The sequence below is a fragment of the Anguilla anguilla genome, chromosome 2 (genome assembly GCF_013347855.1).
Source record: "Anguilla anguilla isolate fAngAng1 chromosome 2, fAngAng1.pri, whole genome shotgun sequence".
NCBI classification, from domain to species: domain Eukaryota; kingdom Metazoa; phylum Chordata; class Actinopteri; order Anguilliformes; family Anguillidae; genus Anguilla; species Anguilla anguilla.
Genome location: NC_049202.1, coordinates 26,806,361 through 27,084,070, shown reverse-complemented (window position 1 = coordinate 27,084,070; position 277,710 = coordinate 26,806,361). Strand labels below are relative to the sequence as shown.

The 277,710-nt window shown below is 40.4% G+C and overlaps 5 protein-coding genes and 1 pseudogene across 15 annotated transcripts; 3 read left to right on the top strand and 3 right to left on the bottom strand.

Moving 5' to 3' along the window:
* Nucleotides 1-6,937: 6,937 nt before the first annotated feature.
* gip (gastric inhibitory polypeptide) lies at nt 6,938-15,726 on the bottom strand. The gene is made up of 5 exons (XM_035398603.1): nt 15,690-15,726; nt 13,234-13,327; nt 12,809-12,946; nt 9,069-9,167; nt 6,938-7,139 (listed from the first exon to the last, which is right to left on the bottom strand). Exons 2-5 carry the CDS (start codon nt 13,311-13,313, stop codon nt 7,130-7,132), a joined length of 327 nt encoding a protein of 108 aa, XP_035254494.1. The 5' UTR covers nt 13,314-13,327; nt 15,690-15,726; the 3' UTR covers nt 6,938-7,129.
* A 10,602-nt stretch (nt 15,727-26,328) lies between these two features.
* On the top strand, nt 26,329-43,598 carry snf8 (SNF8 subunit of ESCRT-II). 2 transcript variants are annotated; one of them, XM_035406027.1, is made up of 8 exons: nt 26,329-26,417; nt 27,170-27,220; nt 28,754-28,892; nt 30,068-30,172; nt 41,404-41,476; nt 42,269-42,410; nt 42,693-42,767; nt 43,246-43,598. In XM_035406027.1, exons 3-8 carry the CDS (start codon nt 28,754-28,756, stop codon nt 43,381-43,383), a joined length of 672 nt encoding a protein of 223 aa, XP_035261918.1. In that variant the 5' UTR covers nt 26,329-26,417; nt 27,170-27,220; the 3' UTR covers nt 43,384-43,598. The 2 variants fall into 2 exon arrangements, with proteins under 2 accessions (XP_035261918.1, XP_035261917.1); XM_035406026.1 differs by lacking the exon at nt 26,329-26,417 and adding an exon at nt 26,424-26,918.
* Nucleotides 43,599-53,217: 9,619 nt separating this feature from the next.
* On the bottom strand, nt 53,218-67,370 carry LOC118220762 (ubiquitin-conjugating enzyme E2 Z-like). Of its 2 annotated transcripts, XM_035404946.1 has the most exons (7): nt 66,571-67,370; nt 65,389-65,461; nt 64,503-64,690; nt 63,215-63,326; nt 59,374-59,486; nt 58,254-58,344; nt 53,218-57,270 (listed from the first exon to the last, which is right to left on the bottom strand). In XM_035404946.1, exons 1-7 carry the CDS (start codon nt 67,026-67,028, stop codon nt 57,094-57,096), a joined length of 1,212 nt encoding a protein of 403 aa, XP_035260837.1. In that variant the 5' UTR covers nt 67,029-67,370; the 3' UTR covers nt 53,218-57,093. The 2 variants fall into 2 exon arrangements, with proteins under 2 accessions (XP_035260837.1, XP_035260838.1); XM_035404947.1 differs by lacking the exons at nt 53,218-57,270; nt 58,254-58,344; nt 59,374-59,486; nt 63,215-63,326 and adding an exon at nt 63,334-64,073.
* Nucleotides 67,371-70,906: 3,536 nt separating this feature from the next.
* LOC118219071 lies at nt 70,907-84,281 on the top strand (annotated as a pseudogene).
* Nucleotides 84,282-98,559: 14,278 nt separating this feature from the next.
* Nucleotides 98,560-185,167, bottom strand: calcoco2 (calcium binding and coiled-coil domain 2). 4 transcript variants are annotated; one of them, XM_035407048.1, is made up of 14 exons: nt 149,572-149,933; nt 148,807-148,991; nt 146,581-146,683; nt 141,572-141,732; nt 133,568-133,684; nt 133,233-133,457; nt 111,403-111,530; nt 110,376-110,466; nt 108,382-108,546; nt 108,106-108,267; nt 107,903-107,998; nt 107,470-107,518; nt 103,137-103,159; nt 98,560-102,052 (listed from the first exon to the last, which is right to left on the bottom strand). In XM_035407048.1, the coding sequence occupies exons 2-14, from the start codon at nt 148,981-148,983 to the stop codon at nt 101,894-101,896; spliced, it is 1,656 nt and encodes a 551-aa protein (XP_035262939.1). In that variant the 5' UTR covers nt 148,984-148,991; nt 149,572-149,933; the 3' UTR covers nt 98,560-101,893. The 4 variants fall into 4 exon arrangements, with proteins under 4 accessions (XP_035262939.1, XP_035262938.1, XP_035262936.1 ...); XM_035407047.1 differs by having other exon boundaries at nt 107,470-107,647; nt 108,106-108,261; nt 149,572-149,931; XM_035407045.1 differs by having other exon boundaries at nt 107,470-107,647; nt 149,572-149,917.
* An 85-nt stretch (nt 185,168-185,252) lies between these two features.
* Nucleotides 185,253-266,967, top strand: ttll6 (tubulin tyrosine ligase-like family, member 6). Of its 6 annotated transcripts, none has more exons than XM_035407038.1 (15): nt 185,253-185,389; nt 191,146-191,307; nt 197,440-197,477; nt 205,654-205,772; nt 206,272-206,402; nt 210,082-210,238; nt 210,827-210,970; nt 212,486-212,571; nt 229,000-229,225; nt 240,724-240,902; nt 244,195-244,383; nt 249,958-250,108; nt 261,803-262,087; nt 264,814-265,072; nt 265,580-266,967. In XM_035407038.1, exons 2-15 carry the CDS (start codon nt 191,147-191,149, stop codon nt 265,954-265,956), a joined length of 2,502 nt encoding a protein of 833 aa, XP_035262929.1. In that variant the 5' UTR covers nt 185,253-185,389; nt 191,146; the 3' UTR covers nt 265,957-266,967. The 6 variants fall into 6 exon arrangements, with proteins under 6 accessions (XP_035262929.1, XP_035262931.1, XP_035262930.1 ...); XM_035407040.1 differs by having other exon boundaries at nt 191,114-191,307; XM_035407039.1 differs by having other exon boundaries at nt 191,101-191,307.
* Nucleotides 266,968-277,710: the final 10,743 nt, after the last annotated feature.

The following is a 277,710-nucleotide window of genomic DNA, read 5'->3' as shown; positions in this document are numbered from 1 at the left end:
TGCATTATGATGTACCGTCTGCACGTTCAGTTATTAACCGGCTACAATATTGCAAAGCCATATGGATTCAACGGGAGCTCTTCTGTGCTTACTGGCCTGTGTTCTTTAAAACCATGGACAGGTTTGCTAATGATATTTCACGCATTGCATAGTGCTGGTGCTGGTGCATTGCATATGTCATGGTGCTGCACTAACAAAGTCACAGACTGGTAAACCTCTGGTTGAAGGATTGAATCCCGTCTCGCCCTCAGGCAGATAATTTCCTCTTTTACACTAATGTTTTCTTAGGGTTATATTTGCTTTACCAAAACTCACTCACGGCCACCCATATGCATTTCATGACGGCAAATGTATTCCTTTTACTAAAAAGTTACACCAGTTCACCACTGTGCCATTTCTACTAACTATATTTCTTCACTTGGCTACCGTACAAAACCTTCTTATCAGCAAACGCCACATGTCTACATTCATGCTACCTCGCCCTGTTCTCTATCTAGCCACATACAAACAATTACTACGTGTGTACGTTCTGCAACTCCCCATTAAAACATTACATTTAAAATCATGACCCACTCATAATTATAACTACTAGTACTGAACATGAGAAAAGCACATCAGCGCAATAGACTTCACATGGTACTTAACCCTCCACTTTAACAACAACTGCTTTATACAGACTGTTATATATACCGTTCGATAAGGAAACTAAGCTTGCTCATGGTCACTTCATTTACTTCGCACTATAGTCTGTGATCATGTCAACCTTCACCTACATGCCCATTCTGCTAAAAACATATTGTTTCAACTACGCAATTTCATCATCTCTCCTAATTTCTCTCACACTGTTGTTATTTTCTCATATGCAAAGCCTGCTGGGACATATGCGTCTGCTCCTATTCTCCACTATCAAGTTTTCCGGTTCTAGCTTAGCAAAATAGCGAAGAGGATTCCTACCTGCAGATAAGCCTATCAAAATGCCTTATAAACCTTACAAACACTAAAAGTGCATCTCCACGAAATAACAGACAATGGAGCAGGACAGAAGGGTACACAAGTTGCGACCTAGGGAGCTCTAATTCTACGGGCTTGCTGATTCTTTTGTCAATCAAGTCTCGTTGGATGGCCGTCAAATCCGTGAGTACATACACTGGCCATATTTCACCTGCGTTTCTGATGCGTTTACACTTACGCCACCGCACCCTTTGTCACAGCCACTGTTTTACATATATAGCAAACCGAAACTGCTAAACGGTACACGCTCATCAGACTGTACAAATTCACACAAGGATAGCCATAATCCACAACCGTTTCTTACAGGGTCACTTCACATTTCTCACTCTCATAATAAAACGCTTTGCAAAAATAAATGATATCTCATAAAAAACACGTTTTCAACGTACAAAAATGCCAAGTTACTCACACATACAAGACATACAGACGTCTATAACTCATTCATTCAGACTGCCAAAATCCAGGCCTGCCATTAAAAGTATTGATATCAAAATGACGCCAAGTTACGGTACTACAAACCATATAGGCTATCTTGCCTCACCGAAATTAAATAAGATGTATTCCAAAGCAATGCTACCCAATATTTCCTCAATTCTTTCAAGTCACTTGGCCCTGTGTGTATAAGCATGCAGTACATGGACAGGCCAAACATATGTGTGGATGGCTTTCTCACAGTCAAGATTGATTGAATAGGTGTCTATATGTCCAATTTGTGTTGGTATGTATGTATTTCGCTGCCCAGCCTTTCTGTTGCGTGAATGATTGTATGTTTCTTGGTATAAATGTCTGCTTGTAAATGGGAATGTTACATGCTGCGAGGGAAGTAGTAAATATACAAGAACTTGTACATTTAGTAAAATGAACTTGACAACCAAGTATAAATATCTTTTCTGGAGGAATATGCTTTCTGTAGGTATTGACCAGTAGTTTTGTACATTCATTTAAATGTCTTGCATGAGGCAATTATAGTTATTTGACACTTTGATGTGACACAAAGTTTGAATGATGACATTGTGAGATGGTAAGATGAAAAAACACAGGGCTAAGTGACTTGAAACAATTTAGGAAACATTGGGTAGCAATGCTTTGGAATACAGCTTCTTTAATTTCTGTGAGGCAAGATAGCCTATGTTGTTTGTAGTACAGTAACTTGGCATCATTTTGATATCAATACTTTTAATGGCTTTTTTTGCGGCTCACCCACAGTTGTTGCAGGAGGCGTTGGAGCTAGCACAGGAGAGGGAGATGGTCTGGGCTGGTGTCGCTCATAGCGAGTATGAGGATGGCCCGCCAACCATGAGAGCTGCAGTGGATTGTGAAGCTGGCCAGGAGAAGCCGGCGTGGCTGGCAGAGGTGTTCCCCGGTGTGGGGCAACACCTATCCGGACAGTCATTTGTGCAGCCCCCTGCCCACTTCAGGGATTTTTGACTGTTCACAGAGAGAGCCTGTTGTGGTCGTGGGCTACACAACAGTTGCAGATTTTTGCCACATAATTGTTCAGGTGGAAAGCGTCTCCTGCTGCGCTCTGGTGGACACAGGGTAAACCGTAACCCTGGTACGGCCTGACATGGCCTGGCCCCAGCAGCAGCTTCTGAGTTTCCTGGTTTCCTACTACAGGCGGTCTGTGCAGGGGTTCTAGTGTATTGCATCTCCCCTGTACCGCCTCCTGCAGAAAGACAGTGCTTTTGAATGGGCAGTTGAGTGTCAAACCGCCTTCAAAGCCTGCAGAAGACATTAATGCAGGCCCCTGGGCTCTCGGCCCCCAACCAGTCCTCCCCTTTGTCCTGGACACAGATGCCAGCAAAGTGGGGTGCTTTCTCAAACGGGCCCGGACAGAGAGAGTGTGGTGGCGTATTTCAGTAGGACAGTTAACAAGGCCGAATTTCACTACTGCGGCACCCGTTCCTTGTTGTTGTATCAGCGGTCCGGCACTTCAAATATTACCTTGGGGGCCCGGCCTTCACAGTGAGGACAGACCACTCTGCCCTGCAGTGGCTCATGTCTTTCAAAGAGCCAGAGGGGCAGGTCATGCGTTGGATTGAGGAGCTGCAGTCCTTCAACTTCACAGTGCTTCATAGGGCTGGTGAACGCCATGGCAAAGCGGATGCCCTCTCACGCCAGCCTTGCAGTGCAACTTCATGTCGTCACTGCAAGCTTAGATTGCTCAACTCAGACATTCATTGCTCCTGCAACCAAACTATGAGTTGAAAATACAAACTCTGTGGTACACGACAATACATGACATAAACAATACACTATGATACACAACAATTATGCTGAATACCGAGTTTCACAGCACTACCATTGTCCATCCGGTCGTTCATTTAACAAGCACCCCCTCCCTGCAGTTTCATCTGCAACTACATCCCCCACCCACGGCACACTGGACAATAGTGTCTATTTGGGCTTTCATAAAAATATTCTTTCACCACGAAAAATTAGTACTCCGTCATAGCAACAAGATAAACCCAATAATAGCCCTAAGATATGCCAATACAGCAGTGAAAACTCTGATCATTGAATAACAAAATAAACAAGACACATTTTTCTACAATTATACCATGTTATTCTACAGTCAATATCTGGGACTAAATATGGAATAAATATACAACCTTACCATTAGTTTTATGTGTAGAAATGTCCCTTTTGAGACTGAGTGGTCATATAGTCTTGGACAATCCATTTGTGAAATATACTGTGACACCTGGCCTGGGTAACTTCCGAAATAGCTGTGCGTAATACCACACATGTTGTTTATGGTGTTGTTGCCATTTTTGGTACAATCTGGCTTGATTGGCAATTTGTTTATTCAGTAGGTGAGAGTATAAGCTTTCTACCAATGTCTAACATGTCTAATTTCACTTTTGGAATAGAGTTTTACACCATGGCGTAACTAAAAGCTTTCTCTCATCACCGCATTCACTTACGCATTCACCCTGTGGTAGCAGTGAAAGACACTGCATGCAGTGGAATCAATGATTTTTGTTATTTCGTGGAAAATATTATTATTGAGGACTTTTGAACATAGCTTAGCCATATGTTTGCTGATAGACCTAGCTGACATAGTTTTCTGGAGTAAGAGGAGAACGACAGCATTGATTTCCTGTCTCTGTCTCTCTATCTACTGAACACAGATAACATTTCATCATCGCTATGTAAGTATTACTGCTCAAAATATTTTGTTATATATGTTATTTTTTAAATTGAGTGTCTTTAAATAAGTTAGTGGTATTTATAATGAGGATATTTCACACTGCAATGAAAGCATTTTTTGGTAGCTTAATAGTTTTTGTGTTTCATGCACCAGATATGATGTGAAAGCTAGAACATCGCCAAAACGTGGTGGATGGCTGAATATTGTTTTAATGTTGTCCCATCTCCATACAAGAAAACATTACATACTGTAGCATACAGAAAAACACATGACAGTTAATTATTACACATTTAGGTACTGAACCACATTGTGTGACAATGTTTTTGCCTTATTTTTAATCTGATATCAATGTTTCATGGTGCTCATTTATATGCTTATTATGGACAAAAAGCGCATTATTCATTTTTGGAGAGATTCTGGATATGTTTCTGGACCTCTAGATATTTTAGACTACTATACTGATGGAAAGCTTGTAATTCCTACTTGAAAATTATGCAGAAGTGAGTTTCTTATGTCAAAACAGTTGATTTGTAGTGAAATACATGTTTATGTTGTGATTTATAGCAATGCATATGTCATGGTTCTGTGTTTCCGTCTCTGTCTTTCCTTGTTGGGCCGCCAGATGGCGGCACTTCTGTTTTGTGTCCTGCTCCCCCTGTTTAATTGTATTATTGCTTTCAATTATTCTATTATTGTTTTTGGGTTGTCTCGTTTTCCCTTCCCTCTCTGTGGCCTGATTGTTCATGGTGCCCTCCTGTGTCTCGTCAGTGTCTGGTCTATTTAAGTTCCCTTCTTCCTTGACTCAGGTGCTGGATCCTTGTTTGTGCCTCTGATCATGTTTCTGTCCTGTGTGTTCCTGCCCATGTTCTGTTTTCCATGTGCTTTTGGATTTTTGGATTTTCTTTGTTTCCTGTGTTTTTGAAGTTTTTCTTTGTGTTTTTTGAGAGTTGCCCTGCGAGGCTTTTTGTTCTCTGCTTTAGTTCCTGTTTTGTAAAGTAAAGTCTTTGTTTCTATTCACCGTTCGGAGTTTTGTTTGGTTCCTTATTCCGTTTGCTGTGCGGCATCGTAGGTTGTGCTAATCAACGCCGTTTCGTGCTAATCGGCTACTCGGTATCCCTGTTGAGAACTGAGTGCTGTTTCAGGTAACTGAGTGTGGTAATCTGCAGGACCGCCTGAGGGCGCTTCGTGATTGCTTTTGATTACGACCAATTGTTTGTACCCGATTGAGAGCTTATATACGCTCACGTGAGATCTGTTCTTCGCTTTAGTGTCTACTTGCGTACATGAAAGCCGGTAGGCCTACAGAGAAAAGTTCTCTTAGAGAAACTGTGATAAGAAAAAGGTATAGGATTTCTGAATTTAGCTTTTGTTTTGACTAGTAGTAAGGCACCTGTCCTACTTGTCACCTAGCTTTAATTCTTTATTTTCTTTAAACGCCTTTTGCCTTCCTCATTTACGAGGCACCCTTTTCTTTTGCTTTTCTTCAGACTGCACTGCAGTCTTAAAGTTCACTCACTCCTTACGCCTTAGTTTCATTCTCCTGCCGAGACATTTACTTTGTGTTGGGATATTCTCCCTTAGGAGTTGAGACTTCTTTTCGTTACCCCTTCAAGTCTCTTACTGAGACCTAGTGGTTTCCACTTCGGTGGTAACTTAAAGAAACGCCCTTTTTTAATTCACTGTAGTTTCGTGTGGTCGTTAACACTTCCCCCACCCTCACAATAATTTAGACATTTTGGATAGATTTGGAGACACTGTGTACACTGCTTACTTTTGCTTCATAGATCTTTAGTAGTTCTGCATATCCACCCTTAGATTTTACGCACCTGTGGTCAAGGAGTTTTGATCCAGGACATGTATAGTTAAACCTGTTTTATATATCAGTATATTATTGCAAACTAAAAAAGAGCAAATTCATTTTTGCTTTTTTCCTAGACAATTGTACTTGTCGCACTTTATATCTTCCTAAATTATGAATATACACATCTAGTATTGTAAATGGGGACATGTCCTGCTTCGTTTAAGCCCTTTTTCAGGTCTCTGTGATGCTCACACCTGGAGTTGGCTTTAAAAAAGGTACCCCATAAATGGGCAAGGATTGGGAAGATTTGGCATGTGCGCAAAGGGGTTAATATGGAGTGGGTTCACCCTTTGTTGCTATAACAAGCTCCACTCTTCTGGGAAGGCTTTATACTCAATGTTGGAGCATTGCAGGGATTTGCCTCCATTCAGCCAGAAGACCGTTAGAGAGGTTGGGCACTGATCAGGCAATTAGGACTGGCTTGTAGCTGGCTTGGACCCTGGAATCGCTGCTTTACAGCTATATTTATATTTTTGTTTTTCTTTACAGTAGGACTAATGTGATATACACCAAATGGAGACAACATACTTTGCTTTAGAACTCGTGATTTTGTGGTATTACCCCTGTAATTATTATCATTGTACAATGATTTTTTTGTAGAAAATGCAACCAAAAGGTCACCTGCCAAAGTGGCTGGTAAGAGTGATGGAGTCACTGCCAAATTCTACCCACATGTGGAAGGTATTAATGTTAAGCCCTGCATATTACCATAGCAAAAAGACAGTTTTTGCTCTTCAGAATGAGGCTTTGTCTCTGTCATGCTTCAGTGTGGAAATCAGAGCAAATTCCTTTCATTCGCTTTGTTCTTTTGAAAAATGAATGAGTATTGCATTTCTGAACTGTTGGACTTGAACATGTCCATAAATAATCACATGACAATGATAGCACACACAAAATATATATTTGCTTGATTCAATTGATTACTATATTTTTTGATTTTATATACAATTAAATGTATTCAGCACAAGCAGGAAGTCAATTCACAGATCTTCGTATGATGATGCAGACAGCAGTGTTGAGATCCTGGTTTATATACTTCTTAACAATAGATTGACTTTCTCACCACTCTCTCTTGATTAGTCATTTATATTCTTTTCAGCTTCTTACTCAGTTCTAGAAGCAAAATAGAAGAGTGATATTTATTAGTTTTTCATTTTGTTAAAGTTACAATCTCGAAGATTTCAGTTTCGTTCTCTTTGGCGGTACCAATGGCGAGAAGCGGTAATTGCAGGTGTGTTTTTGGACCTCACTTCCCATAGATCCAACCGGATCCAACCAGTGTCACCTGTGTGACGTCAGTCAGTTGGCACCTGGGCCACGCCAACTATTACACTTATTATTTACTGAATAAAAAATGGTTGTTATACAAGTAACGTTATGTACATACTCATTCATTGTCTAACATTAGGCTAACTTAAGCTGTCTTTACACTGCCGAGCCGGGTTAAAATGGTGTAGCAGACCTGGGGTAGAATTAGTGATCAATTTCCACAAACGTTCTGTATCCACCTTTTGCTCGGTATGAACATCTTTACACTGCAGAGAAGAATTTGCGGGATTCACTGTGGCTCGTGCAGTTATGTATCTCATGCATCATCATCGTGAATGATTGTTGTGTGATATTTTTGAAACAACTGCCTTGTTGTTTCTGGTTTTGCTAGCTAAACTGTTCGAGAATAAAGCTGAGCTGGGTGTTATATTAACAGTCAGAATAAGAAGAATATAAAACAAAAACAAAGGAGATTTCATCAAAAAAGGGCATCAAGGCTGAAGGAACATATGAGGAAGCATAATAAAATAATAACAACGCTAATCCATACTGCCGTATTCTTTTATTTAGTTTTCTCCGGCTTGACATCTAACAGTAACGTTAAAGCCAGTTAAGATGAATGATTCGCAACGAGACGAAACGGTTTTAGAAAGTTGCAGAGAAAATTGCAGCAGTGTGAACTGGTTAGTTGCAGACCCTTGCCTAGGGTCTCAAAAGACCCATCTTGTCAAATCGCCAAGTGCAGTTTTAGAACGTTTACAATCAGACGTCTTGGAATTTTGCAAGTTGCATCCAGTCTCGTTGCGAATCATTGATCTGAACTGGCCTTTAGTTAGCTACATTGCAACGCTGCAACAAGGTAGCATTGCATTCGAGAGACGGTTTGCGAGGCCAGTACTGGTCGGTAGCATTAGCTAGCGTTTTTTCTCATTGTTAGCTGACATTAGCTAGCTAGCTAACACAGCGTTACCTGATATGAGAGATGGATACTGTGCGCAATGTTGTCTAAACTAATGTTGCCTTTATTGACATGGTCCGGTAGCTAGCGTTAGCTGTGCAAATAGCTATGTAATTTAGTAACGTTACATTGTCACTAAATGTAATACGAAACGTACATCAACAAATAATATGACCTCTCATGTTACACAAAAACTTATTAGGGTTCCATAACCCCCCCCACCTTTAACGCTAGCAAACACTGGAAAAAACAGTACGCCGCTCACACAAGTGAGTTGAAGAGCAAGCCTGTTGCGTTAGCTTCGCCTACCCTCTCTGCCGGACCAACCACTGATGGGTGATGGAAAATGCGTCACTATCTATGCGCCACTTGTGATTTTTTCCCGGGAATGTCGCCACAGACACCCAGTTCTTTAATCATAAATTATAATAACAATAATAATAATATAAATTAATATAATAATAGGCGCAATCAGCATTGTGTTACCTAATTCAGCGATAGATAGTGACTTAACAGACATTTATTTTAATGAAAATCTTCGCGATTATTACTTTAAGGTCCTATAATCCACAAAATGTAAGATATTATGTGTTATGCGTAAGATATAATGGTACTGACAAAATGTCAATAGGAATATAATGCACCAAATAATGCAGTTCATCTATAAGAGCAGTTCTTGAGTACCAGAAAACACCGTAACCCACCTGACTTTATACAACAGATAGCCATCACTTATTCCCTCATCTAGCTGAAATTTGTAATGTACTTGTGGTACATTGTTAGTAGGGTATGGTGTGGGTTAGTACAGCACTCACTTGGCATTGTTACCCTTGCTGTTGACCCATTGAGTAAACTCCTGTTTTAGAAGTTCATTGAAAAGCTGAGTCCATGGTTCCTCACGCTTCATGGTGGGCCTAAGACAAAACATAGGCAATCTGTTAAATTGCATTTGGTGATGGGAAAATAAAACCAAGGAAAGTGTTCAACTTACCAAGTATTTATAAGTCAGCTGATTTACCTGATGTGTGTTCGGCTGCATAGTGACAATTATTTAAAACTCCAATTGTTTTGACATTTTAGACAGTAACACTACACATTTTAGATCATAACATAAAGTCCTGGGTGCCACTTTAAAATAGATTTTTAAACAAAAGCTTTTCCAATGACTTCTCTTCCATTTTCGCCATTTGTGGCTCTCATAAGCCACAAACTACTTTTCAAACTTCAGGCTACATAGTACTACAGGACAGTTTGGACCAATAAGAGGCATGTGTCTTACTGATGGAAACTTGTAGCCCGTGGGTGTCTGGCACATCATCAGAAAGAATTATTGCAGCAGTAACCCAAGGAACCCTGGCCAATTAAAACCAAAATTAGCCCTGTTGAGACAAAAGTTATTGTCCTGCTGCTGACTCCCAGTAATGGTTGGTAATAGTAATGAAAGTTCCCCAGGTTTAAACTTGAAATATTTAGGCAATAGGACAGTTTGCATTTATGGCAAGCATTCTGACCAAATGAGGCACTCAGGAGCATATTTATCTGATATCACAGCCAGTGGTTAATAGGGCTGTCAAACGATGCTTTGATATTCAAATTCTATTAGAATTTTTAAAAAGACATTTGAGCTTGAATATTAATATTCAATTGTGGAAAAAAATGCAGCATGTCTTTATTGCAGCTGTCTTCTTTTCAAACTGGGTTGTGTTAAATCAAAGAAAAATCTTGCATTTTATAGTCTACTCTGTTGAACATGGATGTCGTTGTGTCAAGTCATTGCAATGCTGTTTGACGGAAACTGTACTTTTACTTTATCCCTATATAGTTGGCTATATAGTTAGCCAAGTTTTACTCATGACACTTTTAGGATATGACTAATCCCTGGAACATAATCGCTACTTGCTGATCCCTGGCTGTATATGTCACGCTACGGTGCGCTGTGGGTCTGGACGGTTTCGTGCTTCTTCTGAGCTATGCGCCCTCATTGAAATGCATTGAGGCTTGATGACAGTGCCAGTTGGAATTTGAAGCAAGGTTACAAATCCTTCAGGAATTGTAACCTTTCTAGTTCTTACTTTTGTTCTTAAAAATGTGCCTACAAAAAAACTGTATGAGATTCCTGACACTCCTGATGTGCAGACCTTTGTTTTTGTGCATATCCTGGGTGTATGAGATGATGAATGAATGCAGGCAATTTGTACATTATATGCAGAATCCTGTAAATGTGATTTTCATAAGGAAACAGCCATGAACAAATACAGTTAAGAAAAAAATGGCAAAATGCTCTTGACAAATGATGCTGGTCTAATGATTTTACTGCTATGCCAGTACAGCTAGCCTACAATTGTAGCTACTTGATTTTAGAAATAGACACTACACACATGGTTATGGAAAACGTAGGCTTGTTAAGCTAGTAGCTCTGCCCAACACTAGATATAGCACTCTACTACTACACAGACCCAGACACAGAACAAATGTTGGCTAGTGGTTGTACGCAGTATTATTAAGTAGATTCAAAAAATAAATTGTTGGATTTATTAAATAAATAAAATTGTTGGATTTGCTTAATAAAATTATAGACATGTTGCACGCAATAAATATATGTGACGACTTCAACTTAATTAGTTTGTCCTACCGTTTTTAATAACATTGCGTGCAGCCACTGTCCAACAAATTACAAAAATCTTTTTTTGGCTACACTACCCACTCCCCCATGGTAGATTATGTTGTGCTGGCTATTGTAATTTGTAAGTATATCACCTGTGCTGGATAAAAGTGGTATCAATCAAACCAGAATTAACTGAAAACTGTTACACTGGCAGCATTTGCAAGTGGTGTTACTTACGTCAATACCTACCCTTGCTTTCTATTTGTGTGTTTATTTCTCAAATGGATTGTTAAAGACAATAAATGACGACTGTTGAAAGGACCATCTTTATGTGTAAAACCAAGCTATTGACGCTGCTATTGATAGTAGAATGACATGGTATAATTATACAAGAATTCCTCTTATTTGCTTAGCTATTCAGTGAGCAGCATTTTTCACCACTGTATTTGCATATCTTTGGGCTATTGTTGGCATTATCTTATTGCTGTGAATACAAATATTTGGTGGTGAAAGAATATTTTGATGCTATTTTCCAGTATAGTAGGGAGGTATAGTTGCAGATGACTGCATGGAGGGGGTGTTTGTCAAATAGATGAACTACACGACAATGGTGGCACTTAAAACTGTAGTTGTCATGTATCATTAATAAAGCTACTAATAAAGCTAAAACCCAGAGCTTCCATTAATTATTTGGTTGTAAGAGCACTGAGTTGAGCAATCTCAGGATTCTGGCATCCTGGCTTGTGTAAAGGGTTGAACAAATATGGAGCTGCTCACAATAATAATTTAGATCATCCATCCATCCATTATCTATACCCACTTATCCTGATCAGGGTCGGGGGGAAGGAGCTGGAGCCTATCCCAGCGTGCATTGGGCAAGAGGCAGGAATACACCCTGGACAGACCACCAATCTATCGAAGGGCACACACACCATTCACTCACACCTATGGGCAAGAGTCTCCAGTTAGCCAACCTGCATGTCTTTGGACTGTGGGAGGAAATCGTAGCATCCGGAGGAAACCCACGCAGAGAACATGAAAACTCCACACAGAAAGGCTTCAAGCCATGATTTGAACTCACAACCTTCTTGCTGTGAGGCGACAGTGCTACCCACTGCACCACCACACCCTAATTTTGATCATCTGTTTGAAATTGATTGAGTAACTTTTTTAACAGTAACAACTGGGTATCTGCTGAGAAATAATAGTATTAATGATAAATCAATGGTAACAATACTTAATGAATTTAGAGAGAATTCCAATTGCATTGCATAATGTAGTCTTCACAATGATAAAGTGATTAGGGCATCATTTTCATCCATAATAGCCATCCGTGTATCATTCTTCACTGATTTACATTATCTACTGTATAATATCTGGTTAATTGTTGAAATTCTTTCATTGAAATACCAACATTATCTTAAAACCACAAAACCATGAAAATCAGTAAGACATAGGAAACGTTCGTTTGAAATTAGTTGCCTACATGCAAAGTACAGGGGGGACTATGCAGGGGAAACAGACACTAAATTCAGCGGCACAGCAGGACCTGGGTAAGTCAAGAAAAATTGTTTTTTTATTGCTGCCTGCAATCATAAATTCCACCTTCCCCCCACCCTGGCATTCGCTAATCTCTTTTCACCCATGACAGGCAGATTTTTAAATCCTATGTATGGCCCTGGTTATAGGTACACATAGCCAAAATCAACACATTTTGCACCTGCACGTTTTGTCATTTTGTACCAACAATTAATATGTCCCAATACATCTGTTCCTTCCAGCCCTCTTAACTGTTCATTAGTTGCTCATTCCTTGAATCCTTCCCTCTGAAAGGTCCCATCTCACAGACTGCTTCTGTCCCACTTCTCAATATCACTTTTTCATGCACTGTCTGAGCAATACAGACCCCTACACTGTCAGTAATTGATGCCATCTTTTCACTCTACTCACTCGCTTCTTTTCTCCCTCTGGGTGAGGAGAAAGTTTACAAAGTTCTTCTGCACCATGGAGTCCACAATCTTACTGATGTCACTGGCTATGGTGGACTCAGCATATCGCCTGCTCAGAGCCTGTCCATCTTCTGATTGGCTGTTCATAAACGAACAAGTAAGGCCAAGTGTTTAGTCAATGAAGAGTCAACATTATATTCTGCATCATTATTGAAGTTTTCACCACAGCTGCCTTACGTCCCATGTACTGTTAGAGCCTATGCTCTAAATGTTCAAATGATGTTACGTGTTAACTACAAGAATGGCTGTATTATCTATAAAAATATACTAATAAATAATAAATGATAAATATCTTCTAGGAGATGCGAGACATTATGTGAAAATAATATACATGTACTGTGCTGCACAGTATAGCCTAAATCTTACCTGTTTTGTCCAGCTTTCCCCCTGGCTAGGACCATTGGCAAAGCAATGAGGCAGGATAAAAGTAGTATTTCAGTCTTCATGTTCCTTATGGATCCTGCAGGGAGGGAGAGAGAGGTGTTGCACTTATGTATGGATGTAGTCCTTAGTGACAAATATAAACGTCTGAATGTAAATTATCATATTGGTAGACTTTGAGTTCATGTACAGTACTGGCACAAATTATGGAAACACTGTGCTTCAAGAAGTGTAGTACACTTGAAACTTTTAACCTTTCTTGTGTTGTTGTTTCTGAGCCATTTTTGTCTGTAATAATGTATTTGAAATGTAACTTTCTGACCATGTGTGGTAATTAAATTATGTGACCACCAGTAAGTAAGGGATAATCCCGAACAAGGCGGGCAGCTATTGAGGAATAATGACTGATTGTTACATGACTAATTACCTTATACAGTAGTTACCAACAATGATTATATATTAGTTACTTTTACCGTTATTGATTTTTATCAACTTAATCTGCTGAAATATAAATATTCTTCTGTGGCCTTTTGATCACATTGTTTAGCAGTATAGCATCTTTCTTGTTTCTCTCATCCAGATCAGAATGCAAACTAACATTAGCTTTATGCTAGGTTTGCCGTTACTTTACCTGCTTAATATTAAAATTAATTTGGGGTCATTCGTTTAGGTCAAAATGGTCTCAGCATGCTTGTGTTTTTGGGAGTATTGGCTAACGTGCTATTGATACAAGGCAAGTTAACAATATAAAGTTAACAGACTCTCTGTAATACATATTTGTACAAAATTTAATAACAAACTCTCTCCTGACATTGATGGCAGAACATTAACTGGAACAGCTGTAGCCTACACAGAACGACTGTATTAAAGGCCAGAGATTTAAAAACAATTTTTATTTATTTTTTGCTCTGCCCCTGTATTTCTGCCTCACTGTCACTGTCCCATCACTGTCAGTGTCTTCAACATTAATTTCCTCCCCGGCATCCAATTCAGACTCGCACCTCTTGTAACATGGCTAACACTAAGCCGGTTTTAGCTATTGTAAATCTGACTGAATATACTGTATAGCTAGCTAGCATAAGTCATACAGTAATAACTTACTAGGTAATGCAAGTGTGTATGGCGGCAGATTTATTGGTTTTCTTAAGTTAAAGGTATACTATGTAGGATTTTGCGGCCCTTATAGACTTTGTGTTTGTAAACCCCACTCACACCTCCTTCGTCTTCAACCCCACCTACACCTCCATTGAGGACATACCCTCGAGCGCTACAAGCAAAATATCAAGCGAAGAGGTGAGGTGGTCAGAGGGGGGGAAGACATCTTTATGAAAGAACAGAACTTGATACAAAAGCTACCCAACCTTGGGCATCTAGCTGCATAATGTAAAAGGCTAAAAGTAACTTACAGGTCTAACAGAAAACAGGCCAACTCTTTTCAGCCCCTTGGCGAACTTCAGCTGACGCCACCAAAGAGAATTTCCTTGGTTGACTCAAGTTTTTGAACGACCCCTGTCGGCTTGTCTACTGTATCTAGGCTTCTTAGCATCTGTCGTTGCAGTAGCTGACTAGCAATAAACACTTTGTTGGAATCTGATCCCAAACCACAAGTTCTATAGCCCTGCCCACCACTCACCATACAGAAAAGAGCGCCATACTCAGAAATGTCCCAAAAATTTGGGGCAAATATTTTAGAATAACAAATACAGGTAAAAGGAAAGTGTGTAAAGACTGAGAATGCCAGTGCATCATACCAGTGTCTTAGCATAGTTATTTTATTATTTTTTCAAATAAAAAATCATGCATAGTATGCTTAATGACAACTGTCAAATTGACAGCAGCGGTACTTCTTTCTGTGGAGTGACAGAGTACCCATAGCATTGGTCATTATACAGAAATATCTGACCACTGAAAGCCTGAAGTGGCCAATCAGAATTGAGCATTCAACGAAACCATGTGATCATTTGAACTAAAGTCTACAAGTGACATAAAACTTTTTTGCATGGATATTAACATTTCATGTTGAAAAATACAGGACAAAGAAATGCTTCAGCTGATTATAAAATGATTATTACTTGTTAACACAAGTGCTAATAATTTCTTCATTTAAAAAAATGTTGATATTACATCTATTACATATTACATTTATTATGCCAAAAATTGTTGCCAAATATTGCATTAATCATCCAACTGTTTATAAATGCAGTGTTTCCATGGTTTGCGCTAGTACTGTATAACAGCCCTGTCATGATGATTGTTGCAAATGAGGACTAATTAACAACATTGAAGCTACTACCTCCCCATTTAAGAAATGCAATAACCTTACACTTGCCTTACACTGTCACCTCTGGGTTTCTCACACAGGACTATTGCCTGCATCAAATGATCATCACCATTAAAATGTTGAATTTGGATCCTTGATATAAACTGAGATTTATGCTTACCTCCCTTTACGTGTCAAAGTAGATGATTTAAGTGATGTTCTGCTCAATTGTACAGAACGCTCTTGCTCTTTATAGGCTATTCTGTGGCACAGCTGTAGTGCTTATCAGACCTGGAATAGTAGCGGGGAAAAACACTTTAGTTCTGCTACATTAAGGTCATAAATTAGCTTCCTGATATACAAATGTAAACAGAAACAAGCTGGGCTTCTTGCATATTAGGAAGATTATGTGTGCAAAATTATATGAATGCAATAGTGGAAATACACTTGCAATGACTGGGGTAGGGTAAACAGTCCTTACTGAATGAAAAGGAAGGCTAATGTCACATCGTATGGGCTGGATGTGACCAGTTTATTTAGAGGCTATGTTTAGGTTCATTGAAAATGTGGGTAGGTAGTGACAAACGTGTAAAAGATCCCTGTGTGATGTGTTGGAAAGTACCCTGCTGTGTGGTTATTTGGCGTGTCACCTATGTACTCACAATTGGAACCCCCTTAAAAACATAGAACTCAGTCTAGCATGTAGGTCATTTTGAGTTACTGATCAGTATCCTGTGCAATGAAGCAAAGGAAGTCAACAAACCAATTGACTCAATCTGGAACATTAAGGGAGTGTTTTATTATAACACCAGCCCCGCACAACACCTCCAGGATTAGCTGAATGGGCAATTGAGTGTAAAGCCAGTTTTACAGGAGATGCGCATGCACTCAAAACACATGCGCAAGCGGATGCATGCTCAGCGTCTATTCCCGCCCAGGAGACCAGGTATTGCCATTCTCCGTGAAGCCCACAAACTCCAGTGGTTGCTTGAGGTATTGCAGTTTAGTAAGCCTCTGGTGCCAAAAAGCAAGTTTCTCCATTCAATTCCATTGAAAACCACAAATTTACCCTGGCCAGATTAAATTATTTTGGACAGTAATTATAAACTCCTACCAAACTAATCTCTCCTGGAAGCAATTTTTTCTGAGCCCCACAAAAGAAGATATAATATTAGTTTCATTCCAATTTGGTCTCCATGGTTTTATACCTCTGCAAGCACCTGCTTATACGGGCACGCCAGCACATGCATCAGGCTGTGATTGACTCATTGACTGAGTACACTGAAAAGCAGGGTTTAAATGAGGGTGTTGCCTGCACAGAACCAAGAGAATACGTTGAGTATTATACACTAACCTAGTATTTCGAATGGGGCGACATAGCTCAGGAGGTAAGAGCGGTTGTCTAGCAGTCGGAGGGTTGCCGGTTCGATCCCCCTCCCTGGGCGTATCGAAGTATCCCTGAGCAAGACATCTAACCCCTAATTGCTCCCAACAAGCTGATTGGTACCTTGCCTGGCTGCCTTTCACCGTTGGTGTGTGAATGGGTGAATGAAAGGCATCAATTGTAAAGCTCTTTGGATAAAAGCGCTATATAAATGCAGTCCCTTTGCCCTTTATACAGTCTACATGAATCCACTGTCATTATTGTTTAGACTATCTTGTTATTTTGATATTATTAGTATTAATATTACTAATAATACTGTTACCTGTCATAACATTGTTATGTCCATAGTTCATGGTGATGAAACGTGACAAATAAATGAATAGTAATAAGTAATAAAACTGGCATATGTTTTCTTTAAATTAAGCTGCTATTACACTGATTTGGCTATTTGCTGCAGTTAATTGCAGATAGTGACAATGCTGTCACGATCCGATTGTCATTGTAGGGTACTACTTACCGCTTTTCAAAGGATCTGAGTGTTTATTTTTTCAGTGAATTTGCAATCTCTTAGCATGTAAAAATGCACAAACATAAAGCATAATTAACCAGGACAGTTTGACGTACATTTATCAGCACTTGCCAATTACATCTTCTTGAATAATTTCCTCCTTGTACTGCTTCCCAGATAGCAAGATGGTGATGGCCCACTGTCGATTCAGCAGCGGCAAAGTTAGTCGGCTGCCACCAGCAGTGCACTGGTGGCAGCCATTGGTTCAAGGGTTCATGTTCTTCATTATTTTGTTCCATCCATCATTCAGAGCCTTGGTTTAATAATTGTTTTAAAGATGCCGATAAATGGATTCACAAGTAAACAAGTAAAGGACACACCTGATCCAGTTGTACTACAATAAACAACTAAACAAATGCATGAATAAATAAATATATATATATATTTTTTCGAATGTTGTGACTGTGGCAGTGATATGAAAAGATAAAGGAACAAGCAGCACTATTACAGAAATCAGAACATTATCACACTACCATGCACTGTGATTTGTATTCTTAGCCAACTCCTCAATCAATTTATGGCTGAACCTGACTGTGAAAGATGTGATAGACATATGATGCTGCTAAGAGGTAAGAGCGGTTGTCTGGGAGTCGGAGGGTTGCCGGTTTGATCCCCCACCCTGGGCATGTCGAAGTGTCCCTGAGCGAGACACCTGACCCCAAATTGCTCCCAACGAGCTGAGTGGTGCCTTGCATGGCAGCCTTTCACTGTTGGTGTGCGAATGGGTGAATGAGAGGCATCAATTGTAAAGCTCTTTGGATAAAAGCGCTATATAAATGCAGTCCCTTTACCGTTCCGTTTAAATAGCTGTACATTTTCTTGAGTTAATAGATATAAGTCAGTTTACCTTAGCAAAACTTGTCAACAACACTGGCCTTCTGTTAATTTAATAGTGATAACAAATACAGATAAAAGGAAAGTGTGTAAAGACTGAGAATGATGATAGTCATTGGATGAAAGTTCACATTCAATTTTAGCTTTAAATTTTGTATATTTGCTTTGTGATAATGTTTGACTATAAAAAGCACTACATAGAGCATAAAATGATAAGATACAGTCATTTATACATCATGTGTGGCTTTCATGGAAGTCAGGTGTTAATGTAGCGCTGGCGCTTTGCTATATAAATATATATTTTTTAACTATTGTGGAGACAAATGGCGCGGTGGCCCAATTCAAACTATAACAGGCTGCCACCATGAGAAACCCAACACAAATCCCCTTAAAAAACACTGTATGTACTCACACATTTGACAGTTATCCAATGAGCCTTCATTTACAAAATTATCAGCAATCTCCTGCAATTTCAGCTCACAAGCTGGCAACTTGTCTACCCCCTCTCTCCAGGTTTGTTTCATGTTTTTTTCTTCTGAGATCCACTTTTTGTATTTATAAGGTTTATAAGGCATACCCTTAGTTGTAGCAAGGAAGAGAAAAAAAAAGCTAAGTGACTGTAGCAGCTCGAGTGCTACCGCTCGTTTGAGAGAGGAGACAGACACGTTAATTCTTTCAGGACGCGACTGCGTCTTGTTTTTATTTTCGGCCGCCACGCGGCTTTCTGGTTACAATACACAATAACCGAGTGTTGCTTCTCAATTCACGGCTGACAGCCCGTCAGCTCTCCTGCCTTCTCCCGTTCTCCCGCTTCTCTCTCGGTCGAGCAGGTTTTAAACGTCCAGGCTCACTGTCGAGGTAATCAGCACATTGTCAATCAATCCCACAATTAACCCTCAGTGCTGATTAATAAACCCCAACAGCCGTGGCGCAGAGTTCCGAGAGCCGCCCCGCCCACTCTCTTTCTGCAGCCAACGCAAAACCACGCCCACCCTACCACATACCCCCAACGCCCGACTTAGGCCGGGGAGCCATCCGGCCGATGACCGACCCCCCCCCCACCCCCTTCGGGGCGAGAGAGGAAGTCCGCCACCACCATCTGCGCCCCCGGCCTATGAACCACCTTAAAATTAAAGGGCTGTAGAGCCAGATACCACCGGGTGATTCGCGGGTTGGTATCCTTCATGCGGTGAAGCCATTGGAGGGGAGCGTGGTCCGAACAGAGGGTGAATGGGCGACCCAGCAGGTAGTAGCGCAGGGACCCGACCGCCCACCGGATGGCGAGGCACTCCTTTTCTACCGTGCTGTACCTCGCCTCCCGTTGGGATAGTTTGCGGCTGAGGTACAGCACCGGGCGGTCGACTCCCTCCACCTGCTGGGTCAAAACAGCCCCCAGCCCTCTGTCCGATGCGTCGGTCTGCAGGATAAAAGGAAGAGAGAAATTAGGGGTGAACAAGAGCGGCTCCCCGCAGAGGGCTTCCTTTACCCTCTCAAACGCTCGCTGGCACGGCTCCGTCCACTGGACCGGATCTGAGGCACCTTTGCGAGTTAAATCAGTCAAGGGGCTGGTCAGCTGTGAAAACGCCGGAATAAACCGCCTATAGTAGCCGGCCAACCCCAAGAACCTCCTTACCTCTTTTTTCGTCTTGGGTCGTGGACAGGTCGCAATCGCCGCGGTTTTATCCACCAGAGGTCGCACCTGTCCACTTCCCAAGTGGTACCCCAAATACCGTACCTCCGCTCGGCCAATCGCACACTTCTTTGGGTTAGCCGTGAGCCCCGCCTGCCTCAAGGACTCGAGCACCGCCCCCACATGCCGCATATGCTGTGCCCAGCTGCTACTGTGGATGATAACATCATCCAGATAGGCAGCAGCATACGCAGCATGCGGACGCAGCAGCCGATCCATCAGGCGCTGGAAGGTGGCTGGGGCCCCGAACAACCCAAACGGAAGTGTTCGGAATTGGTACAAACCGTCCGGAGCGGAGAAAGCCGATTTCTCTTTGGACTTTGCAGACAAGGGAATCTGCCAATAGCCCTTAGTCAGATCCAGTGTCGAGAAAAAACGAGCCGTGCCCAGCCGATCCAGTAGTTCGTCGACCCTAGGCATAGGATAGGCATCAAAATGTGACACAGCATTCACTTTCCTATAATCCACACAGAACCGAATAGAGCCATCCGGCTTACTTACCAGCACGATGGGGCTATTCCAGGCACTGTGGGACTCCTCTATTACACCCAACTCCAGCATGGCCTTTATTTCTGCCTGCACCAATTTCTTTTTGTGCTCCGGCAGTCTATAGGGGCGGGAACGTACCGTTACTCCCGGGGGGGTGTCGATATGGTGGTATATGAGGTTCGTGCGTCCTGGTAGGGGAGAAAACACATCCGCAAACCGTTTTTGTAACATGGCAAGGTCTGCTCTCTGACTTGGCGAGAGGTGGCTATCTGAAAGGGGTGGGGTCTGATTGATTGAATTTACTACCTCCGGCCCCAGCTCGTCCCTCTCCTGATCCACCGTTACCAGAGAAACAGCCACCACCTCTTTCCAGGCTTTTAATAAATTGAGGTGATAAATCTGTTTCGCTCCCTCTCTATCAGCACGCTCCACCTCATAGTCAACCTCCCCAACTCGTCGTGTGACCACGAAGGGCCCTTGCCACTTAGCGAGTAATTTTGTACTGGAGGTTGGAAATAATACCAGGACTTTCTCCCGGCGAGAATTGTCGTAGTTTCATCCCTCTATTGTAGTGCCTCTGCTGACGTTCCTGAGCCTCGAGCAAATTATCCCATGACAACCGACCCAGTGTATGGAGTTTTGCTCGCAGATCCATAACGTATTGCAACTCATTTTTGCTGGGGCTTGGACCGTCCTCCCAGCTTTCTTTAACTAGATCCAATATTCCCCGAGGTTTTCTACCGAATAACAGTTCAAAGGGAGAAAATCCCATGGAGGCCTGGGGAACCTCCCGCACTGCAAATAATAGAGGGACTAACCACTTATCCCAATTTCGGCTATCGTCGTGAATGAACTTTCGAATCATGGACTTCAGAGTTCTATTAAACCGCTCCACAAGCCCATCTGTTTGGGGATGGTATACACTGGTTCTAATAGAGCGGACGCCCAGTAATCCGTATAGCTCATTTAGTGTACGTGACATAAACGAAGTGCCCTGATCAGTCAGAATCTCTTTCGGGATTCCGACCCGGGAGATAATTTGAAACAGAGCTTGTGCAACACTCTTAGCTGAAATATTGCGCAACGGCACTGCTTCGGGATACCGGGTCACATAATCCACCAAGACCAACACAAAACGGTATCCCTGGGTGCTCCGTTAAAATGGCCCGATGAGGTCCATAGCAATTCGGTCAAAAGGAACCTCTATTAAGGGTAGTGGGCGCAAAGGCGCTTTTGGGGTGGCCGGGGGGTTCACTAATTGACATTCGGGACAGGACGCACACCACCGACGTACGTCCGCCCAAATGCCCGGCCAGTAAAACCGAGCCATTATTTGGTGTAGTGACTTATCATACCCTAAGTGTCCCGCCATGGGGTTGTAATGAGCCGCCTGGAAAACCATTTCCCGGCGGTTTCTGGGTACCAACAACTGGGTCGTTTCTTCACCGGTCTGAGCGTCACGACACACTCGATACAACCTGTCCCTAATAATAGAAAAATAAGGGTGAGAGAGTACTGCATCGGGGCGCACCTGCTGACCATCAATCCGCATCACTTGGTCATAGGCAAAGCGTAAGGTGTCGTCCCGAGACTGCTCGAGTGGGAAATCCTCCGCGGGTTGGAATACAGGACCCCGGGGAGTCTCAACCGGAGGCTCGCCTGGGTCCCTCCCCGCCCCGGCCATGTCGGACGGCCCTGCGTCACCACCGTCAACAGCACACACGTCACACTTCCCTATCGGTCGTGATCGCAACCCCAGCATGTTTCTAGAAATCTCCCTAAACCCCGCCCAATCAGTACCCAAGATTAGGGGATGCGCAAGCCGGGAGCTAACCGCAGCCTTCACAATATGCGTTTTTCCCTGGTAACAAATTTCCACGGGTACTACCGGATACTTGTGCACATCTCCATGCACACACCGAATGGAAACCCAGGGTGCCTTTACCAATGCCTCGGTTCGAACCAGGTTTTGCTGGATCAGGGACTGCATAGCCCCCGAATCCAACAGTGCCTGGTGTTCACTCCCTTGCACCCTTACCGGGATGCAGTACGCTCCCTCCTGATCGGGAGCGGAAGTGGGCGGCCCGACCACCCGGACCACCTGCCCCACTTCCATAAGTGGACAATCGCGGCGCAGGTGACCCAGCTGTCCGCACCGCCAACACCCCGGTCCGAGCGTCTGAGGCGCCCTCTGCGAGCCGGAGCCCCTCGCCACTGAGCCTGGACCTGGAGAGGGAATCGGAAAAAAGGGGGGATTAGTTTGAGGAAAGGGAGGGGGCAGAGCCCTGGGGACAGGGGAGGGGCCAGTACGAGGAGGGGGTCTCCTCCTGGGCGCCGGTTCCGGCCGTGCTTGCTGCTGGGCGCTGGGGTATAGCACTAGGTGGTCCTCCGTCAGGGTAACCGCCCCCTCTAAGTTGGTCGGGCGATGGCAGCGCACCCAATTCGCCGTTCCCTCCGGCAACCCTTCCAGGAACTGTTCCAGTACGACCTGCTCCACTACGCCCCCGGCGGACCGGATCTCCGGTTGTAGCCAACGCCGGGCCATGTGGGTTAGCCTTTGGGCGTATGCGAAGGGACGGTCCTCCGCCCCCAGTTTCGCCGTCCGGAACCGGCGCCGGTAATCCTCCGGGCTGCAGCCCAGTCGGTCCAGGATCGCCCTCTTCACCGTCTTGTAATCCGCCCGGGCTCCGGGCGGCAGTCCATGCGCCGCCTGTTGGGCTTCCCCAGTTAAAAGGGGCAGGAGGTGTACAACCCACTCCTCGTGGGGCCACTGGCACGCCTCCGCTGCCACCTCAAAACTCTCCACGAATGCCTGGATGTCATCGTCGGCTGTCATCTTGGGTATGTGGATCCGGAGAGGGGATCGGGACGGGGGGTCCCGGGAGCTGGTTTCCCCGGCGGCAGCCAGCTGTCGCAGCGCCTGGGTCTGGAGGGAGGCTTGTGCACGCAGAGCCTCCATCTGCTCTGCGTGTACGGCCGCCTGCCTCTCCTGCATTTGGGCCATCCCCTCCAGCATCCGCGCCAGCGCTACGAGAGGCTGCGCCGCCTCGCTCCGGTTTGGGTCCATTTTGACCTTCTCTCTCTCTCTCTCTCTTTCTGCCGCTCCCCGTACGGGCCACCACTGTAGCAGCTCGAGTGCTACCGCTCGTTTGAGAGAGGAGACAGACACGTTAATTCTTTCAGGACGCGACTGCGTCTTGTTTTTATTTTCGGACGCCACGCGGCTTTCTGGTTACAATACACAATAACCGAGTGTTGCTTCTCAATTCACAGCTGACAGCCCGTCAGCTCTCCTTCCTTCTCCCGTTCTCCCGCTTCTCTCTCGGTCGAGCAGGTTTTAAACGTCCAGGCTCACTGTCGAGGTAATCAGCACATTGTCAATCAATCCCACAATTAACCCTCAGTGCTGATTAATAAACCCCAACAGCCGTGGCGCAGAGTTCCGAGAGCCGCCCCGCCCACTCTCTCTCTGCAGCCAATGCAAAACCATGCCCACCCTACCACAGTGACCTTACAGTTTGACTGGCAAAACTGTATCTACCAGTTGAGGCAAATAGACAATTGACACTGGACAATAGCATGCACAGACACATTTCCCAGCAATCTTTGCATACCAGAAAATGACAGTAATACAAGATGTTTTCTTCAGAATGGGCATGTAGATTTTGACATGATCGCAGACTATTGTACAAAGGCAGCATACTAACCATGACTGAGATGAGTTTGCTTATTGAAAGATATATAAAACAGACGGCACTTGTGACCTTCTCATATTCTTTGATGTTGAATGTTTGAAATACAATTAAAAACTCATGCGCAAAGGCACTTTTTTCGCATAGACTACTGCTGGATATAAAAGTGATCATCATGTTTTAAAGTGTTTTTAATGGGGTGTTGTAGAAATGACAGATGCTCTAATTGTTTGTATTTCAGCAGAGAATATGGCTTGCTAACATTAATTTAGAAACATGGCATTTGCAGGTAACGTTAGCTACAGTAGCCTAGTAAAACAAAAATAGTTAAACAGTATAAATGCCACAGCGGTCAGCTGTTATCACTTTTTAAGAAAATTAATAAATCTGCCGTCATGAAATGTATATGGCTCCTCATTCGTGACTCTCCGTTTTGCAAAATGGGAGCGTATCTATGTTCCAAGGGTCCTATGTTCCCAGGGTCCTAAGTTCCCAAGGTCCTATGTTCCCAGGGTCCTATGTTCCCCAGTTCAATATTCTGTTAAAACACATTAACCCTCCTATTGTGTTCGGGTCAAATTTGACCCGTTTCAAGTTAAAATATTTCATAAATATTATCCAGTTTTTTTTTTTATTGGAACAAGTCTTCAAAACAGCTATAGAAACACAACAAAACCAATGATTATCATTTTATTTGATTATATAGAGCTGGGGAACATAGGACCCTTTGTCATGTTCCCATTATGTGCCATATAAATCTGGGGAACATAGGACCCTAGGAACATAGGAATGACCCCTTGCAAAATAATATGTGTTGAACATAATGCGTTGTGCTATAATTAGAATGTCAATATTGCATAGTTAATTGTCCATGAATGGCTTTGCAATAAGATGGCATTCTTTAATGGCGTCATTTTCTCGTGCTTTTAAAATAAGGTAGCCCAGTAAGCACAAGCCTGAATATAAATGGAATGTAAATGTCCAAAGGGGTGGAAATTTAGATCGACATGTTTTGACATAAAGGACTAGGTTAGCTCAATTCAACCGTATTTCAACTCAGGTTTTACTTCCATATGACCTGGCTCTTAGCCAGCAAGAAAACTTTCATATTGAACCAAATCTAGCTGGTGTATATTGTAGCGAAACTTTATTGAGGACAAAACCAGGAAGCAAGACAATCGTCAGATTCACTCCTTGCCATAGCGAACAGCAGAGATGCCCCCTGTACAGCACTGTTGGTTCGCTCAGGGTAACACATATAAAACTAAACTAAAAGCAACAAACACAATTCAGCTAGTCCAAGAACACATATTTACACATGTTAAATTCAAATGGGACTCAAATGGGACTCCAAAAAAAATCAGTGCCTGGAGAGTAATTAGTTCAATGAGAAGATACAGCGGTTTTGTGCAGGCAATGCTCAGTTCAACCCTTTTCAGCATCAATGAGTTAATCACAGCCTCCTACTCATTCATGCGCAGGTGTGCCCACATATGCCGTTACGCACAGTGATGCAGACCAAATTGGAATGAAATAGATCTGATATCTTCTTCTGTGGGACTCCGAAAAAAACAGTGCCTGGAGAGTAATTAGTTCAATGTGAAGAAATTTTAGAGCTAAAAAGTTCTGTACAAAATAATTCAATTCGTAGTTTTTAATGGATTTCAATGGGGAAAATTGCTTTTCGGCACCAGAGGTTTACTAAACTGCAATACCACGAGTAACCACTGGAGTTCATGGCAATCCCTGGTACCCTGGCATCAGTTTCAGTTAGGCTACATTAAGACCATAGATATGCATGTTTAACTAGATGGTCCTGCCTTCCCGGAAGTAAGCCTCTACTGTGTGTGTTGAGAGAAAAAACATCGGAGTTTTCTTTATAGTGAATGGGGAATATTAGACGTTTGAAGCCAAAATAAAAACGTCCTCGATGGCATTTTGAAACTCGATTAATGACCGTTACGTTTCACATGAAAAGTAGATTGAGAAAATGCGCATTATGTAATAAAATATGCACATTTAAATAAATATTTTCCCAAAACTTCAGGACCAAAACAGCCATTGTTTCAGAAACTGTTGCATATAATTAAATTCATGGTCACAAAAAAACGACCGAGGTTTTCTTTGGTTGTTAAATCACCTTGGATTATTACATTGAATTCAATGAGCAGCAAGCATTTTCGCCCTCAAGGTGTTTGCGGTTACTTCCTGGGATTCACCGTCTGGTCCCTCCTACCCTCCCCAATTCCTATGTACGCTCTATGGTTGTCACGTCAGACTTCCTGATTTACGCTTTTAAATTGTTTTATTTTTATTTTTTGAAATAACAGGCATGGAAGGTTTCCAGACACCGCGTATAGCGTACTGTCTATATAACGTGATAACAAATGGCTGTGTATTTTGAACGACCTGGATGAAAACAGATAGGACGTACAGCTGCCGTAACTTCGTGACTTACTCTACGCTAACGTTGTTATGTTTATATCTCGCTATCAAATTCAGTCAGTAAAAGTTATCTAGTTAGCTTCTTATAGTTAATTTACTGTTTCAGAAAATCTATATGTTTCATTTAAGACAGTGACGCAATACGTGCTTGCTATCATTGTCAACTGCCAAGCTAATGAGCGAAACCTAAAGCTAGCTTGCTACAGATACACATTTGAAACAGCCTACTGCCGTCTAACTTACAGTAACTCACAATGCACAGGAGAGGAGTGGGAGCTGGCGCCATCGCCAAAAAGAAGCTTGCTGAGGTAGACTAATGTAATGGAACTACCACATACCTATATGTTTAGTTATTTTATTGTGCTGTATCAAAACCTGCGATGTTGCACTGGTGTCCATGTCACGTTCACTGTGTGGATACCTATTACAAAACGGCGAAGTATTCTCTAGTCATTACATTACATTTATTTAGCAGACGCTTTTATCCAAAGCGACGTACAAAAGTCATTTTGTAAATGGGCCATTTTGAATGCAATTAACGTTATCTGTCGATGTGTAGGCGAAATATAAAGAGAGGGGCACTGTACTTGCTGAGGATCAAATTGTGCAGGTGAGTTGCAAAACCTGTTTCTTTCACTTTGTATTTTCTGTGTACATGTAATGTCGGCCAAGTTTATCTGCAACATAAATGGGCTGGTTAAATCTAATTTTAGATCCACAATTCTTAACCCTGTGAGACCCGGTGTTGCAAAAATGCAACATTTCTTTTCAGGCGCCCTAGAGACACCAATTGTTTCCCCAAATATAATTTCAGAACATTTCCTAGTTCCTAAAGCCGTATAATATATTTTTGTAACATATTTGGAGTGAAACATTTTCACACAGAGTGTCTAAAGTACACACAACATAGGCTCCTCAAGAAGATCCGCTTTGTCTCCTGTAACATCTGGATTTTCCACCACTTGAAGTAGGTTAATTACCACAGTTATATTTAATTGGGATGCCAAATGTGTGTAGTGCATGTAGATGATAAGTATGCAAGAACTGATGTCTGGTAATGTTCAAAGAGTTGTAGTGAATGTTAGCCTTGTGTTATTATTATGTTAGGTTGGAGGGTGACCAGAACCCCCCTTTGGTGGTACCCCCACCCCCACCGATACCACCGCTCCCATTCAAAATACAGGAATGGTAGTATTAGCCCTTCATTTGACAAGAGTTATAGTGTATTTTATGCCTGTGTCATTGTGTTTGGTAGTTGGAGGATGACCAACACCCCTGCCCTTGCCCCCTCCCCACCCCCCTCCACCACCACCACCACCCCTCTTTAAAATACAGAAATGATAGTATTATCCATTTTCTTGGGGTTAACCCACAAAAATAATGGCTTGACTGAGTGTTCTTGCTTGATTGCTCATGCCTCATATGAACTTCCTGTTTTGAGGCAGAGAGAGTGAAGGTTGTTGGAGTTTGGAAAGTTTGTTGCTGAATGTTTTGTTGGTTGCACTTTTTGAGGAAGCCAATGTAATGTTACTTAGCTTGATGCAATGTTATCAAATTCTCTGACGATGTAAGCATTCACAGCTGGACCTTTTCTTAGAAGAGATTAAAATGATAAAAGTAATGTAGGAAAAACAATATGTTCTCATTAGCTACGTAATTTCAAACACAGCTATGCAATTTGGAACACAACTTCAGTCTCACCTAAAGGAGTATTCTGAGACCAACTCATCTGAGACCATTTCAAGACTGAGTAAAATTCACCCTAAATCCAAGATGGGTCTGAGACCAGCAAAAATTGGCCTCAATACCAAACTTGTCTAACTCGCTAACTCCAAAGATAACAAACTGGATAGCTGCTCAAATAGCATTGCTAGTGTTGCCAATTTGAGCCAGCTTGCTAGATATTATAGCCTAATAGACAAAACATTCTTCGTTCAACAAGTCTTTTATTTAAAGTTAGAAATATAGTAATCCAGTCAGAATTGGGGAGGGAAAACATTCAGCTCATCTGTGGTTTTTATGTGGCCATATCCAAATAACCAAAACCGGCATTGGCTCGTGACTCCTCAGTATAGTTGACTTGTGGCACATGGGTCAACTCTTGGGCCAGAGGTCACATCATCGATGTGTCTCTACCTTTCAGATGTCCAAACAGCTGGAGACATTCAAAACCCATCTGGAGGAGTTTGCTAGCAAGCACAAGCAGGAGATCCGCAAAAATGCGCTGTTTCGGGTGCAGTTCCAAGAAATGTGTGCCACCATTGGAGTCGACCCACTTGCCTGTAAGATCCATGCACCCATATCAAAGAGCATGTCGAAGTTAAAGTTTCACAACTTTCCCCTCGTTAACTTGAGTATTCATTGTACTTGACAGTGTCTCCAAGTGATCTCCAAGGCTACTGATCGATAAGCAAATTCTAGAATCAGTTTGTAGGCTGCAGTCCAAAGGGAATGGATGTCAGTTGAAACCGTTCAACCCGTCTTAACTTATGAATGAGTAAAATATCAAAAGTAATAAATATGAATGCAGTCCTTAGCAGAAATGTACCCTTTTGAGGCATTATGAACATATCTAAACATACAGTAGGTATATGAACATAGCTTGAATTAGAGGCGGTGGAAATATAGCAATAGCATTATTATTACTATATTTAGGTATTTCAGTGAGAAATTCCTGTGAATGAGATGGGTTGGATAGGTTTAAATTTCCTTCTATTCACTTTCGGAATAATAACAATAATAATAATAACTTTTTTGTATAGCACTTTTCATACAATGGGTTGCAGCCCAAAGTGCTTCACAGAAAAGCATTTGGAATTACAAAAAAAAAAAAAAATTGTGGAATGTGGTCCAGCTTAGGGGGCTACAACCAGCAGCCTTTGGGAGCTGACATTGTCATGTGAAATCAGTACTCTCAAGGTAAGGAGAATCTGAAAAGTGAAATTATTACTTGAATACTATAAGTAGATAATTAGCAAGGTTCACTTTGCTTTGCAATGACTGCAAACCAGTGAATTGGAGCGCTCAAGTACAAAGCAGCATCTCATGGCATAGGGAACATCATAATTTGGTTACATTTATCAGAACTCAGACAGCAATTCATTGCTGTTGTATTGTTGGGATGAGAGAAAGAAGTGTGCTTTTGGAGATTGCTGTTTCGGAAAATGAATGGAAAATTAGCGAATGTAAATGTATTTTTATTCATGTTACCTTGAATAATTCTTATATCACCGATGCTTATGTATTTACCATGGTTATCACTATAAGAAGCTAAAATTTGCCTTTAACATGAAAGATTTAGTTCCTGTTTAGTAGTAGTTTGTAGGCACATCACTATCTGCTCTGGCTCATACAGGTAGGTTATCCTAGGTGATTAATAATGTCAGAGTCAGTGATTTCATCGTGGATCTGCAGAGAGATTCTGTATAAAGGAAAATATTTTCTGCATTTTTCACAGCTGGAAAGGGCTTCTGGTCAGAAATGCTAGGTGTTGGAGATTTCTACTATGAACTGGGTGTGCAGATCATTGAAGTGTGCCTGGCCTTGAAACACAGAAATGGGGGTAAGTGCTCATGGGGAGAGGGTATGTTGCCTTTCACCCTGTGGTACCCGGGTGGTACAGTGAGTAACACCGTCACTGTCACAGCAAGGTCCTGGGGTCGAATCCGGCCAAGGCCTAGGCTTAGGCCTTTCTGTATGGAGTTTGTATGTTCTTCTCATGTCCTGGGTTTCCTCCAGGTGTGGACAGTAACGAAGTACATTTACTTGAGTACAGTACTTAAGTACATTTTTAGAGTATCTGTACTTTACTTGAGTATTTATTTTTTTGGAAACTTGACTTTTACTCCACTACATTTTGAAAGATAAATATTGTACTTTTGACTCCACTACATTTCTATGAAGGTTGTCGTTACCCGTTACTTTGAAGCATAGCTTTGAAGTCAACAGTTGAATATTTTTTTATTTTCTAAAATGCGATTGGCCACACACTGTGTTCCTCACAGGTATTTATTTACCTTTGGTAAATAAATAAATAATTTTGCAGTTTTACAAATAACTATGACAATCCAGTCCATTTAGGCTCCAGTCCATGTGTTCCTTCTAGCCAGTTACTCGCTCAACCAAACAAAAATCCGAAGAAAAAAAAAAACTCAGGAGGAACAGTCGTTTATATAGACAGTACGGAAAGAAAAATATCGTTGATTGTCTTGATTGATTGGAAGCGGATGCGGTAGGTAGTTTCGTTAACATGTAATTTCATGTATGCAACATTTTAAATAGAGGTGAATAAACAGCCCCCATGAACGCCGGCTATTATTAATGGCAACTTTGATTGCTTAAGCAAAATGAGCAGGTTGCTGGTCAGAAGCTAAGCTAGGATAGAATATTTCCCACGCACATAACGTTTTATTCAGTGGCGACTGGTGAGCTGAAAATTGGTGGGGCGCAAAACTTTACTTTAAACTAACCATTGATCTCAACCTGTTTTCATTAGTAATTTTTCTTTATAATCAAGCGTGCCAACGAGCGGATTAATCAAATGACAAGTAGCCTAACACACATCGTCTTCATACCGTGTTAGGGGGATTAAGTCATAAATTCAATTTATCTGTTAAAAATGCGTTTTAATCACCAAATAGTCTACACTTAACAAATAAGATACACCAGTATGTTATCTACCGTGTTAGCTTTCAGAATAACCAGCAAAAACAAAACCTGCACTTCAGTTGTTTACAATCTAGCCTACGCATTGCAGATATTTGCCATGAATACGAGTGTGGAGAAAGAAGTGTATCCGCAAATAATGTTGATTAAAAATGTGCACAATTTCGTACTGCAAATGAAAATAAATGTAGGCTATACGGTCTAGGCTACTCGCTAAAACTGCCTATTTGGGGAGAGCTGGCTTTATATGATAGTATTGAGTAGCCTATTTTGTGGATTAATTGTATTGATACTCAAGGAAAATCAGGGGAAGATTCTGTCGATTGTGTCGTCTACTAATGTAACGAAAACAACGCGTTTCTGTTTTTATCTCACACGTTGGTTGCAGTAGCACCGAATGTTTGACTTTAGTAATCTCGGCACGCCGGCGTGCCGACCACTAGGGGCTGTGCGCTAAGAGGTTGAAGATACCATTATTTTGAGCTGAGACATTAATTGGTTTGTACCTTTTTTCACCCACCTCCCACCGGATCTCAGGGTCCACCCACCTCCCAAATCCCAATTTAACCCCTGTCTATCATGTGTTGCTATCTAATAACAGTAAAAATCCATCTGTAAATGAGCTTCTGTAAATGCATCGTAGAAACAATACAACAGTGCGTTGACATTAAAAATAAAATGTACTTGAGTTAAAGTACTCCAGTACTTTAACTCAAGTAAAAATTTGACTGAACAACTTTCACTTGTAGTGGAGTAATATTTGACCAGGGGTATCTATACTTTGACTCAAGTAATGGAGTTGTGTACTTTGTCCACCACTGGTTTCCTCCGGGTACTCCGGTTTCTTACCACAGTCCAAAGCAGGTAGGCTAATTGGAGACTCTAAATTGCCCATACGTATTTGTGTGTGAGTGAATGTGTGTGCCCTGCAATAGATTGGCGACCTGTCCAGATTGTATTCTTGCCTCTCGCTCAATACATGCTGGGATAGGCTCCAGCACCCCCTGCAACCCTGCCCATATACACTCACCGGCCACTTCATTAGGTGACAGGAGTGGCACCCGGTGTGGTCTTCTGCTGCTGTAGCCCATCTGCTTCAAGGTTTGACGTGGTGTGCGTTCAGAGATGCTCTTCTGCATACCTCGGTTGTAACGAGTGGTTATTTGAGTTACTGTTGCCTTTCTATCAGCTCAAACCAGTCTGGCCATTCTTCTCTGACCTCTGCCATCAACAAGGCATTTTCGCCCAGAGAACTGCCGCTCACTGGATATTTTATCTTTTTTGGACCATTCTCTGTAGACCCTAGAGATGGTTGTGCGTGAATATCCCAGTAGATCAGCAGTTTCTGAAATACTCAAACCAGCCCGTATGGCACCAACAACCATGCCATGTTCAAAGTCACTTAAATCACCTTTCTTCCCCATTCTGATGCTTGGATTGAACTTCAGCAGATCGTCTTGACCATGTCTACATGCCTAAATGCATTGAGTTGCTGCCACGTGATTGGCTGATTAGATATTTGCATTAACGGGTGCAGTTTGCAGTTGAACAGGTGTACCTAATGAAGTGGCCGGTGAGTGTATATCTCTATGTATAGATATATGGATGGATGGATAGATGAAAATGCTACATTTATAAACTTAGTTTCAGAATTAATGCAATATTTTGCAGCAACATAGTAAATGTAAAATGTAATATATGTAATATCAACATAAACAAAAATAATTGGTATTTGTTTTAAATAATCAAGAGTCATCATGACATCTACCTACAGTAGCCTATATGTATTGGTTCATACCTACGTAAATGAGCAATCTAATGTGTCTAACTGTTGGAAATTTTATAATCAGCCTGAACATGTATTTGTTTGTTCAGTATATATACAGTATATATAAATGTTTTACATAAAATTATAATATGAGTGCAAAGAAAAACATTTTTTCACTTATATACTTTAATTTAATTACTGATGGTCACATATTGTCATTACCACCCGTGGTCAAGGAGATAACTATTTCAAATACATTTTTACAGACAAAAATAGATATGAGAAACACTGAAAAATGAGTAGAGTCCTTAACTTCTTGTTTAAGCAGTGTTTCATAGTTTGTGCCAGTACTGTACAATCCAAACTACAGAAAAATAGTACTCTCAATTTGACTTTTTACTCGATCTTGCTGGCTGCATGCAAACGTAGTGTGGACGTTTTGGTCATGCAGTGTTCATCAGCATTGAACAAACAATTATTCCATATATGAACATAATATGTTAATGGAAAGTAGTCATACAATATTTGCAGTAGTCCAAAATAGCAATAATATATATGATAAATTTATAAGCAAAGCAGGACTAACTAAATGGAACTGATGAATACAGTCCCACACAAGGACCCTGAGAGATTTCTTCATACATGGAATGTCAAGCACTTTTTTAAAGTGAAAAAAATTGAAAAGAAGCTAATAGACTGTCGCACAGGTTCAACATTTACCTGTTTAAACATACCAGTGCTGTGTTGAAGAACTGTTAGGGACAGTGTAGGGATGTTATCTGTTAATTGATTAACTGTTAATCGTTAATAAGAATGTTGATCAATTAACTTTTATTGATTAACAATTACATTTCAATAAACCGTTTCAATGAATAACCTAACATTGATGATTAGATTTTGCAATTGAGAGACATCTCTGTAGTTAGACACAAATCCCTTCAGTTCCCTTGACTGGCAGCATTAACAAAACGTTATTGGTCTATTCCTGGAACATCGGTGTCATCTGAGCACGTCTTCTCAGCTGCCATTCTCACCTTCACCAGACTGCGCATCAGACTGACACCCAGATCTTGTGGACATGCTCATATTCCTTAACAAAAATGCATATGTTCATGTTGTTCTTGCTAGTGCTATATGGTACAGCCTTCAGGAATTGTTGAGGGTCTCGCACTTCATTTTATTTCAAGCCTTTTCTTACATTTTTTGTTTGCTGCACATCAAAAGGCCAACAAAGTTGGGAACTTGCAATATTTTGTTATATGAATAGCCTACCACTTGCACTATAGAATACGATTTACACTTGAATAGATCAGTGCTCATTTTATTATGAGACTGTGTTAGCAGCAACACGTGTTGTCATAGACATAAAAAACAAAACAACCAAAGCTGTTAATTTTTTTGTACAAAGTAAAGCTTTAATAAGCAGCATTAACCAGTTGAGGCCGCAAGACGCAAATTGCGTCAAAAAGCACTCCCTTTAATCTGTGAAATAACTCTTATTTCTGAACATAGGATCATTTTCTTTTCTTTTTTGTTATGCAGGGGAGACGTGTGACTCTCAAATATGTTGAATCTACCGACATTAAAGTCACGGAGCCAACTTTTGCTGTGTTTTCACCGTTTCGTTTCCACGAGTAGTATATTTTAAGAGCTCTTAGAATATTTTATGTAACTGAAACATGTTCCTGTTATTTTTAAATGTAATGTTATTATTTACAGAAATGGAGAAAATAAATCTCTGATTTGTCATTTCTGAGCATTGGTGGGTAGTAAGCAAGCTAGGTAAAAATCTGTTGGGAAATAAATTTTTGGGTACACACATTTTTTAAATTTAAGATAAATCATACATCATTTTAAGGAATGGCCTGTCCTTGAAGTGGTTTTCGGAGTGTATTCCAGCTGGACTTTGATGCTAGGTGACCAAAAAATCATGATGCCCCTGTCTGTATAAATGTAACAGCTGTTACAATTATACCGCCTCTGAGTTGCTATAACAAACAACATGATTTTTTGCTGTTTTATGTTTACAAAATTCCATCTGAAGAGAAAACGAGTGGGTTGGACATGGAGAGGGCTTCAGATTTGGAGATTAGGGACACTATGTTGTGTTGAAAACTATACGTATCTACATGCAGTGTCCTTTTGCGGAGGCCTTAGGCATTTTAAATGGTGAATAATGTTTATTACAGAAATTAATTTTACTCATGATCTTGTTAGAGTTTTTAAGTTAGTTCAGTATTTAAATTGAAATGTTTTCAGCTAATTTGCTTGCTGTGTTGACATAGCCTTATCTTCGGGATGCTCCAAGTGATTCTTGGAAAAGAAACAACCATCTGGGTTACAGGCAGTTATAATGAGCACACACCAGATTGGTCTGTATGGTAGGCTATTTGCTTTTTGAAAGCTTACCTGGGTGTTAAGAAACAAACACAAGTAGTTTTCCTCATTGGTTTGAACGTTATCACCTCCCAAAGGAACGGAGCAATCACGGAAAGTGATACTGGTAACCATGGTAACTCACTTTGTGGTAAGTTACTTGCGCTTCAGTGTTTACGCAGTCTTTTTTCATGAATATTTCCCCATGTTTCATAATCTGATAATGTGGCTGGTCTCATGTTACCATTGGAAATGTGTTTCCTTGATTAACGTTAGTATGTTGAGAAAAACAACCTGCGCAGGCACATTATAGGTCATGTTCATTCACTATTAGAATTATTCCACACCTCTGTTACAGTCATATCGACTAGGTGGTATGAGTGAAACATCGACTTTGGTTTTAATTATATCCAATGCGATTAAGTCATGAATGTAATTGAAATGGCTAATGACTACTGATATATTAGAGCTGTTTGAAGTAAAATTTCATAGTGCTAGGCTAAAAAGCTGCTGCATTTATGGCGACGCTCCCCTACTCTTCATTTTCCACACTGACATTTTATATTTGGAGAATATTCATAGAAAAGGTCTGCAATGCGCAGGTTTTTTAATGTAAACTATTTTGAAGTACGTGTTTTGTCAAGTGTAGGCTCTCTCTCTCTCTCTCTCTCACACACACACACACACACACACACACACACACACACACAGTTTACTCAGGTTGGATAGCTATCATGGTTTCTGTTCAAATAAAATGTTATGGCAGAACAAATGTATGTTTTGTCATTAAAATGTTGAGTTACTGGTGACTTCGGAAAACAACTAGCCCTAATTTGAGTCTAAATAATTGTCGTTTATTTAAATGATGTGGTCTTCAATGTTATTTTCATTTAAAAGACAGCAGTGGAAGCTATTTTGGTTGGTATTATTGCTTCATTCATTCAAAACATTCCAATCACACGCGATAGCAAATGTGGTTACTGCAGCATACTGCCAGGTTAGATAATGGCTTCTATTTCTGTAATTAGGCTATTTATTGATAATAAAATGAAGTGTTTTTAAAAGAAGGGCCGTTGTTGCATTATAAATGTAACCACAAGCCTAGTTTTTAAAAACAACAGAATGGAACAAGCGCTTATTTCTCAGTTTTTCCCTTAACATTAGGGGAGGTGCTAGGTAACTGAGGGGAAGTCTTACTTGTAATGTCTAATCAAAACATAAGTTCATTGTTCTTTGTCAGTCCAGGGACTTCACTGGAGTGTGAGCTGTGAAGTGTGATTGACTGTCTCTGATGTCTTGCTACCATCTAGTGGCAGGAGTAAAGTGCCAGCACTGGACTTGCATGATCTGCACAACAGGGAGACTCTATAACTGGCTCCAGTTATATGCATCAGTCAGTCACTCAAGAGATAATGAGAAATCAATGCATGAATTGAAATTGGGTACTATGGCATGTTTTAAGCACCAATAACTGCAACCACAGAATTTGTGGAAATCTGCTTTACATACAGTGCGCTCTACAATGTTTGGGAGCAAGACATTTTTTCTTGATTTGCCTCTGTACTCCACAGTTTTAGATTTGTAATAAAACAATTTACGTGTGGTTAAAGTAATAATCTCGAAGATTTTCATTAAAATAAATGTCTTTTAAGTCACTATCGCTGCATTGGGTAACACAATGGTGATTGAGCCTATTTTTATATTAATTTATACTATTATTATTATCATAATTCATGATTAAAAAACTTGGTGTCTGTGGCGACATTCCCGGGAAAAAATCACAAGCGGCGCACAGTTAGTGACCCGTTTTTCACCACCCATCAGTGGTTGGTCCGCCAGAGAGGGTAGGCGGAACTAAAAAACTTGGTGTCTGTGGCGACATTCCCGGGAAAAAATCGCAAGCGGCGCACAGTTAGTGACCCGTTTTTCACCACCCATCAGTGGTTGGTCCGCCAGAGAGGGTAGGCGGAACTAACGCAACAGGCTCGCTCTTCAACTCACTTGTGTGTGGGCGGCGTACTGTTTTTTCCGGTGTCTGCATGCGTTATAATAACAGAGAAAGGGGGGTTGGGGGAGTTATGGAACCCTACAAAGGTTTTGTGTAACATGAGAGATCATATTATTTGTTGATGTAGATTTCGTATTACATTTAATGACAATGTAACTTTACTAAATTACATAGCTTTTTGCACAGCTAACGCTAGCTACCGGACCATGTCAAGAAAGACAACATTAGTTTAGACAACGTTGCGCACAGTATCCATCTCTCATATCAGGTAACGTTGCGTTAGCTAGCTAGCTAATGTAATTAACACAATCTAATGTCGGCTAACAATTAGAAAAAAACGCTAGCTAACGCTACTGACCGGTACCGACCTCGCAAACCGTCTCTCGAATGCAATGCTACCTTGTTGCAACGTTGCAATGTAGCTAACTTAAGGCCAGTTCAGATCAATGATTCGCAACGAGACTGGGTGCAACTTGCAAAATTCCAAGACGTCTGATTGTAAACGTTCTAAAACTGCACTTGGCGATTTGACAAGGACGGTCTTTTAAAACCTCAGGGCAGGCAACGGCTCTGCAACTAACCAGTTCACACCGCTGCAATTTTCTCTGCAACTAAAACCGTTTCGCCTCGTTGCGAATCATTGATCTGAACTGTTACCGTTATTTATTGCCATCGAGTTCATCAATATATTATAATGATCAGAATAAAGCCGGGGTATGTGGAGCAGAGCCGGGTCTGATTTCTGAAGATGTCATGCAGGAGAAAACTAAATAAAAGAATACGGCAGTATGGATTAGCATTGTTATTATTTTATTACGCTTTCTCATATGTTCCTTCAGCCTTTATGCCCTTTTTGATGAAATCTCCTTTGTTTTTGTTTTATTCTTCTTGTTCTGATTGCTAATTTAACACCCAGCTCAGCTTTATTCTCGAACAGTTTAGCTAGCAAAACCAGAAACACCAGGGGTAACATTTTTCAAGGCAGTTGTTTCAAAAATACCACACAACAATCATTCACGAAAAAGACTGCTTATTGTGCACGAGATACATAATTGCACGAGCCACAGTGAATCCCGCAAATTCTTCTCTGCAGTGTAAAGATGTTCATAACGGGCAAAAGGTGGATAAAGAACGTTTGCAGAAATTGATCATCACTAATTCTACCCCAGGTTTGCTACGGCATTTTAACCCGGCTCGGCAGTGTAAAGACATCTTGAGTTAGCCTAATGTTAGACAACGAATGAGTATGTACATAACGTTAGTTCTATAACAACCGTTTTTTATTCAGTAAATAGTAAGTATTATAGTTGGCATGCCAACTGACTGATGTCACACAGGCGACACTGGTTGTATCCGGTTGGATCTATGGGAAGTGAGGTCCAAAAACACACCTGCAATTACCGCTTCTCGCCATTGGCACCGCCATAGAGAACGAAACTGAAATCTTCGAGATTGTCACTTTAAAATTCTGATTTTCTTTTATTAATGGGTGTTTTTATGCATTTTGGTTTCACTTTGCAGAAATGACAAACTTTTTATGGATATCCCCTGATTTCACGGCTACATAATGCTTGGGACAAATGGTGACGCAGGTGTTTCTGAGTGTGTTCATTTGCTTCTTTAGTGCAGGTATTAAAGACCTTTCAGCATCTAGTCTTGATTCTAGGTTTCTGTTTGCCTTTGGAGTTTGTTATTGACATTTGTCAACATGAGTACCAGAGTTGTGCTAATAAAAGTCAAGGAAGCCATTATGAGGCTGCAAAATAAGAAGAAAACTGTCAGAGACATTGACCAAACCTTAGGCTTACGAAAATCAACTGTTTAGAACATGATTCAAAAGAAAGAGCGCTGGTGAGCTCAGTAATTGCAAAGGGCCTAGTAGACCAAGTCAGACCTCTACTGTTTATGACCGAAAAATGATCACTGTAATGAAGAAAAAACCCCAAAACACCTGTCCAACAGATCAGAAACACTCTTCAGGAGGCAGGCATGGATGTGTCAGTGACTATTGTCTGAAAAAGGCTGCACAAACTAAAAAACACACTGAGTCCACACTCCTAGATGCAAACCATTAGTTTGCCTCGAAAACAGGATGGCCAGGATACAGTTTGCTATGAAGTACCTGAAAGAGTGTGCAGAGTTCTGAATCCAATCCTCTGTGACACCTCAACACTTAATGTGCATATTAATTCTTGCCTGTAGCAAAGCTTTGCCTTTGTATGTTCTGACTCTGTAGTGTTTATGTAAATTTTCTGTATGTGCAGTCTCTCCCATGAACAGGCAATATCCATTTGCTACCATGAATGAGGCTGTTTATGAAACAAGTTGCAATCTGAAATGATGTCTGCTATGTGGAAGGTTTACCAAGTGGAATCCGAAAGCAGACCTACAGCCACTTGCAACATTTGCAATGCCAGTGTTATGAGCGGTGGCATTAGCACAGCTTCATACAATAAAACTAATTTGATAAAACATCTGAGGAATCGCCACTCAAAGGAATATGCCAACTTTTTGCTGCTATTTTTAATATTTTACTGGAATCTTCAAGCTAGATGATAATGCTTCTGCACCACTTTAAAGTACTTTATTATTTTTAGCTTACCTATTGCTGCCGATATTAATTCATGCAGCAGTATATGGTTTTGCAATACCATTGTCAATGGTATTTTGTTTTTAATCCAATTAATTATTAAAAATTGCATGTTTCAGCATTATGATAAAGAATTTGTAATGTACATTTATGGTGAATTGTCTGGTTTGAATGAAACTCACCATTTCATAAAACAAAACATGACATTGCAAACAACACGCCCGGTGAAGTTTGTGGAAACGTGATGGAGTCAGCACCAAGGTGTGAATAAAGAAAAAAAGGAAACAAAGCCAATATACCATATGGCAACATTGGTTTTTATTATATGCTAAAAAACATTTGATAATTGTAGATGTGGTATATCACCCAGTCTTATCTAGAAGTATGTTTTTTCATTCAAGTACCTAGAAGCTTGGCATTTTTAATATTTTGCTTGAATATTTTGAATATTAACATTTGCAGGCTGAATGTAGGGTTTTTTTGTTTACTGTCCAATTTATGAATGTTATTCAACATTTCACACCAATCAGCGTTCATGCTCCCAATAAAAATAGTGAAATTGATTATTATGATTTATTCTTAATTTTCTACAGTCACTGTAGGCTTTCAGTTTACTTCTCATATAATTTGTTTTGGAAAATCAAGTCCCGTCATACCGTCAATAATATGAAAAATATTATATTTTTGTCATATTCCCAGCTCTACTTCAGAGCCTGTAACAATTGATGCATTAGGTGCATTAATAGACAATTTAAGAAAATAAATATAGCCAGCCTGTACCTGTGTGCCTGTATTTAGGCTTATTTATTCTCAGAATCATTTATTTTCTGTACAGTTTGTTTGAGCTTCTCTTGCCTGCGCTGGAATTCTTTTACAGATTTTTAAGCCAAGCTGTGTGTTCTTGTGTGTAGGCTAGCTACACATGAAAGATACTTTAATCTGATTCCTTACAGTGGGGTACATTGATATGATATGCTACAAAGTACTTAACATGACTACTTTCATTTACATAACATTATATGACCCAGACATAAAAATATAAAGCGCTGTAATGTCTACTTTGTGAAACCTAAATGTATAAAAATAGCCTGTAATAAAAGCAGAGAATCTGCACTTTAACCACTTGTGAATTGTTTGAGTACAAATCTAAAATTGAGTACAGAGCCAAAGCAAGAAATAAACAAACATGTCTTTATCCCAAATATGATGGAGGGAACTGTATGTCAGTAATTTACACAAGTAGGGACAATCTCATATGCATGGGTATGTAATATTGCATATAATGGTTGGCCCAACTCTTCCAGAGTTAGGGCTGAAGAAATAAGAAGCTTGCTCCCAAATTATGGTGTATGTAACAACCTATTGCCCCTGTCTGTTTTATATTAGGCCTTATTACCTTGGATGAACTTCACCACAGAGTGCTAAAGGGCAGAGGGAAGTTTGCTCAGGATGTCAGCCAGTAAGTACAGGACAAATTAACGTAAATTGATCAAGGATATCAAAAGACGGTTATAGTTGGTTTTCATAGAGAACATTTTAACTATTTGCACGTTGAAAGATAAGTGATTAAACTGAATTTTGAAGGATAAATCCACCCAAAAATGTAAGAAAAAAAAGGTATGTATATAATTCCCTAGTCAGCATGTCAATAGAGTAAAGTTTACCTTCAAAGGCTGTGTAGTCACACAAACCTTCAGGTGTTTGCCTTGCCTCAAGCTAGCATAGGTCATTATATTCTTTGACTGTAATGTGTATGAGATTTTCGTGAAACACATCATGGGAATTGTATTAAACGGCAAAACCGAACTGGATTTTGTGTAAAATAGAACTGTGAAATATACAATTTAAAGCTCCAGTAAGGTCTGCATTATGTATAGTACTACTGCAAAACCATAGGTAACAACATATACATTTAACAGAATGGGGTAATTTTTTTCTTTGAAGTTCATTAGGCTACACATAGGTACTTTTTTGTACATGTGGCAAAATAATATACATGACTGCAGAAACATATTTAATATAAAGCTATACCCAGCTCAATTTGTGTAGTCTAATCCAAAATTCAATGTCATTGCTGTCTTTTTCAACATGTCAGCAAAATGACATAACATGCACTACATGACAATTGAAATTAATAAACAAAAGGTAGCAATTTAATATAACGTGATGTTGGAAGAGTGAAATAATTTTCTGGGTCATATTAGGATCCAGTCAGCAATATGCCTGTGAAATTCTTGTACAACTCCCCCAGAGATGACTTGGTACGAGCCATTAAGAAGCTGAAGGCCATGGGGAATGGCTTTGGGATGATTCCTGTGGGAGGTTCCTATCTGGTACAGTCAGTCCCAGCAGAGCTGAACATGGACCACACAGTTGTTCTGCAACTGGCCGAGGTAAAGCAGGGAAAATGGAAATAGTTCCCGTGGTTTCATTCTAGTAGAGCCGTGTAGTACGAGCTAATAGCTGTCACAAGTTACTTAATTCTAAAACCAGTTAAAAGTTTGTTTGCATTTGCTTGTAAATACAGTGATTTGGTTAGTTGTTCTCAAACTGAAGACTGTTATTGCTGTTTCAGTAACCAGCTTTCTAATTATTTTTTTAATTCAAAAAATGAAAAAGGGAGCTGAGAAAAGTGATAGTAGGGTCTTACCTGAATCCCTTTGTACCATCCACAGAAGAAAGGCTATGTGACAGTGAGCGAGATTAAGGAGAGCCTGAAGTGGGAGCGTGAGCGTGCTTGCCATGTGCTGGTAAGTGAAACTAATGCAGCCTGTCCTATGGTGCTAGTGAATGCTACTTAACCCTGTGAAGAGTAGATTTTTTTTAATTTTTTTATTTATTTAACATTTAAGCCAGTTTTCTAGAACTCCATTGCTTTCAGTACCAGTAGTGGCTGTTTCATCAGCATTAGAAGGTTTAGTTAAGAACATTCTAATCACATATTTGTGACCTTACACCTTAAAAGGATAAATGCTGTGAATACCACTGGGAGGCGGAGCTCTATTACTGTGTATTATTGATTCAAAGAACAAAAATGGTGGAATTTAAGGAGAAAAGGGAGTCAAAGGAAGTAAAGAAAGAAAAATGGATTGTGTAATGGTTTAAGGGAGAGAGAAAGTTAAGTAGAGGGTCGGTGAATGTATAGCAAGATGGGTACAGAGCTAGGAATGGGACCGTAATGTAGTCCATCAGCCTTCTAATACCAAATTGGTGCTTTGACCCTTTCAGGACCACTTACTAAAAGAAGGCTTGGCCTGGCTGGACTCACAGGCTGCTGGAGAACCTCAATACTGGCTGCCTGCCCTCTTTTCAGAGTTGTCTTCTCGTGATGTTACACCAGAAGAGGCCAATCAGATGGTGCCATGAGAAAGAGGAAGGGGTTGTCTTGTACCCTGCAAGTGACCTCTAGTACTTAACCAGAGATTAATTCCTCTGTCAGTTTCATCTTGAGGATGTGAGGTGTACCTGTTCATCAGTGGCCCCCCCAACTGTAAATTTATATGCATTGTGTGTCCCAAGATCTGATCGTTCTCAATGTAAAATTGCAATGGAATAAAAATACATACAAACACCAAAGCTTACTAAACCAATTTGTCCTTCATTGTAATAAATTAATGTTTTGAGCATAAAAAAGCCAGCGAACTCCATGTACTCTCAATATCCGTAAAATCCAAAAACCAAATGCTAGTGGTTGGCTAATCTTTGCCGTATGTTGCATAGTGACTACTAATCTTGACAAAAGGGGCGCTTAAAAAACAAAATAGGTGCTGCAATATAGCTATGTAATTCAGTAGGCTACAGGCAGCTTGTTCAAGGAAAAAGCTATCTAGTTGAACTAAATCTACCTGATATTGGTGCTGTAAGAAAGGTCATGGGCCAATCAAACTCAATAGGTCTCTTGGGAACATGAATATGCACAGAAGAGGAAAGGTCATGTGGTCAACAAAATCAATTGAAATGAATATTTTTACACAAAAAATAAAGCATTTTACAAGACAAAGGGACATGAAGTTACCATGGGAAAATATCGCAGGATATGCTTACATTATTGCATGCTTTCCTCTTGTTCTTTCTTCACTCCTTAGCTCACTGTAATTTGTGTCAGTGATTTGCATAAGGGGCCACATGTAAGGAATGAGCTTGTATGCTTGCATGTCCACTTCTGGAATTCTGTGTTTATATTTAAAGCTGCTCTGATCTTGCATGTTAATAAATGAGTGCAGTGGCTGAAGGAGTTCATCCGCCAGGTCTGCCTTTCATTCTTTAATTGAAATTAGATTACTGTTGTCAGAAGTAGGTCTTCAAATTGAAGAGGAACTTTCATGCCTTCGTGAGAGACTGCCAGAAGGGATGAGTGAGCAGAAGACAGCAGTGCAGACAGCCACTCCACAATGAGAAAGGGCTAGTGGTGGGGAGGGAATAATGGGTTTGCTGTGGGGTGATACTGCGCAAAAGGTACATGAGCAGAAAATTCTATTTCTCACGGCTGCAACCCACCCCCCTGCTAGAGATGGCAGGTTTGCCATCTCACGCGGTGCAAGCAGAGCCTGCAGTGTGCCTGCTGGAGACTGCGGGAACCCTCTGTTTAGCCTAGCAAGCTCTATTAGCGAGTCGGTGGCACAGGGTTCGACTGCTAGTTCTGCCAGACCCTGCTCGCCAGGCTAAAGAGCAAGAGCTGTGGGCCCTAGCTATTAGCATTGAGGAGACTAGTGGAGCTTTTAGCGGTGGCACGGGAGGTCAGGGGAACGCCCCGCTAGCCCCAGTGGGGCATCTCCGTTGAGTTGCTAAAAACCGGTTAGTGGGGCCCCACGTGATAGCCCAGCGGGTATGGTAAACCCTCCGGTAACTACATTGATATGTGTACTGCTCAGCACCAAAGTGTGGTGGTTTGACAGAAAAGGGAGCAGACAAGATTACCTAGCACAACAATGACGAGCCCCATTCGTGAGTCTCAGTTAGGTGCTGGCCTGGCGGTTCAGGGAGGCAATATCAATAATCGCTCTCAAAGAGCAGTTGGACTCGAAGGAGGAACAGCCCAGGGAGAAACTGGGAATGCACTATACACTACGGACAATTCAACGATCCTATTCACAGCTCAATGGCTCAGCCCGAGGAAGCCTGGCCCTTGACATTCTGGAGGGGGCTTCTTCCAGCTCACATTGCAGCAGGTCCACATTGCCAGTCCAGACAATCTTGAGTGAGACGCTGGCGCAGGCTGAGGACTACGGTGAGCATCATTTGCCCCTTGGAAAGCCTGTGGGCCTCCCTGGCAGTGCAGGTCTACATTACTGTCAGCTAAATGTAGTAAAAGGATTGTATTAAGGAGGCTATGGATAGCATAGGTTCTACTTGGTTTAGCTCACTCAACCTACTACTAGCAGGTCCCTCTCACTGCGCAATGCCTTTCGGGCTTATTAATTGACCTGCCACGTTTGAGCGGCTAATGGAGTGAGTGTTAGAATGCATGCCAGCTTGTGTTGTCTAAGTAGATGATATACTGGTGCATTCCCCTAGTTTTGACGCAGCGTTAGCTAATCTGCAGCTAGTGTTGAATTATTCGCGAACACATTCGCAAAGCCAACCTCAAACTTAACCCAGCTAAGTGCCAGTTGCTCCGGAGAAAGACGTGCTTCTTGGGCTATGTCATAGGAAAAGGGGGTGGTGGCCACTGACCCAGCTAATGGTGGTAAAGATATGGCCTCTTTAAGGCGCAATGAGAGGTCCGCAGCTTCCTTGGCCTAGCCTCATACTACAGACGCGTCATTAAAGACTTTGCTAGCACCACCACTCTGCTGCATGCGATTACTGAGAATTCAGAGGTTTCAGTGGTGTCCGGCCTGCCACCAGCTCTTTTGCTGCCTCCATACTGCCCTGGTCATAGCCCTGTTTCTAGCTGTGTGTGAACCATAACAAACCATTCACTGATGCTAGCAATGTAGGCATTGGGGAAGACGGGGGGCGATGTGCTGCCACAGCCCACAGAAGAATGGGAGAAAGGGGCGGCATACTTCAGTCCTGTTTGCATGGCACCATCACCAGGTGGGAACTGTTGGCAGTGGTGGCAGCAGTGCAACATTTCAAAACATATCCAAAGTGCCATGACTTCAAGGTCCATACAGACTTTGCTGCATTCCACTGGATTGAGCTATTACAGAACTACCACTTCACCCTTGAGCACCACCTGGGTAAAAAACACAGTAGATGCTGACTGCCTGTCATGCTATCCCTGTGCCAGTGACCAGTACTGCGAGTGTGCTGAATGAAGAGAGGGTCGGAGCAGGAGACTATCCCAGAGCCTGAGCCCACCTCCAAGCCTGAGCCCGCCCCCGAATGAGTAGCAGCGGCCAGCACCGCCTTAACCTTATAAGAGTGAAGATTTGGAAGATGCAGCCTGCCAAGCTTCTGCAGGCTCAGAGAGAGGACCCAGAAGTGGGTGTGGGAGGGGCAGTGGCCTGTTGTGTCTGCTTTCTCAACAGGTATGACCGCACCAATGAGCCAGTGGGACTGCCTGATGCTGCACTAAACCACTACAAAATATTTTTATTTCTTAATGGAAAACTTATTTAAATGTTAGAATTTTAATATTCAAACCCACACACCTGCTTTTGTACTTCTTCCTTACACCTGTGTGGAGTTTAGGCTGCCGTGAATCTTAGTCGCTGTCAATGTTGATCTTTGAAGTGTTAGAGAGAGGGTGCTGAGGTGGGTCAAGCAGTCATGCATGAAGTTTGAGAATTTTATTGGAACAGCATCTTTGCAGGACGTATGGAAATGGTGTGCTTTACTCCTCTGCACTGCATGCACCCACTACGCATCTGCTGACTGGATCTTTAAACCCATTCACCCACACACTCATACCTATGGGAAATTTAACCTGCATGTCTTCGGACTGTGGGTGGAAAGTGGAGTACCCGGAGGAAACCCACACAGACACGGGGCGAACAATCAAACTTCACACAGAAAGGCCCGGGATTCAAACCCAGGACCTTCTTACTGTCAGGGCCTTCATGCTGTGGGGCAACAGTGCTACCCGCTGCACCAACAAATAAAACTATATGAACCTTTCACAGAAATACTGTCCTTAGCCTGTGCTGACTTGCTCAAGATGATGGAGAATTCCCTGGTGACCTCTTAAGAAATGGTCTCGGGCCCTAAGGCAGTGAGCCACCAATCTGGGTCCTCCTACTCTAGTTGGGACAAATGGCAGAACATCCTGAAGCTCCTTTTCAGATTTGCCTCTTGTGAAGCGGCGCAGAAGCGGCGAGAATGAAATCATGAAATAAATGTTGAATTACACTTCCTAATATTTTAAATGTTACAGTAATATATTGTGTTTAGCTATGGCCTTCATATTGGGATGGCAGGTATGCCATCCAGCCAAGTTACGCCTTGGCGGAGCATGCCCCATACCTAAACAGCACTGAGTTTGGCACTTTTCCGGGTTCCCCACAGAAATAACAGCAACAGCCACAGACTCTCAGCCCTTAAAAGCATTCATTTCTGTACACTCTGACCTCATTTCAACAAACATAATTCATAAACAACCTCACATGTCCACACAATAAAGCCCCAAACTAAGGGGATTTTGCGTTTTATTTTTCCTGCCACAATTGCTCCTAGCCCACAAAGAATATGGCTTATGAATATTGGTCACGTGCATCAATCAATAAATTTATCGGATGCAAACACAAATTGAACATATACATACAAGTGTGCTTGTTTAAAACAGTACAACTTTGCAGCTCTGACATTTACTTTCCTTGTAGCCTAGTGGGTAGTGCCTCTGCCTTTTGGTTGTAACTGTTTATAGGACTGATAGACCCCGGGTTCAATCCCCGCCTCCGACTAAAGCAAATCACTAACTCAGTACACTGGCTTGCTGGCTAACTAAAAATACAACATTTAAACTATTGCTTTTGCATCTGTACAATCTTTTTGGGACAGTTGAGCTTTCTGCATTTTTAGCGTGTTTAACGTTAGCTACCGACACTGGCTCATGTGTTAGTCTTTAATTGTACAAGGTTTCAATTCAATGCATATGAAAGGTGCACAAAATGTTAGCTAACACGCACTCATGCTGCCATCCTAGAAAAGAAAACCTATGCCCTTGGTATTCACTTAAGGGTGAGGGTGTTACACCCCTGTCGTTAGTTTCGTTTACTTTTGTTTGTGTTGCGGGCGTGTTTAGTTTTCCTGGTTTATCATTAGATTGACGTTTCTGTCTCCGGATACTTGACTTGAAAAAGCCATCGTTTGCCACCTACCAGTGGAGACTAGCTCTTTGAACTTGTGCTTGGTGTTGAGTATAGTGATTGCTTTGTTTGCCTTCGCATATTCAACCCTATTTTTGTTTGATTTTGATTCCCGTCTAGCCCTTCTAATTTGTTTACCCTGTGATTTTGTGTCTGACCATTCGCTCTCATGTTCGATTCCGATTCTCGCCTAGCTCCTTTGCCTTGTTTGCTGATTGGATTTTGTGTTTGACCATTCACTCATTATCAACCTTGTCTTTCATTTTGCCCCCTGCTCACCGTGTAGTGGGCTCCCAGCTGGACTACCTTCCATTTGGGACACAACTTTGTTATTTTGCTTTGTTATTTTTGAAGGTACTCTGGGTGCAGTTTTAACTCTGTAGGGGGTATGCTATTTGGACTTTTGATTTCAGACTACTGACTAAGTGTCCAAAGCTCAGCGTTCAAAGCCGCCCATGCCGAGTACCCTTCGAAGACTGTCATTGCAGAACATTTCCCTTATCATTCATCCTGTTATGGTCTGACCTTAGCCCAGATCGTAACACTGGAGCATTCAAGTTTTTGTTAACAGAGCATGTTCAGGACAAAAGATATTTGATGATGATCTCAGAGAAGGAAGTGATGCTGCTCATAAGTCTGGGAAGGATTATATAGCCAGTCCCAAACAATATATAAGTCGATCACTCCACAGTGGGAAGGATCATATACAAATGATACACATTCAAGCCAGTTGCCAGTGCGTGTCCCAACAAATACACCCCAATATCAGACTGTATGATGCTCTGGAAATTTGCTAAGAACCTTGAAGATACATCCAGGGATCTATAGGCCTGTCAACATGATAAATGTTAGAGTTAATGACTCCACCATAAGGAAGACTGAACAAGTATGACTTTTATGGAAGGGTATCCAGAAGACCCTTTCTCCAAAAATAACATTTCAGCATGACTTAGGTTTGCAGAATTGCACCTGAGTGAACCACACCACTTTTGCAAACCTATTTTGACAGTTTAGTCCAAAATATAGTTGTTTGACCATAATATGCAATGCCATATTTGGAAAAAAAACCAAACAGCATCTTGCATGGTGATGGAGCAGTGACGATTTGGGGGTATTTTGCAGCCACGCGACCTGGAAGCCCCACAATCATCGAGTCCACCATGAATTCCATACCATTTTGAGACCATCTGTCCAACAGCTAATCCTTGGTCAAATGTGGATGATGCAACAGGACACTGATCCTACGTACACCAGTAAACCTATGACTGACTGGCTGAAAAAGAATCAGGATTTTAAAATGGCCAAATAAAGTCCAGACCTCAATCCTATGGAGATGATCTGGTGGGACCTTAAGTGAGTTTTGCATAAAGACCTCAATATCTTTGATTTGATGTACAGTAAGAAAATGATAGACGCTCATAGAGAAAACAAAAAGGGGGGACCACATATAAAAGTGATGTAATTCCTACACCTTTCACCCGATTTGGATGTAAACACCTTCCAATTAAAGCTGAAGGTCTGCACTTTGAGCTCATATTCATTATTTAATTCCAACTCCAATATGCTGTGGTAGACAGCTAAAATAATAACTTAATATCCAAATATTTATGGACCTGACTGTAATTAAAGGACCAAAGGTAATTTGACAATTGGCTGCTCAGCTGTTCCATGGCCAGGCGTGAGTCATTCCCTCATTATTTCATTTACAAGTAAGCAGATAAAAGGTCTAGAATTGATTTCAAGTGTGGCATTTGCATTTGGAATCTGTTCATATTGAGAGCTGTTAACTCTCAATATGAAGTCCAAAGAGCTGTCACTGTCGGTGAAGCAAGCTATCATTAGGCTGAAAAAAAAACCCCATCAGAGAGATAGCAAAAACATTAGGTGTGGCCAAATCAACTATTTGGTACATTCTTAAAAAGAAATGAGCTCGAACACCAAAAGGCCTGGAAGACCACGGAAAACAACTATGGTGGATGACAGTAGAATACTTTCCCTGGTGAAGAAAAACCCCTTCACAACAGGTGGCCTGATCAAGAACACCCTCCAGGAGGTAGGCGTATCTTTGTCAAAGTCAACAATCAAGAGAAGACTTCACCAGAGTAAATACAGAGGGTTTACCACAAGATGTAAACCATTGGTAAGCCTCAAAAACAGGAAGACCAGATTAGAGTTTGCCAAAAAAAACATCTAAAAAAGCCTGTACAGTTCTGGAACAACATCCTATGGGCAGATGAGACAAAGGTCAACTTGTACCAGAATGATGGGAAGAGAAAGAGTATCTGGGAGGGAAGGAACTGCTCATTATCCAAAGCATACCACCTCATCTGTGAAGCATGGTGGAGGTAGTGTAATAGCGTGGACATGTATGGCCCCCACTGGAACTGGTTCCCTTGTATTTATTAATGATGTGACTGCTGACAAAAGCAGCAGGATGAATTCTGAAGTGTATAGGGCTATATTATCTGCTCAGATTCAGCCAAATGCTTCAAAACTCATTGGACGGCGCTTCACAGTGCAGATGGACAATGACCCGAAGCATACTGCGAAAGCAACCCAAAACTTTTTTAAGGCAAAGAAGTGGAATGTTCTGCGATAGCCAGGTCAATCACCTGACCTGAATCCAATTGAGCATACATTTCAATTGCTGAAGGCAAAACTGAAGGCAAAACACCCCAAGAACAAGCAGGAACTGAAGACAGCTGCAGTAGAGGCCTGGCAGAGCATCACCAGGGAAGAAACCCAGCGTCTGGTGATGTCTATGGGTTCAAGACTTCAGACAGTCATTGACTGCAAAGGATTTGCAACCAAGTATTAAAAATGACAATTTAATTTATGATTATGTTAGTCTGTCCAATTACTTTTGAGCCCCTAAAATTGGGGGGGGGGGGGCTATGTATAAAAATGGTTGTAATTCCTACATTGTTCATACAATATTGTTGACAAAACCCTTAAATTAAAGCTGAAAGTCTACACTTAAATCACATCTTGATTGTTTCATTTCAAAACCATTGTGGTGGCCTACAGAGCCAAAATGATGAAAATTGTGTCACTGTCCAAATATTTATGGACCTGACTGTACTTAAGGTTATTGGTGCTAAAGGGGGTTCTACAAGCTACTGAATAATGGAGTGCACTTTTTCCACGGTAGGCTGCTGCATGTTGGCTTATTTTTGGTTAGATGAGGGTCGGGTTATGTCCTAATATGTAAAACTATAGGATTTTAAAACAGAGTGCTTTATTTCTCACATTGCTGTACCACTACTGTATTCAGTTCAAAATAATTCTCAGACATTTATACCAGATCCAGTACTAATTGGTTTAATTGTAGCATCTCAATGAATATCCAAACAGATTTACACTATATAGATATACAGTTTATTTATAGATTCTCCTTTACAAAAAATAAAGCATTTTACAAGACACAGGGCTGTGAAGTTACCATGGAAAAGCGTTACATTTCCCTCACATAATAGACAGCTCACATTATTCAAGAGAAATTGCACAAAATGAATTGGGGATGACATAATTCCCATTTGGAGCAGGGCGAGTGTTTGGGAGTTTGAAACACATTTAAAATCAAACTAGATAAACTGATTCATAAAAAAACATTTAATGCAATTTTAATACAAATGGTTTAATGTGAATTTGTCACTATCAACACAATATGTACAGATGGTTCAGACGCAGAAAGGGTCCTAGTGTGGCGCTTTTTACAGTGTCCCACATTGAAGCATCCGATGTAACATCACTGTGAGCCTGAGAGGCAGTCTCACTGGTACCCCCTTAACACCAATGCAAACCTAGTTCTGGTTCTGGTGCTAGTACCTGTTCGCAGATGGTTCAACTTGCGAACCTTCTAAGAACCGGTTTGCTTTTCCACAGGCTAGAGAGCCACATCATTACGTCACTGTATACGTCTCTGCTTTCCCAGCAACATTGTAACCTATTAAAATGTATGTTCTGTAAAAATACAGATAAACTGTCTAAATGTAAAAAACCAACTTCATACATATACATTTAGTTATATTATGACAGCCTTATTTACTATATCAACTTTAAGACAAGCAACACGCTATGAATTATCTCATCGCGACCCATTAAATCCAATGGCGCAGACGTTTCTTCATAATTTCAAACTGCTTTCCTAACGGCTATTTTGCATCCTGCGACTTGAGCTACAACAGTGAATATGTACGGATTCCTAGGCGTGCTGATAGCGATGACCCTTTCTCATATTAACCTCAAATATGCAAGACAGGACACTTAAACAGTATGCTAGCAAATTTATGTCAAGTTCCATTCATTTATATGGGGTGGTCGATACACGTCTCCGTTGCAACCAAAAGCTAGCGCTGGACCACCTCTGACGTATTTACCCGCGCAGGAAAAACCCTCGCGAAAGTACTGAAAAAATAACAACTGGAGGTTAACAAGGATATTTTTTCCTACATAACTAGGTACAGGTTGTTACCGATATTTCGCCTATTTCATATATAGTTGCAAATGAGTTTACGTTTTCCTGTCTGTCGAATTAAGGTAGTCGATAATAGGTGCTCTCACTCTACCTGGCAGTCACAAAGGTTTAGTTGGTCTTGGCTGGTCACGATAATCCCGCCCCCAGCCCCTGACGTAAACCGTTCTTGGTTCTAGACCATCCAAGTGTTGGTGCCGCTTTGGAACCAGTTTTCCTGGCCGAGAGCCAGTTCGTTTGCTGTCGAAACACGAAGAACTGGTTTGAGATTAGGCACCGGCTCCGGCACCCTCAAAATGCCTTGGTGAAAAAAGGGTATGGGTGGTTTACTGTCAAGGAAACTAATAATATGATGTAAGTTCTATACAATTGAGTAGAGCTGTGGAAAAACACCCTAAACACACTATCTACCCAATACAGCAGAAGTACAAGCCCTTGGTAAAATGTCCATTCATTTTTGTATTTGCACATGTGTTACCCTGCAAATGAAGTTTATTAACATCAGATCACAGAAAAATAACACACACTTTTGTAAAGACTTCACCATCTAGCCACAGGAAATGATGCAACACTGTTTTCGCTGGATATGAAGGCAGAGTGTTGCGCAAGTGATAAATTTATGCAATGTCAAAAACAAAAATACAAAATGCAAAGATAAATAACAAAAGGCACAAGAATGGTCAGATGAGCATAACGTTGAAGAACCAAAACTTATCTCCCTGCAGTATGGAAATGTGAGAAGTAGGTTGAGTTTTACCGTACCATTTTGACTATAGAAAAGCCAATCCAAAAAAGAGGGAAACAGGATGTATCTTCGGTAAGACCGCTGTAAAATCCTGGAATGACTCCATCATGGCCATTCAACCGCGAGTACAGATTTGTTTTTACTCCACTGATTTTAATAACTTCAAGCTTTCAGTGTAGTGCATATCTGTAAAACTGTGCAAAACTATTCAGACTCCTTGAAGATACTTTATATTGTGCCTGTCTTTTTGTAAAAAGGTTCAGAGGGAGATATTAATAGTTTTTTCATGTTCAGCAAGAATACTCAGCTGGCCTGGAGAGTTGTAGTTCAGCAGATTTATCTCAATCCGTTAAACCACAAAACTAACAAGTGGTAAGAACATGGTTCTACCATGACAAAGGAAGAGTTAAATGTGGGGGTTAAGTGCCTGGCTGAGACCAAAGCCAGTGGATACTGTGTCCCTTCAGGACCACCACTGAGAAGAATGTGTCAGGACTCTACAGTGCAGCTATTTTAGGAGCATTTATTCCTGAAAACTGATGTGTGCTAACTGGAATTTTTTTGTAGCACATCTACTAATTGGGATGCATTATATTTTTTCAACTTAGGAGCATGCGATCCTTGGAAAAAAACATTAACATAGAATGTTAACGTGTGCGTACAGCAGTCCTGGGCCTGTAGTACCTTTGTATTTGCTGGTTTTCTTCTTATCTCAAGTGAATCACTTATGTTTGAGCTTATGGCTAAGAATGGCTAAGCCTCATCCTGCATAACTTCTACCCAGAGCCTCTTCATTCCATTCCATTACATGACATTATATTTGTCAGGCACTTTTTTCCAAAGAGATGTACAATAAGTGCATACCACTACAGCACTATATTTCAAATGCAAAATTATTTAGTCATTGGAATCTTCCAATAGGAGGCAGTCATTTGCTTATAGAGATCAAGACAGTCAAGGTGTTGGTCAGTTATAATCCTGGACCATTATTTAAATTCCCTTGCTCAAAAATAAAAACCCAATGCAAAACAAAAACAAAAATAACAGTGCATTATACACAATAGCACAACAGCAACATGCTTTTACATATCAGAGCTACAAAGAATCACCATGCAATGAATCCAGAGCTTCTCTTTCAGTTTAGATTGTCATGTTACCATATGTACTGAATTCCCCCACAATACTAACCTACGATGAATAGATGATCAATTAAAAAAGCCAAGTTAAAATCCAATCAAAATCTAATGAACAAATTGCTTAACTATTTTCAAGACTACTGAATTTGCTTCTATTTCTACCTGTTTTTTTCTGCCTTTTTTCCAGAGAAGGTGCTACTGATCTTTGGAGTATCAAAGGTGAGTTGACTTTCTGGTTTGCATGAAATAATCCTATAGGCACCACTGGAACACATCCTACCTCAGACACTGGCAAATCTCCAGAAATATTTACCTATAAAACATTTTTAATCCCACTTGTGTTCCTAAACTGATAGGAATCCAATGTTGAAAATGAAAGAATGCAAACAGAACAAAGTTTTTGATTTTGAAAACTGTTCTACACGTGAGCCAAATGGCTTTTGAACATTACGTTTGATTTCTTCATGTTCTAGATGTATTAATCATAAGCTTGAACCAGTTGCATGGTGATCCTTGGGAAATGGCACCATCTAGTCTCTTTCTGAAATGACATGTCTGACATGCCAGGTCATGGTACTGAAATTCTCAGATGGACAAGTTGCACGGAGGTTGATGAATTAGAATAGAAATGCAAAGACTTGACCGAATGCGCTAACTTGAGCTCTCAAACAGGCAAAAACATTAAGGTACAAAGCTCTTCATGTCAGTTCAAGTCCAGTTTGGTGAAAGCACAAATACTTAATACAAAAACACCAGACTATGGAACAGAATTCAATCAAAATGTGGAAGAACACCCTCAGAAAAACACAAGGAAGAAAAGAGTGATTCCTCATCTATTTCAATGGACTGAAGACGATTTAAGGTAAGCCTTTCATCAATATGTTCACCTGGCCTGGAACTACATCTGGTCACTCAGTCGAGCACACTGTTATGCAATGAAGAGGAGAATCCCCTTGAAAGAGGGATCTCCCTGTGCTTTACTAGAGTACACTAAACAATGGCCTAGTCACAGACACAATCTGAACATTGTCCATATGTACTGGCCTACAAAAATGATGACCAATGACAAGTCAACTACACACCATAGGATGACACAGACAATGCATAGCAAGATCAATTATAATTCTCTCAATCTCAATACATCTAGAATGGTGATTGGTACGTCTGAATTTGGATAGTTGGCTACAATATCAATAACAAGCACTAATTTACAAAACTGATTTACAAAACTCTATATCTGATGCACTGTGCTGCTATTTACAACTTGTAGCAAAGTGTTTTCTTTTCTGGCTTCGTATTTAATTTGTATCAACATAATGCTTAACGAACATCAGCATTTGGAATTTGAAATATGAACTCCGCAAGGGTTTATCAGTATGGGTATTTGTATCCAGTCACCATATTTTGAATATTTATATAATCCCAAAATCACAAACATGGCCATGGAATGAGGGTGTTTTAATGTATAGTACAGGCTGGTGTTATGAATTTCCTCCAGGTGCAGATTTTCTTCTAGGGGAGCCCACACTGTCAATTTCTAGAAGGCATGGTTGGTTTCAATAACCTTCTGTAATACAATTGTCAGCAACCAAATCAAGGAGTCAGTGAATTCTCCATTCTTTCAAACACTGATTAATCTATTAAATACATTTACACTTCAATATATTTGTATTTGAATAATTTTGTTTGATTTGTATTAGTTTATTATGAAATTTGACTCAATGATAGAATAAAGTAGTTTGTATGTGTCAAGAAACAAAGCAAAAAGAAACTCAATACCCAGCAGAAAAACGTGGTTTGTGCATCTGCTTAATGCAAAAATGAAGCATTTAAAAACTATAGTCTACTTGAACAGAGAGCCTTCTAGTCAAACAAATTCCATCTAGTGGTTCTCTGACTATTTCTCTCTCAGCTGTATGGCTAGGTTTAAAATGGAGCCATAATGACATAGCACACCTGGGAACTATTACACTTTTATGTTTACCACTGCACCATCATCACTTTCATCAAAAAAGACAGGAGAATCCAGACCTGCATGGGCTAATCTTACAGAAGGGGGGCTGTGAATGCTACCCATTTTCTTCACTAGGGCCCTTGCTCACACCGTCTCCCTGGATACAACATTCTGTAGTTTGACTCCAAAAAACAAGCATTTCATGAAAAACATGACAAAAAAAAACAGGCAGGTGAGCATCCACGCCATGTCTGTTTCAAAGTCTTAAGCTTCAGAGATTCTCTGTAAATGGTGGCAGGGACTTTTCTACACTCCATTTTATTCACTTACCGCCACCTGTCCACTCGCACTCATCTCCAATCTCATTTGTTTCATCAGGCAGCTCGCTCCTGACAACAAAGAAAAATGAACATTCCCCCTAGCTGTAGAACAGAGCTGTCTGTAGAGCATCAGTGCTCTGCAGAGGGAGTAGTATAAAGAAGGGGCAGGAACTTGCATGTGTGTGGTGCCCCTGGCTATGGCTTGGAACTGCCTTGGCTGTCTGGGTCCGTGCCTGAGGAGCTGGTATCAGAGTCTGTATCAGCATCATTCTCCTCCAGCTGACACTTCTCACGCACACGCTGGTGGATGCTCTGCAGCCGTGACAGTAGGTTCTGATAGTCGAAATGGCCACGCTTCTCACCAAATGGGTCCTGGCAAAAATGGGGCCACACGAGTACATGAATGCCACATGTTATTTGGGTCTGGGGGTTAGGTTTGGATCTCAATGCCTGCGATGGTGCTGCTTTTAAAGATCTCCTTGGATGAACAGGAGAATAAAATGTTGCAGAAAATTTGACAACAGACAGAAATGAGCCCTGAAACCATTAGATTATGGATTCCAAGGTATTGTGCCACAAGATCCACAGTCCAGGATGTCTTTGTTCTACTGAAATAAATTAAACAATGCTGCTCTAAAAGGCTGTTTTCTTCCTGAACCAAATGATTTACACTCACCAGACATGAAATTTAATCAGTGTTTAAAGTGTGGTCTCTGATAATGTTGTGGGACTATTTTGATAAGGGTTTAACATCTCTACAACCAATCAGAATCAGAGAAACCTCAGCCCCTAGAGCCATTTTCCCTTGAATGAAGTCTGTATTCCTGCAGGTCAAAATTGAAGTAAGGCATTAGTGACCAACTGCAGGTAAGACCTTTTTCACTGCAGTCCACCTGAACTGTTAAGGTAACACCTTATGATTCAATATCAATTATATAAAATTCTAATAAATTTATGTCCCTGTATTATGCAAACCTTACTAAAAACTAATGTTAGCCTATTTTTTTAGATTTTGCTAATTGTTTTCCATAACCAGACAAAACAAAGAAATGTAAACGTATATTACTTACTAATTAATAACAGTACTGACCACATTCTTTAACTGGACATGCTGCAAAAACATAGCCCTTTACTTTGTTACACCAAATAACCACTCCTTTAGATTCAATCAATTTGGACCAATCCTTTATAGTATATAGGGATTCTGTATAGTACCAAAGCTGCCCACTGATTTTGGCTGCCGTCATTTTCAATACCTTTTTGATTCAGACCTGATGGCAAGGTTGGATTTGCTTATTATGTGGTGGTTATTATGATAATCGCTTCTGACCAGTTTGTGCTGTTGGCAGTGTTACCTGCATTGTCTGTCCCTGAAGATGCAGGCGCTCCTTGCAGACCCCCTCATAGAAGTCATAGTACTCCAAGAAAGACTTCTCCATTACACTCCTACAACAAAGACATGTACACAGCAAACAGTGAGAAGATATCCAGGACATGGTCATAAAGAGAGAGCTGGGAGGGGCAACTCGGCGATGTAGCTCATTTGAAGTGGTGGCTACCAAGTGGTTGTCTGCCTCACTACAACACTGTGTCTAAAGGTCTCAGATCCTGTATTGAATGCTGGGGCAGAAGAAGCTATACAAATCACAGGTAGCCAATTCACCAAAGCCTTCTGCTGCCAGAGTTGGATCTTACCTGGTTTAGCATTTTGAAGTTTTCTAAAAGCATAATGATATTGAAGGCTAAGGATCTGATTATATTCCACATTTTTACTATTTTTTCAGCAGGAAAGCACACCTGCCAAATTATCCAGTAATTATGTTTTAGGTCTTCGTTTGCAATAGAAGCCTGTGTCAACAGTTACATTTTGTTAATGAGCCTAAAGTACCAGAACAATCCTTAATTTTAATCTTACTGCAAGGGTGGTCCCTAGCCATGAGCAAGTCACAGGTTTGGCAGATTTTTGTTTTCACCTTATAATCAGAAACAAATTCAGACCCAAGCAGACTTGTGGCTCTCCTGACTTGGGCTGAGGACCCCTACACTACAACATGACAATAGCAATCATTTCGATTAAGTTTAAATAAGAGAGTTTTAGTAATGTTACCAGCGACACCCACTGGCAATAGACCAGGTCTGAATAACATCAGCCTTCAAACAGACAAGCCATTTTCAAGTTCCAAATCATGAACAGTGCTTTGGAGGGCTTTTGTCCTGTTCTCAAGTTCTTCAGAATACCCAAATTAAATAAGTCTTGTATTGGCATGTGCAGAATACAGAACACAAATTCATAAAGTAAAATAAAACAAGTCCACAAGCACATCAATATTAATTTTGAAGGGTTTGAACAGTCACTTTCAAACACAAAGACTGCAACAGGAAGCTCTCCTCATTGGTCCTCCACTTCCACAAATCACAATAGGAATGACATAGCAGAGTCTCTGCTTATGGCACTTTAATTGGTAGAAGACTTACCAGAGAGCTTCAGGAGAGGGACATTTGCCATCCAGCATGTCACACACAGCCACCCTCATGGTCTCATGGCGAATGCACTCATTGTAGTTCTTACTGTCCCCTGGGTGTCTCTCCTGTTACAGACACCAGTGAGTGCAGAGAAGGTGAAACAAACACAAACAAGCTCACACAAACAGACAGATTTGTCTCTGCCCTGCCGACTGGTTGAGAGAGCACACGCACCTGGGTTGCGTTAATCAATCTGCCCAGGTGCTTATAAATGTGTTCCTCTCCACAGTTCAGGGCTGAGACCGGGAGTACACACCGAGAGAGTGAGTTTGAGTTGTCGGCACACTAAAAAACAAAAGAAAGAAAAACCTAGCAACAGCTTTTCAGCTTGCTGCTGGTCTCAGCTGGCCAACTTTTCAGCTGCCAAGTTTGTCTTTTGTGCTTGTACAAGACCGTTCCACCAGACCGAATGCTAACTTGGCCAATAACTGCCTTTATTTTTGAAGCTCGGTTCCTGGTCTTGTTGAGAGACATTGCTCACTAGCAATGTGACTAGGCAGTGACGCAAATTGTCCCTGACTGGTCCACAAAGGATGCTGTCCAATCGACACAAAAACTTTATGACATTAAACAAACAAGAAACACCAATTTCGGCTACATGTACTTGTGGGAAAAAATGACTGACTTTGTGTTTTGATTACACTGGTACCATTGACTTATACTGAAACAGGTGGCTAAAAGACCTTGACTGGAGCAAACTGTGGTTAGACAAGAGAGCAGATTCTCTCAAGAAGACTTGGAAGTGAGCTTCAAAAACAAAGTTCAGTCTTGGCCCCTTGGGAACAAGGCAGAGCCGAGTTCCATTAGCATAACCAAATTGGCAATAATGATGATAAAACTCAAGCTACTAATGTTAACTAAGCTAATGTACACACAGCAAATGCTCCAGTTTTACAAAGAAATCACTAGACTGGTGTCATGTGTTTTTTAATCTCACCATTTGACTATGTGCTCATTCAAACTTTGTCACATCACAGTGTCAAATAACAAAAATTGCCTCATGCAAGACATGTAAATTAATATGAAACTGCTAAATACCTAAAGAATATTCCACCAAAAAGGATATGTTTGTTCTTGACTGTCAAGTTCATTTTACAAAATGTGCAAGTTCTTGTATATTTGCAACTAACTATACATACATACATACACACATTCATATATGCAATACTTCATTATCCCCATGGGGACATTTCCCAAACAGCACATAGGTCACATTTATAAACAGACATTTATACCAAGAAACATATCATTCACACTACAGAATCTACTGGATTACATAGAAGGTGTATGTATGTATGTATGAAACTGAAAGTAGTCCTGTTTAGTACTTTGTTGTATATCCTTTGCATGCAATGACTGCTTGAACCCTGTGACCCATCAAATCTCAAAACCCATTGGCTAATCAGGATTAAATTTATGATTTATTCTATGGTATGCTCACTTAGGCATACCATATCCAACCAAGAAGCAAAAGAACAACTGTGTTTATAGTCCGATCGGCAACTCTTTGAACGAGAATGCAATGGAGATTACAGACAAACTTTTCAACAGGATTAGTTCTGAAATTAGCAGATTACACTGCATTTAAAGTTTTAAACCACAGCAAAGCCTTATATTGAGATATTTACTGGAAAGGTGGGATGTATATGCCTGTCTGTAAGACAGGTTATGGCAAAGGTTTGACATAACAAACATAGCCCAGTTTGCTCACTACTAGCTAAGAACTTCCACGAGTGTCAATGGCCAAAATAGGCCATTGTGCTGGTTGTTAGCCCGCTTTTGTCAATTATGGAGGAGCAGGTTAGCGTTCTGATGAGTAAAGGTATAGCTGGCACATATGCAGGACAAAACTGAAACACCAACAAAGACATTGAGAACAGAAGAGTTTCAATTGTCTTCGCATAACCTGAGACATCTGTCTCATCGGCTAAATGGAGGAAAAGTCCTACAAGGCAATGTTTTTTGAAAAAGTTTGATTGGGATGAGAAATTTATTACAGTCTGAGAGACTAAGCCGTCAGTACCCTTGTGGTGTTTTCCATGGCTTCCGTTTACCAGTGCTCCGCGCAGCTGTGATTGGTCAAGCCTATTCAGCTTCCACCACTTTCGACAAGGAAGTTCTCACCTATGCTTTCAGTTAGGCAATTCACGTCTTGAAATTGTCTGTCAACAAGTATTTCACATTTATGAGAAAGTCTGTCAAAGAGAGACTAGTGACCGATAGACATCACCAGGTGCCGAGCATCTTCTCTGGTGATGTTCTGACAGGCCTGTACTGTAGCCAACTTCAGCTCCTGCTTGTTTTAGGGGCTCAGTGCCTTAGGTTTCCAGTAGAGCATACGAAACATATGTTCAATTGGATTCAGATTGGCTTAGCCAGTCAAGAATTTTCCAGTTTTTGGCTTGAAAAACTCCTTTGTTGATTCAGAAGTATGTCTGTCTTGCTTTAGGAAGTGCCGTCCAATGAGTTTAGAGATATTTGGTTGAACTTGAACAGATAAGATGCTTCTTTACTCTTCAGAATTTATTCTGCTGCTGCTATCAGCAGTTATATCATCAATGAAGACAAGGGAGCCAGTACCTGCGGCAGCCATACATTCCAAAACCATAACACCCCCACCACGTTTCACAGATGAGAGGGTTCTTTGGATCAAGAGCAGGTACTTTTGGCCTCCACACTTTTCTCTTGCCATCACTTTGATAATGAATCCTGGTCTCATCTGTCCACAAGACCTTTTTCCAGAACTGTGCTCTTTTAGATACTTCTTAGCAAACTGTATCCTGGCCGTCCTGTTTTTGAGGCTAACTAATGCTTTGCATCTTGCAGTGTACACTGTAGTATGGATCGTGCAGTCTTCTGCAAACAATAGTCACTGCCTCCTGAAGAGTGTTTCTGATCTGTCACACAGGTGTTTGGGGGTTTGTTTTCATGTCTCTGACTGTTTTTTATTATTTCTCAGCCTCATATTGGCTTCCTTGACTTTCATTGGCACAACTCTGGTCCTCATGTTGACAAAGGCAAATAACAGACTCCAAAGGAAATCAAAAGCCTAGAATCAAGAAAAGATACTGAAAGGTCTCTTATACCGGCACTAAAGAAGCAATTGAGGACACCTGACTAATCAGAAATACCTGTGCAACCATTGTTTGATTACAAATCTAAAATTGTGGAGTACCAAGCCAAATCAAGACATAATTCTTCTTTGTCCCAAACATTATGGAGCTCACTGTACCTATACAATACACTATGTGTCACTCACAACTTGCGAGTTTGGATGCGCCGATGCAATGACTTTCCCCACTCAGAAGTTGTAGCGGTCAATGCAGTTAAATTACCATATTTTCAGCGATAAAAATGTGTAAAAATTGCGGCTTTTCGTGCTCCATTTGATTTCCTGCTAGAAACACGTTAACAGTGTCAAGATCAAAATTGAACGTAGTATAATTCAGTTATTTGAACCAATGTCAGTCAATTAGTAATTTTAAAATAAAAAAATTATCAAAAATTCAATGAATTGCTTTGCACTACTTCAGGTACCTTGTTTACTGTACAAAATAATTAATTTCAAGAAGTGACATTTATTTGCAAAAACTGCTGCAAATATCCCATGATGTCTCTTACTTTAAATGGCATGCAAGTATGTTAGCCGTTTTCCTGCAATACATGAGCATGAGCACTGGTACTTTGTTATTGATCACTTGAGCCTGGCATTTACTTAGAGTCATGGCCAAAATACCCAACACACTGAAATATGCATTTTCAGAGATTTATGTGTTTTGAACAGTTTGTGTACCTGTTCAAAGCCCGGTTCATTGTGATAGGGGTTCTCAGTCATCAAAGACTGGATGGAGATCAGGACTGAGGAGATACTCTGGGCTGGGCTCCATGCAGGCCCCGTCCAGGTCCTGAAGAGTCACACAAAACAGAAAACTCATATACTGAGCAGTCACACTGCTCAACAGTAATAAGTCAGAATTAAAAGTTACCATACCCGACCCACTCAAAAGCTCACAGGGGCTTCAGTACAAGCTCCATTCATACATAACACAATAAACATAGGATTAAGTCATCTAGTAACAGTGACAAGATATTAGATCCGGAATCCTCAACCCTGATCCTGGACAGCCACTAGGTTTCTTGCTGTCACTCAGTATGTACTTCACCAAGTAAAGCATTTGATTATCACACTGTTGACTCACCTTACATGAGTCTAACCTGGCTGCAGATTTTAAGGTGGGAAAAAAACCCATTGGATCCTGTGGATCTCCAGGACCAGGGAAGAGGAGCCCTGTATTTGACACTTAATGGAATGTTACAAAAATACTTATTTAAAAAAATGTTATATTTTTTTACCCAACAATTAAGAAGAACCTATATAATATTAAAATTAATTAAGCCCCTTAAATAAGCTACAAAGACAGGGGAATGTTGGGAGATTAATACTGTTAAGATTCTGGGCTGCTATGTGTGGGGGGCAGGAGGTCTGGTAATGAATCCATCCTGAGCAGGTGCCATCTGACAGCTCCACAAGGTGGGGCCAAAGTGGCCAAAGAACTACCCATGGAGGGGGTATTTCAGTCGGTGGATATCTCCTCATCTCATCTGCTGTCTGTCTGCACCAGCAGCATATGAAGATGCCATGACTGTGCTTACTAGTAAAAAAAAAAAAAAAAAAAAAAGGTATGGCAGTGGGCAGCATGTGCTTAAGAAGAGAGCACACTTGTCCTTCATTGACTTGAAAGTACTGACGTGGCAGCAAGGAGACAACCCTACAAATATAATTGGGCGTTGCACGATTTGAGAAAAATAAAATCTGGATAAAAATTTTAAATAAAAATTTGTCTAAAAAAATAAAGAAGGCATCATGAAGGACAGTTTTTCATGCTGTGACCACTGCAAAACCAAAAAAGATGCAATCCTAATCAGAAACACATCTAGAATCCAATTATGAGTGCAACATGAAATGACAATTCTTGTTCATACAATATTTAAAGAAAATGAAACAAATACTGACTTCAAAAGAGAAATATATGTGTTCAAGAATACATAGTTTCTCACAGACAGAAGGTGGTGACATTTACCCAAGGATGCTGAGGCAAACTTTGCCATTACGGTAAAAATTGGGATTGAAGCGCACAGTGTTGTTGCCTGTAGTGATCAGTTTCACACGAGGTGGGTGGATTGGATAGTCAGGGGGACAACGGAACAGGAAGAGGAAAAAACCCCCTTCGTAGGGCGTGTCAAATGGTCCAGTGATCAGGGCATAGATCTGAAACACAAACTGACTTAAGTATTCCTATAAAACTGCCATTCAACAATAAACTTCACTTTTTGGTGGGACAGTATTTCAGTGCGCTCATTATAAGTCATTAGAAAGAGAGCCATAACTGTGCACTGAAGTTCATCCACAGCCTGCCCTGTACATATTCACATATAAACCTTCATAGGTAAAGTTTTCATTTTCTGGTTTTCCCTAAGATGTAAAAGTATTACAATTCACCAACAATTTTAATTGACTGATGTGAATACTTGTCTCAATCAATATTTAAACACAAATATAAAACTGAACTCATTATTTAGAACTTGCATTTTTGTGTAATTTCAGTTTGTATGTACATTATTTTATTTATGGCATTATGTGCCTTTTTCAAAATAACATTTATTTAAAGTAGACTAATAAAGACAACACTGTTTACACAGACTGTCAACTAGCCTGCAATTTAGGATGGAAAGATGTTTCTCAACAAATATAACAGCCACCATAGTATAATAACCCATATACTTATAAAATATGTTGAATCACTGACACAATTTTTTACCTGCCTCCATAAGGAATAACTGACTTGAAATATGCTTTTTAATAAAAGCTTTCCCTAAAGCTAATCTTTAGATAGGCTTGTCTAACACTGTTTTCCTTTTAGCTCACATGACAGTAATATGCTAGAACATAATTAATATAGCCCTTACCTTTGTCATGTCGTGAGGGTCAGGGACCACAAACATGCCTGGTGGAGGTTCTTTGTAGATGGACATAATATCCCTATACACAAATACAGATAGGTATGATGGGACAGGGTCAAGGATAACATTCAGCCAACTAACTATATTATCACAACACACTTGGCTAAGGTTTACTACCCATGTAACAAAACTTTTTTTTTTTTTTTTTGGTGCTGGTTTTCTGTGCCTGTCTTTGTATCTGTGTGTACAAAGAAATCTAATGCAGACTGCTAGACAGACTGATTTCCTGGTGAAGGCCCTACCATAGGACCACAAGAGATGAAAACACACTCAACTCCCACACTTTTAAATCTAGCAAAACCCACCATTGACAAGAGAAATATTGAGAGTCACATCTTTATATTCAGGGTGATTCAGAGATGAAGCAAAATCAGGGCTCACATTGCCCTCGACTCCCACAACCATCTGGCCAAGTCAGAATAAAATGTAAAACTATCATCACAGTCAAAATCGTATCAGGAGTGTATAAAAAAACAGCATAACACTAACAGGCTGTAATGCATTCAGCAAAAACGTCTGTATGTGTTTGCAAGCCAAATACGTGCTATGTCCAAACTAAGTTTTTTCTGTTGATGGCAAAAGTCACATTTTCTCATACATTTTCGATTGCTCTTGACTAAAAGATTTCTGCCTGCCAAATGAATATGTGCAAGATAAGGATTTAGTGCCATGGGTTTAAACCAGAGACTGTAAAAAAAAAAAAAAAAACTCTCAGGACTACGGTCTACCATTCAGTCGTTACATTTCATTTGGGTTTACTGCCTGCTATTACTTGTGTCATTTCACTTCTATCGTTAAATATAGTTATATGGTAGTTAAGTGGCGAGACACCTTAATAAAAATATGACAATCTTTCATTACAATAGTTATATAAGCATGCTGCATTAGGTTCAGGTTACCCAACAGCGATCGCATCTGAATAAACACTGTTTCGTTTGCACTGTTTAACTAGAATATGCGCAAAATGTAACTTAATGCAGATATGACTAGGCTAGGCTACTGACGAATCGTAAATAAAGACGATCATGCAGAACAGATCACTGTCCATGCCTTTCAAGCTCGCTCACTAGTTACTCCAGCGAGACAGTGGAGAAAGCTAACGTTATACTAGCTAGTAACCTAATTTACCTTTTAATCCGGAGAATGCATTGTTGGGAGGGCTTTTCGTTATCCCAGTCTGTGCTGAGCGTTGGATCCCAGAAAGTCGAGTGTATCTGGGTGAGAAGACCCGCCCCAGCCAGGTTTTGGCTGCCGGTGACAGCCAAGCCAATGCTGGGAGGAAGAACAGCAGGGGCAGCGGAAGACGGTGCTAGAATTGCTGTGCCCACTGCCGTTCCAAGAACACCTATCGCTGTGCCAAAACCACTTCCCACCGGCGAAGCAGGCAGGTCTGCAATACCCGGGACTATAACGGCAAGGCCAGTCTCTGCAGCCGTTGCGGGAGACGGTGAGGCTGGGTTAATTTCACTCGAGTCCCCCGGCAGAGAATTTCCTAAACTCGGAAACGAGTTGGTCCCGCTGTTCTGAGTCGCTCCACCAGTCAATCCCATCCCCCCAATCGACTCTTCCCCTGTGTTCTCAGCCATTATGGTCTCGTACTTATGTATCTCTATGTTAACACAAAGCAGATAAGTAGCTGTTAAGACACTACGATTCCTTCTTTCAGTAATGAGCTCGTTTTCTACGACTCTCCGTGAACGAGGAAGAGGAGATAAAAAGCATTTACACGGCGCTACTCTCTTCCAACAACAAATTCAAGAAGAGCACAATTTTCTTACAAAATAGTCGTGGGCATGTTTGCTATAAAAAATCTCGGAACTCTGTCGGTCAGTCACAAATATAAACGGCACTTCCATCTTTTCACGATGTTTTCATTTTGCCCAGCCACTTCCTCCTCTTGTCTTAGAGTAATGCTGTTCCCTAGTGGTTTGCTTTTGAACTGCACCTTTTAACATTTTATTTGAGTTCACTTGAGAAGGTCCTCCGCTGCAGCCTGCGGGGTGGGGCGGGGTCGGGTGTTAGGAGTCAGGGGTGTGGGCGGGAGTGAACATCAGGGAGCGATGACGGGTCGGACGGACTCTATTTTTATAGTCTGTGGTCGAATTTAATAGCTGGCGTGTATTCTGCTAGCAATCCAGTAGCTGACGAAACTAAATTCGACGTGAAATCGCAGAAATAAAAGGTAGCTAGCTAACTACAGTTTCGTGGTTTGGTTTTCGTTAGCAACTTGTCCGTGTTAGAACCACAGACTGTAAAAAAAAAAAAAAAAGGTTAGAACCAGATATGCAAAGATAGGGAGGTCGAACCTTCTGCCTGCAGTGATCACAATGGGAGTTTCATGCACAAAAAGAAAACAAAATTGGAATCTGGGCTCACTTTAACAGGTCATTTAACAAGGAAATATACAAAATCGGAGTAGATTGAGCAATTAAATCGTTTCAAACGTGCACTGATAGTTCAAAGATGTTAATTTTTTACTTTAGAAATCATGCGAACTTGACTACTAACGAGCATGTGTGCCTGCACTTAACGCTTCACCAAAATGAGTGGGGTCATTATAAAAAATCTAACCACATTGAAGGCATTATTACTCATTTTACCAAAAGAAAAACTCACTGTGAAATGTTTAAAATGTTAATTGGTTATTAGTTATTGATACGTTCGTACATTTAGGTGTCTTAAAAACGTTACAGCTGCCAGCATCCTGGGGGACTTCAGCCATTTCAGAAGCGATATGGCACCAAAAAAAAAAAAACGGCGCTCTCTATCTTCTATGGCGTCAATTTAATGCCAATAATCATCGAGCAGATATTCACTGCGCGAGCACAGAACCACTTCCACGCGTGGAAATTCCAACACCGAGAGTAAAACAATGAGCCGCGCGCGAGCTGGTTCTACTCGCTCGCAAAGTAGGCCTATTTCTCCTCGGTCGCGAAGAGCCACTTTCCCCTCGAGCGGAGTAGAGTTGATTTTTGTGTGTGTGGGGCCGGGGATGAGGTGGAGATTTATGCTAATGTGTTCACTGGTATGGTTGGTCACTTTAAATACGAAGCCCATACTAGTGATGGGCAAAGCAGTTCTTTTCAGTGTACTGAATCATTAGAATCAGTTCATTAAAAAGATTCGTTCGCCGAATCGTTCAGTGCTTTACCGGAGCTCCGTGCGTAGTCCCACTCACTAGTGATGGAAATTCCGGCTCCTTTCAGTGAGTCAGACCATTTTGGCTCAGCTCACCAATAAGACCCGCCTCTTTCGGATCCCAAACGGCTCTTCGTTCAGTAGCATTTCCGGTTTTTCAAAATCAGCCAAAGTTAGCAATATTTTGACCTATGATTGGTGTTTGTGCACGTCTATCACTTAAATTGTCCAATTGAATATTCTGTACCTTCTAATTACCAAAATAACGTCAGATTGCATCATGTTTGTTATAAAAACTATTTTAATAAATGTAAAAACAGCAAGACGCTAATGCACATGTGCATTGAAAGTAGGGAAAGATTAGATTAAAAACAATACCAATAATGGAAAATATATTATTAATATTATATATTATATTATTAATACTGTATAGGCTACCTTGTTTGTATTAGTGGTTACTATAATGGTTACTATAGCCTAATCATAATGCTAAATCGACATATAGTTTGATCTGTGTATGTTAATTCGATAAGCGTTGACCGGGAGTGGGCTGGGCGTTGTGATTGCCATCAAAATGGGAGACTGTGTGAAGAGGTTATAATAGCCTACCCAGTGTCTATTTTTTCTTTTGTTTGTCATGCCCAAGTTACAATAAAACATTACAAAGAGTAACCAATGGATTCAAAATGGACTGTTAAGCCGCGTTTCCACCAAAATTACCCGGAACTTTTAGTCCCAGGAACTACTTTACCAGGAACTAAAAGGTTCCTTCAGCCCATGGTTGTCTGCGTTTCCACCGCGGTCTAAAGTCCTGCGAAGATTAGGCAAATTAGCCCACTGACGTATGAAAAAGCGACGTTGTCGTCGGTCCATCTGTCATATGATTTCTTCTGTAACCCCATACTACCACTGAAGTAGCCTACATTATTTTCTAATAACCGGGACAGCCCGGAGGGGTTTATTCCACTTTATATACAACGGGTTACCAACAATGACTATATATGGTTACTTTTGTATTTATTGATTTTTATCGATTTAATCACCTGGAATTGAAATATTCTTCTGCAGCCGTTTGGGCATATTTTACCGTTGTCAAGCAAATCTGTCATTGGTAGTTGAACTTGGACCGTTGTTATGCAACAAATAGGATATAACAGACCAATAGTCAGATTGTAACTGTTTTATATATCCTCTCAAACACATTCATTATGTTTTTATGCGAACATTCGCTTTCATGTCTTGACATCCGAAGCGACAGAATGCATTCACATTTACAATATAACTGGCAACAACAGCAGAAAACATGCACACGTTGTAAACAATTTGCTGTTTGATTACTTTCTCATCGTCAATTCTATATAGGCTAATCGCAAAATGACAAGAATAGAACGAAAACTCGGACTTGCGTGAAAATTTTAATTAGTAGTGGTACAGCCACCGTTTGCTTTCCTTCGAAGTTACTGCTAGCCGAGCAGCGAAGTGTGCCCTCCAGATGCGAAACATGCACCATAAATTAGTCCATAGTCTTCCTGGTCTTTTTGTGGAATTGAAGAATGGCAGAGTAAAATTACGGCAGTCTGAAAAAGCTGAAGGTACGATTACTAGAATTAACCTGTTATTTTACCCTGACAAAAAGTGCGGAAGGTGATTTCCAGTTTGCTTTTACTGTATCACCAATGTGAATTACGCAGAACTACCGCATACCTCACATAACTGTATCAAACGTTTTGAGTCAATTACAACGGGCTAACAAAGAAAATCCGGAAGAAAATATTCAGCAACCGAATTAATCCGTTTGAATGTTTTAGTACGTAATATGCTGTCCCAGCACGAATGCTTAGCATTTTATAAAACGAATACTAAAGCAATAAAAGAACAGAAGAGCACACGTTATAATTCCAAGACGTTGGCAGGCTATAACCAAAAGTAGGCTACTGCGCCGCATAACATACAAGTTTGATTTGAAGTTATTATGAAAATAAATCGGTTTGCGCCTGCATATTTTTAAACATGGCGCCTGAAAATGAACACAAAAAAATGCTGCGAGTACTCGACCAATCAGAAATGTTCAGCGCTGCAAGCTCCACCCAAAAGGTTCCTGTACTTTCGGAAAGTACTACCCCCCGAGCAGGAACTTTTTGGGGGGTAAAATAAAGCCCCCGGAACTAAATTTAGACCCTAGTTCCTGCGGTGGAAACGCACTGAGTTCCTCAAAAGGTTCCTAGTTCCGGGGTAAAGTTCCTGCGGTGGAAACGCGGCTTTAGACTTCGTCCGGATCCTTTTCATCGATTTCAGTTCTGCTTTCAACACCATCCAGCGCCACCAGATGATCAGGAAACTCCACCACCTCAACGTCTCTCCACTCCTCATCCACTGGGTTCACAGCTTCCTCACCAACAGACCACAAGCCGTCAGAGTCGGTACAGTAAGATCTTGTCATGGTTCTGTGTTTTGTCTCTGTCTTTCCTTGTTAGGCCGCCAGATGGCGGCACTTCTGTTTTGTGTCCTGCTTGTACCCTGTGTAATTGTATTATTGTTTTCAATTGTTCAATTATTGCTTTTTGGTTGTCTCGTTTTCCCTTCCCTCTCTGTGGCCTGATTGTTCATGGTGCCCTCCTGTGTCTCGTCAGTGTCTGTTCTATTTAAGTTTCCTTCTTCCTCGACTCAGGTGCTGGATCCTTGGTTGTTTGTTAGTGTATGCCTCTGATCATGTTCCTGCCCCATGTGTTCCTGCCCAGGTTCTGTTTTCCATGTGCTTTTGGACTTTAGGATTTTCTGTGTTTCCTGTGAGTTTTGTAGATTTTACTTTGTGTTTTTTGAAGAGTTGCCCTGCGAGGCCTTTTGTTCCATTTTGTCCTGTTTTGTTAAGTAAAGTCTGTTTCAATTACCGTTGGGAGTTTTGAGTTTTTTCCCCTCACTCTGCGGTTGGGTCCTAACCCCCCCCTGACAGATCTTCCACCATCATCACCAACACCGGAGCCCCACAGGGCTGTGTGCTGAGCCCCTTCCTGTATACACTCTACACCAACGACTGCACCAGCTCCTCACCCATTACCACATACTTCAAATACTCTGACACAGCCATACTTGCACTCCTCAATAATAATAACTTGGTTACAGCCTACCAGTACTCCTTATCCCACTTCACACAGTGGTGCACAGACAACTACCTTCAGATAAATATTGCCAAGACAAAATAAATGGTCATCACAAACCCCAGTCCACACCATACAGTCCACAACCCCACATGCATCAATAATGAAACTGTTGAACTGGTTAACTTCTTCAAATATCTCGGACTCACTCTGGACAATAAACTCAGTTTTGATCAACACACCACTGACATCCATAAACGCAGCCAGCAAAGACTTTCAGCCGTACAGAAACTAAGAGCACTTTCTGTTGCACCTCACCTTCTGTCACTACTGTACAAAAGCATCATCCAGCCCATCTTACTCTACTGCTCACCCTGTTTCTTCACCATGCTAACTGCCACAAATAGGAACAAACTCAACCGCATCACACATAACGGCTCAAAAATCATTGGACTCCTCACTCAAAACCTCTCAGAGCTCAACCCTTACACACAGAGCACTCACCATAGCGCACAACCCCACACACCCCCTCAACCCACTCTTCTCACTCCTTCCATCTGGCCGCAGGTACAGGCCTCTGACCTGGAAACGGGCCTGTTTTAAAAAGAACTTTGTCCCCTCTGCTATCGAGGTACTGAACAAACTGCCTCGCTGAATGTCAGGTGTATTATATGTATGCATCTAGGTATTTATTACTGTATGTATCTATGTATTTATTATATGTGTGTTATATGCATATACTGTACTGTATGTATCTATGTAGCCTATCTATGTATTTATGTGAGGCTGCAAGACAAAAAATGTGAAAACAAATTTCCCCTGAGGGGACAATAAAGTATTGTATTGTAATAATGAAATGCACACTTTCTGGATCCCTTGCAGACTATATGTAATGAATTCGTGCGCAGAGTTAGTTAATTTGTGCGCACGAATTACTAAATAGTGGGCACGATTTAACTAACTCGTGGGCACGAATTACTAAATCGTCGGCACGCTTTAGTAAGTCGTGCGCACAAGTTTATAGTCTAATAAGAAATGTATGTCCCTTTAGGGACATGTGCCTCGTGCAGGATATGCACATTTGAAGGGCCCAGGTTTAGGTTTAGGTCTTAGGCTATTTATTCGCACCATAAAAATAAAAAAACAAAACAATAAAAACTCAGACTATTTGTCTTGTGTTCAAAAAAAATCGGCTTTTCAGACATGCGAGCCGGCTCCCAACGTTCATTTAAAAGAGCCACGACACATCACTACCACTCACTGAACTGAAACACGGCCGAACGTTTAGTTCAGTTCGCTAACTAGTGAACTGAAAACGGTCGTTCGTGAAGGATAAGCCAGTGAGCTGAGAATTTAGTTGGATAAAGATTAGGGGTGTGAAAAAATCCAGCCTACCGAAAAATCGTACCGAAAACAGCTGACGGTTACTACCGAAAATGAAAACAGGCGAACCGCGGTTCATATATTAGCACATTATTTTATTTTAATTTAACTTAGTTTTTCCGGTTTAAAAAGTACAGACAGAGCATTTCCACACAAAATATTTAATAGCCAAAGAACCAAGCACTTTATTTCCCTAGTTTTAATAAAATGTTGTCGTTTCGATTTTATTATAAACAATTTTGTTTGAAAGAATGTGTTTGATAATGGCCATTTTAATTACTATATTTCCCAAAATGGGTTGTTTTAGCCCTGGATGCTGATTTCTTTACCGTGACTTGTTCTAACGGCTGCTTGAAAGACAAAGTGCTATCTGGCTAAGTAGATAGGCTACATCGTTTTCTCATAAAATGTAGTCATTAAAATAGTAGCTACTTCTTTGAGACATGTAAAAAAAAAAAAAAAAGTCTTGTTATTTCATTGAAAATAAAAAGTGATGTTCGATTATTATCCATTATTATCCATTTGTCCAGATATGATATTGGTGTAATGATTTCACGTTCATGCCAATAAAGCTTTCTATACAATTTGGCTTATATTTTTTGTGGTAGTATACCTCTTATCAGACCCTCAAAGTAAAACTCACTGTTTACTGTGGTGACAGGGAGCCAGCAGGTGTAATGAAGAAACAGTGCTCAGTTGCAAAACGTCTGATTGGATCAGCTGTTGGTGCCTGGTGGTGGGATGCTGACTAAAGATCTTGATACCTATGGGTCAACACCCAGCCAGATACAAAGGTTAACCCCTTTGTGATACTGTATGCTTACAGAGCAAATTCATTTCCTTGATGTACTCTTTTCAATCCATCAATGTCTTCATTGTATCTTTATTTGATGCCTTGGTGTTTTGCTTTTATCTTTTAGGTATCTAAGGGGAAACATGGAATGGTTTGGGAGACTCGTCAACATGCCTTGTATATGCATACATCTCACTGCACAAATAATTTGCACAATTGTATATTGCCATTCTTAACACACTGTACAATAAACTACATTCATTTTGACCTCTCATTCCTATTTGACTCTTACCACCTAGCAGTTTTAAGGTCCTAACATACACATAGAACTCAGGATATCTGCACCATGTAGTCACTCGCATATATACTAGTGTCATAGCAGGATACACAATTGTATTTATGCAGGCTACACAAGCCAAAGACATGTTCGCATCTTCCAAGCTAGATAGCGATTTGTATAAAGCCACACAACTGGCGGATAGCAGTCTCCTCCGTCTATGCGTAACTGTTTGCACAGAGGAAAGGTTAAAACGCTATTTTTGTCTCAGATAATTGAGAACATTAAATTAATGCCATTCCAGTCATCCCGGGGAAGACTACATGCGTTCCTTCGCCACTCAGATACTTTTGCGGTTTGGTTTGCGGAGGGGTTTCTTCCAGTTGGTGACCTTGATGCACCGTTTTGTGTATTTGCAGTTGTATGTATGTATGCAAGTTTTTCTATTTTAGGGTGTTTTTATATTCTTTAAGAGCTTGACAGGACATTGGGTGTTAATATGAGTTGTATGGTTAAATAAGTTTTTGATTTGATAATGTTATTAGGTTTTTTGAACTTTTTGTGCATTCAGTTTTAAACCATTTTTCATTTTGGTTCAGCTTCCTTTTACTTTGACTTTAGGTTTGCTCTATTTGCTGCTTTTTGGAAAATATAATTGATATCTGTAATGACTAGATTTAAGCCCACTCTGTTTTGATTATGAGTATTGATGGACATGTTAATATAGTTAGTTGACTCAGTTGATGTTATTGCTTTAGTGAATTAATCTGCGCTTGTTTCAGCCCATCTGTGTGGTTAAGTTTGTACGGATTACTGGGCTGTGTGTATGAGTTACTGGATTCGCTGATTCTTTTTTTTTCAGAAATATACTGATTTTATTATGGTCTGAAAGGGGTTGTTCCCTGCCAGTGAATGCACTGATGGAGGCAGGGTCCATGTCAGTGACAGCATATTCACCAATGTTTGTCAATGGCTGCACTGTTTGCTCTGCTGGTTCTGGTCGTCTTGTTGCTGCGGAGGCCATCTTGTTTCTCTCTCTCAGCAGGAGCGGTAAGCAGCCTGGGCTCTGGGGAGGAGCAGCACAGCAGAAGCGGTTTGGGCCTGCTGTGTATCGCCCCTCTGGTGCGGTCGGTGGAGGAAACACCATAGCCCATTGAAACCACCATCCGCGGGAACATCCCAGCCTGGATCAATGGCAATCTACTGCGCAATGGCCCGGGCAAGTTTGAGGAGCAAGGAGAGGTGAGCAGAGCGGTGATCACGTGCCCATCCTCGCTTGTCCCACATGGGCTATATGTTGTTTTTAAATTAGCTGGCTCTACATGTGCATGTTTCAATCAATCAATCAATCAATCAATCAATCAATCAGCCTATCAATCTATTTATTTATTTATTTTGTCTGTTATTTTGATCAATTACTTAAACCGTATAATGCACTAAGAACATGCCAGTGATGTTCTTTGAGCACTAGAAAATGTGTATGACCTATCAGTGTAGAAGAAGGCTACGTTTTATTTCTCCTATCGGGTTCACAGAGGGCTTATGCAATAGACAGAATGTTCCCTTGTGTTTATAATGGTCTACCAAATGAACTGGTAGTTCTCTCTGTGTCACGGTACGGGGGCTAGGACCCAGGCGCAGAGTGGGAAAAAAAAAACACAAACTCAAAAAGGGAAAATTAACAAAGACTTTACTTACATGACAGGCAAACAAGCAGGGAACAAAAAAGGCCACGATGGGCAAAAACACAAACTCAAAAAATATCTAATAAAACAGAAAACAACAGGAACTCAAAAACACAGTCAGGGCAGAACACAGGCAGGCAGAGTACAAGAGCAGGTACATTCAAACAGACCAAACACAAGTAGGAAACAAACACAAGGAACCAGCACCCGAGTCAAGGGAACAAAGAACTTAAATAGACAGGGGGTAACAAGACACAGGTGAACTCAAAATACAATCAACCCAGAAAAGGAGGGGATAACACGACACAGGTGGGAACAATGATAGAATAACGAGACAATTGGAAACAATCATACAATTAACAGGGGGGGGCAGGACACAAAACAGAAGTGCCGCCATCTGGCGGCCCAACAAGGGAAACACAGACAGGAAAACCCAGAACCATGACACTCTGAATAATTTGGTACATCTTGAAACACTTTTCATAGTTTCATGGGAATGTTGTGGGGGTGGGAATTTTGCCACTGCTAATAATGAATATAAACAAAAGACGCAATTTATGCTGTAGTCTGCCAATGTCTAAATAAATACTATGGTAGGCTACTCTGCGCGCAGCACGCAGGTAGCAGGGATGGTGAGTTGATATTTCGTTTTTTGTTTCGTTTTTTCTCAATGTCGTATTTACTATTTGAAATATGTAATATTATTCTATCTGTCTCTGAGGCACTCTGAAATGTTCATTCTCTGCTAAGCTGAGCAATAGTGTTGTGTCGTTCTCAAACGATTCGTTCAAAAGAACAAATCTTTTGGGTGAACGAACTGAACTGAATCACTTCCTGAAATGATTCGTTCATGAATGTGAACTGGTCGTTCACTGGAAACAATTCGTTCGCGAATGTGAACTGGTCGTTCACTGACTGACTATCGTTCGCAGAATATCAGTTCAGTGATTCGTTCACTGAACGTACTAGGGATGTGACGATACACTGAACTGACGTACGCCCTCGTTCGTTCCTCTTGCTGTAGCGAATGCAAGGAGCGAGGAGTCTCTGGGGAGGAGAGTGGGTACGGTATGGAATAATGGATAATAAATGGATAATAATCGAACATCACTGTCAAGTGTGCTGTTTATTTTCAGTGAAATAACAATACTTTTTTGTAAACATGTCTCAAAGTAGGCTAGCCTAGGCTACTATTTTATTGACTACATTTTATGAGAAAACGATCTATCTACTTAGCCAATGTATATCAGCACAACGTATATCTTTCAAGCAGCCATTAGAACAAGTCATGGTAAAGAAATCAGCATGTAGGACTAAAATAACCCATTTTGGGAAATTTAGTAAAATAAAATGGCCATATCAAACACATTCTTTCAAACTAAATTGTTTAGAATAAAATCGAAACAAAAACATTTTATTTAAAATAGGGAAAGAAAGTGTTTGGTTCTTTGGCTATTAAATATTATGTGGGAAATTGATCTGTCTATAAATGCTCTGTCCCCCCACCCCCCGGTCGACCGACACCAACGCTAGTGCCGCCACTGATTTGGTGAACAAATCTTTTGAACGAATCTTTTTAGTGAACTAATTCTACTGATTCAGTACACTGAAAAGAACTGCTTTGCCCATCTTTACTGAGCAATGGACTGGAATATGTGTCTGACGCCTTTTTGGCTGGACCGGGACCGCAACAGTGGGGCCACCCCTACAAACGCGAATATCTGTGACTCAGTGATGAAGTTACACCATTGGTCGGCCGAGTTATGAAGTTACGCCATTGGTCGGCCGGATGACGTGTGTTAGGTCCAGCCATATACTAGGTTTTGACCTGGTCTTGTTTTAGTTCATTACAGTGGTGATAGAAGTGACAATAATTAAGTGGTACTGTGCTGTTAGCCTTTATTGATCGATGTACAAGGTTAATGTGAAGTAGCTAGCACAATCGGACAGCACTAACTCATAAAAATGTACTTTGAATGGTACTTGCTCAATCGAACAGTAAATGTGAAAAATATTTGATTATAGTCAGCGGCACCAAAATTTTCTGTCACATTCTCAATAAGTGGCAAAAGTACCAGTAGAAAATTAAATTCAATCTTTTAAAGTTATATATTTTCTGAAACATTTCGATTCCGCTTGGCCACAGTGAGTGAAACTAGGCGATCTAAGCGTATAGTTGCTATGTAAATTTGGATGAAATCTGTTTCAGTGAAGCCATTCACGTCACGATCCCACCACTCCTGGCTCCGAGTCCACATCCACACACACCTCCATACAGAAGTAGCAGCCACAAAAAGCCATAATTAAAAATTTTGCTCTCTTTCTTCCCATCATCGTTATCATCTGCACATGAATTCGCTGGCTTCTACTGCACATCAACTTAGAAATGGAACCGTAAACGCTGACTTCAGTGGCCTCCACTGTTTACTTCCGTACGACAGCGTGCTGCATGTGACGTCTTTGTTATTGCTCTTTTGTGCATATGGGTCAGTTCAGGAACGTGACCAGTTCACACTGGAATCTGATATTGGCCACATTTAAAAAATATTGTGAACAGCCAAACAAAAAAATCGGATCTGACCAATAAATCCGAATTGAGCACTAAGGCTTTCAGTGTGAACGTAGCCTAACAGAAGTGAATAGTGCACATGGGCAAAACCATGCCCTGCTCCCCGCTGGAATTTTTCTGTGTAGCGTGAAGCACTTGACCTCTCACACTGTGTTCCCTCAGAATTATGTTCCCAAAAGTTTCTTTACATTTTCTCTTCTCTTCCCTCATAAATTCAAAATGACACAAAGACCCTTTGCAGTCATGTTTTTGCCTTGCATTTGAAGTGTTTATTAAGCAAGAAGACCTCAACTGATATAGTTTTTATCCCCTTTGGTACTTTTAAGGAAGGAAATTATGGTCTAATTGTACAGGGTCTTTACTATACCAACTTTAGTAGCATTATACACTCATATTTAGCCATATCTTTCCTTTTTGAAGGTGGACTGGAGCAAGTTTATCGCTGTCAATGCAGCCACAGCTCATCCCCACTATGACCCTGATGGAATGGCATACAACATGGGCAGCTCATACACTGGTAGAGGTCTGTGACATTCCTCCATTATCCCATTCACTGTCTGTGAAATTTCATGTGTGTACAATGAACTTCAGGCTTTCGAATTTGAACGCAGTGTGAATAGGACGGAGTGTGGCACAGTGGGTAAGGAACTGGGCTTGTAACTGAAAGGTCGCGGGTTCGATTCCCGGGTAAGGACACTGCCGTTGTACCCTTGAGCAAGGTACTTAACCTGCATTGCTTCAGTATATATATCCAGCTGTATAAATGGATACAATGTAAAAAGTTGTGTAAGTCGCTCTGGATAAGAGCGTCTGCTAAATGCCTGTAATGTAATGTAATGAATAAAATAGGATATTTTTTAGTTTTTTGGGCTGCAGAGACCATCATGGCTGCAGATCATTAAATTAAAATCCCCTCATCAAAGGGCCCTCACAAGCCACCTTACGTCATGCAAGTATAGGTGTGACCAGGGATAAGCAACATAATGTGGGTCATTTAGAGGTCATTTGACCACAGAGGTTAATAGACAACTTTTGTTTCATGTAACAAAGCTGTCATAAGTTTGGAGGAAAGGTAGGGGGTGGGATACAAAGGGGGTTCCAGCCAATCTGCTGTATGGTCACTAAGTTACCACAGGCCTGGAAATCTGATAGATGTTTAGATTAATCAATAACCAATGTAGCACTTGTGGCAACACCATCCATGTTCTTTTTGGAGAGAGTTAGTGGTTGCCAGTATAGTTTAAAGGTCAGGGAACTGGGTTTGCAGTGCTAAGGTTATAGTTTTGATGAGGTGGGGCACTGCCATTGCACTATTGTGCAGGGTACAGAGTTGTTTCAGTAAATATGTAGCTGTATAAATCAATATTTTGTAAAAATAAATAAATCAATAAGGAAAAAAAAGAAGTAAATCTGTGAAAAAGTGGTGTGTAGACATGCAAAACTGATTTAAAAGCAGAATTGCTTTTTCAGTGGCATTACTATGTATCCTATGTATGAATCCTGGGATACCTCACATTATCCTTCTTGGCCACAAACCAGATCTGGATCTGATATGATTCTCAGGGGCCTTCTATAACATCATCAGTGTGCCTGTGGGGAAGGCAGGCCATCCGCGACGCTAGAGGGCGCTAAAGTGCTGTGTTCCATCCCTTCAGTGGACAGGGCTAGACCCTCTTACTACCACAGCTTTGGTGAGTCTTCTGCTGCCACTGGTTGATATCGCTTAACTGTCCCCCACAGATGATTTTTTCTGAATCATTCAATCCTACAGGCGGAAATAAATTGTGTATTAAATCCATGCATACAATAGCATTCTTCTGACTGTCCTTCAAAGAATTATTTGACTGCATGTACAGTGCCATGAGAAAGTATTTGCCCCCTTCCTGATGTTCTCTTATTATTGCATATTTGTCACACTGAATTGTTTCAGATCTTTACACAAAATGTAGTATTAGACAGAGACAAACACAAAGCATATTATTAAATAATTCCATTTATTTAATGAAAAAAGTTATCAAACACCCATATCACCCATGTGAAAAAGTAATTGCCCCCTTAGTTACTCAATAGACCAATTAACCTAATTTAATTGATAATTGGGTTCAGCTGATTGAACGCAGCCAGCCTTGATGAATCTAAATCTCTCATATTGTACCTTACCATCTGGGTGAATTAGTCACCACAAAGTTTCTACAAGAACACTATGCCATGATCAAGGAAATTCCAAAAGAGATGAGAAAACATTATTGAAATATATCCGCCTGGAAAGGGTTACAAAGCCATTTCTAAGATGCTGCAACTCCACAGAACCACAGTGAGAGCCATTATCTCCAAATGGAGAACACTTGGAACAGTGGTGAATCTTCCCAGGAGTGGCTGGCCTGCCAAAATTTCTCCAAGGGAGCAGCGAAAACTCATTCAGGATGTCACAGATCCCAGAGGAATATCCAAAGAAATGAAGGCCTCTATAGTCTCATGTCAGTGTTCATGACTCCACAAAAATAAAGAGACTGAGAAAAAATGGGATTCAAGGGAGAGTAGCAAGGCAGAAAGCACTGCTAATAATGAGAAATATCAATACTCAGCTCACATTTACAAAAAAAAAAAAAAAACAACAACAGGATGATTACCAAAGCTTTTGGGATAATGTCTCTATGTACAGATGAGACAAATGGAAGTTTTTGGATGACATGGGTCCGTTGCCAAGTCTGGTATAAGCAAATTCAGCATTTCACAGTAAAAACACTATACCAGCAGTCAAACATAATGTGATGGTGTAATGTGATGGTGTGGGAATGCTTTGCTGCCTCAGGACCTGGGCGACTTGACATTATTGAAGGAACCATGAATTCTGCTGTGCACCAGAAAATTCTTAGGGCGAATGTCCAGTTATCTGTCCACGAGCTGAAGCTAAATTGCAATTGGGTTATGCAGTAAGACAATGATTCAGAACACAAAAGCAAGTCCACATCTGGATGGCTGAAAAGAAACAGGAACAGTTTGAGTTCAAGTCCCGACTTGAACCCAAAAGAGATGCTCTGGTAGGACCTGAAATGAGAAGTTCATGCTCAAAAAACAATTTGTCCAAATTAAATGCTGTACTTTCCTTTCTGTATGTATATATGGTTATGGTATGGTTTCTGTTTCAGCAATGTCGCAGAATTACGTGGTGTTCATAGAACAGCCCCTGAAGATGGACCTGTTGAAGATTGTCACCTCCAAACTGCGTGGAAAGCCTATAAATGATGGAATCTACTGGGACCCCAATTTGGAGACGGTGTTCCATATGATCAGCAAGCACACTGGGAAGGTTAGAGCTGCGTGGCTGAGCAGGGGTCTACAGCCCAGGATTTTAGAAATCCATGTGCATGTTGGAGTTTTTCAGACCCTTACGCACAGCAGCTAACACAGATTTTACTTTTTACATACTCGGCCTTTATAGCTTACAGCTGGATGTGTAATGAAACGTTTCCAGTATCTTGTTCAAGGGTACAAAGACAGAGCTGCAGGATATCCTCGGCACCTGGGTAGACACACAAGGATGCGCACAGGGACACACACAGCATGGCCAGCTAGTTTTTGTTTTCACCTTAACCTTAACTTATCAGTAACCAATACAGACCCAAGCAAGCTGGTAAGGTCACTGAACAGCCTCATGAACTGCTTTAATTGGTCAATTAAGCACTGACCCTCACACAAATTATTTTTCCTCTCTGTATGAAGGTCCAATATATTGACTTTCTTGGCTGTTTTAACATTTTTTTCATTTTCTGATATTTATTTCATGAAATAAGAAACTTTTTCTTGAAATGCAGTAGTACAGTATATTGTAATTTATATTGACAAATGCATTAGACAATCTATAGGTATATTGGAAAGTATACCAGTTATTGCTACTTTGCATACATATGAATATAACCAATATAATTAGTGTTAAGCAGTAATTCCAATAGTGTAAAGCAAAAATGACAATTTATTGCAATATACTGTATATACATCTGGGGCGCCATATGTTTAAATGCATTGTTCCCTGTATTACAGTATATTTTTCAATATATGGCAATACATTCAGGAGAGGAACAACAAAAACCAGCAAACTTTGTGGCCCTCCAGGACCAGGGCTGGCCATCCCTGCTTTAATTTCTGTTTAGGTCTCATTGGCTCTGTCCTGTCACCCCAACTCCAGAATCACCTTACAGACAGAGGAAAGCTTGTCTCTGGTCGGCCAAAGAGCCACATCATTTTATCAGCGGGGGTGGCAAGCTAAGCTTGTGGATGGATCCAGGGTTTGCTATTTATTTTTCTTACTTTGTTCTTAGTCGATCAATTAATGCAGTTTTCTACAGATATAATTCTATTTTTGATTTTAAGGCTGATTTTAAGGGGAAAATGAAATCAGCAGACCCTTTGGGTGTCCAACAGGCCAGGCCTGTTGGCCCTTGGTTATCAGCGTGCAGTGTGTAAGATGCGACTGAATCACTCCCTCTCTATCACAGCCAGTCTCTGCGAAGTACTACGTCAAGGCAATGGCCGACTTCCATCAGATCAACGCCTTTGAGCAGGACGACTTCCTGCTGCTGGACCTGCTCGGCAGTGATGATGGGGGGGGCTGTCAACGATTACCTGATTCAGAACATCTTGCAAATCCGGAGAGTTCTTGGACCAGGTAAAGCACAAACGCACAACCACATACAGTATACGTGCAATTTGTCATTTCAGTGGCAGCTGCTGAGCTGAAAACCGAGGAGACAGAAAACGTCCCCTTGAACTGATCATTGGTCTTGACGTGTTCTCTGGTCTAAATAATCAATTGGCACATAAATGCACAGCTTCTTTCTTCATGTCATGATAAATTCAGTTCAGAAAAATCCAACATACCTGACACAAAATAACAACTGCAAATCCACGTTTCGGTGCCTGGATTCAAGTTGTTTCTGCGAATTGCAGCGATGCATCGCTTCTCTTTTCTTTGGCTTTCGGCAGTCTATAAAAAGATAGCTCCGATTTCTTGTTGAATGTCCATGGACCACTGGTTCTTTGGTAAGTTGTAAGGATCACTGTTGAGTCCAACTGCCTTTAATTTAAGCAGATAATCATTTGTTTTACTCCCGGTTTTGCAGTTTCCTATACTAAAGGCAGCCATGTGGCAGCATGTTTTGCCACTCAGTCTCGACTGTATTCCGGTGGGAAAGTGACGTCAATGCATATCCTCTATTCCCTTTGTGTGAGGGTGCCGATGGGTTTCCTCAGAATTTTATGTTAACAACGATCCGTTCTGTGATTCAGGTGTGGCATCACCCTGGGCTTTTCCCGTCTGAGCCAATCTTTGTTCCATCACCTGACGCCATGGAGGAAGACAACGGAGTCATTCTGTCTGTGGTCATCACTCCCACACAGGTTAGATACTCCTTGTGCACGCAATAGCCAATGCCATGATAATTAATAATTATTGGTATTGTTGTTAATTATTGTTATTAAATATAACTGTTCTAATTGTAGTTATTAAATATAAAATTGTAAATTATCCTACTGTTATAGAAGTATCTCTTAAATCGTATGGTTAAGTTGAAGTTGTAGATGTACTTTATTTACCCTTTTTTCTTAGGGTTCCTTTTCTTTATTATTTTATCCAGGAAAAGAGTACCTTCCTTTTGGTCCTGGATGCCAAAACGTTTGAAGAGCTTAGCAGAGCTGAGGTGCCTGTAAACATACCTTACGGTTTCCACGGAGTGTTCAATAGCAACCAATAGTACCCTTGCTTTTATATCGCAACTAGTCCCATTTTAATAATCGTTTTAATTTAGGAATAATTGACTGCATATCACTAATTATACTGTTGGGCTGAAGGAAGAGAGCAAGGTAAGAGAGGAAGAGGAGGAGAGGGATAAACCAGTATAGGCCGAAGCAAGGATCAACCAGACCTGCAGAGCTTTAAGGTTCAGCTCTGTCAAAAGACCCTTTTTCTGTTAAGAGTATATACAGGTGCATTTCAGAATATGACATATTTCATATATGTCTGATTAAACATTTTTTGAAAATGCCTGATTTAAACAAGCGCAAATCCACAATAGCTGTGACCGCATCCATATGTGCATGCATCCACTCACACACCCGCGCACAAACACGTGACCTCTTCTTTGGCTCATGACCAAACTTTCCACAAAATCTTGTGCAAGTCTGTAAACCTTTTTGTGATAGGCCACGCCCCCTCTTGGTCAATCGGCCTGAAAGTTACTCAGCTCTACCTTCGGTCATGACCAACCTCCATGCTAAATTTCAGCCTCCTGGGGTGAAAATTGTGGCCGCTACCGGGTGGGACACTTTTGTGGACCAACTGACCGACTGACAGACAGAGCTATAGAGCTGCGGTCGCAGCTAAAAAGTATCATGTGCCTTATTGGAATGAATTCTTCTGACACGTTTGCATTATTCCGAATGTAACCCTTTTACAAATTTTAAATGTTTTAAATTTGTTTTTATTGTATAATGTCCATTTTATCTTTATATTTCACTGTAGTAGTTTTAAAATGACGCTATAAAAATTTAAAAATTGACTCATTGACTTGCATTGTTTTTGCAAATCAGCTGTGAAAACACTTACCTGTGAAGGGTAATTGTCCCTAGGGAACTTTGAAGCACCTGTGTGCCGATCTCGGAGGAATAATGACAATAGCAAAGATTATACCAAACACCACAGAAACGGAATTGGTGCTCGCTAGCTCTGCAAATTCAGCTATTGTGGGAAGCCAGCCAATATAAAATTAAAACATAAACTATATTAAAATTACAAGAGGATGCAGCTTACGTTGTGTAAATGGTGAACTCATACAGCTGTCAACCCTGCAATTCGTTTCACATTTGCTACTTGACCAGTAGTAGTAATTATGGTTCCTCAGTATACATTTAACATATTACAACGTAGGCTATGTGTCACAGCACTACTTTTGGTGTGCCCCTCAGGAATTGCTCTTGAGAAAATTTCATGTAATTGTAATATTGAAGATAGGAAAAAGTGCGCATCAACCAGTAAAATGAAGGAGTGCTGAGCCCAAAAGTACATTAACTGATCAAACAACTCATAAACATGAAAATAATACAATGATACAATGTGACTTTCCCAGTATGTTGTCGAAGTCAGAATGTAGATGAACACTGTTCTCTGCCGCCTTGGCCTTCTTTCTGGCTTTCTCATAATCCGCTGTGGAAGAAGCAAATGAGATAGATCTCAAGAAAGTTTATTGAATGATTTTAAGTAAACTTACTCTTAGACCTTAAGTTATCTTACTGGAGAGTTATTATTTAGTGGGATTGCTGCATTACTTCAATTTACATAACTTAGTTACACCAAGTAATGTGAACTTCCTAAAATGCTACTTATCTCAACATGTGTTAAAGGTTCAGTGTGTAGAATTTAGTGGCATCTAGCGAAACGGACTTCGCAGAAATGGAATATAATATTCATAAGTATGTTTGAATTAGTGTATAATCCCATGCAAATAAGAATCGTTGTGTTTTCGTTACCTTAGAGTGAGCCGTTTATATCTACATAGGGAGCGGGTCCTCTTCCACGGAGGCCGCCATGTTGCACCGCCATGTTTCTACAGTAGCCCAGAACGGACAAACAGCTCTAGAGGGGGCGCATTTGCCTGGGTACCTTCCAAAACAGCTGTGCATAATACCAGACGTGTTGTTTACGGCATTGTCGCCCTTTTTAGTACAGTCTGGCTTGATTGACAATCCATTTATTGAGTGGGTGAAAGTAGGCCTATAAGCTTTCTAACGATGTATCTAATTTTTCTTTTGGATTAGTGGATAGTAGCCTAATGCAAAGTACACCGTTTATACCTTGTTAACACCTTCTGCTAGCTAGCTGTTACCATGTGATGTAGCTTGATTGAGCATGCTAATGGAGGAGTTTTAATTAATCTATTTCCATTCATTCTTTATTGTAAAACATTTATTTTATAAATGAGTTGTTCACTTTAAACCCTAAGGCCTATTCTAATTGTTATTTCATTATGTTTTGGTAAATGGACTGCATTTATATAGCGTTTTTATCCAAAGCGCTTTTAAAGTTGATGCCTCTCGTTCACCAGAGCAGTTAGGGGTTAGATGTCTTGCTCAGGAACACTTCGACACGCCCAGTGCGGGGATCGAACCGGCAACCCTCCAACTGCCAGACAACCGCTCTTACCTCCTGAGCTATGTCGCCCTATGTCGTTTTGTTTCCGTCATGGAAAAAGGGGTCGTAATGTATATATTTTTCGTTCACGAAATTAACGCTGTCTGATAAGTAGGATATTTTTATTGCTGTGAAGCAGCATGAAGACGTCGTATAAATAATGGTAATTTTGGACAAGCAGTTAGCTTCTCTTCAAAATGTTCCGTCTTTGGTCACGTAGTGTGCTACCGACGTCACTTGGCACTACTCACGGTATACTAGGGATGTATTTTGTTAATGTTTATTGCACATGTCTGTCATTCCTTGACTTTTTCTAAAAACTTGCGCTTCAACTATCTATGTAGATAGAATTCTAAAACAACACTCTGAAGACTGTTTTTAGGGGTTTTTTTTAGGTGTTAAGAGAAAAGTCTTTTTTTTGGAGGGGGGTCATAGAGAATGTTTGCAATTATGTCTGCTTATGATATGGTAAAATGTTTGTTTCTATCTGCATATGACATGGTAAATGCAGTCTGAGCAAATAGGGCTATATTTCCATTTTATTCCCGTTATTTCCCTGTTAATTCCCATGGAAAGTTTCCATCCTTGAATATTCCCAGAATTTTGCAACCCTAGTCTTGATCTAGTTGGTACCATTCGTTGTTTTCGCTCATCTTAGGCTATTTAATTCTTTCCCTTGCTGGTTGGGCTTGAGTTTCTGGGGTGGCATCAGGCATGTTCCTCCTGTGGCCTTGAGGTGACGCAGGTGCTAAGAGATCTCCAGTACTGTGGGGTGCTTCCTGCCTGGAGTTCTCCTGCGTCTCACCAGGTGCTGCCACTGTGCGCTGCACCTGCGTCTTTCCTCATCCACGTTTGGTTCTGGCTTGCTGTATTTTCAGCCCTTTTGCGATCTTGCAGATTTGCCCGCAGTGGCACTTGACTTCCAATACCTCCCCAGTTTATGTTGTTTGGGTGAGCCATCTCAACTGTACATGGGGATGTGATCACAATCCATAGGATGCTGTGAGTTATGTGATGTGCTCAGTGATGCAAGGTCGTTCGACACTGCCAAGGGAGAGGCAGGGTCGGGAGAAGCTCTCACAAGAGTTCCTCTGACTTCTGGCATACAACTCCAGCACTTTCTACTCAAGCAGTCTCGGGATGATACCTTACGCTTTGCCTTTGATTAAGTGATAGTTATTGATGGTCACCAGGTGTGCCCTGACACAGCACTAGCTCACATTTATTTTGCTGTTATTAATTAATACATTAGCCAGAAGCTGTCACCGAAGCGAAGTACTGCACAGTGGAGAAGGTGTGTCTGGCTATCAAGTGGGCGGTTGGGCGGTCTCTGCTGTCATCTCCTGGGAGGCTCTTTCACTCTCTATTCGGACTATGCGTTCCTTCAGTGGCCCTGCATGAAAGATGCCAACACACAGATCATTCATTGGTATCTCACATTACAACCTTATAAGTTCAAGGTGATCCATAGGCCCGGGGCTCAGATGGTAGTGGCTGACTTCCTCTCCTGCTTGGGGGAAGGGGGCGGGGGGGGGGGGGGGGGGGGTTGGTTGGTGGCCAGATGGCTCCCTGGCCTAAGTTGAGCGGTCAGGGTATGTGGAGGGGTGGTGTGCAACTGCAGATGTAGGCAATTTGCAGTAATTAGTAACACTTTATCTGTTCTTTATCTGGCTGCAGGTGAGATGCAGGCGGGAGCTACATATTGTCTATTCCATTCTCCTGTCGTGTATGTCTTGTTTGTTGGTTTGTTTGTTCATTGGAGCACACAATAAAAGCCTGTGTGGTTTGTGGGGACTAGTTTAACTTAGTGAACAGATTTTGTTATTTAACTTTTTTTTTAACATTGTTCTGTGGAGTTTTGCAGAGAAAAACGACTGGCTTGGGTTTCAAGTATGCCAAAATCACTTTATTTGAGCAGATCGCTCTGGAAAACATGCAATCAGACTGCCACGTCAGGAAGCTCTGCTCTCCCTCGCTAAACCCCCGGCTTATCTCTCCCTCCCGGCTGACGCGTCACCTGTCAGGTGAGTCTGGGAACGTGGGCGTGTTGCCACAGGGGATTCTGCCTCTCTCCCCCCAGTGCTCACTACACAAGCCCCCCCAGAATTTACTGTGGCAGCAAAACTGCCTAGGGGTCTGGATGACACGGCCAAACCTCCCCAGTTTCTTGCCCGCCGCCTCGGACGGATTAGGACCCATACCAGAGTCAGTTTTAGGGCTGTTACCAGGGTCAGGATTTCTCGACCTGAGAGTGGGAGGTCGACCTCTGCGTGGAGGACAAGCGACTTCTACCGGCGAATCTAAATCTACGTGCGCCGGCTTTAAGCGGTCTACGGTAATGCGGTCAGACCTACCACCGATATCCAAAACAAAATATTTTCCCCCGGACTTTAATACCCGAAACGGTCCCTCGTAAGGAGGCTGCAAAGGGCCACGATACTTATCTTGTCGCACAAAGCGCGCCTCACCCAAACCTGGATGAACGTGGGAGCGTGGCAAACCGTGATGCGTCGTAGGCACCGGGGCAAACGATTTCAGACCGTCCCTCAGAACCGGGAGTTGGCGCGTAGCTGACCAAGGCACCGAACAGCTAGGTAAAAACTCCCCTGGTACGTGCAACGGTTGCCCGTAAACTAGCTCCGCAGATGATGCTCCTAAATCAGCCTTAGGGGCCGTCCTAAGACCCAGTAAGACCCACGGGAGCGTATCAACCCAAGCGTCCCCCTGCAGCGCAGCGCGGAGGGACACCTTTAACGAACGATGGAAGCGCTCGCACATCCCGTTAGCCTGAGGGTGATACGCCGTAGTCCAATGCAGCGTCACCCCCAACTGCCGAGCTATCGCCGCCCACAACTCGGACGTGAACTGAGCCCCACGGTCAGAGGATAAATCGGCCGGAACCCCGAAACGCGAGACCCACGCATTAATAAACGCCCGAGCCACCTCAGCAGTGGTGGTGGACGTCAGCGGTATCACCTCCGGCCAACGCGTGGTCCTATCTACAACTGTTAAAAGGTGTGTGTAACCCCGCGACAGAGGCAACGGCCCCACTAGATCCACGTTAACGTGGTCAAACCGCCTTTCAGGGACGGCGAACGGCGCTAAAGGAGCCTTGGTGTGCTTGTGAACTTTAGCCCGTTGACACGCCAAGCAAGCATTCACCCAGTCACAGACATCCTTTTTCAGGCCATGCCACACAAACCTTTCAGACAATAGCTTCTGCGACGCCTTGCGGCCCGGATGGGATAGGTTGTGTAAAACCTGGAAAATACGCCGCTGCCAAACCACGGGCACCACTGGTCTGGCAACCCCGGTGGACACATCACAAAGGAGTGGGGTGCCTGAAGGACCAAAACTTACCTCCTGCAGCTGCAGACCTGTAGTCGCTGTGCGTAACGCCTGCACTTCTGGATCAGACGCCTGGTCAGCAGCCATCTGCACGTAATCCACCCCTAAATTGACCGCGTCCACTATGGACCGCGAAAGACAGTCAGCCACCACGTTGTCCTTACCTGCAACATGCTGGATGTCCGTGGTGAACTCGGAGACGAATGCCAACTGCCTTTGCTGACGGGCGGACCACGGCTCCGAAACCTTAGCCATAGCTAGAGCTAAAGGTTTGTGGTCTACAAAGGCCGTGAACGTGCGGCCCTCGAGCAGGAACCGGAAATGACGCACAGCTAAATAAAGAGCAAGGAGCTCGCGATCGAACGCGCTGTAATTGCGCTCAGCAGGACGGAGCTGGCGGCTAAAAAAAGCAAGCGGCTGCCAAACCCCATTTATTAGCTGTTCATGCACCCCGCCAACCGCAACATCTGATGCATCCGTAGTTACAGAAACCGGCGCGTCCGGCCAAGGGAGCGTAAGGAGAGTAGCATTCGCTAATGCCTTTTTAGTTTAAAAAAAAGCATGCGACATCTCAACCGACCAACTTACCAGTTGCTTCGCTGTGGCCCCTCTAAGGGCAGCGTACAGGGGCAGCATTAGCTGAGCGGCTCTGGGAAGGAAGCGATGGTAAAAATTTACCATGCCCAAAAACTCCTGCAAAGCCCGAACTGTAACCGGTCGCGGAAAATTTTGAATAGCCTCGACCTTGGAAGGGAGGGGCACCGCACCTTCCCTGGTGAAGCGGTGGCCGAGGAAATCCACCACGGGAACCCCAAATTGACATTTGGCAAGGTTAATAATTAACCCGTGTTCGCTGAGGCGCGCAAAAAGGGCCCGGAGATGGGCCTGGTGCTCATCGCTGGAGGCACTGGCTACCAGGATGTCGTCTAAATAAACGAAAAGAAAAGGTATATCCCGCAAAACCCTATCCATTAAGCGCTGAAAAGTTTGGGCCGCGTTTTTTAAACCAAAAGGCATGCGTAAAAACTCAAATAGCCCAAACGGGGTTATTACCGCGGTTTTAGCGATATCTTGCGGCTGAACCGGAACCTGGTGATAACCCCTGACTAAATCAATTTTCGAAAACAAAACCTTCCCAGCTAATCGAGCCGAGAAATCCTGTATGTACGGTATAGGGTAGCGGTCAGGGGTCGTGGCGTCATTCAGTCGTCGATAGTCCCCGCATGGTCGCCACCCCCCCCGTCTTCGGAACCAAGTGGAGGGGTGAGGCCCAAGGACTGCTGGACCTCCGCACAATCCCCAAGCGTTCCATGGAGTCAAACTCCGTTTTAGCCACAGCCAGCTTCTGCGGGTCCAACCGCCTTGCCCGGGCGTGGACCGGTGGACCCGTAGTGGCGATATAATGCTCCACTCCATGCTTGACGGCTGCCGAAGAGAACGTGGGCGTGGTGAGGTCCGGGAATTCCCTCAGGAGGCGCTGAAACACATCCGCAGATGACAGGGCGCTAGACAGCTTGGACGTCCCGGTGCTGCTGGAAGAACCCGGAAGCGTTGCGAATGTCTCCGCATTCACCAGCCGTCTGTTCCTGACATCGACCAGCAGGCTGTTAGCACACAGAAAATCTGCGCCCAACAGCGGAGTAGACACAGACGCTAGCACAAACACCCACTGGAAATGTTGTCCGTCAAAACACAGGTCCACTGCTCGTCTGCCAAAAGTGGGGATAGTGCTGCCGTTGGCTGCCTCCAGAGGTGGTCCACGACCCCCAGTCTGTACGTCCAAAGCAGACGCAGGGAGGACGCTAACCTGCGCGCCTGTGTCGCATAGAAATCGCCGATCAGAAACAGAGTCCGTAACAAAAAGCAAACTGCTAGCCTGGCCGACACTCAATGCAGCTAATGAGCGTCGGCTCTGCCGTTTCCCGACACGAAAGAGCAAGGTGGACGGCACTTCTTAGCACGTGGGCCAAACCTGGCATGATAGTAGCAGAGGCCCGCTGTAAGTCGTTGCTGTTGGGCAGCGGCGATGACATCCTCCCGGATAGCCTGCCCATCCGCAGCGCCAACCACCCTTACTGCAGGACCGGGCAGCCGGCTGGAGTTTAAAACTTTGTCAGCTTCCCTGGCCAGAGCCCTGTGGTCTTTCAACGGGGAACCTGCAAGAGCTGCACGCACTTGACTGGGCATCTGCTGCATAAATAATTCCCGGAATATGAAGCAAGGTTGGTGGTTACCCAAAAGTGTAAGCATATGGTCCATTAATTCCGAAGGTTTAGAATCACCCAAACCAGGCAGTGTAAGGAGCTTGCGAGCACGCTCAGGTTCTGACAGCTCGAAAGTCTCCAAAAGGAGCTGTTTAAGAGACAAGTACTTATCCTCTTCCGGAGGATCCTGGAGTAGGCTTAATACCCGCGATGCTGTCAAACTATTCAAAGCCGCAACCACGTAATAGTATTTCGTGTCCTCCTGCGTTATGCCTCTCAACGCGAACTGAGCCTCCGCTTGAGCGAACCACACGGCGGCATGTTCCTGCCAGAACTCCGGGAGCTTGAGAGCGACGGCGTGCATCTTTCGCAGAGAAAAGCACAACTTTGGAATCGTCCGAGATCACGTCAGGGTCACCAATGTGGAGTTTTGCAGAGAAAAACGACTGGCTTGGGTTTCAAGTATGCCAAAATCACTTTATTTGAGCAGATCGCTCTGGAAAACATGCAATCAGACTGCCACGTCAGGAAGCTCTGCTCTCCCTCGCTAAACCCCCGGCTTATCTCTCCCTCCCGGCTGACGCGTCACCTGTCAGGTGAGTCTGGGAACGTGGGCGTGTTGCCACAGGGGATTCTGCCTCTCTCCCCCCAGTGCTCACTTCAGTTCACTATTTTGTTAGCTAATGTTAAGGTGTGTGAATAAACCTATTTAACCGACAAGCTAGATGCTGTAACCCCCACCCCCCCCCCCCACCCCAGTTAAATAGTCTGATATTGACATGACACTTTTTTGTTGTGCTACACAGTCTAGTAACACATAAGTGGAGATGTGAAGTCCGTGAAATAATTCAGGAAACATTGCATAGCATTGCTTTGGAATATAGCTGGTTTAATTTGTGTGAGCTGAGAGAGCCAATATTGTTTCTTGTAACTTGGTGTCATTTTGATATTGGATATCAATACTTTTAAAGGCAGACCTCGATTTTAATTAATGAGTTATAGACGGTGCTTTGTATGTGTGAGTAACTTGGCATTTTTGTATATTGAATACGTGTTCTTCATCATATGCAATGCATATTTTAGCATTGAGGTGGTCCATATATTCACCATACACAGATTCACCCTCAAATACCCCTTTACCACCAAGGCTTTTTGAGGGCCGGTTTGGAGCCTATGCCTAATCGCGAACCAGTTCTTTGCTTTTCGACAGCAAAAGAACCGGCTCTCAGCCAGAAAAACTAGTTCAAAAGCGGCACCAAGACTTGGCTGGTCTAGAACCAAGAACCGCTTACGTCAGGGGCTGGGGGCGGGATTATCGTAACAAACCAAGACCAACTAAAACTTTGTGACCGCCAGGTAGAGTGAGAGCACCTATTATTGACCACCTTCGTTCGACAGACAGGAAAACGTAAACTCATTTGCAACTATATATGAAATAGGCAAAATATCGGTAACAACCTGTACCTAGTTATGTAGGAAAAAATGTCCTTGTTAACCTCCGGTTGTTATTTTTTCAGTACTTTCGTGATTTTTTCTGTGCCGGCAAATAAGTCAGAGGTGGTCCAGCACTAACTTTCAGTGGCTAAGGGGACGTGTATCGACCACCCCATATAAATGAATGGAACTGACATAAATTTGCTAGCATACTGTTTAAGTGTCCTGTCTTGCATATTTGAGGTTAATATGAGAAAGGGTGGTCGCTATCAGCACGCCTAGGAATCTGTACATATTCACTGTTGTAACCCAAGTCGCAGGACGCAAAGTTAGGAAAGCAGTTTTAAATTATGAAGCAACGTCTGCGCCATTGGATTTAATGGGTCGCGATGAGATAATTCCGAGCGTGTCACTTGTCTTAATGTTGATATAGAAAATAAGGCTGTAATAATATAACTAAATGTATATGTATGAAGTTGGTTTTTTACATTTAGACAGTTTATTATCTTTATTTTTACGGGACATTTTAATAGGTAACAATGTTGCTGGGAAAGTGGAGACGTATACAGACGTATACAGTGACGTAATGACGTGGCTCCCTAGCGCGCGGAAAAGCAAACCGGTTATTAGAAGGTTCGCAAGTTGACCAGCTGCGAACCGGCACTAGCACCAGCCCAGAACCAGAACTAGGTTCGCGTGGAAAAGGGGTAAGATAGTAACCCCCCAGTTCCTGCTCTGTCTTATCTCCAGGCTGTTTGAGCACTTTGAAGCTTCCAATGGCTGAGAATGGCTAACTCGTGAATTACATGTCTGACAGTCCCTCTCTGTGAAGGTTTTACTGTATTACCACCCCTATAGGTGATAAAGCCTTCACACAAACATTTACTTAAGAGGAAGCTTCAGTTTTCAGAAGAGGAAGAAAGACAAGGGAAGGGGGTTATCAGACATGACAAAGACAAGACATTGCATTTACAAAGTGCTTCAATTCTTCCAATCAGTGTCCACCTTTGATTACGGTCCTGAAACCATAGTCCGTCTTTTGCAACAGTTGTGTCCAGTTGTGAGTCCAGTTGTGTAGTGGAGACATCTATCTGCGTACTGTAGTGTCCAACAACAGCTGTGTCCAGTCATTGTGTTAACTGAAAGTCCTTTTTGTCATGTTTTACCTGCAATGAGGAAGTTCTCTAGACATTTAGGTTTTTTTGGGTGATGTTAGAGCTCTGTTGCATCTGGTAATCTTGACAGGCAGTCCTTCAGAGCCAGTCTCCCTTCTGGGGGAGCCACAAGTGTGATGTGCGTGTGCAGCATGGCATCTTTCCCACGGTCCCTTTCTTAAGCTCCATTACCCTGTGGGATTATTTGCCGTCTGGCCTGTGATCTGGTCGGGTTTCAACTGCTCCGTGCAGTCTGGATCGGCTTCTCAGGGGGGTTGATGACCCCCATCACTGACCTACTCACAGAAATTGCCTTCAGACCCTGTCATCACTCGTCAGAGGAGTATTCCAGGCGTAGTCTTTAACAATCACCCATAAGCACACCCTCACAACAAGCACATTGGTCCATACAGAGAACTTCCTAACGAATGTACTGTTCGACACCTTTCTTCGAACAGGAACAAAAGACAGTTACACCTTTAGACTGACAGCTTGATTCAACACTACATTCAGCTGGAAACAAAACAACTTGATGGACGTAGTTCCTGTGGGTAATCCAAAGATGGTGATTGGAAGTGCTGCTGGTTTTACCTCTATGAGAAACATCTACATTCAGCTACATTCAGCTGGAAACAAAACAACTTGATGGACGTAGTTCCTGTGGGTAATCCAAAGATGGTGATTGGAAGTGCTGCTGGTTTTACCTCTATGAGAAACATCTGATGGCGGTGTTTTGGAAGTGAAGGGAAGGTGGCTCTTAACCCCTGGAAAGGGGGCAGCTTGTGTCAATCACTCCCACTTGACTGTGATGAACATGGCAAGTGGGAGCGATTACACTTCCCCTGTCCACCTCCAGGGCTTTTCCTTCCCTAGTCTTGTACCGTGGGAGGCCCTCGAGTACATGTTTCTTTTGCCTGGGTTCTTGCGTGCCACACAGTCCACCGTTTTGTACAAAACTCAGGCTGTACAGGAACCAGTTAAAGATGAATTCCTGGCAAGGTGGAGTCAGGGCTGGGAGACTGTGGGAAGTGGATTTTGGGTGCATAGTCCAAGGGGGAGGGGACCAGGGGCTCCCTCTTTTGCAGTGGGAACAGAGGTGTGAAGTTGCAGGGCATCTATGATGGGCCAGACCTTTTCGCCTGCGTCTGGCCCTCAGCATGAACCGCTGCAGTCCCTTAGGCAGGTTTCTCCTCTTTACTGGCCGCTGGAGTGGTGAGGGAAGCCCATGGATTTCCCCCAGGTTCTCTCCATGCTGTGGGGCAACAGCAGGAGGGCTTTTACCACTTGGGGAAGTGTTTATGGCATCTGGTCCTTTGTCACCTGTCTGTGTATGATGACCCTGGATATTCGTTTCCATCTCCTGGATAGCGCAGCTCTCCTGTCACACACACACGCATACACGCACACACACACACACACACACACACACACACAGAGATTCACCTGTCTTATCTACAGGCTATGCTGGCTGAGCACTTTGAAGCTTCCTATGGCTGAGAACGGCCAACTGGTGAATTACATGTCTGACAGCACACACCAATGAAACTTGTAAATACTCCAAGGTAACCTAACAAACTAAATTGTTAGCTAGCAAGAAGTAACATTAGCGAGCTAGTCAGCTGTAGGATATGTCATCATTTCTATTATTTAGGAAAGGTAACATCCAAATCCCATTCTCAGCAAACAGCCCACCACACAACAACACGAGTCATATGACATAATAACCAGCCAAGTAGCATGTTCGCTATCATGAATGTTAGCTAGTTGTTCTGCTAAAAGAATTTGTTTGCTACACCAGAGGTTTGGAAGAGTCTTGGTGTATACCATGGCAGAGTGCAAGCTTTCCCCTGAAACCATCTACAGTGAGCACCATAATTCATTGGACAGTGACACATTTTTTGTTATTTTGGTTCTGTACTCTAGCACTTTGAGTTTGAAAGGATACAATGACAATGAGGTTGAAGTACATGCCTGTCAGCTTTAATTTGAGGGTATTTTCATACATATCAGATGAACTGTTTAGAAATTATAGAACCTTTTGTACATAGTCCCCCCCATTTTCGGGCATCAAAAAATATTGGACAGTTTAACATAATGTAGAACAAAGTAATCATTTTTAATATTTGGTCGCATATCCTTTGCATGCAATGACTGCTTGAAGTCTGCAACGCATAGACATCACCAGACGCTGGGTTGCTTCCCTGGTGATGCTCTACCAGTCCTGTACTGCAGCCATCTTCAGTTCCTGCTTGTTTCGGGGACTTTTTGCCTTCAGTCTCCTCTTCAGCATGTAAAATGCATGTTCAATCAGATTCAGATCCGGTGATTGACTCAGCCAATCAAGGATTTTCCACTTTTTGGCCCCTTCGTTGCTCTAGCAGTATGTTTCGGGTCATTGTCTTGTTGCATGATGAAGTACCGTCCAATGAGTTTGGAGGCATTTGGTTTTATCTGAGCAGATAAAATATTTCTGTAGACTTAAGAATGAATTGTTCTACTTCTGTCTGCAGTCACATCATCGATGAAGACAAGTGAGCCCGTTCCACTGGCAGCCATACAGGCCCAAGCCATAACACCCGCTCCACCATGTTTCACGGATGAGGTGGTATGCTTTGGATCATGGGCATTTCCTTTTTTTCTCCACACTTTCCTCTTTCCATCACTCTGGTACATGTTAATCTGTCTCATCTGTCCACAAGACTTTGTTCCAGAACTCTTGAGGCTCTTTTAGGTGCTTTTTTGCAAGCTGTAATCTCGCCTTTCTGTTCTTCAGGCTTATCAGTGATTTGCGTCTTGTAGTGTACCCTCTGTAGTCTTGCTGGTGTAGTCTTCTACATATGGTAGACTTTGACACATCTACACCTGCATCCAGGAGAGTGTTTTTAATCTGTTGGGCTGTTGTCAGGGGGGTTTTCTTCACCATAGAGAGTATTCTCCGGTCATCCACTACAGTGGTCTTCCTCGGTCTACTGGGTGTTTCGAAATAATTGAGTTCAGCAGTTGTTTTTTTCTTGTTAATGATGAACCAAACTGTTGACTTGGGCATGCCCAAGGTTTTTGCAATGTTCCTGATTGATTGATTTGCATTTCTGAGCCTTATGACGGCCAGTTTAATTTGCATCGACACTGCTGTCTTCCTCATGTTTTCACACCCCGACAACAATCTCCAAAGGCAATTGCAAAGTCTAGAATCAAGACTAGACATCAACAGCTCTCTTCTGCATTCACTAACGACACAAATGAATACACCTGCCTTACGAAACACATCTGTGAAGCCAATTCAACAAATACATGTAGTACCTTAAAATGGGGGGACCATGTACAAAAGGTGCTGTCATTTCTAAACGGTTCATCCGATATGGATGAAAATACTCTCAAATTAAAGCTAACAGTCTGCACTTCAACCATTGTATCCTTTCAAACTCAAAGTGCTAGAGTACAGAACCAAAATAACAAAAAATGTGTCACTGTCCAATGAATTATGGTGCTCACTGTATGCAACTCAACCAATGTATTGTTATTCATCAAATGCTTCTACTGGCCTATAGAGGAGATGAAATTAAATGATGATGTTAGTTTATATTTACGTTTCATCTTTACTGAATTGCATTGGAGGACACAAATCGCCACATCTCATCTTTGAGATGCATTCACCTATACCTGAACGTACGCGTGCACACACACACACACAGAGGACTTGATCATGAAAAGTAAGCCAAAAAACATAAAAAAGGCACAAAGATATATACATTTTCATTTCTTTAATAGCCACATTAATAATCTGACCTAAATTAAGGGTTTCATCAAAAAAAAAAAATCTAATGAGACAATATAAGACAGTCACAAATGTTTCAATTTACATGTTCGTTTTTTTATTTATTTATTCATTTAGGATCCCCATTAGCAATACACAGTGTGCAGCTAATCTTCCTGGGGTCCAAACATAAAATACATACAATACACACATAGTAAGAGATAAAATCGAACAAACAGACAAAATAATACGAAACAATTGCATTAAATTGCATTGGGACACACAAATTTCCATATTTCATCTTCGACCTTCAAGGGTGAATATATATTTTAATTTATTTAACAGCCAAATTAATGGATTCAACTTTAAGGGTTTCATCCAAAAAAAAAAAACATATATATCAAATCAGACAAAATAACAAGAAAGCAAAGAACATGAAGAATAATAAAATAATGCTAAATGTCTAAAATTGCTGATAAGTGCTATAGGTTACTAATCTTCATCAAATAAAAAAATTCTCAAAATTCTTTTGTCCTTGGCTGTCATGTACAGAAGAACCCCAGTGATGAAGAACCATAATTGAGTCACAGACTGACTGGTCCATCAAACAGTATGAACCTTCCAGTTGGATAAGCAATTACACCTCAAGCTCTATATTACACAATACATGCATTATATTTGTCATTTTCACTGATGCAAAAACTGAGCATTTATTTTCCTGGCCAGTAGCTTTCAATTTCTCTGTAATAAACTCTAATAGGATGTATTTGCATTAACCCCTCCTTGGTCGTCAAAATTTAAACCAATTTACATAGCCTTTGGGAGTTATAAGAACTTAACACAGCTTGTAATGTTTTCATTTTTGAGAAAGCAAAATGGGTAGCATTTGTTGCTCTGAGTTGTCAGTAGACCAATTATGCTGTTATGTCATGTATCTTTTGCAGAACTCACACAGAAAGGTTTTTTTAAAGAATGTCATGTGACCAGTTTTATGCTTCATGAAAGGAAATTTTTAAGCGCTATTTTTTTCAAATGGAACAATGGCCTAATAAAAACACCATTCAAGCTTTGCCTTGTTGCAAGTCAACCATGTCCATCTAACAACACCATGAATTATCATGGATTTATACTTCAAAGCACAACCCTGAACACCCCACAACCCCAATGAATGTTGAATATTAAAACCCTACTGGTGGCTATATTGTACATGGTATTGACACCATGCAAGTTTTGCCTTGTTCAGAACGCCATGCCCTTCGATTCAGAACATGTTTCAAGGTCGAAAACCATGTCTGGAATTAATCAGACCAAGCAATGGTGCTCACTTGGCATTGTATTGTATGATAATTTATTTATACTGAAATATGATTGGCTGTCATTTTGCCATCTTTGAACAAACTTTTCCTTTGCAATTTAGTTAGGGTTAGTGTCAGAACAAAGTATTCTTGTTCTAAATGCCATTTTGATCAGAATTATGCTTCATGAGAAGAAGATTTTTAAGTGTTATTTGTTCACATGGAAAAATGGCCAACAATGATAAATATCAATTTTATTATAGCAGCCATGTTTCTCAAGCTATCAACACCATTCATGTTTTGGCTTGTTCAGAACAATGTGGCCAAAGTGATTTTGATGGACACTCCTACAGTAAATGGGTCAATTCTATTGGGTTGCCATTAAGCCATTTTTAAACTACTACTTAGTTAGACTAGTACAGCGATGGTTCACAACAAAGCAAAAAAAATGTATTTATTAAATGTTTTATTTTTAGGCAATACATATTTGATTAATCATGTGCATTGAATACACAGTAAAATGTCTAGTGTCCAGTGTCTGGTCATAGTGGACTCATAAACTCTGTAAGAGTTTATTTAATACTGAATATGTTCATTGAATGTGGGGAAATTGATGAATCTTCTGGTGCCACTTAAGAGCATATCCAGAAAAATGGACAGCGCAGAACAAAATGCGTATAATCCAGCTGTGGCGGCAATTGCTGATTGAATTGATCCAGATGCAAGATAGAGTCATTTTGAAAGGAGCATGACTATTGTCAGGATAGAATGGGAATGTGCAGTAGGTTCTAGGTCATGTTTTATTTCATCTAGAAGAGTAATTATTTCTATGGCTGTCACAGAAGTCGCAGGTGTCACAGATATTACATTATTTTAGTCTTCGGCAGGACTGTGAATTTCTCTGTTTAATGCTTTCCATTATTTTTTGTGTGCTCTTCCTGTAGCTACGGTAACGTCAGTGACAACAGACGCTCAAAAAACCTTGCGACGTACTAAATCTAACTTTAAAGAAATAAAAACAAACACAGTAACCCTATGTTTTATTATTTTAGTACTGAAATTTATGTATACTCTGTATTCTTGGTTGCTAACAATGTTCTGTTAAAGGCAAAAAGCTTACTATTTCCGAGACCGCTGCACATGATATATATTGGTTAATTTAATAAGTTAATACTTTTTTCTGATTTTTGCAATTTTTTACAACTTTGCTGTGAGTGTTCTGTGACTTTAGCCAATATTTTCAGTGCCAGGCACCCAATAGGCCCTCATTAATTGTGCAAACTTAAGTTTGGGAAGTAAATTCAACAGAATACATAATCAGCCACACTGATAATATCTGTGCCTTTTATTTGGGCAATCCTCCCTTAAATGTATATGCATTAAGGAGGGAAGCACACCTTGCAAACACTCCCAGATCACACAAATACTGTGCTTCCAGCCCCGTGTGCCTCTGATAAACAAGATGCATGTTTCTGGGGCAAAATGTACCATATACGTGTCTGCAAAATAGTCGCAAAAAGCTTTGTAAATATGGCCCTTACTTTACAAGCAGTTCAGTCAAACAGTCTGATAACCATTCTAAATTCACACAATTCTAGTGTTGATACCAGTTGTTCCGTAAGATGTCATACGGGAACTAGCTTTAAAACATCTGTGGATGCAAACACCCTTCACTTTCTCTCAGATGGTTCTTTGCCACTGTGTCATGTATTAAAATCATACAACTGCACACCTCATCGTGGATTATGCTTTTCTTATAGTATTACATAATATTTTACTATGTATCGATCTAGGCTGGACCTCCATTAACTGATTGCCAAAATCACTTTGGTAGGTATGTGGATGTCATCTGCTTGAATTCAAGTTCTAGGAGAGGGGCTTTGCTATACCAGTGTCTTGGGGTTGCTTAATTTGTATTCGTATGTGGTCAACTTCTTTACTGCTCACTCGCCATACTTTTTTGAAAATAAAAATAATCAAATATGTATAACCTTAAGGTATAAAACAATTTATAGCTACAAAATGTGGGCCTCTTAAAACATAAGGCTCTGAATAACCTCCATTCCTTAAGAGTATGTATCTCAGGTTCTATTTTAATGCCGTTGTTTGGGTTGCAGTGATGTGCTTCTAGGACATCACCCTACTCATGGCTGTAGACATGCTCCTCAAAGCCATGCTGATCCATGGAGTCACAGATGAGTGTGCAGAAGGGGCACACCCTGTGGCTTTCCTCATGCTGCTCCAGCTCCGACCTGCTGATATCCGGGAAGATCTCTTGGCAATACCGGCACATCATCAGCTAAGGAAAGGAGAGAAGAGTGACTGGAGCTGAGAAGGAAAAATTGATGTTCCTAAACCTCAGATCCAGGATCAGTATCTTTTCAGACTGCATGGTTAGGATTAGGATTATATGAAAGGGATCCTGGACCTACTATTGGGAAAATAAATTATAATACTATAATACCGGAGCTGCTGCAGAAGATAAAGCAGGCTTTACCAGAGGTAAATACCTTTAATGGGGAAGGGGTCCTGGTGGGCTTCGGGACCCTAACATAAACTCCTCAAAAATCATATATAAAATCAACAACTCAAAACAATAGAGTCAATACCAACAGGAGAATACACTGTTCGACACTGACAGGGAAATTTTCCACATTTCACTTGGGACCCCACCCACATAATCAGCTGTGCTGCTCATCCCACAAATGCATGATCCTTACCAATTCGGACATCTTTGTAAAGGGAAATGAACAGGCTTTCCAATGATGTAACATACAATGCTAATAATACAGTGACAACAGAGATATGATCGACCAAACACAAATTTCCAAACTTTTTTTGAGGAGTTTATTAACAGGAGTCCACTCCCCTATCCTCATTTGGCTGTTAATTAGCCATCCTAGAAACAGTGGTGCCCCTTATTCACTCAGTCACTGCCTAATTGACAAAGTGAATGCCATCCCCATTTTATCAATGGACCACTACTAGATCCAAATTATTTTATTGGTTATTGGCTGCAACAATTGTAAAGTCAATGAATATTGCATACCTCTCAAGGAACAAAATCTAAGAAATCTTGTTGCTAGTGGCTAGCAAAATGTAAACAGGAGCTCCTAATGCAGGATATAACTTACTTGATGGTGTGCTCCTGGTAAAGTAGATTTTGCAATGTCAGTTACCCAAATATTCATGGACTAGATGTGGGCTTCCCAACCAGATTAGTGTGCTGTCCTTAAACCAAACAGACTTTTTTCAAAATGCATTGTACTCAATCCTGTAGCTGTGAGCAGGTTTTGGTTTTGGGCAAACCTTTACAACAGGTTTTTCATTTCTTAGCTCTCAAAGATGATGTAATTTGTGAAAATTTGTGAGGCAATACATACCAGTTCCTCCGTGCTTGAAGTAGCTAAAAAAGGAAAATTAAAAAAATATATATTACCACAAGAAAACAGGGTGTACAACATGTCTGAATTGACAAACAGAAATCAAGAGGTGACATTACTTTTAAGACTGGATAAAGCTCAAAGCTTGCAGACACTTCAATGTATTTAACTATAGTGTCTGCAAGTAGGGTCTGTCGTGGAGAACCAATTAAAGGCATAGTGTACCTAAAAATGAACACTATTGTTAATTTTCTGAAACTGTGAAATTTATTTTAACCCAAAAATGACATCATTTTGGAGTATTCTTTTTGCAGATTTGATTAGTCCAACCACATAGCCCTATTGCAAAATGAATGGATACATTTCACAAACAGATTGTCCAAGACAATATATGACCACTCAATCTTGCAAGTGACATCACTGTGCGTAAAACTAATGGTGAGGTTGTATATTTATTCCATATTTAGTCACAGATACTGACACGAGTACAATTACATAAGAATGCATCTTGCTTATTTTACTATTCAGTAAGCAGCATTTTTCACTGCTGTACTGGCATACCTTCGAGCTATTGCAGGCTTTATCGTGTTGCTATGATGGAATACAAAATTTTAGTAGTGAAAGAATATTTTTATAAACTCCTAGACATACGCTATTGTCCAGTGTGTTACGCTTGGGGAGTATAGTTGCAGATGAGACTGCAGATAGGGGGTGCTTGTTAAATGGGCAACCTATGCTAGAATGGTGGCACTTAGAAACTCTGTATTTAACATAGTTACCCTGTATCATCATCAAATAAAGCTAGAATTCAGAGCTTGTCTCCACATATAGTCTGATTGCAGGAGCACTGAATGACTGAGTTCAATTTCACGATGCTGGCATCCTGACCACTAGGGGGGCTTGTGCAAAGCAGTTAATATCAAATGTGCTAACTTGGTTGCTGCATTAACACGGCATTGTATTCTGGATGCTCCAAGTGATTCATAGATATGAAACAGCCACCTGATCACAGGAATTTATAATCAGCTCACATCAGATTGGTCGATATGCCATGCTATTTTCTTTGAAAAAGGTGTTAAAAAAATTTACACATGCAGCTGGAATGGCCAAATGCTGAGCAATTTCTCACTCATTCCATTGTAAAGAGATCACATATTTGCATAAAGCATTATAGCATATTTCGAATATTTTCATGGAATTATGTCCAATTACACTGCATAATTATCGATAAATATACAGTGGTCGCTGGTTTCAGATGACACGTTTGCCGCCGTGGCAGCAGTTCTGCCGGCCAGAAGGAAATGGATGCAGGGTTCTGACCGTAGAGGGCAGCAGAGTGTAATATTTCCTCATAAGGACAGTTTCTACTATTCTGCATTGTACTTGACGTCACTCCGCATTGCATTTCGGGGTGATTCACAATCTTAAAATGAGTTTAGTTCTGTGATTTTAAGACAACATTGGAAACTTGGGAAAAATAAAGCCCAAATACCAGCTGATGTTGGGCTGGTATCAGCATAGAAGCCATTCAAATATTTTTATGGATCTGGTAACTCTCTTTAAAAAAAAATAATTACAGCAGTTTGCAACATAAAACTCGTAAGACCCTAACAGGGATGTCAAACCCGTTTTGGCGATTTATCAGCAAACAGTTTATTTTTCACAATTTCATAAATGCTCCTCAAATAGCAACATATAAATACCCAACTTATCAGAAAATAACACCTGTTTTCTTTAATACGATTTAATAAGAACCAAAGTCAGTTGGGTAATTATAAAAAAATCTAACCTTTTTGTTATAATACAAACCGAACATAATACCATAAACTTTAAAATCGAGAGCTAGTTCAGTATGTTTAATATCAGTCAGCAACACGAATAACCAATTGATTCTCGTGTCATTCGATTTATGTTTTAAAATGAGTATCAAACACCCAATAATTTCTTGCTTTTTAATTTCTGTTCCTGAAACGAAAAACGAATGGCCAAGAACTACACAGATCCTTTCTCCCCAATGATAGTTAGGCTATTACTTGCTGATGGAAGCAGCTAATTTTTTAACATCGTATTAAAGGAAACAACTATTTTCTTATGTTCTGGAAAGTCATCGATTTATATATTATTATTTGATTATACTGTAGCATTTATGCTATTATGGATTAAAAATAAACTGTCAAACTCTGTTGTCTGAAAAATCTGTTTGACCTCCCTTGGGGTATGCATCATCTCACACTGGCAGCAGGTTGGGAACTGGGAATTGAAAAGACGCGTCTCCTTTTCACCGTAATTAAACAATAAAAATAAAAAAACACCCATTTGTAAAACTAAAATGCTTCATACCACACTGCAGACATGATCTTAAGCCTACGTAATGACCATGACCGATGGCCTAATGTAACACTCTTCATCAATTTCTTTGATGACAGACTGTCCGATTTACGCCTCTAATTACTAATTTGCGAAACAGAAGGAACCTGCCGGGTGAACAGAGATTTCACTTGCTTTGGTTTTTACACAAATATGTGGTCGATAAACATTTAAAAGGCTGTGTTTTTATTACTTCTGTTACTTCCCACAACAAGTTCATGCATATTATAAACAGTCTATGTTGCAAAACTATTTTCTTGAAATAAAGTACTCAGCTGGATCAATTCCAATAGAGGTATTTCTGGAATATAGCATTTTTGTTATATAGGCGATAAATCACTACACACGTGAAAACATGTTTTCTTTAACCACTGCCCAGTGGCAGAGCTTGGATATTAGGACAGGCGCGTATTGGCACATCACACTTTGTTACAGAAATCTAACTCAAAGGCTATGACCACAGCAATCGCGCAGCAATGCTGTATCAGAAACAAGTCGGGCTACGGTGAAAATTGAGACTTCATAGTTAATACGTGTTTGTGATAGTTAATACTTGCCAGCTAGTCTACTAATTAAAACGTTTTCATTTTTTAAGGAGTTGGGTGAACGTATGGGTGTTAAACAAACAAACTCAATAATATAGGTCAAGTCCGACAGGATGACTTTAAATTTGAGGGCAGTTTACTGGAGTTTGACTTGTCTTCACACCCCCACTGCCTGACAATAGCCAGGTGTTGATGCGGAATGCGGATGTGCGAATGTGTCTGTCCCTCCTCTGGCAGGCTATTTAGCAGCTGAACGATCAAACATCAAACATTATCAGTGGAATAAACTACATCAGCACTGTAGGCTACTGTAGGGTGCTACAGAGGATAAATTGACGATAAATTTGCACAAGCCAATATATTTGAGGAAAAAGGATTTTAATGATATTGAAACACCACAGATAGTGGGATGAAATTTGCTCCAATTAAATTACAAAGGCTACATTCCAGTTGGTCCACCTCGCAATTCCACAACTCGGCTTAACACTTTTGTTCAGATGATCAATGTATCTGTTGCAGAGCTCTGTGTTGATACGGAATGCGGATGTGCAAATGTGTCTGAACGATCCAACATCAAACATTATCATTGGAATAAACTATATTCACACTGTAAGCTACTGTAGGCTAAGATACAGTGCTACTGAGGATGAATTGGCAAAACATTTTCCCAAGACTTCTGGACCACAACAACCATTGTTTAAGAAACTGCTGCACATAATGAAATTTATAATCACAAAAAAATGGACAGATGAGGTTTTCCTTGGTTGTTAAATCACCTTGGATTTCTACATTAACTTCAATGAGCAGCAATTAAGCGCCCTGAAGTATGCGCAGTAGAGACGGTTTCCCCGTTACTTCCTAGGCTTCACCGCCTGGCCCCTCCTATCATCACCAGTTCTTATGTAGGCAAGATTGTCTGCACACATCTTGCCAGTCTCTCTCAAAAATGCCTCAAAAAAAAAAAAACATCAGACAAAACAAATCACGGGAATGCCGAGGCAGAGGACAGCGGTACTGAACCGACATTATCTACGCTCGCTTCCTTCCCCTTTAACCATGAGCAAATACTCAAACGTTAAACAATGATGGTTTATTTAAATGATTCAGTAATTTCAATAACTGTCAATTCCCCTGTCATTCTCTGTCTCTCATTCTTTTATGCAATTAAGTTGATTCTAATATAGTTAATTTAGCATATCTAAGGTTGCATGTAAACTTGAAAGCAAAACTAAAAAGAAAACTTAAAATGCAGTATCATTCATGACCAAATTGTCCTACAAAGCTGTCCACAGGAGGTTAAAGGAATGAGAGGTTTACTATATGTATGTATTTTAGTATGTACTGATTGGCCCTTGCTCTGGCTTAACATAGCAACCTACATTAAGAATAAAAGTAACACTAAGTTTGGAGAGTGAAATTACCTGGAGCTTCAAAGGGGTTCCCATAGAGGAGTGGGTCAGCCTCTGGGTTCTGGGATCCAAGGGTAACATGTGATGAAGTGTAAGGGTTAGAGTGTTGAAAGGAAATAGGGGAAGGAGCAGACAAGGACTTGAGGTGTGCCACCTCTTCACACAGTTTTTCAATAGTTCTCTTCAGTTCCTGATGGGGACATTAAGGAAACAAAGGAAGTTCACAATCTCATCACAAAGTTCCACTTTCATACATAGAAAACACAAAGCCATACAATCACAGTTGACAGATGTGTGCCCTTTACATGAACATGATCTTTACATGAACATACACGTTTAGCTTTTCTGTGACCAGTTTTTCTCCTGAGCTTGGGCTGGAGTGTATAGACTAATGTGCACAAAGGCACAGAAGGAGGGGGGGGGGAGGTGGCAGGTCATGGGTTACCTGGTTGTCCTGGGACAGCTTGTCCTTCTCGACTCTCATAATTGTTGCCATGTTGACTTCTTCATCAAGGATCTTTTGTAAATCCATCAGCTGCTTCTGAGGGGCAGAGGAAACTAGGTTGGCCTAGGTTCAGTCTCAACACTCTGCACTCAACATGCTTAGCTACAGAGGAATGCAGACATATGCTGTGCTCCTAAAAAAACCTCTTGTTCGCTGCTCAGCTTATCCTTCTCCTGGAAATCCTTGACCAAATTTTCCAGTTTTTCCTTTGCTTCCTTCAGCTCCTGAAGGGCTCGGCCGGTCTGCCTGCGTGACTCCTCACTGCTCTGTCTCTCCTTGCGTAGCTCTTCTTTCACCTCCTGTAGCTGACAAGTAAGAACATCACACCGCACATGTAGACAGACAAGGTGACCTTAATGCTAATGCAGTCTGGAGGGGCTGTCACCAGGAGGAAACCTTTCGTGTGGAGCGTGGCTAACCAGTTTCTCGAGGTCTTCTCTGTCCTTTCCGTCCTGTTCGGACAGGGTCCTCTGCAGGGCCTGATTCTCACGGCACAGTCCTTCTGCCGCCTCTGCCTGTGCACGCAGCTCCCGCAGTTCCCCTGCCAGCTTCACCGTCTCTTTCTGGCTGCTCTGGAGGTCCACCTGATGGACAGAGTGGGCAGGGCTGGAATATGGTCTTCAATTTTAAATGACTCTCTCTCTCCCGTTCTCACAAACAACTACATATAACCAATTACACATGAACACATACATGTCCCTGGCCTGCACACGCACAACCTCCCACAACCACACACAAAAGCCGCGTTTCCACCAAAAGTACCCGGAACTTTTAGTCCCAGGACTACTTTTCAAGGAACTAAAAGGTTCCTTCCGCCCATGGTTGTCTGCGTTTCCACCGCGGTCTGAAGTCCCACGAAGAGTAGGCAAATTAGCCCACTGACGTATGGAAAAGCGACGTTGTCGTCGGTCCATCTGTCCTATGATTTCTTCTGTAACCCATACTACCACCGAAGTAGCCTACATTATTTTCTAATAACCGGGACAGCCCGGAGGGGTTTATTCCACTTATACAACGGGTTACTAACAATGATTATATATGGTTACTTTTGTATTTATTGATTTTTATCGATTTAATCACCTGGAATTGAAATATTCTTCTGCAGCCGTTTGGGCATAGTTTACCGTTGTCAAGCAAAACTAACAAATAGGATATAACAGGCTAATAGTCAGATTGTAACTGTTTTATATATAATCTCAAACACATTCATTATGCTTTTATGCGAACATTCGCTTTCATGTCTTGACATCCGAAGCGACAGAATGCATTCACATTTCCAATATAACTGGAAACAACAGCAGAAAACATGCACACGTTGTAAACAATTTGCTGTTTGATTACTTTCTCATCGTCAATTCTATATAGGCTAATCGCAAAATGACAAGAATAGAACGAAAACTTGGACTTGCGTGAAAATTTAAATTAGCAGTGGTACAGCCACCGTTTGCTTTCCTTCGAAGTTACTGCTAGCCGAGCAGCGAAGTGTGCCCTCCAGATGCGAACCATGCACCATAAATTAGTCCATAGTCTTCCTGGTCTTTTTGTGGAATTTAAGAATGGCAGAGTAAAATTACGGCAGTCTGAAAAAGCTAAAGGGACGATTACTAGAATTAACCTGTTATTTTACCCTGACAAAAAGTGCGGAAGGTGATTTCCAATTTGCTTTTACTGTAGGCTAACACCAATGTGAATTACGCAGAACTACCGCATACCTCACATAACTGTATCAAACGTTTTGAGTCAATTACAACGGGCTAACAAAGAAAATCCGGAAGAAAATATTCAGCAACCGAATTAATCCGTTTGAATGTTTTGGTACGTAATATGCTGTCCCAGCACGAATGCTTAGCATTTTATAAAACGAATACTAAAGCAATAAAAGAACAGAAGAGCACATGTTATAATTCCAAGACGTTGGCAGGCTATAACCAAAACTAGGCTACTGCGCCGCATAACATACAAGTTTGATTTTAAGTTATTATGAAAATAAATTGGTTTGCGGCTGGAGATTTTTAAACATGGCGGCTGAAAGTAAAAAAATAACACTGCAAGTAGTCGACCAATCAGAAATTTTCAGTGCTTGCACCCCACCCCAAAGGTTCCTGTACTTTTGGAAAGTACTACCCCCTGAGCAGGAACCTTTTTGGGGGGTAAAATAAAGCCCCCGGAACTAAATTTAGACCCTAGTTCCTGCGGTGGAAACGCACTGAGTTCCTCAAAAGGTTCTTAGTTCCGGGGTAAAGTTCCTGCGGTGGAAACGCGGCTAAACACACCAAGATAACTAAACACCCTGACCTGCACCCACACAACCACACATGGACACACACAAAAATGACTAAACACCCTGACTAGATGCCACAGACAGGCTGACGTCCTAGTGTTGTTCAGGGAACAGAAGCTGCGATAAACAGACCTGCAACAGTATGATGTGATCATGCTGTTTATGCAGCTCCTCAAGGTTCTGCTGCTTCTCCTGATCCATTTCTCTTATGCGGGAACTTAGCCTGGAGTCATTTAGGAGAGAAAGAGAGAGGAGTGACCACAGTAACACACAGATGTCACAACTTCCAGTCTTCCATCTTAGTTGTGTTCCCATCTGACCTTACAACAAGATCAATCAATCAATCAATCAGACTTTATCTGTATAGCACTTTTCATACAAGTTAAATGTAACACAAAGTGCTTAACACAATACAACAAACTCCCCCCCCCCCCCCGATTCCATATGCAAAGCAATGATTTTGTAAATTAATAAAACACTCAATAATAACAGCATTGAATAAAACAGGAACTGAGGAAACGCTGTCATAAAAATAAGAGTTGCTGATCCATCTGTACTAAACCATGTCTCAGTTAAAAACATGCAATCGATATTATTATCTAAAATCAGGTCATTAATAAGAAATGTCTTGTTTAAAAGAGATCTAACATTCAAAAGTGCCATATTCAGGGACACTGGAAAAGTTCTCTTCAGGGGTGGATTAGCAGCTGATGGTTTATGTGTGCATAGAGATCTGAGATTGTTAAAATTCACGCCATAAGTTTGTTTGGTGTTATGTCTGGTAGTGATTATGACCGGAATTATTGAATAAGAGCTTGGGGTGTCACTACGCTTAGGCTTACTGCAGGGGGAGCTAGCAGTTCTATGAGAGGTAGTGGAGAATGTACCTGGCTCACGAGAGGTCAGTAGTTAATCACGTGAGGAGGTGGATGTTGACCCCTATGTCAAGAGTACATCCTATGTAAACTTCTCCAGGAAAGTAATATAGCAGGTTGACTCAGCTGCTCGGTTTCCTAAATAGTCTATTTAATGTAATATTTAAATGACAATACAGGGAGATGCAAATTCTGATAAAAAAAAAAAAACAGGTAGGCGGAGGGATCAAAGGGCTCTTAGCTACCCAATTTGCCCGGCTCTGGTGGCTGTATCAGTAACTCACTGTGTGACCTCAGCCTCCTGTGTTGCAATTTTTTCTTTCAGCTCTGCTCGCTCTTGCTTCAGCAGGTTAATTTTGGTCATAGCTTGTTGATACTTCTCCTGCCAGGTGGATACACTCTGCTGGAGCACCTGGGACCAAGGGAACAAGACAGAAGAACTGACTTTTTAAAAAAGGTGGCCATAAACAAAGAGTTGCACACATGCGTGGTAATTCTAGCCCTTTATGACTTCTGGTTTCAATGTTTTCTAGCTAGATTGCTAGCGTTAAGTTATGAACATGTCCAGCAAATATTAGAAGGATCTACCAAAGAAATAGAAACAGCGATACCAGCAGCATCTGTCTGTCTTACCTGACCCTCTTGATAAAGTTATAAAGTAAAACGTTTGTTTTCAGAAGATTTTACATTTTTACCTCACATCAGTTACCCTAATGTATATCATTACTTGGTGGAGACAGAGTGTGTTTACACTAGAGAAGCGGTCAGGGCTTATAAAAGTCATGACACCTACAATTATTTTTTCTCTGGGAAAGTTATGACTAAATATGTAGATAATGACCTACATGTAGTATATAGAGAGGCTGAGGCTAACCAAACGCTTCAAAAAAAGCTATGGCACCTGGGTTATTGTTCAAAGAAGCAGGGAAGTATGTTCTGGTCACTGTACATGCACGGGAGGGTAAGGTGTTTAATCCTGTAACGTTAAAATGTGATGTAATATGTGTTGTCATTTTAGCTGGTTAGTTAAAGCTGCTAACAACTACTCTTGTGTCTGAATGATAACTAGATTAGGTGAGGTCAGCAGTAAAGTCGCTGCAATATTGACTGTGGTAGAACAATGTGTGAAGAAAGGCTTAAATACACCGTCAGCCACAATCAAACCCAGTGTCTGGTGAAAATGTTTGTGGTTTAAAAAAAAAAAAAACTAGTCACAGACTACAACCAGCAGTTGTTTGGGTCTGCCTGTTTTTAAAGACTGATTCTGGATCAGAACTACGCAGCTATCTCAAAAGTAGCTCCATGCTGCTGAAAAGACAGGTCTATAGTGCTGATTTAGAATCCGCACTTAAGAACAGCTACAAACAAACTGGTGGCTCTAGACGGATAGTCCTAGATTATATCTAGCTAGATCAACCTTTATTTAATTCTCAGAAGACACATTGAGGAAATGAGCCCTCATTTACAATGGTGACAAGATTACAAAATACAACTAAAACAACAATGAAAAACCAAAAAAAAAAAAAAAAAAAAAAATATATATATATATATATATGTACATATATACAAAATAACAGTAATAATAAATAGATATAAAATAAATAGTAAAAGTGCACAAAGACAAAAATTTAAACAGATTAAAGCCAGATTAGAAACTTTAAGAACTTGAAAAAGCAGAAAATCTTGGGAACGTTCCTGATAAGGCATATCTTTCTAGACTAAAAGTAAAGTTAGTTTATATTCATAATTTAGGAAGAAATAAAGTGCCACAAAGGCAATTGTCTAGGTAAAAAAGCTAAAATGAATTTGCTCTTTTTTAGTTTGCAATGAAATACTGCGAGATCACATATATAAAACAGGTTAAACTATACATGACCTGGATCAAAAACTCCTTGACCACCAGTTCATGAAATCTAAGGGTGGGTATGTAGAACTACAAAAGATCTGCAAAGCAAAAACTAAACAGTGTACCCAGTATCTCCAAATCTATCCAAAATATCTAAATTACGCTTTTCTGTAAATCACAACATAATCATGTATTTAACTACAAATCAACTGTTTTGACTCAAGAAACTCACTGTTGCATCATTTTCAAGTGGGAATTGCAAGCGTTCTGTCAGTGCAGTGGTCTAAAATATCCAGGCAGTCCAAAAACATACCCAAAATCTCTCCAAAAATGAAAAAAAAAGCTTTTTGTCCATTATAAAGCATGTAAATGTGCCCCTTATGAATGTTTAATATGAAACGTTGATATAAGATAAAAAAGAATGCAAAAACATTATCACACTGTGGTACAGTACCTAAATGTGTAATCATGAACTCTTGTATGTTTTTCTGTACTCTACACTATGTAGTGTTTTCTTGTATATATGGGACAACATTAAAACAATATTCAACCGTCCAGCACGTTTTGGCAATGTTCCAGTTCAGGTCACATCTAGTGCATTAAATACAAACACTACCTAGCAAACCGACAAACGCTTACGTTACAGTGTGAAATATCCTCATTATAAAATACAACTAACCTGTTTAAAGACACTCAATTTCAAAAATAACATATATAACTTAAATATTTTCAGCAGAAACACTTACATTTGGATGATGAAATCTTATCTGTGTTCAGTAGATAGAGAACAGAGACAAAATCAATGCTGTCGTTCCCCAGTTCTGACTGAGTTCAGAAAACAACATATAAGCTAGGTCTATCAGCAAACATACGCCTAAGCCATGCTCAGAAGTTCTCAAGAATAATAATATTTTCCAAGAAATGATGAAAGGCATCAATAAAGTTTTGCCAGGTGCAGTGTCTTTTACTGCTACCACAGAGTGAATGCATAATGCAGCGATAATGAGACGAAACCTTCGGTTAGCTGAGCTATAAAATGCTATTACAGTAAAATCAGACATATTATACATTGATTAATTGTCGATCAAGCCAGATTGTTCCACAAGGGGTGACAATACCGGAAACATGTGGTATTACGCACAGCTATTTTGGAAAGTACCCATGCATCACAAATGAGCATATATTTCAGAAACAAATTGTCCAAGACAATACATATATGACCACTCAGTCTCGAAAGGGAAATCAAAATGCGTAAAATCAATGGTAAGGATGTATATTTATTCCATATTTAGTCAGATATTGACAGCAGAATGACAAGGTATAATTTTTTACAAATTCCTCTTGTTTATTTCAGTGTTCAGTCAGCAGTGTTTTTCACAGCTTTAATGGCATACCTTCGGCTATTGTTGGCCTTCTCTTGTTGCTATGACGGAATACATTTTTAGTGGTAAAAGAATGTTTTTGTGTATGCCCAGATAGACATTATTGTCCAGTGTGTCATGCGTGCGGGGTGTAGTTACAGATGAGACTCCAGGGAGGGGATGCTTGGTAAATGGCGACCAGCGAGACAATGTTGGTGTGTAGAAACTCTGTCTTCAGCATAGTTGTCCTGAATCGTCTACTAATAAAGCTAGAACACAGTTTTTTCAACTCATAATTTGGTTGCAGGAGCACAGAATGTCTGAATTGAGCAATCTAGGCACACTGGCATGCCGACCACTAGAGGCATTGCACAAAGGGGTAAACTTCTTTCTGGTGAACGTAAGGAAGTAAGATCTGTTCCTATATAAGAAACTAAGCTTCACCCACAGCTTTTTTACCAGATTGCTTATGTGGAACATAAAAGTGAATTTATCATCAATCAAGATACCCAAGTATTTATAATGTACCACTCCTAGTGTACCATCACTAGGAGTATCATCAAGGGCACATATCTGGAGATTGTCTACATTTTTTTATTGATCTGGTAAATAACATGCACTTAGTTCTATCACTATTTAAAACAAGTTTAAGATTTAGGAGTGCTGTTTGCAAAGCAACAAAAGCAAGCAGCAGATTTCCAATGACCAAGGGGGTAGAGAGGGAAAAGCAACAGAGAACTGTATATCTGCATAAAAACGAAAGTTACAGCCATTTGAAAATTTAACAATGTAAATGATGAACAGCACTGGGCCCAGTATGGACCCTTGAGGAACACCCTTTGATAACTGTTAAAAACGCAGACTGTATACCACCCACTTTCACACACTGACATCTGTCTGAGAGATAATTATGGAACCAATATTGTCGAATCCGATAAGTGAAATTCTGTGTAATAACATGGAATAGTCGAGTGTATCAAAGACCTTAGAAAGGTCAACAAAAAGAGCAGCATAATGAAGCTAACAGTCTAAAGCAGACACAATATCACTTAAGCAAACTGAGCTGAAATAAAAACTGTTCTTCATCTTCATTATGAACTACTATATGCAATGAACCCCAATGAAATAAAAAACTACAGAATGTGTCACGCTGAAATTTTTTTTTTTGATTTTGTTTTTTTAATACTTTTTCTGCCCGCTTTGTTAAAGCCCCACTTCACCAGTATGTTTGATTTGCATAAGCTTGGTTAAATTAATAGAAAAATTCTAAAAGCTTCCCTGGGTGAAATACATTTTCAGCTATTACGCTTTTAACCCACAAGACAGTACAGTGGATTAACTATCACTACTCTGCAGGGATCACTCTCATCACTTGTATCCTTCTAAGTTGGTCCTGTAGCACTTTCATGTTACACTTCTATCTCCATCCAGCACTTATATTGCACTTGTATCATCACCTTGATGTTGTAAGCTTGTCATCATGCCTTCTAGTTTGACTTGCCGCAACTTTCTGACCTAGCCTATGCTTACTGTGTGAACTGAACTTAATGTGTTCATGGCTATGATAACTGTTACATAATGAATATTGTACCTTATTGGACACATTTAGTGAGGGGGACACTTTGCGATTGTACGGGGAGATATTTCACTGGCATTAGCTGCCTGAACACAAGACCTTCCTTTCTTTAAAAACATAAGGGGGAACGGTATCTGATGGAACTGAATTCAGCTGTCGGATAATGCTTCCCATTTCCCCCTATTTAAATGGACACATTTTGATGTAGGATGGTAAGATTTTGTGATTGTACCCTGGATGGGGAGATATTTCACCAGCATTAGCTGTCTGTCTTTCTAGGAAACATAAGGGGGCACAGTATCCAGTCAGGCTCACTTGAGCTGTTGAAATGTTTCAATAATAATAATAATGTCATAATAATGTCACCTGCTCTATCAAAATAAATCACATTGGTATATTTTCAGTTTTACACAATACTTGAAAGAGGAGAATGTAATCTTTCTAATGATGCCCAAATTATCTCTCTACACCATCAAGAGAGTTATGTCCTGTCCCATTACATTTTGAGTGTCACCAAACCATATTTTTGTGAAAAACAACTTCAAATGTTAGTCACGAGATAGCAGGTGCAACAATAGCCTTACGTACCTTTTACTCTGAATTTTAACATTAAGAAATACAGATCATGAAAGCCAAGACATTAAAGTAGTCTAGCTTGTCATCTTACATTTAAAAAAACTTTTAAACTTATACATTGAATTTGACATTACGACATTCAGGTTACGAACACAAAGACATTTTGTTTTTCCAAGTAAAATCAGATGAAACTCAATCATCTGTAGCCATGAAATTAGCTGATGTGATTGTGTAACAGGTGACAAGCTGGTGTGCGGAGGATTTCTGTATCAGAAATACACAAATCGCTGGAAATGTAGAAATATTGGTATTCGTCCTATTCCGTAGAAACACCAGTGACGTGAGAGTTTTTCTTGAGAACGAGCTGATTTCAAAGCATGCACCCTCTTACACTATTTTCTTGAAATCATGTTCCTGGCAATGCTACGGGGAACATGATTTGATGGGGGAACAGAATTCAGCAACACCAAACTCGAGTATGTGTGAACAGAAAATGCTGTCCTGCAAATTTGCTGATAGTATCCGTGTACCGAGCTGGTTTTGGTGCAAACTGTCTATACTACTCCCCGAAAAGGTTAAAAAAGGTTAAAATTGTAGTCCAAGTCCACACTGTTTGCTTTACTGGCAAAGCAGAGCCAGTTGTGTAGGCTCAGTAGCCTGCTAAACTGCCCCATCCCATAGTAAAATGTGGGAACGGGACCAGAGATAAACACCTGGAGCCGGTAGCACCAGCTGGGCTAAATAAGGTGGTCTTAAATGTTAAGTCAGTCGTAGCTACGTTTGTTTTTTTTTTCAAAATTTACACCCGCTGCAAAGAACTATGACTAAGTGCAGCTAAGTATAGCATAGGCAATGCACATTCTTGTTGATGCATTCTATTATGCAAATGTTGCTAGGCTACAATACTACTACTGCTTGATTTGTTGACATTAATCATATCCCATCAGTATTTCCCATACAATAAATTTATTTGGCTGCACGTTCCCGATTATAATCACCGATGATCACAGTTGAAAATGAATGTGACAAGTTGGTGGAGGGTGATGCCCTACAATGATCCTGTCTGTCCGGAGGTAGTACAGTAGCTAAGTGATTCCGGCAGGAACGAGAAGGCGGATCAACCAGTCCAGCGACACCATCCAGGGGCAATGAAGACGAAGAGGAGATGAGGGTGGGCCCAGCTGGTGATGGAGAAGAGAACTCGGCCATTGAAGAACAGTCAAATTCATCCAGGACTCAAAAGCTGTTTAACAGTTGGATATCCAGCAGAGAAGGAGGCCGAGTGGTACGCCAACTGCCATGGTTTCCACCACAAGTTATGGACCACAGTTCCAGGCTCTGAGGGGTGGAACCAGGTGACCAGGGATTGCCATTCTCTATGAAGCTCACAAACTCCAGTCATTACTCAAGGTATTGCAGTTTAATAAGCCTCTGGCACCAAATGTCAGTTCAAAACTACTAATTTATCTTGGCCAAATTATATTATTTTGGACAGTACTGTTACACTCTAAAATTTCTTCACACTGAACTAATTACTCTCCAGCTATCGAGCCCCACAGAAGATGTAAGATTTATTTATTTCCAATTTTGTCCACATAATTTTATGTCACTGAAAAATGTTGAACTGAAAATGTTGCCTGCACAGAACTGATGTACAGTATCAAGAATACATTGAGTATTATAATAATGGTACCTACCATAACGTTCTTGTGTCCATTGTTCACGGTGATGAATCGTGACAAATAAATGAATAATAAATAAGTAATAAAGTTGGGATATGCCAAAATAATAGAAGTATTGGCTTACGTTTACTGTACTTAGGAAGGGGCGAGGATGGCGTCTAAGAATAGGTGGAGATACTCGAGGATGCTAGCTCCCCCGCGTCTAGCCAGGACAACGACAAAATGGATGGTTCGGAAGAATCGGTGAACCTGACACTGATCCTCAGAGAGATACGCGATTTCAGGCAAGACAACAAAAAACAGCTTGAAGACATTAAAGGAGAAATTGCAAAAATGAATTCGAGGCTAGATGAAGCCAAACCGAGGATTGTAGGGAATGAGGAGAGGCTGCAAAATGCGGAAGAGGCATTAGCAGAGGTGCTAAAAATACAAGAGCAGCTCTAGTCGAAGCTAACAGAACAAGAGAGGCACTCAAGGAGGGAAAACGTGAGGATATACGAAGTACCCAAAGGATCTGAAGGCGGACCCAGGTCAGTGATTCCTTTCGTGTAGAAGCTGCTTAGAGAGAACCTTGATATTCCCGACACGAAGGACCTACAGATAGAAAGAGCTCACCGGGCATTAGCACCGCAACCTCCGATAAGCGCCCAGCCCAGATCGATTCTAGTCAAATTCCTCAGTTTCAGAATGAAGGAAGTGCCTAAACTGGCATGGAAAAAGAAAGGCTTCCCGTGGAAAAACTGCAAAATCAGCCTTGACCATGACTATGCTCCGGGAATCCTAGTTAGAGGGAGGGAATACGCAGAGGCACGAAGGGTCCTGAAGGAAAACAACATAAGATTCCAGACCCTGTATCCAGCTTGGCTGAGAGTCTTCTATGAAGATGGGATGAGAACCTACGAAACGGTGGAGGAGGCAATGTCAGACCTAGCGGACCAGGGATTGCTGATAAAAGTAATCACACAACCGGAATCACTTCTGGAGAGGATTCAGAGGTGGACATGGCAGCCAGTGCAGGGGCGGCGCACGACTCGGGCCAACGGAGTACTAGGCTACAAAGAAAAACTGCAAGACTAATTTAAAACTGAAGTAGACTGTCTGAAAAGAGTAAACAAAATAGACAAAACAATGTAAATCATAGAGACATGGTCGAGACATAAAATAAGAGGGAAGTTTTCATGGCTGTTATCATAGTAGAGGGCCCTCTTACCCAGGTAGGAAATTGAGGTTATACCTCAGAGTTGAGGCAGGTCAGTGAAAGTACTTCACTGTTGGAAGTCTGGAAAAAAGTTAAAATGTTCTATGTTCAAAACATTCCTTATCTTAGTTTCGGTTTTTTGGTTTTGTTTTTTTGTTGAGAAGGGATTGCTTACTATTTATCTAGAAGGGAAGAGTGATCATTTTACTTCAGTTAGAACAAAATGCAAGGTGGATCTGTGAAAATAATTTCCTTTAATGTCAATGGGGTTTTGAATCCAATTAAGAGAAGTAAGATTTTGTCAAAATTGAAAAAAGAGAAGGCACAGATAGCTTTCCTCCAAGAAACACAAGAGTCAATTTGAACATGCAGAATTAAAAAGGCTGGGTTTTAGGCATGTATTTTCTTCTTCATATAAGTCAAGCCACAAGAGAGGAGTTGCTACTCTTATATCAAGTACACTTAATTATGAACATATATCAGAGACTAAGGACGAAGGTGGAAGATTTGTCAAGATCACAGGGAGAATAGAACGGACTGAGATAACATTATTAAATGTTTACACTCCACCGGGAAGTGAATGGTTATTTTACAGACGCATCTTTGACTTAATGGTCAACTCTCAGGGTGTGGTAATATGCGGGGGGGGGGGGGGGGGGGGGGGAATTTAACATCAGGCTAAACCCTACACTAGATTCTTCAGGAGCAGTTATTCAGAATAGACCTCTAACTAGGAAAGTGAAATCATTGATGGAAGGGTTGGGCATTATAGATGTATGGAGGGAAACATACCTTACTAGTAGAGACTACACACGCTATTCTTTCCCGCATTCAGTTTATTCAAAGATAGACTACTTTTTCATATTTTGCACAGCTAGATTCAAGATAAGGGATTGAAATATCGCAACGATTGATCTGTCAGACCATAGCCAAATTTCTATGTCTCTAATTCTAGAAAGGAAAACAAGGAAAACACTATGGAAACTAAATTTGAATATACTCAACGATCCAGAAATAAAGGAGAGACTAAAGGGAGACATCAAAAGACTATCTAGACCTTAATGATTCTGGGGAAGTATCACCAGTAATCCTGTGGGACACACTGAAAGCTGTAATGAGAGGGAAAATTATTTCCATTACTACATATATGAAGAAACTTGAAGGGCAAAGATTGGCGGATCTTCAGGGAAAATTAAAACGGCTACAATTAGCTGACAGTAATAAAACAAAATTCCATTTTGGAATGGGAAATAAAAAAACTACAGAGTGAAATTAACGATATATATACACTGGAAACCTAGTAAAAGTTTATTTTCCTGAAACAAAAGTATTATGAAGTAGGAGGCAAATCAGCGAAATTTCTAGCGTACGCAAACAACAAGTGGAAAATACAATTTATAAAATAAAGAACTCAAAAACAAAAATTGTCTAAAATAAAATAGGAAAAATTCAAGAGAGTTTTGAAACATTCTCAACCCCAGGCCCTCAATGAGACCCATATCGACACTTTCTTAAAGGAGTACCATGGTGATTTTCACACTTTCTTGGTTTTATGTGCTATTTGCACAAGAGGCATTGAAGAAACACAATGAGTAAAGTATTAAATATGTCCGTTCTGTATTTTTGGAGAAATATGCGTTTTAAATTTATCGTCCTATTTTCAACCGGTTGAGAAAGTTGTCAACTTGGTGCGTCACGAACACAGTAACCACTCCCCTTTCCACGCCCCGTAAACCCATGGATAACTCGAGACCCATAGTTTGCGCCGCTGGCTTACGGGCAAGACAATGCAAATATTTGACTAACGTTAGGTTCATTTAAATTAGAGTGCCTTTTAAGGACTATTATATTATTTCTGGTTATATTCATTTAGCTAGCTAGTTAACGTTAGCTAACTAGGTAGTTTACTTTCATAAGGCAATGTTTTCGATAACGTTAGCTAGCTAGTTTGCTTTTATGAGGACGTTATAGTTGTGCTTTTATCTTAACTTGGCTAGCTAGATAGCAAAAATTATAATTGGATATAAGTCAACGTCCTTATCTTAGCTATCTATCGATACTTGATATACTACTAAGCTAGCTAGCTTGTGAAAAGAACTCCCAAAAAGAGCGCTTATCATGGGGGTAGCTATGGTAACGGGGCACGGTCTGTCAATCATAGCTAACTGACAGTTCTCATTACCATGCCCAGATGGTTCGGGTGAACTTTTATAGTGGGAAATTTAGGCTTAGAAAAATACATTTTAAAGTACATTGAAATGACTGAATAATAAAAAAATTATGCACATTTGTTTTGTTGTTGCCTAAAGACAACTGGGAAGTGTCACGTTCAACCACCATGTTACTCCTTTAAGTTCTTTAGAACTACCCATACTCACAAGCTCACAAAATGAAAATCTAGTACAACCAATTTCTGCCAAAGAATTGAATCTCTAAATTAATTCTGATCGGAAAGTCCCTAGGCTCAGATGGTTTTACCACAGAGTGCTCCAAGTCTTTAAAGCCACAATTATCTCCATTATTACTTAACACATTTAACTGGATCTTACAGAAAGGATAAATTCCACCCTCTTGAAGGGAGGCAATTATCTCAGTTATTCCCAAAGAGAAAGAGAAAGACAATCAAGAATGTGGCAAGAATGCCTCAGTGTTCTCAATTTGGATTACACATTAATTATGTCTATTTTAGGCCGTAGACTGGAAAAACTCTTACCTGACCTCATCCATTTAGATCAGACTGGATTTATCCAACAAAGACACACTTCGGACAACATAAGAAGGACCTTACATATACTAGAACAGATAACTAAGGACAAAACTAAGTCAATGATAGTGGGATTAGACGCAGAGAAAGCCTTTGATTCAGTTAGATGGGTATTTTAGTATAAAGTATTGGGAAAATTTGGCTTTCAAGATAGTTTTATTAGAGTAATTCAGACCCTATATGACAAGCCCACAGCTCGGATTAAGATTAACGGGGACCTTTCTGACTCTTTTGTTTTGGAGAGATGAACAAGATAGGGCTGCCCAATTACCCTTCACCTCTTTGCTTTATTTATTGAACCCTTAGGACAATTAATAAGACAGAGTGAAGCTGTCAAAGGCATTAAGGTGGCAGGGAATGAACAGAAGGTAGCACTATTCGCGGATGACGTTTTGGTTTATTTGAAGGAGCCGGAAAAATCATTTATGGGATTGATGTCATTGCTGGCTGATTTCGGAAATTTATCAGGCTATAAGCTCAACATATCGAAAACACAGGTTATGACTCTAAACTTTACTGCCCCAAAGAACCTGCAGGACAAATACAACCTCCAGTGGGAAGCTGAAGCATTAAAATAGTTAGGAATAACTCTGACAAAAGACCTTTCAAAATTACTACAGGCAAATTATGGGCCATTATCATCAAAGATAAAATCAGATAGAAAGGGGATAAGATTCCACCTATGCATAAGTCTGAACTCAAGGATAAGTGCAGTCAAAATGAATATTCTCCCTCGACTACTATACATTTTACGGAATCTACCAGTAGAGGTAAATGACAATCAATTTAGGGAATGGGACAAATGGATTTCTCGATTTATCTGGCAAGGAAAGAAACCAAGAATCCAATTAAAAACCTTACAATTAGGAAAAGAAAGAGGAGGACTGGAACTTCCTTGTCTAAGAAACTATTTCTACGCTTCACAGCTGACTCCTGCTATTTTGGTGCAATTCGGAGGTCAAATGGAAGGAATTAGAATTTGGAATGACTACTAATTTTCCTCAACAGGCCACAATTGCTGACAGAGGACTTGCAGCCTAATTGGAAGAGATAAAAACCCTGGATAAATCTCATGTTAAAAATATGGCAAAAAGTGGTTATGTCATGTGGAATCCACAACATGTTAAAACTTTTCAGATAGTGTGGCTACAATACAGACTTTCGTCCCAACAGAGGAGATAAAAGATTTGAATCCTGGATAAGGAAAGGTCTTACAACAATCTCTCATTCACACACAAAAATGCACTACAAAGTTTTCAATCTTTGCAGGGCAAACATGGCCTAGAGCAGAATGACTTTTTCAGATACCTCCAAGTACGACATTATTTCAATCAGAAATGCAGATATACAGACCTTTCAACAGCAGAATCTGAGTTTTATAATATCCTGAAATCAGCCTTCAGTTCAATATCAAATAAGTCCCATCTCTAGAGTGAATAATGCTCTCTTGCATGCTAAAAATGAAAACACACTGTACATTAAAGAAAAGTGGGGAAAAGAATCAGGAATGGGGCTTTCTGAGGACGCTTGGGGGGAAATTTGCAGCTTTCAATGGTCCTCAACTAACTCCATGGATTGGAGAGAACACTGCTGGAAAAATATTATAAGATATTTTAACAAAAATACGAGTTTGATGTGCTGGAGACAATGTGGCTCGAGGGAGGCAAATCATTTCCATATATTCTGGGACTGTCCCAAACTGAGTTTATATTGGAATGGCATTCACAAAACACTAAGCACGGTATCAAAGACTCAAATACCCCTGAACTTGGAGACTCTTTATCTGGGCCACGTTTTGTTTTTGGAACAGAGGAGGGATATAAAGCTGCTGCAGGCCCTATTGGTGGCAAGTAAAAAAATCAATCACTAGAAAGTGGCTAAATCCAGCACCACCTACATTGGAAGATTGGTATGGAATAATTTTGGAAATATTTAAAATGGAAAAGTTGACTTATTCTTTAAGGATCCAAAAAGACAAATTCTACCAAATTTTGAATAAATGGATCAAATTTATAACCCCAATGTGAGCAAACTTTGTATGACTCCACTACCGTTTTATGCTCCTTTCCGTTTCTTGATGGGAATAGTAGAAATGTAAGCTCCCTTGGTTCCAATGTATATAATTACATTTTTAATAGATGGGAATATGAAAGAAAGTTAAACACGAAAATTGCTGACAGACTGAAGTAGAGGTACGCATAGGTATGTAGGCTGTATACATGTGGGTATGTGGGCAAATATAGATGTGTATGTGAGTAGATGGCAGATGGCAGGGAGAGGTGAGGGGAGTGGTAATTGAGGGCAGATATGTTGCAGCCCGCTGGCTCCACCCCCGAGCCTTATATGGACTTCCTACCCCAACGAGGCAAGCCTGGGCTTCATTAAGCCATTAAGTGCATGGGGATAAAAGGGGAAGCGGGTTGCACAAACAGCGCAAAGTACCGAGAGGGAAACGCGTGTTGCGGAGAGTGAGAGAAAGCTAAGAAATATCTGTGTGATTACCTGTTGTGACCTGGATCGTTTGACTAACCCCGCTGTGTACCGAACTGTTTTGGCTGAGGACCTGGTTTTTTGGATTACCCCTGGAATACGGAGAAAGGACAACGAGAACGGATTGTGGACGGTGAATTGGTTGCTGAATTTCCCCCTTTCCCTCCGTGTGTAAATTTCCCTAATAAATTCCCCAATTGCACTCTGGTTATTTAGTGTGTTTAGTTATTGAATTGGTGACGTGGAAACCCCACACCCGTGAGCCTGCCACAATGTGTTATACCTGTATATGTGGAAGGATATACATGGATACTCCTGGAAGTGAAGATGGAGGACTGGATTCTTCTTGGGTATGACGCTACAAGCTTGGCACACCTGTATTTGGGGTATTTCTCCCATTCTTCTCTGCAGATCCTCTCAAGCTCTGTCAGGTTGGATGGGGAGTGTTGCTGCACAGCTAGTTTCAGGTCTCTCCAGAGATGTTAGATTGCGTTCAAGTCCTGGCTCTGGCTGGGCCACTCAAGGACATTCACAGACTTGTCCCGAAGCGACTCCTGCATTGTCTTGGCTGTGTGCTTAGGGTCATTGTGCTGTTGGAAGGTGAACCTTCGCCCCAGTCTGCAGTCCTGAACGCTCTGCCGCAGGTTGTCATCAAGGATCTCTCTGTACTTTGCTCTGTTCATCTTTCCCTCGATCCTGACTAGTTTCCCAGTTCCTGCCACTGAAAAACATCCCCACAGCATAATGCTGCCACCACCATGCTTCAACGTAGGGATGGTATTAGTCAGGTGATGAGCAGTGCCTGGTTTCCTCTAGACGTGATGCTTGTTATTGTGGCCAAAGAGTTCAATCTTGGTTTCATCATACCAGAGAGTCTTGTTTCTTATGGTCTGAGAGTTCTTCAAGTGCCTTTTAGCAAACGCCAAGCGGGCTGTCATGTGCCTTTTACGGAGGAGTGGCTTCCGTCTCGCCACTCTACCATAAAGGCCTGATTGGTGGAGTGCTGCAGAGATGGTTGTCCTTCTGGTAGGTTCTCCCATCTCCACAGAGGAACTCTGGAGCTCTGTCAGAGTGGCTATCGGGTTCTTGGTCACCTCCCTGACCAAGGGTCTTCTCCCCCAATTGCTCATTTTGGCCAGGCGGCCAGCTCTAGGAAGAGTCCTGGTGGTTCCACACTTCTTCCATTTAAGAATGATGGACTCCACTGTGTTCTTCAGAACCTTCAATGCTGCAGAATTATTTTGTACCCTTCCCCAGATCTGTACCTCGACACAATCCTGTCTCGGAGGTCTACAGACAATTCCTTTGACTTCATGGCTTGGTTTTTGCTCTGACATGCACTGTCAACCGTGGGACCTTATATAGACAGGTGTGTGTCTTTCAAAATCATGTCCAATCAACTGAATTTACCACAGGTGGACTCCAATCCAGTTGTAGAATCATATCAAGTATGATCAATGGAAACAGGATGCACCTGAGCTCAATTTTGAGTGTCATAGCAAAGGGTCTGAATACTGATGTAAATGTGATATTTCAGTTTTTTATTTTTAATAAATTTGCTAAAATTTTAAAAACCAGTTTTTGCTTTGTCATTATAGTGTATTGTGTATAGATTGATGAGAATGAAAATGAATTCAATCGATTTTATAATAAGGCTGTAACGTAACAAAATGTGGAAAAAGTGAAGGGGTCTGAATACTTTCCAAAGGCACTGTATATACATGTATTTTAAAAAAACTGGAAAGGGGTTTTATGTAAAAATATCGAAAAGCTTTTGTACACTCTGTGATATTGCCTTTTTCAAATAAAAATAAAATTTTAAAAAGAAAAACAAAAAGGCTAACATAAATAAATAATGGCAATAGCTTCATATATTTAATTTGCTTTAAAATTATTTTTGAACAGGACTCATTTGCAAGTGCTCATGTAATGTAAAATGCAAGTAAATCATGCTACTCCTAAACAAAAAATTTAGACTAGATTAAAACGAATACTTTCCTGGGTTGTACCACATTTGGCTATGCTGCACACACTGCTCAATGCACGCACAGAGACAATCACTAGTGCTGAGTCCTGCATGCAGTTCATTACAGTCTTTGTGCATGCACTGTAGCTGTAGTCTACATGTACTGAGACTTATTGAGAATATTTACCTTCCCTAAATTGGTTTAAGATATAGAAGTGAAGTTATGATAGAGTTGCTATGACTAATGCATTTATGAAATAAAGCTTCGACACATTTACAATCAGGATCATAATATGAACTGCTGCCCAGCGCTGTCCTGATGGAAGAAATGATTATAGCACTTTTGGATGGCGCTGTTTATCTGTTTGTGCTTATAGACCTGCACAGAAAGTGAAAGCAAGTCATCTTACAGTTTTTGCAGTAATTCTTGCAGTTACAGCACATTATGCATGGCTTCCATGGAGATTAAACTGTTTCCAAGTTAATCAGGTTGCAATTACCCGCTGGGAAATAATTTGATGTCTTTTATAAAGGTGTTCCTCGTTACATGGACGTATTTTAGGAAGTCTCATAACCTAAGGAATACAGAAATGTCAATATTGTTCTTTTGATGCATTCCAGGCATCAGGGTTTATTTTTTACTTTTTTTTAACTCAAAATGTCCAATTTAGTTATTGAAATAAAGAATGAAAATAAAAAAATTTCATCTATAATCTATAAATAATCATATAATATCTGAGTCACAGAGTCACAGAGATAGAAGGCATTTTCTCCATGTGAACTGAGTTCTAACAGAAAAGTCATTGTTCAGCCAAAATGTATCATATTCACTTATACAGCTAACCTTATTTAAGTATCATACGTATCAAATTCAGTGTTCATTGGATGTAAAGGTACATATGAAATAATGATTTGAACATTGCAATTTTGAAGCGGTGCTGCAGTGCCACCTTGGGTGGCATGTATATGGGTCCCTTTACAAGTTAATATTTTCAAAATTTGAACAGTGGATGGATTTAAAGGATGTGTGGTCAAATATCTTTTGTACAATTTGTGCATATTCATATTTGATTATGTTTAAGAATCTTGCATTGAGAGGAAAGTACTTCTCAGGACTCTTGGAGGGAAGCCTTCTGAGGGTTCCGATCAAATAATGTACAATTTGGCCTTATGGAGATCTACACAAATAAGTATTTTGCAAAAAGCGGCCCCTACAGGCCATGTTGTATTATAACACTGCGAGGCTGTGAGTGGTTGTCCACACTATTGCTGTCTATCGTACAGTGAAGTTTTGTCAAAATCGGCCAAAAGTGGCCAAACATGTATTTTTGGCATGGTCGGTCATTTTTTAAAATTGAAATTACAGTCCTGTTGATTTACTTGACAATTTAACACGAAGACATGCTGTAGATCAAACATGCCAAATGTGGTGAGAATTGGGCAAACAATCTAGGAGAAGTATGAGAAAGTTAGAAGAAGCTAGATTTGAAAGAATTCAAAATGGCGGCAAATCGATAAGGCAGAAACTAGAAGGATATTATTCCTTTGAAATGAGGTGGTAGACATGTGGAAAACATTTGGTGTATGTACATGAAAGGGCATGGCCATAATAATTTTTTCAATGTTGCAGTGACACCTATAGTGCCAGTTACATGTGTGTCATGCATAATAAATTGGCAGCCACACTGAACATGCCTGCCAAATCTTGCAGGTTTTTGAGCATGGGAAACGGGGGAAAATGTAGGGAGAAGCGGAGGAGGAGGAGGAAGAAGAAGAAGAATAATAATCCTAGCAAAAACAATAGGGGTCCTATGCACCCTTGGTGCATGGCCCCCTAATTAAGAACAATTAAAAATGAATAAATAAATAAATAAATAAAATCCGTGATAACAAGCAGCAATCACTTTAGTTGGTAACAGTGATAAAATGGTAAACACGGTAAAGGCGGTAGACCGACATGTGGGTAGTCTGTTCACAAGGAAGGCACGAGTGAATACAAATGAAAATGAGCCAGAAAAAATCCTGGCTGCTGATTTTATTTCTGCTTTGAAACCTATTTCACACGCACACTGTTTTACAGAACTTACCAATAACGATAACCAACACCTTTACTCATAGAACCGGAGCTGCAATGTTCTGAGAGTGATTTCAATCAGCAGTTAATTTCCTAGATGTGTTAAATGTTACCTGAAGCAGTGTCTGACAGGGATATAGATGGCAGCTACATCGTCCCATTTCTTCATTATTTCATAGTTGTGAAATCTTCCATCTGTATATTTTACACCTTTGCGCGAGATGTGGTTTGCGTCATAGGTTGCTGTGCAAAACTGCAAAGCTGAGCTACCACTTGCTTGTACTTGCTCCACAGTAAAATCGAGTGGATTTTCAAATAAATATAGTATTGAGCTGCTCATTTGTTATGAGCTAGGAATGTGAGTATGCACAAGCAAGCGGCAGCTGTTTTGCACATCTACCTTTGGAGTTAAGCCCGTCTCATGAAGGTATAAATTATACAGATTCCACATGTACTCATTTCACTGATCTGTAGTGAGTGGACAGCAATATTGTTTTCACCTGTCCAATCTCTTCAGATTTGTTAAAAGGAAGAAAGGACAGATCAGGGTTTTCCTACATAGCCATGTGTGTCTCACTGTAATGTTCCTGAAATATGCAAAATAGGGCACAGAAAAGACTTCTTCCCTAAACACACACATTTAATTAGTAAACGTGCCTGTCCCTTGCCTGTCTCTGCTAAGGTAATGTAAATTATTTTAGGTCGACCTTACACCTGTGTCCCACATAGACTTCACAAAACCACAAGCAGAGAGAAGAGTCACGTGTAAAGGCAGCAGATTACACATTTCCATCACTGAAACATAATGGTTTCCCAAAAAGCTTTTTGAAGTTTTAAAAGTAAGTTTAAAGAAGATACCACCAGATATATGTGATGGAATCAAATTTCGCTGTAGTTATAGCCTACCTGCTTGCTGGAGGGTTAAATCAAGTCGAAATTTTTGTCTTTAGGAAACAAATCCAGATTGTGCCTAGTTCACCATAGTTCAGGAAGATGGCAGTGAGACAGACACAGCTTCAGAGTCAGAGGCAAGAAGCCGAAGGCTACCAGGATGAGGAGGGAGGGGACAATCTTGGTACAGATGAAGACCAGAGGTTTGTAGGAGATGTGGAACACAGGGAAAAATCATTGAAAGTACCACAACCACTCACTGCTCTATATAAGCCAAATTATAGGACCTTACCACAGTCAGAACGTAACAAAGAGCTAGATGTACTTATGCAGTCATTGCCTCAAGACTGCAATGAAGTAACTTGAACAAAGTTGCAGGACAGACCTAGGTCAAATACGTATTTGTTTTGTATTCAAATAATTTTCTGTGCTCTACTGATCTTGCCTGGTGTAATTGAGCCTGCCAATATGACCAGAAGGCGGGGTTTGTACTTGTTGAGAGTATTTCATTGGTTCCAATACAACAGACAAGATGAATAAAGCGTAGAAATGTATTTGAATCCAAAACAAATACGTATTTGACCCAGGTCTGTTGCAGGATGAGACCACAAATCAAAGTGAAAATGAGATGTGGTTCACTCAAAGGAAGGGTAGACTAACAGCAAGTTTGGTCAGGTTCTACAATGTCTAAAGTCAGACAAGCATCATGAACACTGTTATGGGCTATATTTCTTCAGGGAGTACACCATCTGTCCTATGGGACAAAGCCAATGCAATAAAGGCAAACAAAATTTTCCTCAGCATGGAATGTACCACACACAACAGTCCTGTTGTGGAAAATGTTGGCTTATTAGTCCACCCACTCTTACCACATCTGGGAATAACCCTGATGGCATAGTTAGATGTCAGTGCAGTCCCCTGTCAGTGCTTGAGGTGAAATGTCCTGCAAAATATTCACATACCACGGTTTCTGGAGCAGCACAGCACAAAGATTTTGCTCGGGTTCCAACCTGGAACTCAAGGGTATTAGGCTGAGGTCCAGGTCCAGGGAGAAATGGCAACATGTTGGGTACAGTCTGCATGCTGTGTGGTATGGACAAAGAAAAACTACCATATTCAACATTTGAAATTTTCAAATGAGTTCCTGGAACATGAATGTGAAAAACTAGACCAATTTTACAAGGCCTACAAGGCCTACAAGGCCTGAGATTTGTACACGAAAAATTGGAAGGCAGACGACTCAGACTACATGCATTTTCAAATGTCTTTGCAAATCAGGTATGCCACAGTGCTCTACTTATGGACATGGCTCTACTTATGGACATGGTTACTCCATACAACCTATTCTTGCAATGTAAGATTATATACTTGAGCTGATAGTTTTGGTTTTGGAGATAAACTCAAGTGAACAGTGAATTCAAGTGAAAGATTTTGTTTCCTCCTAGAATAGGGCCTACCAAATAATCCATATCATATCCAGGCCTAAACTTGGTATTTCCAGATAGGGATAAGTCTTGTGAAAAAAATGATGGGTTGCGAGATAGGTTATCTATGGAGTAAACCTGTTAAATCTGGAAAAAACAGAGGGTAGTGAAAAAAAAAACATCAAAATTACCATAGGGCTCAAGGAGTTAAATATTTCTCAAAATAGTGATCAATGTGCATGGAAAGATATTAGGCGGAGGCAATATTGTCCATACACACACAGTGTTGTGCATGAACGCGCTAAAAGAGCGGCGTTCATTGAACGTGCTCATATTTCTGGTGAATGGTGAACTGAACGTATCCTTTTGCAACTAATGAACGTAAGCGTTGTTAACTCTTGCGAGAGTTAACTACGCTCTCCCGAGAGTTAACGATGCTCATGCACTGTTTACCATAGACATATATACATTTGTTCATAAAAGTCTTTCAAATATTCATATGAACTGGCTGTAGCTGCGTGGCTAAAATTAGAGCCGGTTTCACTAGCCATGCTGGCATGCCGGTTGCCGTAAATCCTCGTCGGGTGCTGTAAGCAGCATAGACATATAACATTTGGCATAGAAAACGTAGTTTGTCCACCTTTCACTTCACAGCAGTGATGAAACTAACAAGAAGTAAGTGCTAGTGTGTTGTTAGCCTTTACTGATCCCTGTATGAGGTTTATATGATATAGCTAGCATAAGCCAATAGCACTAACCCATAAAATTTGCTTTTTAATGGTACTTGGTCAGTCGAACGATAAAAATGAAAGCATTCGATTACGGTCAACGGCACCAAAAATTTCTGTTGCACCTTCAATAAATGGCAAAAGTCCCACTATAGGATTGATCATAGCACATCTTTCAGCTAGCGACTGTAATGAAGCCAGTGGTGAAGCCTGTACCAGTTCGCTTGGAAGCATATGAATCTATTTTATGTTTTTGAACTTCTGCATAATTTGGTTCATGCAGGCTAAATAAAATTTACATTGCATCTACAGTATACCTGTACTGCACCTCTTTTTTTCACTTTCTGCATAATATGACATTGTTTAAGTGGTAAAACATATACATCCCTCCTTCCCATTTGACAGCTGCAATCTAGGCTTCCCTCTGCATTTTGTTTTTAGGGAAGTGGAAAACTTTAATGGTTGAAACTGGGTAGGTCCCAGATCTTGAAGAACACCCAATGACACAAGAGTAGCTTCCAAGCTTTTTAGCTGCGACCGCAGCTCTATAGCTCTGTCGGTCCACAAAAGTGTCCCACCCCGTAGCGGCCACAGTTTTCGCCCCAGGAGGCTGAAATTTGGCATGGAGGTTGGTCATGACCGAAGGTAGAGCTGAGTAACTTTCAGGCCGATTGACCAAGAGGGGGCGTGGCGATGGGCGTGGCCTATCACAAAAAGGCGCAGAACTCCCGAATGGATTCACAGATTTGCACAAGATTGTGGTCATGAGCCAAAGAAGAGGTCACGTGTTTGTGTGAGGGTGTGTGCGTGGATGCATGAACACATGGATGCAAGCGCGTGTGCGGTCACAGCTATTGCGGATTCACGCTTGTTTTGGATTCCCTATAAGCGATACAAAAACCATTGAGTTCAATAGGAAAATTAATTAGGAGAAACAATGCCTGTAGTATCTACTGCATATCTGGCAGCAGCACGGTGGTTTTAGACTCATTTGATACCTTGGACCCTTGATGACTTAAAGCCATTCAGCCAACAAACGTGTTCCATACTGTATCAGCATAATTTACAGCTGAATCTAGTCCCACACCCCAATTCCCATAGAGATCCATTCAAATGCAAAGAGTTTTTGTATCGCTTGCTGGACAACCTGAAAATAAGATATCCAGACTCTGATGACGTTGATAGGTCACAGACATCAAGAAGTCATGGCACGCAAATGATATGCAACCAAATACAAAATATGACTCTTTTATTTGACATTATGTTAATTTGTCTACTGTATAAGTGAATTTCCCTGTTTCTAGCTTTTCCCCAAACAGTTCACTACAGCAAAAGTAAACGAGCAAATGGTGGCAAAGGAGGTCTCAGGAGTGCATTTGTTTAATTCTTGATAATTTTCTTACTAATGATTTGTTGTTAAGACCATTAAAAGCTTAATATTTTGCCATTTTGGGCTTGGCCCATTTTATTTGCCCAGGAGTGTATGTGAGCAAGGTAACTTGGTGGTGCTCAGTGACTGAGGATGAGCGAAACATTACCTCCCTCTCCCTCATGGATTCCTCCAGGCCCACAGTGTTCTGGGCTATTGGCTCCTGCATCAACCCATGGTGGCTGTCCAGGATCTGCCTCTCCCTCTCTTGCTGAGTCCTCTCATTCTCCTGCTGGCTTGCCCACTGCTCCCTCTCCTTCTCTCTCTCCGTCTCTCTCTGGGCCTGCTCTTGCTCCAGCCGGCTCACTGACTGACCCAACTCCACGTTGGACTCCTGAAGGGAGACAACAAGCTTAACTGTCACAGCATGCTCTCTTACATCCTATGCAGTTACAAAAAAAATCACACCACCAAAATAAAAGGCTTAGAGGAATCCTGACTAACCCTGAGGCAGCTGATCTCCAGTAGTCGCTCATTGAGCTCAGCTCTCAGGATATTGATGGTCTCCTTCTGTTTCTCCATCTCTTTGTGCACCGCCTCTTTTTCTTTCTCTACCTGCCCCTGAAGGTAAAAACAAATGCATCACAGTCTTCCATTGCTTCACACAATTTCACAGATGAATCCAGATTTAGGACAGATACATTAATTAATTTATTCAACCTTTGTTAATGTCTCAGAAGACCAATTGCTAAAAGAACCTGTATGTATGTATTTAAAAAATACATTAAAGGTTGAAATCTGATAAATAACATTACCAAGAGCTACAACAGTCAGGTTTCACTTCATTGTGTAGAACAGACAGGGTTTGAGGGGCATAAAATCTAAAGGCACTTTTTCTCCAAGTCAGAACATATTTGTTTCTCAACGCTGGTGCTGGGGATCCACTGTGTATGCTGGTTTGTGTTGCTGTTTTTTGTCATAGCCAGTCTCTTGATCAATTAAGGTTGTTGAAATTGTGTGGTATTATTTTTAACAATAGAAAGATGGGAGCCCGCAATCAAAAGAAAAAAAATTACATCATAAGTATCTTGGCAACATAGTTCCTTTTCAGCCCTTTATTGTGGACATTGAAGAAGACAAACATGTATTAGACTCAGCTGTCCTCAGTGTCTCAATGTTCCCTGCTGAACATCACAAGATATTTAAAAAAAACATCACAGGACCTTTAAAAGAATATATCAGGATAAATGAAGTGACATCATAATTCTAAAATTGGTTTCAGAATTCACAGTATGTCAATTTAACAATTATTCTATAATCAATGTTCACATAATGGTAATTAAAAACAATGTCTCTTATATACTTTAATCTCTCCTGTAACACCCCCTTTTCAACACAAGTTTGAAAATGACATAATCAAAATAAAATGGTTACTATTCTTGAAGCCTTTAATCCTGGTGAAACTCCTGAGGCTTGGTTTTCCAAGAGTCAGAATTAGTCTAGATATTACTAAAAGTGACAGAAACTCAAACATAGTGGAATTGGAAGCTTTATTCTCATATAAAAGGTTTTTTTCTCCCAGTTTTGAATTTCTTCCCAGTTTTGGGATGACTGAAAACATGTGACAAAAATAAAGAATTGGAAAATCTTAAACGTTTATTGAAAGGTTACACTCATTTTAGGAAATCATTTTCCAGGACAATTTCCATGACTTAGACTTACAGACATGAAACCTGGACAATGGTGGCCGAAAGCCGGTGGTGGACCGGGGGGGGGCGCAATGTGTAAGTACCATAGCCATTCAAAACTTTGTGCTGCCGTGTAATCTCAGCAGTTAATAAAAATGAGAAAAGCGGAGAAAAATACAGAAGAAATACATAACAATATGCAATCTCAGCTCTAAATATACTGTTTCATAGCTTGAATTATAGCCTAGCCAACAATTTTCCAGCACCTCACAAATATTTCCAGAACATTTTGTACATTTTCTCATTTTCCAGGTGTTTTCCATGACTGGAAAACTAGTCGATAAATTTCCAGGTTTTCAAGGTTTTCCAGGACGAGTGGGAACCCTGTTACATATTGTACATGCCAGAATTAGGGGGCAAATACAGCCTATACTGAAGGATTTACACATTTCAGTGGTGATCATTCTACAGGAGTAGTAGGAATTTCAAGACATGACAATTCCAAATTGTCAGGCCTGTTTTCCTTCTCCCAATTGGACATCATGCAATAATTTGATTTAAACAAATGTTTTCAGTCATCCCAAAACTGGGAAGAAATTCAAAATGAAACCTTGTATAACATGCAATTCTAACAACTTGATTTACCTGTCTATGTGGCCAAGGCTACGTGTGACATGCTGAAGACCCACATATGCAAACACAAAGGTTCAATTACAAAGGGGGACTTAAAGTAAACATATCCGTAAAATAGAAGCCTTTTGGCAATTCAGTCTTGATACCAAATACTTGATTACCCCTCAAGTCTGACTGGGTTTATTTGCATTCATTCAGTTTTTTTGCAGTGGATTTTCAATCAGTCTGGTCACATGATACACCATTTGAAAGTGTTAAAACTCATGGTTCTACCTCCATAACTATTCTACGATGCCAATTTTAACGACCACGATTCCTTATTTACTCACTACAGGGCTCATAAGTGTTACTGCTCACAATATTTCAGTTATATACATTATTTTTTTAATAGAGTGTCTTTAAAAAGGTTTGTGGTATTTTATGAGAATATTCCACACTTTAACGTAAGTGTTCATTAGTAGGTCTGTCCATAGCTTAGTAGGGTTTGTGTATCAAGCACCGGATGTGACGTGAGCTCAAACATCGCCAAAAAGTGGTGGACGGGTCGTCCCATCCCCAAACAAGAAAACATTACATAAGGGCCACGTTTATAAGCTTTATGGACAAAAAGCATTTTATCCATTTTTGGAGATTTTGGATATGTTTCTGGACCCATAGATATTTTAAACCACTGTACTGACAGGAAGCTTGTAATTCCCACTTGAAAATGATGCAACAGTGAGTTGAAAGTTGAAGTTGAAACAGTTGATTTGTAGTGAAATACATGATTATGTTGTGATTTACTGCAATGCATAATTTAGACTTTTTGGATAGATTTGGAGACACTGGGTACACTGCTTCCTTTATTCTTCATAGATCTTCAGTAGTTCTGCATATCCACCATTAGATTTTATGCACTTGGGGTCAAGGAGTTTTTAATCCAGGACATGCATAGTTTATCCTGTTTTATTTATGGGATCACTGCCGCAATGGCGGAATGTTTGGCAGACACACATTAAATTTGGAATATGCATTTTGTTCGACATGAGCCACTGATTCTGGGGGGGGGGGGGGGGGGGAAGAATTTCGATTCTAGACCACACGGTTCAGGAGTGATGAGCTAAAACATAAACATTACAGTGCCACATTACTGTCAATACTATAGTTTTGTAAAATAGCCCTCAGTCCATCCTAGAATAATTGAATTACATTGATTCTATGATGTCACTTGATTTATTATCTTAAAGACAGTTTTACAAGCTTACTGTTAGATGATTAAATAATAATAATAAAGGATGTGCTACATTGATTAGGGATGTGCACTTCAATTCTTATTTAAAATGCGCTGCCCAACAACTTGTACTAAGGCTACATGAACACAACTTTTGAATCTGTTGCAAAAACAATAATAGAGCCAACAATTCTAAAAGCAACAGGATTTTAACAATGAGAAAGAAAAAATCTTCAAGTCTCGCCATCATCCTTCAGAGATGAAACATTTGTCTGAGGCTAAGCTTGATTTAACCAGAAATAACTGGGTGTTGTCTCATTATTCAGACTTGTTTTTGTCCTGTTTTTTATTATTATGGTTCCAAGCAGCAAAGCTGCATGAACCCTGTTGTTTTTGTTCTGTTTTTTATTATTTTTACATGTTATTTATTATTATTATTATTATTATTATTATTATTATTATATCCTAAAACAGAATGGGCAGAAAAAAACATAAATCGTACAGCTATGGAACTTGGCAGGTATGTTGAAATACAGCATGTTTCATTTGTGTTAGTTAAGATAGCCAATATTGTTACCTGTAACTTGGCCTAATTTTGATATCAGCACTTAAAATGGCAGGCATAGATTTAGCAAGTCTTAATGGCTTATAGTGCTTTGTATGTGTGAGTAACTTGGCATTTTTGTACATTGAACATTTTTTTCTTCAGATATATTTTCTTTTTGCACTGTGTTTGTCATAAGAAACTATTAACAGCATTGCATATAAATGTAGACTATGAGAGGTATGCATACACATACATACATGCAAACCCACGTACCTCGCAGCCAGTCCCAGATTTGGACTGCTGTGATTGGGGGGAAGACAAGTTTTGTGGGGGCCAACTTTATCACATAATTCATGATGAGTAGCTCAGCGGACCTGGTTGTAAAAATGTGAACTAACCCTTTAAGAAACACTTGTGGATTACGGTTATGTGTGAACTAAATTGTGTTCTTGGCTAGAAATAGCTGTATAAGTATTAAATAAGTTAAATAAGTATTATATCTTATTGAACCTGTGTTTTGTAGTTGTCCATGACCATGAAATGCACTTTTTGTACGTCGCTTTGGATAAAAGCATCTGCCAAATAAATGTAATGTAATGTAATGGTTATCCTTATCTGAACTTTTACAATCTGATCATGCAAAGCACTATGTACTCACTCATTTGACAGACAGCCGATGAGCCTTCATTTACAAAATTATCATCAATCTCGCTCAATTTCAACTCCTGAGTTCTCAAGTTGTGTACACTTCTCTCCTGCTCCATTTTCTGTTTTCTCTTCTGAGATCCACTTTTTGCATTTATAAGGATTATAAGGCATTTAGCTGTAGCTAAGACTCCTCCTGCTCCCTTCCTCAGCTAGCTTGTTCACCTTATAAATAGACAATTGACATTGACTAATAGCATACACACACATATTTTGGTGTATGCTAATAATTTATTCAGCAATCTTTGCATATCAGAAAATAACAGTAGTACCAAAGAAATTATCACAGATTATTTAATTGAATAGTTTAAACAATATGTTTTCTGCAGAATGGGCATAAAGGTTAAGTTTGACATAATCGCAGACTATTGTACTAAGAATGTGTACTAACCAAGACAGAGATGAGTTTGGTTATTGAATCATATATAAAACAGACAGCACCTGCACTATACTGTATTCTGTGATGTTCAACGAGTGTCTGAAATATAATTTCGAGCTTGTGCATGAACGTCTTTTTTCGCGTAAATTACTGCTAGTTACGAAAGTGTACAACGATCAGCCACAACATTAAAACCACCTGCCTAATATTGTGTAGGTCCCCCTCGTGCCGCCAAAACAGCTCTGACCAGTCAAGAGTTTTTAAAATCATGTGGAAATAATTCACCTTCTAACAATTTCTTAGCTTTTTATAGCCCTGTAGCAACTAATAATGTAATAAATAGTGGTGATTTACCAATAGTGGAATGACTCCCAATAATGTAATCCATTTCAAATTTTTTATGTAAAAGCCAATAATGTAATTAGTAGTAGTACTAGTAGTGTACTTTACTGATCCCCGGGGGGAATTTGCACTGTTGCAGCATCAAAGACAACAAAGTAACACAATCAAATACTAATTTACAGTATATACAAAATATCAGATACAAGTATACAGTAGATACAAATATATACAGAAATCCAAATATACCAGAGGACACCTTCAGAGGTGGAGTCCATGCCTTGACGGGTCAGAGCTGTTTTGGTAGCACGAGGGGGATCTACACAATATTAGGTAGGTGGTTTTAATGTTGTGGCTGATCGGTGTATGTCATGTTTTTAAATGCAAGTGTTTTTATTTGTAATGGGGTGTTGTAGACATGTCAGACATAATTGTTTATATGTCGGTAGAGAATAGGGCTAGCTAACATTAATTTATAAATGTGGCGTTTGCAGTTAGGCCTAATGTTAGCTACAGTAACTTATTAAAAAAGCAGTAAACAGTACAAACGCCAGAGCGGTCAGCCTTTAAAACTTTTAAAGAAAATCAATATATCTGATGTCATGAAATGCATATGCATCATGACTTTTGGTAATAATTTGAATGTCAATATTGCATAAGGGAATAAAGTTATATACACCTACTTAGTGAAATGGCCATGAACGGCTTTGCAATAAGATGTTCTTTAATGCCATCATGTGCTCAGTAAGCACAATTCAGCTCCAGTTTCATTCTATATGGCCTGGCTATATCCTAGCCGGCCAGATAACTTCCACAACCAAATGTAGCCGGTTAACCAAACGTCTATATGCTAGGCTATGTCATATACAGTCTATACGTTCTGTGAAAGATCGGCTAGATTTGGTCCACAAGGATCCAGAAGAATGATACAGTTTCAAAAGAAATAGTTTAAAAGTAATAGACAATTATTAGTTCGCAAATAAGCATGCATAAGAAAGGTTTTCCATGAGCCTTAGTTGGGATTTGATCCTGTGCCTCAACGGTCCCAAAGCAAGGACGTTACCAGTGAGCCACCAACGAAGCAGCCGCAACCGCTGTGAAAAAAAAGTCTATTTTGCGTGTGTATGTGATGTTTTGATAGGCTAGTGTAACAAAATATCCAATGGGGAGACGTACAGTTTGTGGGCCTGGAGTATTTGTGATGATGTAAGCAGGCAGGAAAAAGAAGAAGGAAAAAATGGGGCTTTATTGTGCGGACGTGTGGAGTTGGTTGTGAATTCTGCCTGTTGACATGAGGTCAGAAGGTACAGAAATTAATATTTTTAAGGGCTGAGTGTCAGTGGTCATTGTGGTTATTTCTGTAGGAAACCCTGAAAGTGCCAAACTGTTGGTGCTGTATAGGTATGGGGCATGCCACCCTGCCAAGACATACCTGCCACCTCAATTTATCGTATGTAGTACACATACCTAAATATATAATAATTCACACATATGTTTTTCTGTACTCTGCAGTATGTAATCTTTTGTTGCATGGGAATGGGACGACATGTTACTATTATGAACACTCCAATGGGAATTTTACGTCAATCTAGCACATATCAGCACACAGTAAATTTGAATGAGTATTTTCCATGCTACTTCCATTCCATACTAACAGCTAGGGCTGTTAGTTAGCCCCAATACAAATGTGCTGAGCATTATTAGCAAAGGCTAACAGTTGTCTCTTACGACCAATGCGAATATATAGCAATATCAAAAATATGACACAACGTAAATAAATGAAATATTACAAGCAGTAATACATACACATGATCAGATATATTCTAGCTAGACTTCATGATTCCTGTTTTTCTGACCAACTACCTAACAATTTGCTTCACCCATGCTGATGAGTTGGAACAATTTGTAAAATCCTCCAAAAACCAAAGAAAAAAACCATTATGCCGCAATGAGTGTTTGTACATTACTGTGTAATGTTACATTTGAATTCACAACACTGTGCTGAAGAAACCTCTCGCAGAGCTCTCACTCCTTGTAATAAAATTCATATGAAACATTCCATATACCATTCCATACCTTGTACTCTCCTCTACATGATAAGTTATCATTAACAAACTGATAGGAGTTTAGAAGGGAAAATAGAAGGGAGGTTTTGCAGGTGGCCATTGTAAATACCTACCCCTGCTTTTTATTTGCGCGTTTATTTCTCAAACAGATTATTCAAGACAAAAGTGACCACTGAATCTTGAAAGGGACATCTTTAAGTGTAAAGCCAGTGACAAGATAGTAGAATGACATGGCGTAATTGCACAAACATTGCTGTTTGTTTATTTCACTACTCAGGTGGCTGCGTTTTTCACCACTGTAATGGCATACCTTTGGCTGTTGTTGGCTTTATTCTGTTGCTATGATGGAATACAAATTTTTTGTTGTGAAAGAATATTTTTATGAACTACCAGATGGACGCGATCGTTCAGTGTGTCATGCTTGGGGCTATAGTTGCAGATGAGACTGCAGGGAGGTGGCGCTGGTTAAATGGACGACCAGCATGACAATGATGGCATTTAGAAATGCTGTATTTAGCATCTTTATGGTGTAGTGTGTACTAATAAAGCTAAAACATAGAGTTTTTTGTTTCCACTCATAGTTTGGTAGCAGGAGTAATGAATGTCCGAGTTGAGCGTTATAGGCATGCCGGCGTGCCAACCACAACGGGGTTTGCACGAACGGGTTCCAAAGTAATTTATGTATAAGATGAACAAGACTGGACCCAGTATTGACTCTTGAATCTTTTGACAAGTTTAAAAACTCAGACTTTAACACACTGTCTAAAAGGTAATTATGGAACCAACTGAAGACAGCACAGGCTAAAGCAACAAGTCATAGTCTGTGTAATAACAGGAGGTGGTCTTCAGTGTCAAAGGCACTAGAAAGGTCAACAAAAACAAAATGCAAAAGCTCAAATTATATGGGTGTGCTCAAGGAATAAATGTCTGGCTGAGCATACCTGTGTACTGATCACCAGCAGGTCATTGTCCATGCTGTAATCCAGGCTGGATTCTGCTGGGCTCTCAAAGCGAAATGGGATACTGGCACCCCTCACCTGACCGCTGCTATCCACAAAGCAGAACTGGTAGAACTCTCCATCCTCTTTGGGCAAGTAATACGCTGGGGACACAAGAACTGAAGGTTATTCACTTCGCAAGGGTTTACAAAGATAAAAATCAGTTACAACTCAAAGATCACTGCAAAATTTTATACCTGATATAAGTAGAGCATGAAAATGATTTCATAAGTAAAAAAGCCTTTGAAAATTTAACCTAATTAGTTTGTCTGGCAGTACCATTTGTTTGGCAACCCCAAACCCCCCCCCCCCCCCAAGTGGGTTTTTTAAGCATAAGAAAATATCAAATAATATAAAATATCATTCAGTAGGAAATTAAGGCAATATGAATTTTAGGCCATTGTACCGCCGAGCACTAGTCTGCTGTCATCCCACTGATAAAAACGTGTCATCCCCCTAACATTTTGGTTGAAGTATGGTGTGACCTGCTCCATCATTTCGAGTAGTTTTGACCAAGAAACACATGGTTTTTATATATATTGCTGTGAATAGGAGAATCTCAGCTTGCTTGTGATGCTAATAATATCGTTCTACCTCAAATTTTTAGTGGGATATGCTCATTAGGGCTGGACTATATAGCCAAAATACCATATGAAGATACTTTTCATATTATTGACAGTATGAAAGCATTTTGTTTTCCAGCAAAAACTTACATGAGAAGTAAACTAAAACATACTGTAACTATAGAAAAATAAGAATAAATCGAAATGCACTAATAATGAATTTCACAATTTTTATTAGGACCACAGTCTGAACAATGAACAATGTGAAATACTGAAGTAAAGGCATACTATGCAGGAGTTTTTATTTGAAAATCTTATAAAATAACTACGCTAAGGCATATTTATGATACACTACAACCTTGTGCAGGGTTCCGAGTTTTACCTAGTGCAGTTATCCAGCTAACTCAGCAATAACGGTTCGTGAAACAGGGCCTAGAATAGCTAAATACCAAATGAGGAAAAACACAAAATAGCTGCACCAGCACTATGGAGTAGTTACTGCACAATGTTTCTATGCACTAAGGTGTGCACTCAGTGTAAAGATCGTTACAACACTGCCTAATTACTGTTACCATCTATTCGCCATTTTGAAATTTTCCTGAAGCAGAAAAGAAAAAATTTTCCTGAAGGTTACATGAAGCAGAAAAGCGAGTTGACCCGGTGATGCTAGTATGGCATATTGTTGTGTACCAGGCTGTACATCTTATCAAAGACGAGAATGTGATCAAGGCTTGACTTTCTATCGATTTCCGAGTAACCCGGACACCTGTCGCCAGTGGATTGCCAAGATAAGAAGAGATGTTGGACCTTATTTTCAGATCCTGTAACGATGTCATAAGATTTTCCCCGACAGTGAAAACTGCCTGACTTGTTTACATTTTGAACAGATGTGGCTCCTGGGTAAATCTATCATTGTCTCCATCGCAGCACTTTCGACACAAGCAAAATTGGAATTGTATCCTAAAATTTCTTCTTACCATGAAAAGTGCCTGACCTGCAAGCGTAGACATGTGTTAACATGGCGAAACGATTACATCAAGAAATACTGTCTTTGGAAAAAAGCGCTATATTCTATAACTTAATATATATATGTTAACTTAATATATAGGTCAACCAAACTGATTTAGACAACTTTGTGATTTAGCGTCATGTCTGTTCAAAATGTAAACAAGTAAGGCATTCTTCACGGTAGGGAAAATTTTTATGACAATGTTAGCCGTTCAAGCTGCTAACAATATTTTGACGTTTGCTGATTAGCTAGCACACCGACACATAGCCTACGGCTGGCAAATCGTTAACTTACTTTCAATATCAGTAAGGTACCCCTCTATCCAGTTGCTGTATCCTTTCAACAAAACTGCTCTTGGTATTCGACATGCCTCCTCAGCCCATTTTTCGACATCGTTCATCGTAAAATGTGGTAACAGCTCAAGGTTTGTGGTCCAAGCCATTGTTGTTTAACCGTACTTCCAGGTTTCCACTTGGGGTTACTCCTACCTCAGCCTCGCTTTAGATTTCAAAATGGCGGCTGCGTGAAATAAGCCTATGTGCAATCACTCATGTTGCTAAAAATGCTACTTTCAATACCTCTGACCACCCTCACATCTTTGCTTTTTTTGCTTGTAGCATTCAAGGGTGTGTTCTCAAAGGAGGTGTGGGTGGAGTTGAGGATGAAGGAGGTGTGAGGTGGGTTTAAAACACAGAGTCTACAAGGGCCACAAAATCCTACATAGTATACCTTTAAATTCAAAAATTGGATATGAAACCTAATATGCAACCATCTAATGTTAATATACAAAGTACTGAAGCAAAATTTTTAAGTCCCTGTGCAGCCTCCATTTTCTTACATTTAAATTGTTCCTTTAGATACTAAATTACAAAATATATATGTATTTTTTCTACGTATTAGACTTTGAAAAGATAAAAAACCTGCTTTGATGTAAAACCTGAATTTCTTAATATAGCAGACTCAAGACTGGCTGGGCGTGTCAGTTCTGTCCTAATTATTTATGCATTCACTTTTGATTGACAGCCCGGGCCACTCACTCCCACTGACCTGGATCAGTGTTCACTCCACGTAACATCGGTTGTTAGCTAACGTTAGCTTGTTATCATATGACTGTAATAATGGATAAACAGCATTAGAAATATTGAGCCGTATATGTATGAGTCCATCGCTTACAGCCTATAATATAGGACCCTAACATTATAGGATAACGTATGTTAGCACATAACATTATCAATTGTTTTTTTTTTTGCGGCAGTAACGTTATAACAGTCTGGAGAGTAAAGTAACGTTACACTGGGGTGACATAGCTCAGGAGGTAAGAGCAGTTGTCTGGCAGTCGGAGGGTTGCCGGTTCGATCCCCTGCCCTGGGCGTGTCGAAGAGTCCCTGAGCAAGACACCTAACCCTTAATTGCTCCCAACGAGCTGATTGGCTGATTGCCTTGCATGGCAGCCTTTCACCGTTGGCGTGTGAGTGTGTGTGTGAATGGGTGAATGAGAGGCATCAATTGTAAAGCGCTTTGGATAAAAGCACTACATAAATGCAGTCCAAATATAGCTAACGTTAGCTATATTTACACAAGATAAGTGCAGCTCATTAGCAAAATTATCGATAGCCAGACAGCAAGTAAATAGGGGAGATGAGGTTAACGGTAACGTTATAGTTTGTAGGCTTGATTCGATTAATAGCAGAATGTCATCTAGCCTGAACGGATGCTTACCAGAACCGGTCCGTTCAACCGGTTATCAATAACATCAAAGCTATCTAGGATTTCCTGGTTGGGTTAGTTAGTTTGGCTACCGCACATTGGTCAATGCAAATTAGAAATATTTGTGACTTCATGAATTTGGTCTCAAAACCACCAATACCAAATACTCCACCAGGCGGAAATGTCGAGCATTGTATAGTTTTTAGGAAAAAATATCTAATTCATTACATACATGTATGTACTTTTAAAATCAATGTGTTAGTAACCTTATAGTCTTTGGTCATAATATAAGCATTTTAAACTCATGATTTTGACTGCACAGGGTCTTTAAAAATCCAAGTGTTTAGGTTTGTAATTCTATATACTTCTAGGTAGGACTGAGCGATAAACCATCTATGATTATAGAGTGCTTTTTTAAAGCGTAATAACAATCGCTCCTGTAATGCTTATCAGCTTTGCCATCTTTTTTTCTTTAATCATACTTCAGTTGATTTTTTATCATACTATTGCAATGTGCAATTTTTTTATATTCACTGAATGAAAAACAATACTGGTGACTACAGTACTGCAAAAACGCATACCATTGCCTGAATTCATACTGGTATACCTAAAAATACGGTACCTGGTCCGGCCTCATTTAAATCATAGCCGTCACCAAACTGTTTTTGAGAGAAAAAAAGCATCATTGATTAAAGAACACTATGGAAATTAATTTGCCTTTGCTCCCTCCCAGCACAACATAGCCAAACATATATGGACACCTGATATCCAACATCTCATCAAAAATTATAACCATTAATATAAAATTGGTCCCCCCTTTTGCAGCTATAATAAGCTCCACTGTTCTGTGAACACGTTATACTAGATGTTGGAGCATTGCTGCATGGATTTGCTTCCATTCAGTCAGAAGAACATTAGTGAGGTCAGGCACTGATTGGGCAAATAGGCCTGGCTTGCATTTGGCTTTCCAATTGATCCCAAAGGTGTTGGATGGGGTTGAGCTCAGGGCTCTGTGCAGGCCACTCAAGTTCTTCCACACCGCTCTCGACAAAACTATTTCTATATGGACTTTGTTGTGTGCCCAGGGGCATTGTCATGCTGAAACAGGAAAAGGTGTTCCCCAAACTGTTGAGGAAGCACAAAATTATCTAGAATGTGATAGTATGCTGTAGCATTAACATTTGCCTTAACTGGGACTAAAGTGCCTAGTCAAACCATGAAAGACATATAGTGTTCCTTCGCAGCTCTGATGGTGGATGGCAGCGCCAACAAGGCGAACATCCCTGCACATGATAGTCTCGCCATAGAGCCCATGCGTGTGCTGCCTTACTCTCTCTCTTTGTTTTTCTCTGATTACCAGAGGGCTGCACAGTGCTGCCAAATAAATAGTACTCTGCAATTTCAATTGTTCATTTTCTCTTTATTCCACTTTGATACAGGCAACTTTTGCTTGGCATACACCAAAGATTTCTCTATGCAGGAAAAAACCCTGACTGAGTCCTAACAATGCTGAATAATCAAGGCTTGTTACATCCAAGCTAATGGATGTCACCAATTCTTTTTTGGAGAACTACTCCCTTCACATTATAGGTCTCTGTAGCTTACTGAGAGAACCAGCCTAGAGCACTAAAGAGGAACAGAAAGGAAGAATGTCAGTCCCAGACAGACCTTACCATCAAATGTCACATGCTGTTCCACTGGCTCCTCTCCCACAGGGTTAGAGCATGGTGCAGCCCACACAAAGGTGTAGTAATCCCTTGTGGTGCTCCAGCCAACCTGTGAAATAGAACGGAAGCATACATGACAGAAGACATACTAGGGCCCTTCCTGAACAGTTACTGAAAAATAATAACATGTTTCACATGTTTTCATGCTGAATTCTGTCTGGTCTATGTCCACAGTGGTGGGATACAATTGACATAGTCCATGAGTTGAGAGGACTTAGGTAGCCCTATCCCTAATTACGGTTCTGAATGGCCTTTTTGGCTTGAGATCTACTTCTCCAATGACCAGCACAACTTGATCTACCAACGAGTATATTGCCGATATTGGTTCATATATGGTTGACCATGAGGGGGTGGGGGGTCGGGGGGGGGGAGGGGGGGGGGGGAACCTCAGAACCGAGGAGTCATTGACACACGAATTAGCCAACAAATTTACAAATTTCTGGACAATGTCTCCCATCAATTACTCAGACTGGACATTACAATCCCATAGTATGCTAACTGAAGTAGCATAGATATAGCAAACTGAACATAGCACTATGTTGTATCTACACTTGGACAAATTATTCGAACAGTGGCTGCATGCAATATTAAGTAGGCTGTGACAAACGGATTCATTTGAAGATAACATAACGTAATGACGGGAACAGGTTATTCAGCCCAACAATGCTCACCATTTTCCTGACTAAATTAGTGCTCTGATTACCTACAGACTAGACAGTATCTAACACTGTATCAAGTCTAATCTAGAAAATCCCAGAGTTTCTGCTTCTACTACATGACCTGGCAGGCTATTCCATACATACATCCTGAATTTCCTCAGCGAATATAAGCATAAATTCAAAATGTTGAATTTACATTGAAATGTAAGCCATTATCCTAATGGGATTAAAGTATCTGCTAAGTAAATAAACACACAATGCAGAAAGTCGATAGAAATAATGGCCAGATCGGCAACATGTTTTTTGATCCAGTACAGTAGGACCACAGCATGAAGTTTGTTGTCAGACAAACAGGTAGTAGTTTGACAACACATTGCCAGTATTGACAACAAACAAATTGTCATCAATACATTATAATCCTAGGGGTTAATGGTCTGCATTATATTCTGGAGGCACTAACCACATCCAATATGGTTTGATTCCTTTGCCTTTGCCACTGTTATAGTTGGGGTTAGGGATAGGGTTAGGGTTTCAGAGACAATGAGCAAAGGAGAGCCTGGTATACCCGTTTACTAAATGCCCCCTAAAGTGAAACTAATCCACTTTCTGTGTGACTCATAGAATCATCACGCAGATAACCTGAACAAATAAACAGGAAATATTTTTGACATACACACAGTGCAGAAGGCTCAGAACGTAGTCAAATCTGATACTCGCAAGAACACAGGGCTGAAAAAAAGATTGTTACAGATCAAGGGCATTCAGCATATTAGGTAGAAGTACCAGTGACATTTTGATCACCTTGTTTTTATCATGCTGTACCTTGTACTTTGTGAAAGAAAGTATTTAATATGCATTGATGGTGTTCTCTTGAAAAGGATCTATGATTTAAGCAACCAGCTGTAGGGCTGGATTGTGTCCAGTGTTCCATCTGAATCCATAATTAACTTGCCATTTAGAAAGAATTCTCAAAGCCCGTCTGGTTTTTTTTACTGTGCAATGACCAATGTCTCCAGTTGCTCCTGGTATGGTGTGCTATATAAGTATCATTTGTGCAGCATCATAGCTTGTAAGCCCCCTCCTTAATATTCAATTAACAGAGAGTGAGGGTTGCACAGTATATGACTACATGTCTCATGTAGTGTTCCTTATATTTACATGGGTGTTATTCTTATCTGGTAGTGCATTCAGAGACAAGGAATTGAACTTTCCGTGTGATTTCTCTAAAGTTAAACATTCTATTTGAAGGTATACGTCCATCCTAATTTTTTTTTTTAAATCTATAATTTAGGCTCCATCTGTGCAAATAGTGCTTGCTCTAAAAGCTTGTCGTTGGTGTCAGTCAACAACAGTGTATCAAGTTCTTTAAAAGAAAACTGTACTATATTTATATACATATTTTGAAAATGTTCATATTGAATTGAAATACAGAGGCGTTCAGTTGATCGAATACAATTCTTTTAACACCAGGTTCATCATGTCATTCCTCAACAACCTGGTCGCTGTAACTCACCTTAAAAATTCCCACCCAGTCTCTACGGTGTGGTTCGATGGCTGCAGTCAGTTTATAGCTGCATTTCACTGGGGAATTTGGAATATAAGACTGAGGAACTTCGTTGAAAACAACTTGGGAGTAAGTCGATACTTCCATGACGTTAGACGTCGGAGGACCTTCAGCTCGCTGACTCATCCCGAGTTCTACAAGTGTAAACATAAAGGGCGAAGCGGACATATCATCATGTAGCCGATACATTTTGTAGACGACAAGTGCAGCTCATGTTTATCATACTTAAAGGCATTTTAAATACTACTGTGACAAGGCGCTCAGAACCAAATGACCCCTTACCTAGGCCTACTGAGTATAGGGGTGAAATAAGGTTAAACAGCCCTTAATTTAATTATAACATTATAGAAATGTGATTATTTTCTGATAGACATAGTTAAGGAAAACAATCTGTGACTTTCACTTTCGATTATTAGCCTACCGACATGAAACGCGACTATTGCCTTTCTCTTTTAGATGTAGATATTTATATATCACAGATTATATGTAGATCACAGAGTATCCAATACGAACAGCCTCTGCTACCAATCATAAGCAATGTTTTATTTCTCTTATAATGTCAACAGTAAAGTCAAACAACAACAAATCGCATTAGTCTTATAACACTGTGGCTGGCTTAAACATTACTGCAAAGTATCTAAAATACAAATAGTAAATACAAAAATACAACAACAAGCGAAAAGACAAACGCCAAACTTATGTTACTTAACATACCCCGTGGAAGTTAGTGAAGCAGCTCTGCTGAAAGACTTCTGGATCTGTGGGCGTTTTTCGATTAGACATCAGCAACAGCCGAGTTACGTCACATTTGCTTCGAGTGGCTTCGAAAGCTGTCCTAGCTGCATTCCAGTGTGTTTGTAGGCTAATTGTGTTTTGTGTTCTCATGTTGTAAGAACACACCTTCAGGTACACTTATCGATTGTAAGAACGCTTAAAATCCGTTCAATTTGGAATTTGTACGTTAACGTCACCACTATGGGAGAGCGGGGCAAAAATCGAACACGGATTTTTTCGGTAGATGCATCGCGCTTGGAACGACGTATTTCAGGTTAAAGGTTATTTTTTACAGTCTCTGGGTTAAACACGCAGAATTCTTTGTCTCCAACGAACGGCGAGAGAGTTAAATAGGCTAAATATTTCTGGAGATATTGGCAAAAATGTGTTTTGTCTTTATGGAAGTGATTTATGTTTTTTTTTTTTACGTGAAGTGTTTTTTGGCTACTGTGTTGTGTGTGTATGTCAAGGAATCCAAATGTATGTATTCCTGGACAGTCTTTTGGTGACTAATAGATCGCATAGTTTTGATATAGCAAGTTAGCTTGCTGGGACTGCTAGCCAGGCAAAAGTGCAGACACCCCCCCTGCAGGGTTAAACCGTAGAGACTGTATAAAAAATATGGACAAAGCAACTGTGACGGCACCCATTGACTCTCCGTGGGTCTGGAAAAAACGTATTGAAGCCATAGGGTTAAACCTATAGAGCGTATATAGAAACATATCTTAGAGTTCAGTTCTAGCACTGCGGTCACCCCATCTGCACTTTGAAAAAGGTAAAGCTATCCGCACTTTAAAATTTAGTGAGCGGTCAACATTATTCATTACGGTAACCCGATTGTGACGCAAATATACGGCAAGATGAAGTTACTACTTGCGCATTAAATACTCCAATAATTAGGCCTACATAAATGAATAAATACTCCAAAATGACAATTAAGTTAAATGCATGCAGTTTTTTAAATTCCATTTTTTTAAAAACCCAATCAAATCAAATATTTTTGAGAAAACTCATACATATTCTTCCCTCCTCCCATGTATTCATGTACTGGATTCTGTACTGGATTCAATTTTTATTGCAGGAATTTGGAATTACGGGTGGTCAAATCCTCCAAAATGGGCATTCAATTCTATAGATGGTACTTATTAAAAATTCAATGAAATAATTAAATCAAACCGTTTTCTGCAAAATCCACTATATTTTTGAAGACGACCTTCCCGGGCATTCATGCAATGAATGGGCATTTTTACTGTAGCAGTTTGGAATTATCAATCTTTTAAAAAATTTGTATATTTTATTTGGCATGATGATGATGACACTGATGAGGACACTGGTGATGATGATAATGATGATGACACTGGTGATGATGAACAATGGCAAATAAAAAAATATATTATTTTTAAAAGATTGATAGGCTAATTTGAACCAAACATGCAATTTTTTGCTATCCCATTACTTCAAATTCCTACAGTAAAAAAACATGGCAGTACTGGCATGACTACCTGGGAAAGTTGTCTTCAAGAATCTAGTGGACTTTGCTGAAAACGGTCGGATTTAAGTGTGCTGTTGATTTCTTAAGAAGCACCATGTATAGGATTGAATGGCCATTTTGGAGGAATTTGCCATCCCATAATTTCCAATTCCTACAATAAAAATGCACAGAATCCATTGCTTCTATACCTGGGAAGATGGAAGGTTTTATTTAAGAATGTATTAGAGTTTGCAGAAAACAGTTTGATTTAATTATTGAATTGAATTTTTAATGAGCACCATCTATGTAATTAAACTGTTGAATGGCTTTGCCATCCCATAATTCCAATTTGCTACAGTAAAAACACATTCCATTGTATATATACCAGCAAAAGTTGGTTTTCAAGAATGTATTTGAGTTTGCAGAAAACAGTTTGACATAATTAATTTATTGAATTTTCAATAAGCACCATATATAGAATTGAATGCCCATTTTGGAGGATTTTACCATCCCATAATTCCAAATTCCAATAAATGTAACATTTCACTCTTGGTACTTTAGGTCAGATTTCTAGTGAATGGTATGTCCCAGAAATTCCATTGTGGTCTGTAATCATAGCCAAGGGATGTCGGTTGTTTTGTATTAAAAATGATTAATCTGTCTCTAGTAATATTTTCAGAATTGAGCCAAATACTAATACTGATTATAACTAAAACTATTAGTTATTTCCCCGCTCTCCCCTACTGGCCTCTAACTTTAGCAGGAAACACATCCACACAACAAAATCCATAAATTGGAATGGCAGGTATGCCGCCCCGCCAAGTTACGTCTTGGTGGGGCAGCATGCCCCATACCTATACAGCACAGGGAGTTTGGTACTTTTCAGGGTTCTCTACAGAAATAACCACAAAGACCACAGGTTCTCAGCCCTTAATAACATTAATTTCTGTACCTGCTGACCCCATTTCAACAGACAAACAACAAGTTCGCAAACAACTTCACACATCCACACAATAAAACCCCAAACTTAGAGTATTTTTTTCCTTCTTCTTTTTCCTGCCAATTACATCATCACAATGCTCCAGGTCTACAAAGAATATGTCTCCCATTGTACATTTAGTTACATCAGATAATCAAAACATCACATACACACACAAAATGGACATATATAGAAGTGCACTAATTTAAAAGAACAAAAGTTTGTGGCCCCAGCATCTACTTCACTAGTAGTTCACTGGGTAGCGCGTTTGCCTATGGGTCTTTTTGATGAATGACAGGCCAGGTTTCAAATCTCCCCTTGGACTCAAGCAAACTTGTAACTCCTTACACTGGCTTGTTGGGTAACTAAAAATAAAACATTTAAACTATTGCTTTTTGCATCTTTGCGGGAAACTCATTTATATTTCTTAAATCCAAGTAAAATACACCCACACTTTACACCATTCCACTTTTTCATTTTGACTGAGTTTAATGTTAGCAACCTTGCTATCTAGATTACAGACCGACTGTATAACATTAGTACAGATGGCTCCGAAATGAAATACCGAAATCTGCTTTGTGCTTCGGTCTAATAGGTAACGTTACCGGCCATATGGAAACTGGTGCAAGATAATGACTTCACGGCAGGCATGTCGATTTCCTTTAAGTCAATATGATCACATTCACTGCTGAGCCTGTACTAGTAACTACTTTTTAACTAGGCTATTGTAGCTACCCTGTAAATTAATGTCAGCTAGCCCTACAGATCCTCTACCAACATACTAACAATTAGCAGGTCTGTCATGTACAACCCCAATTCCAAAAAAGTTGGGACGGTAAATGAAATGCAAATAAAAACTGAAAGCAGTAATTTGTAAATTTACTTTGACTTGTATTCAAACAAATACAATAAAGCAATAATATAAAGACAAGGTATTTCATGTTTTACCTAATTAACTTCATTGTTTTTTGAAGATATATGTTTATTATGAAATTTATGCCTGCAACACGTTCCAAAAAAGTTTGGACGGGAAATTTAGGACTAATAACGATGTGAAAAGTTGAAATATCACAGTGATGTGATACAGGTGACGTTAAACAGGTGAGGCAATCGTGTTATAGTATATAAGGAGCCTCCAAGAAAGCCCTAGTCCTTCAAGAGCAAGAATGGGTCAAGGCTCCCCAATTTGCCAACAGATGCATCAGCGAATAATCCAGCACTTTGAGAACAACGTTCCCAAAAGACAAATCGGTAGGATTTTGGGCTTTTCACCTTCTATAGTGCACAATATAGCCTAATTAAAAGATTCAAGGAATCCGGTCAAATCTCAGTGCGTAAAGGGCAAGGCTGAAAACTACTTCTGAATACGTGATCTCTGAGCCCTCAGACGTCACTGTCTTAAAAGTCGTCATGCGTCTGTAATGGATATCATGACATGGGCTCAGGAATACTTCAGTAAACCTTTGTCAGTCGACACCATTCGCCGCTACATCTACAGATGCAAGTTAATGCTTTATTATGCAAAGCAGAAGCCATACATCAACACTTCTCTGGGCTCGGTCTCATCTGAGATGGACAGTACATTACATTACGTTGCAGGCATTTGGCAGATGCTCTTATCCAGAGCGACATACAACAAAGTGTATAACCATAACCAGGAACAAGTGTGTTGAAAACCCTAGAGGGAAGTACAGTTCCAAGTGCAGGGAACGACCGCATAGTTTAACTTGGACCCTGTAGGTTAATCTGATTAACACAACAAAAACAGCAACAAAGCAGTCTATGCAAATAGTACAAGCAATAGTTGAGTAGGCATGCACAGTAGCACAGTGGAAGCGTGTTTTGTGGTTCGACGAGTCAACATTTCAAATATTTTTTGGACAAAACAGCCGGAAAGAGGAAAAGGACCATCCAAGCTGTTATCAGCGTCAGGTCCAAAAACCAGCTGTCATGGTATGGGGATGTGTCAGTGCCCATGGCATGGGTAACTTGCACATATGTGAGGGCACCATTAATGCAGAAAGATATGTATAAATTTTGCAGCAACATATTCTGCCATCCAGACGCCGTCTTCTCCCGGGACGTGCCTGCATTTTCCAGCAGGACAACGCCAAACCACATTCTGCCCAGATTACAAGTGCATGACTACGTAAGCAGAGAGTGCGGGTGCTAGATTGGCCTGCCTGCAGTCCTGACCTGTCTCCGATTGAGAATGTGTAGCACATTATGAAGCGAAAAATATGGCACCGAAGGCCCCGTACAATTGCACAGCTGAAGACCTGCATAATAAAAGAATGGGGGGAAATTCCGCTTGCTATTCTTAACCAACTGGTGTCTTCAGTGCCCAAATGCTTAATAAGTGTTATTAAAAGAAATGGTGTTGTTACACAGTGGTAAACACTCGACTGTCCCAACTTTTTTGGAGCGTGTTGCAGTCATCAGATTTGAAATGAGAGTATATTTTCAAAAAACAATTCAATTCACAAAGTAAAACATCAAATAATGTTCTGTTGTAGTGTTATCAATATAGTACAGGGTGAATAGTATTTACATTATCACTCCTTTTTCTTTTATTAGCATTTTCCATACTGTCCCAACTTTTTTGGAATTGGGGTTGTACAATAGCCCATTAAAAAGGCTTCCATTTAAAAATATGACTGTCACGCACCGCGACACACCCCTTTTGTTGACAGAAGAGTTGACCACAGGGAGATATGGGAATTCCGGAACTTTATTCAAATGCTTTGTAGAGAGAGAACGGTTCTTTAAAACAGAAACAAAACAAAATGTCTTCGCCCTTCACACTCACGGGATCCAGGTAAAAACAACAAAGGAACACAACAAACTAAAATAACAAAGACAAAACAAAACAATCAGGCCACCTACTGAGAAAAGAGCATACTTTAAATACCCAGACTAATTGGTAATGCACTCCCGGTGCGTGTGCCCACTTAACCAGTGGGTGTGGTCCTTCGATTGCCCTGAACCTCTCCCACAAACCGAGCCATGCCACACTTCCATTTATTTCTCATTCACTGTAAAGGAAAAATGATTGAATCCATGCCTGTGTTTTTCTTTCACCTGCAATGTGTTTGCATTCATTATGTGTATGCATGTCTCTCATAGCCTACATTTATATTAATTACTATTAACACTTACTCAGAACAAACACAGTACAAAAAGATATACAATCTGATGAAAAACATGTTTTCAACATAAAATATCATATCACTTAACAATTGGACACAGTGAGATACTTTGAAGAGCCACATGTGCAAAACAAATAATGAATACTGCAATTTAGAACGTGCTATCAATAAACGTTAATCAACAAAAATTAGCATCATTTGCAGGGTTTCCCCCAGAAAAGTTGTTAGGCCCGGTGGCAAGTATCTTTTGACGGGGGCCAGCGGCCCGGCGCGGGCCGGCGGCCAAGTGTCTTTTTTGATGGGGGCCCGGCGCGGGCCAGCAACAGACTGATGGGCAGCATTAAGGTAGGGCCCTATAGTTTCTGTGATAACAGAATCACAGACGGAATCGCGAAATTGAGAATTAAAAAAAGCTATAACACAGATTCCATAGTGCCCTACATTAAGTCAGTGCTAAAAGCTGACTGGAGATTTGAAAATATAACTACGTAATGTGAATGTTGTTATAAATAAGTCATTTATTCAACACACATTTAAAAAAAATCAACAACTATTTACAGCATAACATAGTCTTACAAAGAATCTGACAACAATGTACAGACTTGGAATGCTGTGTTTTCAACAACAACAAAATAAATTAAATTAAAATAAATAATATCAAAGTTTTTGCACTCTACAAAAAACTTGTATTCAAGTCCTGATTGGCTACTGAATCTTACAACAAGCCTTGGAATGCTGGGCACATGTAAGGATGGGAATCGCAAACCGGTTCCAAGTTGTCCTATTCATTGGAATCATATGGCTCCGAACTTATCGAATCCGCTTATCGAAGCCAGCATGTTTTTACGACAGCTGCGCATTGCAAAACAATGACGTAACGCCTTGGGGGAGGCACGCACGCAGGCAGCCTCTCTCAGATGTTTGTTTTGGACGGCAGCTGTCACAACAAATTTGATCCGGGCTGCCAGCCTTGAAACATTCTGTTGCGATAAAGATTTTAAGACAACTCAGCAATTTCTCTGGATTAACGGGTTATTTTCTAGCCTGAAATGCGATCGTATTACTAAATGGCTACACATGTCATGTAACGTGCAAGTAGTTGGCTATCTCCCTGGATGTGAAGTAAATGTTTTTACCAATAAATAATAATAATAAATGCGATTTTATCCATGGAAATAGCTATACAAAAAGGCAAAATAAATGTCGTGTTTGCGATTACCGTTGTAGATGTCAGAAGGAAATGTCACTGACAAAAAAAGTTTGCTCTCTTTGCAGTGGTTTGGGCTGGAAACGAGCTGTAATAGCGGGATATGCGCAACACTGCCTACTTATTGGCTACTGAATCTTACAACAATGTACAGCCTTGGAATACTGGGCACATTTCAACAACAAAATGTCTATGGATCTTACTGACTGTTTGGCTAGCTAGCTAAGTTCGCTAAATGACCACGTTGTCGTGCACATCAATGTCACCAAGCTAACGTTATTAATAAACAAGTGAAGTCGTTATTTAGATGGCGATTAATAAATCATGTAATGTTACAATGTATCGGACGTTACATTCATGCTACTACTTTAACGTTACCTACACACTGCTTAAGTTAATATAAAAAGAATGTGCTTACCGATGACATGAAGTGATAACACAGTTCGTAACGAGGTTAGTAAGCCTACTAAAGAAATGGTGCCTTGCTAGGTACCGTTAGCTTGTGATAGTTGGAAACATCAAGTGTTAAACGTCACTCTATGCACAACGAGGGCAAAGAAGAGACCTGCTGTTTTCCTATAGTGCGTACACGTTTTAACCAACAGATGTCGCTGGTGAGCTTTCCAACCAAGCCACCCCACTGTAACTGTAGTTTAAAAAACATCTTAAAAATACATTTTTTAAAAAATTAAAAAATCGATGCTTAGGCCCGGCGGGGGGTCAATTTAGGCCCGGCGGGCCGCCGGGCTTGCAATACACTGGCGGAAACCCTGATTTGAGACAACACTTGTTTGCAAACAAGACGAAACAGCACTAGCTTTTAAACCAGCACGTTGATTTTCTCATTAATTTTATTTCCTCATTACTTCAGATCCCACTCATTGTCGTGGATATGACCTCTAATACATTTCAAATAAATAAACCAATGTCTGCAGTATACATTTAGGTTATATGAATATGCCCATAGGTATGAATGGTGAGTAAAAAACAGCACATGACCAAGTCATATATACGAGGTGTTTGCATTTGGGTGGTCATCAGCAACTGGTAAGTTTATCACGTGAACAATACATAGGCTACTGTATGTCCTCTGAAATGTCAAGAAGCTGGACCAGTGAGACCGCCCACTGCACGACGTAAATAATGGAAGCCAAGCATGGGCTCTAGCAGTGTCCTTGACATTAATGGTAGAGGTCGACCGATTATCTGTCTGGCCGATAATCGGCTTTGATGTTCGTCATTTTTCACATTATCTGTATCGGCATATTTTTATCGGCTGGCCGATAAAAAAAGTCCCCTTTTGTGATGCATGCGCTCCGCTAACGCAACATGCGGCCCTCTGACGCAGCCTTTACTCTCTGTAAGGCACAGTCTGACTCGCCTGCAGCACTCTTCTCTGTGAGCGTGTGAGAGAAGCAGCATGGAGTTATTTACCTTCACTCAAGCGGCATAACTTTTCAAGGAGCGACTGGTGAGCTGAAAATTGGTGGGGTGCAAAAATTTCCTTTAAACTAATCATTGATCTCAAACTGTTTAAATAAATTTTCAGTGATTAACAAGCATGCAAACAATCTGACCAATCAGGAAAATGACACACAGCTTCTTCGCATTGTGTTAGGGAGACTAAATGATAAATGTGATTGAGAAAAATCTGTTTTAATCACTACGCAGTGGCGGAAACTTCCCCTGATTTTCCTTGAGTATCAATACAATTAATCCACAAAATAGGCTACTCAATACTATCATATATAGCCAGTGTGGGGGAGAAAAACAGGCCCCGGCCTGGGCCAGGAATGCTGGGGTCGCTCTCTTCCACACTGCTGAATGCTTCTTCAAAATTATGCACAATCCACAGAGTCTGATGCAACTGGGTTTATTGTAGGTTAATCAAAGATTACATACAGAAACCCGGGCTGATCTGCACAGACCAATACAAACAACAATCGTTCATAACGCAAAGACAAGACATCCAATCATTCCCCAAACACTCTGAAAACCCCGGGGCTTTCCATCTCCTTTTTATCCATTTTTGACAGCTCCTCCTATTGTGGAGCTTAACTTAGATACTTCCCACCTGTTCGCTTTGGTTTCTTAGGTTCTATTCTTGAAACCATTATCTCCCAACTCTCAGACACCATTATTTCCAAGCCCCTTCCTTTCTTTAATAAAAAAAATAGGTACTCCCTCCCCTCCCTGGCGCAAAACATGTATTCAACTCCCCAACTTTTAGTGAGTTTGGCGAGTAGCCAGGCCTTATAGCCTACATTTATTTTCATTTGCAGTACGAAATTGTGCACATTTTTAATCAACATTATTTGCGGATACATGCAATTCTTTCTCTGCACTCGTATTCATGGCAAATATCTGCAATGCATAGATTGTAAAAAATCTTGAAGTGCAGGTTTTGTTTTTGCTGGTTATTCTGAAAGCCAACATGGTAGATAACAGACTGGGGTATCTTGTTAAGTGTAGACTACTTGGTGATTAAAACTGATTTTTAACGGATAAATTGAATTTATGATTTAATCCCTAACACGGTATGAAGACACTGTGTGTTAGGCTACTTGCCATTTGATTAGTCCGATTGTTGGCACGCTTGATAATAAAGGAAAATCAATAAAAACAGGTTGAGATCAATGTTATGTCCCCTGCCTCTGCTGGTAGTGCAGGTGGAGGTAATTACCTAATTACCTAATTGCCTGATTGCCTCCACTATTCTTTATAGCCTCTATAGTATAAATGTCTATTATTCCAGTGTTGTCATTAAGAGGCCGACTTTGCAGCAGGAATATTGGTCGGCATTTGGCAGGCACGTCATTCGGCAAGCACGCATTCGTTATTGAAACACAGACAACATGGATAGGCTACTGAACACTGTTCATTGACAGTAACACGCTTGCAAGAACAAAGAACAAATTGTTCTTGAAACTAAATGTGCAAATAGCAGGAACAGTCAATAGGCCATTACACATTTATTAAGGCTTTGCACTGCAAAGTTAAGAAGCGCACATTCATTGCGACAATTTCTTGAATAAAGGCCACTCGTTTAAAAAAAAATGAAATAAGGTCTTATAAGTTAAATTAAAAGCCATTTCTGCTTTTATTTTCTCACTTTTAGCTGCTATATAGGCTACATGGAATAAACATTTGAATGCCTTGAACACAGCTTTTAAATGAACGTAAGGCCACTTTGCATTTCAAAGTTAAGAAATAAATAAAAATTCTAAAGCGCATGCTGTGCATGTTCGTTGTGGCAATTGCTTGGATAAAAAAAAAACAATAATGAAATAATAAAAGGGCTAATAAATGAAAGGCCATGTTTCCGCTTTAGTTTAGCCTATACTCTCTCCCCCGCTCTATCGAAAGGCCTTTGAAGTGACTCTTCCTATTGCGACTTGGTATTCCTCGCAAGAAAAACCAACATATTAACCCTGTCGGGTTTGAGAGATGCCCTCAATGGAGTGAGGATATTTCCTGCTGCACTGAACACCTGCACAGATGCAGTGCTGGTGGCGCATATTGCCACTATATTACATATAGGCACTCTGGCAAATGCCTCTGAGACTCCTAACTTATGTAGTGCCGAGCCATGGGGTGCATTTCATTGCATCGTATAACGGACGATGAGTGGTCCTAAGATGCGATGCTAGATTTGTCGTGTTTCCTCGCATGATGTTGATATTCTTGCTGCAAATGTGGCACACGCCTCATCCAAATTCTTTGCCTTTCCCTCTTCATCGGGCTCAAAGCCAAAATGTTCCCAGACAGGAGAAGTAACGTTGGGTTTTGCTACAAGATCCTTGTTTTCAGCCTAATTTGAAGCGAAAACTTTCCATAGCCAACAGTTGTAAAGCACTTTCCGGGTGGCACGTTCTCCGATCAGAACGTTCTGCGCAACTGTGAGTGGAAACTTTCAAACACATAGCGTGAAGAAAATAGGCTACACAATTATAATTATAATTATAAGCACAAACTAAAACAAACAAAAACACAAAGTACACAAAACAAAAGGATCTTCACAAAATCTACAAACCACAAACACAATATCCCAACACACAGCCCCAAAGAAGATCTCCCCTGCCTAGAGCTGCCGCGGTTACTGCATTACTGCGATAACGCAATCACGTCACGTCCACCGCAGAGTCAAGCTGATCACCGCTTCATCGCTGGGTTTTGTTTTTTCCCCTTTATTTTAGGCCTATTGTTTATGTTCCAATTTATGCTTGTAAAAGTTATGTGATCTGAAATAAATGCAATGCAATTTAAAAAATAATTTATATTAATAAATGTCTGGGTTTTCTTTTAAATCACTTTCTGGATTGTTTTTTGGTGCATTTGGACTTGTTTGTTGCAGCCCTTCGAGCTGGCCGTAACAATCAATGATTAGTTTAAAGGAAAGTTTTGCGCCCCACCAATTTTCAGCTCACCAGTCGCCTGCGTTTACCCTGTCTGTCCGACTTGAATTTGACAACAGGTTGTCAATTCAAACAGAGAACACGATTTCGACTGTTGCGATTAACCTTCAGATGTAACTAGGCTAAAAAGAGAACTAATGTGTGATATATTTAGTTATACATACAGTGTGTTTCGACCCTATAAATCTTGCCATTTCTTCCACTAATGCTTCACAATGTATTTTGTTCCAATTCGAATTGGTGGTGTGTCTGCACCAGTCATCTGGACTTGTGTGAGTTATGCATTTCATTGTGCTGTCTGTCGCATGTTCCTGTTCAATGCAAGGACCAATATAGAGCAAAAAACTATGCAGGGAATATTGATCTGTTTATTTAACAGTAATCACAAAGATTGGATCTACAAAAGAAAGTAGGATGCAAACCAAGTAAGCCTATACCATAAACTGAACCAGAGAACCACCTAGATAATATAGCCACAATCTAAGATATTCAGCATAGAAAAAAATGACTTGAAGGGAAAGTAAGGAGGGAAGGGTTTAAATTTAATTTAATTTAATTTATTTTTACCGGAAAAAAAACACTTAAACATTGTTCTGAGTAAAGTCTGTAAAATGATTTTTCAGTGGGTTTCTGTTTTGCCAAGTGAAGGAAAACAGAAAAATGTATAGGATAAGAAATGGGTGACAAAAATAAATATAAAGATAAGAGAAAGGGAAAATGATGACACTAGTGAATACATGCAATTTTATTTTTTCATTCAGTTCAGTCAAAGCCTGCTGGGAACTCTATGCACTTGAACCAATTTATGTTTTAGGAGTTATTTTATTACCATATGTTTATTTATTTTTATTATTCAGTTTGTTCAAAGTTTACTGCCTGCTGTCCATGCAGTTTGTAATTCATCATTCCATTTTTTATGTTTTGGAAGTTATTTATTTTAATTTTAAAATTCCATTCAGATTGTTTCAAAATCTAGTGCCTCGAACTTCATGCACTTTTTTAAATGTATTTTTCAAATATTTCATGTTTTACTAAATATTCTATTAAACATATGTTCATTTAAAGGCAGCCTTGTGTTAGGGTTTGTGTTGCTGTAAATTTTGGCAGAAAAATTTTATGATTTACTGCAACTGAACATCGGCCCCAAATATTGGCTATCGGCCTCCTTTACGTACTGATAATTGGTATCGGTATCGGCCCTAAGAAAATCATATCAGTCGACCCCTAATTAACGGCATATAAAACCACCCTAAAATTTCCAAAAATCCCATGCCCACACCAAACTTAGCTTAAATCCCTGAGGTCTACCTCATCACTGGTGACTAAAAAGGGGGGATATGGTATTTAATGTTTAATAACTTTGCTCTCGTTTGCTCTGCACTGTGAAGCTACACTCTGTGGTTACACAAACAGTCCCCTGCTTTGTTGCTAACCAGAGGTTTCTCTATCGATGAGCCAATTGAAGGAAAGTGTCTTGGCACTAATCATTTACAACAAAAGGAGGCAGCTATGTTTGTCTCACACTTTCGGTTTTTGCTGGTGGCAGATCTGCTGAGTACTATGGGACAAAGAAATGCAAGGAATGTCACACAGACACCCAGCCACATTTTCTCAGTCACCTTTTTCCAGGAAATGTGAGATGCAGACATACAAGCAAGGCATTTTCTTTCCTATTATTTTACTATTTATTCATTTTTATTATATTATTCCTTTGCTTCTTGGATGCCATCCAGGAAAATTACTGCCCAGCGGCACTTGAACGCATGTTTGGAGAGGAAGTGTGTTTGGAGCACTATGCTAAATGCAAATCAGAGAAGTTTTATTTCGGTACCGGTTCATAGCTTGCAATGAAACTGTTTGTGAAGAATGGCTAAACCTATTTGTAAGTATTTATTTACTAACTTACTGTTTGTGAAATGAAAAAGAAAAATGTCACGCTGTTAAATACACTTTTGCGCATTTGGAAACCAGCTGGATTGTAGTAACAAATATATATATCTGATGTTATCAGATGCACGTCAGATGCACTTCATGTCCTTAAAAAGAGTCATTCTTTTCATTTTGATGGCAGAGACTGACCTAGTGTACCTGCAACAGTTCATAGTTTTCATCCTATAGGATGAAAGACAATGCAGTAATAGGATAACCTAATCATTATCAGTCATAATTGTCCTCTCTTTTTCTGTAGATCTCAAAAGCAATCATGTCAGAAGGAATGACCTACAAAATATCTCCAAAAATTCCCACTTCATCAACAAAAAAAAACAAAAAAAAACTGGACACCAAAAGTGATTATTCTTTGCATCACTTTCAAGATCAAAATGGAGATCTCAGGTCTTGCTCCTCTTTGATGACCTATGTAGTTACACTTGGTAAAATTAAATGTGTTGTCATGGGTACTAGTAAAACATTTCATGTGTTTCCCTCAAAACTCATGATCCTGTGAAGCCCTAGTGTTGAGAGCCTTTCCTCCACAATAACAATGGGAAGGGCTGTGTAAGTTGCCTCTCATTTCCTCTTTGACCACTCTCTTATTGAAATTTGACACAACGCGTGCTATACAAGACACCACAGCAACCACACACAGCCACATACCAGAGAAATATACAAGACGTGCACTGAACAATCCATCTAGGGAAAATCACTGTTTATTTTCACTTAACCATAGCCCCTTTGTAAAACAGTTGCCTGGCATGTGTTTTCAGAGGAACCGATGAGGAACACTTACTTGTTTGTAATGGTGAGTGTTCAGAAATATATTTGGGAGATCTCCCCACAAATCAGTCTCACTGCAATGACCTATGAATCAGTTCTGTCCACCTTTGTCCATGGTTACTCCTCATAACACAATAACAATAGTATCAATTATCCCCATCAGATACGGTAATACCATCACACCGAATGAAAAACCGATTTACAACATTCTAGCCTGCTGGACTTGCTATGTTACACTTAATACATACATTTCACTGTACCATTTTCACTGAATGTGTTAACACCCTACATTACATTGTAATTGTGAAGCACAATTGGATTAAATCACTTGTGTTAAAGTGCTGGCCAGTTTAAGAGTGGCTCATTGCATCTTTTGTTTTAAATTCTGGGCACTGAAACAGTCATGAACAGGGCCTCCCTGGACACCTCCACATTAATCCTCAGCATTGACTGCCGCAAGAGCAAAATCAATACACTTTTAAGAAGTAAAGGAGGTCCACTTATGTTCCATGTCCTTGACAAATGATTAGGGCTTAACTGATTACCAGCAAACATGGCCATCCTTCTCTATAGATGGTAGAAGCTCAACAAGTAACCACTTTTGTGATGGGTTTTGCATGTTGTACAGAACTAAATACTGACTAGGTTCCATTAATTCACTCCCAGTTTGTCTACATTGCTAGCCAAAGAGGGGGTAGCCCTCATGCTAAAGCACAACCATGAATCATTCTCATAAATATATAGCCAATATAGCCTTGGCAGGCTTGTTATCCTGACTAAATACCATGCTGTCCTTTTTATGTGTTGAAAGATACTTTTTAAAGCAGGCTGGAGGTTGTAAACAGTCAGCTAGGGAGGTGCATGACACATTTCAGACCGTCGTCTAGTTGCTGTGTGAAACAACTAATCTTTTTTATTGTTTCGTGTAGGATGCCGCTAATAAAAACGTCACTACTTGAAACAGTACAGATAACGAGACCAAAATGATTAAAAAGTAAAAAATAAGCATTGCTGTATTTTTTTCCAGAATGATTGTATGCTGCTTTGCTCACTACAGGTTAACAGGTTATCACATGACCCAGTATTTAATGAAGTGGCAAGTTATAGTCACGTAAAACCCAATATAATTTGTGCTCTTCACTTATAGATTATCACAACATTCAGATTTTGCGGTTTCACTAAATTTAAGTCGAGCTGTGATGATTTTTCGTGCAACATTACGTTGCACAGGAGTATGTTCGAGCTCAGCAAATACCAGTAGGTCCCGGAAACCCTCTGCTTTTACGGGAAGCGTGTCTTTCGTTAAGCTTTTAGCAGTTAAATCTGTTGTGGTTTCAGCTGGACAGCTTTCTCACTGATGATGTCTCACTACGAAGTTGGGCGCTTGTTTGCTGTGATCCTTTAGTCCAGGATATTTGGCTCTAGGTGGGTAAACATCATCATCAGATTATGATGTCGACGTGTGGAAAGCAAATTTGCTGCACGTATTTTGCATCGAACAGTGTTTTCATTGAGCTTTTCGACTGACAGTAAGTAATGTTAAAGTGAATGACAAGCCCTGCCCGCCCACTGTATTACCCATGTAGAGCAGTAGCCAAGGTAACAATGGTGATCTTTTATTTTGAACGTTTTGAGAATAAAAAATAAATAATAATAATAATTTAATCTAACAGTCGACGTGTGCTTGCGACCGACAATCGGTTCTAATAATCATAGAAGCTGATGAATCCAATTTCATTCCATCGAATCCTATGTAAAAGGCAAACATGGTCTTGCATATTTGAGGCTTTCTTTTTCAGACTGAAATAGTACCCTTACCTGTGTGATCACATGGCCACTATAAGGCCGTGGCCTTGCCTCTTTGCGGCTGTTCAAGCCAAATTCTAGGATTGGGGTCGTAAAGATCAGGCTTGAAAACACAGTTGAAAAGACGATTGCCCCGCTATCTGGAGATTGCCCTGGGACAGTCTTGTGACCTTTTTGCCCTGCCGGCACATCCCAGGTATGTATTGCCTACATAATTGTTTGGATTATAGAAAGACCACTACCTTAGGCTTTCATAGGAAAGTATCTAAGAGACAGATAAAAGCGTAAGGTCACGTTCCATTGTACAAAATATCTTATAACTGTCACTAGATTTTGAATGGTCCCCAGGAGAGGGGGAGGAGAGTAGTGGGGGGGCGGGTCTCTTGGTGGTGTTGAAGGTGTTCCTGTCCAGACCTTATTTGGGTATGCAAAGGGAACTGTGTAATGTGGAAAGCTTGCTCAGGATTGCATTTAAGGGAATTCCAAAGAAACATTCCGATCCCAAGACGCAGGCTACTTGGTAGTCCCAAGAATTTCCAAAAACCTAAAAGGTGGTAGGGCTTTCTCCTACAGGGCCCCACTACTGTGGAACCAGCTTCCAAAATTTATAAAGGAGTCAGACACAGTCTCAATATTTAAATCTAGATTAAAAACGCACCTCTATGCTCAGGCTTACAATCAGTTGTAGTCTGGAGACAGGGTGCGAGAAGCCTGTAGTCATAGAGCTTTGTAGGTGGCAATCCTTTCCTTACTGTCACCTGTCAATCAGCTGTGACCCGACTTTACATGGGCTGGCTCTTGATAGGCGGGTATGGTTGTCTACCCCTCATGACTGCATGGGCTCTCCATCCCTGTCCTAGTAGATATGCAGCCATATTCTACTCCTGGCGGGGTCCCCCCAATACATACTACTGTCACCTTACCCACTGTCTGCTATATTGCAAATTCCCTAATTGCCGTTTCTACCCTCTTCCCCACGCTGCCGGCGGGGCTCTTGCCCCAACCCTCGAGAGTGCTTCGAGAGTCGTCTGGTCTCCCCCACCTCCGTGGTCCAGCCCCTCCTTCGTCATTGCCTCCACCCTGCCCACATCTGTCGCCACCTGCTGTTCCGCATCACCGTCACCCGGCCCCACCCATCATCTGAGCCACATCACAAATCTTATAAAACTGGCTGACATGCTGGTCACCAGTCGGCACCCTGAGCCGACCAGAGGAGGATGGGTTTCCCCCTTGAGCCTGGTTCCTTCCAAGGTTTTTTCCCATCTGCCACAGGGAGATTTTCCTTGCCACTGTTGCCTTAGGCTTGCTCCTGTGGGGGTTTAGGCCAGGGTTGTCTGTAAAGCGTATTGTGACAACTGCTGTAAAATACGCTATACAAATAAAATTTGATTAGATTTTTTTTGACATTCAGGGAGAATCTGCTTAACAGTTCTGCTGGTACCACCATCGAAGGTGAATCTGCTTGTCAGTTCTCCTGGTACCATAGTCTTCTCGTATGAGTATTTTCTGATTTGTGCATGCATCATTCATCTCTTTGTGTACCTTTTATTTGTCTATTCTTATAAAATACCTATAAAATTTAAATGTCTTGTTTTGTTTATGCAATATTTACCATTCAGCATCATTGAAACTGCCTATCCTTGGTTAATGTCAACTGTCATATGCACTATAAACTGTTTTTCCATTTCAGTGCAGGTAACATACATGGTTTGCATATACTCTGACCAGGGTGTGCATCTCTGCGAGGACCAGTCAATGTATTGGCCTCATATATGGTTTAGGGGTAACACCGTAATGCAGGTTACTCACTGGGCATAGTGATATTGACCAGAAGTGCAGCTGCTCCAGGACAAATGATAGTTTCAATGTGTCCAGATGGATCCTAGTATTATTTTACATAAATAGTCATTGGGTCATAGTCCAGGATATTTAGATATTTAGTTTCACTAACCAGATGGAGTAACCTTAGTTAGGGCTCCCTGGGATAGATATTAGTTTCAGTAGCCGGACAAACATATTTTGCAGGTTAAAGTCGCTTATTCATGGCTCAAAAACATTATTTGCAAGATTCCCGGATGAGTAGCACCTTTACCTGCCAGGATAGAAGGTCTTAGTCAGAGAACAATTAGATGAATGCCTGGCAGCAGTAGATAGTGTTGCCACCCACTATTTCAGCACACCCCAGTCAATACACGTATACACAAACCCGTATTCGCACACACAACCACAATACATATTTATGGAGTCAGATAAACCTGGTTTTCCTCATTGCAAAACATATCTAAATAAACTTATTAATCACTTGGTCTCTTAGTCCCTGTCACAAATTCTAAATCCTTACAGTTTGGTGACATCGATGTGATCGACAGGATACCAATTTTAAATCCTTACAGTTTGGTGACTGCGACATAACTGGCAGGATACCAATTTAAAATCCTTACAGTGTACAGAAATTTCTGGGCCAATGAGTGTCCAGGAGGGATGAGGGAAAGTTGGGGGAGGCTGGATTGTACTTCCTAGTGACCAGCTGCTGACTCAGACCAGCTGCCTCCGTCTGTGGTGTGAACTGAGTGAGGGGCTGAGTCACTGTCATAAGCCAGTGATAAATACCAGTGCATGCGCGCGCACACACACACACACACACACACACACACACACATAGACATGCACATACGCCTAATCCCAGAGGTACTCGGTTGGGGTTCATGTTGATGAGCATCAGTTGAACCAGCAGTTTTTATGCCATCCTCTTTGTTCTCCATTGTACCAGAGGGATATCACCAATCACACAGCAAAATGAGCTTAATGAGCACACTATTGGGTATTATCATCTCAAAAATAAATAGATAGCTATTAGAAAGATAAATAAAGATACATAAAGAAATAGCACTAGACTAGAGCTATAGCAATCTTCTCAACCGTGCGGTTGTCTTGTTGTTCCATGCAACACAATCTGTTCTATGATTGATTGAAGTAATGTAGGCGTTAGCAAACGAATGTCTTAAAATCTGATTGGCTGGACTAACCTATTTGTGAATTCTTTGCAAATCGCTGTTGCACAGATTGTCTCAAAAATCCACGAATAAATGCAAGTGACAGGCGATGCACAACTGTGAACCAGCTACATTTATTCATGGATCAGCTGCATTTATTTGTGGATCCACAGCATTTCCTTGTGGATGAGCTTCATTTATTTGTGGATCTTCTGGATTTATTTGTAGATCAGCTACATTTATTTGTGGATCAGTTACATTTATTTATTTTTGAGACAATAATACCCCCATAGTACACACACACACACAAACACATGTGCACACAGGCACAAACACACACACAAACACAACCACAAGGAATTAATACCTCAGCATTTGCAATACAATGATTTCAATCAAAATGCATTTAGTAGGTACCATGATTCACATATTTTCAAGGAGTTGTGAACTGTTGTTTTAGTCTTTATTTTCACTGAAACCAATCTGCTAGTTTGAGAGCTCTCCAGCATATTCCTCTCAACAGTCTAAACACAGACATTAATCATGAGAATGATGCTAATGATCAGTAGATGGGGTTGTATAAATCTCCTCTCGATAGTTCCCTATTTCAGGCCAGGAACTGGTATTTATGAGACAAACAACTGCCTTTTAAAGGATTAAGGAGGTGACCCATCTTGTAGCAAGCATTCATTATGCTAGGTTCAGCTTCAGCCCATGCCGGGAAGATGGATGGTGGCTTACGCAGTAATTAATAATGTTTTTACAAGACTGATGGAGAAGCTTGGCTAGCTGGCTGGCCGGCACGCAAGAATGCCAGACAGGTATGGTTGTTTTGAAATGTGCCGGTAAATTGATTTGTCCATTGAGTTTCCTGTTCAGATCATTAGGATTAATGGAAACCAGCTACTTCTACTTCCCTGATTAATGGGGCCCATTTAGTAAGAGGTACGAAAATAGTCTCCAGCCTAAAAATGCTGTTTTTGCAATTCAGTTGTGATGTCACTGTGATGTCTGTCAGGCAAGGAATGGGTAAAACAGAAGATTGTCCTTTCCCCCCTACATAACAGAAAAAGTGTTGTTGATTGAAAACTCATATGTACAGTGAGTTCCAAAATGTTTGGGACAAAGTCTTTTTTTATTTGGTTCTGTAATTAAACAATTCACACACGTTTAAAGTGCACATTCTTAGCTTGGTTTTAAGGCTATTTCTATACAATTTGATTTTACCATGTAGAATTTACAGCACTTTTTATACATGGTCCCCCATTTCAGGGAACCATAATGTTTGTGACATATTAATGTTACCTAATTGAAAGTAGTCATGTATAGTACTTTGTTGCATATCCTTTGCATGCAATGACTGCTTGAAGTCTGTCACCCATAGACATCACCAGATGCTGAATATTTTCTCTGGTGAGGCTCTGCCAGGCCTGTACTGCAGCAATCTTCAGGCCCTGGTTGTTTTGGTGGCTAGTTGCCTTAAATGTACTCTTCAGCATATGAATCACATGTTGAATTAGATTCAGATCAGATGATAGACTAGGCCAGTCAATTTTCCAGTTTTTAGCTTTGAAAAATGCCTTTGTTGCTTTAGCAGTATGCTTGGGATCATTGTCTTGCTGTGGGATGAACCACAGTCCAATGAGTTTGGAGGCATGTGCTGGAACGTGAGCAGATGCTTCTGTAGATATTAGAATTCACTCTGCTGCTGCTATCAGCTGTTACAACATCAGTGAAGACAAGTGAGCCTGTATGTATAGCAGGCATACATGCCCAAACCATAACACCCCGCCTCTGTTTCACAGATTGGGGCAGTGGTGCTTCGGATCTTGGGCAGTTCCTTTTATCCTACATACTTTGCTCTTGCTGTCACTCTGATAAATGTTAATCTTGGTCTCATCTGTCCAAAAGACCTTTTCAGGTGCTCTTCTAGGCACTTAGCAAACTGCAACCTGACCATCCTGTTTTTGCAGCTAACTAGTGGCTTGCATCTCACAGTGTAGCCTCTGTAGTTCCGTTGGTGAAGTTGTAAAGCAAGGTGAAGATTGTCAGAAATATGTTAAATTTTCTGAACCCAGCAGTTTTAACCATAACACCCTCATTTGACGTCCAGCACACTGAAAACCAAACACAAGTGGATGAACAGTTAAAATACCTCACTTATGCAACATGTAAAATATATTTATTTGATTTAATTTGGTTGTTATTATCAAAAATATCAATTATCAATTAAATCACCAAATTCGTTGATATGCAGAGCAAACTGTTGGATCAACAAAATGTACAACTCACAACCAAATGAAAATTTAGAAATTAATTAAGTTACAACAAATATTCATGTCTAATCTAAAGATGAGTTTCAGCTACCTTAAAATAATTAACAAAGGTTACAGACATGGGAAGTCACACACAAAATGAATGAAAGAAGATACCAAACCACAGCTTATTTGTCCCAAAGTAATCCAAAATTCAAAAACTAAAAGACAGCAGAATATCACAAAAGATCAAGGGATAAAATGTAGAATGCCAGACCTAGATGCAGGATTCGCATGCCCACTTCCAAGTAACTGTTACAAAGACCATCTTGCAGGTTAAATTTTTTACGAAATGTATACTTAACTTTGTAAATGACCATTTGAAAAGTTAATGCAGGCTTGAATTATTTTTAATTCAAGACATAAGGGCACAAATCCAAAGGAACAAGACGGGACTTCACTGCTGCATTTGTTACAAAATATTCCTGCCGGTATTAGACAACCAATAGGCTACTAGTTTTGTTATAGCCTGATACATGATAGCAAACTTTACAATGTTGTGATATGAACACAGCGTTAATATCGTTAGCTAATGCCCATAGATACTTGTTCATTCTACAGTCAATATCTGTGACTAAATATTGAATAAACATACAACCTTACCATTGGTTTTACGCATAGACATGTCGCTTTTGAGACTGAGTGGTCATATATTGTTGTGGAAAATCCGTTTGGGAAATGTACGCGAATGTGAGATGCCTGGGTACTATCAAAAATAGCTGTGCGTAATACCACACCTGTTGTTTACCGCGTCGTCGCCCTTTTTAGTACAGTCTGGCTTGCTTGAGAATTCATTTATTCAGTAGGTGAGAGTATAAGCTTTCTAATCATGTATAACACGTCTAATTTTGCTTTTGGAATAGCTTTATAGGTCAGCGTAACCAGAAATGTTCTTATCATCGCGTTCAATTACGCATTCACGTGGTAGCAGTAAAACAAAGACGCTGCTAACGAAACCTTGTCAACGATTTCTCAATTTCTTGGAAAATATTATTATTATTGAGGACTTCTGAGCATAGCTAAGCCATATGTCTGCTGATAGACCTAGCTGACATAGTTTTCTGGTGTAAGACAGGAGCGGATAGAACTATATCATTGATTTCCTGTCTCTGTCTCCATCTACTGAAAACAGACTTCATCATTGCTATGTAAGTATTACTGCTCAAAATACTTCAGTTATATACGTTATTTTTGAAATTGAGTGTCTTTAAATAGGTTAGTGGTATTATACAATGTGGATAGTTCACACTGTAATGTAAGCGTTAGTTAGTAGTGTAATAGTTGTTGTGAAGCATGCAACAGTGATGACGTGAGAGTTGGAGCATTGCCAAAACGTGGTGGACGGTTGAAAATTGTTTCCATGTCGTCGTCCCATCCCCATACAAGAAAACATAGGAGAGTACTAAGTATAGAGATACATACAAGAGTTAATTACACATTTAGGTACTGTACCGCATTGTGTGAAAATATTTTTGCATTATTTTTTAACCTGATAGCAATGTTCCATCTTAAAACTTTATAAGGGGCTCATTTATATGCTTTATAATGGACAAAAAGCATATTATTTAATTTTGGAGAGATTTTGGATACGTTTCTGGACCTCTAGATATTTTATACCACTGTACTGACTGAAAGCTTGTAATGCGACTTGAAAATGATGCAACAGTGATTTTCTTGAGTCAGAACAGTTGATTTGTAGTGAAATACGTGAATATGTTGTGATTCACAGCAATGCATAATGAAGACATTTTGGATAGATTTGGAGATGCTGGGTACACTGCTTAGTTTTTGCTTCATACATCTATAGTAGTTCTACATATCCACCCTTAGATTTTATGAACTTGTGGTCAAGAAGTTTTTGATCCAGCACATGTATAGTTTAACCTGCTGTATATATGCAATCTCTCAGTATTTCATTGCAAACTAAAAAAGTGCAAATTATTTTTTGATTTTTTGTCTAGACAATTGCATTTGTGGCACTTTATTTCTTCCAAAATTATGAATATAAACTAATCTGCGTTAGTATTGTAAATTGTACAAATGTCTTAATTTAAGCCATTTTTCAAGTATCTGTGATGTTCACATCTGGAGTTATAAAGCTTTAAATAGGGTACCCCCTAAATGGGCAAGGATTGGCAAGATTTGGCATGTGCGCTAAGGGGTTAAATTTCCCAAACTGACTTAACTAAAAGAAAGCCACATAATTTATCTAGTGAAAAAGTGGAGGGGTGGCGGTGTGGCGGGGGGGCATGGACACCCCCTCAGACACATTCACACCTCATATGGGTAACCCCACTCCAGTTCCTTCTGTTGTCTTATCTCCAGACTAGGGCTGCCCCCTAATAGTCGACCAAACCATTAGTCGATGAGAAGAGTCTTAAGGTTCCTTCAGCCCATTGTTGTCTGCGTTTCCACCGCGGTCTAAAGTCCCGTGAAGATTAGACAAATTAGCCCACTGACGTATGAAAAAGCGACGTTGTTGTCGGTCCATCTGTCCTATGATTTCTTCTGTAACCCCATACTACCACTGAAGTAGCCTACATTATTTTCTAATAACCGGGACAGCCCGGAGGGGTTTATTCCACTTATATACAACGGGTTACCAACAATGACTATATATGGTTACTTTTGTATTTATTGATTTTTATCGATTTAATCACCTGGAATTTAAATATTCTTCTGTTTGGGCATATTTTACCATTGTCAAGCAAAACTGTCATTGGTAGTTGAACTTGGACCGTTGTTATGCAACAAACAGGATATAACAGGCCAATAGTCAGATTGTAACTGTTTTATATATCCTCTCAAACACATTCATTATGTTTTTATGCGAACATTCACTTTCATGTCTTGACATCCGAGGCGACAAAATGCATTCACATTTCCAATATAACTAGCAACAACAGCAGAAAACATGCACACGTTGTAAACAATTTGCTGTTTGATTACTTTCTCATCGTCAATTCCATATAGGCTAATCGCAAAATGACAAGAATAGAACGAAAACTCGGACTTGCGTGAAAATTTAAATTAGCAGTGGTACAGCCACCGTTTGCTTTCCTTCGAAGTTACTGCTAGCCGAGCAGCGAAGTGTGCCCTCCAGATACGAACCATGCACCATAAATTAGTCCATAGTCTTCCTGGTCTTTTTGTGGAATTGAAGAATGGCAGAGTAAAATTACGGCAGTCTGAAAAAGCTAAAGGGACGATTACTAGAATTAACCTGTTATTTTACCCTGACAAAAAGTGCGGTTTGCTTTTACTGTATCACCAATGTGAATTACGCAGAACTACCGCATACCTCACATAACTGTATCAAATGTTTTGAGTCAATTACAATGGGCTAACAAAGAAAATCCGGAAGAAAATATTCAGCAACCGAATTAATCCGTTTGAATGTTTTGGTACGTAATATGCTGTCCCAGCACGAAAGCTTTTTTGACATTACATTACAGGCATTTAGCAGACGCTCTTATCCTGAGCGACTTACACAACTTTTTTACATAGCATTTTACATTGTATCCATTTATACAGCTGGATATATACTGAAGCAATTTTGGTTAAGTACCTTGCTCAAGGGTACAACAGCAGTGTCCTACCCAGGAATCGAACCTACGACCTTTCGGTTACAAGTCCAGTTTTTTACCCACTGTGCTACACTCCGCATTTTATAAAAAAGCACACGTTATAATTCCAAGACGCTGGCAGGTTATAACCAAAACTAGGCTACTGCGCCGCATAACATACAAGTTTGATTTGAAGTTATTATGAAAATAAATCGGTTTGCAGCTGCAGATTTTTAAACATGGCGGTTGAAATAAAACACTGCAAGTAGTCGACCAATCAATAATTTTCAGCGCTTGCGCCCCACCCCGAAGGTTCTGGTACTTTTGGAAAGTACTACCCCCAAGCAGGGGGTAAAATAAAGCCCCCGGAACTAAATTTAGACCCTAGTTCCTGCGGTCGAAACGCGGCTTTAGTCGATCAAGTTTTCATTGGAAAGTACTACCCCGAGCAGGAACTTTTTTGGGGGTAAAATAAAGCCCCCAGAACTAAATTTAGACCCTAGTTCCTGCGGTCGAAACGTGGCTTTAGTCGATCAAGTTTTCATTAGTCGGTTAGTCGCAGGAAAAACAAACAAACAAAAAGAAAACCGCAAACTCCATTTGGGAGCTAAGCCTTGTTGTTAAAAAGTTATTAGACTATGTTGGGCAGGAAATAATCCAAAGTGTGGGATCGTTTTGAGCGTGTAAAGGACGACCCCAAGAAGGTGACATGCAAACTCTACATGCAAAGATGTGTTTGCAACGTAGGTGTTTTTTACTCTGTCTCGTAGCAGTTCGGTTCCTGGAGTCCGGTTTGCTGGCGGACGTCCACTCACCATGTACAAACATGCGTGCGCTTAACGTGGTAGTAGAACAAATCGAAAACACTGTAATCTTCTGCATGGCCGTCTATTTCACAAACGACACGGAAGTTATAGTGCTACGACCATGTACTCTATTTATCTGACTCGATCGCCATTTCAAAGTCACGGCCATAAACATGAAATGAATCATATACCGCCAACTCATTGCTGCCGTTAAATGTGTTAATGTTGCATTTTTGTTTGCGAAAGTCGAAAAACAATCGAAAATTTTCATTCCATGTTGAGGCTACTTGTATTACAACTTACTGATATTTCTCTTTTAAGTGTTTAAGTTTGCTGTATATTTATTTATTTGTTGTTTATATAATTTATATTTATTTAGGTTCATAAGTTTTAAAAAGAAACAAATTTTTTTTTCTAATTTAAAAAGGCTGTTTTTTTATTTATCATTTGTTCTATAAGTTATTGTGTTGGTGTTACAAGTTCATAAGTTGTGTGATGTTAGCCTATACTGTGTTGAAATAAATTAACTAAATGTTCAGTCTCCTTGCTGGTTGTTCCGACACATTCAGAATCATTACTGCATTTGCCGTTAGCATTGTCGTCAACAGGGGGCTCGCTTCGTGCGTGCGTTTGTAAAATTTATATTTTAAAAGCTCATTATTACGGTTTTGTATTTCTCTGTAATGTAGCACAGTGTTAACAGTGTTACTTATAACATTCTTTCTCAGCCATGGAACTCAAACCATTTTCTGATGCCCCAAAATATATATATGTAAATAATTAAATTAATATGATAAACGTGTGATGACTAGTCAACTAATGGCTTGAAATAACGACTACTAGTCGACTAGGAAAATCTTTGGTCGGGGGCAGCCCTACTCCAGACTATACTGGCCAAGAGTTTTGAAGCTTCCAATGGCTGAGAATGGCCAAATTGTGAAACACGTCTGACAAAGTCTTCTGTGGACAGTAGTCACTGACACACCCAAACGTGCCTCCCGGGGGTTTTCTTCATTATGGTGAGAATTCTTCAGTCATCAATTTAGAGGTCTTCCAAACCTTTTGAGAATAATAAGATCACCAGTATTCAGCAGTTAAGAATCACCACTCTTTCCTCTTAATGATGTTCCAAACCTTACTTTTATAGCGCAATATGCAAAATACAGCTTTGCATTAGCTCCATGAGGCCAAATTGTACAAAATTTCAGACACTCTCAGACAGCTTCATTCTAACAGTCCTGAGAAGTACATCCCCCACTGTCCAAGATTCTTAAAGATAATCAAATATGAATATGCAAAAATTGTGGAAAAAGATATTTGACCACACCTCCTTTAAATCCAGGCAGTTTTCAATTCCCCTCCACCCCCACCTTACATTCACACATTGATGGGAGCTGCAAGCCCCCCCACACACAACTGCACTGTGCAGTTTCTGAGCCTTAACATATAGCTATATTCTGTTTTCTATAGTATGATGATAGCCTTACAAATAGTTTAATTCTTTATTTTAATAACTACATTAGACATTTACATGTGGTTAAAAAAAACAAAAAAAAAAAACATCCCTGATGCCTGGAATACATCAAAATAACAATATTGACATTTGTGTATTCATAAGGCTGTGAGACTTCCTAAAACACTTCCATGTAAACAGGATCACCATTTTAAAAGACAAATTATTTCCTAGCAGGTAATTGCAACCTGGTTAACTTTCTAATTTCCATGGAAATTAAACAATTTAATTTCCAAGGAAAGCATGCAAAATATTCTGTAATTGCAAAAATTACTGCAAAAACTGTAATGACTTGCTTTCACTTTCTGTGCAGGTCAACATCTACAAGCACAAACAGATAAACAACACCATCCAAAAGGGCTATATGATCATTTTTCCCATTATAATAGCGCTGTTGGGCAGCAGTTCATATCATGGTCCTGACTGTAAATGTGTCCAAGCTTTATTACATTACCTTACAATACAGGCATTTAGCAGACACTCTTATCCAGGTCAACTTACAGAACACACTTATTGAATAAATGCATTACTCATTGCATCACTATCATAACTTCTATATCTTAAACCAATTTAGGGAAGGTAATTATTCTCAATAATCACAGTGGCCATAAGTCACACTACATGTAGGCAACAGATGCACAGACTGTACTGAACTGCATGCAGGACTCGGCACAAGTGATTGTCTCGGTGTGCACATTGAGTGGTGTGTGCGGTATAACCAACTGTGGTTGAACCAAGGGGCAACAACTCGCCTCTATGAGTGAAGCCTTTTACCCCAGTGGCTACTGCATGAACTGCAACTCCTAGTTGCAAAAAGAACTTGAAACCCCGCCCACCCAATGTTAAGTCAAAGGGGAAAGCCTGAAAAGAGGCCAATTTTCTCTGAGGAAATATAAAGTCAATAAATTTTTCATACAAGAAATGAAGGTTTAACTAGTAAATCCGATCCCTTGTAATGTCTCCCCTAGGTCTGATTTTTAAAAATAATTCCGCCAAAATTCCCAAATCTAATCTAATTTCAGTGCGTGCAACGTGGCTTGTCCTACTACCGTATGACCATATAAGGATTTCCCCATCCTCGCACCCAGGCAGAGTGCTTCAGCGGCAAGTGTGATGCTGTGTTGTTTTATTCCGACTAGGTAGCTACATACGATTTCACCATTTAAAAGTCCAAGGTCCAAATATGTTGTGTGCTGCGTTCAACTGTACTAACCGCTATTCTAAGGATTCTTCTCTCCAGTTCTTTGGGTTAATACATTTGAGACATTTTCAGATAAACAAGGTTCTATGTCAAAACGCGATTTCTGACCAGTTTGGGGTTTCAGTTGATTCTCATAAAGTCTTGTCTTTTATCATTTGTATATGTTGTTGGTGAAATAAGATTTGTAAGCAGTTTTGAAGCTTCTTTAAGAAGACAAGCTAGCGGGATTTGCTTAGCTAGGGGGAGCAAGTTTACTGTCTTGCTATCGATCTATCTGTCTATCTAGCTAACTTGCTGGCTAGTTATCTCGTGATACATCTGTCTAGCTATCTAGAGTTCTGCTATCTATCTGTCTATATACCTAGCTAGCTAGTTAGCTAAAGATCTATTTTATCTATTTTTCTATGTAAATATCGTAACACTAAACGTATCTTGCACAATTAACTTTTTTGAAATGTTATGACAGTACGGTTCTGTGGTTGCAAGGCCACGCTTGTTGTCCAGACGTGGGCGTGTCTAATTGCCATGTAAGGTAGTCGGGGTGGATTTTCCTGTAGTCGCGGACTCGTCTTTCGCTCCACTGCGCTTGCGTTGGTTGCAACGGGCAATGTGGCTGCGCCCTAGTTTGGGCTTCATGCGCCAGTGAGCACTAACCATAGCAAATCAGTGGGTGACGTCATGAAGCACTGCGTCCATATTTTTATACGGTCTATGGGTTGAACTCAGGAAGGTATTCATTTAAATCCATAGTCTAGATTATTTGTTGTGGAGTAGTATGCTTTACTTGCATTTCACATTACATGAGCACTTGTGGATGAGAACAGGACAGTCAGGAAGGCAAGGATGGGCAACATCAGGAAATTGGGGGATTGGCAACTCAAAGGGGCACTTTGGTTCCAGAGTGGCAAAGTGACTGGTGCTCCAGCACCATTAGAACCTTACTACCATGAACTGGTTTTCTGGTGGACTTTTTGACTGTTTGGACCATGCCATTTTTAGTTTGGTTTCCCGCTTGTCATTTACAGAGTATTTTTCTTATTTGTGTTCTGGGCCAAATAAATGGCAATTAGCCAATTAGCTACCTTTTTATATTGTTTCTGTCTGTTCACCATGTGATGCAGCGGTCATCCCCAGTCCGGCATCACAAGATGTGAAAATATCCTTTATAATTCAACACAGGGACATGTTATAGATTACACATGCCAAATTTGGTGAGAATCGGGCAAACATTCTAGAAGTATGAAAAAGTATGTTTTTCAAAAAATGAAAAATAGTGGGGCGAATTATTATGGCGGACACGAGAGGTTTGGTGATGTTAATTGTTCAAAATGAGGTGCTAGACATGTAGGAAAAAATATTGGTGGATGTACGTCAAACGGTATTGCCATAATTTTTTCAAAGTTGCAATTTTTCCGCCAGTTGTATGAGGTTTGGAGCATGGGAAAAGGGTGAAATACAATAGGGGTCCTACACACCCTTGGTTCTTGGCCCCCTAATAAACAGCTACAACGAATCGCCTATTCATGACTCATTATAAATATAAAATAAGGAGAATGGAGCCCCGATAATGTCAATGCTTATAGATCAGTTTGCTGGCTCCCTTGGAGCGAACCATGTCTTACCATAAATAACACTAATATATAGTAATGTTATTGCTTATTTCCAATCATCAAGGTTATGTTAGGGATTGACCAAGGGCTGAATAATGGTAAGTAGCAGAGGAGACAGCGTTTTCAAAAACCAGTGCGTTTTACTCTACAACCCCAATTCCAAAAAAGTTGGGACAGTGTGGAAAATGCTAATAAAAACAAGTGTGTGATGATGTAAATAGTGTAAATTCTGTTCACCCTGAAAACACTACAACAGCACATTATTTGATGTTTTACCTCGTGAATTTAAGTTTTTTGAAAATATACACATTTCAAATCTGATGACTGCAACACGCTGCAAAAAAGTTGGGACAGTCGAGTGTTTACCACTGTGTAACATCACCATTTCTTTTAATAACACTTATTAAGCATTTGGGCACTGAAGACACCAGTTGGTTAAGTTTAGGATTCAGGATTTTCCCCCATTCCTCCATTATGCAGGTCTTCAGCTGCACAATTGTACAGGGCCTTCGTTGCCGTATTTTATGCTTCGTAATGCGCCACACATTCTCAGTCGGAGACAGGTCAGGACTGCAGGCAGGCCAATCTAGCACCCGCACTCTGCTTACGCAGACATGCCCTTGTAATCCGGGCAGAATATGGTTTGGCGTTGTTCTGCTGGAAAATGCAGGGACGTCCCTTGAGAAGACGGCATCTGGATGGCAGCATATGTTGCTCAAAAATTTGTACATATCTTTGTGCATTAATTGTGCCCTCACAGATGTGCAAGTTACCCATGCCATGGGCACTGACACACCCCCATACCATGACAGACACTGGCTTTTGGACCTGATGCTGATAACAGCTTGGATGGTCCTTTTCCTCTTTGGCCCGGAGAACGACGATGGCTGTTTTGTCCAAAAACTATCTGAAATGTTGACTCTTCAGACCACAAAACACACTTCCACTGTGCTACTGTCCATTTCAGATGAGACCGAGCCCAGAGAAGTTGGCGGCTCTTCTGGACAGTGTTGATGTATGGCTTCTGCTTTGCATAGTAAAGCCTTAACTTGCATCTGTAGATGTAGCGGCGAATGGTGTTGACTGACAAAGGTTTACCAAAGTATTCCCGAGCTCATGTCATGATATCCATTACAGACGCATGACGACTTTTAAGACAGTGATGTCTAATGGATCGGAGATCACGCGCATTCATAAGTGGTATTCGGCCTTGCCCTTTACGCACCGAGATTTAACCGGATTCCTTGAATCTTTTCATCTTTTATTGTGAACTGCAGAGGGTGAAAAGCCCAAAATCCTACCGATTTATCGTTGGGGAACGTTGTTCCCAAAGTGCTGGATTATTCGCCGACGCATCTGTTGGCAAATTGGGGAGCCTCGACCCATCCTTGCTCTTGAAGGACTAGGCCTTTCTTGGAGGCTCCTTATATACTATAACACAATTGCCTCACCGTTTAACATCACCTGTTTCACATCACCTTGTTATTTCAACTTGTCACATCATTATTAGTCCTAAATTGCCCCTGTCCAAACTTTTTTGGAACGTGTTGCAGGCATAAATTTCATAATAAATGTACATCTTCAAAAAACAATGAAATTGATTAGGTAAAACATGAAATACCTTGTCTTTATACTGTTTTTGTTTGCATACAAGTCCAAGTAAATTTACAAATTACTGCTATCTGTTTTTATTTGCATTTCATTTACCATCCCAACTTTTTTGGAATTGGGGTTGTATTAACAGGTGGGAAGCCAGTGAAGGTACATACAGTGAAGAGTACGAAAAACACCCCCAAAAAACAGTATAGAATAAATAAATGGGCATATGCTGCCAGGCTATGTCCTTCGACCCTGCACACATCACCACCCTCCAGCATAAGAACTAGACTGCCACTCAGGAGTCTAATGCAGCCCTTTTATGCTAGCAGCTCCTACCATTACCCCAATTAGCAACAATCAAACAATAAACATTACAAAACGCACACGTGAATATAACAAGAAATAATAGTGGTCGAATATAAATTAACAAACACAATATTTAACATCTAAATAGTAGGCTATATAGGGTTCTGATCAGCATTGAAAAGACTCAGTTTTACTGTGATCACTAAATCCCCCTCCTACGATGGCACAGCCCATCAGCACCTCCGGGAATCCCTGTACAAAAATACCACTTGGTACAGTTGTGTCTGTTTCGCAGAAATTTTAGAACACGGATGAATGCTGAACGAGTGTAAATTGAATGCAGATTGTTTCCAGATGCTAGTGATAAATAAATGCAGGTTTACAAACAGTAATATGTGTATGTGTGTTCTATTTGAGAAACTGTAATATGTGAAATAACAAACATTTAGATGTTGGTTGTGAATACTGGTAGGCCATTCCGGGCACTCTAAATGCATGTGTAAACCAGGATAACAATGACTGAAATGGGACTGAATGCAGGTGAAATATTAAGATAAATCTGGATAACAATGGATTGAACAGAACTGAAATGCGGGTGAAATGTTTATGGTAAAATGTTACAACTACAATAATTGTGTGCACAAGGTATTATAATTGCCGGCATTAGACACACACAATTGTAGCACTGAACGTCCTTCATGACACGACTCACTCCGTGACAGGCAACTCAACTGTTTTCTGTATTTTCATACTTCACGTGTAGCCAGGCAAAAGCAGCTACCACTTCCTGGTTGTTTACAACATCATTAACGTTACCATGCTCCCATACCATTAGTGGACCAATTTGGCTACATTTCACTGGTGCAGGAGTTCGGTGCAAGTATGCACTTTTCACCTCTACAGCAATAAAAAGACAGGATGTAATTGCATTTACAAGTATATTTTAATTAGACCAAACGCTCGTTTTCGACATGGGAACTGACATGCAATGGCAAATACCATATCAAGTTTCGTGTCGATGGGGTTCAATGTGAACAAATGTTTGGTTGCCTTGAATTTTGAGCATTTTGTACTCGACAATAAATCAGTTTTTTTTTTCATGAAGACTTACTATAGGTAAGGATACTATATTCTTAAAAGTGGTTCACTTTGGAAACACTTCAAGCTCTATAGTCTTCTTACCTAGAGTGTCTCATGAATTACAAAGTCATTTTCTGTTCGCCCTGTCTTCCAAAGGAACCAAAACTTGTTCCAATGCACTTCCATTCTTTTCACAGCCTGGAAGCCTCTGGCACAAAACGCAAACCGCATAGACATGGAACTAGACATCATATTTATCCTGTTCGATGGTAAATAACTGTGTACTATGACTATGTTTTTGCCTATTAAGCAATCAAATGTCCAGTGGATAAGTAGCTGTGCACAGTAAAAATGAGGTATTAAAACTACTTCAAAAATAAGGTGACAGCTTACATGGATCTGTTTGAGTTGTTTTAATTTGGTGTTTTTAGGTAAAAAGATGTTCTATCATCATTACAATTAAGCAATCAAATTAAGTCAGGACAAGTATGATTCATGATTCAGGACAAGTGGACTTACATGCATTGTAGTTACCTTTAATGCATTGAGATTCCATAAAGTTTTTAGAATTTATTTTAAAAGTAAGCCTTTGTCAAAGACTGTTTCGTCTTCATAATTTACATCTAATGAATGTAAAAAATGCTGTATCTGGAGAATACAAAAATCATATTTTATTAAGTAAATCTTAATTTGTAATTTGTTTACAAACAAAGCCCAGACTTAAACCCAGAATTTTTTTACATTGTCAAAGTAGTTTTCTGTAGATTATGCCTACTACGCTCATTCCGTGGATTGATATGTTCATATTTTACCTGTATTGTTGATTGGTCTTCGTTCACTTAAGGTAGGCTATGTGAACAAATGTTTGGTTGCCTTGAATTTTGAGCATTTTGTACTCAACAATGAATCAGTTTTTTTTTTTTTTTTGCTGAAGCCTATTCGGATTTCACACATTTGTGCAGGTATTCTACATTTTTGCGCCAGGGGTAGGCAACTTTTTCTAGGTTGTTTTGTGAAATTAATGGAAGTGAACTGGTACAAGATTCGGGACAGGATGAACAGAAAAGGACTCTACCTTGTTCATGCAGACACACTATAGGTAAGGAAACTATAGAGCTCAAGATGTTACCAAAGTGAAATACCCGTTTAAGCTCTAGTTTCCCTTCCTAAAGTAGTTTATGTATTCAGGAACAAACAAAATCCATCGACACGAAACTTGATAATATGGTATTCTTATAGCACATTGGTTTACATGTCGATAGAAGACTGTGGTCGCGCCATCTGCATTTTGAAAAAGATTGGTCAAGCTACGCACACTTAAAAAAATAGTGCGCGGCCTACACCTCTACACATACCACTTTTTAAAAATTCAATAAAATTATGAAATCAAACTGTTTTCTGCAAAGTCCAAGAAACTACAACGGTTGTCACGTGCAGGCGGGCTAGTATGGAAACTTGAGTGGCCGTTGCCATAAAGCGACCATTGTTGTAGTTTCAATATAGCAACTTGTTAGCAACTTACTTCAAAGAATCATGTAAAAGCTTCGAAATCCACGGTGGCAGTATTAATAGGTGTAATTTATCTCGTAGAACAAAACGTGAAGCAATGTAGAAAACATTTGGTAGCATTGCTTTAGAGTACAGATTGTTTAATTTGTGTCCATGTAACATGGTGCAATTTTGATATCAATACTTTTAATGGCAGGTGTAGATTTAAATTAATGACTTATATACAGTGCTTTGTATGTGTGAGTAACCTGGCATTTTTGTACGCTGAAAACATGTTTTTCATCAGATACCACGTAAACAGTACTAAACACATCTGGGGTGAATGATTTTTATTTTATTTTTAATTTTGCACTTGAACATCATAGGTAACATACTAGCTACACATAAGATATAACACCGAATGTACAGCATAGCTATAATGTAAACCGCGGGTTAAATACATCAGCTAACTAACATTTTCTAGCCACGTTGGCTACAGTTTGGGGAGGTAAAAAATACCCACAGACAAAGACCAAGCAAGATAATTACTTGTACAGTATGATACTGCAAGTTCAGAATCCCTTATGAAGCCCTATGTCCCTCAGCTCTCGCCATCACTGAAAAGCTAAACCGATGTCCACTCCGAGTCCTGTCTCTCGCTTTGTTCAGTCCCCGTTTGATAATAATCTTTTCTTTGATATACTTTTTTTCTTTGGTTTCTTATCAGTATATGCCGTTGCAAGTCAAAGGCGGAACTGGTAATCTTGGCAGATTTTTTCTCTGCCATTCTTGCTTTGTTTTCTAGGCAACAAACTAGCTATAGCACTATCTCTGCTCTGCTCTTGACTGTGTAGCCTTCTCTCTGACAATGCTGTAAACTATCAAGTGGCAACATGATTGAGAGGCAGCTGTCTTGTTTGGCCTCCTTGCAAAGAGCTGTCCTCACTCGATGTTAAAATTCATGCAGTGAAATTTAGAGTGGCTGATTTCAGAGCCTGGGGCAGTCGGAGAGACTGGATTTTTTTCTTAGAGCTTATAATTTATTGATATCTGTCCGAATGCGAAGGAAATGTAACCAAATATGAACAGTGTCCTAAAACAAACGTACATACTGCACCTTTAAATAACAATGCAAGCAACTTATCTTACTCTTAGTCTGTAATGACTGCTCGACATAATACAAATACTGCAAAAAGATATACCAATCAATATATCAAAACCAGTGTGGTAACATTACCTATTTCGGCGTTTGGAATTCTTCCAAGTGCTAATCGTCTCGTCTTTAGTAACCATACCAACTTCTGTGTTTTATTTTCCCACAGCTGAGTTCATGAAATGGACTCAAACGGCGCGACAAAAAGTGAACCATTTAGAGGCCAGTAAAGGACAATCTTGGCCAATCAGTATACGACATTAGCCTAGTAGGCGGGCGTGTTCTTCAGAGACTTTTGTTGGGACTTGAAGGATGTTTTCAAACAGCGTGATGACATTCACGTGCCGGAACCTCCACTAACTTTAATAGCTTAACTAGCTATAAAGGTAACAAATGTTTTTTTTTACTTTTTATTTCAGAACAATGATTTCAATTGAACTGAACAATTAAGGGGAACGACTAATTTTTCCCAGGCTGGTTCTGGATATGTGTTTTGAGGTTGGCGTTCTGTAACCATAGCAATCATATTTCGCTTGCCAACCAAAGTACTAGCTTACACGTTAGCCAACTTCTTGTTAACGTTTGCTACACACCGAGTTATGCTATTAGTTTGATGGTGTTTGTTGGATTAACGTAGTAAGGAAATATGTCAATAGGTAAAGTTAACTAACTTTTTCTCAAACCAGTTGACAGATTACTCGTACGCAAGCTAAGCAGTTAGCTGTAATGTTATACGAAGTTTAGATAGGTAGAATCTAGCAAGGTAGTTCGCTGGCCATCTAACTCTGTTCAATAGATCTCCAATTTAGCTAGCTAGCTTGCTTTAGATGTGTGAATGGACTCCGTCTTGCTTCATAACAGCTAGCTATCTCGAGCTGCAAAAATAACTTCGTCGTATAAAATTTCTTCGTACCGTGAAGAATGCCTGACTTGTTTACATTCTGAACAGATGTTACTTAATGTTAGAAAGTTCGATTCATTAAAACGAATCAGTATATTCGAATCAGTGAATCGAGTTTTCGAGTCGTTCGAGTCATGTTCGCATACTTCACCATTAATAAAACACTCACTTGCCGAATACAGTATTCACGTTCTAGTCCTCCCTCTCCGGCTCGAACTAGAATTATACGCTTACAGCTCCTGGAAAAACGTAGGTGCTCACCACAATGCAGAATAACAGATGAAGTGAAGATGCCTCTTTGTTAGAACGCACGCCTTTCGTATTTATATATTTAGTTAAATTATTCTCTATTCATATTATTGTCACTTTTCTTTACTATACTTTCTCATTTTTTGATCTTACAATAAGCTAAATTTACTATATTTTCAACTCTAATTAGATCCCCATATTTTACATTTGTATTTCTAGTTCTCTTGATTTGTTGTTGTTGACATAAAGACTTGCAGTTAAGTCCAACATCATTTAATTGCTTAATAACCGTCACAAATAAGTATAATTTAATTGCTATAATCTGTTCACATTATATAATTAAGGACAACGCTGTTTTTAAGGACAAGCAAAATAATATAGCCTGCTATAGGCTGCATCCATTGTTTAAAGAAATACCCCAGCACTGTTTAAAAAGGTTGTCATTAACGTCATTATAAACATCAGTGTGACATTATTTTTCACAAACACTTCTTTCGCCAAACATATAGCATTTTCTGTTTCTGTTTGTCTTGCGTCTGCTCACAAAAGGCATTAGAGAGGCTATGCTATACACTTGGCAAGTCATTCAATAGCCTACTTTTGAGTTTTAGTACCAATTTAATCCTTCAATTATTTTAAGTCATTCAGTATATTCAGCACAATCAGTTCATTTCGGTCATTTGACTCTTTCAGTACATTTAATTCATTTGAGTCATTGTGTCATTCAGTATATTTAGGTCATTTGAATCATTCAGTACATTTTGTTCATTTGAGTCATTCAGTACAATCAGTTCATCTCGTTCATTTGAGTCTTTCGAACTTTGAATGAATTGAAGGAAACCAACGAAAGACCGGTCTGACGGGCTTCCGCTCCAGCACAGTACACAAGCGATTTCTTATCATTTATTTAATGACATAAATAGTACTTGCAATGCCTAAAGTGCAAATACTAAAAAAATCCCGTAGCCATATGCCAGTTGCTTACAGTTTGATCATTTATTTTCTTTAGTCTTTAGTAACGAGAGTCATGCAGTGGCTGAAGGAAGAACACAACTCGGTTGCGCTAGCTAATTCTCAAACTGGTTCAGTGAAAAATTGCTCAGAAATAAGTAATCTACTGTCATTTATAGGTAAATTTCTCCATAGCATACACTGTTGTTAAGCTTTTCACAGATGTTTGCACACCATTTAGCCAGCATCTTCTGCATAAACTGGCTGACATGCTGGTCACCAGTCGGCACCCTGAGCCGACCAGAGGAGGATGGGTTTCCCCCTTGAGCCTGGTTCCTTCCAAGGTTTCTCCCCATCTGCCACAGGGAGTTTTTCCTTGCCACTGTTGCCTTAGGCTTGCTCCTGTGGGGGTTTAGGCTAGGGCTGTCTGTAAAGCGTATTGTGACAACTGTTGTAAAATACGCTATATAAATAAAATTTGATTGATTGATTGATTGATTTAAAAATAAAAGGTGCGCAAGTTAGCTGATGCAAGTTGCTAAGTCACTTGCAGCCAACAAAGGATTGATTACAATATAATCTCTAGACTATTTTATTAAAATAGCACAATATTTAGCATTGTGGGACACTTTCTAATGAATGCATAGGTTTATTGGTACAGAATCCGTTGGGAAATGCATACTGAAAACATTCTTTCATTCGCAATTTATTTTGGCTACATTATTTCATGCAGTCAAAGAGCTAGTTAAGTTGTAAACCAATTGCTATCAATTTTACCCAGGCAAATGTTTGTCATTGCAATACGAAGATACTTGGGTGAGGAAGAGTGGTAGGGATTCATCAACAGCATAGCTAGCTCATTGCGGATCTGGGCTGCGTTTCCGAGTTTCAATGTACCTTAACGTTTTACGAAGGTTTCTAAGGTATACCTTTCAAAGGGAAACCGCTTTTTTATGAGTGTTTTCCAGACTATACCTTAACAGTTGCCTTAAGGGACACTTCCAAAGGTACGTCGTAACTTGGAACTGGCCTTCACTGTGGTGCTGAAAAGTTTATCAATCGATGCCAGGCGAATCGATTGTCTCACTTGTAAAGGCTTAAGAATGACGCTTTTCATATAACAAGTGTTGTCATAATCATTTTACACCAATGTTAAACAAATACGTATTTGACCCAGGTCTGCTAACCAGTTAGCTGTATCTGTCCAATTTATGTTTTGTAAATACCATGCTTGCATTGCACCCTCTGGGGCTGAGGTTGACTTCTCAGTATCTTCGTAGCTGAACAGCAGGATGATCCCCCTAAAACCTCATGCTGCATGTGCACCACAAAATGAATACCACGGGCATATGGAACACCAAATGGTGGTTCCTGCCCACCCAGGAACGGCTGGCTTTTCTCTGTGAATAAAATTTGGGATGGCTTATTTGCTTTTTTGTCATCAAAGGTGACGGTGACTATTGATGAACTAGCCTTATCATGATTGTTATATTTTGACGAGCCCACAAATAGTCCCATAGCCAATCACAGATCTTACACGTGGTCAGCCCATTTAAAGCTGCAAGTACAAGTAATTGCTACAGTAGCCTACAAACATGAACCTGACACACATGTTTTCTATGTACAAAAATGCCGCAGCCGCAACGGCCAATTTTCTTGGTGAAAAATAGATATGTCTGTTTTGCATGTGCATGTGATGTTTTGATTGGCTGGTGTAGCTAAATGTCCAATGGCGAGACATAGTGTTTGTGGGCTTGGAGCATTTGTGAGCATTATCCCATAGGTATGAGTGTGTGAGTGAATGGTGAGTAAATGGTGTGTGTGCTCTGCGATAGATTGGCGGCCTGTCCAGGGTGTATTCATGCCTCTCGCTCAATGCACGCTGGGATAGGCTCCAGCATCCCCCGCGACCCTGCTCAGGATACGCAGGTATAGATAATGGATGGATGGATGTTTGGGTTGCAATTATGCTTTTTGTTAGTAAGATGTTGTATAAGCAGGATAATATCCTAGGGGCTGAGCATTACACAGTTTGAATTGATGTGATGGGATTAATTCTTTTTCCTGGCTCGTTCGTGAACGATTCTTTCAGTGAAAAGAACTAATCTGTCGATTCATTCATTGACTTAGTAATCCCCACCTCCCCGGCACGCATTATAACCCCCCTAACAGCGAACGAAGACTCGAAAATGTTGTGATTCTCGTTAATAGCCGGCTTTACTGTTCGCGAACGATTCATTCTGACACATCTTGTTCGTTCAGTGGAGTGGAGATTGCTGTTCTTTGGCATGGTAACTTGGCTCATGAGTGCTAAACCATTACAATGCATCGTTATAACAGCAAACACTACTAGATAATTTACTTGTTTAGAATAACTTAAGAATTGTTATTCCCGAGCCCCGAAAGAGTTGTGATTATCATTCATTTCGTTCTGTAGCATAGGGTAATGCCAATTAATTCACTCATAAAACATGAGTTTAGGCAGTCAGCAGCTAATGGGTTTACTATTGGTTTTACAATGTTATGTCCTGTTTAGAAAAAATGAGGTTCGATAGGGTACAATACTTATTTTGTACAGTATTTATAGCCTAGAACACAGTTCAGTTCACATAGTGAACATTATTCTGACCTAACTTATGCCAAGTCAAACTAGGGGGAAGAACCAGCTACAATATTAGGACGAAAATACAAATTACAATAAGTGCTGGAATGGAGGTACATGTAACGTGAGTGGCAGTGAAATGATTCACAGAGTGGTGGCAGTTAGTCCAGGTATAGTCTGAAGAGATGCGACTTCAGACCACGGCGGAAGATAGGTAGTGAGGGAGAGGTTCGAAGAGAGGGAGTTCGTTCCACCACTGGGGAGCTAGGGTGGAGGAACTCTGTGATAGGGTTGAGCGAGAACCCTTTACTCGGATGGAAAGGGGTGCAAGGCGCCCTGCTGCTGCAGAGCGGAGTGGTTGATCTGGCATATAGAATTGAATCATGTCCTGTAAGTAGACAGGGGTCGTCCTGTTGGCTACAGTGTAGGCAAGGGTCAGGAGTTTGAACCTGATCCTGGTAGCGACCGGTAGCCAGTGGAGTGACCTCAGCAGAGGAGTGACGTGGGAGAATTTGGGAAGGTTGAAGATGAGTCAGACAGCAGCATTTTGAATCATTCAAACAAGTAACATGAACGACTCAGCTGAGAAAACTAATCATTATTCCCGAGTCTGTAAAATGAGTCGTTTAATTTGAACAAAACGTTCGAAATTGCACACCACTAATTTGAATGCCCGAGGCCAGTTTTCTACCTGAGTCAGCTGTAATGAAAACATGCGTTTCTAAATGTGTGATTTCTATTGCAATGGAAACATTAGTTAAGTATTCCTGCGCATATCCCATAGCCTATGAATGCGTCTTTCTAGTACCTGGTTACTCAGTGTTTAAATTCAGTTTGGTTTTGAGTCAAAATCGTCACACAGCATGTTCGTTGTAATGGATAGCTAGCCAGCCAAGTACTGAATTAAATTTGGTACATAGGCTAATTATCTGTAGTCAAGCAACAGACATTTGTGTAGCTACATCAAGCTGTCACTTGCATATGATACTGTATCTGCTGGCTTGCTTGCTCGCTCTTACAAATGTACGATTTATTTATCGAGTCAGACCTATGCATTAATTCAGAAAGGTGATTGAACTTTTTTGTAAGCAGTACTTGATAATAGCACGTTGCACACTTCCCATTCAACCAGAATGGAGTATTCAGTCAAGCCATTGTATATTGGTTTTGTGGCCATGCAACATTTGTGAGTTGAGAATAAAATTCTTTGTATCATATCTCATGCTGACTGCGTTTATTGACACAATATGCTAAGCAGTAAGGTGTTATTACAATGGAAAAACTTGGGTCCTGATGTGCGTTGTTATGCACACATGCATGTTGTATATGAGTGGTGCCGCCCGGCCAAGATGCATTGTACCAGCCCCTGTATACTGTAAGATTTCTGTGTATAGTTTTTCCAAACAGGTCATGATCATGAAACTCTGAGTGTCTCGTAGGATGGGAACACCTACAGAGATCAATGTCAGCGATTTGGAGGAAGAGGCCGTCAAATACAGGCACGAGATTGTGGATGAAGGCGAGGGGTGGGGCAGTGAATCCTGCACACCTATTCAGTCCCCCAACACAACAGGAAAGAGGAAGAAGAAGAAGAAAAAGAGGTACTGCAGTTAGATCTCCCAGCATTTACACAACCTCACAAATTCCTCACCATCACAACTCATGTGATTTTGAGTGGAGCTTAGCATCCTTACACAGCATGAAGGAATTCTCAGTCAAGGCACTGCCCAATCCAAATAAAAGCTAAAAAATGCAATGTGTGTCAGTCACTAGCATACATTGCAGCTCTCCCAATTGAAAAATAGATAAGTTTTGAATCAAGGTGATGGGACCGGTCATCAGCCTGTGAATTGCATGACAGATCAAATGTTAGTACGATCATCTGATTTTTAAATGCCAGTGCTCAAAACAAAAACAACACACTTCATGTTTCAGTAAAATATCTGTGACATTCAGTAAGCAGTGAGGGATATTGAAAAGGTAGAATTAAAATCATGGATCTGCTGCAGTCTTTGTGAATGCAATTTATGGAAGATTACCTACACCACAGTGTATTGCACATGTTTTTATTGTAATGCTGTTGCATTATTTTACAATACGAAAAGTTTCTAAACAACACACATTCACCAACATATACAGTATTAACCTCTTATCACCCAATTCCGCTTAAATTACATGCCCAAATATATCAGCTTATAACTCAGGATTTGTGGTGGCCACAGTCATGGCTGAGGTATCATTTGATAGGGGACACCTAGAAGTTTATCTGGCTGTGTTGCAGCTGGACAAAACACAGTGTAAGATACTGAAGTTCAAACATGGAGCAAACATGCATTTTTCCTCTCGTTTTTAGAAAAATCATCTTTGGAAAGCAATAAATGGGCCACAATTCTCTGAAAATCTGGATATTGCTTGATCATCATATCACCTACCATGGTATCAAATATTATGTCTCGGCACCAAAGCTAGAGGGAGCTATAAGCTTTTTGTGAATGATGACACCCTGGCTCCCCCAAGTGTGCCAAAATCTCTCCAAAGTGGCCAAATTGGCACAATGTTTTTTTCCACTTCTGAAACACTGGAAATATTTTTTGGTGACTACAAAACATTTTTCCATCACCCTCAACACCTTGGCTCATTGTTTGGGTTACACAACAACACATATTTATATATTCACATATTTTAGACTGAGGAACATGGTACATACAAGAAATACCAGACATCATTGAATAGAAAATAATCAATTTTATTTGAACACTACTACTTATTAGAAAAATACCGTAAAAACTAATAAAAAAAACAAATATTGCGCCAAATATCAAAACTATTTACAACAAAAAAAAATTGTACTAAATATGCACAAAATATCAAAAAATGAAAAAGGTGATCAGTGCGACTTGGTACACAGCCCTGAGGTTACATACAAATACTTACAAATACAGTCCAGATTCAAATGCTCTATTACTTGACCTATTTTTCTTTACCCTGAGATTACTTATAAGTATCTTTACTTCACATTGTTGAGGTAAGCTTAGAGTACAAGAATGTCACTGAAAAATGAAAATTAACTGAAAAATAAAATATTACAAAAAATAATTCACTACCTGCAGTGTTGCTACCAGCTGTGTGGTGACAATAACGGACTCGTAGAGGCCATTCTGCTCATGGTAATTATTGTAACAGTCTCTGTTTGGTTGGAAACATAAAAAAGGTCACAGGTGGCACAACAAACAGCCATTAGTCTTCTTCGAGCAGAGTGTACACCTCCGCCTTCCAGCTGAGGCCGCCTGGGATGCAGGCACATCCTGGGTGACTGTGGCAAACTTGGGATTGTGGGGGCCGGTGGAAGTAGATGGGCATCTGCTTCCATTGCTAGGAGGCTGAGGGTGTTTGGGATTTGTCAGCAAGCTCCAAAATAAGAGACTCTCTGAACTTCTTTTGAGACATGATCTTCTGTGGAGGAATGCCTTTCCTCTGTTCCATTTCCTTGTGCTAAATGTAGGCATTCACGACTGCAATGTGCAGGAAATTATAAAAAAAAAGGTCCGGTACCAATTCTTCATCTTGTGAAGTACTTCGTAGTACCCAATGAGGGCATCAGACAAATCAACACCCCCATGTGCCTAGAATAGACAAATAAATAAATTATTATGCAAGACAACCAGAATAAAATCAAATTATTTTCAAGCCATAAAATGTGCTATAGTCATGCCTATAAATGAATACATCTCTTATACTTACTTGTCGTAGTCATAGACTGGCGCTGGGATTGGGACATCAACCACCTGCCACTGCCCATCTCTCTTCATCCTCCGCCGACAGGTGTCATTGCTGAATGTCTTGTGCATGGTGGAACACATGACAACCTCTCGAGTGTCCATCCATTTCACAAACAGCAGCTCACCATTACGGATCCACCTCATGCTGCCACAGGGTGCCTTCTTGAGGAAATCATGCATCTTTGTCGATGGAAACCCCAATCGGTTGGTCCTCATGGTCCCACAAGCAGTGATGTTGTTCTTGTGAAGGTCTTTGAAAAGGGGGCAACCTGTATAAAAATTGTCTACATACAGTCTGTAGCCACGACCCAGTAGGTTGAAGTCCATCAAGGCCATGACAGACTGGTAGCTCAAGCCTTTTTCACCGTCCCGTTTCTTTCCCTCGTACACAAAGAAGTTCCATGTGTAACCACAACGAGCGTCAGCCAGTACAAAAAATTTGTACCCCCACTTTGTGGGCTTGTTTTTAATGTACTGCTTCAACCCGCTTCTTGCCTTTGATGACACCCTCCTTTCATCAATAGAAATGTGCTGCCCGGACTGGAAAAAAGACTTGGAGGCATCCACTATGCTGCCATAGAGGGGCTTGAATTTACACAAGCGGTCATAAGCTTGTGTGTTTCTCCTGGTGTTGTTTGCAGCATCATCCTCCAAACTACTTAGATGGAGAGCAGAGGTGATCTCCAAAAATCTGTTCCTTGACATGACTGATGCAGGGAATGCTAGACTGTAGAGCCGTAACCCTCTCCAATAGTCCACCGCTTCACTAAGTTTCAAAATACTCATGAATATCACCATACTAAAGTAAGACAACATTCCAGGGATGGCACCCCGTCTGAAAAAAAAACAGCTTGAAAAGATCCAGTGGAGAGTGGGAATGGGTGCTGCTAACTGGGCGGCCTTTTGGGAAGGAACGGCGGTTCCTCTGGTTGAGTGTCCTCCTCATTCCCATCATGCCACCTCTCCACTGGCTCATGATCAGTGTGGGTGGAACTGGGAGGAACTGGACCTCTCCTTCCTCTGCCTCTTCTTCTTCCCCTAGCTGGGCGGCGGGAACGGGAAGTGCTGGCTCCAGCAGGGGACACATCCCTGGAGGAAGGGACTATGCCAGAAAGGCGTGGGTGTTTGGGTTGTGGGGGTTGCCATTCAGCTTCATCACCAGCTGAATCGCTGCTTGATGAGCCGTCTGCAGCCTGTGGAGTCACCCATTCAGAGTCACTCTCTGAAGAGTCAGTCCTAAAACACATTATAAAACATGCATTGATTTATTAGCAATCCATGGGATGAAATGAATGACAATGTTGGAGAAAAAAATTAATAGGACATAAAGCACGGCCAAAGGGAGTACAAAACAACAAAAATAATGCACATGTACTAGGCCTGACAATGTTGAAAAAAAAATCAATAGGACATAAAGTTCTATTCCCCAAAAATAATACATGTGTACTAGGCCTAAGACCTCGTCCACGGTGAATCGACCTTTACTGTTGGCTTTAGCCATTATCAAATTGCCAAAAATGCAAAAACAATCTTTGTACAAACTTACAATAAGTTTGCGCACGGTGCCCTCTCAAACTATGACAAAACTATGGTGAATATTAGGTTAGAGTGCTCACTGGTGCGTATCTCATGCAGCTACTGTCCTTTACGCATGGCCACAACTTCCTCAAACTTTTCCCCCCTCTCCCAGGCCATACCATTTTGGAAAGTTCAGTAAGTTTCATGGTGATTGGCTATTGATAGGCTGGCTTTGTCTTTCAAGTAAGATGACTCGACAGCGGTGATAGGTGCTAAGTAACGGCGGCACTGGTTGGACGTTCAGGGATGGCAAATGGCCAATCGTTATCTGAAAACCACGTGGGATGGCTAGTTTTCATCCAAGATCTTTGCTGAACACAAAGATACCACACTTCCTATGTAAAATCATAGATACGATCTCGTACATACAAAGATGCACTCATCTTTGCTGGTGCGGATATACAACATGTAAAAGAGCCAATGACGTTCTCTCGACAGTATCTTGATTTGCATTGTGTTTCTAATAAAACAAAGTGATTATATTTGTTCTTTAGACCCTTGCGGTGAATAAAGATATAACGTTTTCAAGGATTTATTACATTATTACATTACATTATTTTTGGACTACCAGGCTGCTTTAAAGGTAGGGAAACACCATATTTACTTTGAAAACTCTGCTGTAAATAGTACCTGTATTGTATTTATGACAGGTGGTTTGTTAAAAAAAATGACCACAATGATCGCAAAGACGAGAGTCTAATCTTTCAATACATATATTACATGTTCATATTCATGCAGCTTTTCATAGTGCTAGGATCCCGTGCTAATTTTGCACAGTGGGTGGTAAAACTGTCATGTAGCAACCAGTGCAACACCAGAGAAACTATGAAGTTATATCATGGAGAAGACATAACATAAAATTGTTGTTGATGCTCCATAGAAGAAGTCTTGTCTCTGGAGTACATTTAAACTTAAATAAAGAAAGATGAGGATCAAAGGCAGGCACTGCACTGAAACTTCTTTATTTAAGTAAGGCATTTAGCCTAAGCAGTGAAGCTATCTCCCGGTAGATAACTAGCTAGCTAACTAAAACTGCAAAACACTAGCTGCAGAACAAACACCACAAGGCGATAATATCGCAGAGGTAGCTAGCTATGTTTCCTGCGATATCACCACCCTGGTCTGAATTTTTTGTTAGTTTTAGCTAGCTATGTAGGTAACAAAATGACTCCGCTCCTCCAGACTTAAGACAGAGATTTTTGATCCATGTCTGCCGCTGTTTCTGTGTGAATTTTTCAAATTTCTCCCCATTGTGTCCCACTATTTTCGGTACTCGAGTAGTAGTTTTTTCCCGATTTGATCGGTTTGAAGTTGGAACTGCCGTAAACAGTGCAAACCATAGGCATTGCTGCAGTGTTGGTGGTCGTTGCCAACTTGCCTCAGAACCTGCCTCCAGTTGCCTGCCCTCCATCTGGAAAGCGTGCCGGTTTGTGATGTCATATGCAGAGAACCTATAAGGAAAGAACATGATTCTTCGGAAACATGCAATTTTGGCACTTCTCTGCCAAGAGGTGGCAATATAAGAACCAAATAATTGTACATGCTTATAACTCTTCATCCATTTGACCAGTGAGGCCAAAATTTTGTATCCTACATCTCTGCGAAAGACCCCACCAGTGAACATCTTCGCCTCAATAAACAACATCAGCAACCGTTTCGCTTTTCCGCCATTTAGAATTTTTGACAAGATGAACTTTCGCAAACTAGTTCTAGGCCGTTGAACTGAGTGTCACAAAATTAGGCTTGGAAAAAATTTGTGGAGTCTGAAATTGAATAATTAACAAAACATTTTTGAACTTTCAAGGCAATATGTCTGCCATATTCAAATCAACATGTGGGGGTAGCCATTTTTACTAAAAACGGCTGTAACTTGTGAATGTTTTGATCATGCATGCTATGTTTTTGTGTCATGCTGACATTGGATGTACAATGATAAAGTCACGTCTGAAAAAATAAGGCTGCCATCAGCCTATTCGTTGTCAGTGGGCATGTGACAGGCTTTGCAATGGCTGATCATCATGAAACCCGTATGTATGTATTCACCTCAAACCTAGGGAATACCACGTCAAATTTTGGGTCAAAGGCTGACTTTTCTTTTACCTTTCATCCAATATCTGTCCTTACAGCTTAAAAATTTGTAATTACTGTGTGCCGCTTGGACCCTGTTAATTACCGCTTGGGGTTGTTATTATTATTATTATTATTATTGTTGTTGTTGAGTAGTATTTGGCATAGTATTTTGAACTACAGACTCTTGACACTGCTTCCATCTCCCCTTCACACACCCTGAGAGAGGATGAGGAGGGGTGATGGATTGACAGGGCACCCCAGCAAGGCACACGCCTGTCCGTTCTTTTGTGTCTTCTTTTCCAGATGACTGTGGATCAACCTCACCAACTGCAAATATGAGAGCGGTGAGTCGTCCCATTTACCTATTTGCTTACGTTTCATCTCAAATAATTTGCAATAAAGAAAATACACACACACACATACACACATCCACCACATCAGCATTAGTTCCATATGCAATTGTAGCCTCAGAACTGTTGGCAGCAGAATTGGAGTTCTGGTGAAGTTGGATTGATCTGTACCTGTCTTGTTGACCTGTCTAATCAGCAGGGAGAAGGGGGTAAATTAAGAGCTGCCCAGTCTTTTAATGTCAGATGAATCACCACTTTAAAAAGTTGTTTGGTAAATAATGGAAGACACTGGAGAACAGATTGTTTGAACTTGGCAAACCTCGAGCCTGTTTGTGCCAAGAGGTGGATTTCGATAGGGAAGCCAGACTGTTGGAAGATCCATCAAGTGTAATACCTCCCTGCACAATGGCGTGGGGTACATCACTGTGTAATCAGCCCTGGCTTGTGATTAATTGTGCTGTCTCAACCCTTTTTAATTATATTTTAAAAAAGAAGAACAAAACAAAGAACAGAGAAGACACAACATAGTTAGGTTCTTGCTGTCTTGCTAAAATGAAACATTCAATGCTCTTTGGAAACATAAAACAAGCTTGTCAGAAAGGTGAGACTATTATTATGGGTGACTTTTTTATGAATTGGGAATTGATAACAGGACAAGGGAAAAGTGAATCAAGAATTTTTAGATGTTAAAAATCAGTGGTTCCCAACCAGGGGTACGCGTACTCCTTGGGGTACTTGAGCTAGGGGTGTGCAGAGACGTCATTATCTGTATCTGTATCTGTATCTGTATCTGTATTCGGATAGAAGACAGGAAGTGGGCATGGTTTATACCGGAAGTCAAGTTAAATCGGGCACATTTAAAAAAAATTTATTTTATTTAACCATTATTTAACCAGGAAAACCCCATTGAGATTGAAATCTCTTTTGCAAGGGGGACCTGACATGAAACACAAAGTTTCCCAACAAGACTTACACCTAACAAAATGTACAAACATCAAATATGGAATGAGACAGATGCTCAAATGCTGTATTTTCGAACCTAATATTCATTGGCAATGCAATTGTTGTGCCTTCAAAGCATCAAATTGATTTAATATTGGCATATAATTATGAAATATATTTCCACATCCTCATACTGTGCCATTTCATCTCTCTCTTTTTATAGTCCACGATAAAACCACTATTAAATGGAATTAATTAAGGAAAAATCGAACTGCAGTTGTCCTAAAATATGAACTATTCGTTTTCTATTTGTACAATATTAAAACAACGTTTTTAAACATAGACATTGTAAAACTATTCATTTTCAGTTAGAACCACACTAATTACAAACCAATATGTCTTCCTTTTTTCTATTTTTTCCCCTACATTTTTAACAATGACAAGGCAAAATCTGAAATGGAGAATTAAAGATAAAATACTCCCATTACTTTTAGTCATTAGTGCAATATCGAATACAACGTTACATCGGTACTTGAGTTAAACTGAATGGTAAGGCAAGAATTTGAGTAATTTAAAATGCGTCACTTCAACATTCTGTGCTACCTTGTAACATCAACTATGCAACTTAAAACAAATAAATATGAAGATGTGGCTGGATATTGCAGTAGTATGGCAAGGAGAATAGGACAGTATTAAGACATGTTTATAAAGCTGAAAACATCACACACAGTATATCATGGCTGAGGTATAAGCATGCAGTACATAGGCAAATTTCCTTCAGTTAAATCCCAACTGCTTTCTGATAGCATAGCTTATATACTGCTCTGTTGCCTCCCCTGGACATGTTGTCTCAATGATATGGGGGTCCTTTGAAAACCTTGGATCCTCTACTCTTCAGATATGGTGTTACATGTCAAATAAGCGTCATAGAAAATGTGGCTGGGGTTTGAACATGTAGTACATAGGCTAATTTCATTCAATTAAATCCCAATTGCTTGGTGATAGCATAACATATATCATGTTCTGCTGCCTCCCCTGGACATGTTGATATGGGGGTGTTTTGAAAACCTTGGACCCTCCACTCTTCAGATATGGTGTCACTTATATCAAAAAGGCGTCATAGAATTTTTCTTATTTTTCTTGGGGCCAACCGATGACTGGAGCTTTTGGTGAATCTTGGATTGGGGTTGTCAGCGAATCTATGCATTATTACATTGCAATTAACAGATTTGATTTAACTATTGATTTAATTTTGGAGGGCACTATAGTTAAATAGTATTGGTATTGTTTGTATATAGGTCAACGAATACCAACATTTAGCAAACAATAAAAAACAATGTATTGTGGTTTACAAATATGCATGGTCAACCTAAAAATGGTCATTTTAGCCATTTTTGAGGGTAATGTTAACCGCTGTGGTCAAGCGAATAGCCAGTTGAGAGTAGCCAGCAGCCTTGCGCTTGGGTGTGCACTTATCTTGTGATTAATATGACAATACAGAAAATCACATTCATTTTTTTTAAATATTTGGTGTAGGCTAGTAGTAGCCTACTGTATAGTAGACGACCATGACCATAATTCTGTATGTGCAATACCAAACAAACAGCCATATGAGTGATAAATCAAAAAAGTTTATGAGGCAACACATTGATAATATATGGAAGGCCAGAGCACACACACACACACACACACACATATATATATATATATATATACAGTGGGCTCCAGAATTATTGGTACCCTTGATAAATGTGCACAAAAAATGCTGTAAACTAAAAAATAATACAGTTATTGTCATACGCTTTATTTTCCAACATGTGTAAACTAGTGTGCTTTATTAATGATTCATTAGAATCGACCAAAGTCTTACATTTTTCAAATAAAAAAATATTTCCCAAGAAAACAGGTTCCACCATTATTGGCACCCCTGGTTTAATACAGGGTTTTCCCTACCATAGAAAGGCTTAGGCGCAGCGCCTGAGTGATTGTGTGGAGCGCCTTAAGCCGAATCAACGTAAAAAGGCATTGAAGTGACATATCAGAATGAATGTAAAAATAACGGTGATGCGCTGACAAAAAAAAAAAACAAAAAAAAAACGGCGAGGTGGCTTCATGGTTTTAAACACTCTGCACTATGATGGCATTATAAATAGAAGTGGGTGATTGACGAGCGTTTTTATGTTTTTATGCATGGTAGGTTAAATGCATTTACAGAATATAGAGTTTTTTTCCCCCAAAGATGGTATTTCTCGATATAATTGTGCTGCCCTGTTAACACATTACTACGGTTGCGGGTCAGGCACTTTTCATGGTAAAAAGAAATTTAAGGATAGCGCTTCTGAATTGCTTGTGTCGAAAGTGCTGCGACGGAAACAGCGATAGATTTACCCACTAGCCACATCTGTCAAAAATGTAAACAAGTAATCCAGTTTTCACGGTCGGGACAAAATTTATGACAACGTTAGCCAGCGAAGCTAGTTAGTTGATGTTACATAAAGATACCTCAATTGAACTAACGTTCGTATCTAACGTGGCTTGGTAGCTAAACAAAGTTAGTCTTTTTCTGATGAAAACCTCTGGTCAAAGCGTTTTCTCATATATTAAAAAAAAAAAAAAAAAAACGCTGTTCCAAAATCTAGCTGAGCGTGCCTAAGCCCTCTGAAATCCTAGGGAAAACCCTGTAATACCTTGTGCAAACAACCCTGGCAAAGATGACATCCATGAGTATTTTCCTATAATTTATGATAAGGTCAGAGAACACATTTGGAGGGATTTTTGACCATTCCTCGATTCAGAACTTTTCAGAATCATTGATATCCTTGGGGTTGTGCTTATGGACGCCCCTCTTCAGTTGAGACCACAGGTTTTTGATGGGATTTAAGTCTGGAGACTGAGATGTATGATGTATGTTTGGAGTCATTGTCCTGCTGGACAATCTACCTACGACCAAGTCTCAGCTTCCTAACTAAATTTTCTGCCAAAATTTCCTGGTACTTTGTTGAATTCATTTCGCCATTGATCTTAAATAGTGCCCCTGGATCTCACATAGTAGATACATTTGGTATCATTACAATAGCGCTTCAAGGGTTTTCTACAACCACTTAGCACGCATGCGCAATAATGACATTGGCCAATATATTTTGCTTCCCTAAACGGTTTGTACAGGAGAGAATAACAGGCTGTGGCACTTTAGTAACCTTTGCTTTTCACATTTACATGGGTGATAAAAAAAAAAAAAATCAATGCCTTTTTATTCCAAATTATGAAAACAACATGTCTGTATATTAAAGGAGTAACATGGTGGTTGAATGTGACACTTGCCAGTTTTCTTTAGGTAACAACAAAACAAATGTGCATAATTTTTTTATTAGTGATTTAAATGTATTTTAAAACGTATTTTTCTAAGCCTAAATTTCCCACTATAAAAGTTCACCCGAACTGTCTGGGCGTGGCAATGAGAACTGTCAGTTAGCTGTAATTGACAGACCGTGCCCCGTTACCATAGCTACCTCCATGATACGCACTCATCTTGGGAGACTGAATTTTCACAAGCTAGCTAACTTAGTATATCAAGTATCGATAGCTAAGGACGTTGACTTATATCCAATAATAATTTTCGCTAGCTTGCTAGCCAAGTTAAGATAAAACCACAACTATAACGTCCTTATGAAAGCAAAATAGCTAACTAACGTTATCGATAATATTACATAATGAAAGCAAATTACATAACTAGCTAACATTAGCTAGCTAGCTATAAATGAATATAACCAATCAGATAGTCTAATAGTCAAAAAAAGGCACTTATAAGTGAACCTAACGTTAGTCAAATATAATAACTATGAGTCACAAGTTATCCATGGGTCCCCAAATATGATTTAGAATGAGCTATCACAGCAATCTGACTGACAGTAGGGAGGGCAAAACGGAGCTTTAGAATGTCTCCAGCAGTATGCGCGTGAGATTGCCAATACATTTCTCACAGAAAAGGTAGTTTGTCGCCTTTTTTTAGTTCATTACAGTGGTGATAGAAGTGACAATAATTAAGTGGTGCTGTGCTGTTAGCCTTTACTGATCGCCGTACAAGGTTAACGTTAATGAGCTAGCACAATCGGACAGCACTAACCCATAAAAATGTACTTTGAATCATACTTGCTCAATCGAACGGTAAATCTTAAAAACATTGGATTATAGTCAGCGGCACCGAAATTTTCTTTCACACCCTCAATAAACGGCAAAAGTCCCAGTAGAAGATTGAATTAAACCTTTTAAAGTTATATATTTTCTGAAACGTCGAGAGGCTCTTTGAAAGGCAAGTTGCCCAAGATACAAAAAGTATTCCTAAATATTTATTTCAATACTGTAGTAGGAAAAGGGAAGTGAAGAAGGATATCAGGTGCATCAGGAATGAAGAAGGGGCATTGCTTTATAAGAATAAAGATATTGCTGATACCTTAAATAATCATTTTGTCAAGAGTTTAACTGGAGAATACACAGGGAGGCATATTCAGTACTCAGAATGTCTTAGCAGATATTGAGATAGAGGATGAAGGAGTACTGGATAAATTATATAAACTAAAGACAAATGAACTAAAGACAGGGTAGCAGGCCCTTATGGCATATACCCAAGGGTACTCAATGAGTTTGGTGAGATCATCTTTAAACCACTGGCCGGTATTTTTAGACAGTCTCTCCAGAAACTGGAGAAATATCTGAGGACTGGAAGCAGATATGCTGTCGATATATAAGAAGGGGGACCTTCCTGATACTGGAAACTATAAGCCTGTCAGTTGCATCACATGTAAAATACTAGGAATCTATAATTAGAGACAAGTTAGTTTGACAAACCTGGTATTCTTTGAAGAAACTACCAAGTATTTTGATTATAACAAGGCTTATTATATATTTAGATTTCCAAAAGACATTTAATAAGGTACCACATTACAGACTTGTTAGCAAAATTAAGAAGGTAGGAATTAGAGGAGCTATTTCAGAGTGGATTTGGAACTGGCTACAGGGGAGAACACAAGGAGTAGTAGGAGAGATTTTATCTGAGCAGGGAACTGTGGGGTCCCACAAGGATTGGTGCTGAGGCCACTGCTCTTCCTCATTTATATCAATGACCTTGACATGGACATAGAAAGTACATTAGTCAAATTTGCAGATGATACAAAACTGGGTGGCGCACCTAATAGTTTGGAATCTACTAAAGTTATCCAAGAAGATTTAAGTAAAATGTTACAACCTTTGAGATTCAGTCTGGTAGGTTCCTTACGCAATGCTGATATTCAAATTATATCACAATATTCAATTCATATGTTTAGGAAAAGACATGAAGGGGAAGGCATACGCTATGGGTTTCTTCACAGCAGGTATATCAATTTTCTTACAGAGATCAAATTGACCACTGTGCTGTTTCCTTTTAACTAGGCTACATTAGATTACGTTACATTTCAGGCATTTAGTAGATGCTCTTATCCAGAGCTTTTACATAGCATATACATTGTATCCTTTTATACAGCTGGATATACACTGAAGCAATGCAGGTTAAGTACCTTGCTCAAGGGTGCAACCGCAGTGTCCTACCCGGGAATTGAACCTGTGACCTTTAGGTTACAAGACCAGTTTGTTACCCATAATACTACATTGCCGCCCTACTGCCCCAGGCTACTGTAGCTACCATGCAAACACCACATTTCTATATTGATAGCTAGCCTTGTAGATCCTCTACTGATATACAAACAATTAGTAGGTCTGTTGTACACACAATACCTCATCAAAAACACTTCCATTTAAAAATATGACAAACAGTTTTATTTCTTTGTCATTCATGGTTAAAAAAAAAAGACTGAATCCATGCCTATGTGTTTTTGTCAGACAGAATGTATGTGTGTCTGCATGTATTTTTATGTGTATGCATCTCTCTCTCATAGCCTAGATTTATGTGCATTACTATTATCACTTACCCATAGCAAACACAGTATAATTTTTAAAAAACGTTTAATGGCAGGCCTAGATTTAGGTAGTTTCAATTCTTGACTTATGGGCAGTGCTTTGAAGAACTTGGCATTATACAATATAGTCTACAATATATTCTTTTTATTTAGGCATTCTGACGTGAAATGTGTTTTTCATGTGTCATTAAAAAGGTCAACTGCATACGATACCCTCCAAAAGTATGGGAACGGTGGAGTGCATTTAGATTTGAGTTCAAAAGGTGAATATGAGACAAAAGTAGACAATCAGCTTTTATTTCATGGTATTTACATGTGTGAATAAAAACCCATCACCAGTAGTCTCCATAGGGCAACGTGAAAATATAATATTTCTGGCTGGATTTGGTGTGTTTGCATGAAATTTCTCCTCTTTATGAAATTTTCCACTGGTGGTGTCAGGTGTGACAATCACGCCAAGTATTGAAATATGATGACGTATGCACTGGAACTTGTATGATGAAGTGGTAGAGCAGCGCCTAAAATACAGTGAAGAAGAAGAGGAAGAAGACTGGAAGAGAAGTGCCGGTGTTGGTACACCATACTTACACAGTCTGAAATCATTGCTTAAAGGAGTAACATGGTGGTTTTCACACTTTCTCGGTTTTATGTGCTATTTGCACAAGAGGCATTGAAGAAACACGATGAGTAAAGTATAAAATATGTCCGTTCTTTATTTTTGGAGAAATATGCCTTTTAAATTTATCGTCCTATTTTCAACCGGTTGAGAATGTTATCGACTTAGTGCGGCACAAGTACAGTAACCACTCCCCTTTCCACACCCCCTAAAGAAATCGTTACCTAAGAGTTGTGGATAAAAAAATAGTTAAAATGAGTTTATATAGCCTACATCGTACTTAGTTTGATCATTACCTAACGTTTAGCTCCCTTATTTGTTGCAGTTGATATCTGATTGTCAGTCCTTCTGTCTCATTCATCTTTTGATCTCAAATCTAAATACCTGAAGTATATATAAGTGTTTAACAAAAATAACAAATTTTACTCTACTGTTCCCATACTTTTGGAGGGCACTGTGTACACTGATAAAGTAATTGGCTTCAGTGCTCATTAGTACATTGAAAAAGAGTGTAGGCCTGGTACTCTCAGCCATTTGATGTGTGAGAAAATACTGATTGCTGTCCAGTGAGACATGGTGTTGTGCTGTATGCTGTATGCTATGCGTGGTGTTGTGCAGTATGCGTCTTGTACTGAGGAAGTGTCTGGCTCTTTTGATCCAGTGCGACGGGCAGCACGGAATTATGGCTTGAGAGAAGCGCCAGAAGGAGAGGAATGGACACTGTACTGGACAGACTGTTCCGTCTCGCTAGATCGTGTCATGGACATGAAGCGCTACCAGGTACCACATTGCACTAGAGACCAGTCTGTTCTTTCTCCTCTCCAGTCGAATTGTAGGCTTTATCATTCGTAATAATCAGTGTACCATTGGGTCTAGACCTTGTCAGGGATCAACGCCTGGACCCAATGGAGTAGGAGTGAAAATGAGACCCCTAATAAGATTATCTATTAATTTTTTTTATCTTCTGCTGTAGTTAAATTCAGACTGCATCTGCCTTCTAATCTGAAATGATAATTCATGTGCTATTTGTTAGACCTGTTGTCAGTTTTCAAGAACTTTGAAATCTTTCCTCAGTGTTTTAGTCTTAACAAGTATTTCCAACAATAGTAGCTGTATCCTCAATAGCTGTGAACATAGCTGTAAACTAAAACTGATTCAGGGTTAATGGGTTAATTCAGGGTTTAAATTGAATTTAAAGGGATACATCCCTCACCATCTCCACCTCAACATTGTAGTTTTTTAATTTCACATGCTACCAGGTTTTGCTTTCTGCTTGTAGAAGATCAACCATTTCCCAGGAATGAGTGAGATCTGTAGGAAAGACCTGCTGGCCAGAAACATGAACCGGATGCTAAAGCTGTTTCCCAAGGAGTACAACATCTTCCCCCGGACCTGGTGTCTCCCAGCAGAGTGAGCATAAAGAGCATGCGTCGCCACATTGTGCTACACATTGTGTTCTCACATTAATGTAAGGCCGGAAAAATTGTATTCATAGTTTACTGGATGCCGGGCTTCACTTTTCTCAAAAAAAAAGAAAGAAACTTTCAAGATGACTCATTTTAGTGTTCATTAATTTTTAAACAACATATGCCATACTTTGTGTGGTAATGCAGTATGTGCTTTCTGTGAGCAGGCATGGCAGACCATCCCACTTGTGAAGCTATTTTTAAGATTATTTATTTGTTGCTTTAAGAGAACACTTGTGGTGTGGTTATGCATATTTTTGCTGTTTTTGTTTTTCTTAGTTGGCAATATGGCTGAATCCAGTCAAAATAATACAGGGTTCCCACTGATGCTCCCACTTGCAGCTGATCTGTGTGCTTGTTTTGTTTATGTATTCACAGTCAAAATCAAATCAGCTCATCGTTCTGCAGCTGTTATTTTGGATGGCTAGGGATAGCATATTTTGTGTTCTCTGTATTTTGGAGAAGCTGATGCGATCAGTCAAACATCAAACATCATTGTTTTTCCAGCTAAATGTTAGTGTTCTGCAGGGGTATTGCAAGTTAAACTCAACTCAAAACTGAATCGGATATTCAAAGAAAAACAGTAGCAATTTACCACGCTTTCATTTCTTTGTTTTCGGCTTGACAAATATAGACTCCTGTGTTAATGCAACCTTTGTATATGAACTTAATTGTCATAATGACTGTTGATGAAGTAAACGCATCTTTCATCAAAAGCATAGTCAGCTACTGTTAAAGTAATAATCTTGAAGATTTTCATTAAAATAAATGTCTTTTAAGTCACTATCTATCGCTGCATTGGGTAACACAATGGTGATTGAGCCTATTTTTTATATTAATTTATACTATTATTATCATAATTCATGATTAAAAAACTTGGTGTCTGTGGCGACATTCCTGGGAAAAAATCACAAGCGGCGCACAGTTAGTGACGCGTTTTTCATCACCCATCAGTGGTTGGTCCACCAGAGAGGGTAGGCGGAGCTAATGCAACAGGCTCACTCTTCAACTCACTTGTGAGTGTGAGCGGCATGCTGTTTTATTCCGGTGTCTGCTTGTGTTATGGAACCCTAAAAAGTTTTTGTGTAACATGAGAGGTCATATTATTTGTTGATGTAGATTTCGTATTACATTTGATGACAATGTAATATTACTAAATTACATAGTTATTTGCACAGCTAACGCTAGCTACCAGACCATGTCAAGAAAGGCAACATTAGTTTAGACAACGTTGTGCAAAGTCAGCAGCCATCTCTCATATCAGGTAACGTTGCGTTAGCTAGCTAGCTAATGTAATTAACATAATCTAATGTCAGCTAACAATTAGAAAAAACGCTAGCTAACGCTACCGATCGGTACCGACCTCGCAAACCGTCTCTCGAATGCAATGCTACCTTGTTGCAATGTTGCAATGTAGCTAACTAAAGGCCAGTTTAGATCAATGATTCGCAACGAGACTGGATGCAACTTGCAAAATTCCAAGACGTCTGATTGTAAACGTTCTAAAACTGCACTTGGCGATTTGACAAGGATGGTCTTTTAAAACCTCAGGGCAGGCAACGGCTCTGCTACTAGCCAGTTCACACCGCTGCAATTTTCTCTGCAACATTCTAAAACCGTTTCGCCTTGTTGCGAATCATTGATCTGAACTGGCCATAACGTTACCGTTATTTACATTGCCATCGAGTTCATCAATATATTATAATGATTGGAATAAAGCCGGGATATGTGGAGCAGAGCCGGGTCTGATTTCTGAAGATGTCATGCAGGAGAAAACTAAATAAAAGAATACGGCAGTATGGATTAGCATTGTTATTATTTTATTACGCTTCCTCATATGTTCCTTCAGCCTTTATGCCCTTTTTGATGAAATCTCCTTTGTTTTTGTTTTATTCTTCTTGTTCTGATTGCTAATTTTACACCCAGCTCATCTTTATTCTCGAACAGTTTAGCTAGCAAAACCAGAAACACCAGGGGTAACATTTTGCAAGGCAGTTGTTTCAAAAATACCACACAACAATCATTCACGAAAAAGACTGCTTATTGTGCACGAGATACATAATTGCACGAGCCACAGCGAATCCCGCAAATTCTTCTCTGCAGTGTAAAGATGTTTATACCGGGCAAAAGGTGGATAAAGAACGTTTGCAGAAATTGATCATCACTAATTCTACCCCAGGTTTGCTACGGCATTTTAACCCGGCTTGGCAGTGTAAAGACATCTTGAGTTAGCCTAATGTTAGACAATGAATGAGTATGTACATAATGTTACTTTTATAACAACCGTTTTTTATTCAGTAAATAGTAAGCGTTATAGTTGGCGTGGCCCAGGTGCCAACGGACTGACGTCACACAGGTGACACTGGTTGGATCCGGTTGGATCTATGGGAAGTGAGGTCCAAAAACACACCTGCAATTACCGCTTCTCGCCATTGGCACCCCCATAGAGAACGAAACTGAAATCTTCGAGATTGTCACTTTAAATTACTTTTCATGTCTTTCAGTGGAGTAACTTTCTGAAGTGACCACTGGGACTCTGAATGGTGCAACGTGATATGTGTTTAGATTGTACGACTACAATGCAATTTTCTACAAACTTGTAGCTCACTGATTTTGATATAAATATATATTTTATATTTTAATCTAGGTATTAAAATGTATAATTAACCGTACATTTACTTGACAATGAACATTTTTGATAATTGTGTTTATTTCTTGTCAGTCATTTTTATGGATTCTCATCTGCAGAAATTTTAGGAGAGGGACTTTGCTGTACCAGAGTCTTGGGCTTGCCAGAAATCTAAAACCATATTTTTGCAACAGATCAACTTTCTTTTTGCTTGCTCACCTCACTTTTCTGGAAATAAAATGTGATAAACTAGTAATCAAATTTGAATGGTCTAATCTTTCTGTAATGTAATATTGTTAATTTAATGTTGTGGAAATGTTAATCACGCTTCAGTTTATCCTTAGGGAGGTCATAGCCTGTAGGATATTCCCTGCCTGCTTAATAGGAAATCTGGTCTGTCATGGGCCTGTGATCTGCTTGTGATTTCATTTGAGCACTGCAATCCCTTGAAACTGTTTTTTTGGTCACTTAACTGCCTGTTTGCAGAGTGAAAGGTGTGGTCAGAGGTCACACATGCTGATGTTTGGCCTTCTGAAGTGATGGAAGATGTTGCAATAATAGCCTAGGTTGTTTGGATTTAAGAATGGGCATTCAAAATTAGGGACAAAACCAGAGGAATTAAATAGCTTCAAATGACTAAAAGTTTTCCTCTACATTTTTCTTCCACATTTTAATTGGAACCCATTTAATTTTTCCTATCATAGGCTGAGGGCACACAACCCATTCTTCCAATGGTCCGTGCTTTTTATGCTATTTTGTGAATTACTGCAGTATATTACATTGTGCATCAACATCAGAAAAAGTAAAAATTAGTAGAATTGATTCCTTCTTATACAAATACATTTCCTTTTAGAAATTGAAATCAATCAGTAGAGTAGTTCCAGTCCAGTTTGTAAAACATTTCTGTCAGAGACTCAGAAATGTGTTTCTTTAACTTCAAAATAAGAGGAAATTTGAATACCAGAGGATCAAACTGTCTCTCCCTTTTCTGCAGTTATAGTGACTTCCAGGCTTATGCCAGGGCCAAAAAACACAAGACATACATCTGCAAGCCAGACTCTGGGTGCCAGGGCCGTGGCATCTTTATCACCAAGTCCAACAAAGATATTCGGCCTGGCGAGCACATGATCTGTCAAGTGTACATCTCTAGGGTGAGACTCTGCCACATGGCAAAATTCTGTTTGACTGCAAACACTAGCATACTCACTCACTCCCTCACTCATGTACTCACATCCTCACAACACTATCAGATCAAGCTACTGACATGCACAATACTCCACCAACACACCTCCTCACAGCTCTGGCAAGCCCAGCTAGTGCTGTGCACACTGTGCCAGTCACTTGCCCACTCACCACTTCAGAAATAATAGACTATTACAATATTGACACACGTAATATGCCACTCAGCTATCCACTCACCTACTCATCTAACACTGATAGATCAAAACTCCTGACATGTAGTTACCCTCTCACACTTACCCACTCACATGCACATGCAGCGACCACACAAACCCCTGAGTTGTCATGCTTTCACTAAAACAAGACAGCACCTACTTCTAGATCCAGTGTGAATGCACTTTAAAGTTTTTCCGTAAGTGTAATCCCAATTCCAAATGCGTCACTATGTTACGTCAATATATAGTCAAAATGAGAAGTCACCCTGCTTCCAATCAATGTAGTAAAACCCTGTTGAATTATTGTTCTTATTCCCCTAATTAAAAAATAACTGTATTCCCCAGCCTTTCATCATTGATGGATTCAAATTCGACCTGCGAATCTATGTGCTGGTGACGTCCTGTGACCCCTTCCGCATCTTCCTGTATGATGAAGGGCTGGCACGGTTCTGCACTACGCAATACAACGAGCCAACAAACAGCAACATGGTGAGGGTGTAGGAAGAAGACCATTTCCCCAGGACCAGTACCCATGCCAAGTGCCCATTCATCTAATGGTCACTATAAAGTGTCCCATTCTAACACAGGGAAGGCTATCAGGAAATTACAGGAATAAATCAGGAATTTGAAGTCTCCCAGGTAGTCAGGCTCCTTGTGGTCTACTGCAACCGTGGCTGCACTCGGCTGATTAATCCCAGCCTAGCTTATCTGTCCGAAAACATGTTAGATATAGACAAAACATCTGTTACTGTTCAGAGCATGTGAGCGGAGGAGTGGAGATAATTTGAATGGAGTGTGGAGTGCAGTTTCAAAAGGATGGAGGCTCTGTCATTTTGTTAGCTCCAGTATGAATCAATCCAGTATTAATCGCAAGCTCTGCACATGAGCAGACAAAAAACTTGGCCCAGTAGGCCTACGCTGCTTCGCCCTTTCCCCAACTCCTACATTGTACCAAGCAATTATCTAAATTTGATCAGTAGTTAAATATTTTTGCAAGGAGACTGACAAATAGGTGCACCCTAAAAGTATGTTCAAAAGGGCAGAATGAACAGAGAAAATGTGGTGGTATGTTCTGCGCAAGCAAAGATTTTCTGTGGAATCTGAAAAGACAGTCATAAAACATGATTTCTTTGTAAACATACAGAGCAAGAGGGTGGCTGGGTAGCTGGATAGCTAGCTAAGCAATTAGGTAAATGTCTATTTGTAGCCAAGGCTTTATTGAAACCTTACTTTTAGAACTTTAGCTAATTTCTGTTCCCGTATCTAATTCATAATGTATTAAATATAGGCAGAATCAAAACTCATCAAAACTTGTATTCTTAATTCTTAAGTCAGTTGAAACACTCCAGTACATCTTGTTTTATTTTAATTGCAGCCTATTCAATTTATTGATTAGAAATGTTAAGCCTGATTTATACTTCTGCGTTGAATCTACGCTGTAGGTACGGCATAGCCACGTCCCCTACGCCATAGCCTACGCCGTCGTGGCGATGCAGAATGCAACAATTGTGATTGGTCCGCTTGGTAGCATCGCATTTCCTCCTACGCATTTCCAACTAGCGTCTTGGCAGTGTATTGCACAGCGATGCAGACAGACCAGCGCACAAGTATAAATGCTCACAACGGCGTAGGCCACTTGCGTAGGCTACGGTGTAGGCTCTACGTAGATTCAACGCAGAAGTATAAATCAGGCTTCAAGGTTAAGGTTACCTATCATTTTACAAGGTACGCTGTAAGTATATTGTGTATACTGTAAAAACTAAAGTAATAATTGCACTTGTATGTTTTCCATTACTTTCCTGTTGTTTCCCTATAAATAGACCATTTTCTGTAAAATAAAAAAATGTACCTGCTAAAAAACAGCCACAGTACATTGGCTCTTTTTTGTAAAAGCACACAATGTCTATATACTGCACATAGTTTAGGCCGCTTGTGTTTTCTTTTTTTGTTTGCCTCACATGAATTTAACAATTTAACCCCTTTCCTTCCCTTCCCTTCATCCAGGAAGATGTTTGCATGCACTTGACCAACTACGCCATCAACAAACACAGTGAAAACTTTGTCCGTGATGATGACACTGGTAGCAAAAGGTAAGCCCAGGTTCCTACTGTTGTGGCATGTTTTCATTTGGAATGTGCACTGTATTTTCCATGTCTGGTCTTGGGGTGGAGAGGAAATAACAAAGGTAGGTTGTTATTTAGGACAATATGTTTAACTTGACTGTTTGTAAAGTAAAATAAAAAATCACAAAAAAATAAAAAATGAAATAAATCGCATTCCAGTAACAGAAATTAATTAATTTTACAAGGAAAACTAATTTTAAAATGTTTCAGTGCATGAAAACATGACAAATGTCCACATGTGGAAGCAAATTGGACAAATCTGTAATACGTACTGTGAGATTAGAAAGACAGTGCTAATGGAATTAAATTATTATACAGTAGTACACTTTCCAGTGTTCAGGGAAAAATCATCTTTGGTCAAACTCATGATGAAGGACTTTTTAAAATATATAAAAAAGTTTAATTATTGCTTGTCCTGTGATGGATTGGCAACCTGTTCAGGCTGTATTCCTGCCTCTCACCCACTGCATGCTGAGATAGGCACCAGCCCACTGCAACCCTGACCAGAAATAAACAGATTACATCATGAATGGAAAGATGAATGATAAATTATTCCTTAGTGCAGATAATTTTTTATATATAGAGGGTGTTGACTCACCTGCCTTAGTGTTGTAACTTTGAAATACAATGTGCTGTAGTCATCATTCAAAGGCAGTAATAATCACCATAAATGAAAGATGCAGGTACAGCTGCAATAAAAATGATAGCTCATGGCAGTGTGGAGATATTTGCCAATGCTGGTAACCCAATGGGGCTCTTAGAGTTAAATTGTTTGGGTACTTAAATAAATTTGGGTTTTAATTAAAGGCTATAATTAAAAAAAAAGATTATATCCAGGGTTTTTCCAGGGAGTTCCTCTGCAGTTACCAAATCTGATAACCATTTTTTGTCCTTGTAAAAATCATACCTTTAAATCATACCTTTATGTCATCTATTCCTCGCAGTGTCAACATGGTAATAGAGTTGGCTAAAATATACATTACATTACATTTATTTGGCAGACGCTTTTATCCAAAGCGACGTACAAAAAGTGCATTTCATGGTCATAGACAACTGCTAAACACAGGTTCAGTAAGGTACAATACTTATTTTGTACAGCTATTTCTAGCCAAGAACACAGTTTAGTTCACACAGTGAACACTATTCAGACCTATCCTCTGCAAAGCCAACTAGGCAGAAGAATAAGCTACAGTATTAGGACAAATACAAATTACCAAAAAGTGCTGGGATGGGGCGACATGTAACAAGTGTCATGAAAAAGGAGGCGGGGGGGATTTAGAGTGAAATATACAGCGTGGTGGTGGTTAGTCTAGGTATAGTCTGAAGAGATGAGTCTTCAGGCCACGGCGGAAGATGGGTAGTGAGGGGAGGTTCGGAGAGGGACGGGGAGTTCGTTCCACCACTGGGGAGCTAGGGTGGAGAAGCTCTGTGATCCCTTTGGGCGGGTGGGAGGGGTTACAAGGCGCCCTGCTGCCGCAGAGCGGAGTGATCGAGCAGGCACATAGAATCGAGTCATGTCCTGCAAGTAGATGGCTGTCCTGTTGGCAGCAGTGTAGGCAAGGGTCAGTGCTTTAAACCGGATCCTGGCAGCGACCGGTAGCCAGTGGAGTGATCGCAGCAGAGGAGTGACGTGGCAGAATTTGGGAAGGTTGTAGATGAGTCGGACAGCGGCATTCTGAATCATATGTAGTGGTTGTATGGCACAAGCTGGCAGGCTTGCAAGGAGAGAGTTGCAGTAATCAAGGCGAGAGGTCACCGTAGCCTGGACGAGCAGCTGGGTGGAGTGCGTCGTCAGGTATGGTCGAATCCTTCTGATGTTGTACAGAAGGAATCTGCAGGACCGTGATGTTGCCTTGATGTGCTCCTTGAGGTCCAGTTGGTCATCCAGGACCACCCCCAAGCTCTTGGCAGAGTGAGAGGCAGTCACTGTGGTGCCATCAACCGTGATTGAGAGCTCACAAAGTAAGGAGGTCTTGCACGGGAAGAAGAACAGCTCAGTTTTGTTGAGGTTGAGCTTCAGATGGTGGCTGGCCATCCAGGCAGGAAGATATCTTATCATTGACCTGTGTGGCCGAGGGGGGGAAAGAGAAGAAGAGTTGTGTGTCATCTGCATAACAATGGTAGGAGAAGCCATGTGAATTAATAACTGAATATAGTGTCAGACCATGCCCCTGCCCCCTTCTCTTTTTCACCATTTAAAATATGTGGCTTTCTTTTGATCAGTCAGTTAAGTTTGGGCAACTTGGAAGGAAGTAGTTTTTGTAACAATTGGAAAGTTGAGTCCTGCATCTAATGTCAGGCTACAGGATTGTAGGACCCAAATGCAGAGTGAAAAAACTCAGAACTCCAATAGGTAAACTTAAACAAGGACTTTACTTCAAAACCAGAAACAAAAACAGGAAACCAAGCGCAGGGCAAATCTAAAAAAACACTAAGCGATTCTTCAAGAAAACAGAAAAACAGGTGAAATTCCAAAACTCCCAAAAAAAACGTAGGACAGAACTTGGACAGGGCAGAACACACGGACAAAAACACAAGCGGAAATGCAGGCAGAAACACACAGTTACTAAAGCCGGGCACCCACCGCGTAAGCAGCACAGCGAAGCCGCATGGCGCGGCGCGTCGTGTGCCTACACGGGTTCCGCTTGTGTTGCGCAAAGGTTAAAGCTCTATATTCCTAGTAGCTCTTGCAGTCTGCAGTGGGATTACTTTGTGTATTTCACGTTTCTTCACGACTATTGATTATGGGTAAGTGAATACTTGGTGAGAGACCTTTTTTAGTTTGTTAACATTTTGTTAACTCATGTAAATACTTGAGAAAGTAAACGCTTTAAAGAATTACCATAAGCTTAAATCGCAACATAGCCTACATAATAATCAATCTCAAACTATTAATTTATTTGGTTGGTTAACAAGCATGCCAACTTTATGAAGAATATGTAATGATCATAATAATAATAAATAATAATAAATAATCCGTAATCAACCATTGTAATCAACCATCATCTTTTTATTCACGTCAAAACATTTAAATGATCAGATTTAGTAAAATAAGCTAATCATCAAAAAGATAGCGTAACAGTTTAAACTTGAAGGGATATGAACACCACAACGCCATGAACACCGGAAGCTTTGAAGTACAAGTGCAATAAAGGTTTGCTTACAACTTCATTTATAAAACAGGTGCATTGTCATCGGCAAGACCACTAATTAATCTGATTTTTTAAAGCTCTGTGGATTATCTTATTTTTATTAACAAGCCCTTTTTGAAAGGACAGCAAACGAAGACATCGGAGAAGTCACATAGGCTGAGCAATGGTTGGTTAAAAACTACCTTCCAACACTTCGAGCTAACAAACCACTGCTCAGTGCATTCACTTCTACATCATTCAATAGGCTACGTCTTTCTGTGGTGTATTTTCAAATTTATTTTGCCTTTTTCCCAGGTTCCAGTTTCATTTTTTTTTCTGCAAGGACAATACAAAAAACGAAAAGTATTTTTTAGCTGCTTATAAAATATCTGGTTTTATCTTGTTCTCCACTACTGCAAGAGGGAACTAGGGACACACCCCCAGTAATATAAGGATGAAATATAAATCAGAGCATGTATACCTAGCATTTTAGAGCATATTTCTGTGTATAAACAGGTTATCCTGACGTGCGACAAGCCGAAAAAATAGAACAGAAGCTAAAAACTACGCTTCAATTCACTTGTGTCGCACAAGTTTCGCACCCGGTTTGCGCCACGTTCGCGGCTGGTGTAGAGGACGTCGCCGGCTGCTGTTGTACTAACAGTACTTCAACTACGCTTCACTTACGCGCGTAGTGCGCTCGCGGCCGCTACGCGTGCGGTGGGTGTCCGGCTTCAGTCTGCTGATCAACATTTCATCTCTGGTTCCTTTGGACTATTCTGCTGTCTTTTTGTTTCTGCATTTTAGATTACTTTGGGACAAAAGCTGTGGTTTGGTATCTTATTCATTTCTTGTGTGACTGTCCATGTCTGTAACCTTTCAAAACTTAATAAATTTCTTAATTTTCATCTGGTTGTGAGTTGTACATTTTGAGAAAGTTTGATCCAGGTTGAACAGGTTGCTCTACCTATCAACAAATTTGTCGATTTGATTGATAATTCATATCTTTGATAATAATTACCAAATTAAATCAAATAAAATATTTTATGTGTTGGGTAAGTGAGGTGTTTTAATGGGTGTGTTCGTTTGTGTTCGGTATTCAGAGTGCCGGACGTCAAATGAGGGTGTTAACAGTTAAAACTGCTGGGTTCAGAAATTTAACATATTTCAATTACTCCTCACCTTGCTGATATAATTGGTTCCACCGAGATAGGATATTGAGCAGACTGTGGTAAACTACATCAACTGTACAATCTCTTGTGAAATTAAGTCTTAAAATTCAGTTGTAACCAGACATGGACCAGTCACAAAGGTGAGAGATGAGGGAGATGCCAGCCTCTGTTACTGATCCCAGGTCTAAAGGGGAGATTTGCACTGATTGCCTTGTTTTTGAGAGAAGAGGAGAGAAATTCCATGAGCACTATCCATGCCTTGATGGACTATGGGAGTCAATAGATGACCTTAGTAGGACACAGTTTAAAACATTGTACCTCCTTGTTCTGGGGTATCATAGGATGGGTACCCCAATGTTGAGGTATATTGCTGCAGTCTTTCTGGAGAACTACAATCACATGTGGAGCCATGGACTCCACTGCACAGAAGTGTGAAAGTGGAGAGACTAGGACAGTTTCCTTTTCCTCCCATGGAGTTCTGCCATGGATATACTGATGGAGATGCATTTCCAGGACATCATTGATACCATAGCGGAAGCCTGTGAAACAGCCAAAACCAGTCTCACAAGGTCCCTGGAGTTCTCCTGGATGCGCAGTCGCAGGGGGTGGGGTCAGACCACACAGCGGACATGGCATATAAAACACGCAGGAGAGCATGGATGAATTCTAGCTTACTGTTTTAATGAACATCTCCCAGCATATGGCTTCCATTGTCCTTACTTCCTGGTTCCTGTATGTCACTTCCTTTCTACCCTACAACCACACAGCTGGTAATACCAATACACAAAAGTTACAGTGACACCTAATGGTGTAATAAGAAATATAGCTAAAGCATAATAAAAGCATTAGAGGACACATTTCCCCTCTTTGTAAAAAAAATGAAATTTCCTCTGGGGTAAAATAATGAATTTAGTAAACCTGTAATACAGGTATAACACATTGGTCCTTGTCTCTATGCAGTACTCTGTAAGAAATAACAAAACACAACCAAGAAAATAACATATTGTGTATACATTACCAATAGTGATATTTCTCACAGACATAAGCCAACACTATTATGAATTATTCTGCATAGTAGAACAGCAAAATAAACCAGGTGTATACTACATTTATAGAAAACAAGATTTGTTGGCAGTCTAGCTTAAGAAAGCCCATAGTTAGTTACAATCTCGAAGATTTCCGTTTTGTTCTCATTGGCGGTACCAATGGCGAGAAGCAGTAATTGCAGGTGTGTTTTTGGACCTCACTTCCCATTGATCCCACCGGATCCAACCAGTGTCACCTGTGTGACGTCAGTCCGTTGGCACCTGGGCCACGCCAACTATAACGCTTACTATTTACTGAATAAAAAACGGTTGTTATAAAAGTAACATTATGTACATACTCATTCATTGTCTAACATTAGGTTAACTTAGCTGTCTTTACACTGCCGAGCCGGGTTAAAATGCTGTAGCAGCCCTGGGGTAGAATTAGTGATGATCAATTTCCACACGTTCTTTATCCACCTTTGCCCGGTATGAACATCTTTACACTGCAGAGAAGAATTTGCGGGATTCGCTGTGGCTCGTGCAATTATGTATCTCGTGCACAATAAACAGTCTTTTTCGTGAATGCTTGTTCTGTGATATTTTTGAAACAACTGCCTTGCAAAATGTTACCCCTGGTGTTTCTGGTTTTGCTAGCTGAACTGGTTGAGGATAAAGCTGAGCTGGCTGTTAAATTAGCAATCAGAAAAAGAATAAAACAAAGGAGATTTCATCAAAAAAGGGCATCAAAGCTGAAGGAACATATGAAGAAGCGTAATAAAATAATAACAATGCTAATCCATACTGCTGTATTCTTCTATTTAGTTTTCTCCGGCTTGACATCTTTACACAGAAATCAGACCCGGCTCTGCTCCACCTATACTTTATTCCGAACATTATAATATATCGATGAACTTGATGGCAATGTAAATAACGGTAACGTTAAGGCCAGTTCAGATCAATGATTCACAACGAGACAAAACGGTTTTAGAATACTGCAGAGAGAAAATTGCAGCGGTGTGAACTGGTTAGTTGCAGAGTGTCTGAGCCCGTTGCCTGGGGTCTCAAAAGACCCACCTGGTCAAATCGCCAAGTGCAGTTTTAGAACGTTTACAATCAGACGTCTTGGAATTTTGCAAATTGCATCCAGTCTCGTTGCGAATCATTGATCTGAACTGGCCTTTAGTTAGCTACATTGCAACATTGCAACAAGGTAGCACTGCATTCGAGAGATGGTTTGCGAGGTCGGTACCGGTCGGTAGCATTAGCTAGCGTTTTTTCTAATTGTTAGCTGATATTAGATTGTGTTAATTACATTAGCTAGCTAGCTAACGCAACGTTACCTGATATGAGAGATGGATACTGTGCGCAACGTTGTCTAAACTAATGTTGCCTTTCTTGACATGGTCCGGTAGCTAGCGTTAGCTGTGCAAATAACTATGTCATTTAGTAACATTACATTGTCATCAAATGTAATACGAAATCTACATCAACAAATAATATGACCTCTCATGTTACACAAAAACTTTTTAGGGTTCCATAACACCCCCCCTCCCCCTTTCTCTGTTATTGTAATGCTAGCAGACACTGGAAAAAGAAGTACGGCGCTCACACACAACTGAGTTGAAGAGCGAGCCTGTTGCATTAGCTCCGCCTACCCTCTCTGGCAGACCAACCACTGATGGGTGATGGAAAACGTGTCACTAACTATGTGCCGCTTGTGATTTTTTCCCGGGAATGTCGCCACAGACACCCAGTTCTTTAATCATAAATTATTATAATAATAATAATATTAATTAATATAATAATAGGCTCAATCACCATTGTGTTACCTAATTCGGCGATAGATAGTGACTTAACAGACATTTGTTTTAATGAAAACCTTCGAGATTATTACTTTAAGCAGTCACACAATCCTGCATTCAATCAGGCTTCCTTCTGACTCGTGGACATTTTGTGTGGAGCAGGAGTGTCCTGTGGATTTGGAACTGTAAAGAGATCAGGAGCTAGATGACAGGCATTCTATCTTCGACCATCCTCCAGCAAGTATGTGCTTTCGGCCACTTTCTTATCTTGATTCGTTGAGGTGTGCCAAACTTTGGGTGAGCCTTGGGCACATGGAAACGCGTTTTCACTCGCACACTATCCCCCTCGCGAAAAGACAGAGTGCATGCGCCTAGCTTACGATAAACTTTGTACGCATTCTCCGGCCATGCAGTAGTTGGAAGGGAGAAACACCAGTAGCTGCATGCGGTGTGGCATGATAAGTCATCAGGAAGGCAGTAATCAGAATCAGAATCAGAATCAGGTTTTATTGCCAAGTAGGTTTACACATACGAGGAATTTGTTTTGGTCAACACACCGAGGCAGCCATCCGCGGCGCCATCTTATTAGATGAGAAATGAGAGAACAGGAGGAAGGAGGAGGAAAAAAACAGTCCTTTCAATGAAACGAGAGGGCACTCGTTTCATTAAAATGAAGAAAAACCTCAGCACATAGCAACATCATAAAAACATTACAAACATTACAACAAAACTCGAAGACTTGCACATGTGGTAGGGGGTAGGGTGTCGGGGAGGGGAAGTGTCGCAGCACAGACACTGGGGGGAGCGCGCAGCCGCTCAGGCGCATCACATCAACCCTCAGCAGACTGCACTGTAATGGGGGAGGGAGGGGGGGTGGGAGCCAAGAAGGCGTTGAGTAGGAGGTGGTGTGTGTGTTATGTATCTTCGTGTGCGTGTGTGTGTAAGTCCATGGACTTCATCTCCACCACAGTCTCAACATTGTCTCTGCCGTCTGATACTGATGACGAGGACACGGCCGTTGCCGTGGAGACGACCTCGAAGAGTCCTGATCCAGAGACAAAGTTCATAGGAGCAGGGAGGTGGGGGTAGGGCCGAGCATCTGTCTGCATAACAATCCAAGAGAGTGGAGAGATATCAGCCTTCCAAGGCCGATGTGGGGGAGCTAATGAAGATAAGGATTGTTTTGGGTTCAGGCAGACTTCTGCATTTTGCGTCTACCTTTAGTCCTGTGGTTCTCTCAGCGTTGTTCCAATCATCCGAATTTGATGGCCCATTTCAGTGAGCCGAACCGACAACTTCTCCAAGTTGGTATCCGTCATGCGAATTTGCGATCCAATCGCATCCAGTTTGCGATTGAGCTCGCAAATCGCTTGAGTCTGAGTGTTGACAGCCCTGCCTGTTCCCTCAATGGCGGGCAGCTTCCCAATTAGTGCTGCCAACGCCTTCTGAACTTTGCGATAAATCAGGATGCTGCTAGCTCCAAACAGCAGAAAGCCTGTTATCATAATTCCAATCAAGTAAAACATCCTCAACGGAAAGGATCGACAGGCACACGACCCTCCACTCCTTCCAGGAATCCATCGTGTATCCGGCTGCAAACGTTCCGTCAGGGCAAGAGGGCTCTCCCTGACCCGTTCTTCTCGTCGTGAAAATACTATCAATTGCGTTGAGAGACCAGTTGATCAGATCCATGATTTTAGGTTTCGGAGAGAAATGCAGAGAGAGGCTCCGGATAGTTCAGACAGAGACAGCACAAGACAAGAGAGCAGCAAGCAGGGGCAGATAAGGGCAGGGAGGGAGCAGAGGAAAAAGCGTCCGCCTTCGTTGAGAGCAGGAAGAGAAAGAACCTACCTAATGGTAGGTTTCCATGGCTCAGACTGCGAAATTGCTATTTGCACACTCTGCTTCAGGACCCAGTTGAAACGCTCAATGGCGCCATTTGCGGCAGGATAGTACACCGAGACTCTGTGGCGTGCAATGTCCCGTTCAGTTAAGAAGGTAGCAAAGTCAGCAGATGCAAACTGAGGACCATTATCCGTTACTATGGTTTCAGGATTGCCATGTCTACTGAAGACAGTGGAGAGGAAGGATGTAACATCCTTCGTAGTGACATTCGCAGAGAAACCAACCTCTGGCCACTTGCTGTAGTAGTCGACCAGGGTTATGGCGTATCGACAGTCCTATGTAGCCGTCTCAAAAGAACTGACGATATCAATAACCAGCTTCTGCCACAGCCTTTCCGGGAATGCCACTGGTTGAAGTGGATCAGGGTGAGGCATCGCCGTCTTGTCGTTAGACTGGCAGGGCTGACATGACTGGATTGTAGAGTGAACCAGGGAATCCATCTTTGGCCACCAGTAGTACTCTCTCAGCCGTTGCTTTGTGCGCACCACTCTTTGGTGTGTTTCATGTGCAAGGGCTACAAGAGTAGCGCGCAAGGGCACAATCAGACGTGTTCCCCGAAGCACCAGTGAGTCTTTCACTGACAGCTCATGACGTATGTGGAAGTATGGAGCAACATCTGGACTCAACGCTTTCACTTGTCTAGCCAGCCCTGAGCAATCTGTTCACGGATTGCAGAAATCTCCTGGCAAGAAGCAGCAGCAGCCTCGAAGTCAGCAATGGGCAAAGCACCAAGAGCAGCAGTGATGTACGCAACCAGTTCTGGCTCAGCATCCAGGGCAGGGTCGGCAGTTACAGGTAGCGGAAGACGGAAGAGGCAGTCAGCAGTGGAGTTATCAGATCCAGGACGGTAGACCACGTCGTAATCATAGGTCAAGAGGTAATCTGAGGTGTCGGTGGACACGACCGTTGGCATGGATGGGTCGAAGAGGGCAAGGGCCGTACTGCTCACCAGGAGTGATTTGACTTTCTCAAAGCTTTTCTGTGCCTCAGTCGTCCAATGAAAGTCAGCACCTTTTCTGATGCATGCGCGCATCGGCTCCGATTCTGTCGCATAGTTAGGGAGGAACTTAGAGTACCATGACAACAAGCGCAGAAAAGAGCGCAGCGGCGTCTGTTGGAGCTGGGGCATTCAGAACAGCTTCAGTGTGTTCTTTGTCAGGCACAATGCCCTTGGCAGACACCACATGACCCAGGAAACGTAGACTCGACTGATTGAAGCAGCACTTTTCTTCATTCAGGAGTAAACCTGCATCTTTCAGGCGGTGAAGGACTTTCTTCAGACGAGCATCATGTTCTGTGCTCTTGGCGCCATAGATGATGATATCATCCAGATAATTTTGCACTCCTGGCAGACCTTCCAGAATGGTAGCCATTATCTTTTGAAATGCAGATGGTACAGAGGAAAGGCCATACGGCACACGGCAGTAGCAAAAGAGACCATCATGAGTAATGAAAGCGGTCAGGTCCAGACTTTCCTCATGTAGGGGCACCTGATGGTAGGCACTTGCCAGATCAATCGTCGAAAACACTGCTGCTCCCCGCAGAGTGGACAGCAGCTCATCTATGTGTGGGAGTGGATAGCAGTCTGTGATGACAGCCTTGTTTGGCTCCCGGAGATCCAGGCACATACTAATGCCTCCTTTCTTCTTCCGCGTGACGACGATAGGAGACACCCAGGCAGAGGCATCAATTCTCTCAATCGCTCCAGCGGCAAGGAGCCTGTTTGTCTCTTCTGTGACAGCACCTCTCACAGACGGAGGCAATCGGCGCAGTTTTTGTCAAACCGGGGGAACAGATGCAGAAACCTTGACCTGGTGCACAAAATTTTTGGCACAGCCGATGAGCGGAAGAGAGGTGGACAGGTGCATGACAGGGGCATCTGGAGCAAGAGGAAGAGAAGATGCGATGGCACCACCTACTATGTGAAGGTTCAGTGCCTTCATCAGATCCACACCCAGCAATGGGGTGCCATTCTCTACAATGAAGAAGATTGCTGGAGCAGTGACATCGTCTCTGGACACCATTGCTGAAAGGCATCCCAGTTTCAGGTATGTGTGTCTTGGAGTATGTGACTAACCGAACAGTTGGCTGTGTTATCTGTGATTCACCAAAATGTTCTTTAAACACACAGCTGGGCAGTATGGACACTGAGGACCCCGTGTCAACAACTAAGTCCATGACATGGGCTAGAGAGTCTGAGGGCTGGATCTTGACATTGCATATTATTTTATCAGATGTGCGAGCAGACCCTTGAATGCACAGGACAGTCAGTTCAGGAACATCCACTTCTCGCACTGGATGGGTGGGAGCCGAGCGACACACTCTGGCAAAATGTCCCTTCTTGTGGCAGGTCTTACAAGCCACTTTAGCAGCAGGGCATGAGGGTGCATTCGCTAGATGACTGTTGGATCCACATCTGAAACATGTATGGGAGGACTTTGCAGGCGTAACGGTAGGTGCATGTGTAGACAGCTTATTCTGGTACCGTGGTCGACGTGATTTCTTTTGCACTGCTTGCACTTGTAAGCTAGGTCTTTCTCCAACCATGCATTTAGCCTGCTCAGCTGCAGACTCAATCTGTGAGGCAATCGTGATAGCCTTGTCTTGAGTGAGGTTAGGCTAGTAGCAGCCTTTCTTTAATGCGTGCATTTGAGACATACTCGATAAGCTGATCACGCAGAATCTCATCACTTTTATCGCCGAAATCACATGATGATGCAAGCTCTCGTAGAGCAGCCACATACTGAATAACAGTCTCATGCGGACCTTGGACTCGTTTTCTGAATGTGTGAAATTCCACTACCACATTAGCCATAGGTGTGAAATGAGCTTGTAGCGCAGCAACAGCAAAGGCAGAATCATAAGTATCACCTGTATCTGGCAGTGAGTAGAAGATCCTCTGACCTTCTGTTCCAAGGCAACGAAGCAGTACAGCTCTCTCTCTCACGTCTAGCCATGCATTCCCTGTTGCATTTATGACTAGGAGATAGTTGTCAAACATGTGCATCCAGGTCTTGAACTGGATAGCAGGTGCCCCAGGACAAGGCAGAAATGGGGCAGGACTGGGAACATTTACAGCCATCTCCACAAAAGAATTGTCATCTGTGCTTGTAGTATAGCAGGTGGGTTACCTCGTCGCCAATTTGTAGAGGTGGATAGCATATAAAACACGCAGGAGAGCATGGATGAATTCTAGCTTACTGTTTTAATGAACATCTCCCAGCATATGGCTTCCATTGTCCTTACTTCCTGGTTCCTGTATGTCGTTTCCTTTCTACCATACAACAACACAGCAGGTAATACCAATACACAAAGGTTACAGTGACACCTAGTGGTGTAATAGGAAATATAACTAAAGCATAATAAAAGCATTAGAAGACACAACAGACTGCTCTTGGGAGATGTCTGCATCGTCCCCCATAGAGAGCAACAGACTATCAGAGGAAACGAGTAGACTGCAGGAGGTGGGAACAGCCATTGCAGACCATTCATTACATTACATTACAAGCATTTAGCAGACACTGTTATCCAGAGCGACTTACATTGTATCCATTTATACAGCTGGATATATACTGGACCAATGCAGGTTAAGTACCTTGCCCAAGGGTACAACGACAGTGTCCTAGCGGGGAATTGAACCTGCGACTTTTAGGTTACAAGACTAACTCCTTACCAATTATACTACATTCCCCCCGACCAGTAGAGGAGGCCTGCGCACCGCAGGAGGTGGAGCCGACGATCACAGTCAACTCCCCATGGCCAGGAGAGGGGACCGGCACACTCCAAAAGATGGAGATGAATCTCCAGGGCCATCATACTCAGACGGGACAAAGGACCAGATGCTATAAACACTTCCTCAAGTGGTAAAAGCCCTCCTGCTGTTGCCCCGCAGCATGGAGAGTACCTGGGGGAAAACCATGGGCTTCCCTCACCACTCCAGCGGCCAGTGAAGAGGAGAAACCTGCCCGAGGGACTGCAGCGGTTCATCCTGACGGCCAGATGCAGGCGAAAAACTTAATTCTGGCTTTTTTTAAGCCAGTCTTGGAGTAGGGGCTTGTTTGCGCGACAGCCTTTCAGGTCATGGCGATGTAGGATTCTCTTAATAGTGGATGTAGATACTTTGGTACTTGATGCCTCCAACTCCTTCACCACAACCTCCAGTTGTTGTCTTGGGGTTCAGTTTAACCTTTCGGACCAAAGTTCGTTCAGCCCTGGGAGTTAATTTGTGCCTCCTCCCTGAACAATGCAGTGTGGTCCCAAGATTTTTATATTTGCATACAATTGTTTGTACAGATGATTGTGGTACCTTCGGTTGTTTGGAAATTGCTCCTAAGGAGGAACTGGACTTGTGGAGGTCCACAATTTTTTTTCTGAGGTCTTGGCTGAGTTGCTTGGATTTTCATATGGTATCAATGGCAAACAGGCAGTGGCTCTAAAGGTAGGCCCTTAAATACAGCCACAGGTGCCAATTAACCCCTAATTAACTCCTAATTATGACAATTGGCCAATCAGAAGCTTCTAAAAAGTCAATTCATCAATTTCTGGAATCTTCCAGACTGTTTAAAGAGACAGTCAATTTGGTGTATGTAAACTTTTGATCCACTGGAATTCTGATGTAGTGAATTAAAGCTGAAATAAATCTGTCTCTGATCAATTGTTTTAAAACAAAGTAGTAAACAAAGTAGATGCCCTAATTGACTTGCCAAAAGAAATGTATGGTAATTTGAAATGTGAAAAAATGAGTTTGTATATCTTTAGCCTAGGTGTATGTAAACCTTTGATCTCAACTGTATATTAGCTTGAGTTCAGTATATAGTAAAAGTATCAGTCAAAGAAAACATAAAAAGACATGGCAGAAATGTGAACTTTTAAAATATGTGGTAAAAATGAAGAGTGCATCAGCATGTCATATTGTCATTTGATTTTTACCAGACCTGGGTAAAATACATTTATGCTTTGGATTCAAATACTTTTCTACGCTTTACTGATCTTGTCTGTTGTATTGGAACCAATGAAATACTCTCAAAAAGTGCAAACCCCACCTTATGGTCATATTGGCAGGCTAAATTACACCAGGCAAGATCAATAGAGCACAGAAAAGTATCTGAATCCAAAACAAATACGTATTTTACCCAGGTCTGATTTTTGCATAGCTGTAGAAAAACTGATTTGCCTTGTAGAGATCACATGTCCTGTAATGGTTACTGCAAGATTACTGGTTTTGTAGACTTTTGAGTGTCATTCACGAAGACGGATTACAGGCTGGGTCAATGGAGCCAGAACCTCTGGGCCTCTGACCTGGGGGGCCAGGGACAATCTACTGCGAATGAAAAATTTATAGACGTATATAGACAGTCTTTCAGGGTACAGTTACCCCAAGCAAAAGGGTTTCACCAACCCGTGTGAATTTCAAGTTTTATAACGGTTTTCACTCTGCTACTGTAATCTTTACAGTGGCTTCAATGAACCTTGACTGAGCTGCTTGCTCAGCACACATTGTAACATTTGATAATGTATGATTGGAAAACTTGTGGCCAGATTAGATCAGGAGCTCCAAATTAAATGAAAAGAAGAAAGAGGAGTGAAAACTTTACAAGAGGCAGTTGAAAATGCAACTCAGGCAAAATGTGCATGTCAAGCTGCTAAATTAACCTTACCACTACCTCAAACTAACAATACAAGATGCGTGGTTCCTGCAGTCAGTTAATACTCTTTCTAACTCTGACATGCATCTATGCAAAGTTGCGCAGGATCTCACTGATACTCTAGTGGACTTGAGCAGAGATGCGAAGACTTTGAAATTCCAAATGATTAACAATGAATGTTTTTCTTACTATAATACATTCTTGAGCGGTCTCACAGATCCCCCTCACCATATAGCAGGAACCAGGAGTGAAATCCTTCTTCTAGGAGCGCTACTCAGTCTCCTGACAGGCGGTCAGAGTTCCGTCACTCTTCTCTAGGGTCAAACCGCTGACAACAGTACTTCAAGTAGCAATAGGGACAAGCATTGCTCAAAACATGGGGAACCAAAGAAGGAAGACTCACACATTGCAGAATAAATAAAAGAAAGCCTCTAAGAGAAGACGCTGTAAAATCTAAATCTTTTATTCAACCAGCCAAAAGTGCTAAGTGCAAAACTTTTGATCAAAACATTCATCACTGAGTATCATTGTCATAAAACCACAGAGAAGCACACCAATACTTATTATTCACAGGGCTAATTACAGGTGGTGCTAATTGGCCATTGATAAATAATGGCTACAGTCCTGGCGACAGTACTACAAGAAAGATATAGAGGCTCTGGAAAAGGTTCAAAGAAGCACAACCAAATTGATTCCTGGTATGAAAGATAAAAGCTATGAGAAAAGACTTAAGATGCTTAATCTCGTCAAGCTGAAGATGAAGAATATTTGAGATATTTGGAAAAGTTTCTGACTACCTGCTGGCTTTACAATTGCGGGTATAGGGACAATCCAAGGTTCATGGTTTAAAGAAAATAAAATACACTTCATGTGACTCCAAAGCAGGTTGTACAAGCGCGTCATGTCTCCTAAGGTTGAGCATTACAGTATATATTATCTGATTATTTTTTTAAAGATGTTTGGTGCAATCCCCACGTGCAAACTGAAAACCCATAACAACCAATAACAAATCAACAACATTGAATATAGTTGAATACAAGTTGAATACAAGTCAATCAGTGCAATTCCAACTCATGAGGGAAAATGATCAAATGGTCATTTTCACCAACTACCTTTAGACAACCCAGTTATACTCAAAATGGCTAGTTGCCATTCTGACAGGATATCATCACACCAGTTTACCTTTGCTCTTTGACCTCTCAGCCTCTATCATTTTGCTGCTCCTCATCAGCAAATTCAGGCTTGGATAAGTAAGGTTTGGCAAAGAGGCTGAAACTCACTTCTGTTCCATAGCATGGTATAATAATAGCTCCAGTTTCAATTTGTTAGTAGTTTGGCTAAGGAATGCAAAGCAGTGCAGTGGGCTACTCCTTAATCAGGTTAGCTGCATCTAACCTAAAGCTGATTTGGTGCAATTGCTGTTTTCTCTATTTGTGGTATGATGTTCACATGTGCTGAATTACATTTTTAAAATCTCTGCTTCCTTTGAAATGTAGGTGCCTATGTATTCTGTATAACCTTAGTATTGTAATCCTTCAGGTTCATCCACACAGAGGTATTATACATATCATGCTTGGCATCACTATTTTATCTTGAAGCTGATTTCTTCACTGTAATATTCAGTAAAAAAAACCTAGCCTTTTAAATTGATATCACTATGGAAAAGGGAGACTGCTGAGAAAATAAAAATTGCCTCTTATTTTGCCAAAAAGGAAACTGTCCACCTTCAACAAGTACCTAGAGGTAATGCGGTATGACAAGGAGAAGATATGGGCTGATATTGAGGACGTGATCATCAAAACGCTAATATCAGCCCACCCTATCCTGAAGCACAACTACCATACCTGCTTCCCCAACCATGCCTCTGGGAGTGCTTGCTTTGAGATCCTGGGCTTTGATGTGCTGCTGGACCATCGGCTGAAGCCCTGGCTTCTGGAGGTAAGCTCATTCGTCAGTTCTGCCTTAGTGTTCATATTATTACACAGATATCAGAGTTAGTGTCATCATTCACTTTCTGAATACAAAATAATTTCAGTTATTGGACAAATCTTTTTTTGGACAAATTTCTCCACAATAAGGCAATAATTGTGGAGAAATTTCTTTTGTGAAATTTCCCATCAACAAGTTCTGATTTGTTAATGCAGTGAGTCAGATACTGTGGGCTACTGCATCACAATCTTCCAAAGTGTTCAGTGTGAACGGTCCACTTCTGTACATATGTGATCTGTTATTGTCTTCTCTCCTGATTTCTCCTATTGGATTTTGTGCATTTTAAAGTTTAGGCATCACTGAATTTAATCATCCAGTCATTTGACAATGCTATAGATTGTTTTATATATTTTTAGATTGTTTTATATAGTACAGCATTTCTTTTGTATGAACTGCCGTATGGGTAAGTTCAGGTCAATTCAACACATTTTTTGACTGCATTATCACGGATTTTAATGAGATCTGACGTGCTTATTTGATCTTATGAGATACCCCAGTAAATGACACTTGTTTCTGGTCATTCTAAAGGGAGATATGGGCAAATTAGCGTGCCTCCATGACTTTGACTTGCCATATCTATAGGTCAATGGTTCTTATATCATTTTAGAGGTCTTTTCCAACTGTAATGTTCACCCCATATATATATTTTACACGATACATACATTGTCATTTCACTGTTTGAGAGAAAATTATTTTCTTTGCTGCAGTAGCATACATGCTCACCAGAGGCGTGCTGTGGGAGTTTGAATGAAATGGGCCTCAATGAGCAGAGGCCACGATAATTTTTGAAAACGTGTTAATTGTAAGTGTCACATACCAGAGTGACACCCCTGGGAGGGAGATATGGCAGTTCTAGGAAACACTGTTGGTTGCCACATGGAGAGAGAGAGACTGCACCCACACTAACACAAAACACAAAAGACAAATAAAAGAAATAAACAAACATCTTCACCCTCCCCCATCACTAGTTCCAGGCGAAAACAACAAACTAAAATAAGAAAGACTAAAGTAAGTAAAACCAAGCGACCACTTTTCAGTGCACCGCTTGTAGCTGGCCCGTTTTCCACCAGAGCAGCTCCTCTTCATTCCAGTGGCGGTTTACTTTCTCTGTCATATTCAAAGAAACAAATCCAAAACCAAACCAAAGAAAAATCATTAACGTGCTCTCAGTGTGAGCTCCTGGTCTCAGCCCTGAACTGTGGAGAGAAACACACCTTTAACCCCTTCACACACATGCCAAATCTGCCCAATCCTTGCCCATTTAGGAGGTACCTTATTTAAATACAATTAGTTTATATTCATTATTTAGGACGAAATAAAGGCCACAACTTCTCTTGGCAAAAAAGCAGAAATGAATTTGCTATTTTTGAGTTTGCAATGAAATACTGAGAGATCCCATATATAAAACAGGTTAAACTATACCATGTCCTGGATAAAAAAACTCCTTGACTACAGGTGCGTAAAATCTAAGGGTGGATATGCAGAACTACTAAAGATATATGAAGCAAAAAGTAAGCAGTGTACCCAGTGTCTCCAAATCTATCCAAAATTATGCATTGCTGTAAATCACAACATAATCATGTATTTCACTACAAATCAACTGTTTTGACTAAAAAAACTCACTTTTGCATCATTTTCAAGTGGGAATTACAAGCTTTCAGTCAATGCAGTGGTCTTAAATATCTACAGTATGTAATGTTTTCTTGTATGGGGATGGGACAACGTTAAAACCCGTCTGTCACGTTTTGGTGATGTTCCAGCTCACGTCACATCCGGCGCTTGAAACAAACCCTACTGAGCTACTGACAGACCTACCAACGAACGCTTACATTACGATATTGAAATATCCTCATTATAAAATGCCACAAACCTATTTAAAGACACTCAATTAAAAAAATAACGTATATACCTGAAATATTTTGAGCAGTAACACTTACATATGAACAATGAAATTCTAGTCTGTGTTCAGTAGATAGAGGCAAAGAATCAATGGTGTCGCGCTCCTCTTCTGACTTCGTACCGAAAACAGTGTCAGCTAGGTCCATCAGCAAACATATACCTTAGTCATGCTTAGAAGTTCTCAAGAATAAGCATATTTTTCAAGAAAGGATTAAACTCATTGATAAAGTTTCACCTGGTGCAGTGTCTTTTACTGCTACCACAGAGTGAATGCGTAAGGCGGCGATAATGAGACAAAACTTTTGGTTATGTTGAGCTATAAAATGCTATTCCAAAAGTGAAATTAGACATTAGACATGTCTGCAGTCACATCATCGTTGAAGACAAGTGAGCCCGTTCCACTGGCAGCCATACAGGCCCAAGCCATAACACTCCCTCCACCATGTTTCACGGATGAGGTGGTATGCTTTGGATCATGGGCATTTCCTTTTTTTCTCCACGCTTTCCTCTTTCCATTACTCTGGTACATGTTAATCTTTGTCTCATCTGTCCACAAGACTTTGTTCCAGAACTCTTGGGGCTCTTTTAGGTGCTTTTTAGGAAACTGTAATCTCGCCATTCTGTTCTTCAGGCTTATCAGTCGTTTGCATCTTGTAGTGTACCCTCTGTAGTCCTGCTGGTGTAGTCTTCTACGTATGGTAGACTTTGACACATCTACACCTGCATCCAGGAGAGTGTTTTTGATCTGTTGGGCTGTTGTCAGAGGGGTTTTCTTCACCATAGAGAGTATTCTCTGGTCATCCACTACAGTGGTCTTCCTCGGTCTACCGGGTCATTTGACATAATTGAGTTCACCAGTTGTTTTTTTCTTGTTAATGATGAACCAAACTGTTGACTTGGGCATGCCCAGGGGTTTTGCAATGTTCCTGATTGATTGATTTTCATTTCTGAGCCTTATGACAGCCAACTTAATTTGCATCAACACTGCTGTCTTCCTCATGTTGTCACACCCCAACAACAATCTCCAAAGGCAATTGCAAAGTCTAGAATCAAGACTAGACATCAACAGCTCTCTTCTGCATTCACTAACGACACAAATGAATACACCTGCCTAACGAAACATCTGTGAAGCCAATTCAAACAAATATTTAAAATGGAGGGACCATGTACAAAAGGTGCTGTCATTTCTAAACGGTTCATCCGATATGGATGAAAATACCCTCAAATTAAAGCTGACAGTCACTTCAACTGTCATTGTGTCCTTTCAAATTCAAAGTGCTAGAGTACAGAACCAAAATAACAAAAAATGTGTCACTGTCAAATGAATTATGGTGCTCACTGTGTATCCATCTACAGTAACTTAATAGTCTAGGTAGCTCCAAGGAAGTAAATACCTGAACAGTGCAGTATTTTGATGTACTATTACAGGGAGACACTAAAGTTTCTGATAAACATAGCCCGACAGGCCTCAACAAACTTTGCTGAATGAATATCTAGCTAGCTTGTACTAATCTCAGAAGGTATACACTGGCATTGCAAATGAGTGTGCATTTCACAGACAGATTGTCCAAGACAATAATTGACCACTGAATCTTGACAGGGACATCTTTACATGTTAACCAATGGTAGGATTGTATATGCATTCCATTTGAATACTTTCTGGCCATTGTTGGCTTTATCTTGTTGCCATGTTGGAATATGAATTTTTGTTGATGAAAGAATATTCTCATGATAGACACTTTTGTCCAGTTTGTTATGCTTGGTCAGTATAGTTGCAGATGAGATTGGGTGTGGGCTGATTATTGTTAAATGGATGAACCATGCGACATTTGTGGCACTTAGAAACTCTGTATTTGGCATAGTTGTAGTGTTTTGTTAACTGTTCAAGCTAAAGCACAAAGTTTGTTGTTTCCACTCATAGAATGGAGCATTGAAGCAATGAATGTCTCAGTTCAGCAATCTCAGGAGGTCTGCTTCCTGGCCACTAGGGGGCTTGTGTGAAGGAGTTAAGGTCAGGTCAGTGCATCTGTAAGAACTGTCATGCCTGACTATCATATCTCACCCCCAAGAAGGACAAAACTCTCAGTCAGACACTTCCCATAGTGACTTGGCAGACAGATGAATCTACATTTCTGGATGTTAAGATGCCATTTCTAAATCAGTCCTTTTCACTGATTGTTGAATCTCCAATACAACCAAAGAGAGTTATCCAGGAATCATTCGTGCAACATAAACCATGGAGAAGTGAAACCAGCATGAAGGGAAGTTAGAAGTTGTCACTGGCTACCCTGTCAGTTCATATCAAGATGAAGGGAAGGACTAGCTCCAAGAAAAGTTCAGTTCTTGACCTTGAAAAGTGAAAAGGTTCAAGTCCTAACTGTATTGCCAAAGAGTTGGAGTGTGAGGAGAATTGTTACGTCCCTCCGCCTCAGGTGGGGGCGCTGGCCGTTTGGACACATGCGTTTGTCTTGTTACAGGTAATTGAGAGCACCTGTGGCGGTGCCCTTTTAAGAAGCCTGGAGTCGGCTTCTCAAGAGATGGGGGCCCTTTCTCCTCACCTCTAGACCACGGCCGGGTCTTGATTTTATCTTATGTTTTGCAGCTATTTTGGTATTCCGTATGTGCAGTTAAATAAAGTTATTAGTTATTTTTGGGAAACCTTGGTTTTGGCTTCGTTATGTTTGCGGGGGCTTGAGAGCAACCGTAACAAGAATCAAGGAGGAATTTGAGCCTTCAAATTGCATGGCACAGAAAGCTAGGATGTTGGTGAAGGAACGTAGCATTTTAACAATGCCTAATCCAAAGCCTAAAGAGGTCTTTGCCACAAACACAGATGAACTTTTAAAGGACTTCTGCTTGTCAGAGACTGTCAGCTGGGAGATGTCTGGAATGAAATATTGTATATCAGTGAACGTTGACGGTGAGTGGAAGCTGATCCAAAGGAGACTTGTACCTTCGAGAGGCTTTTGAACATTGCAAAGAGGAGCACCCAGACCTGAAAATTTGTTTTTCAAAATTTGCTGAACTCCGACCCAGACAATGTGTTCTTGTTGGATCCAGTGGAACATATTCTGTGTGTGTGTGCGTGTGTGTGTGTACAATGCATCAGAACGTTAAGCTCACATTTGATGGAGTACATACAACCACAGAGTACATTTCACTGGCATACTCGGGAGTCTCTTCAACCAGGGACATTCTTCGTTGTGGCGGATCTTGCAGAGTAGTAGTTTCGTAGTTCAGGATGGAGGCCAGTCGTTTCATTGGAACAATCTTCAGGCAACTATAAATCTCTTTGTCTGGTACTACCAAGGAAAAGTGAAATTGGAGAAGGCTTCATTGTCTTCTTGGATTGTAACACACTTGACACTGTTCACCTTTTTCAAAAGCTGCTTGTTCAGTTCCTTGATAAGACCACTGGGCATCCAAATCAGAAGAAGCACAAATTGAGAGTATTTAATCTCCATTTTTGAAAGCAGTTTCGGGTTTAACTGTTTGCTTACTTGTTGGGCTATTTACGCTCTCTGATTGGATGATGATTCCTGCTGTCTCTGAGCTGATGATGCTCCTTTGTTTGGATTGCATTATCTCAGTATGTATTTAAGACTGGGCTTCATTTGGAGAGATTTTGGCTTAATGCCAAGAAAGTGCAGTGGCAGGTCAGCAAGTGTAGTTGGAGTAAGGCTAAAGACAAGTGCGTGAAATTCAGTTGATTTGTGTGTGGTGCCTGCTCACACAAACAAACAAAGCTGTGCATTCCCTGTTGAATTGATGAGTAAGAGGAGAGAGACAGTACATATGTGAAATCTCAATCGACATAGAGGGAGCAAGGGAAGGGAGAAGCAATATTTGAACTTAAAAAAAAAAAATATTGCGCTTAATATTACTTTAACTACTTTCTCCATTTCGTGTTTTGCTTGTTCTGCACATTTTAGCGCTTTTCTCAATGTGACTAATATGCCTTGGTGGATTTTCCCTTACCTATATAACAAAACCAATGTAAATTTGAAATAAAAATGTTGAAATTAATACAGTTGTGTCCTTTAATTCAAGAAAATTACATCATCTTTATGAAATTAGGTCACTTTGGGTGCTGAAATCCACGCTGTAATGCTGGTTGAGCCTGACGCCACTGGGGGTTAGGTTTGGTGGTTTAAGGTAGTAAAAAAAGTGCAGCGCTTTTAGTATTAACTTCATTACATCAGGAAGGGCCCATCAAGAAGGTAGTGCATTGAAATTTTGCATGTGCCTGACTCTATCTGTTAGCACTTTAGGGAAGTGAGAATTGAGTAAAATATGTTCATGTTCTGAAAAAAATATGTCTATGTCCCAAACACAAGTGCCTCAATAGTTAAAATTTCTCAGTTGTCCAACATATAAAATATATTTATTTGATTTAATTTGCTAATTATTATTGAATATATCAATTATCAGTTAAATCGCCAAAATGGTTGATAGGCAGAGCAACCTGTTGGAACAACCTTTACCAAAATGTACAACTCACAACCAGATTAAAATTAAGAAGTGCATTAAGTTACAACAAATATTCAATGTCTAATCGAAAAATGAAAGTTCAAACTACCCAAACTTCTTTGCACATATTGCACAAATCTGGCTAATCCTCACTCATTTAGGTAGTGTTCTATTTAAGGCTTTATAACTCTAGGCATGACAGAGACTTGGAAAATGCCTTAATGAAGCAGGAGTACCATTTACAATACTGACCATGCAGACCATTTAGTACCATTTAGATAAGGTTATATTCATAGTTTAGGTGGAAATAAAATACCAAAAATGCAAATGTATTGGCAAAAATGAAGTTGTTCTTGTTTAGTATGAAATGAAATACTGAGAGATCACATTTATTGTCACGGTAGTGCGGGACCAGGACCCAAACGCAGAGTGAAAAACTCCAAAATGGCGAATATAAACAAAGACTTTAATCTAAATTAAACAGGTAACAGAAAACAGGGAACAAAAACAAGGCCACTCAGGGCACTTCCAAAAACACAAAAAGTTCTTCAGAAACAAAAACAGCAGAATTAAAAAATAAAAATAAAAAAAAACACGAGGAAAACAGAACGCGGGCAGGGCAGAAATTCACAGGAGGAAACACAATCAGAAACACAGCACCCGAGTCAGGGAAGCAGAGAACTTAAATAGACCAAGATAAGGGCCTTACATTTCATGCTACCATACATTTCCTGTGTTAAGTCAATTAGGGTATCTACTTGATTTCCATAAAAGGTCATTTTAAAACAACCGTTTAGAGACTTATTTCGACTTTATTTCACGATATCAGAATTCCAGTGGGTCAAAAGTTTACATACACCAAGTTGACTGTCTTTAAACAGTCTGGAAGATTCCAGAAATTGATGTAATAACTTTTTAGAAGCTTGTGATTGGCCAATTGAGCTGGAACTCTATCTAGAAATTAACACCACCCCGGATGTCGCTCCCTGTACCCTTTGGGACTGTGCAAAGGCATATGTAAGAGGTCTTATATTTGCTTTTGCACATGCTAAAAAGCTGAAAAATGATGCAATTTTGAGCAGGAGATAACGCAATTAGCACAAAATACGGCAGATAACTGACCTGCTGGCCTTGCTCACAAAGACCCGTAGAACTCTAAATTGTATGCTTTCTGAAAAGATTGAGGGGCATTTAAGATTTGCTAAACAAAGCTACTATGAGAATGGTAACAGAGGAAGCAGATTGCTCACATTCCAATTAAGAAAGAAACAAGTATGTAATACCATGCAATGTAATACCATTAAATCAACAACATCCCATCAATTTGTTGACACCTTACTTTATCATCTATCAGACCCTTCATCATCTATCCCCCATCTTAAAGAAATAGTCACTAATTTTGGCTACTACTCTGGGTACAAGGTTAATTCTGATAAAACTGAAGCAATGGAAATAATTGTGCGTATCTCCTTGTGGGTGAAAACAACAAGTGGTTTTAATTGGACTAATATAGGCATAAAATACCTTGGTATCATTATCCCTCCTGTCATCAGTAGATTATATAAAGGAAATTATACTACTATCATTTATGGTATTAAGATTTTTCTAGATTGTTGGGAGATGTTTTAAGTTTAATTCTGGGCAATACAATTAAAAGCAATGATTGCTGGGATAGCAGATTTAGTGGACATGCGATGGCTGAACATAAAAAAATTACATGTAATCAATGTGCCTTGGCCTTCACAGGTTACAGTGAAAAAAAATTGTAAAATTAGTGAATGGACTAGATTTACTTCAACTATTTGGAAATATGTCCAGAATTCATTTGGCGTACCCAAATCAGTCTCAGCACTTTCCACTATTTGGTCCATTAAGGACTTTATACCTCTCCAGATTGACTCTGGTTTTAAAAAGTGGCCCAAGTATGGCCTGAGTTTTGTCCACCAGTTATTCCTGCAGAGTGCTCTGAAATCTTTAGAAGAGATTTGAGAAGAATTTAGTTTAGCTAAAATAGATTTATTTTTTTATTTTTGCAAACTTTCTTTCTAAACATGTAGACTTTATGAAAGTTAAATTTCCCCAACAGAATTACATCTTATAAGCATTCAGCAAGATGGCGTTGGCACCAAAGTAATAGTAATAGTAAGGGGCAGCAGTGTAGTATAATGGGTAAGGAGCTGGTCTTGTAACCTAAAGGTCACAGGTTCAATTCACAGATAGGACACTGCTGTTGTGTCCTTGAGCAAGGTACTTAACCTGCATTGCATCAGTATATATCCAGCTGTATAAATGGATGCAATGTAAATGCTATGTAAAAAGTTGTGTAAGTCGCTCTGGATAACAGTGTCTGTTAAATGCCTGTAATGTAATATAATAACCTCTTTTATCAAAGGTTATTATGTATGGATCCCTCCAACTCTATAAATAAAAAATTAATGGTAGAGGGAACTTCACCTAGTAATATCAAATTGTCACTAACTCAAATTCTTAACAAGAATTCAAGTGGAAGCTTGTTACAACGTATTTTAGAACACCACATATAACTGCTAAAATAAGTTTCTTTATGACACGGAATTCCTGGAGAGATTTTGGGGAAACTGTCATTATTTACATACATTCTGAACCTGCCCAGTTAAAAAATGTTTTGGGATGAAATATTTATGACTTTGACTAAGGTGTACTATCAACAGAATCCCCTAATTGCTGTAGTAGATCTGATTCCAGAAGGCTTAGGTGAAAGAAAACAATAGTCTTTTATAAATATTACTCAAAGCTGCTATCAGATGCCTCACCTTGAACTGGCTTAAACCTATATCTCTGACTTATGAGCTATGGCTGGGTAAAGAGAACTCTTTGAAATGGAAAGAATACCTCATGCATTACGAATCCAAACAAAAAAGGGAGGGAGGGACAGAGAAAAAGGGCAAATAAGATTGTAACTATGAAACAATGCATTGCTGGATTGTTTTTCTGAAATGAATAAAATTATATTTGCAAAAAAAATAATAAATGAAGGCACTATAATTACAATCACTCATAACTCGGTTACCTTGAATTTTGGGCCAAAGATAGTCTCGCATAGCCAGACCACACTTCGTTTCAGCGCTGTGCCAGTGCTGGAGAAAGGTCCGGCTCAACCCATTATCATTCCTCTATAGGGGGAAAAAAAAAACGCTCTGGCTTGTTTGTATTTCTTTAAACCAATCACAAGCATCTTGGGCGGCACTAAGCCCAGGATGCAGTGACAGTGCCTTTGCAAAATAGTGTTGAGGGGGAACTTGTTTTTGGTACCCTGCTAAGTAGGTGGCAGTATATGCCTAATTGTGGCTGTGACCCACCATTTAAACTCAGAGAAGGGTTTTCACCTGGTCCTCCATTATCGCGACCAAGGGGGACACTACCAAAACCATTTTCACACCATGTCTCTGTGTTTACCCTCGCTAGCTCACTGTAGACGATAGGCCATGCTTGGTATATGAAACTTTTATCATAACCAGTGGGCAAACATGCAAGAACGTCCGTTAGACAGCAAATGCTCTAAACATATTCTTTGTATATCTTTGTATATTCTTTGTAGGTCAGAGAGGAACCTTCCTCTCTGACCTACAGTAATGTCAGTATGGCAAGTCAGAGTCATGGAGTCACACTAATTAGCCCAAAAATTTGTTAGCCCATATCTCCCAGATTAACAATCCAAAATAACATCCATCCATCCATCCATTATCTATACCTGCTTATCCTGGTCAGGGTTGCGGGAGTACTGGAGCCTATCCCAGCATGCATTTGTCAAGTACTTATTGAACATGTAAAATAAATTTTGTCAATTTAATTTGTTAATTTTTATCAAAGATATCAATAATTAATTAAATCATCAAATTTGTTGATAGGCAGAGCAATCTGTTGGATCAACCTTTATCAAATGTACAATTGAAAACCAGATTAAAATTAAGAAATGTTTTAAGTTACAACAAATATTCACATCTGATGAACTACCTTTAAAAATAGCCAATTATGTACATATTATGTAGAAGTTAGAATCACGTAAGAAATTAATTAAAGAAAATACCAAACCACAGCTTGTTTCTTCCCTAAATATTCCCAGAAAACCAAGATCAAGTCCAAAAACCAAAAGACTGAATATTTCAAAAAGCCAGGGATGAAAATGTAACAATGCCAAGTGAGGTATAAGACAAAAAACATCTTGTCTGAAAGTGAGCAAATCTATGTATTAAAGTGGCCTTAGGTTTTTGGAAGTAGGGCTAAGCCCTAAGATATTATCAAAATATCCTTGGTTTTAAGCCCTTTAGAAAAACGTTAAACATGACTGTGGTTGGAGGTAATCCAGCTCAGCTATCAAAGAAAGCCGCATGAACGTTTTTCAACTCTTGACTCTTGGATTTTCATAGACAAATAATTGTCGCCAGTTTCGATCTCTGCCTTCAGGTAAAATATTTTCCATGTAACAAAACCAAATCGTACCACGTTGGTTTCCGCTTTTAACTGAAACTAACTTTAAAAATGTAGATTTCAACTATCAGAACTCAACAATCATTGCCACAAGCATGTTCCTTTTCATGTTTATGGAGTGGAGAGTGGGGAGTTGGGGCAGGGAGAAAACAGATACAACCCTATGGTCATACAAATGATATTGTCTGTTTCTCAAAGATGATATTCTCAAGACTAGATGTCTGACAAGTGTAATTTTGGTTCAATGTTTTATTATAGGACCAAAACAGCATATCACATTTCATTAAAATTTGTGATGATGCAGTTCAAAAGTGTGTTGAATTTACCTAGACTTACCCTTATATGTCCCCTAAATCTACAGAACTTCTTGGCAGGTGAAGATAAGGGAGTCCTGCTAAGTGAATTAGTAACAATCTGCTTGTTGTATGTGTAGCTATGCCTATGTGGAAGGAGGTTATGGTGGTATGGCTACATTTCCATGTTTTTTGTATATGTGCACATGTATATAATCTGTTTGCTCTGTATATACTGTATAATACAAATCTGTATGTGTGTGCATGTTTGTGTACATGTGTTAAGTCTGCATCTGTCTTTGTATTCCTTCATGCAAGGTGAACCATTCCCCGAGCTTCACCACAGACTCCCGGCTAGACCGGGAGGTGAAGGACAGGCTGCTGTATGACACACTGGTCCTCGTCAACCTTGGGGCCTGCGATCGCCGCAAGATCACAGAGGAGGAGAGACGGAGGGTCAAAGAGAGGCTGCAGCAGAACAGATCCAGAGAGGCCAGGTACAGTAGTGCCAGCCCCTACCACAGACACAAAGCAAAAAACAAAAGCTGGGTTTATGGTACAAACTGGAATGGGACAGAGGCTTATCCACTGGTACAGTGTGTTCAGCACACACAGGGGCCTACAGACTTACAGTGGTTTAAGGTTTCAGTTGCCACATTTGCTCTGTGATAGAGGTTCTGCCAGAGGGATTGCTTGCAGGCTTCTAACAGTAGGGGACAGCAGAGTGTAATTTTTCCTCATATGGACAGCTTCCATCATTCTGCATTGTACATGACATCAAGCCGCGTTGCATTTTGGGGTGATTTGCTATCTTTAGATGAATGCTTAGTTCTGTGATTTGGAGATAATATTTGTATTTGGGAAAAATAAAGCCTCGGCTAATATTGGACTGGTATCAGTGTAGCTGCCATTCAAATATTTTTTGTGGACCTGGTAACTCATCATATTATAACAGTTTGTAATGTAAAACCTGTGTAAGACCCTAATAGGGAGGTCAAACCCGTTTTGGCAATTTTTCAGAAAACAAATTTTGACAGTTTATTTTTCATAATGTAATAAATACTGCCGTTTAATCAAATAACAACATATAAATAGCTAACTTGTCAGAAAATGACGGATGTTTTTTAAAATACGATTTTAAAAATTTGCCGCATCCCTCTTCCTGTGTCATCACTCTAGTTGCATAGTGAGGTGGCATGTTCTGTCCGCAATGTAATCATGGCATTTTGGCACAAACATAAAACAAATTTGGCATTTGGCATCTTTTAACAGGTCATTTAACAAGGAAATATATCAAATTAGGGTAGATAAAGCTATTGTATCATTTCTAAAGTGTACGGACAGTTCAGCGATGTTACTTTTTTACTTTAGAATTATTATGTTAATTTGACTTTGTTTGCAAGCATTTGTGCCTCTGCACTTAACGCTGCACCGAAATCAACGGGGTCATTATAAAACATCTAACCTGATTGAAGGCATCGTTACACATTTTGTTACAAGAAAACCTCACTGTGGAATGTTTTATATGTTACTCAGTTATTACAGTGGGCTCCAGAATTATTGGCACCATTAATGAAACTGAAGAAAAAAGGCTGCATATAATAAATGACACAGATAATACTCTATATGTTATGTTCAAACATATGGGAAAACGATATAGTTTTATTTCAATACATTTACTGTCATGCTTCAATGTTTTTTTTACTAAGTAATCAATTTTTTTCTGAAAACCATAGGTGCCATAATTATTGGCACCCCTAACAATTATTGTAAGTAAAATCAAACAAAATGAAATTGGCAATACAATTTTACTTAATTTAGTTCATCTCAGTCTAAAGGAACTCTATTGTGTCATTCCATCACTTCCAGTTTCACTTGAGAATAAAATTCAGGTAACAAGCATACAAAATCCCTTTGTCATCGATCAGCATGGGAAAAGCCAAATAACTGTCAATTCAGAAGAGACCGATGGTAATTTACTGTCACAAGTCTGGCAATTGGTATAAAAAAGACATAAACGGTTAAACGTACCACTTAGCACTGTAAGGGAAATAATAGAAGAGGAAGCAAGTGCATGGTGTCCCCACGGATGGTGAGGAAGATGGTGAGGGAGGCCATTAATAACCCAAGAATCACTGTTTAAGAATTGCAGAGATTGGTTTGTTTCTTGCAGTCAGCAAGCCTAAAAAACATAAAATGGCACCTCCATACCAACTAACTCTTTGGAAGGGTGGCACGAAGACAGCCCTTACTGAGCAAAATAAACAAAACCAAGAATCTGGAGCTTGGCAACCTCATTGGAATTATGACTGGAAGAGAGTGCTATTGTCAGATGAGACCAAAATTGAACATTTTGGACATACACACCATCGACATGTTTGGCGGCAAAAGAGGAATGCATACAGGAGAAGCACCTCATACCTACTGTCAAATATGGAGGTGGGTCATTGATATTTTGGAGATGTTTTGCTGGCAGTGGTCCTGGGGCACTATTTTAGATCAATGGCACAATGAATTCAACAAAGTACCAGGAAATTCTGGCAGAAAATGTGGTTGTCTCTGCTAAGAAACTAGGACTTGGTCATAGGTAGATTGTCCAGCAGGACAATGACTTCAAGCATACATAAAAATCTAAACAGAAATGCTTAAGTGAAATCAACATCCATGTTGTCCAATGGCCATCTCAGTCTCCAGACTTAAATTCCATCAAAAACCTGTGGTCTGAACTGAAGAGGGGGGGGGGGGGGGGGTCCATAAGCGCAAACCCAAAGATATCAATGATTCTGAAAAGTTCTATATGGAGCAATGGTCAAAAATCCCTCCAGGTGTTCTCTAACCTTATCACAAATTATAGGAAAAGACTCATAGCTGTTATCTTTGCCAGGGGTGTTTTCATAAAGTATTAAAACAGGGGTGCCAATAATTGTGGAACCTGTTTTTTGGGGAAATATTTTGCCGTAGCCTATTTATGCATTTAAAACGAACACAAAACCAAATAGCAAAAGCAAATAGCCTACTATATAGACCAATTTGGTGTGCTTTTAATAAATGCATGTGACCAGGTAGCTGTTTATTTTCTATTAATCACTTGGTATAGTACTGAATTGTGCCTATACAATCCTCAAAAGGTGACTTTAGCGGTGTAAAAAAAATAATTGACCGTGTAACATTTATGATGCGTTACATTTATACTCTACATTGTATCTGAAGTGAAACTAACATGGATGAAGTTAGCCTATAGACTGTGCTCAAAACTATTTGGCTGTCGTTAAGCTTCACAGTCTGACCACAAAGTTCGCTGAATAACTATTATAGACGTAGACGTACATTTTACTGAAATACAGACAAAATGTTATCGGTAACAAGCATGTCCCCATTTAGAGCATGTCCTAAAATGTGTTTTCCTCATTTCCTGTTAAAATAAGAGCGGCAGTAATTTGACCGCAAGCCATTGTTGTAGTTTGTTTGCATTCCTACGGTCGAGGTGTTAACTGCCAGAATATGGCTTTGAGTGCTCACATGTGTACTTGTTGTTTTGTGAACAACAAGTTCTACCTGTGGAAAAAAAAATGCTAATTTGCCTCTGCTGGGAACATCCCTCGCAGCGGCAGCGCCAAATGAAACCCTAAACCACTGTACAAGAGCATGTACTTTGAATGTTACTGGCACATGCACAGCATGCAGCATAGAGTAGAGTCTGCAGTACATAATACAGTACAAGAGTCTGCAGTATAGTATTGAGACCTGCATGAGTGTTTGTTTCCCTTAATGCATCCTGTCTCCTGCCAGGAGCGAGGAGCTGCGTCAGTCGCAGGCTGCCAGCATCGAGCAGATGCAGAGATACGAGGCAAAGAACCTGGGGGGGTTCCGGAGGATCTTCCCCCGTGAGGGCGGGGAGAAGTATGAGAGGTTCTTTAAGCACAGCAGTTCCCTTTTCCAGGAGACTGTTGCGTCCAAAGCTAGGGAGGAGTGCGCAAGGTAAAATCACCAAATACAAATACCACCAAACATTGGAGCAAAACTGTGTATAGTAGACCTTCAACTAGCAACCTAAGAGTTACAGAACGAACAGTCAACAAAATTTATGAACCTAGAATTAGCCTATTCATTTACACCATTACATTAGCAGACGCTTTTTATCCAAAGTGATGTACAAAAGTGCATGTCATGGTCATTGGAACAAATACAAAACACAGGTTTGATAGTGCCAAGCTCCGTATTATCACTGATGCGAACAGGAAGGCATTGAAGCAAATTGAGCCACACTTTCCAGTAATTTCAGAAACATGAAATTCCTTCAACAAAGGGTCACATCTTAACACAATTGTTAAAGAATACGATGAAATGGTATTTCATTTAAACAATGAACAGAAGAAAATAAACAGTTTGCAAAATAAGCAGGACACAGCCATTGTATAAGAAAATAATGAAAGTTCTCATGAGATCCTGACTACTGGTTTGATCACTGTTAATTTAAAGTAAGGTTAATAACTACAAAATTAGAATAGCTTGACTTAAACAACAGGTGCGGTAATGCAAGTAACTGTTCCAATCGATGAAGGATTCAAATTCTTAAAGTTGGTACATTTTCACATCACTTTCAATGTTCTGAATATATCAGAGTTCATAGCAACCTGTGTTCCCAATGCAGTTATTTCTCAGAGGTTGTACTGTATATTAGTGGTGGATAGCCACAGCTCTTTCAATTTGCAGTTTTCAAGTCTGTTGTATTTTTATGGATCATATTACACATAGATAGGCCAATCAGTGGTGTAGCCCATTGTAGGCTGCTTGTGAATGGTGAACATATGCTTGCCCCAGTTAGCAGTTCAATTTAAGCTTTAAAGGAGTAACATGGTGGTTTTCACACTTTCTCGGTTTTATGTGCTATTTGCACAAGAGGCATTGAAGAAACACGATGAGTAAAGTATTAAATATGTCCGTTCTTTATTTTTGGAGAAATATGCGTTTTAAATTTATCGTCCTATTTTCAACCGGTTGAGAATGTTATCGACTTAGTGCGTCACAAGTACAGTAACCACTCCCCTTTCCACGCCCCGTAAAGAAATCTGACAGTCTCTGGACTGGACACACCGTCCTGCTACAAGTGTGCTGTGAAGTATAGGTAGCAAACAACAAGGCTAAATCCTTCTGATGTAATTTACATGGAAACTATACGCTCAGATCGCCTAGTTTCACTCACTGTGGCCAAACAGAATCGATAACGTTTCAGAAAAGATATAACTTTAAAAGGTTTAATTCAATCTTCTACTGGGACTTTTGCCATGTATTGAGGGTGTGAAAGAAATACTATGACTATGAAATACGCTGACTATAATAGAATGTTTTTCAGATTTACTGTTCGATCGAGCAAGTATCATTCAAAGTACATTTTTATGGGTTAGTGCTGTCCGATTGTGCTAGCTACTTCACATTAACCTTGTACGGTGATCAGTAAAGGCTAACAGCGCAGCACCACTTAATTATTGTCACTTCTATCACCACTGTAATGAACTAAAAAAAGGCGACAAACTACATTTTCTGTGAGAAATGTATTGTCGAGCTCACGCGCATACACTGCTGACGACATTCTAAAGCTCCGTTTTTCCCTCCCTACTGTCAGTCAGATTGCTGTGATAGCTCATTCTAAATCATATTTGGGGACCCATGGATAACTCGTGACCCATAGTCTGTGCCGCTGGCTTACAGGCAAGACAATGCAAATATTTGACTAACGTTAGGTTCATTTATTAGAGTGCCTTTTAAGGACTATTAGATTATCTCTGGTTGGTTATATTCATTTATAGCTAGCTAGCTAACATTAGCTAGCTAACGTTATCTAGCTATGTAGTTTGCTTTCATAATGTAATGTTATTGATAACGTTAGCTAGCTAGTTTGCTTTCATAACGACGTTATATTTGTGGTTTTGTTTTAACTTGGCTAACTAGCTAGCAAAAATTATTATTTGATATAAGTCAATGTCCTTAGCTATCGATACTTGATGTACTAAGTTAGCCAGCTTGTGAAAATTCAGTCTCCCAAGATGAGCTCGTATCATGGAGGTAGCTATGGTAACAGGGCACGGTCTGTCAATCATAACTAACTGACAGTTCTCATTACCACGCCCAGACAGTTCGGGTGAACTTTTATAGTGTGAAATTTAGAAAAATATGTTTTAAAATGCATTTAAATGACCGAATAATAAAAAAATTATGCACATTTGTTTTGCTGTTGCCTAAAGACAACTGGCAACTGTCACATTCAACCACCATGTTACTCCTTTAAAGGGGAATTGCACTTTATAACACTTCTGCGTCTCATGACTGATATTGTCCTTCTAATGAATTTGTCGCCCTTCATTTTTTGATTAGTTATTTCATTTTGTTAATATTTTACGCTGTTTTGTTGTTTTCTTTTACAAATAGAGGAAGTAGACCCAGGCAGTTTAGTGTCCAACTCAAGGATGCATATCATTGTGCGACTAATGATGTGGGCGTACCTGCAGACAATAATATTAGGTTGGTGTAGAAATAGTGTTGTATGACTACTAGCTAGCGAAACCGAAAATGTCTGAGGACGAAGGAGATTTTGTTTTTGATCATGGGATTGTCATGCCCTATCGATTCGAGCCAGAATACACAGAAGAAGAGCTGGGTAATATTCAGGCTGATCGTGCGTGAGCGAGAGCGAGTCAGGAGCGGGCCGAGATTGAGGAACCACAGGCTATTTCCAGGACAAACGGCAACTGGTGGTAGACATCCTATGCATCATGCATCAAACGCGATAGCGTTAGCCAGCCCGCATAGTACCTACCTCGAGCGGTTCGACCAACGATGGAAAAACAGTGGGTACAGCTCCAGGCCTCAGACGGTCACCTTGGTAGTCGGTGGCTTCAAAGTGGTCGCTGCATACCCTTAGTTCTCATTCGCAAACTTCTTCGGCTGTTATGTTGGGGTGTCTGATTACATCCAGCCATGTCTGGCACAAAGTTGCATCGCGTGGAAAACTATGAAAATGTGCTTTCAAGTCAAGTTTAACGGGGGCATTATAACAACCAGGTACAATGCACCTCATTATTACACCAATATCGCATCAAACAAAAGCTAGCAGACGTTAGTTTGTTCGATTTCAACGAAGTTAACGGAATGTTTTGCTTCGCTTCTTCTCGATTTGCTGCGAAACGAAACCGAAGAAAAAGAAAAAACCGGAAACTGTACTACTATGTGGACTTGCGCTAAAAAAAATAGGTCTTTCTTTCTAACGTTAGACATTTAAAATGAAATAACTAATTGAAAAATGAAGGGCGACACATTCATCAGAAGGACAGAAGTGTTATAAAGTGCAATTCCCCTTTAGTTGGGCCCAAAATAAAGAAGAAATGTGTGCAAAACTTATTGCATGATTGCATAAATCAAACAGTCATTAGGTTTATCATTATGCACCTACCTAGGACCTATATGGTCTAGACTCACAAGTGCAATTTGTAGATCGCATTGCAGTTGACTGGCCCTTGTTTTTGAATGAAATGGATCAATCTCCACACTGTGTAAAACAAATGTCATTTATGCAGGCTATAGCAAGTCCAGTTGGCCCCTTATAGACTAGGAGCCATATTACTTTACAAATTACCCCCAGGGCCACAAAATTCTGCGTCGTCGCATGTCTTCAATTTAGCAGGATATTTACTAAAACAGCCACAGCGAGTTCATTTAAATGCACTGCCAGTATTTAAGATGCTTCATACGCATAGCAGGAAAGCAGCGTTGTTGTACTGCTCCATATTTGGTGAAGTCGAGTTTTGGACAGGTGTTAGGATCCATAGATGCAATAGCTAGGCACTGTCATTAGTAGAAAATTCAGAACACAATTTTAATATTTCAAGTTGTTTAATTCCATACCCAGTAGCCAACCATCACCAGTCGCCATCTCTCAACTTTTCTAACAGACAACTGTTCCTAAAGATGGAGTCGTCATGTGTTTTAAAAAGATTGAAAAAGATTATCTCCTTTCACAATAAATGTAACACTTGATAAATGTAGCACAGTCAATAACTTAATGTACAATGTGGCTACCATGTGCAATTCAGTCCTCTACCAACAGGAACGATGCAATGTGATAACCTTAGCAGGAAATATCTCCAAAAAACTGTTTTTGAGCAAGCAAAGTGAAAAACTGTTCCGGAAGTAATTTCTGTGTACAAGTAATGTTCTGTGTGTTTTCAATAAATAAAATCAACGGTGTTCTTAAGTTTTCAACAGATAACTTTTTTAAATGAAAAAAAGTTATCTGTTGTGCAAACGTTTGGTTTTCAGAGTGTATTCTAGCGGGAATTGGATGGTGACCAAAAAACATGGTGTCGCTGTCTGTATAAATGTAACAGCTGTTGCTAGAAGAAATTACATGCTTTTTTGCTGTTATATGTTTACAGAATGCCATCTAAAGAAAAAACTTGAGGGTTGGAGGTTAGGGACACTATATGGTGTTGAAAACCATCAACACGTAGTGTCCTTTTGGGGTGATCTTAGACATTTTAAATGGTGTCTAATATTTATTACAGAAATAATTTTTACTCATCAACGTGTTTGACTTTTCAAGTTAGTTCAGTGTTTAATGTGATTAATGGAAAAGAAACATTTACCTGGCCACAGGCATTTATAATAAGCACACACTAAATTGGTCTGTATGGTCGGCTATTTGTTTTGTAAAAGCTTAGCTGGGTGTTAATAAAATAATGTTTAAAAAAAAAAAAACCACTATATTTTTACCTCTTCTTTCAATTTTCTGTGATTTTTTTTTACTTTGCCATGCGTGCTCTGTGACTAGTGAATATTTTCCATCAAACACCCAGCCTTACTCATGAGACAAGGCTCAAGTTCAACACTCAAGTTTGAATAATTCACCAAATGCTTCACAACAAGAAACCAAAATAAAAACAAATAACAAATGTAAAATAAAATAAATATAATGCAAATTAACTTTGGTAATGAATAGCCAAATTAAATATCCCTGATACAGATCTAACAAAATCGTCCTAAATAATGTGGCGTCAGCATTGCAAGAACATATCAGAAATAAAAAATATAATGCAATCTGATTTACAAGTCTGCTAGGCAACTGCTTGTGTGACCAGAAGCAAAGACCTACACCCAACATCAGTGCTCAGCGCAGGTTTTTTTGATTGTGTCCGACACCAACTATTTTAATCTTGTCATTGATCAGCGAAAAGGACACGTAGGCTACATAATGTGCTTATAAACATTTAATAATGTCACTGTTGAAGCTCTGCAAATGCATTTTAATTTATTACTTTATTTTATTTTATTTTAATAGTAATGACAAAATATTGGTGTTGATGGTGGGGAGAAAACTACATCGGTGTAGGCTTGTGCACCGTATGCCACTGGGTAAACTGGTTTATGCCACTTGTTAGTCCCTGTCTCTGTGTGTCTGCACAGGCAATACCTTCAGGAGCTGATTAAGTGCCTGTCTGTCTGTCTGCTCAAACAGTACTTTCAAGAGCTGATTTAGTCCCTGTCTCTGTGTCCGCATAGGCAGCAACTTCAGGATCTACGTGTGAAACAGGAGCACAAGGACTTTAAAAGCAACCGTAGACGTGACCTCCAGGGGGAGTCTGCAGGAGAGCGAGCCAAACCCCACAGGGTCCCGGCACACCCTGCCAGCTTGAGCCCCAAAGACTCCACTGTAAGTCCTGCTACTCCACCTGCCTTTGGTGTGTACTCTTCGGTCACTGTGTTCATCTGTATTATACTTAATGAATATAGTCACAGCTAAAGGCCGTTGTTAGGCACAATGTGCAGTGGAGTGCCTGCAACCCCTTTAGTCGCGACATATATTCATTATCAGGGTTGAGAGGAGGTCACCTAACCCCCAGTGTAGGGGAATAGTGAACTACATGTAATTCAACTAGTAGTTTAACTACATTTTGCAGTAGCTTGCTGGTAGTTCAACTACATTCATATTTGCATAGTAATTCAAGTAGTTAAATTACTTTTTTGTGTAGTTAACTACTGAAACTACAAACAATTTTGGGCCATATAAGGCAAGGAATGATTTTTTATGTTAATTTTACCATTGCTTCTCTACTGCAATTGAACCCCCTTTGACTAGCCCCGCCCCCTTTTTCTTTTATCCTGACCGCTGTGAAGGCATGCCCAGGCAATGTATTCGTCAGGCAGCCACCACCACACACTTGACCTTTGTGTAGTGCATGTACAAAAGGGTGGGCGTTGCTCAGTGCTCACACAGCAACAGTGTTATCATGGATAAACCTCCCAAATCTCAGCCTGAGGAACAATAACCATGGCCATACTTAAGCAAATACATGACACTGACCTATGCAAGCCGTGAGCAGTGTTGGGGAAGCTACTTTGAAAGCATAGCTTTGCAAGCTACCAATTACTTCACACTGGAAGAAGTTGAACTACAGCAAAGCTACCCTAGGGAGAAATATAGTTCTGGTGATATAGAGAGTAGAGAGTAATTCTATGGACCATTATAAATGTCATGCTATTCTATATTAGAAGTTACCTGGCTAACTGAGTAATCCTGCTTGGTGCAATACCCCCACCTGGACTCTAGTTTCTGGAAGGGAGGTGTCTGACTGATGGACATTGTATACAAAACCAAAGCTGACATTCCTTGCACTTTCCCATGAATAGTGGGGTATTTTATTTTTTTGGTTTATGCATGACCTATGAACAAGTGGACGCTTTTTGCAAAAAACTCAATTGAGTGGCATTTTTTGCTGGCATGTGACTTTTTTGTATTATATTTTGTTATAATTTCGTATCACATGTACATTGTCAATTTGATCTTTTTTTTACGAAGTAGTTTGAACTACTTTCTCTAAGTAGCTTTAGTTAACCAAACTATATTTCTCTCTAGGGTAGCTTTGCTGTAGTTCAACTTCTTCCAGTGTGAAGTAATTGGTAGCTTGCAAAGCTATGCTTTCAGACTAGCTCCCCAACACTGCTAACCCCCAAGTGCTCCCAACGAGCTGGTTGGCGCATTGCATGGCTGCCTCGCCATTGGTGTGTGAGTATGAATGGATGAACGCGAGGCAGTCATTCACTTTGTGTAGTTGTGAAAAATGCTCTATATAAATGTAGTACATTTACCATTCATGGCTTTGAAAACACGGTCACTACATATGAAAAAATAATAAGAACACATGTTCCATTAACCTTTTCGCACGTAAGTTCCAAAATATTGGAATCCAGTTTCTGCATGTGCACCAGCAGTTCCAAAACTCCACTGTTACGTCACAGTAAGCCTCACACGAGGGGATTGTCTGACTGCTAGCTGTCCTTTATTTCGTTTGTATCAATCAATAATATATGATCGCTAATGATTTGTGTGGCAATTTTTGTTAAATTACCAATATTATTTGCATGTTTTCAAATACTCGTTACAAATGAATTATTACGATTCTAGAATACATCGTAATTTACACCCATGATGTTTGTAAAGTATTTTTTTAAGATTGTACTGATCACGATACGATATAAGCAAGGCTACTGTAATAACGTGTGCAGCCATTTAACGTCATTTCTGGTCCAGCCAAAAATGATAGTGAAACCAAGATTACTCGCTCGTTTTTGACGACGCTGAAGTTGGCTCCCGATTCGCAGCCCCCGATTCGAAATTTCCGGTCCACCTTAAATCGGTTGCGTTACAGGATTGGACGGTTTCGCGGTCTTCCTTACGTATTTGCAAAGGTTATAATTTGCTTCTAAAAGAGAGATACGGATCAAAAGAGAAATTGAACAAAAGTGGTAATGAGAATTTTTTAAAAATTGTTTTTAATTATGTTACGTTCACATGTCTTTTAAGACTGTATTATGGACAGATCAGTGTCACGCATTTTGTTTTCTCCTCAAAATCTAATAGTCTCACCATTGCATCAGGTGTGTATGAGAGAACAGGAAATAATGCACATCTGAAATGTTGTGGACGAAAAATCACTGCACCATATTCAAATAAAACTCCAAACTGTCTATATAAACAAATATATGAATAAAATCCTATTGAAAAATTGACATATTAGATGGCCATTTCTCATCAAAATTTAAAAGTCTGAAAATTTGACATTTAATTATGACAGAAGGGCTCCTGAAGTGGTCTACATCCTACCCCATTTCTGTGAAATTTTACTATTGCATTTTTTAATAATCCCACCTCAAACTTTCCATGTAATCCAATAGATGCCAATTGAAAAATATGAAAGTTTCTTCCTGTAAGACTTGATAGGGAATGGATAACTGGAATGTTGGGAGCAAGTGGGGCAACTTGATCCCGTTTCATCTTTGGTTGAATGCGGAAGAACAAGATGACAGTGGCGTAAAATCGTATTACTGTCGGATTATTTTCAAACTTCTGCTGACTGGCGAGTTTACCCGTGATACGATACACTGAAAATTGTAATCACTGTTAGAGCATTTATATTCAGCTTTCTGTCAGCCCCTAGTTTGCTCATTTTGACCCCTTGGTTAGCAGTCTAACGTTAGCTAACCGTAGCCTAGTACATTTTTTTAGACTCAAAACTGTTGATACTTCTGAGAAACTTAATGTTTACATAAACAAATAAATGTTCAAATTGAGGATATGAAAACCGGCGTTGTAAAGACTTTATGTGGTTCTGTGTTTTGTGGAAAATAAGTGTGTTCATTCCTAGATAGAACAAACTTCAACTCAAATGCTTATTATTGCGTCATTCGTAAATAGACACGCTTCAGGGACCACTCTAGCGCTGTAACACCTGGGTGACCGAACAAAGGGTTAATATATTATTTTAGTAAGCAAATTCATGAAATGAATTAGTTCGCCTACTTTTTATTCATATTGATGTGAACATTCCTATTTATTGTGCATGCATGAAAGTTATTAAATTTTAACTGGCACTGTGGCAGTATAGGACACCGATCTTCTTTTTGCTTTCGGTGGAGTGAAATAGGTTATCTTCGTGCTGGTGAGAATGTTACTTTTATGTCCATTCATGTTCACTCATGAAAGAAAATGTAAAAAAAGTTACACAACATAAGCTTGGGGACATAAATGGGATAAAGAAGCACCAGTATGTTACTGAGGGAAGAGATACATGAGAAGTTAGATTAATGAGTATTATTATGGGGAATTGCATCTTACTAGTTGTTGGTGGAGGAGTGGTGAGGGAGTGTACAGTGGGTGAGGGGGAAGGATTGAGGAGGGGAAAACTGAATGAGGGCAATAGAGTGCGTTCAGAAGACAGGCCACAATCATGGAGAGCCACAAACCCCAGGAACTGCTAGGCAGGGACTCCAAATGACACTACATCAGACCACACTCATCCAAATACACACATTAAGCCCCCAGTTGTGCTGGAGGCTTTGTTTTCCCTCCCCCTTCTCCTTTTGCCTTCACTGGGGGTGGGGGTCGGCATGTGTGTCTGCTCACAGTGCCTTGGGACAAGTAATTAAAACTGTACCTGTCTTAGGTTGGAATTATCCCTGACACAGAGCGTAATCGTAAAAGAAGCTTCCTTTTGGTGCACATGCTAGTGGTTTATTGCTGTTATAGAGACTGTGGAGTGCGCGTAGTAGTAGCATACCTTTGGCATCAAGCCGAATTTCTCTGCGTCTGGCATGCTTATTTCACAGAAATACACTGAAAATGCACGGTTAATGGTCATATTTGCATCATATAACCACAAAAGCATAGCCCTAGACCACATATTTGATAAGTCAAAACCTATAGTCATTGTCACAAACTAGCGCTGCAACAAGGCTTGCTAATACAGACATACAAAACAGGGAATGGGAAACAGGTCAGGGTAATGTGGTTGTTCTTTAGTGCAGACACATAGTCAAATAAAGTTTTTAAACCTCAGGCATTCAGACTTCCCCCATTCAAACCACAGCAGCAAGACCAGGTAGATTCAACTGTGGAGAGGCCGGGAACACCCGCCTGCTCTGTCCATTAAGGAAACCAAGACTACTAGCCTTTGTTATGTTCCAAGACCTCTTTAGACCTTTACTTTGCCACAAGATGCAGAGCCTGTTATTACTGTCATTTTAAATGGCAAACCACTCTCAGCACTAGTAGATACAGGATGTTTACACACACTAGTGCAGGCAAAGTTCATCCCCAGAGACTCTTGGAGCGAGGAGGTCCCAATCCTTGTCTTTTGTGTTCATGGGGATAGGACTGAGCTCTCTACAGCTGAGGAGTATATTGAGGTCTACAAACAGGTCTACCTCATGAAAGTAGGTGCTGCTAGGGACTTGTCTTATCCCATCCTGCTTGGTATTGACATGCCCATTCTACCAGACTGTAAAGATGTAGTTGGTCGAGTCCCCAAGGGAGGTGGTAGGGAAGCATGCAGGACAACAAAATCCAGTGCAAAAAGTGCCAGGTTTATTTACAGTGATCAGAAGTGTAAGTCTAAACAACAAAAGACTAGTAGACAAAAAATAAATAAATAAACAAAAACGTAAACCTTAAGAAATGTATAGGCTAACAGCCACAATGTCTTAATTAATCAGTACAATAATGAACATTCGCTTCAACAGCTCACAAAGTATCACATACGGTACCTCTTGTTTCACCAGTGTCCTGCAGTCCCAAAACCCGCTGCTTAAATAGGGAGTACAATTTGAATTTCCCTCCAAGGGACTATACCAAACAGCTGACAGGGGAGCTGCATTAATGTTTGGATATTACAGTATCTGTTTGGGAATGAGTCCAAACATCACCACACAATACAGAATATAAGTTTAATAATGAATATAATAACTTATTATAAAGTAAATTATAAAGTTATTTTTCACCATTCTGAGGTGCACTTTAAAAATTTAAACATTGGTATTTCCTGGATATACGCAGTTGTCGCATCCAGGAAATAACATTTGCATCTGACGGCAGCGTCTCCGGCTTTCAAACTGAAAACGGTAAAAAAAGAAAATGGCAAACAGAAAGAACAAATCAGCTGAACAGTGGATGGTGGACTTAATAAACGGTGTGTAAGTAAATGAATGACTGCGTGTTTGTTTTTACTGATAAAGTGAACAGCTGAAATGGAAACAATATGAAGTCCTTAGGTGACTAAAAGAGTAGAGAAATGGTGAGGGTAAAAATGAAAATGACATGATGAGACTGGCGTAAGGCCACATCATCACACAGACTTAGTTCAACAAACTGCCTGGTGTGGGGTGGTCACTAGAGCTCATGCACGGCAGAGTAGTCAAACCATAGGTACACCAGATACAGTACAGGGCACTCTACAACTTATGCCTTTTTATGGGGAGGACATTTTTAGGAAGGCCAGACCAACATGGGTAGAGAGATAAGAGAGACGCAGACAGCAGGTTTGGGAGGTAATGTTGCAACCAGCTGACAGGCCTGAGCAGGGAGTCAGACCTGACTGATACTGACATTACTTTCCCCATTGACTTTGCCACTTTCCAGAAAGATAGTAGATACAGTGAGCACCATAATTCATTGGACAGTGACACATTTTTTGTTATTTTGGTTCTGTACTCTAGCACTTTGAGTTTGAAAGGATCCAAAGACAATGAGGTTGAAGTGCAGACTCAGCTTTAATTTAAGGGTATTTTCATCCATATCGGATGAACCGTTTAGAAATGACAGCAACTTTTGTACATAGATTTAAGAAAGCTAGGGAGAGGAGCAGTAATCATCTGGGCAAGGGAAATTTCATCATTGAAAATTATTTACTTTACTGAGAGAATGAGGATGGCAAGCAGTTGGTCCTGCCTGAGTCACGTAAGATGGAAGTGCTAGAGATAGGGCACTCCATTACCTTTTCAGGACACTTAGCACATATGAAAACACTTGTGCATATCAAAACATTTTTATTGGCCCAAAATGTTCAATGAGATAAAGGAGTATTGTAAAATCTGTCCAAAATGCCAAGAAAAGCAACAACCTATGCACCACTCATGCCTCTTCCTGTAATAGATACACCATTTGATCATATTGGAGTGGATGTTGTAGGTCCCGTGGAGCAGAGTCAGACAGGAAACTGATTCATATTGGGTATCTGTGGCTACACTACTAGGTACCCTGCAGCTTACCTGCTGGGAGGGGTCACTGCTAAAGAAGTAGCTACTGTGCTACTGTGCTTATTCACCCAGGTGGGCATTCCCAAAGAAGTACTCACAGACCAGGGCCCAAACTTCATGAGTCGCACACTGCAGCAGGTCTACAGGCCCTTAGGGATTAAGTGCATACGCACCACCCCTTACCACCCTGAGACAGATGGCTTGGTTGAACAATTCAACTAGACCTTGAAAAGCTTGCTACGCAAATTTAGTCTCCGACACAGGCTAGGAGTAAGACAACTGGCTGCCATACCTCCTGTTTGCGTACTGGGAGGTGCCTCAAGTAGCAACAGATTTCTCACCTTTTGAGCTCCTCTATGGCTATCAAGTGCAGGGACCCCTAGATGTGTTGCAGGAGAGCTGGGAGGGCACAAACAGGCCACGGAATATGAACATGGTATCTTGTGTGCTCATGATATGGGAGCAGCTAAAAAATACCATGGCCCACGCACGTGAAAACCTAGTGCAAGCGCAGACCAGACAGAAGGTTTGGAATGACAAGGCAGCCAGATCTTGGTGCTTTGACACTGGTGAGGACATTCTGTTGCTTTCGCTAACATCAGAAAACAAACTGTTGGCTACATGGTAGGGACCCAACCAGGTCAGACGGAAGATGGGTCCGGTGACATATGAGCTCTGTATTCCGCTGTGCAAACAGGCACTCCAGACCTTCCACATAAACATGCTGAAGAAATGACAGCAACACCAGAAATGCCACTGCAGTCCCTGTACATCCAAGCGGTGGAGGGAGAAGTGGAGGTCACAATATTTCCTCAGTACCCAGCACGGGAGAAACCTGGATTCAGAGCACCTGTCAATGAAGCAAAAGCAACAGCGCCTGCAGTGCCTGCCACAACAGCTTTTTATGCCTCCGCGACGGCACAGCCATAGCCGGAGGCATTATGTTCTTGGGTTGTCCGTCCATCCGTCCGTCCCATTCTCGTGAACGCGATATCTCAGGAACGCCTTGAGGGAATTTCTTCAAATTTGGCACAAACGTCCACTTGGACTAAAGGATGAACTGTTTCGATTTTGGTGGTCAAAGGTTAAAGGTCATGGTCACTGTGACCTCACAAAACACGTTTTTGCCTTGAGGGAATTTCTTCAAATTTGGAATAAACGTCCACTTGGACTCAAGGATGAACTGATTAGATCTTGGTGGTCAACGGTCAAGGTCACTGTGACCTCATGTCCATCCCATTCTCTCGTGAACACAATATCTCGGTAACGCCTTGAGTTAATTTATTCAAATTTGGCACAAACGTCCACTTGGACTCAAGGATGAAATTACAAAACTGTATTGGCTGGCTTAGCTTTGCCAAGATGGCAAGATCCAGGCAGACAAACAAACCATATGGCTTTAGCATACAGTGATCCAGTGTAATCTAGATAACAACAACTAACAGCAACTAACATGATACATCTTACATAGTCTACACGTATTAACATAGTACTTTTCCGCAAACATCCGTTAAGAACGACCATTAGATCCTGAATAAAAATATTGCTATTTAAGGGGAAGGCGCATCAAACCTTTGCTTGGATGTCCCTAACCAAATAAACTACAGCCTAACCTACACATAATTATTTATTTTATGGCAGGCGCAGCTTGTATTGTAAGATACCATGTTTGGACATTGTCAGGCTTTTAGAAAAAAAAACCCGTTGAAAAGACTGATTCTGACTAATATGGGAAACGATATTAACTAGGCTATAGCCTATTTAGGTAAACCTAAACACACATTTTAGTACATTTTCATTACGGTAAGACCCACAAGGACCAAATAGTGATGATCATGTCTACAAAGATAACTGCACAGAGAAGTGGATTTGAAAGTGAGAAATTCCGCTAGAACTTCCATTGCATTTCTTGTGTATGAAACCATTCTGAAACCCAAAAAAATGCTTACGCTCTGTTCATTTTATCTATAATTTAATAATTAATACGTATATACACACTCGTCCTCCTCTCCGCCACTGCCTCCACACTGTCCAGTTCCAACCTGATCACCTAGCTGGCCTTCCTTAAAGGGGAATTTCACTTTATAACACTTCTGCTTCTCATGACTGATATTGTCCTTCAAATGAATGTGTCGCCCTTCATTTTTCGATTAGTTATTTCATTATGATAATATTTTTTGTTGTTTTCTTGTTTTCTTTTACAAATGCAGGAAGTAGACCCAGGCAGTTTAGTGTCGAACTCAAAGATGCATATCATTGCGCGACTAATGATTTGATCGTACCTGCAGACAATAACATTAGGTTGGTCGTAGAAATAGTGTTGTATGACTACTAGCTAGCGAAACCGAAAATGTCTGAGGACGAAGGAGATTTTGTTTTTGATCATGGGATTGTTGTGCCCTATTGACTCGAGCTGGAATACACAGAAGAAGAGCTGGTTATTTTGCAGGCTGATCATGCGAGAGCGAGTCTGGAGCGGGTTGAGATTGAGGAACCACAGGCTATTCCTAGGACAAACGGCAACTGGTGGTAGACATCCTATATATCACAGACAGACGCGATAGCGTTAGCCAGCCTGCTTAGTACCTACCCCGAGCAGTTCGACCAACCATGGGAAAACGGTGAGTACAGCTCTAGGCTTCAGACGGTCGCCTTGGTAGTCGGTGGCTTCAAAGTGGTCACTGCATATCCTTAGTCCTCATTTGCGAACTTCTTCGGCTGTTATGTTGGGGTGTCTGATTACATCCAGCCATGCCTGGCACGAAGTTGCATCGCATGAAAAACTATGAAAATTAGCTTTCAAGCCAAGTTTAACGGGGGCATTATAACAACCGGGTACAATGCACCTCATTATTACAGCGATATCGCATCAAACAAAAGCTAGCAGACGTTAGTTTGTTCAATTTCAACGCTAAGTTAACGGAATGTTTTGCTTCGCTTCTTCTCGATTTTGTCACGAAACAAAATCGAAGAAGAAGAAAAAACTGGAAACCATACTACTATGTGGATTTGTGCTTAAAAACATAGGTCTTTCTTTCTAACGTTAGACATTTAAAATGAAATAACTAATCAAAAAAATTCAAAGACTCAAAGCCTAATCATCAACTTGTCTATTGGGTGCCAGAGCAGCTCCTCTTCTGAGAGAAGAGCTGGAGACAATGTAGGACCTTGGCACGATTGAGCTTTCCACACAACCAGTCGTCCTCATGCTCAAGAGGGATGGCAGCCTAAGGTTTTTTAATGGACTTTCAGAAGCTGAACAGTGGCAGCAAATTTCACCTCTATCCAATGCTTTGAGTGAATGAATTAGTAGTGCGGTTGAGGAAGGCAAAATACCTCAGAACCATTGACCTCTTTACAAGGTATATAGGCAGATCCCGCTGGCCAAAGATAGCAGGGAGCTGACGGCCTTCAAAACACCCTTTAGGCACTACCAGTTCATCTGTTTGCAAGTTGGATTTTCTGGACTTAAAGGACTCTCTTTGTCAGGAGTCAATTCTGCAGAGTCCAGACTTTGACTTTTACTGTGCAGACAGATGCACCAGAGCATGGCCTGGGGGTTGTGCTATTGCAAGAGTAGCCAGGATAGCTAAAGCCCATTGTGTACATCAGCCGGAAGCTCCTTCCACGTAAATAAAGATATTCGACAATGGATGGCTATTAAGTGGTCACTGGGCTCCTTGTGCTACAACCTGATTGGCAGGAAGTCTTGGAGACAAACCATCGAGCATTGTCATGGCTGGGATGAATGAGGGACACAAACACCCAGATAACCTGGTGGTTCCTTGCAATCCAGCCATTTGACTTTGAGGTCCTGTACGGAGCAGGGTTAGGGTTCGAGAACTGTACAGCAGACTTCCTCTCATCATATTTAGAGGTAAAAGGTTGCTTTCCTGGAAACACTTCCCCTTAATTTAAGGTGTATAATTATGAATTTGGACTTCAGTGACTTAAAGTTGAAAACTATAATGCAAATAGCTTTGTTTTGAAAATAAAAGCATGTAGTTTTATTTCACTTTTCACTATTTCAAATACTACAGATACACTGTTGACTAGTATATAAAACAGAGCTTGGGAAATATGAAATAAATATTATTTAGAAAAAAGAGCAGGTTTATATTCCAAACTTACCAAAATACACTAGTGAATCATGACTTGTATGAGTAGCTAGCTTTTAAAATAATATCAGTGTTGTAGTGACTTGCAAATAATGTAAAACTTTCTATTATTAATGGTGTAAATTGACTAGCTACTACAATTACACTTATAGAGTAATAGCTAGTGTCTAAAAGAGTTTGTAATTGTTTCTGGTTTAATTATTGAAGTACTAAAAATAAAATTAACAAAATAATTATTGACCAATTGCTGTAATGTAAGAAAAAGGGAGTGAGAGAAGGGAAGAGGAGAGAGATTCGGAAGGAGAGAGAAAGAAAGATATTCTAGGGGGGTTGGGGGAGGTCCTCCATGAGAGACTTTTTTCAGAAATCACTCTGAAATTTTTCATTCTGATGACTTCTGTAGAACAGAGTAGAACATTACTTTATTAAACTGTTACAAAATGAATTTCGCCTGCCTTCAGTCACTTACATAAATGTGTAAGCAATTGAAGACCTGTGCACTTATAACATAAAAAAATAAATAGATAGGCCTAGAATTTAAAAAAATCTTTTGCCATCCATTGGTGTTAACATAGCTAGCTAGTTAATGTTAGCCAACTAATTTCATCCATCCATAATGTATACTTATTAGTGGTACACGTACCTAAATGTGTAATCATTAACTTGCATACGTTCTTCTGTACTCTACAGTATGTATTGTTTTGTTGCATGGGGATGGGACAACATTGAAACAATATTCCACCATCAGAAAAGTTTTGCCGTTGTTCTAGCCTAATGTCAAATCAGGGCATGAAACATAAGCATGACTGAGCTATCAACGAATGCTTACGCTACAGTGTGAAATATCCTCATTAGAAAATAGTGCTAACCTACACTATATGACCAAAAGTATGTGGACCCTTGGTCTCGGACTGTTTTTCATGGTTTGGGCAAGGCTTCTTAGTTCCAGTGAAGCCAAATCTTAATGCTACAGCATACAATCAGGTGTGTCGTGTCATAGCTGTTTGTATATTGTGGATTTTTGCAAGGCTGAAGTCAGCATCCTGGATCAAACTGTTCATTTTAAAATGTGATCCCAGGTATTCTGATGTCTCAGCCTGTGTGTAATCACAGGTACTGTTATGTACGGCCGTGTGTGTGTGCTAAACTGTACTGTACTGATCAGCATCTGTTTTCACCTGTCATGTATTCTATCCTAGCTTTTGAACATGCCCCCCCTCTCCAACCTGAGGAAAGACATGGTTGTGGCAGCTGACCTGATGGATGAGGAGGAGGAGGTGGAGCGAGTGAACGGGCTTCTGCAGCGGGCCTGCCTGCTGCAAGATCTGGGTGTGGTGGATCAGGTGCACCAGATGCTTCAGTGTACAGCTTCACCCCTAGACAATGCACCGCAACGCAGCCAAATAAACTCCCAATATCATGTACACAGTACGGCTATCATTATAAAAGAGAGGGACCTGGACGGCAATCATATAAATCGCAAGGTACTTTGGTCATGTGGAACCTTCAATCCATTAGACAGTATCAGCATACAATGCCCAAATGATTTACATCCTTGATAAAGATGATCAACATAGACTGAATAAAATAAAACAGGTAGTACACTGTTTGTATGCTCCTAAAATTTTATACCTAGACAATTAGTCAGACAAAAGGTTTTTCTTTAACAAATAATATATACAGTGAGCTTCATAATGTTTGATGCTAAGACATTTTTTCATATATTTGGCTCTGTATTGCACAATGACAAACTGCACATTCCCAGCTTTTATTTAATGGTATTTTTATACATATATTTTTTCACCATGTACAAATTACAGCGCCTTTAATTCATACACCCCCCCCCCCTTGTGGCATGTCCTTTGAATGCAATGCCTGCTTGAATTCCCATGGTGAGTCATCACCAGGTGCCGAGTAACTTCTCTGGTGATGCTCTGCCAGGCCTGTACTGCAGCCATCTTCAGTCCCTGCTTCTTTCTGGTGCAAGTACAGTTCTCTCTTCAGAATATGAAATGCATTTTCAATTGCATTCAGATTGGGTAAACAACTTAGCCAGTCAAGAATTTAGCAGTTGTTGGCTTTGAAAGTCACCGTTGTTGCTTTAGCAGTATGTTTGGGATCATTGTCTTGCTGTTGGGTGAAGTGACGTCCAATGGGTTTGGAGGCATTTGGTTGAACCTGAGCAGATAAGATGCTTTTGTAGACCTCCAAATTCATTCTGCTGCGGCTATCAGCAGTTACATCATCAGTGAAGACAAGTGAGCCAGTACCTATGGCAGCCATGCATGCCCAAACCATAACACCCCCACCACCATGTTTCATAGATGAGGGCAGGTGCTTTGGATCTGTGGCAATTTATTTTGTCCTCCACAATTTGGCTTTTTTCATTCTGATGCAAGTGAATCTTGGTCTCATTTGCCCACAAGACCTTTATCCACAACTCTACTGGCTCTTCTAGGTACTTCTTATCAAACTGTATCCTGGTCATCCTGTTTTTGAGGATAACTAGCGGTTTGTATCTTGTAGTGCAACCTCTGTAGTTCTGTTTGTGAAGTCATCTGGAGACAGTAGTCTGATACATCCATGCCAGCCTCCTGAAGAGTGTTTCTGATCTGTCGGCCAGATGTTTGGGGGGTTTTTCTTCATTATGCAGAGACTTCTTTGGTCATAAACTGCAGAGGTCTTCCTTGGCCTGCCAGACCCTTTGTGTTTTCTGAGCACACTACAGCTCTCTTTCTTCTTAATGGTGTTCCAAACAGTTCATTTTTGGCATATGTCTCTTGACTATTTTTTTCTTATTTCTCATAATCAGGGTTTTTCCTGGCACAAACTTGGGCTTAGATGATAATTTAGCATGGCAGTGATAATTTAGCATGGCGGCCGGTCAAGCTTTACTGCCAGCATCAACTCAACGAGCCGTCTCCCTATATTTAGCTACATTTAGGGCCATATTACTAAGGATTTTCAGTGCTTTTATGGATGCTAATGAGACAAAAAGCATTTTTTTGTAAGATTAAAAAACACAGGGCCAAGTGACTTGAAACAATTGAGGAAACATTGGATAGCATTGCTTTGGAATACAGTTTATTTAATATCGGTGAGGCAAGATAGCCTATATTGTTTGTAGTGAAGTAACTTGGCGTCATTTTTATATCAATACTTTTAATGGCAGGCCTACATTTTGCCAGTTTGAATGAATGAGTTATAGAGAGTTTATGTCTTGTATGTGTGAGTAGCTTGGCATTTTTGTATGTTGAAAACGTGTTTTTTATGAGATGTTACTGTACACTTCAGAATTTGTCTCGCTGGTTCTGTCAGCAGTCACACAATAAATAAAGACTAGTAAGCCAGTTCCAGTGACAGCCATACATGCTTAATCCATAACATTATCTCTGCCATGTTTAACAAATGAATGAGGAGTGCTTCGGATCATGAGCAGTTATTTTCTTTGTTCACACTTCTTCCATCACTTTGGTACAGGTTAATACTTGTCTCATCTGTCCAAAAGAGTTTGTTCCAGGACTCTACATAGGTTTTAAATGTACTTTTTAGCAAACTAACCTGGTTGTTCTGATCTTGGGGCTTACCAGTGCTTTGCATCTTGCAGTGAACTCTCTGAGGTTATGCTGATGTAGTCTTTTTTTCATGGTAGTCTTTGACACATGTATGCCTACATCCTACATTAATTATTAAGTTCTACACGGAGACTTCAATCAAGATTGAGAATTTGACATACGATATCATGGAGAGAAATCTGCGGTTCTGTGCAGTTCTTTGAAAATCGGCAGTTTATTCTACAAGTTTTATACCTCCTTGATAGACAGAAAAACATTTTTTCTGTCTATCGTTTTTGCGAAGAGATAAGGAACAATAATAGTTATTCCTGTAAGGGAACTAATTGATAAGAAATACACCCTAAATAGGTAATCTTTGTAAGTTTCCACAAAAGACTTAAATTCTTCCAATGCAAGTCTCTTCCCTTTGGCTTTGTTTTCTGAGAATTCCCAATATGTTTTATAATGGTAGGAGTGATTCCCTTCAGCATTACTTGTGATGCATTTTATTACGTGTTGTTTTATGTGTTCTTAAGTTATATTTTTATCCTTGCTGTCAAGAAAATTTCCCTCGGGACAAAGTTTAAACTTGAAAGTTGAAGTTGATTTCTGCATGACCACACCTGGCTTTGGTTCTGTCCATGCCGTCTTTGCAGCTGGACTCCCCAGCAGAAGTCTCTCGGAGGCCACGGCACCAATGCTCAGCGATTCACCAGCACCTGTCCCATGGGGCCAAGCCCTGTTCCCAATCGGTTCAGCAGCGCTGGCCCTGGCTTGGCCTGGACAAGGGCCTTCAGGGGACTGAGTCTCTGGATGAGTTGCACCGTGTTTCCAAAGCAGCATTAGTGGAGATGGAATGTCAGAGGCCCATGGAGCTAAAAAGATCCAGCAGTGCACAGCGCATCCCCAGGACAAGTGAGTACACCCCCACAAACATCAGTGATATTAACTATAATGTTTCATTTCAGAAAATGTGCTAATTCTTGCGTATTTCCATACATTTTATTTTCTCTAAATATAAGCCTGGTGTGCTTTCTGATATATTTCTAATATATACGTTCTCTCTATATTTTATTTGAATATTTTTCAATGTATTTTATTCTTTTATTTATTTATTTATTTATTTGGTATGAGATAATAGAAATGAGCTGAAACCCCCTGAACATTACTTCCCTTCTCTTCCAGGGCTTATAGCCCCAGTGGAAATATGTTTTTATGGGACTGTCACTGCCCTTGTTTTTGTGCTCATCTGTGTTTTTATCCTGACTTTCTTATGAATTTGTCTTTCTGCAACCTTTTGGATGAATGTTTCAACTCTTGTATTCATTTAACAAATTCTGCTGAATACTATAGTTTTCTGTACTTAGAAACTGCACTATCAAAGCTTTTACCCTCTCTTCCCTCACCCCCTCTCTCCCTTAGTTAGTGCTTCTCTCAGAGCGTTGTACCGTCAGGGCAGCATGAGTTCATCCTTCACTGAGACTCGGGTACGTGCCCAAATGGCCAGCAGTGTGCAGATTCCCTGCCACCAGCCGATGTGCACACAGATATCCACTGACCGCAACGCACTGCAGAGCCTCTACATCATCTCCACCCCAGCCCCTCTCATTCAGCGCCCAGACCTCCTGCAGCCACCCTGCAAGACCCACCAAAAAATTCCCACTGCACAAGCCAGGATACTGGGAGGCATATTGTCCAGACCATATAAAAATTCACATCAACTGGCAGCAGAGGACGACATCCTACCCCCTCAGATTAGAAACTCTTGTGCTAAGAATTTGAGAGGAAGAAAAAAATAGTGCCTGTGGTAAGTGGGACATTTCAATGTTAGCAGTTTGTGCAAGACACCTATGGGATCTCACTAATCAGAGTCCCAGGGCAGTAGTGCATCTGTTTTCTAGGAACACTCTCTCCACCTCAAATGCCATGCTTTAAAGCGGAGCTTGTCACGAAACACTGTAGCTATACCTGTGTATAGCAGTGTCATTAAACAGAAGATTGAACTTTGTGCGGCCTGTAAGTGTCCGCTGTATTTGTAGAATTTGGTGGCACTGAATGTTCCTGTTTTACTGAATCACTGTGTCTGTACCATCTTAGCCACCTCCAAGTCTAACATTCTCACTCAAAAGGAAGTTATAGATATACCTGAAACTGTTTATATTTATTTGCATAGAATGTTGATTTACTGAAGGTTCCTGCTTCCTGCCTAGCCCAAAGCAGCTATTTTACAGCCATGGAAACTGTATCAGACTCTAAATGTGTGTCAGTTGTTCTACTTTTTAACCTACTGCAGTCTTCTGATATGAAAAAGCAGTGCTTTCCATGCATCACTGAGTGCATCGGTGGTAATCAGTGAAACGTCCCTGATGCTTCACCTCATGACAGATGTCAAATGAGAAAGGTGTTTCTGTTTGATTGTCAGATGTTGATCCTCACTTCCCCTTAGAATTCCCCTTCACAACAGTACGGACAGAGAACGGTCTACCCCAGGGCTGTTCAACCCTGTTTCTGGAGATCTGCTGTCCTGTAGGTGTTCATTCCAACCCTAACAAACCTCACCTCATTCAACAGCTAGAAATCTCATTGGGCTGCTAATTAGTAGAATCAGGCGTGCCAAATTAGGGTTGACATGAAAATCTGCAGGACAGTAGAGCTGCAGGAACAGTATCTACTGTATTCACCATCCATGTTGAATTTTAAACAAAGCATTACAGCAATCTCATCAATTGAATTAAGAAGATATTTATTCCTTATTGCTGATTTTGGTAACCTTGTTGTGACTTATTTTGACAAGCATATTCCTCAATAAAAAAAACTTTTTTTACTGTGATGATTTCGTTATCCGTTGTTTTTTGTTTATACAATTCAGTGACATACAGACTGGATGCTGTTCACAGATGGTGCCTTACTTTAAACACTACTTACACACTGCTTAATTTTTTTACCTACTCCTCACATCCCCTTGGAAGTGACTGTCTTTAGGAATTCAATTGGCTCTGTTTTATGGAGCATTATTCAGCCCAAAATTAAGAATCAAAAAGAAAAGGTAGCCCTAATGTGTTCCCTTTGATTAAAAGTAAAGGCTATTTCAATAAACAATGAATATTTATCAACTATGCGAGAGGTTAAACACTTTTATTTGAATAACTTTGAAAAAATGTATGAGAAAACACAGTATAGCTATTAAACAAATTTCAACCACAAAGTATTAATGCAAAATATTCATTAAATTTTTTTTTTAAAGATTGACTTAAAAAAAAATGTTATATACAAAAGATTTAATACAAAATAATATAAAATTACCATTAAAATTACAAAAATGTTTTACAAAAGGGTAAAAACAAGTTCTATTTTTTACATTTCTTTTGAATGTCCTCCAGCCGCTGTTCCTTTGGTATGGTCTCTGTATTTGGGCAGTATATTGTGCCTTTGTACTGGCTGTGCCCGGTTGCCTCAGTTCTGAATTACTCACATTTTCAGCATGAAATTGCAGTTAGTGTTACTGGAAGACAGGTAGGTTTCTCTGCAGCCAGTGTAAAACAAACACATACATATGCACACATGCACACACACAAGCACTGTCAGTTGAAAAATAATCCAGGTCTTACATCTTACAGCAGCATGAAAGGAGAATAAAGTTAACTTACAGAACTGGACATAGTAGAGGCGTTATACTACATGTTGGAGCATTGCTGCAGGGATTTGCTTGCATTCTGCCAGAAGAGCGTTAGTGAGGTTGGGCACTGATTGGGCGATTATCCCTGGCTTGCAGTTGGCTTTGCAATTGATCCCAAAGGTTTTGGATGGTGTTTAGGTCAGGGCTCTGTGTAGGCCAGGCAAGTTCTTCCACGCTGTTCTTGACAAAACCATTTAAATATGGATCTTGCTGTGTGCCTGGGGGTATTGTCATACTGAAACAGGAAAGGGCCTTTCCCAAACTGTTGGGGAAACACAGAATCATCTAGAATGTGATTGTATGCTCTAGCATTAAGATTTAATTTCACTGGAACTAGGGAGTCTAGCCCAAACCATGAAAGATCGAGGGGTGTCCACATACTTTTGTATGTGTGCATCCAATGTTTTTGTAGTGGCAATCGAACAACAAAAATAGCCACTTGAGATAATTTGAAGGCATTTCCAACATGTGGTGGTGCAAAAAAAATGAGGTCTGCCATGGCATATGCGTTTTACGATTGATTTACAAACAAATTCACAAGTACTTACAAAAGCCGGGTGCACTGAATGAATGATAACCGAACTAGCTTGTAAATATAAAACGAAACGTAAACTACTAACAATATGACAGGACAAACAGCACAGATGCACACGCATGGTTGAAAAACTGTGTGGCTTCCCAAGTTCAAAATTCCCTGCTTCCTGTTCACCTGTGACTCCCCTATGCACATGACTACTGTGATTACCTGCCTGTGCCCTCTAGTGCACAGGTGGAGTAACTACAGCAACATTTACACAACATACAACACACAACATATAGCACACATCAAATTGGCTACAACACACCGGCCCTTAATTGTTACTGTAAAATAACATAACAATTAATCACCATACAACAATGGAACCAATGAAAAGTCCATAGTGCAAGTGTGTGTTTTCAGTCAATAATGTTCATGTATGTGTCCATATGAGTCCATAGGGTCAGAGGTAACGCTAATGTTGGTTTGGGTTTTACGTTTGTCTTTATTCAGCTTCCTGCAAAAGACAGATCTTTGTGACCGGTCGCTTCAGTATGTTGCATTTGGTCTGGACTTTAACAGACCGCACAAGTCCTCGTGTGTCAGGAAAGGTCTGCAGTACCTTCCCCAACAACCAAGTGACAAAGCTTCTTTTGTTTTTTTACCACCGTTGTCATTCCTGTAACACTGGTAAGTACTCCTGAATCCATCTGTGCCAAAAGAGATCTGAGAGGAATTGAACTTGCCTCCATCGTCGTTTGATGTACAAGTCACTTTTCTCAAAAAGCCCAGGTGGTACAGCAGGTTTGCCTTTCAACAAGATAATGTGATTTGGAGTCAGGTTCGAGATCATTAGGATCATCTGAGATTTTTGTAATGGGACGGTCATTCAATATGGCCTCCACCTCGCACAGGAGAGTTTGCAATCCTTCATCATCCACATTTTGCTGATGAAGTACAGAGTTCAGCACCTGTCTGACCAGGCAAATGATTCTTTCCCATGCTCTGCCATGATGTGATGCAGCGGGAGTGTTGAAGCTCCATTTCACTCCAGACTAAAGTAATGAGTTTTGAATTGTCCTGTGATTCAGAGCAGATAGAGCTTCTCTCAATTCTCATTCTGCTCCCACAAAGTTGGTTTCGTTGTCTGACCTGATGTGTGATATTTGGCTTCTTCTGGAAATGAATCTGCGCAGTGCATTGATGCAAGAGTTGGTGTCCATAGCGTTTGATGAGGCTGCGGCCTCTCTTCACCTCAACTGGGCCAAAGTAGTCAATGCCCACATTTGTGAATGGTGGGAGGTCAGGTTGAAGTCTTTCTTTTGGCAAATCTGCCATATTTTGTTCACCCAGCTTTCCCCTATAACATCTGCAAACAACGCAGGAAGAGAGGATCTTTCTGGCAGCAGCATTTACGCTGGTGATCCAATACTGTTGATGAAGTCTGGAAAGCAGGGGATTTTTTCTGCAATGTCCTAATTGCTCATGAATGTGGCATAAAATCAGGGTGGAGATGTGCTGGTCTTTAGCAAGAATGACTGGGTGTTTCATGTCATCAGGCATTGCTGCTTTGCTGAGCCTTCCTCCCACTCTCAAGAGCCCCTTTTCCAGGACTGAATCAAGTCTGTAAACGTGACTGCTTTTCTTTACTCCAGATGTTCCCTTTTTTAAAGCAGTTATTTCATCACTGAACTTGTCCAGTTGACAGTACTGAATGATGGCACTTACAGCGGTGTAAATATCTTCAGGAGACAAGGTTTGACCACCCAGTGTGGCTCTGAATCTTTGCATCTCCTTTTCCACTCTGTTCTTTTGTTGAGTTACGTCAAGTCCACTGCTGGACACAGAAGCTTGTATTTCTTTTCTCTTCTGACTCAACGACTGCAACAGCTTTCTCCCCTGGAGAAACCAAGCAACTCCAGGTCTTTAACCTTTTCCATGAAGAGAAATAGGTTATCAGCTGGTTTGTTGCATTCAGTGCATCTTTGTTGATGACAATATTCATTGCATTTGGTGCATATTTGATGACGACAGTATTCACTGTAGCCTCTCCTTTGACCTCTGGGTCATCACTGCTGATTGAAGTAGAGTCCAAGATGTGAATAGGCCATTCTGTTTCATTCTTGAAAAGAAAGTCTGGGCCATAGATCCATCTACTGCAATTGAGAAGGTACTCAACTTTCACCCCGCGAAAGGCCTCATCAGCCGGGTTCTGCTTTGTATCAACGCATCTCCATTGTGAGATGGCAGTGGTTTCTCTTATTGCTGAGATCCTATTAGCCACAAAGGTGTGAAAGCGCTTTGTTTCGCTCCTGGGGCCTCATTTATAGAACATATGACTTACGCAGAAAACCATGTATAAGTAGTTATTTAAAAAACCTTACTTTGACGTGGAAATGATCTTATCTCTATGCAAAGTCTAGACTTGACGCAAGTGATTTTCCTGCTGGTTATGTAGGGGTATTGCAGTTTGGGACGCATGTGTGTCCAAGCCTGTGGTGAACTTTGCATTAGCTTTATGGACAGTTTGATAGGAATTATCAATTAAAGGTGTGAGGAATTATTTGCCAGACGCATGGTGTTTTGAATTAAAAACAGGATGCGATATGCTATAATTAGTGTGTCAAATTAGAAAAAAAGTAACCATGGCTGTTCTTGCGTTATTGGAAGACATTGAAAACCGTGCTTTTAGAAGGGAGAAATGAATGAGGGTTTAGTCGGGAAAGTCATTCCAGTCAAATGACTTTTTTGCGCATGATGATCTTCCAAAAAGTTTGCTTTTCTCTTTTGGTCCATGGTTATTCCTGACTAAACCCTCATTTGTGCTAGCATTATATAAGGGGAAATTTCTGATTGTAAGGCACGTTCAGGTGCCATCAATTTTAAGTTCATTTAAGATTTATAGATCACAGGTGCGCAAGTTACAACTGGGCTTCTTAGAACCTACATAAGCAAGGTTTTTTATGCTCAGTATCTTTTATGAATCGAACATAAGCACACCATCGGAAATGATCTTAAGACTAAGTTCAAGTATAAATCTAAGAACATTTTTATAAATGAGGCCCCTGATGTACTTCAGCACTGTTGTGCTATCAGTCCAGAAGGTTGAATTTTCAAGATCTAGTTGCAATAATGCTTTCAGCATCCTGTCACCTCGCACTGCAAGCACAGCAGCTGTTAGTTCCATCCTTGGGATAGTCACATTATTTAATGGAGCAACTTGTGCCTTTCCTAGAATGAAAACTAGATTAATCTCCTTGTCATTCTGCAGCCGCAAGTACGAAACTGTGCCGTTACCACCCTCGCTAGCATCAGAGAAGTGATGTAGCCGGGCACTTGTGAGCTGTCCAAAATCTTTGGGTATAATGCATCTCGGCACGCTGAATGTGCTGAACCTGCTTAGGTCTTCTAGCCACCCCACCCACTGCAGCTGGTAGTTTTGGGGAATGTGATCATCCCAACTATAGCACATTTTACAGAGTTTTTGCAGCATCAACTTGGCAGGTAAGGTGAAGGGTGCTAAAAATCCAATGGGGTCGTAAACAGAGCTTACCACAGACAAGATACCCCGTCTTGTGAGTGGTCTTTCCTGGACTGCAAACTTGAACTTGCAGGTGTCTGTTTCCACACACCACTGTAGTCCCAGTGTTCTCTCGACAGGAATATTGTCTGTCAAAATCCAATTCATTGACTTCCTTGGCTCTTTTTTCCCACATCAATGGATTCCAACACTGACCTGCTGTTGCTGATCGATTTCACCAACTGAAATCCTCCCAACTGGCATACAGCTGTCAGGTCTCTCACCAAGGCCATGACTTCTGCCTCTGATGGCAGGGACTTCAAGCAGTCGTCCACATAGAAATTGTGCTTGATGGTGTCAGTCACATGTGCTGGGAACTCTGCTCTGTTGTCCTCAGCAGTTTTTCTTAGGGCGAAACTGGCACAGCCGGGTGATGACATTGCACCAAACAGATGAACAGTAATTCTGTATTCAGCTAGATGTTGTGTCAGTTCACCATTTGGCCACCACAGGAAGCAAAAAAAGTCTACATCTTGTTTTGCCACTTTGACTTGATGATACAGAGCTTGTATATGAGCCATCACTGCTATAGATTTTTGACGAAACCTCCTGAGAACTCCTAGCAAAGAATTCGTCAAGTCAGGTCCCTGAAGTAGCTGAATGTTGAGTGACATCCCCTTGAAGCTTGCACCGCAGTCAAATACCACTCTCAAGATTCCTTTTTTAGGATGGTGCATGCCATGATGCGGGATGTACCAGACCTTTCCTTCTTTTCTTTCCAGTTGGTGTTCTGGCATCCTCTCTGCATAACCTTTATTGATGAAGTCACCGAGAAAATGGGTGGATTCCTCTTTAAATGTAGCTTTTTTCTCCAATTTCCTTTTCAGGCAGAGGACCCTTTACTCAGCAACATTCATGGTTATTGGGCATGGTAACATTATCCTCTCTGAAAGGTAACCTCAAGCAGTAATATCCCTTGTTGAGTTCAACTGAACTGTTGATTATTTTCATGAACTTGAGATCTTCTCTGGACATTTCTGGCTTCTACTCTGTTGATTTCTCATTGAAGTTGTGGTTGTATTGCTTCACCAGCAGTTTCTCTATGTTAGCAATGGATATTCGGTTGGCTGTGATGGTGGGGCAGCTACTTTTACTCCCATTCTCATTGACTCCTCTCAGTGGTCCATTGACAACCCACCCCAGTAGGGTTCTGACGGCATAAGGTCCTTTACCCTTGCTATTTACCACTTCCCATGGTTCCATTACTTTCGAAGCGTTATTCCAATTAACAGCTCCACATCAGAGTCAATGACAGGAATTTGCATAGAGTTCAAGTGTGGCCAAGCACTTAAGTCTTCCTGTTGTGGAATGTTATCATGAGTCACAGGCATCTTACACTGTGTGTACACATCAGGCATCTCAAAGTAGGTGTCAGTATTGAGTGCAGTTACCTCCAGCCCTGAGATGACGTGACTGTCGACAAACCTTTCTTGATTCATTGTTCTCAACAGGATATTGGCATTTCTTCCTCTCACCTTTAACTCTTCATGAGTCGCTGAGAGCAGAAAGTGGCTGAGCTGCCAGGATCTAAGAATGCATAGGTCTTTAGCATTTTGCTGCCTTTCTTAGCCTTAATCTGTACAAGCACAATTGGCAAGACACAATCCTGTGCTCCGGCTCTTATGTGGCCACATGTCTTAGGAGCAACTGCGTGACTGTTCCCTGGTGTTTCTTGCTGTGTATCCTCTGGTTTAGTTTCTTTCTCCTTTTAATGGATATGGAGGATGCTAGGATGTTTCAGGTTACACAACTTGCAAGACAGACGCCTATGACAGTCTTTACTCATGTGTCCAACAGATGAACACCCAAAACAAATGCCTTTCTCTTTTAGAAAGTCAATTTTCTCCCAATGCAACTTCTTCCCCTTTTTGGGGCACAACTCCAATCTGTGACCCCCTTCACACAGCAGACAAGATACATTTGTTGGCTTATCAGGTAAGTTTTTCTCCTTTTGCATTTGAGTTTCGGTTTCAGAATTAACAGCTGCCACGGAGGTAGCGAAACTGCTTCCATTTTACTTGATGCAAACCTGTGATGAGACTTTGTTTCCACCTTTATATTTTGGTGGTGAGATAGATGTGTCTTGAATGTTTCCAAAGAGTGAATTAGAAGCAACAGACACTTGTCTCTCAATGAAATTGACAACACTGAAACCTACTTGATGACGGTGCTTCTCCTGCGGCTCATAAGCAGTGTTTCTCCATTTTTCCCTCAGTTTATATGGTAACTTCAAGATTATAGCATGCATGTTGGATGGCATATTCATCTCTGACATGTAACTAACATCCTCCATGGCATTACAGCAGATGCGTAGGAACAAGGAAAAAGCTTGCAAGGCCTTGATATCCTCCGATTTCACTGGTGACCATCCAAGAGCTTTCTCCATGTATGCAGTGGCTATTCTTTGCTCATCTCCAAAGCGTTCTTGTAAAAGTGTCCTTGCTCTTTGATATCCCCTGTCAGGTGGCATGTGCTGACAGCTCTTGACCAGCTCCCTGGGTTGTCCTTTGGTGTACTGCTCCAAAAAGTACAAACAGTCTACACTGCTAGTAGCCTTTCCCTCCACTCCATGCTCAAATTCTCTGATGAATGTTCTGTACTCAAGAGGGTCTCCATCAAAAGTTGGTATATCCCTTGGAGGTAATGATAGTGAGGACTCCTGCTGCACTAGTAGAGCTGTTATGTCATTTTGCCTTTGCATGATGGTGAGAAGATTGCCTTGGTCCTTATTGGTTTGCACTAAGGCAGCACGCTGAATGGGTTCCTGCATGAGATGCGTGGCGGGTTCCTGTGTGAGATGTGTGGCGTGATATGTTTGCTGAGACCCTTGAGACATGCTTGGTTTGGGATTCATAGCATGAGCTTTTGGTCCAACTCCTTGTGAAATAATTTCCTTGGGCCTTGCCCCCATTGGCATTGCAGCTTTACTGCCTTCTATTGACGGATGATTGAATTGATGGTTTGGACTTTTTGGAACAAATTCCACAGCAGAGGATTTGCGTTTTGAACTTTCCAGATATTGAGTTCATTCCATCTGAATGGGCTCTGGAGCTCTGTATATCAGAACCTCTGTACTTAAGCACAGTGACTTTAGCAGTCTGGGCAGCAATTTGACTTCGCAATTCAAGTACTTCTTTTCTTTGTCTTATGTGCTCCTCTTGAGCCTACAACTCATGTTTTTCTTTGAGGGCAGCTGCCATAGCAAGGAAAGCAGCCCTTTCAGCCTGTGCTTTGCAACATGCAGAGAAGGTTGACGACCTTAAAGACCTATGGCTAGAACGGCCAGCTGATGAGCATGTTTTACCACCAACATTAGAAACGCTGTCACCTGGACTAATATCATCATTGACCACAGTTTCATTTGGCACAGCATTGTCATCAACTTCATCATCATCATCATCATCATCATTTTTGCATTGCTCCCTAGTATCATGCAACCACTCCGCCATTTTTTGTATTATTTCTTTGTTGCTGTACATTTGGGTTTCATCTTGTTTAGACATTTCATCCTCAGGTATTAATGGTTTCAATGATTCATGCAACTCAGTTGTTTCCACACTCAGTTTTAAAAACTTTTCATACTTGGTCTGCACCACAGACACATTTTTGTGTGAAAGCATCAGTTGCTCAACTTCCTTTGTTAGTTTGTAGAGTTTCTTTATCCTAGAATTCCTTTCCTTTTGTTATGATGTTATTTTTGCTTCCAATGCTTTAACCATGAGTTTAACCAGTCTTTTACCAAGCTCCTTCTCCGTTTCACTTTGATTGACAGTTGCATTAATTTCCACGTCACTCATTTTGATATTGAATTAGCAAGGTTTGCTGAAGGCTTTATTTAGAATTGTAGTAGGATTTACCTGTATCCTGCTTCTGAGAAGGCCAATCTCTTCCACACAGCTTGTGACAATTCTGAAATAGTCCTACCGTGACTCTCCGACGTTTGCTTTCGCCCAGGCTCTCACTTGTCGGCGTTCCGGATTCAGGGTGGAACAGAGTCAATAGAGAATAGCGCTGTCCTTCTGTGTCGCGAATGAACATGATCCATCCATTGAAGCAAAGTTTTCCAACAAAATGTAGTGGCAATCGAACAACAAAAATAGCCACTTGAGGGAATTTGAAGGCACTTCCAACACGTGGTGGTGCAAGTAATGAGGTCTGCCATGGCATATGCGTTTTACGATTTATTTACGTGCAGATTCAGAAATACTTACAAAAGCCGGGTGCACTGAATGAATGATAACTGAGCGAGCTCGTAAATATAAAACAAAACGTAAACTACTAACAATACGACAGGACAAACAGCAGTATGTGATTACCTGCCTATGCCCTCTAGTGCACAGGTGGAGTAACTACAGCAACATTTACACAACATACAACACACAACATATAGCACACAACAAATTGGCTACAACAGTTTTTATTGGCTGATGTAGCTAAATGGCCAGTGGGGAGATGTATTCTTGTTGGCCTGGAGCATTTGTGATGACGTAATCGGCAGGAGGTGGAGGAGGAAGAAGAAGACAAAGAAGGAAAAGGAGAAGGAAGAAAAAACAAAAAGTTTGGGGCTTTATTGTGCGGACGTGTGAAGTTTTTTGCGAATTGTCTGTTGACATGAGGTCAGAAGGTACAGAAATTAATGTTTTTAAGGGCTGAGAGTCTGTGGTCATTGTGATTATTTCTGTAGAAAACCCTGAAAAGTGCCAAACTCTCAGACCTGTATAGGTATGGGGCATGCCACTCCGCCAAGGCGTAACTTGGCTGGATGGCATACTTGCTATCCCAATAGGGGGGTACAAACTCATTAGGAAGGACCGATCCAGTAAGAGAGGTGAGGGTGTAGCTCTCTACATAAAATAAAATTTAAATGTGCAGGAAATTCCAGAAATTGACTGTTTCATGTCTAGTGAGGACATTTGGATTAAGCTCAGGGGTAACATGAAAGGGGCCTTATGGTAGGCGTGTGTTACCGCCCGCCAGCTTCAGACAGTAGTGTAGATTCAATGGTCTTTGGAAACATAAAACAAACTTGTCAGGAAGGTGAGACTATTATTATGGGTGACTTCAGTTAGTCTTGATATATTTTGCTAATTCTCCTCTACGAGCAGAATTTTTTATTTTAGATGAGTCAACTTTCACATAATGTGAGCAAATTTAAGTAATATAGACTGTGTGCAACTTCTAGATTGCAAGACTGTAAATGAAAAGTGGGACAGGTTCAAAGGGGTTATTCTTGAGGCACAATTTAAATTCCAAAAGGTAAGGGAAAGTAAGATGAAGAAGCATAAAAAATAAATAAGGCAGCAGGCCCAATGGCATATACTCAACGGTACTCAAAGTCAAATTTGCTGATGACACAAAACTGGGAGACCCAGCTAATAGTTTGTAATCTGCTGAAGTAATCCAAGAATCCAAAAACAAAATCCAAAAGTGGCCAGTAATCTGTCAAATGAAATTCAATATAGCCAAATGTAGGTTATACCACCTGGTACAATTTAGTTAGGAAAATGGCAAGCATTGTTGGGCTGAATGCCCTGTTATCATTATGTTATGTTATGCTGTGTTATGTTACGCATATGCTATGTCATGTTATGGCATGTTATGCCAAGTCAAACATGGTTGTGGTACTGTGATGGTGTGGGGATGCTTTGCTGCCTCGGAACCTGGATCACTTGCCATTATTGAAGGAACCATGAATTCTGCTCTGTACCAGAAAATTCTTAAGGAGAATGTCTGGCCATCTGTCTGTGAGCTGAAGCTGAAGCATAATTTTGTTATGCAGC

Coding starts and splice junctions, on each gene's coding strand:
- calcoco2 (XM_035407046.1), bottom strand. CDS start 148,983: ATGAGTCAGCGAGCTGAAGGTCCTCCGACGTCTAACGTCATGGAAGTA. Junction 133,685..141,571: donor TGCTGGTGATCAGTACACAG/GTATGCTCAGCC, acceptor TTTTACCTTCAG/GGGCAGGTAGAGAAAGAAAA. Junction 102,053..103,136: donor CTTCAAGCACGGAGGAACTG/GTATGTATTGCC, acceptor TCCTTTCCTTAG/CTGATGATGTGCCGGTATTG.
- ttll6 (XM_035407038.1), top strand. CDS start 191,147: ATGGGAACACCTACAGAGATCAATGTCAGCGATTTGGAGGAAGAGGCC. Junction 191,308..197,439: donor AAGAAGAAGAAGAAAAAGAG/GTACTGCAGTTA, acceptor CTTTTCCAGATG/ACTGTGGATCAACCTCACCA. Junction 265,073..265,579: donor ACAGCGCATCCCCAGGACAA/GTGAGTACACCC, acceptor TCTCTCCCTTAG/TTAGTGCTTCTCTCAGAGCG.
- snf8 (XM_035406026.1), top strand. CDS start 26,865: ATGCACAGGAGAGGAGTGGGAGCTGGCGCCATCGCCAAAAAGAAGCTT. Junction 26,919..27,169: donor CCAAAAAGAAGCTTGCTGAG/GTAGACTAATGT, acceptor GTCGATGTGTAG/GCGAAATATAAAGAGAGGGG. Junction 27,221..28,753: donor CTGAGGATCAAATTGTGCAG/GTGAGTTGCAAA, acceptor TCTACCTTTCAG/ATGTCCAAACAGCTGGAGAC.
- LOC118220762 (XM_035404946.1), bottom strand. CDS start 67,028: ATGGCTGAGAACACAGGGGAAGAGTCGATTGGGGGGATGGGATTGACT. Junction 58,345..59,373: donor CCCTCTCCTGAAGCTCTCTG/GTAAGTCTTCTA, acceptor TCTTTGTTGTAG/GAGTGTAATGGAGAAGTCTT. Junction 57,271..58,253: donor TTCAGGGACAGACAATGCAG/GTAACACTGCCA, acceptor CATTTTTGCCAG/GACCCATTTGGTGAGAAGCG.
- gip (XM_035398603.1), bottom strand. CDS start 13,313: ATGAAGACTGAAATACTACTTTTATCCTGCCTCATTGCTTTGCCAATG. Junction 12,947..13,233: donor GGGAAAGCTGGACAAAACAG/GTAAGATTTAGG, acceptor GTTTATGAACAG/CCAATCAGAAGATGGACAGG. Junction 9,168..12,808: donor CAGAGGGAGAAAAGAAGCGA/GTGAGTAGAGTG, acceptor GTTTTGTCTTAG/GCCCACCATGAAGCGTGAGG.